Here is a 261539-nt window from a genome sequence, read left to right as displayed (position 1 = left end):
AGGCCGACTGTCTGCTCTGGCAGAGCTATTTCAGCACATCTAACACGCCTGTCTATGCCCTGGCACTCAGCTGCTTCCAGCACAGCTCACCTGCACCAGCCTCTCCGGAACATAAGCACACCACCCGAACAACCTCGTGACTCGCTCAGCAGCTTGTGCAGAGACCCGCTTGCGCTCAGGACGGCAGGGCCAGCCTCTCCTCCGGGAGGCCGGGTGGCCGTGCTGGGTGCTGCGTCCTGCTGGCAGGAGCACAGAAGGGACAAGAAGGAGCGAGGGAGGGTGCTGAGGCACCAGCTGCCAGCCCGTGTTTACTATCCCCCTGACTGGCAGGCGCATATCTTATTAAGTGTACCCAGTGAGGCTCTGCCTAGCTACAAGCCTAAAATCCCAGTTTAATTCAGTTGGTGGAGGGGGGCAGGAAATGCATGCGAGGTCACAAAACACACACGTGCCAACAGCCTGTCCAATACAGTTCACATCGCTTATCCCTGTGCAGAGGGAAGATGAGCTCTGCCAGGATCAGGTACCTACTTAATAAAAACTGAAATTGCTTGCCAAAGACTGAAGTAATCTGCCTTCCCTCCCTCCTTTGTAAGGAAGTCTCTGAAATGGAGAGAGCCCACAAAAGCACAATGCAAAACCACAACACTCAACTCTCCCATTATACACAGATTTGCAAACAATGTTTGTCTGGGTACAAAAAAAAAAACCACCACCCAGGTAGGTCAGCACCAAGCTCTGTCACTCATCCAAAGAAAACGAGTCCCACAGATATTTTAAGAGGAAGCGCACTTCCAGTAGCCTCCACACCTCTCCAGAGGGAAGCAGAATATCCAGTTTTTAATTGGCAGCTTAGTCAGAGGCTGCTCTGGCTTCAGCTGCCCTCACCTTGCTCAAACAGACACACAGTGTTCAACCATCTTCCTAAAATGGGCTTCGGGAATGCTCTCACGCAGCACTCGACCTAATGTTTACGACTTGTGCCAATTATTTGGGGGTGGGGATGGAGTACAAACATACGGTGTCAGCATTCCCCTGCAAAACCCAGAATCCCAGCAGCACAACCAGGTATCCATGCTGGCCTAGGTCAGGAGGAAGAAAAAAACCTGACCAGACTTGTTTGCTTGGTCTAGTTTAGTGGACAAAAAAGATAAAATAAATTTTAAAGAAACCCTCAAGTTATTTTGAGGCTTTGTTACAAAAAAAAAGGGCGTGTGAATTCTATGCTTTTCCTGCACTAGTCCGGTTCAGAGAGGTTTGGCTTCAGGATGATGGTAACCAGAAGCACATCCCACACCTCAAGTCCGCCAACAAGGTGGTCAGCTCTGGAAGGAATCCTCTTTGGGTTTAACTCAGCAACAAGAACACACACACAGGAATGAGAGGATGGAAAAGAGGAAAAGGAGTGTTGCCTTTAAAACCTGCTTTAAGGAATTACTGTAGTGTAACAACTTTTGGTAGGTCACCTAGACCTGTTCTTACTTGAGCTTGGTCAGATGAACACCAAAGAAATAAGCAACCATAGCTTTTCAAAAAACAGCAAGGAGAAGCCATTTTCAGAAGGCAAGAACCTTTCAGAAGACAGAGCCTTTTCCAGAGAAAATGGCACGAAGCGAATCCCTGAAAGAGCACACCTAAATGTTAACAAGAGCTTATATGACCCATATTACCTCAAGGGGGAATTACATGGAGCCCTCTCGCTCCTTTGACTTTGAGGCATCCAAGGGAGAGGACAGCTTGGGATTCCAGCATATGTAGGGAGAGAACAGACAGTTTGTACATCTTTTAATCTCATGTAATACATTCTACTCCACATCCAAAATCTATTAAGAAATCAGAAATTACAGACTGGGAAAGGAGCAAAGGCCAAAATTTGTTACCACCCTATTTACAACACAAATGCCTCAATATACTTTGAGGAGCCCACATTCTCATCAACCTTCTGCAGAAGAGAGCAAGGAGATAGAATTATAACTTATTGTCTCCTTTTTTCTTTTAAGAAATACTTGCCCTTTGGGGTATACCGTGTACCTTGACTATGAAAAGATGAGTTAATTAGTCTAATAACACTGACAGCTGCTAAGGTAGCTGCATATAGCCAATACTTGAGAAGGCACAATAAGTCAGCAATATCGTTGATTCCTCAGGCTCTTGACTCAGTAAGATGTGCTCCAGTAGGACCCCTTCGATCTCTTTCTACTGCACCAAAATGTGGTAACAGAGTAGTAAAGGAAACCAAAACCAAGACAGCTAAAGCAGCAAGGCTCCAAGACAAGAAACAACTAAGTATCAATTGTAAAAGGCATTCTGACAAGTCTTTCACAAAGAGAGGCTTGCCCCACATTGCCAGCATTTCCAAAATAAAGGCTTACTGTACCATGGGCAGAACATCAAGGTGCCAGCAGGGAACAAAGGGCTGCAGAGGGAACGTGGGAGCCCCCTCAGACCCCCCATTTATCAGCATATTGACGTGCTGAAGGAGAGAGGCCAAATAATCACTTGCATCAGAGGAGAGCAAACACGGGAACGATGCCCTCTCCTCCTCGCTACGCAAACACGGCGGGTGACCTTGCGAGTATCCCTCCAAGCTCCTGAGAGAGGTCTGGCCCCCTCCAAGCTCCTGAGAGAGGTCTGGCCCCCTCCAAGCTCCTGAGAGAGGTCTGGCCCCCGGGAACCGGCCGGCCACCGCCTCACCCTCACCAGCGGCGCTTCCACTGACTTTAACAGACGGCTGCCACGACGACCTGCGGTCCCACCCGTCCGGAACAAGGGCTTCTTTTCCCCCCAGTCCCACCCTCGGGCGCAGACGGGCTCCCCCCACTCGAGGCGAGCGGCCCTGCGGGGGACCCACCCGAGACAGGCGCCCGGCCGCCCCCTCCCCGGGAGAGCGGCCATTTCTGGTGACCCGGCCGCACAGCCTCCCTCTCCCCCCACCCCGCTGCCGCGGGGCACCCCGGAACTTGTAGTCCTCGCCCCCCCTCACCGCCCCGCGACCTACTTCGCCCCCGGACTACGCCTCCCGTCGCGCCCCGCGGCCGGCCCGGCCCGGCGCTTTGCTCGGTGGGGCAGGGCACAAAATTTTCCACGGCACATGCGCCCTGCCGGCCGGCCGGCCCACCCCGGCGCTGCCCACGGCGTGGAACACGCCCCGCGGCCCGGCGCTGGGGACCGCTGGGCAGCCGCCTCCTTCTTCTCTTCCCCTCCCTCTCGGCAGGGACGCGCGTCCCCACCCCAGAGCAGACTCCCCCGCCCCACGGCTGCGGGACGGAGCCCTGGAGGCCACAAGCCCCGCACCCTCCCCCCCCCGCCACTGCCTGTCCCCGTCCCCATCCCCACGGAGGGGCACACCGGGCCGCAAACAAGGTCCCAAAAGAGCCCTGATGGAGGGGGGGAAAGGTGTCCCCCCCAAGGCGAGCTCCTGGCCCCTCGCACCCGGCGGCGAACAGCGGCGACCCCCGAGGCCTGGAGGATCGGGGTGGGGGTGGGTGGGGTGCAGCACCCCTGATCCCCTCACACACCCACCCGAGGGAAACCCAGACCTGACCTTCCCCCACGGCCGCATGACCCCTTCCTTCCCAGGGGCGGCCGTGCCCGCGAAGGGCTCCTCGGCCAGGCTCCCCTCCGCTGTTTTCACGAGAAAGACAAGGCCCCTCCGCCGGGAAAGGGGCCGGCGGCGCCCAGCCCAGCCCCAGCAGCGCCTTTGTTGTCGCCGGGCTTCTCCCCACCAGAGTCCGCGGGGGCTGGCTCCGCTGTGCGGGAAGGGAGACACCCCGGCGACAGCCCCCCTCCCCCGGCAGCCCAGCGTGCCCGCCGCCGCCCCCGGGCCCAGTCTATCCTTTTCGGGGCTGTCGGGGCTGAGCCGCACCCCGCTCCCGTCCCCTCATCAGGCTGAGGGAGACGAGGGACGGGACACCGAAAAAAAATGGTGAACCAAGACACTGCAAAGCGTCACTGACCCAATGACTTTCATACCCCCCCCCCCTTGAAGCCCCATTAATCCCCCCCGGGGGCCGGCAGCCGTACGGCCGCTCCACGTACGGATAAATTACCTCCCCCGGGAGGGGAGGGGGACGACGAGCCCCCTCAGGCCGAGCGCACAAAGGGAAGGAGGGCCGGGGGGACCCGACCCGAGAAGGGGGGTGGGGTGGGTGTGTGAGGGAAGCACCCCCAGCCCCACTTACTTCGTCCTCGGCTCCAGGGCCAGCGGCTGGTTGCGGCTGTCAGCGGGCGGGGGCCGTGGGCGCTGCCGGCGGAGCCCGAACGGTGCGTGCAGGTCTCTGCTCTGCCCCGTCCCGTCCCCTCCCTCTCCTTATCCCCGGTGGTGCGGCTCCTCCGCGGGGCGGGCCCGGGGGCTGCGGCGCGGGCCGGAGGTGGTGCGGGACGCCCGGAGGTGGGGGTGGGAATGCCGGTGCCCGTGTCGTCGACGCCGCCTCTCCTCGCCCCGCCGGCCCGGAGCCGCCCGCGCCCTGGCCCCAAGTGAGCCAACTCACGGCAAACTTTCACCCTTAGCAACCCCGCGCAGGGATCCGCGCTCCCGCCCAGAGTGATGCGGCCGCGGAGGGCGGGCCGGGACTACTTCCCCCTCCCCTTGCCGCCCGCTCGGCTCCGCCGGCCGCAGCGCCCCGGGGACGGGGGATTAATTCCCCTTCCCCCCCGCCCCGTGTCGGTGTCGGGGGGCGCTGGCAGCAGGGTGGCACCGGGGGCTGCCCTGACCCTGGGCGCCAGGGGGAGGAAGGGGCAGAGGGGTTAGCAAGGATGAGGATTGACCTGAGGATTTCCCCAAGCAGCTTACCCGGGGGGGGGGGGGGGCGGCACAGCAAGGTGATGGAACGGGAGCGGGGAGGGAAAGAAACGGCCGGCATTTGCCTCGCCTTCGCGCCCAACGGGTGCTTGGCAGCAGCTGCCACAGCAGGCCAGGGGGCCGGTGCTGTCGGGCCTTGGCTCTGTAGCAGGACCGGCCCCAGGACGAGGGGGGCCCAGGGGAGTAGGGGCTCCCGAGGGGACTAGCCCCCTGCACAGCAAAGCCTTCCAGAACTCTGGTGCTGGAACCCCCAAGCCCTGGTCGTGGCTCCGGCAGGAGGCTTTGGGGGTGAGGCACCCAGAACGGCGTGAGAACAGCCGACGCCGGTTCTTTCCCTCACTGCAAACCGCCCCGGACCCCCCTGCCGTGACACGGAGAGGGGGGACAGGCACGGGCGGGGAGGTCAGAGGGCTGCAGGCCCATCTCCTCAGAGGACAAATGGGGCAAGGCCAAGCAAGGCCTGCTGGTGTGACCCCAGGGAAGGCAGGGGCAGGCACAACCACCCTACGGACCCGTGCCCCAGCACCCCGAGGCGGGGAGGGCACCTCAGCCCCTCAGACACCGCACTCGCCGCCCCACGGCGCGCAACCCGCGCACTACTTTGTCTCCGTACGCCTGTGCGCCTCCGCCTTCAGGAGAGGGCAGGCCCGGCCGCGGCGGAGGCAAGAGACCGCAAGGTGCGCGAGCGGCGGTCGTGCTAAAAATAACTGCGGCGTGTTAGCAACAGCCTTCCCATTGGCCGGCCGTGCCCGGCGGCGCCTTCGGATTGGTGCGCTGCGTCAGCCAGTGAGCCGAAGGGGGTGTGAGCGGGGGGCGGGGCGGGGCGCGGCGCGGGGGCTGCTGGGAGTTGTAGTCGCCGGGGCGGCCGCGGCCTATCGCGGCTTAGCCGCCCCCGTCCCACCCCGCGGGGCGTTCGGGGGCTCCGTCCCGACCGGGCGGGCAGGGCTCCCCTGCCGCAGCGGCCAGGAGAGCCGCTACGCAAGCCAGCGCCGCGGCTGGTGCAAGGTGGAGGTTACGTGCTGCCCTGGGGAAGGACAGCCATGGAGATGACCGTCCCCAGGGCCACCCAGGCGCCCGCCTGGGTCACAGGTGGATGGCAGGCACCTGCACCCCCAAAGGCTGGGCCTCAGCCACCCGCTAGCAAGCTGACAGCACTTACCTAGCACCACATGGCTTTTTATTCTGCAAATAAAACTCAACAATGAAGAAAAAAGTGCACTTGGTTTGGGGTTGGAAGGGATATCCAGCGTGGTAACAGCCCCTTAAAGCAGCCACGGAGGGAGAAGCGTTACAGCTGCGGATGTATTTTTCTCGTGTACGACATCACCATACGTGTTTAAAGGGCACCAGTTGCCAGCAGACACGGCTCCGTGCTCCATATTTTAAACCAGAACTAAGAAGAAAACCCCCACGGGTGCCCGCAGGCCACGTATTTTATAGGCTAAGGCCATCACCTTGGACAGACTCCATGCGCAAAGGGCTCTTGCTGCCCACACGTAAGGCAGCTTTTGATCCCAGTAAATCTCCGAACAAGCAGAAGGGATGCCGAGAACGGCGTTTGCAGGCTCACCCGGCCGCGCATCGGGCATCTTCCTCAGAGCTGACGCAAGCAGACCAGGGAGGAAGAACCAGTCTTGGTGACCAGAGTACGACCGCAGCCGCGTTGCAGCGGGGGTAGCTTGTCTGCACTGTGAAACATCTCGTTTGTCTTGGTTCTGAGGAATTCCTGAGAAACAATCCCATTTGTGGAGTCACATTCCATCTCGGAATCGGATCTTCTCAATAGTACAGGGTTACGTTAGAATGTTTAATTTATCGCCCATTTTCAAAAGGGACAAAGACTGCAGACACTTCCTGAGCTGCTCTGTGTCCCTCTGGTTAAATAATTCTCTGTAGCAACCGTCTCCCAAGTGCAAAAATACAAAGTTCCTCTCCTGCCCTGTTTCCACAAAGATTCTCAGCATCCTTCTGGGTTTGGCTTGTCCTCCCTCAGGAACCCTTTACCTTAGGTGCTGCCTTTGCTGCTGAAGAGGACTTCTTTTGAATGTCGGTTAACACCGTGCGTTAATAAATCAGTTAATGCTGTCCTCCTAGCCACAGCGCTGCAGCAGCCATTCGTGCCCATTTTCCCACTGATTAAAAAAAAAAAAAAAAAAAAGCCCAACAACCTTTGAAGTTGTTGTTTTTTTTTTCTGCATGGGAAGGGGGAGGAAGAGCAGGGGAAGATTTATGAGAGCTATTATGAGCAGCCTTATTTTCATCACTCCTAGTTTAAAAGGAATTCAGTTACAAAAGAACGCCTTTTTTTTTTTTTTTTCTCCTCTAATACTCCCTTGCTTTGCTGGAAACATCACACTGTCAGCCAGAGATCAGGAAATTAAAACGACTGTGCTATTTTTAGCATCATTAAGAAAAAAAAGGCAATTACATTTCTAAAATTCTATTGTTGTTTTAATAAGGTGTTACTAAGAGGGTGTTACACATTAGGGCTCTTTAAAATACTTGCGCCTTGACCGTGCTCCTTTAATTATCGCGTCGCCCTGGTACACATGCAGGCAGAGGAATTCTGTCACAGTATCTGCTCACGCATTCTTGGCCATTTGGCTATTACGTCAAAGCAAAGCTACCGAATCACGTGTGTGCTGGGAGAGAAGGAATTGCCAGGCCGCCGGGACAGAGCTCGTTTTGCTGGGTTATTTAATGCCAAGGAAGGGCAGTCAGGTTATAATCAGGCGTAATTAACACTGCCATACCCTGAATCCTCTTTACATTCAAGTCACATGACAACCTCAAGGAAATGAAAAATTCTTTCCTGCTATTGAAACAGGCAAACAACATCTCCAGCTGATCCCCGTAATGAGAAAATAACAGCTCCTGTGCAGATAAGGTTTCAGAAGCGGGATTTTGTCTATACAATTCCCGCAGGAAAAGCTCACAGGCAGACTCGAGGCCTTTGCCTACCTTCGTGGGTTGGTTTTTTTTAAAGAAAAGTAATGCTTTAGGCTCAAGGGCTTTGTCAAGACAAGGTCTAGATGATTCAAAGGACCAGAGGTGTGTTACGGAGCTATTTGCTGAGCTTGGTTGTAGCTGTGGCTGGTAGTTGAAGAGGCGCGTAGCATGGAACATCTACATTTCAGAACACGGCGATGTCTTGTTAGTACCGGCGACAGAGGCCAATTGCTTAATAAGCCAAGAGGTCCAATGTTCCTCCTCCCAATGTAAATATTTGCAATAAAGAGATTTTTTTACTTATTACATACCATCCTTTTGATTAACAAAGAAAAAAGCAATTAACCCTACCTAGAAAAGTGACAGCAGGAAGACACATTTAGCTCCATGCAATTAGGATTTGCAGGCAGCACCACGGGGGTTCGGCTGCCACAGAGACGCGTCTGTCCATCCGTCCCTCCCACCCTTCCTTGCAGTTGTCATGCAAGTGCTTCACAGCTGGCAGCGGGGGAGCCCCTGAATCAGGCTGCTTAAGACTCCAAGGTCTGATGAAGCCCTTCCAGAGCTTGGCAGGCACACAGTAGCGGGACACGGCTTGTCTCATTCCCCCCCCTGCAGGGAAGTTTGCCCTTTTTGCATGTGCTCTGGTCTCCAGTACTGCCAGGAAATCTTCTACTGGACAAGTACTTTAAAATCTATTTAGGTTAAGAAATACAGCACTTTTCCAGGGGCCCTGACTGGGTTTCATTTGCTGGTGAACAGAAATCATTACCACGCAAGCAAGGCTGAGTTTTTCTGGGCTACCCAACTGCATTCATTACCCTTGTCTGAATTAGCAGCTTCGGGGCAATGTCCTGTCTGTGCTCTGAAAGTACCAGAAAGGCAGCGGCGCTGAACTGATCCGAGCACCAGCATTTGGCATTCTCCCCAGAGATGTCTGGGCAAACAAGGCAAAGGGGAAAAAGCCTGTCCCTCCCTCTCTCCACCTGCCCAGTGACTCAGAACAACTAGAAATGGCAGCTTAACTCTCATTGCTGCCAGAACGCAGACCGATATACTCAGCAGTCAGAGCGAGGGCACCGGGAGTGCCAAGAAAGTAAGTATGCTCTGCCTTTTTTTGGGGTGGGGGAAGGGATGGGGACACTCATATCTCTATAGCAACCCCTGCCTGGCTGATTGTGCTAAATGATCGGGAACAAGGGCTGCTCTAAAATTAGACCTTCTAGGGGTCTCTGCACCAGCGGCAATAACTCTGAGACAAAAGACATACTTCATTTCCCTCTACCTTCACAGAACAACTTTTGTTATCTTGGAAACTTCCAGGAAAGAAAAAAAATATGTATAAACCTCCTGCATTCCTAGTGCGATAATTTGAGTGGCCTGACTGAGAACAAATGATAAATTCTGGTTGAAGTGATAAAGTTCCAGGTACAAAAAAATCTGCATGTCATGCCCTGCTTTTAAAGAAATACAAAATTTAACACGGCTAATAATGGCTCTGACATGGACTTCCCAGCCAGGAACAAGAGGCAGCTGCTTACTCAGGTAGAATTCCTTTGAGAGAGTGGGTTTGCTGGAACCAAAGAACCTGTTTGCTCTGACCATCTTGGCAAACGGCATCCACGTTAGTAAAAATTAACCAGCTGTATAAGGGAACCACTGTCCAGGGAAGAAGACATACAGATACTCTCAGGACTGCAAAAAGCTTGGAAGAGAAACCTGACAGAATTAATAGCTGGGGGGGGAAGAAAGGGAGGAGCAGCTGAGACAGCTGTAGGACCAGTCATAGCTAGAGCCAGCTGCAGCAGGAAGAAATGACTTTTAAGGGAAGGATGATCACAACTTGTCTGTTTGTTTTCACTCTTATCTGAAATGCCGAAATGGCTGAAGCAGGTAGAAGAGGCATTTAAGCCACAGAGGAGTTGAGAGGAATCAGTACTAACCTCAGGGGAACAAATGAAATCCTGGAAGGGGCACAAAACGGGCCCTGCACCTCAAAACTGCACAAAGAAAATCCCATTACTGTAGCACACACTCTACTCAGACTATGAAGACTTTAAGGACTACAGGACACACCGAGCTAGGTCCCTAATTTAACCATCTGAGAAGTGCACACACTAGTAGGGAACGCAGTTCTGCCTCTGCATAAAGGTGCCCGTTCCCAGATCTCTGCTGAGCCAACAGACTGCTTTTAGCCTGTACTGGTATTTGACAAACAAGCAGCCTCTGGTTTTCAGCGTGCATATGGCTAATAGCCTAGAACACAATAGTTGGTTTCCAGTTACAGCAGGGAAGGCTTTAACTAATTCACAAGAACAGGATAGCAAGTCAAATAGCTTAGTAGGTTTTAGAAAGGGATTGGATGCTTGCATGGTGAAACAACATCCACAGTTGTATTAGCTAGGATAAGGGTTACAAGCTCAGCGATCCTCACGCTATGGGACAAAATGATCAGTGGCTGGGATCACAGGCAGACAAAAGCGATAGCCATTCCCTGAAGCTCCTTGCAGCAAGGTCACATGGCCGTAAGCAGGCACTGTCAGAAACCAGATAACCCATTGTGCAGTTCTAGCTGGACTAATCCTGCATGTCCCCAGAAAACTCCAGAGAGGCTGGGGACAGAACGAACCAGAGAGAAATCCTTGTTATACAAAATAAAAATTAAAAAAAACCCCAAACCCCAAAAAAACAAAAGGAGAAGCTTTATTGGTATGCATCCTACAGAAACAGTTACAAGAAAGGGCCTTGGATTAATCTATCAAAGAAAACATGGAGCAGCTGTGCTCTCCCTAGGAAGGCACCAGCCATGAGCAGGTTCCTTACAAAACAGGGCAGCATGGAAATATACTGGAGGAAGGGAGGAGGGGGAGTGGACACGTGGGATTGGTGCTCTGTTCCTCAATACTGATGCGTGGGATGATTTCAAACAATTGAGAGGAGGCCCAGTAAGAACAACCATAAGGTGTTTCCCCACACCAGAAATGGCACTTGCATTTTACTGAGCTGGTCTCCTCCACGTGTAAATACTTGCCCACCAGGATTTTTACAGTGAGCTGGGGCAGCTACTAGCAGAGCTTCTGAAAAGGCAAGAGACAGAAATCCTCACTTGCTCTTTCTGAGAGTCAGTTCTGATCAGGTTTCAGTCCCCACTCAGTCTGTTATTTCTCCAACCCCAAGTATACTACTGAATTTGTACTGCTTTAGAAAAAAATAATCAACCGGTTTTCGGTGACAGTAAAGTCCAGAGATGTTCCAAGACCCTCTTGCCAACCCGATAGGAGGTGTAGCCACGTACGGATGGGATCACCTCTTCTTGAAGCCGTACTTTTTCCTTTCGTAGAAGAGATCTGTCTTGGAACTGCCCAGGTTGACAATCTTAGGACAACCATCTCTCTGTACGAAGAAAAGAGGATGTAAGTTAGGAGATGAGCAAACAAAACATCATCACTTACATAGTTCTAGTAGGCTCTCAGTTCCCACGCTCCTCACCCTGTCCTCAACACACATTTCAAACACCTGTGCAGACAAACTGCCCTCCAATTCTGGTTACTACCAGCAAGAAAGTGGAACAGAGAAGAGGATGGACATCTTTTTAACATTACTCTAGGACATTCTGTTCCTCAGGGTGAAGACAGAAAACAGCTCATATAACATCAGCAGTTTACTGAAAAGGATGCTCAGTGCCTCAAGACTGGATTCTTTCTAAATTAGGATATGCAGGATTTATAGGGGGCAGAGGAATAACCTTTCCCCTCCTTAGCCAAAAAGAATCTTGTTGCTTCAGATGTCACCAAGCCATTCTTGTGTTTAGGGACCCCTCTCAGCTGTGACAGCAGAACTGAATCTCAGATTTCCTGCATCCTGGATTGATTACTGCAGAGGCTGTATGGTCATCTTAGGAGGGGACAGCTATTCACAGCAGCTACACGGGTAAGTTCTTGTACCTGAATTCTAGTAGATGGCGAGAAAAAAGCCACAAGAAAAGCAAGACGAGGAGCAGGGGAGACCCACCTCAGAGGTGTGGTTGCAAAGACAAATCAGAGATGCACCTCTTAGCGTACCAGGGAACATTTGTCCGTGGGCCACCTGAGCCCAGTGTCTGCATAACTCTTGAGGGCAAAGTGTTGTGGCTGGCAACAGCAGCTGCGAGGGGCCCAGAAGGCAGAGGAACATGTGTCCTTGGCTGTTGTGCAAGCCTGAGTGGATTAGATTTAGAAAGCCTCTGGGCAGATGTCAGCTGCTGTAGAAACTGCACCCAAGCTGCCCCACCAATACCTGCTCCTGTGCAGGAGATGCAACCTGGTGGGGAGGGTCTGCATGGTAGAAATAACAGGAGAGGTGGGGGGGAAAGAAATCATCCCTCCCCCATACACCTGCCACAACCCATCTCTAGCTACTATCTACTTATTTGATTTTTAGCCTGAATAGTAGGACTCTTCCAAGCCTTGCCTCCCACGATCCAGGGAGTCTGTGACAATCTTGACAGCATTATTGCAGGGCTCTGTTCATTCTTCCACCTCCTCCTAAGGAGGCAGCGCATGAGCACACTCCTGTCCCCAAGTAAAGATTACTTTTTGCAACTCAGAGCTGTCCTGGGTGACAAGGTGGGGTTTTGGCCCTTACCCACAGATCGAAGTGGGGCAAAACAATACCTCACTCCTTACTCCATCAGAACAAATTAACCAAGAGTAACCAGGCTCTTTGCCTTGTGCCCAACAGAATTCTACCTCTTCCCTCCATTTTAGGATTTGCTTTCTCGTGTCACAATCTTTTCCAGTCTTTCTCGGAGGATGATGGAAATGCTGTGACTGAAACCCTGGAGTGTTAGAGCTTCAGGTATAAAGCCCTGTCCGTTTGCTTTTCTTATTCACATCAGCACCAGCTACCATAATTGTGACAGGGAACACACTTAACTTTTCTCTTTCCAGGCACCCTACACCTATGACAGTACTTTTCAATCCTGCAAGTCAATCATTTCAAATCTGCTGTTTCAGATCTGCCACTTCACATCTGCAATAATCCCTTACATTTGAGTTTGCTCTTCACCCACAGCAGCCTTCACCCAGTAGTCAAAATACCTCAGTTCTGATTTGTCATACCCCTGCTCTTCCAGCTCTACGTTTTCTACAATCCTCCATTGCAGAGCAACTGGCTATTTCACACCTGATCCAGGCATGATAAGCTACAGGTGAGCTTAGGTTATGAAAAATACCTTCTAGGAATCAATACGAATTGGTAAAAATAAAACCAAGCCTATTTTACTCATGACTTATGAAGCCAAGCATCTTGGTTCCAAAGGCAAGTGAACAAAACTACTGTTTCTCACAGCATGTCTGAAGTAGGAGGCAGCACCACCATCGCAGCACTTATATCCATATTTAGATACTAAGAAAGATTATGGTCCTGTCAGATCTAATGACTAAATTCAGACAAGGACCTGCCCCTGTCCTGAATTTAGCTGCAGGCCTCTAGAGAAGATGTAGGCACTGCAGAGAATTAAGCCAGCAACTCACTCAGCTGAGCATGTTCCTCTAAATTAATCTGAACCATTCTCTCCGCATGTTCTCCACTGTCATTAGGGTGTGCTGGAGATGGCGCATGCAAAGCACCAAAACCCAAACAACCTTTAACAGACACTTTCACAGCTATCAGGGCCATATTCTGGGGATATTGTAACTGCAAGCATCATGTTCTTGCTTCTCCCTCTCTTTCTACCAATTCATTTGTAGTTCTTCACGTCCTGCGCTCATCGTGTTGGATATTAACAAATACCTTACAGGGGGTGAACAGCTGCCTCATTTCTCATGCGCAGTGGCTGTCTTTCAGCACAAGATTATAAAAAGATTATAGCACTGACTATAGGAATAAGGGGTTGTTACACCAAAGTGTTAGCAGAAAGAGAGATGTCTACAATATAGGCCATACCAGAAAAGATTTTTTTTAAAAAAATCATATCCCACTGAAATTGTACAAGAAACTTTAAACTTGTAAAACACAATTAGTAGTGCAGACACTGGACACCAAGATCTAACTTTATGTGGTAATCCGAAGGACAACACAGGTAGTGATTTCACAGGCCTTAGAGTACTGTACATGCCCTTGGTCAGTGGCTGATAAGAGACTTCTAGTAAGGAGCTGCTCCTACCACTGCCTTTGCAGTGTCTGGAATATCTCTGACCCTGATAAAACCCTGGCTGAGAGATCAAGTAAGATAACAACTTAAAGTGGTAAGTTGCAGCATGTGGAGGAAGTGAACCCTGAGCGTGCAGTGCAAGTAGTCAAAGATCCTTCGGGATGAAGAGTTAGAATACCTCAAAATGCTACGGTATCTCAAAATGCTTTGCAAACACAAAGAGCTACCAACAGGGGAAGAAAGTTACGAGGTAATGAAAACCAGTGCCAATATTGATAGTTGAACCCAAGCGTCCCATGTCCCAACACTAATTTCACTAGCTCCAAGCCCCTTGAAGACAAGCATGGCTACCAAATAAAGACATAAGCAATTCAACAGGAGACTGGATGACAACATACATCTTTTTCCTGGATGGTACACTCCTTGCAGTAGTAGGCATCAGACACTCCTGGACCCCCGCAGATTACACAGCGCCCTTGGTATGAGCCGTAGTTACATTCATCACATATGCGCACGAGAGTGCAGGGCCGCACATAGGAGTCACAGATCACGCATTTGCCGTCACCTGCAAGTACAGCAGAGCCTTTGGTTACAGAACATCCTTTTCTTCACCCCCACATCAAAGAGGAAAAGCTTCCTGATCAAAGCACTTGCCTGTACACTCAAAGACAATACAACTGAACTGCAGAAATTTATCTTGCAGGCACAGGGTGCAACTTCGTATCTGCACACAGACTTGAGAGGAACAAGGGCCAGTAGCCTGCAATATTTGAGGTTTTTTATTTATTCATGCATTCACAATCAGAGAAGAAACCCAACGTCACTTCTTCTGTGATTAGCCAACACCTGCTTATATCATACCGTTACTTTTACTCTAGAACTTTTCCTGATTTTTTCACTTGTGAAAACAATGTTGGACTGACAGGACTAGGGTCCTTACCTACACAGAAGCAGCAGTGTAAGCTTCTCCCACAGTGACACATCAACAAAAGTCTGGAGTTACTATCCTCAAAGAGATGAGATAAGAGATTGTACTCGTAGTCCCTTTAATCCTTCATCTGTGAGAAGGCCAAAGAAAGGGCAAACTGGCATAAACAGCCATTTCACAAAAGGCGCTCTTGCTTTCTCACAAGGAACCGAGTGAAATTCAAGTACTCGTATCATACAGGCAAGCAGCCATGAGATGCCATTGACAGTCTCTGCTGTGCTGGACCTTATCCAAAACACTGACCTAGGGATGAAAGGCTTCATATCCTATTACCAGTTCCCAAGGCATCTAATTCTGACTCCCACAAACAGCTCATCTAACCTGCTCTTAAATCTCCAGCACGACGGCCCTCAACTACAACCAATGGGAATCTGTTTCATTGCTGAGTGCTCTTGAAAACAATGTTGTTCCTTCAGACGGTGCTTCTCTCCACTTCACTTACTTTCATACTATTTCTGAGTCACGAACTAGTCATCTTATTTGTTCTGTTCCCTTACAAGGATCTAATGACAGATCATACTCTTTCTTCCCTTCTACAGATGAGCACTGGCTTTTGATTCTGTGGGATTTTTTTTTTGCTCTTACTCTAGATTTCCCCTCCCCTCCATTTCTTATTCTCCTAGATGCTGAAGGGAACTTTTCTCAAGGTGTGAAGACATCAGATTCCAAAAATGCTTTTTTTCCCCCCCGCTTTGAAATGACCATGCTGATCATTTTGTATTACAGATTACAAGGAATCAATCAAAAAGTCACCTTAGCCTCAGCTACTCAAAATGCTGGTAGCATATACTGTAGAACAGCATGCATTTGTGTGACAATCTATTTGAGCATGTAACTTTAAGTATTCATTGATTTACGCTTGCAATACACAACTGTTCTCATCTCAAAGAGTGACATCAAGTTTCTGGTTAAAGCAAAAATAGAATCCGATCCCCAAATCCAAACTGTATGTTCTAACCACAGCACCGCATTCTCAAGCAACTATATGTAGAAGCTATACTTACATTTTTCACAAAGTCTTCCAATTGCTGTAAGAAGAAAAAGAAGAAAAAAAATTATTTGAGGCAGAAGTAGGAGAAAAATATAAGTAACTACAAGCTTGAATGTCAAATAATTATCTTCTGCAGTGAGCAATCTTAAAAAAAAAAAAAAGTAAACCGCAGAAACAGTTTGAGCATAAATACAAACATATTTATGATAAACAATATATATCCTCCTGGAAACATTTACCAAGATCAAAGTTTAGATGCACTGTGAACGCACAATGACACCCATTGATAGTAAGAAAATCTACATTCATTGTTCCATTTCAAACATAGCCAATGTACCTAACTAAAGAAATCCTATACATAAGTCTTGGCATAACTTTTACGCCAGTTTTAATGAGACAAAAAAAACCCCAAACAAGTGTTTATTTGATATAAGGCAGCCCAAATACCTTCTTCACTTCAGAACGTGAAGGCAGTTAAATGTATCTTAAAAGTCTTGTCACTTTTCTGGGAAACTCACAACAATGATGTTAGTAACTTGGATAAATGCCATAAATATCAAGTTCTAAAGACCAGATGTCCACATTCACAAAGACTAAATGGTGATTCAGTTGAAGTTTGAGGGTCAAGGCATTCATCAAGCTCGAAATGAACTTCCAACATAAATAGGCTGTTCACTGTATTAACTATTCTAAAAAGAAGTTTCCTGTGGACAGTGCAGCTGAATATCTTGTGGTTACAGTTCTTTCAGAAAATTGCACGTTAAATTTGTTTTTCCAAGAAGTGAAAAAAATCTGGAAAAGATATCTCGACTTTTAATCTTGTATAAGACTTCTTTAAGACTTAGCAGTGCAAATTCTGACACAAGTGACAAGAATAAAGCTCATTATCTGTATACAGGTGTAACCTGGAAGATAGTTTTATCTTGCAGCCTGAAAGATGTCCCCAGTGCTGGCTGAAGCCTTCAGATCATTCTCCTGGCTGCACTGGTATGGCCAACGCAACAGGAATAACGCAAATTAATTTTTTTTTTCCCCCCTGTGTATAGCCATCAACTCCGCCTGCCTTTCCCCCCACCTGACGAACAAGAAGCTGCGGTTACGCACGCGTTAAAGCCATTCAGCTCTACTGAGAGAGGCCCAGGAGCGCCTGCACGCCAGGACGGGCCCCCCGGGGAAGCGCCCAGGGCAGGGGTAGCGCCAGGGACCTTCCTTACAGAGCCTCCTCTCCCGCTGCAGGGGAAGAGCCCATAAAACACGGCAGAACGTCAAAATAAAAGTGAAATAAAGTAAGAGCGGGAGGAGGGAGGAGAGAGGCGGGCGCCCCTCCCCCCCGCCAGGCCTAACGGCCACGCGCGCGCCTAACGGCAATAACGGCACACACGCGCGCGCGCGCGCCTCCTGCTCGCCCCGCAGCGGAGAAGGGTTGAGGCGGGACCCCTCCGAGACTCACCCACGCCCGCCTGCTTGCGGCAGAAGATGAGGTCCGGGTGGTGCTTGGCCATTGCGACGCGACACCCGCCGGCCGCTGCCGCCACGCGCGCTCACCTCCGACCCGCGCTCCCCGCCGCCCCCGATCCTGGCTGGGGTGAGGACAGCGCGTGCAAAAGCACCGCCCCGAACGAGAACGCCGGAGCGCGATCGCGCGAAGGACTGCAGAGAAAATCTTCTCTGAGGAGTCACTCCACAGTTACGTTCTTCTGCCCAAGGAAGATCCGCGCCTCAACCGGTGGCCGCCTTTTTGGCCCACGTACTTCCCTACCAGGACCTGTGCGGCCCTGCCCCGTGGCGTCCCCGCCCGCGCGCCGGAGGTCTGAAAGGGGCCGCGTGACGCCATCGGGGCGCGACTTCATCTTTGTCAGTGAACAAAATGGCGCCGTACTGCGTCCTGGCGGCTCGGCTGCGGGTGAGCGGGGCGGCGCGGTGGCGGGCGGGGCGGGCGCCAGGCGGGCGGGAAAGAGCGAGTGAATGAGCCGCAGCGGGACCAGGGCCGTTATCCGCCGGGCGGGCGGCTGCAGCCTCCGGTCCGAGCCGTCCCCGCCTGTCCCCGCCTCCGCGTGTAGGTCAGCGTGTCCCCGGCGCGGTCCAGCGCCCCGTTTCCATGGCGATAGCGGGGAGGCCGCGGCGGTAGCGCAGCCACCTCCCGGACCCCGGGGCAGGGCGCCTCCCGCCGCCGTGCCCGGCCGGCCGTCAAGGTGAGCGCAAGGTGAACGGGGTGGCGGGGACGCGGCCTGGCCGCGACGCCTTCCCCACCCCGGCCGGACCCCGCCTGGGTGGGCCGGGATCGCTGTCAAACCCCGGGCCCGGCGGAGCGGCGAGCCTGAGGGCATGGGCCCTAACGGCGAAATAAAAAGCCTTTCCCGGGGGCGTGCTTTTTTTTCTTCCTCTCGTCTTCTATTTCTTTCTTTTAGCAGCAGCACAAGGTGACTCCTCGTTGTGTGAGTGAGCGCAAAGGCTCTATGTTTTGGTTACTTTGCTTCAAAAGTCCTACTTTTAATACAGACAGAGGCCCCTGGGTAAAAAAAAGATGCCAGGATCTGTATATAAATGGAACCTAGGAAGACTGAAAAAGCAGCCTGGCAGGCACATTAAATTGTCTTTTTTTTCAAGGCAGTGATAGTGATTCGCATAGTCTTGTCTATCATGACCTCTAAAAATCACATCTACCTGTAATATGAGCTCGCCACGGAGATTCTCTTACTTGAGACATGATTGTGTTTAATGTGTACTCAATAATAAAGATTTCATGATCTTTTAAAGCCTGGAAAGCAAATATCAGGATGCAATTTTCTTTTCTTTTTAGGGCTAACAGAGATAAGGAAGCATGTGCTCCCCTTAAAGCATGTGATTAAGTCAGGCAATTTAAATTCTCAGTTTGCAATTTGTGACCTTGGCCTATGTGTTCCCTTTTCTTAGGGAGCCAAAGTCAAGAACTTGGCTTCTAGTATTCTGAAAGTATTTTGTGAAGCTTAATTCATGTTTTATATTACTTCCTTACTTTAGGTGTTTTAGTAAAGTATAGCTTTTTTAAATTTAAGCAAAACTTACAGAATAACACCAATTCAGTTAGGTTGGTATACTATTTCTTAATTGTTAAATAGTTTTTAATTTGTACTTTGAACAGAAATGACTACTCATAAAATGAAAGCAAATCCTTTATTAGGGTAATGAATTGGTTCTCATTTTATGGTGTGTCATTGCATGAGAACAATTACTCATTTACTAAAATAAATATTGTATAATGTGAAACAAAGGCTGTGCTAGCACGGTGAATATGGGGAATTTAGTATTCTAGGAGGCTGTCTTCTGTTATCAGGCTGAGGGTACATTTTTTTTTTCCCCCTGTGAAGGACTAAATCTGTGATGGTAATCAAACATACTTCTAGGTGATGTCTTTAGGAGGGTTTTGGGTTTTTTTTTGGCCTGTGTGTAGTAGTCAAGAGATTGATGACTATGAGGATCACTTTGCCAGTCACAATGATAGTGCCAGCATTGACCATGGCATATGTTGTTAACATTGGTTCTACTCACCTCCCGTCCAAGAACTGTTTTGGAATTGGAACTGCATGGGAAGCTTACCCCTGAGGGAAATAAATTGGAATTAGCCTGGTTTGGGCTGACCGTCCTATTTAAAGTACAATTTTTCTAATAGCCTCAAAGGGTCAAGGTGTCTTTCATGCCTATGTGAGAGATGCTTTTAGTAGCATTCCATTTCTCGAGCCACGTTGGCTGAGGATTGACTGAAAAAGTAGTACTGTAAAATTCTAAACAGTCTGAAGTATCAGGGTTTATTGCAGCCTTGTAGGTAAGTACTGAAATTGTATGGGAAGCTTTTTGTATGCTGGCAAAAAGCAGTGTTGGCTAGAGCTAAACTGATCTTCAGAACCCTAATTTTGGTTGCTCTTTGGAGGTGTGTCTAGAAAATTAGACTGCATTTACAATTTGATTATACCACACTGCTTTTTTTAGGCTGAATCATGGTAAATGTTGGAAACTTGGCCAGTGTTCTTAGAACAGGGAGGATGAGTAAAGATGGTATTTTGGGTTTCAGCTAGGATTTCTAGGACTGATTTCCCAGAAAGGAGTGCATGTAGCACAGTTGCTACTCTTTTGAACATGAGCTTTTGCTTACTGGACTCATCTACCATATCTGCTGCCAAAATGTAAGTTAGTTTCTGATTTCAGACTCCCCTTGCATCTGGACCATTCACTGTAGTGAGCTAAATGCAAGAGAGCCAGCTTTTCAAGATGAGCTTTTAAAATCTGTAAAGATAAGTGTTGGTTTCCTTACAGAGATTTAAAAAATAATGACCCATTTAATAGACTGGCTTTTTTTGTGTCTTTTAAGGAAGCTTTGCACTTGTCAAAATGCCAGTAGTCTTAGGAGTCCTGTAATGATCGCTGCCGTTTCTTTTACTGAAATCTGAATAAGGACACACAGGTGCTGGGATAATAAATTCAGTGCCAGATGAGAGATCATCAGCTGTTTGCTGGATGGTCAGTCTGGAAATTAACAGTTCCTGGAAAAAAGGGAAAATGTATAGATTGCTGGCTGTCTACTTCCCTTGGCTGTTGGTCTCGAGGCACTTCTCACTACTCAGTAAAAAACCCACCATAGAAGCCTCCCAAACCACCTACTATTTCAGGGAAGAGTGAGAGGGAATGAAGCTGGCAACTGTTAGGCTTGTGGCTTTTCCTTGATCTTGTAGTTCTGCCACCTCATTTCTGAGGATGCAGTGCAAGAAGGACAGGCATGGAGAATCGACAAGTGGGATGAGTGATGTATTGTAGATTCTTTAAGAGGAAATATCAGACTTTTGAACCAGTGTATGCTGTTGTTCATTGTTGGTGAAGGATTCTTAGGCTTGCTGAGTGCCAACATGAGAACATCCATATTGAATGAAATTAACTCCCAGCAGAGTGGAGATGTGGGATGAGATTTAGATCCCAGTAAAATGAAGATAGTGCTTTTTTAAATAAGTGCCTTTTAAAAGTCTTATGTAGACAAAAATTATTCTCTAGTGTTCTGAAACTGATTGGCCTAGGTGATTATTTTTCCCCCAGTCTTACTGGCCATCACAGAAACAGACCTTCACTTTTCCAGACTTCTCTTGCTGATCTACATGTCCAGACGGGATCCTTCACCTCAAACATGCTCCCTTCCCACTTCAGGCTGCCTGAAGTTGTGATCAAGCAGGAGTCAACTACTTTGTATTGCTACTTCTGCAATTACCATTTGAATATTTATATAGTATTTGAATAGATACTACATTTCATCGAGCCATTTCATGAAGTAAAAAGATACATAGACATGTATGTTCAAACTGAAAAGATTTTATCTGAATTTTATCTGAAAAGTTTCTTTGCACCTCTCTTTGGAGAGCCCTGCTTCGGATTTTTATCATAATCAGCTTTGGTGCCAAGCAAGACTAGAATGCTATGAAGCCCCTGCCATTACTTTAATTTGCAAATCTGTTGTTCTGTGTACTGAATTATGGTGAAATTTCATTTTCAGTTTACTGGGTGACAAGGAGGAACTCCATTAATCAGTTGTGTTACAGGGTTAGTTTGGGGAAGGGGGAAGAAGAAATTTCTACATTAAACCAAAATACTTTTCCTAGTCTGGGGGAAGAGCTTGTTTTTCCATGGCTGTCGATGAAATCCTTCACTGTTTATTCCAGCTGGAAACTCCAGCAGTTGGAGACTTTCACAAGATACTGGATATCTTGTGAGATAAAGACATTTCCACAGCATTAATTGTGCTGGGTAATGCTCAAGTTTAAAAAAAAAAAAAGGGCAGAACAAAACAAGCACAGAAGTTATGTGTGCCTACTAGGTAAAGAGCAGCTTATGTATGTTAAACAATGAGAAGCTGGGTGGTGTTTGGTTTGGTTTGGGTTTGTTTGTTTGGGGTTTTTTTGCTGGCAGAAGAAGGAAAAGTCTCAACTCTGACACCTGTGACACCTTCTGGAAGTTTAAAGTGCAGCACAGTGAAACTTGATGACTGGGTTTCATTTGTACTCCTGGAGGAGCAGTGCCCTCTCTTGTATCGCCATGTTCACTTACTTCAGATATTCTTTAACAAAAGTGATGTGCAGCTGCTGTAGGTTTGTATTGCTCCTACCAAAACCTGCATATCTAATAGCTTAGGATTGTTTCATAAAAACCTACACTCTTATTGCTATTGTGCTGGCTATTATCATCTTGCCTAGATTTTTCTGAACTTTTTTTTGTGTAAGATACTAACAAATGTTATCAAAAGGACAATAAAGCAAGATATTTGGATAAAAATTGGTGACGTCTCATTGATTGTGATTATTTCAGGCAATATTTTCAATGCTGGTAACAAGAAAACTGGAAAAAATGTTCACAAGGAAAAATTAAAAATTCTTGAACAGATCTAAAGAATTGACTGGCTTTTTTGCCACTGCAAAACCAGTGGTAGATACTATGGTTGTGTTCTGCTGAAGGAATACTTACTGATTTACAGTCATACATACAAAAGGGATTTTTAGTGCAATACTGCTATGTTTATTAACCTGTACTTGTCAAAACCTTGTAATGCTGAAGTAGAGGATGAATAGAAAAAACAGATTAAGATTAAAGTGTAATGCTGGAGGAGGAAGAACTTTGAACTCTTGTCTTCAGTCTGCTTCCAGACTTCTAGTGATGATGACTGAGACTTTCAAAGGATGTGAGAAATGCATGTGCCAAATCCTTGGAAGTGTTTATGGAGGGTGCGCTCTGACTCAGTTTTCAAAACTGTGTGAGAGCCTTTTAACCCTGGGTACTGACCTGTCTCTTTCAGGTCAGGTGCTGTAAAGGTGTCTCGCCATAGCCTGCCCTTTTCCTCTGTTCCAGGGAACTGTTTCACTGTGGAGGCTGCCAAATGAAATTTGGGCTTTTTTTTTTCTGTGGCATTTTCTGCTGATGCGTTCAGCTTGCAGTATAGTTCATCTATCTTGCTGTTAACTCACCTGTAGGGCGAGTGCATGGTTTTTCTTAGGGGAAAGGCGAGGATGCCTTTGAGAGATTGAAGATAAATAGCACTTGGATCTGCACAGCCAGGTTGGTGAAGCTGATGTGTTCTGTGTTTTGCCTCTCTCCTGCTCTGTGTTACATTGTAGACCGGACATGTACATCGAAGTCGCTCTAGCTAGCACTGAAACGCCATTTATCATCTGTGGAAATACAACAAGCTTTGTAACGGTATGCAGGGACCCTGCATACGGAACTTAGTGTGTGATGGTGGAACAAACTGGTATCTACTCAGTCCCATACTGTGTCACCTGCCAGTCCTTCAATATAAACTCAATACCAGTGATCAAATACAAACCTAGGGTTAGCTTGCTTTGGAAACTGCGCAAGTTCTTCTCCGCCATGGCTATAATATCTCAGGAGTATAGGAAACCGGTGTTTGCTTAAGAATTATTTCAGCATTGCCTGAAAGCAGATTTCTCACTGAAAGCGTAAGGCATCTGGTGCTATAAATAGAAATGTAAAATAATTTAGTAAATGTTACCTGTTTTGGGTAACCTAGTGTCTCACTGTTTAACATAATACGCAGTATCGTACCATCAAACATTCATTGAGTGCCTTTAAAAACCTTTGCAATTGTTCTATTCCTCAGCCTGTTAAATCCCAGGAAAAACAACTGAAAAACAATTGGGTTATTGATACATTATAGGAATTCACTCTGCAAGGTTCCAGTGCTAATATTCTCCTTTTTCCAGCATGCCTTGAATAGTGGGATACGACGCTACCATGTTGCTCCTGTCCTGTGCCAGCGGGCCAAGGTGGCCATGAGCCACTTTGAGCCTAATGAACACATAAATTATGAAAAGCTGGAGAAGAACATCAACATTGTCCGTAAGAGGTAAGAGTGGAGGAGGGAAGAGGGGAGGGGTCAATGTGCAGAATTTGGCTCTACAGTGACAGGAGAGGAGGAAAAAAATGTCATGGGGCCCTGGCATAGGGAGTACTTACTAGTGAGAGCAGCTTTGAGCGGTGGCAGTCATAAATGTAGTGAAACATGAGTTCTAGTGTCCCCAGGTAGTGGTGGGGTGCTGTGGGAAGGGTTGCAGGTTACGATGAAACATTGCGACATGCAGAGAACAAGGCCAGTGCAGAGGAGGCGCCAGAAAGGGCTGTCCTCTTTGTTTAATGCCTTCTTTGAGGATCCATTCACAATGGCCCTTGCTCCTTTCTGGGGAAGCAGTGTGTGGGCAGTGGTCATTATAGCCTAATGCTCCTTTGCGCTGTGTTTTGACAGTGAATGTTCTCCTGTGTTCCACTGTAGGCATTAGGCACGGAAAGGAGGGCTAGGAATCCGTAGCATATGTAAACATAGTGACCTTAATCTGCTGATGGAGGCTTGTGTGCCTGCTAAGTTGTCATTCCTGCTCCACTTACCTCGGCAGTGGTTTGTACGACATGTCCTTCAGTCTTTGTGTCCTTTGTTAAATGCGATAGTTCTCATTTCTACTTAATTACTTCTCAGAAGATCTCACCACTGACATAAAGAGCTTCCTCAACTGATACAGCTGCAGGATGAAAGATCTGAGGTCATAAAACTCTGCTTAGTTGTACTTGATTGCTGTGGGATCTGGTATTTGTGAATTGAGTCTGACCTCTGTCTCACCTCCGCATTTGCTGTCCTGAAGTATGACTCAAGAAATGAGCAGAGTCAATGTTTCTTTTACTGTGTAGGAAGATTATAAAAGAAAGCATAAAGTGATATCAATCCATATACTTTTGAACTTTCTGGACTGAGCCCTTGTTTTAGCTGGCTGCCAGTCGATATTTTAGTGCTGTAAGAGGAGCATGCAGGTTTCTGTGTCTTAATAGGTCTTAACAGTTTGAGTGATATAGGGAAGTGTTCTGTTATGTGCTTAAAAGGGGCAAATATTGAAGTACGCAAGATGCAGATACTAAAATTCTTCTCTCCAGGCTTAACCGTCCCCTGACCTTGTCTGAGAAGATTGTATATGGACACCTGGATGACCCAGCAAAGCAGGAGATTGAGCGGGGCAAGACCTACCTGCGCTTACGGCCAGACCGCGTGGCCATGCAGGACGCCACTGCTCAGATGGCAATGCTACAGTTCATCAGCAGTGGGCTGCCAAAAGTGGCTGTGCCTTCCACCATCCACTGTGATCATCTCATCGAAGCCCAGTCAGGTGGTGAAAAGGATCTTCGAAGAGCCAAGGTCACTATTGCAGAGACTTAAATTCTGTCTCTTTGAAAGCCTCTTTCCAGTCAAAGGAAGAGATTTTAATTTTATTTTTTCTAGCAGGACAGCCATGAATCAGATATGGTAACAGATTGCCTGTAGTGGTCAGCTCTGTAGACAGGTCAGATAGGTCAGAATAAATGGATCTTTGGGAGTTTTTCAGCTGATACTCATCCATTACATGGTTTAAAGGATCATGAATGTAGAAGCTAGTCTTAATCTGTTAATGGTGGAAGTCCAAGCCATATGTGTGTTCTGGAGAGTAAGGAGATATTTCAGCTAAGGGAAGAGGAAAAATCTATTTCAAAGGGGAAAAAAAGGAAGACAGATTACTCTAGAGAGTTATGCTCTTTATGCCGCAGTATGGCAGTGTGAAAAACTTCCTGAGCATGTGTCTGCATTGCACTGGTGTATGCTGTGAGGGGGGAGCAAAAAACTACTTTTGTTTCCCAAACCATTTGCTAGTGATTAACTGAAGAACACCAACTGAAGCATGTGCAGTTTTCAGGGCTAGTGAGGGTAGGTATAAATATGTATAGAAGCAGGGAGGATGTTTTTTATTTGGGAATGTCAATGTGGTGTTTGTCCACCTGCTGATTCACTGCGTTTTTTAAATTTTCCACTCACTGTTCTACTGCTTATTCCTCCATAGGGGCTCCTGTTAAATATAGACACGTTCACCACAATGCATCTGCCAAGGAAGAACATGCTCTTAGCATAGCAGGGAGGTGGGGGAAATCTTGTTACTCCAAGTAGACCTAGCCAAAATCCACTGTCAGAGCCAGGAGGAGTTGTGCCTTGGACATTGATACCAAAATTTACAAACAGTAAACAGTTTGGGGGGGCTCAGCTGCATTTTAAGATTTTAGTCCATATCTATTTTCAGAAATTCCTGATGTTGAAGTAACTGCTTTTGGCTTCCTCGTTCAGGCCACAGCAAAGCAACTTAAACCACTCAGGAGTGAACTGGGGGAGTTCTTGCTCCACTTGTCTCAGTCCTAAGTTGTGCGATGAAGAATTTGGGACTTAAGAAATAAGACAGGTTCTTTTCTTCCCTTAACCTCCTGCCTTCCCCTTCCCCCTATTCCTGCATTTGTTCTCTGCAGTGCAATTTGTGGCAGCCCTGAGCTGAGCCGAGTCCTTCCTTTGCCATCCGCTTTGAGCAGAGCAAGTCAAGGTCCTGCCTTCTTCTGACTGGGTTCTGCTTCTGCTACTGCCAGTTGGCACACAATGAATGCTGGCAAGCCAGAGAGTGGTTTGGATCTGCTCTTGGCACATCAGCATGCTTTACTGGGGGAGGGATGCACAAACAGAGTGAAGTGACCCGACTCCCAGTGGAAAACGAGGCTTAAAGAACTGCTGCTGCCTCATGGGAAACTTCAGCAAATGTGTACTGAGACAATTCTTCCATTATCTCCAGCTTCCCCTTTCTCTTTATTCTGAAGCGTAGCTGCATGAGAACAGTCTTTAAGAAACTCTCTCCTCCTAGTGCTTATCTTATCTTCTCTGCCACTCCTCTGCCAAGAACGATCAGGACATAATAATGTCATACTTCCTTGGCAACCCTGGTTATTCTCACAAGCAATTTTCATGGTGTGACCTCCACCAATAATGGTGATAGTGCAGCAAGAAAGGCAGCATTGTGTGAGTCTTAAACGGGGGACTTGGTAGAATGAGAAATGACACCCACTAACTCCCCTGGCAGCAAGCAACTTCCAGTTCCATTTCTTAATCTGTACAAACAAAGCCAAAATGCTTATCTAAGGGGTTTGAAATGTCTGCAAAGCATCCATAAAGCAAAAGGAACAGCTGGTAGAGAAGGAAGGAGGGGCTAGAAGAAGAGGGGGAAACAGGTTAGAACACCCCCCCACACACACCACACCCCCCCGCCACACACCACCACCCCCCACCACCACCCCCCCAAGAATACAAGAAATGAGCAGAGCATTTTTAAATGCCTTATTGGCAGGGTTTTGCTTTAATTGTGCTACTTCCTTTGTGCTGTTTGGAATTGGAAACTAAAAAAGGTGCTTTAGTAGAGCTTCAAGTTGGATGAAATTAAATGACCTGTTACAACTGACTGGCAAACAGTCTTGATCCCTTTTGGTTTTAGGAGTGACACGCGCCTCCATCTAGCTGCCACAAAACTGTGGAGCGAACTACGGACAGGCATGGGAGGGAAGGGAATGTGTTTGAAGAAGCTCTTGATGTATGGAAAAACACAATGTGTTACTAATACTATGCGTTTCCCTGTGTGAATAGGACATAAACCAGGAGGTGTACAACTTTCTAGCAACGGCTGGTGCCAAGTACGGAGTGGGATTCTGGAAACCTGGGTCGGGAATCATTCACCAGGTAAAGTGTGTGTGTGTTTGCAGTCTTTGGACATGGCAGCGGCTCTTTTACCTTATGGTGAAAAGGCAGCTCAAGTGCAAACCGTTAGAGGATTTCACCAGCATAGGGAAACAACTTGCTTTCCTCGAGGCGGATGAGGTTTCTTGCTTGCTCTCTTCCAGTTATCTTGACAACAGTGGTTTTTCTTAAAGGTTATTTTGGTCAAACTGTAACCTGATGTGTGATTAGGTAGTGCCAACAGCATGCCACGTGAATCACAGAAGCTTGAAATATCTTAACTGCTTGTGGGCTGACTCCTCTTGGTACAATTGAGACAGTAAGGTGATGCCATGAAGCTGGGTACGTAGGGCTAATGTGAATTGCTTTCGGTGGTAAGGAAAGCAGCTTTGGGAACATACTTTTTTTAGGGTTATTTTGTATGCATTTGATTCCATAAAAAACAGGGGAGTATATAAGGACACCAAACAGGGCAGCTTACTTTAAGTACTCAAGAATAGCAACACATAATGAGTTGCTATGTGAACCGAATAAAATGCAAACCAGTTTCCAAGTATGGGATTCTCTTGTTACAGCACTTGCACCTTAAAAGAATATGACTGTTCCAAGATAACTTAGCACTTAATGAGGCTTTTTGGTTTTTAAAACCAGCACCTCTGGCAGGATTTCCCTAACTTGCTCTTGGCTGATTTGCTTTGTGGATATAGTAGACATTTTTCATTGTTCCTTCAAGTTTCAGGCAGTAAAAATTGAAGTGCAGCATGAAGCAAAAGGAGTGGAGAGGAGAATGGATGACTGGTAAGCATCCTGTCAGCAGGGAACTTGTGACCAGGTGCAGTCAAGAGCTCTCTGCTATGTTTTCTTAGCTACAAAATGAGTTACTAAGGTTACTTTAACTTGGTGTGATGCAACAGAGAAAGGAAATGGAACAGGTGAACTCTCCAAAAGGGCATGGGAACACCTCAGGTCATTTGTGCTCTGAAACCACTTCTAACATCTGTCACGTGGCAACATAGCTCTGTGCTGCGATTATCAGCTTTCTTGGGGCTGACTTTCTCCATCTGGAGAAAATTGGTTGTGTTGTATAGCTTCAGAGTCCAACTCTGACAAAGTGAGGCCTTGAAAGTGATCTTTCTCGCACAAGTATATTAATGTGAGCTACAGACAGATAAAGGTGGAAGTACTTGAGGCAAAACCTTGGTCTTCTCACTAACAGACCACCTTTGGCCTGTCCAAGCTGTTCTGTAATGCACGTGCTGTGAGTTCCCAGAAAGGCTGTCCATAACGTTGGTATGGCGCATATGCAATGAGAAACTCATTAGCTTGAGTTCTCTACTATTTCGCTACTATAGAAAACTCATAATTTTTCATTAAAGAACTGTTTTGTGGCTTTGCTAGTAGTCGAAGAGTCTTGCATGCAATCAATAGCAGCAGTAAGGGAAGGGCAGCCTCTTGGTGTATTTGTGAGGGATTCTTCTATGTGATTAAGTTCTGGCTGGCAGCATGGATTGGAGGAGCCTGTTGGTATTCTGCTGTGTGAGCATAAAGACTATGAAAGGTCTCGCTAGCATTGGATAGGTGAACTGGCTTGCTCAGCAGTTGATTAAGGGTGTGGAGACTAAGGAACAGATTCTTGAGCCCTAACAAAGGTGGCACCTTAGCAAAAGCCTAAACTGGAAGGAAGAGGTCTTCCAGTGAAAAAATGGAGATTGCTTTTTAAGTTTTCTTGCTGTCCTGGGATGAGCAAAGATCCTGGGGCTGAGACTTGGTACTTTGTTCTGTCATTACATCCTCTACAAGGAGTTTGCAACAGAAGTGAATTTCCAATCCAAACCAAATTCAATTACTTTCTTGCTACTGCAGTCTGCAAATACAAACTGATCTAAATTCTTGTTCTTGTCTTCCCCTTCCTTTCCCAACAAATAAGCAAGCAAACAATCCATTTTTATTTTCAGATCATTCTGGAGAACTACTCCTACCCTGGGGTTATGCTGATCGGCACAGATTCACACACCCCCAATGGAGGTGGCTTGGGAGGAATCTGCATTGGTGTGGGTGGAGCTGATGCTGTAGATGTCATGGCAGGAATCCCTTGGGAGCTCAAATGCCCAAAGGTAGGAGCAAAAGGAATACTAATCCTCCATCTGAAGGGTGAGATATAAGATATGTAAGAAACATTGATTTTCAGGCACTACATATAAAAGGCACTATATACCATTAGAGTCTTGTTTGTAATCGCACGCTGGCTTAAACAGCTGGTCTATGATCCATCGGTAGCTTTGAGTTTCCGTTTCCAGACTTTTTTCAGGGACCAAGAGCAATAGGTGAGTACTGATCTCCCTTCAATTGGCCCTGTCAGTGGTTTCAGCCCTTGTGCACATGTTCTGATTCTTCAGGATTTTCTCCTTTTTGGTATTGTGACCACCCAGATTCTTAGGAAAAATTCTGAGGAATTGTTTTGGCTGATGAAAGGAAATGGTGTCAGTATTTTAATTTTTATTTTTCCATTAATGTTGCTCAGGTTATTGGTGTAAAACTGACTGGGAAGCTTTCAGGCTGGAGTTCTCCTAAAGATGTGATCCTGAAAGTGGCTGGTATCCTCACTGTCAAGGGTGGAACAGGAGCCATCATCGAATACCATGGGCCTGGTGTGGATTCAATCTCTTGCACTGGTAAGACAACATCTCTTATCTGGAGTGGATTGTTGTTGAGCTGGGTGTTGAGTTGTCTGTGGAGGCTGGGAAGGGAATCAGGCAAGAAGTGCTAAATGTTCTCCCTTAGTCTGACTGGATGATTAGTACGTGGCAAACTGGGAGAGTGAATGAGAGTGGTGTAACAAGATAGCTCTCCTTCACGTGAAAAAGTGACCTCCCTCCATTAAATCTTCTTGTGACTTTGAGAACGCTGAATGGATAACTGTGAAGAATCCTGTAAGATGGTGTGTCAGGGTAAGAGTAAGGGTGGAGGTATTCTGGTGTATGCTTAGAGGGTGGAGATGTCAGAGATAAAGGATGACATTTTCATTTCAGCCTAAAATAGGCTGTGGATAGAGGGAAACAAACAGGTTGAAGTGGGTACATGTGTGACAGCTGCTAAATAAAAAGCTTTTTAGAAAAGCAGGGCAGAGGGGGGGAGACCAGGAAGCAGCAGTTTGTAACATGCAGTCTCACACTAGCTAATTGTGGGTCTTGGGTGCTGAATTTGAACCAGCAAAGATTGCAGCTGTCTGTAATAACGCTGGTTAGGACCAAAACACGAGAAGTGTCCCTTCCTTTGGCCTGAAGTGCTGCCTTCAAGCTAGGCTTCTGTCCATTTGCATGGCTTGGCTACAATGTGGAGTGTTTGATTTTACAAACTGAGAGCAATTTGGGATTTTTCTTCTGTGAAATCAGAGGAACTTGACCTGTGACACCTGCTCCTAGCTCATTAAATGTAAAACAGTAGCTTCTACAGCTTCATCGCTGTGTCCTTGAAAGGTATGGGTGATCCCAGTGCCGTGAGCAAATGTTTTTGGTTTTTTTCTGTGTTCCATCACTGGAAGCTTTTTATTCAACCCATTAGATTTCTCACAAATTTCTGGCTCTTCCAGTAAAGATAAATGAGATGGGAGGGAGGGACAGGACACTCATTGCAGGTAGCAGAGACACTGCTCACTTCTGTAAATATATTTGTTGCTCAGTGCAGACAGGAGGTTCCTTGTTGTCCCTTCCAGTATCTGCAAGAATCAGTGTAGCTTTCAGCTCCTTCCTTGCAGAAAAGTCTGGTCGCAGGCACTGTATCGATCAGAAACATTAGGGACTGAGCCAGCCATTATGTAGTCAGTGTGTCCTCTCTGTTGTGGAATTAGGTTTCTGTGGCTAATGCCCTGATCTCTCTTGACTTTTCTGTCTCTTCCATGGACTGTCTTTTGGAGAATTGGGTGGCCTTGGACTTTCTCATTGACCCTGACCTCTTCTCCCACTCTTTCTCTAGGAATGGCAACAATCTGTAACATGGGGGCTGAAATCGGAGCTACCACATCAGTCTTCCCTTACAATGCACGGATGAAGAAATACTTGGGCAAGACTGGGAGAGCTGGTAAGACAGTTTGAGAGTTGAAGTGGGTAGAAGTGTGAGTTCAAGTGAAGGTGTATTCTGGGAGCAGCATCCTCCTACAGTGGTGTCTGATGTGACTTCTGACCTTGCATGGTCCCATAGGTCATCTGGTACAAGCGAGTACATGGTAGACCCCCTGTGTTTAGTTGTTCTAAGCTTTTTCTTTTCCTTCATATTGCTGCACTTTTCAGATCTCCCTTCTTTCTTACTCCAGACATAGCTGCGCTGGCGGACGAATTCCAGCAACACTTGGTACCGGATTCTGGTTGTCAGTATGACCAGGTGATAGAAATCAACCTCAGTGAGGTAAGGCTTCCTTCCTGCTTGCCACCTTGGATGTTGTGATGTGACTCTGCTTTGTGTGAATGAGGACCAAGGTGGGAGTTTGATGCAACACCCTTGGCGCTGTGCTAGAACATACAAAAAACACTCGGGTCTGCTTCACTGACAGCTCCTGCTCTGGTGTTCGTGTAGGAGAATCCTATTTAAACAGCTTCCAGATAGAGCTATGAGAGGAATTCATTTGCTGCTGTGTGTTGGGGATTTTCTTGGCTACTGTAATTTCTGACTTTGTCACTGTTTCTTAAAGCTGAAACCGCATATCAATGGACCTTTCACACCAGACCTGGCGCACCCTGTGTCAGATATTGGTGCTGTGGCAGAAAAGGAGGGCTGGCCTGTTGATATCAGAGTTGGTGGGTAGCATTTGCTCTTTCCTCTGCCTTCATCCTTGTGGCATAAATGTTGCTGTCTTGGGATAAGTGGTTGGCCACATAGCTTGGGATCCAATCCTTTAATTACTGCTGCAGGTCCTTTGACTTTGCTGCAGTGCCATCTCTTCATGGCCATATGAATTTGCTGGGAAGAGTAGTGAGCACCTGGGCCATGTGTGTGGGATGAGATCTGGGATAGTTGGAGGGATTTTAATCTCAAGAGATGGACAAGTTTTTGTTTGGGTTTGGTTTTTTTTCCTTCTTGGAAAGTTTTGAATGACTGGGTTGACAGGAATGTTACCTGTTGAAGAGCACCTTTGTTAAAAGCCCGTTGCATGGATTTGTCTGTTGCAAAGATCTGTCAGGAGCACGATCGTTAGTCCTCCCAGCAGTTGGCTGTTGAGCTCTCGGGACATCGTAAAGTTAGTACTTGCTGTCCTAAAGAGCATGCTTGGATATTTATATACTTGCTTGTGAGATGGTAACCTGTCAGCTGGCTTCTCAAGTGTTGCTCACTGGGGAAATGAAAAGAATGCAAATACATTGTAAAGGCCACATCCCAGGTGGGAAATGTAGTATTTGATAGCGTTACAAATAAGATCGAGAGCAGCTGAAACTGAAAGAGGATTTATTTTTTGCTGGTTAGCACCAGAATGCTGTTAGGACTGTGCAGTATGTCCTCATGTGGTCTTCATACTATAACAAAGGATGCTTTCTTTTCATGATTTCCTCCATTTCTTGCTATCTTGATTTGAAGCCTTTTCTGTCTTTGTGGAACAATACCTCTCTGTAGTAATTTGCTTAACCAAAGTGCAAGTAGGTGACACTTGGATCTTGTAAAACAACCACCAGACTAGTGACCAGGTGGTGTGTTCTGACTGTGCAACCTCCAGAGCTGGACAAGGGATTGCTTGTGACCGCAGTATATTGCTGGGAGGCTTGGCAGTGTTAGTACCTGAAACTTTCAGATTCCTTGTCAGCAGAAAAGGTGGTCATCCCTTGTTTTTTCTGCTGAGAGGTGGGTCAGGGAGAAGCTTCCTAGAACCAGGGCTGCAGTAAGCACCTCCTTGTTTCTGTCAAACACCACAGGCTTGATTGGCAGCTGCACCAACTCCAGCTACGAGGACATGGGACGCTCTGCAGCAGTGGCAAAACAGGCCCTAGCACATGGATTGAAGTGCAAATCCAAGTTCACAATCACACCAGGCTCAGAGCAGATCCGTGCCACCATTGAAAGAGATGGTTATGTGAGTATGGCTGCTCTGTACGTTTCCAAACAGTAAATGTTAAACTCTCTTCCAGAGTTACCTCCGGGAGTCTGGAGGTAACTAAAGGAAACCTCTTAAACTTTGTCTTCACTTATCACTAGAGGTGCAATTACTGTTGTAGTAATCAGCCTTGTGTTACTATGCCCGTGGGTCCTGCCGTCACCTTGACAGTATTTTGATCTGATACTTTTACTACCTGAGCATATAAGAACAGGATTGGAACTGGACAGAGCTGAGACTGTTGTCAGGAACCAAGGCCTGGAGGAGATAGCAGTATGCATAGCAAAGGTTGCCTCATGCTCCTGGGATTCTGTGGATGGCCATGGCTGACAAAGGTCTAGTACCCACTTGCAATCCAGGTGGATTTTCTCCTTCAAGAACAGTTTAGGATGTGAGCAAGCCCTTTGTAGGAAGGTGATTCCCATTTTAGACTAAACTTATGGCAAAACTCATATTTGATTTAAAAGGAATGTTTCTTTAGAGGAACCATCACCTTTCTCCCCTTTTCTGTGCAGAAAATGATGTTTTAATTAGTTCTAATATTTAGTAAATGTTAGATACTGTCACAGCATGAGGACTCTTTACCAGTGGCTATGTCCAGCTAATGCTTAATGCCTCCTCCAACCAACTCCACGGTCATACCTTTCCTTAATGGCTGCCCTCTCAATTGAATCCTCTGCTGAACGGACTGAGCAGGCACACACACTTGCCTGCATTGTCACCAGTTCTCTCCTTACACAGACAGGAGGTGCGTGGGATATTAATCAGAGCAGAAACTGCCCTTCAGTCAAATATCTGTAAGTAGCTGGATTGCTCAATCTGAAGTAGGTAGAGAATGAGAACACTATGGCAAGTCATCCCGTGCTCTTCCGCAGTGTTAACTTACAGCTTTACTGGGATCAAACCCCATGTATTTATAAAAGTGACTGAAAACTTGCAAGTGAAACAAGGAGGGGAATTTTCAAAGGCTTGGTGCTTTCTATTAGAAGGCAGGTGTCCTCTTCCCCTGAAAGAGCAACCCTAGAAACTTATTCCAGGCTTTCTACTAGTAACAAAGTTGTTCTCTGCCCCCAGGCACAAATCCTGCGAGATGTTGGAGGGCTGGTTCTTGCCAACGCTTGTGGGCCATGCATTGGCCAGTGGGACAGGTAAAGTGAAAGATGGACCTCACTCTAGCTTTGTATCTTTTAGCTCCTAAAGTGCTCTGTGGAGCCAAACTTGATTGTAAATATAACACACTGGGAATTAAAAAATACGTGCTTAAAAGCCTATCGGTCATAGCTGTCTGATATGCACTGGAGGAGGAGAAGTGAGACTGCAGATTTGATTTGAGCCTTTAAATGAGTGAAGCTGCAGAATGGCCACAAGTGTGGCCATGCTTGTAGGCTGCTTATAGTAGGCAAAAAATGGGGAGAGAGATTTGTTACTGTGGGAGGGTGGACTGGAGTTTGTATGGTCCTTTTAAAATAGGAAAAGTGAATTGGTGCAATTTCAATCACTGGAGTGGCAGGGAGGAAAATTCCCAGTAGAAGGCATGGGAGACGTACTCTCATGTGGCTTTGCCATTGCTAATGGTGGGATGTCCAAAGGCAATGTACTTAGTTAATTATTGTTCAGACAGTTTGATAGTGCACGACATGGGCAGTGAAAACTACTCCAGGAATCAGTGTCTGACTTCGTTTTGTGTCTGTGCTTAAGGGAAGAAAACACATCCAGGCACCGATTCATGTTTCCAAAAGATAGTGATTGCTACCAAAACTAAGCTGGGAGATTTTAGCAGTGAGACATCTAGAAGTAACATTCCCTTTGGATTTGATAAGCGTGTTTGTTTCTTTCACAGGAAGGACATCAAGAAAGGAGAGAAAAACACAATAGTTACGTCCTACAACCGGAATTTCACAGGTCGCAATGATGCCAATCCAGAGACTCATGCATTTGTGACCTCTCCGGAGGTAAGAGACAGTCAGAGGGACGCTGTGGGAACAGTTCAGGGTGTCTTGAGAGCTAATTCCTCTGCCTGCAGAAGAGCTGCAGTGTAGCTAGGTTTGTAGCTTGGCTGCTGGCTGAGACTGTTAGGTGTAGGACTTTCAAATGAGATGGGCGGAAGAATATGCCTTTAAACTTGTCCTCTTTTTTTTTTCTTTTTCTTCAGATTGTCACAGCCCTGTCCATTGCTGGCACTCTAAAATTTAACCCTGAGACAGATTACCTGACAGGAGCAGATGGGAAGAAGTTTAAACTAGAAGCCCCTGATGCAGATGAGCTGCCCAAGCTGGTAACTGCTCGATCTGGAGATGGAGGGAGGGAAGGCCTGTGACTAGTAGTGTTTTATGTGTAGAAAGGGAACTTTCATGCACTGACCTCTTCCTTAGTATTACAGCTAGAATGGGGGTAGTTGCCTGTATTGGCTTGTTCTCTTCGTGTGCCGTTGGGGATGGCCGAGGCTGATGATTTTCCTTTCTCCTTTGGAAGGAGTTTGACCCAGGCCAGGACACCTATCAGTACCCTCCCAAAGATGGCAGTGGGCAGCATGTGGATGTGAGCCCCACCAGCCAGCGTCTCCAGCTTCTAGAGCCTTTCGATAAGTGGGATGGCAAGGATCTAGAAGACATGCTGATCCTCATCAAGGTCAGGAGCGAAGTGACAGAACACTGGCTATGACAGGACTGCTCGAACAAGGGTTTGCACATCAGTTGCTAGAAGCTTTATATGTGCCTTTGAGCTATCTGTGATTCCCTCCCCTACAACCATGTTGTTATGGGAAGTGAAGCAAGGGTCTTCCTTCCAGGTGTTTCCTTCTGATTCTTCTTTCTATTATAACTAAGAGACTTTTCTCCTTTGGGCTAGTGGTTAGCTAAAACTATGAAAAATGAAGCTTGTTATACCGTGTAATACGATCTTGCCCATACCGTGCAGCCTGCAGAATTTGTCCCAGTTCTAACCTGCAGCAGAAAGGTTCTTTAATTAGCGTCTCTTAATACCTGAGTGTTCTAAGATGCGCTTTGTCTGAAATGAGGTTGTTAGGAACTTCTCATCCATCAGTATGTGTGTTCTCTTCCTATTTTATAGAAAGAGAAATTACTTCACAATAGTTAAACATTGCATTTCAGTCTCTTAATGAAGACCTGGGTTTCTCCTCACTGCCTGGGGTGAGTTAACAGGATGAAAACATCAGTTAATACAGTGATGGGTTCTGAAATGCAATCCCTTAGGAACTGACATTCAGGAACATTGCTGATTCTCAGCAGCAGAGAGTTGCAGGTACTCACAAGGGCCACAGTGAGCCGTGCAAGAGTTTTTGTCACAGGCAATTCCTTTGCAAGCACTTTGGGACTTGCCTGTTGGAAGGCCATTATCTCTGGTTGGGAATTCTGTTCTTATAAGCTGAGAAGGTTTATGTGCAGATTGGAAACTTCAGAGGAAACACTTAGCATCTTGCTGAACTCCCCCAGCAGGGAGGCTGAGCTGTAGCAGGACGGGCTTAATTGCTTTTTGTACCTGAAGAACCTGTTGCTGAGGGAAGTGAGGACACGGCAGGAGGTGTCATGGCTAAGCTCATTTTTGTAATTTACCCTTTGGAACAGGGATGTTCTTCCTACCCAACGCATGCAGAATGACCATTGTGTTCTGCCTTGGAGTATCTTGATTCTGTAACAGATGCAATTCTCTTGGGTTTGTGCCCTTAAAAAGAGATGTGGGGATCCTTCAGAATAAAAAGTGTTGAGGAAGGGTCAAGTCACGGATCCATCCTAAGACATAGCTCTTTTCTACTACCCTTTAGGTAAAAGGGAAATGCACCACTGACCATATTTCTGCAGCCGGACCGTGGCTCAAATTCCGTGGCCATCTGGACAACATTTCCAACAACCTGCTCATTGGCGCCATCAACATTGAAAATGGCAAAGCCAACTCCGTGAGGAATGCATTAACCCAGGAGTTTGGGCCAGTCCCAGACACAGCCCGTTACTACAAGGTGAGACTTTCCCCTGACGCATCTATTTTAAGAGGGTGTTTATGCTTTGGGCAGTCTGTGCCAAGACCGAGGATCTCACCCTCCTGCTCTCAAGTAACAGCAGCTGTGAATTTGCTCAGCGTTGAGGCTTTTTCTTGGGACTTACTCTTATGATGGCAGTTTCTGTAGGAGATTCTCTCCTGACCTGCTACGTGGAAGGAGGGAGGAGGATCTTGTGACCCAGAGGGGACTAGAAATCGTAGATGAAAAGGGAAGAATTCCTTTAGGCACTGCACACCTTACAAGGCATGGGTGTCATCAGAATGCAACTAAATCTCGCCTCCTGGAGTGTTTCACCAGTGACTAGTCTAATGTTTAAATAAATTCTAATCTTGTCCCCTTCATTCTTTAAAACTTGGCTGAGAACATCAAGAAATGTCCTTTCGCCCTCTGGACAGCTTGGCAATGGTCTCGGATTGGTTCTTCCAGTAGACAGAATTTAGTTTTTCGTATCACTTCCAGAAGTAGAACAGGGATCGTGGCTGGTGTGAGCACTGCTCTGGCACAGGACCATGGAAGGAAAGGTGGCAACGATTTGCTCTGGGTCCCAAGGTCAATCCTCCCCAGCATTCATTAGTGAAGGCTGGCAGTGCCTAACTGCTGTGAAGCACTTAATTCCTTTATTTCTGTCCTTCCTCAGAACCAAAGGGAGCCTTCTGGGAGGAAGTGTCACAGCACAGCAATGTCAGTAGTGTAGCGCTTAAATCAGATTGTGTGGGTGGATATTTATTGTTAATTCCTCACTTGAGTGACCACAGAAATGTACATCTGTTTCTTTTGTCACAGAAAATGGGTGTCAAATGGGCAGTTATTGGAGATGAAAACTATGGTGAGGGATCAAGCAGGGAGCATGCAGCATTGGAGCCACGTCACTTGGGGGGCAGGGTCATCATCACCAAGAGCTTTGCCAGGATCCATGGTGAGTCACACTTCCCCTGTGATGTCTGTAAACAGGATGTATTTGGTCTGGGTGGAAGTGGTGTTCGCCTTGCCCCAGGGCTCAACACCTATGGGCATGAACCCTATCTGCTGACAGATCCCACGGTCTCTCCTGTCAGGAATCCTGGTGTACATATGCCACAAACAGCAGATATGCTCATTTTGCTACAAAGATAGTAACTGTTGCTGGAATACTACTCTGAGAAGCACTGAGCAGCCAGAAGGTAATCCTGATCCCCTGCAGTGTGTTGTTACAAGTGTGCTTGGTGGTTTATTCTCTGCAGAAACCAATCTGAAGAAGCAAGGTCTACTGCCTCTCACTTTTTCTGATCCAGCGGATTACAACAAGATTCATCCTGTGGACAAGCTAAGCATTGTGGGGCTGGCAGACTTCGCACCTGGAAAGGTAATTGTCTGGGTGCCTCATCATTGCACTTGGCGGGCAGGGACGTGCCACTGACTGGGAACAGTGTCGTGCTGTGTGCTCGGGGCACCTGTGGGCAGTGCAGCCTGACAGCCAGGTGAGATGCTTTGCAGCAGCGGTCTGGGGGGCTAGAGAGCATGTCAGAATTGGATCGCATTATTCTGAATGGCTACAAGAAACCCTTGTACAATATTCTGAATTCCTGGCCTTGTTGCCTTAAGCACAAGTGCTCCCTAGAAGGAACTGCAATCACACTTCTATGTTAAGACCCCCCATAGCTATAACTTTTCATTTTAGAATCACAGAATGGTTTGGGTTGGAAGGGACCTTAAAGACCATCTAGTCCCAACCCCCCTGCCATGGGCAGGGACACCCTCCACTAGACCAGGTTGCCCAAAGCCCCATCCAACCTGGCCTTGAACACTTCCAGGGAGGGGGACTCCACAACTGTTCTGGGCAACCTGTTCCAGTGCCTCACCACCCTCACAGTGAAGAAATTTTCAACCCTTTAAAAACACGTAGGAATTTTCCTGGGAGAAGCTTCAGTTAACTCGCTCCCTTGAGAGAGAAGGAGGGAAATAAAAACTGTCTTCTTCCTTCAGCCTCTGAAATGCATCATCAAGCATCCCAATGGGAGCCAAGAAACAATCATGCTGAACCACACCTTCAACGAGTCACAGATAGAGTGGTTTCAAGCTGGCAGTGCCCTGAACAGAATGAAGGAGCTGCAGCAGAAATCAAGCTAAGTGCGCACAATGCCCCCAGTGCACTGGACTCGATTCAGCTTTGGCATTTTCATGAAAAAGTGCAATTCCATGCCTACTGTTGGAATAAATGTCTGATCAAATGTAACCATAGCTTCCTTTTTGTTATGGTACTTCCTCTTCACTGACACTATGAAAAGGGAGTGCAGCTAGGCTTACTTTTGTCTTTTAAATTCCCCAGCTCCCTTTTTCTATTTTGGCTCAATTTCAGTCGTCCCACAGTTATTTATATTTGGAAATAACCGGCTAAGGTGGATTTGTCTGCTCAGTTGGTTGTTTTCTGCCCATTCACTTTACTGATGGCTCAAAAGATAAAATGAAAATAAAGAATGTGACCATCTCTTCTGCCTCATGTTGTTATATTCATAATCCTGCTCTTCAGCCCCTGCTTTCCATGTCACTGGTGCTGGGAGGGTGGAAAAGAACAACTTGGAGATAGGAGATGGTACCTGCCCAAGTTCTTATTCTGGAAATCATTGCTGCACCACAAACACAGGGTAAAAAAAGAGCCCTCACAGCTATCTTGCACTGTTTATCCCTTGACGTTAACTGCTGCAGGCTCCACTCATGACTATTACCACCTTCCCAACTACATTCCTGGCCAAGGCAACAGTGACACTACTGCAGCAATGACAAACTAGCAAGGATTCCTTAGATCACCACATAAAGCTATGCAGCTACCGCCTTGCTACACTCCTGGGACCTCTGACCCTGTGCAATGGGAACTGAGCACAACAACTTGGAGGTACCTGGGCTGCTTCCCTCCACCGGAGGCACTTACCCCTGAACAGTCAGTGTGGGAGCCTCTGGCTGTTGAGGCTTGAACTCTCTTCACCTGAACTTCCACCTATACAAACAGGGGCTGTTCCACAAACAGTTTTGTTTCCAGCACGCCTAGATGATTGCCTGTCTGAGCACTAATGCTCTATAGATGGCATTCAGTAAGCTTATTGTCTGAGCAGATGGACCTCAGTTACTATGTGAATCTAAAGAATTCTAGGCTCCCTTTTAATTAGGGCAACGCACCAGGAATAACAGTTCAGAATTAAGGGGTTCTAACAACGCTGTAGGGAGGGCACTGGTGACTCAGGCTTTGTTTTCACAGTTGGAGGTTAAGCAGATCCGCTATCCCAGGGAATTACAGCCCCTTCCTGCCAAACGTGGCTGGCTTTGTAATTATGTGTGCAACATCACTCTCTTGGCAATGGGCCCTGCATAGATTTTACTCACTGTTTTGTTCCCCCCTCTCATTTTACTGCTGTCAGGGAGGGTGATGGCAATTGTTTGTTATTGGCTGTTAGAGCAGAGCAAAGCGTTGGTCTCAACACTGTCTCCCTTGAAATCCAAGTAGCTAAACTGCAGGAGGCAACTTTTTTCTTCCTGCTAGGCAGGAAGCTAATAGTTTCCCCACAAATTGTACAGGAAGGCAGGCTGTGTGGTTTTTACTATTTATGCCATTTCTGGTATTAACACACCCCCACAAACAAGCATTTAACTTACTCAAAGCAGCCTTGGTCTGTTTCGGTTCATAATTATGTATATTCAGTCAAGCTCCCGCAAAGTTTAGCTCATTCTACATAAATAACAGCCCACCCAATAAAGTATTGCCATTCAGCACAATAAGCAGCCTGTAGCCTTCCACAGCGGTCATCTTCACAGAGCCTAAGGTACTTCTGGGTGAAGTGCTGTCACTCCAGTTCTCTATGGCTGATTCGTCCATGGGTTAAGTGCCCATTCTTAGCAGGAGGTTACCCCCACCTCCCCCACCCTTCCAGCAGCAGCATTTTCCAGGTCCCCAGAGTACCGCACCTCTATTAACTCCAGTCTCTTGCTGTTTCTTCTCTGTTTCCTGTCAAAAGAAGGGCAGGTTTCTACCCGTCTTGAGATCAAGCTCTCAGCCCAAGGAAGCAATACTTCCTGACAGGCATTCTCTCCCGCTTTTCACTCACTGAAGTCAACTCCCTTCTTAATTCAGGCAAGTAAAGACCTCCCCGGTTTTCTCTCCGGGGCAGGAGACCAAAGCTCCAGCTGAGTTTGTTGCTGCTGCGCTCAAGGCTTTTTGTGCTTGTAAATTCACTTCTACAGATCAGTGAAGACATTTCTTGAAAGCGACTGTCTCGATCTGGCAGATTGGAAGCTGAAGGGGAAACAGAGAATGGCAGGTCTAATTTCTTATTCAGCTTCAGAGGAGCCATGAGCACCAGCGGGATCCCATAATCCCCCAAACATCCACTGGAAAGACTTTCTGCAGAGCAGGCTCTGATTGCAGCTAACTGTTTGTCCACCACGACAGGAGGCCCAGGCCTGGTTCACTTATTGATCCCTGTTCACAGAGAGAAGAGGAGAGCGCTCAACTGTAAACGGCATAGAGAATACAGGAGTAAATGCATAAAACCATAAAATCTTGCCCCCAAGAGTCACTTTTTTTCCTACCAAAGCCTGCCCAGCACTTGCCCAGCTTCCTTTAAACCTTGTCAATACTACACCAAACGTTCCACACTTGAAAACCAAGTAGCTGCCCATTCCCCCTCCCGACTGCCCCAACATACTCCAGCTGTGAGAAAACACAGCTGTCCTTGGTTTAGATCCATCTTTCTCTTGCACTGAACTCGGGTGGCTCTTACACCAAAACACTGCACAGGAAAGACTGTTTCACTGCTGTGTCAACCTGGACATGGTTCTCCCAGCTCTGTGCTCCCTGCATGCTTGCTCTACCTGCAGACCCTGCATCCACAGTCTGCTTTAAATCAGCCTCCCAGGAGGAACTCCGCCAACAACCACAAGGTGTTCCAACAAAAACAAACAGCAAACAGAGCAACCATGAGAACAATCTCGTTTCTCCCCTTTTCCACTGCTTTCATTTTGTGACTCTCTTTGCTTCACAGTCAGCTTAAAGCAATCAGTTCCTTGGGAAAGGGATGCTATTTTAGACATAGAATAAACCACAATGTTTGCAAGGCTCTATGAATTATGCATATAGTTACCACAAGAGTATAGGGTGCCTCTTTCTTCTGGACTTCTTCTGTGGTGTTTGAAGTGGAAGCCTCTGCAGAGCTCGGACCTGTCGGTGATGTATCGACGAACGTTTCATCCACAACTCGGAAGCGGATCTCCTCCCCAATGTCCATGTAAAGGTCATGGGCCCCTTCTTCCGTCTCATATTCCCACACCCACACCTGCTCTGCTTCATCGCTAGCCACGCCAAGGGTTAAGGATGGAAACAATCAGTAAGTATTCTGCCTGACACATCGCTTTCTGACCGTTTTGAGAAGAGACTCAATTCAAGCCTTTTCACAATTATTTCTCAAACCACAGAGCACTGTCCTAGGTCATCATCTGTGCAGCCCAGGACCCCCACCATTTCTAATTTTCCTGTTTTAAGGCGTATGTTGCTGGGCAGAGTTGGGGTTAGCCCCATCCCTGAAAAAAAACCCCAAACAAGCAAACCCCTCAAACCCAAGATGACCTCACCTACCACGATTAAGTATATTAGACACAGCATGCATCTAGACATTACATGATGTGGTAAAACCTCCGTTCTGTCTCCAGCAGCGGCCAAGACTAGAGGCAGGGATTACAACGCGGTTGTTCAGGGGACACTGCCATTCATTTCTATCAGCAGGCACAATGGTCCTGCAAAACCTAAATAAGCGCGAGGCCTGTCTAGCTGTGATAACAGTCTGTAGGACTTGCCCGACACAACGGCTCAGCTTCTGCCACTGAGCACCTTCATTGTTGCAGTAGTGAATGCCTGTTGGGCCAGCACTGCACAATCTTTTGAAATGAAGTAGTAAAGTTATCAAAGGTGATCAAAAGGATACAACTTAGCTGGCTGCTGCAGGGATTCTGGTGGGATGACAATATCATCAAAGAATCCAATAGAAACTGTGGAGAAAAGAATTTGATTAAGACTGAAACGATTCTTCGCAAACGATGTACCACAGTGATTCCTAAAATGCATTTCTAGACTCCTTCTTCTTCCTCTTTCAGGAAGGACATCTGAGATCACGCAGGAATTATTCTTTGAGCCACAATGCTTGATTTCAGTTGGCAGCAAAGCAACCACCCTGCTGAAAGTACACACAGCAACAGAGGGCACAATCTTCATGTCCGCTAGGAAAGGAAAAGGCCATTTGGAGCAGGACTGGAAATGAAAGCGTTCCAAGAAATGAGTCAGATGCTATAGAGGTCTGTGACAGCAAAGAGCTTAGAAATCGCAGATGTAACATGTTAAATAAAGACCAATATAAAATTAGAACAGCCTCCACCCCCCCTTGAGATTTCACAATGTTGAATTTTATCAGAGTGAACACACTCAAATTCAGCAATAAACGCAGCCAAGATAATCTTATTGTCCTAACTTAACAACTGAGCAGAGCAGCTCGCTTGCATGGAAGGCTCCTACAAGAAAGGAAAGCAACTCATCAATTATGTATTGCATGAATCTGACAGCACTTTCTGCTCACAAAGACATTTCCCTGCCATATTCTCAGGTACAGGAAATGATCCTGAATTTGCACAGAACTATAGGGAAGATATGTCAGACCAACAGAAGCTGATACTACCGCTTTTAAAAAAAAAAAAGCAAGTTCTGTTAACTGAAGCGAAAAAACGAACCCAGTCTACGCTCCAGATGGGCTTGCCTGTTCTTCCTGGGCACGCACATGAATTACAAAAGGAAAGGGGAGTGCAGACAAAACCACCAAGGGCAGGGGAAGCTGCCAGGCCAGAACTACCAACCGTCCTCAGACCAGAGCAGCACCAGAGGCCAGTAATAGTCTTTAACCAGCCTACAGACAGCACCACACAACCTGAAATCAGGTACAAAAACAGTATCTCAAGAGACCCAAGCGCTCTGCAGCTCTTGCGTCCCCAGCGTTAGAAGTTGTGGCTTACCATGAACACCATCCTGGCTGCAGCTTTTAATTTGTCCAATCAAAATCTCATCCAGGAAGGGATGGAAGACCACGTAGCGGAAATGCACTTAGAAGAAAACAGATCATTAATATTATGTCCATGTTAGTGAACTATACTTTTTCCACAGGGTGGCAGCCATTAAAACAAAATCCCACATCCTATATGCCCTCTAAAATGCTTACCCAGATTCTTTTACAATTTCCTTACAGGCATTGGTTAGATAGAAAAATGGGAATAAGAATTCATACAAAACAGTTAGGAGTCAGAACTATGACAGCGGTTGATCACCAGCCTCCTGTTCTCTGCTCTTCAAGCGTGCAAGAGTTTAAGTTGACAGAATGAAACCATAAGATGAAGACCATGGAGCAAGGCCTCTGCTTTGGTGTGAGCATTCCTGCACAATGCTTCAAGGCCGAGAATACCAATTGAAATGATACTTTCCCATAATAGTTGTGCTCCTTATATCTTTGTCAGCAATGCTTTATTTTCTTTAAGTGGAATATCTGATATAAATTATTATCAGAGTAAATAAGATTATCTAACATAACTGTATTTTTCATCCAGGTTAAATCAAATGATGTTTCTAACCAAGCATTTTTAATTTGTAAGAAAGCCAAACAATGCTTATGAGCAATTTAACATCATTTCAGCTGTCCATCCATACTCAGTGCTCCTCTTTTACATAACATCAGGCAGTACATTAGAGACAGAGTTGAGTTATTACCAGACACAGCAGGATTTATCAAAGTGCTACCCCAGATTCTGAAAGCAGGAGACTTTTTTCCAAGCTCAGAGAGAAGAGATTCTCTTGTTTCAGTTCAAGGAATAATTCAAAGTTAAGCAGCTGAATGGAGATTAAAGCAAGCAGGAAAGCCTACCATCCTCCTTCAATATTAGAGAAGCTTTTATTTGCAGGGAGCAAGTTCTATTGGAGTTAAAATTTAGACAAGGGGAGCCACATATAGTTCAGTCCAGTTCCCTTCTAATGGGAAACATTTCATTTGCTTGAGTTACACTTCCACATTGAAAACTGAAGGTAGAAAAATGCAGCTCTTTGCAGCTTATTTAAAGAAACTTATTTTAACTTAAAAAACACATGAAATTTGCTTTTATGTATTTCCTTCCAGTTTTTACTTAGACAGATTTGCCAAAAATCAAAGTAAAGAAATTAGTCATTTCTTATTTAAAAAAAAAAGAAGTCACTAGAAACGTATGCTGAACCAGATCTGTCTAAGTCTCAAACAAAAACGTAGCAAAACTTCCAGCTAGGAAAACAGCATCAAATGCTGTGTGAATGTTATATTTAGAAACATGTTTCAACATTCTAGCTAGGCAAAATAAGCTTCAAAAAGAAAAAAATACTACACAAATGCAGAACAATTAGTACAACTTATTTTCTATGTGCAGATTTCCAATTATTGTAAATTAAATTAACCCCTTACTTATCCCAAACTTATGGCTTCAATTGTAGAACAGAGATGGACCGCTGGAGAAAGTGGACAGGACTATTTAAAGCTGTATTTGTACCAAAAAAATGCAAAGGAAAGAGACTTTTGCCATGTTTCTCTTGCCCTCCTAACAGGAACAGAGTTAAGGCTATGAACTTCACTGAGTTTCTTTGAATTTACTTTCCCTAACAACTGAACTCAGTTTACATTTCCACATCACTAACCTTCTGCGAAACTATATAACTGAGGACAAGAATATACCTTTGGTATGTGATGCACCATCTCCAGGGAATATGTATGAATCTTCCAGCTTTGTGATATCATACAGACAGATGCAGAGGCCGACATTGTATACAACCTGCTCAAAATAAAAAAAAAATTAAAAAGCAATACATCAAGCAACTTACCAAGTTAAAAAAAAAAATAAAACAAACCATCAAATTTATACCTTGTGCACACCTTTCCAAAAGAAGGCAAGATGGGAGGGAGGCTGTTTTGGTACACTCCCTTCAAAATCCCCAGCCTTAACCACATCGCATTGTAGGGGAACCCCTAACTTTTTCAAGTGTTATGGGAGGATATGTTTTCATTGGCACTGCAAAGAGCACCGCTACAAACAGAAACCCTTGGAGTAACTGTCAACAGTGAGAGAACTTGACCTGCCAAGACAGTAAACACTTGCCCACAGACATCATTCACCAGCCCCACAGCTTGTCCAAAGGCTAAACATACTTTTTGCTAGTTACGCTCTCAGAAGCCTCTAGGCTTGTCTTTGTCTTAAATCACATTAGCTCTGGGCAGAGATGAGGAGAACTCTTGGTTCCTCTGCCACTTCCTAGATGGCTTCACAGCCTACAAAATTGGAGGGACCTACTAGTCATCAGTGGATGAGGGAAGTTTTCCTTTTCATAACATGTCTATACAATCTGCTGTTCACAACCCTCAATCACTTCAGGTTGCTCTTTTGAGCTCCTTTCATGTTCACAAGCTGCATTTTGAGTTTTGCACCTGCGTCGCACTGAAAGCTGTGTGCTAATCGCAGTCCCAGGGGCTGCACAGGGAAACTGTGACGTCCTGGCTTATGCCGTAACACTTTTTTATGTCCTGCACCAAAGACCAACTTCCTACTGCCACACTGTATTTCAAGTACTAAGCACTGACCAAGTCAGCTATTATCACCTTAATTTTTCTTCCAGTATTACTGTTCTACATTTATTTACATCATCTTTTTAAAAATTCCCCCACTGGATAGACTGGTTTGCATCCGCTTTTAAGATTGCATTTCAGACTGCTACTCTACACAAACCAGTAGTTACTCTCATTTCTCTTCCATGCTTCTCTGCATCTTCCCATTACAGCATTAGCCATTAGAAAAAAATGTCCCCTTTGAGATGATAGATAGCTCTTTGTTTTCAGTCTCTGATATTGCAGTACTGGGGATGGCCTTCACATCTAAACTATTCTGATACCTTACCCACACACCTCATTAGGAATAAAAGGAAGAAATGCTCAGGGATGTTATGATGCCTGCATCGACCTACACATGACCCACACTTTACCTTATTGGCCAATTTCTTGTTTAGCTCTTCAGCAATAGATTCATTCAGTTTCCTTTCAAACTGCCAGGGAGGAATTCTTACAGTGTCAGTCATCTCTACCAGGACAAACATGATGGCAGGGAGCGCCTCTGAGGAGAGAGAGAAGACACCAACAGCCTCAGGAACCGGAGCGCTGCAGGGGCAACTAAAGACCCCCGACAACTGCTGCGGAGTGGGCCTGGGAAACCACCCCAATGCCTTGCACGGAGCTTAGTGAGGCAGCACCCTGGCTATCCCCCCAAAAAGGGGGGGTTGGGGAGGGGAGGACGACACGCAACGGCCGTTGAGTGGGGGGGGAAGGGGGGGGGGATTGAAGGCGGCCACGCAACCGCTGTCGGGTGGGGATAGTCAAGCATTTGCAGGGGGCAGAGGAGCGGGGGTAGCGCACCGACATCCGCGCCGCCGGGCAGCTGTGAGCTCGGAGGGGCCCGGCGGGCAGGCTGGGACCGGGTGAGCCCGCCCGGCCCGGCGGAGCTGCCGCCGCCTCACCCACCTGCCGCACGCGGAGCCCCACCGCGCGCTTCCCGACTTCACGGCACTTCCGGAGCCTCAACCAATCGCACTCGGCGGACGAGCCCGTCCCCTGATTGACGCGGGGCGGAGCCCTGCAGCACCGCGCCGGGGCGGAGCGAAGCGCCCCGCCCCGCCCCGCCCGTCGGCCGCCATTTTGTCCCTCCTCAGTGCGGGGCGGGGCCCTGGTCCGTTACCTGCTGTTACCGGGGCGGGACCAGGGGCCGGGCCCGGGCCCGGCGGGCCTGGACTGCGGTGGCTTCTGGTAGCTTCCGTGGGGGAGGGGGTGGGCTTGGTCAGTATAAACGTAGAAAGGTCCTCATCAACCGGGCGCCCTGTGCAGAGCTACTCTGTACCTGTCCTTCCTCGCTCAGGGTGTCTCCCCGGGCCACCCTCCGGGCAGTGGTTGCCGTGCTGCTGCTGCTGTTTGGCCTGAAACAATCCACAATTGCAGTTATTGTCATTTCATTTATCGTTTTTGTAAGCTTCAATCCCGACAGGGCAGCAGGGAGCAAAGTTTTTATCTCTCTGAGAGCAAATACTTCAGTTATTTGCCTACCTATATAGCACAACTGGGTGAGTTTACAGCCCCCTTGTGCCTGGAAGGTATTCTTTAGGGTGGTGATTGTCCAGTACTTAAGGTTATTATCAGGTACAAATTTGCATCACATAGAGCCAGAATAATTTATTCTAAGTGTTTAAAAAAAAAATAAAAATCCCCATGGTATTATTTTACAGGCCTTGGTGCATTCTGCAGCAAGGTAAGCAGCATGAGGGAGGGTGGAAAGCAGGGGGTGTGCTAATGTCTGAAATTTGTTGGGGAAAATGAAAGGAGGTTGTTTGAAGTGTGTTTAAAAAAAGATTCGCCAGGAAAACCAAACATCTCTGGCTGACAGTCAAAACTGCACCGTCAGCATAACATCTTTGATGCAAAGGCTAAGTATGTCATCCCCCACACTCCCCAGCAGCACGTAGTGGGACAGTAATGAGTGGTTTAGATAAGAAATCATTAAATGTTGAGCTGTCTTGGAGTGGGAAGGGGAAAATGAGGTTGCAAATACCGTGGCTAGGCCTCATTAATGAGGTACCTGTCTTGGCCAAGGAGTTTCTGATCTCTTTGCAATTACTCCTGTTTTGCCAGGATCTGTTGGGTTGCTGTTTCTTGGGTTTTTGTTTGGTTTTTTTTAAATAAACATGGCTGGTCTGCACATGTTTGGCATGTTTGTATTAAATGGAGGGGGAGGCAGGAACAAGTTTTCCCCTGTCACCTGAGAAAAGCAGCATTTTTCTTGGAGCAGCATCTACTGTCTCAGCAAGGAGCTCTGCTGCCAATACAGCAGATATCGCTCTATCAGAACACCTCAGCCCAAATCCCCAGCATTTCTCGCTCTTCTCGTCCTACTTCAGGGAGCCTTACAAAGGCTCCTTTCTCCCGCGCTACAGTCGCGGCTGCACTAATCTTGGCACGGCACAGTTTCACTGGCACATGTGTCGCGTCCCTTGCTGTTCTTGTCCTGGCGTCACGCAGGTCTGGCAGTGCAAGGTTTGACCTTTAGATCGAGTACAGGTTTTGCAGGTATCTGTAGGTACTTTTTCAGAAGAAAGAATCGTTCCTGACTTCTCTTCTGACGTCAGGGGAAGAAATGACCTTGGTATCACATGAAGAGGTAGAAGTTAGGCACTGTTGATGTTGGCAAGGTGATCACTCTGGACGCTTTTGTATGTAAGAACTGTAAGGTTAAATAGGGGTTCAGGGGAATAGCAGGTTGAATACCTGGGAGAACGTGGGAGATGGAGAGAAGTGGATTTGGATGGAGTCATATCACACTTCCATTTCTAGCCCATCCTTGAGCTAATGTTTTTCATGCTTCCAATAGCCATCCATCAGGGGCTGCTGGATGCCCACTATGAAGCAGATCTCCCTTCAGTCTGATCCACAGCCCCCCAAAACCAGAGCAGGACTGTGAGGCCTCGCTCCCTACCAGCTTGTGTCTCATGTCTCTTGTAAAGTGCAGGCACCAAGCAAGCTCTTCTAGGGTGGGGACATGCAGAATTTCTCTCTCCTGCATCAGCTCTATGATCACCAACAAGGGCTGAACACTGCAGGCTGTTCCTGGGTGAGGAAGCGTCCCACTTCTCTACGCAGCTATGTATTTTGGTGAAACTTGTAGGTACTTCAATGCTACTTGGGAAACTGAATTGAAATGTGTGGAGAGAACGCTGGTGGTGGCAGTGTCAGATGAGCTCCATTGCCTTTGATACCGGGCTACAAACACCGCCAGAGCTAAGTCTGACTGGTGATTGCTCAGCCTCCACCGGTAACATCACAGGCCGTGGGAAACAATTTGCAGTCTCACCCTCTGCAGGTAATTCCCCCGGCCCCGATCCCAAGCAGCGTGTGCCTGGGCCTTCGTACACATGACGGACATTGCTACCTAGGTTTTCTCCCTGGAGGAATTCCGTGTTTCATAAGCACCATCTCCAACGTAAAAATATAAACCGAAGCCAAACTTTGCCCTGTAAAACACGGGTGTTGTCTCAGCTCAGCTATCGATAGCGCTCAGAGTTATGCTATATTTAATGCTGCAGCTGAGGTATCTTGATGTTGGAGATTGTGTGAACTGCCTCATCTTGCTGAGTGGTCTCTTTTTGTCCCAGTAGTACTGACACAACGAATATCCACAAATCTACAGCACCTGTACACACCTTTTCATACATCACCATAAAGTCTCTAGAGTCTCTCTTGGCAGTATTGGGGCTTTTCCAACATTTGGGAGTATGGCTCTCCATTGCTGGGTTTTTTTTTTTGAAGCTTCAGTTGCTGGAATCCAGGGATTGCACAAGGGTCTTTCTGTCACTCAGAGAAAATCCCAGACATTTCTCTTTCTCACAATTGTACAGGAAAACTGGAAAATACTGTTTGAAGTTACCTGAAGGCTCAGAAACTGGGAGGAAAATGAAAGGAACCCCCAAATTATTTTGTGTAAGATCTCCTCTGCCCCCACACTCCCATGGCTGTTGGGGAAAACTGCCTCAGGGACGTTGGAGGAGGTGAGTGGTAATTTGCATCTATACTGTTTTGGCCCTCCTTTGATTGACTCCAAAGGAATTATGTATCTTCTCACATACAAAGTCCTCCACGCTCCTGCCTTTGCTTCTGTCTCTGCAGGCATCTCTGGCACCCCCACTCCCACTCTCTGTTTGATCAAAGCTTCCCCTCTTCTCCTTTTATCATTTTTGCATGCTTTAGACTCTCTGCCGCCTCTGCTGCAGCGCATGCCCAGAGCCACCTTCCCGTCAAATGTACTTTGAGTTCCCCGTGCCTTTTCGGTGAAGAGCCTTTAGTGACTACGTGGGAGAGTCAGGTTCTGACGCTCGTCTCCTGTCTTCAGTTTATATCTTTAATATCTGCAGCTGGGCACATGGCTAACCCTGGTGTACCACAAATAGGGTGGGGAAGTACAGATATTTGTGATGGTTGTGATATGCAATGTACAAATGTTAAATGAACATCTGGGGAAGAAGAGGGCATGCCCACACTGCATGTCCCCAGTGCTCTTCTGGCCTCCAGCTGTTTCTAGCTCAGTGCCCTCCTGGGCTGGATGCGTAGAGCTGTCCCCCAGGAGTGGATGGGCCATCTCAGGAGAAACTCAGAGTGGACACTGAGAGGTGGCTGGGTTTCTCCTCCCCTTCTTTCACAAGGTTTTGAAGGGTAGACAGGGGAGATGAGCCTTGTGGTATCTGTAGGGGGTGAATGAGGCTCCTGTTTTGTCGTGGAAAACTGCTTGAAACGCCACAAGCAGAGTGTAACGAGCAATGGCAGAACCCACCAGCACTTGGGGTTTCAGTGCTTCTTGGTGATCTCGCCATGGGCTGGGTCTCTTCTGTCCACAGGGCCTTTTTCTGTGCTGTTGTTCATTGACAGGAGAGAAACAGCTGCTTGGCCATCCAGTCCCTCTGCCAAAGCCCTGGGACAGCCATGGATCAACACCTGGATGGATGGATGGATACAGCCAGGTAGAGCAGTCGTGACCCTGTCTCCTGACTCTGTGCCGTGCCTCACAGCTTCCCACACAACTTGTACACCACCCTGCAGCCCCAGGGGTCATCGGTGGAACAGGTCCAGTTGGCACCATCATGTTCAGCCACCTAGAAGAGAAAGGAAAGAGTCATGTTTAAGAAACCAAAACCAACCCACAACCACACCATGTCACAAGATGCCTGTGACAGCTCCCTGCAGCAGACACTGCACCATGGTTGTTCTGATTTCTTGTAAATTTTATTCCAGAGTCACAGGGACCTGCATGGTAAGGTGCCGGTGTGGTCCACCCTTCTGCTCCAAAATAAGACTGATATCACCTAACTTCCCCCCAAAGCATGCCTACACAGCCTGTTCTTAAAAACCTCCAGTGATGGAGACTCCGGTGCTTCCCCAGACAATCTACTTGAGTAATTAACTATCTGTTCTGTTAGAAACTGTTTCCTAATGTCTAGCATCAATCTTGCTCCTTGCAATTTAAACCCCATTACTCCTCTCCCTGTTCCCCAGTGGACGCAGCAAACGATTGATTCCTGTCCTCATTGCATGGCTCTGTGCCCCCAAGAGAGAAAGTCTCGGGCCGATTTATGATGTTGCCTCTGCCCACGGAGATGGCTGTCCTGAGCATGGAAAGGGAAAAACTGGAAAGATCTTTTTGGGGTCAGGGGATTGGCATAGTGCACTGCTAGAAATGAAACCCTTAGAAAGTGCCTAGGTTTGCGATGGCTGCGAGCCTGGAGCAGGGGAGCAGGATGGTGGGGTGGATTTGTGGCACGTGCCCTCTGCCATGCTCCTCTGTTGTGGCAGGGGTGACCATGGCACCCACGGGTGCTGTGGGGCTGCAGGCTTGGGCAGGCGGGGAGAGTGGCTGCAGCAGCACCAGTGGGATTTGGGGTGATGGGGGGAGAGATTCGACCCGTTGTGGGGGACCCCTCCTGGTCCAGGCCTGGCCTCCTGGCACCATCTCCCCCTCCGGTGCCTTCCCAACCCCCCACCCCCCATCTTGCTGTCCCTGCAGCCCGCCCCGTCGCGTCCAGCCATGCCACCAATGCATGTCACGATGCAGCCCCCCCGGGGCCAACCCTCATCCCCTCCATCCCCCCGTGCAGACTTGCTCCTTTAAGCCTGGCTCAGAAATGACCAGGCTGATCCCTCCCACCTGCCTGCTCCCCCTGGCCTGGCCCTGACGTCAGGGGAAGGCGTGCGGATGCGTGTGTGTGTGTGTGCGCGAGGCGCGCATCATACACACATCAGATACCGCAGATCCATCGGCAGGCAGCCGGCAGGCAGGCAGGCAGCCAGCCGGAGAAACCCCCCCGGTAGCCGGGCTGTGGGCGAGACCGCTGCTCCTCGCAAGGTAGCGGAGGAGCGTTCGGCCCCGCCGAGCACCGATGCTTTGCAGAGCGCAGCTCCAGGGAGCCCGTCGCTGCTGAGGAGGTAAGGGCAGGCACAATGGCCATCCAGCTTGCCCGGGCTATTGTGGCTGGAGGTTAAACTTCACGCACCGCCTTTTTCTTTCAAATCTGCTTTTTCCTTTTGACGGCGGAGAGGTGCGAGGGTGAAGCGTGACATCCCTCCTCCGGTTTGGTTATTCCCCACCAGCCTCAGGAACAATAACTCCTCTGGGGGTGGTGGCGGCGGCGTTGCATGTCTGCTTTGGCTGGGGGGCAAATAGCCGGGGCTTTGCCACGCAGGGCTGACATCAGCTGGGACCCAGCTCTCAGAGTGCCGGGTGAGGGAAAGGCGATTTGTAAAAAATACATCTTATTAAAGCAGGCTGATAATGATGGGGGCTTGAATTGGGGTTTCTTTGGGACTGGCTGCACTATTCATTCCTGCAGATGGCAAGTTAGATCCACAAAGGAGGAAGGAAGGACATGGATGAGGACATCTGCGCCAGGTCTTTGCACAGACACTATTCTAATTAAAAAAAAACCAACCACAAACCCACAACAAAACAACCAAATCCCACAAACTTGGTATTTGGGAGTGATGATTATGCATATATGCTTAAAAGGTAAATCTAGCCTCCATGATGGCTTCTCCCTTTGCTTCCCCTTTGCATGTGGCAGCCTACTTGCTCTCCCCCATGGCCTCCCTGAGAATTGGGCAGCCCAGCACTGACTAAGGGAGCTTTTTATAATCGATCCATAAAGGTGACATTCATATTTTAGCGCTAAGCAGGCTGTATCGTAGGCGAGACTATCTCAGCAAAGATCCCTGGAGTTGTGAGCGTGATTGGCTTAGCTGGGGAGGGGACGCTGTCAGTGTGTATTCCCCAAAAACCGCCTGGTTTATTTTTCCTATAGTAATTTCTCTCAGCAAAAGGGGTTTTAACATGCAGGGTAGGCAAGGAAATTGCTTTTCTGGGTATTTAATGGCATGATCCGGTAACCAAAAAAAGTGAGGGGGAGGCTGAGAGGCTTTCATTAGCATCGGACAGAGACAGCATTTGTAAAAACCTGCCAGACGCCGAGGCTGTGAGCCTCCTCTGAGGAAGGGAGGATGGAGAAACATAGCCCGGCGAGCTCTGTGGTGGTCCTGCTTGTGGTAACCCCTGCCTGGAGCCATTCCCCAGCTGGTTCCTGCCCTTCATGGCAGCCCCCCGGGAGAGATGCCAATTTGGGGTCTCTGCCGGCCACCACGTTGTTGTTGGGTCCCTTGGCGCATGAATGTGCCAAGCAGCTGAAAAATTTTTTTTTTTGGTTTTTTTGTTGTTGGTTTTTTTTTTTTTTTGCATCGAGCTCTGGGGACACACTCCCGTGTCTGGGGGGGATGGAGCTCTTCTCTATTTCAGCTTGTGTCTAGACAGGCTGGGTCTGGGGGGGGCATCAGCCTCCCCGAGGATGGCGGCAGGCCAGAACATCCCTCTCCCTGCTCTGTGGGGAGAGGAGATGGCTGCCGGCAGCTGGCTGTGGAGATGGGGTGTCTTTTTAACATACAGAGACCTTTTTGCTACTAGGGTGGAAGGAGCACGGAGGTAAACCTGACTCCTAAACTGGGGCCACGGGCAGTCGCGAGGGATGGAGAAAACGTGATGGCGAGCGGCAGGGAAGAGCCCGTGCGGGAGCTCGCTGGCAAAGGCAGGAGAGGGAAAATAACCTCCAGCTTCTCGGATGGGGCAGGGGGAGCGGTGGCACTCGGGAGACCCGAGCGTGGTGGCAGACAGCATCTGAGCCAGGGATTTGCAAAGGGACGAGGCAGCGAGAAAGGAAACGGCCCGTAAAGGCAACAGCGGGCCGGCCGAAGGGTCACGTCTAGAGCCGGAGCATGACAGCCGCTGGCAGCACCCATTCATCCATCTGTCCATCCCTCCATCCACCCGTCCATCCATCTATCCTGGGCAGCCCGGGGGTTCCAGCGGATGGGAAGGAGCACAAAGAAGTGCCGCGCGGGAGGGCCGACTCGCCGAGGGCGATTAAGCCAATTAAATATGTATTCCCCCACCCGGCCGAGGAAGGCGTGAGGGGTTTTTCTTTGCTGCCGCTAATGAACGGGGAGTGGCAGACAGAGGCTGGTGCCTCTTCAGAAGGCTCCTTCCCCCCTTCTGGGGGACCTTGAAAGGCTGTTTAGTTAAACAAGGTCACAGCCAGCACCCAAGTCAATGTGTTTGGCTTTAAAGAGAGGGAGAGAGACAGTGATTTTATTTGATAAACCACAGACCTTTCAGTGGCTGGTGATGAATGGGGTACTTGGATCTCGAGATAAAAGCTGATGTGTCTACTGCCTGTCTGCCTTAATTGGCCTGGGTTTCCTGCCTTCGCCCGACTGTCAGCTCGGCTCGGAAGCCTGCCCTCCGAAAAATATAAAAGCAAAGCTGGCTGCTGCTGCTGCCAAAAGAACCCCTATCACCAGAGGGCTCTAGGGTTTCAATCCAAGATGGTTTCTTTGGGGACCGGGGAATACGGACAGGGTGGGGGGTGTTTTTGATGAAGAGCATCCTTCCAGGGAGCGCTGGGCTCGGTGCTGCTTACGCATGTCCTTGCCTTGGAGGACTGTCACCTCGGGGGACCCTCGGAGCAAAGCAACCGAGGGGAGATAGGGAGGAGCGCGGTGGAGGTCCTGCAGTGGTGACAGGGGGTTGGTTATGCTGAAAAGGCTTCCTGTGCCCCGCGGCACAGCCGGGCTGCTTCAGCCTCTGCTTGCCTCCTCAAGTGACCCGGATTTCATCCCCATACCGTATACGTGCGTGGAGTGGACACGGTGTCATGGGTGGCATCTGCCAGGATGGGAGAGGTCCGGGGTGGGGAGAGATGCTCTCAGCCCCAGCAGAGGTTAGGGTGACCGCCGGCGATGAGGAGAGGGGGGAAAAGCCTCCTGTCCCCCTTGTTGCCTGCTGGGGCTGCAGCGTGGAGAAAGGGCTGGGTGGAGGATGGTGGGGTGGAGCAGAGGGAAGGAGAAGGGCAGGAGGATGGGAGAGGCTTTCCCTGCTCCTTGGCTGGGCTGGGAGGGGAGGAGGCAGCGGCGAGGACATGCTCACATCTCCCCTCATCTCTCAGCCCGCTTTTGCCATGAGTTTAATTTCCTCGGTCCCTTTGTTTGCTGCGGGGATTTAAATGAGGTGGGAGGCAAGATACCGCCCCGGAGCGCCCCGTGGTGCCAAAGCTCCTGCTCAGCCTCAGCTTCACCAGCACTGGCAAAGCCAGGCATTCAGCCACTGGGCCCCAAGGCTGACCCACAAATTTGGGGTGCTCAGGCCAGGCACTGGAGCATGGCAGAGTGCTGCTGGCCGTGGGAGCCAGCCTTGGCACGGCCACAGGATGGACACGAGTCTGCTCCAGCCCCTGCCCCAAGCAGAAGTTAGGTGCAATGCCTCGGTTACAGCAGGCTGCTCAGGGACATGTCCTGGGGGGGTTGCATACCCCCAAGGATGGGGGTCCTACAGGCTCGCTGTGCCCTGGCCCTGTGCTCACGCCCGTGAGCTGCCACTCCATGCCAGGGTTGTCCCCCACGTCCCCATGGGCCAGCCAGAGCCCCCCAGAGTGCCCATGGGTGGTCGTGCCCGACTCATTCTCCTACATGGGGCAAGCTCAGCTCGTGGGGGCAAATGGCAGCCCTGGGAGGGCACCCCCCGCTGCCACCTGTGGGCCTCAGGAGGGGGCTGTCTGCCTCCTCTGCCCCGGCGATGCCCAGCATGCTCCTGCTCCCCACCATTGCTCGTCCCCCGAACCAGGGAGCCTTCCAGGGCACCCCAGCCCGGGCGGGTCCTGCAGGTGAACCTCGGGCAAAGCCCCACTTGGCTGCCACTTGGTCTGCCCACACCATTGTGCCCCTGCAAGGCTCCCCCTCTTGCACACCCCTTCCCCTTCCCCTCTTATTTTTATTTTGCCTCTGGGAAACTTCCATTTTTCCAGTGCCTTGCAGACCCACTGGAGGAAGCTCTTTATCCTGGCACCAACCAACCCACTCAGCATACTAATCGTTTGCTCCAAGCATCGTTATTCAGGTTAAATACTCTCCATTGTCCCTAATCTGGTGGGGAAACCGAAAGGCCTCCTCAGTGAAAGCTCACACAGAGGAGGCGCAGCGTGGTGAAGCCATTTTCATAGTGGTGACTCCATGATGTGGCGGAGAACCGAGGGCCGCTTCTCCCAAATCATCCCACCGGTCTAGCCCCGACACCTCCTGGGAAGGTGCCAGACCCTGCAGCGACGCTTGGGGACCACATCGCTTTTTGCTGCCCAAAAGCGGCCAGGCTGCTCGCCAGCGCAGGCAGGGCAGTTGGATGGGGGGCACAGATGGGAGCAGCAAAGCATCTGGCTGGCTGCCCCGGCTTTTGGGCGTCTCGCTTGGGTGCTCCCTGAGCCTCTCTCAGGCATGGGGGAAGAAGATGGTGAGCCCAGGCATAGGGGAAGGAGATGCTGAACCTGGGCATGGGGGAAGGAGATGCTGAGCTTGGGCATGGGGGCAGGAGATGCTGAGCCTGAGCCTGGGAATGGGAGAAGGAGATGCTGAGCCTGGGCATGGGGGAAAGACAGTCTAAGTCTGGGCATGAGGGAAAGAGATGCTGAGCCTCAGCATGGAGGCAGGGAGATGCTGGGAGCCGAGCAGCCCCAGTGCGGGGTGGACCACAGAGCAGAAGGCAGACACGTGCGCTCCAGTTGCTTCATGGCAGAGAGAAACCACTGAAGCGCATGAAGGGTTTGGTGTGTGGGCAGATGGGAGAGATGTTTTGGAGGGGTTTGAGGCCGTGGCTGGAAATCGTCTCAGAGGGCAGGAGGAAAATGGTGGCTTCTTCCTTGGGGTGGGACCGTAGTGTGGCCTCCGCCGCCTGGAGCTTGGGGTGAAGCTTTGCAGGGCTGAGAGGGGGCAGTTGTTAGGAAAGAGCTCAGGCGTGGATGGGCACCAAAGTGGGACTGGCAGTGGTTGGGGCTCGGCGATAGGCAGACCCCTGGCAGGGGAAGCAGGTGGAGGTGGGTGAGGGGAACAGGAGCCGCCTGGTCCCTCTCCAAAACTTCAGCTGCTCTAGAAACCTTTTCCCATGTCCTTGGTGCCTGCTAATTTGGGAGCGGAGGTGACCCCCTTTCACACGTCCCCCCAGGGCCGTCTCAAGGGGCCGTGGATGAGTCAGAAACCAAATTAAATATTCTGTGGGTTTCCCGGCATGTGCAGGTGTAGTCCAAAGATGCCACATGCCCCAGTGGGGCGGGAAGGGCTGGAGGGGGTGGTGGGGAAGGGGACGGTAACTCTGCGGGATGTCGGGTTCCTCAGCTTGGGGTGATGGGGAAGCCCCCAAGGTTGAGGGGTGATGGAAATGGATGAGCCCCCACCCAGTGCCCCCAAAGAGTGGTGCCCCCAAGCAGCCACTGATGTGGGGCACCCCAAGCCAGAGGCACACAGCCAGCATCGAACGTGGCGATTGATGGGAAGAGAAATCAGCAGAGCAAAGGCTTTCTGACCAAGTGGCTGCGGTGCTGATCACGCACCAGAGCATCTCGCTGGGATGCTTAAAAATGCACACACCCCCCAGTTTCATGCTTGGGGTGGTTCGGCGATGACAGCCTTGCCCACACTTGCTCCAAGTCCTGCTCTTTGGCAGGCGCCCTGGCCATCAGGGTCCATCACCACATCTTGCACATCCTCTGGCAGCCAAAGGTTGCAGGTTTTCTGCCCCTTGGGGCTTTAACTCCTTTCAAACCGCGTGATGCCAACCAAAAACTGGAGCCCGATGACCACAACACCAGGAGGTTGTGCTTGTGTAGTGGATCATCTGAGTTGCCCGAGGGCTGCGCGTGCCGCTGGTGGCCCTGCAATAGCCTCCCCGTGTCCCTTCCCTGTAGGGATGTGCCCGGGTGGGCAGCGAGCCGTTGGTTGGCACTGGGGTTGGGTCCTAAATCCCATAGTGCTGAGGAAGCCTCCAGCAGTGGGGAGACCTCAGACCCCTGACCTTTACCTACCTGTTGTCTCAGTCTTTTTCCTTCACCCTTTTAGCAGAAATCTCAGGCTGGGGAGATCTCAGAGACCAGGACTGGGGGGCCGGACAGGCTGGTGCTGTGTGGGCATCCTTCCCAAAATGGTCCCTGCCCGTGGCAGCCAGTGCTCAGCCACTCCTTCTCCCAGGGCGTGCTTTTTAGCAACTTCATCTCTAATGTGTGGGATTATCCTGGAAAATGAAGGATGAAGCAACAAACCAGGCCCTTCCTTTCCCTCAGGATTTATCTGCTGGAACATCCCAGGTTGCTCCAAGCTAGGACAGGCTTGCTGGGGTGATTCCCAGTGCCAGGGGTTGCTGCCCAGTACTGAAGTCTGGTGGCATGCAGCCTGCCCCACAGACATGGGGCTGGGAGCGGAGGGGGCAATCCTTGACAGCAAACTGCCCCCACCAAAAGCCCCCCTCCCAGAGACCTGTAACCACCCCCCTTTTGCTCCCCAGGTTGCAGGCAGCAGACCCGCGTGCCCGGGCGCCCTTTCTCCTGCCACCCGCCCACCCGACCCCAAAACGGAGGAGCCCGCCGGCCCCACCATGTCATCAGACCCCAGCGCCCCGCCAGCGGTGCCACCCCTGCACTCCCCCAAGTCGCCGGTGTGGCCCACCTTCCCCTTCCAGCGGGAGGGCAGCCGCATCTGGGAGCGGGGAAACCTCCTGCTGCGGGACCTGCCCAGCCCCCTCCCCACCAAGAGGACCAGGACCTACTCGGCGTAAGTACCCGGCACGCGGCGAGCGGGCTCGGCACTGTCCGGCTGAGCCGAGCGGGGACCGCGGTCACCAGCAGCGCCTGCAAAACCCTTTACGCCTGGTGCACGTCGCCATCACGGTGCATGGCATCACCGCACCCAGCTGCCCGTGGTGCTGCAGGTGCTCTCCTGGGGAACACCATGTTTTCATAGCAAACCTCTCCTGGTGCTGCCCCCCGGGGCGAGCGCCACAGGTGAGGCATCTCCATCCTTCTCCTCCTGCAGGACAGCGCGTGCCTCCGCCGGCCCCATCTTCAAGGGTGTCTGCAAGCAGTTCTCGCGCTCCCAGGGCCACGGGTTCATCACCCCTGAGAATGGCACAGAGGACATTTTCGTCCACGTGTCTGAGTAAGCCTGGGGATCGTGTGGTGCTGGGACACGCTGGGGGTACTGTGCCATCAGCACAGGGCTGGAGACCCAAGGGCTGGGGTGGGGAAGTCTCCGGGGGGTGGGGGTGGGGAATGGGGCTCTACCTGTCCTCTTCCCCCCATCGCCAGTAGGTTTTCTTTCCCAAGGCGCAGCTGGTGGGTTGGGTGCCTTCCTGGGTGCTGGGTGGTCCAGGGCAGGGGTCCAGCTCTTGGCCCCAGACCCACCACCTCTCCTCTCCCGCAGCATCGAGGGGGAGTACGTCCCGGTGGAGGGGGACGAGGTAACGTACAAGGTCTGCCCCATCCCTCCCAAGAACCAGAAGTTCCAGGCGGTGGAGGTGGTCCTCACCAACCTGGCACCCCACACGAAGCACGAGACGTGGTCCGGCCAGATCATCGGCTCCTAGGCGCCCGGGGGGGCCGCCAGCCGCTCAGCCCCATGGCGCGAGCCTGCCCGGCCGCTCGCAGGAGGTGCGGGGGGAGCCGAGGCGGTGACGGGGCCGGGGCTGCCCCAGAACACGCAGGTGTTTGCGTTCGGTGTCTTTTATAAGGTTACGGTTTCCTTTCTCTGTGTGTGTTTGTAACTGTCTGTCAAGGGGGACGGGGGAAGCAGAGCCCTCCCCTGCCGCCCCCCAACTCCAGTGCCGAGCCCCATGTCCCCTTCCTTGCCCCCGAGGCCATGGGGAGTGGGGAGACCGGTCCTGCCCCCATCCCACAGCCCCCCCCGGCTCCCCTGGGCTGAGGTGGGTGCTGAGAGCAGGAGGGGACCTGGGGGAGGCTGGGGGGCAGCTTGGCTCGTCCTCCTGAACCCCGTTCCGGTGAGACTGGCACCCTGCTTAGTCCCGCTGCCTGCAGCATGGCAGCAGGGGGGACGTGGTGGGGCTGGGGGGAAACGGGGCGGCGTGGGGCGGCGTATCACTGTGCGGGGACGGGACGGCTGAGCCCTGTCCCCATCACTGGCAGCTCACGGCACCCACCTGAGCCACGTCCCTCCATCGAAAGATCTCAGGTCAGCGGTGCCACGGGGAGGTGAGTGGCTTACAGAAAGAAAAAAAATTAGTTTTAAGGGGCAAACGAGTGCTGGCAGGGTGCTGGGGGTGCTCGGCGTTGTGCCAGGGGATCTGCGCCTGGGCGTGAGCAGGGGTGCGCTTGGCACCTCTGTGCTCCCTGCAGCTGCCGGGCCGGTAACGCACTTTTCTTGGCTCGGTGCTGACGTGGTTTTAGGGAGATGGCCGCCTCCTCTTCCTCCTCCCCTTGTCCCCCCAGCCCCCTGGGGACCTTCCTTCCCACATGCGCGTGTGTGTGTGCGCGCATGTGTGCACATCTGTAGCTTACCGAGGGGGCGAGGGGCTGAGGGGTTCGGGTAGCCTCGGCCATGGGGCGAGCGCCACCGCCCCCTCCCCAGCCCCTCGGTGTAGGCAGGGTCTCATATACAAAGCACAAACTTCATTTTTGGTCTTCTCCACCATACCCTGGCCAGGCGGGCTCCCGTGGCCTGGGGAGGGATGGGCGGCGGGACGGGGACGACATGCACCCGGCTGGGCCTGAACTGACCCCAGGGAAACAGTGCCTGTACCCACCCTCCGGAGATTATCAGCATCTTAAGGGGTTTATTTCAAATCACGGCAAGCAGCCCCCGCCAAGCGGGGCGGGCGATGGCGGCCGGCTCCCCAAGCACCCACTCGGCAGAAACCGCCGGCACTGCCAGTTCTCAGCACTGATATGAGACGGGCATTTTCCACCTTTCTTGCCGCCGCTGTTGCCGTGAGGACAGGGGTCTGCCATCAGCGGGGAGAGGAGGGGGGCAAGGCTGGTGCCACGTGGGACAGCTGGGGCCCTGTGGATTTGGGAGGACCACCGCACGCTGCCCCAGCCCAGGCTGGTGTGGGGACTGCCCCGGGACCCCACCGCTCATCTCACTGCCAAACCGAAGCCCGGCTCACCCAGGGGCTGCTGCAACACTGGCTCAGGCCCCAGGCATCCCCGGGACACGCAGCCAACTTGGCCAGGCAAACTTTGATTATTTTTTTTTTTCTCTTTTTTTTTTTTTTTTTTAAATAAACTAAAACCCTAGACTTGTTGGTGTTTTTACAACTCTGGTGTGGTTCCCGCCTGTCTGACGGTGTGTCGACCTTTGTAACATTGGCAATAAACCATTAAAAATTACTTTCCCATGAGCCCTGCCTGTCCCGGCTCTTTGTCCTGTGCGCGTGTGTCACCGTGGGGATGCTGGTGGTTCTCCTGGGTAAAGGACCTGGAGCGCCCAGGGATTTATCCAGACAGCAGGATGGACTCACCCACTTCCACACAGCGTGTCCCGGGGGGTCCCGGGGTGTTCCAGCCTTGCTCGGGGGGGAGCAGACCCTGAGCCTGTGACAAGAGGCTGCTGCCCCCCAGGAGGGGTGACCGGGACCGGGGCTGGTCCCCCGTTGGTGCAGGGATTTCAAAGTGCGGCTGCCTGCTTTCACCCCAGCAGAGCCCGGCACAAAGCACACACTGCCTCTAACCCGCTGCGTCTTGTAGCTTTAATATGATTGATTAAATTTTTTTCTTTTAATATTCATATATATATATATATGCATTTAAATATATTTCTTATTTAACAGTTGGTATCAGCCAGACAGGAGCCACCCATCTCACGGAGATACGGAGCCATATGGCACGACAGTCCCCAACGCGGGTCCCGTCACGTCCACTCGCTCATGCACACACGGGGAGAAACCCCCACTCACACCGTGGGCACCCACTGGGAGAGGAGCATCATGGCAAAAGGGTCTCGGGGACAGGCGTGCACCGTCCCCCAGGTTGTAGGGCTCCCACCCCAGCGTTGTGCCTCATCCCTGCCTGCAAAAACACAAGGCAGGCAGCCGATGTCCCTGCTTGAGCAGGGGGGTGGGACCAGATGACTTCCAAAGGTCCCTTCAACCTCAACCCTTTTGTGGCTCTGAGACCCTGGGGCTGCCCCAGCTACTTCTGCTGCCATCCTCCTCCTTCCAGCAGGACAGGGTCTCCTGGCAGGAGGTGCCCTCAACTAGCCCGAGCTTGGGGTAAGATAGAGACAGGAATGGGGAAAGGTTCCTGAACTGGATCTCACCCATGCACGCACGAGCTCCTGAGCAGAGAAAGCGATGGCTGGTGCCTCGAAGGTCATCCCTGCCTCTGCCCTGCTTGCCCTGCAATTTCCCCCACCCTGAGCAAGGGACGTGCTGCCATCAGGAGCAGCCTTGGACAGAGCCTGCCCTTCCCTTCAAATATGCAAGAAATATGCAAGGCATCTCAGCCCCCAAGGCCACCACTGTGCTTTGTGCCTTCAGGGACAGGCCCTGCTCTTCACCCACCATCAAGCTCTCTAGACATCCTGCTGACTTTGAATAGACTTACAGGAAAAATAAACCCCCCAAAACCCACACATAACCTGATCCACAGTGAAACAGAGAAGGAGGAACCACAAAACACACGATTCCTCCATGAGGGTTGCAGTGGGGGGGCCAAAACCAGTGTCCTATGAAAAGGGTACCCTGCATCCAGGCTTCCCCAACAGGTCCTCTTCTCCTACGCAGAAATTTTCTCTGGGTAGAAAGAGGAATTTGTGCATTTGTTGGGGATTTCCAGATGCTGGGCAGACCGCTGTGCTCATGCAAATGTGATGCATTACAGACCTGATGTGTTGTAGAGTTAAGAGGTGCAGTCAGGTGAAGGAGACAGCACCCCGCCAGCGCTGGTCACGCAGCACCCCTGCTCCTGTGGCCAGGCAGCAGTGCCAAGGTCCACTCAGGACTCTGCCTGTGGCAACGTGGGAGCCCTGCCCTGGGTCTAAAAGCACCAATGCATTTCGCCTGAGGAACTTGGCCCCTTGATTAAGTGGCAGTAGCCAGCTGAGAAGCTTCTCTCTGCAGTCCAGCTGCTAGGTGGGAGATGAAGAGCAATGGTGAGGAAAGCAGGAACGGGAGAAAAATAGGCGAGAAAGCAAGACCAAGAGATGGGGCAGTGCCATACCAGCAGGGATGTGCTGAGAAAGGCTCCCAGGGAGCAAGGTGGGGAACTTTCGCAGGAACCTCTGGCACCCTCCAGGTCCACAACCACCAGAGCTATTAAGCAGGACATCTCCCTTGAGGGGATGCCTGAGCTCCTCTTGAGCATCAAGTTGTGGCTAGCACCACTGGTGCGGTCACACACCCCTGCAGAACAGCCAGGAGAAAAGGGGCGACATGAGGGAGGAGGTCAAGGGCCAAAGGAAAGATGTGGTTTTGCAACTCACAAAGACCCAGGAGAAGAGAGGAGCAGAAGGACACGTGACAGCTGCACTGGAGAACTTGCGTCCCTAAGGGTGATCATGTAAACCAAGCGTGTGGGACGAGATGGGGTGGAAAAGCAAGCTTGGAGGGCACTGTTGAGTGTGTACCTCCATTGGCACTAGAAACCAGGTCTGGCCTGTGTTGGCCCTCTCTGACAATGTCTCTGGCAGCACTGTGGAAAGCTGAGCACTGTGAAGGAAGGGGACTCGCTCTGTTATGAACGCCCTGGGTAAGGTTTTACACTGACACATCCGTGACACCTAATGGACACGTGGGTGGGAAGACCCGGGGTCCTCCAGCTGCGCCAGGCAAGGTCTGACTTGACAACTTCTGCAGAACATGGAAAATAAACCCATGGTAGCCTTTTTTTTTTTTTTTTTGGTAAGCGAAAGAGAGAGAATTAGTTTCCTCATGCACCTGAGCAAAGCTCAGAGCAGTAGCAGAGTCATTTTAAAACTGTCATTCCCAGGTCAACTGCAGGGACTGGCCACGGTGTGGCACCGAGGTGAAGGACACAGTGATCCTCTCCATTAGGATGCACAACACTGCAATGAGCCGGGGTGGCAGCGACCCCTTCCTACCCTGGGCTTGGAGCAAACAGCCCTCCTGGCCTCTGGCTTCGGAGCAGCTCCGGTGAGAGCGCTTGGGGCCACGGCAGCCCCATCCTCCCCAGCCAAGGCGCAAGGGGGAGAGAAAGGTGAGACGCACGTTCTCCCATGCAGAAGCGTTAAGAGAAGCAGAGCGAAAAAGCAGAGACGAGGGGAGGGAGAACGGGATGGGCACACACACACTATTGTGACTGGCCCTTTCAAACGCTTTCCGACCATAAAAACATCTGCATCGCTGCCCACCACGGCCTGAACTGTCAAGAGAGAAGTTTTGCTGGAGGTGAGGACGGTCTGGTCCCGCGAGCCCCAGCCGTAGATGAGGAGTGCCGAAGGGCTGCTCAGCGAAGGTCCCCTCCTGCACGCCCACCCGCACTCACGCGTTACATCCTGACCAGCTCTGGAAAGTGGGTTTTTTTTCGGTCTACCCTGAGCAGATTCCTCAAATGAAGGTGCTTTTTCTGGCGGAGGGGAGAAGGTGGGGCCGGGGCAGGGCTGCGGGGACCTGGCAGTCAGCACTCGTTTGCTCTCTCTGGAAAGAAAATTTCACGGCATCGCTGGACTGTGTCCTGGGGGGACTGGACGCTGTGTCCCACTGTGCGAGGATCGTCATAGATTTCATAATCATTCCCTCCCTGCAGGGAAGTAGAAAATAGGGAAAAGGTTAGCAGGGTCTCGGCAGAGCATCCTCATCCGTGAATCCACATCTTGCTCTGTCCTGTGGGGAGCTGGGGTAGGAGCCAGCGGCTGGGCAGGCAGGGACCTGCTGGGAAGGGGCTGCCAGGGCTCTGATGGCCTGAGGGAGGCAGAAGAGGCTGGGCTGGGAGCCCTCCTCCCTCCCTCTCTCGCCTCCCCTCTTCAGTGCCAGGGGAGGAGCACAGAAAGGATGGGGAAGGTCCTAGACCAGCAAAGCTCGTCCAGGAGCCTGGGGTTAACCCCTGCCCTGCCTGTGGAGGGGACAGCAGAAGGTGGGGCGGGCACATTTGGGCGGCAGAGGTTGCCATCATCTGCAAAGAGCCGAGTGGATGGCCAAGCTGGTCTAGAGCAGCAAGGAAGCATCATCCTCCACCACTCTAAAGGGAAGACAAAGGTGTTCCCACTGTCGAAAAGCCCTCTCTTAAGTGCTGGGGTCTCATGTGTTGGGTCCTGTGGGTTGCAGGAGTGGCTGCCCCCTTCCCGAGGTTGCCAGCCAGAGGAAAGCGATGCTGAGTTGGACCTGCTCCCCAGCACAGTGAATCCAGGGTGATTTCCCCATGACCCAGCAGGCCTGCAGCCATCACGACCCTGCCACAAACATGTGCCGCACGAGAGCATCTCTCCCCCTCGCACCACTAGAGGTCTGCGTCGCCGCCGGTGGGACCCAGGCCGTGGGACCCGTGATGGAGCAGCTCCATGCAGGCTTGCCAGGCCAAAGGAGGGAGAGCGGCCGTGTGTGGGGCGAGCAGGGCATACTCACAGGGGTTGTCTCGTTCCCAAAGAAGTGGATGGTGTCAAATCTCTCGTCATCGAGCACGTTGAGGCAGTAGCGCTTGTCCCAGCCCTCCGGGAAGACGTCAAAGCTGATCATGCCACCTGCCAGCAGAAGGGAGGGCATCAGACAGCGTTGGTGGGAGATGGCAGGGTGTTCCCCCACCCTGGGACGGGCAGGAGGAGGGGAGAGGGCTGGATATCTGTGGGGAGCCCCCACCCCAAACAGCAGCCAAGTACCAGCTCTGCCTTGGTGTGCCTCTCCGGCATGTGGCTAGGTTAGTGGCAGATGCTGTTCCTATGACAACAGGCTGGAGTGACATCAGCATGGCTGGGGTGACATCAGCACCGCTCCCCTGACTGCAGGCAGGCAGGCAAGCAGGACCCAGCGGGCTGCAGGGGGGGTGCTGGGGTGAGGGGTCCCAAGAGATGCATCCACTGGGGGAGATTTGGGGTCACGCCTTGCAGATAGCATCAGCACATTCTGTGTCCCAACGGGGGACAATGTCCTTGGAGACTGGCTCCAAGCTCTCTTTTAGGCTCCTGTGTGGACATCACAGGCCCTTCTAAAAGCACTGCTCCGATGCTCCTTAACCCTGCAGGGACCGGGCACTCCCGGCACCCCGCACACGCAAAGCAAACCCCACGCACCGCACAGCTCAGGGGTCCCATCTGGCCACGCTGCAGGCCCCGAGCAGGCTCTGCACGCTGATTAAGGACCAAGGACCTTGCCATGGAGGTACCACGAACCCGTCGACATAATTGGGCAGGACCCTGGCCTGTCACCTCCTGCCACAAGAGTCAAGTGTGGGTTGCCAACATCTGGAGGGACACCAAGGCAGACAGGGCAAACGAACAGAGGTAAGGGAGCTTTCCCAGAGAGCACGCCTACATGTGCACACGGACACCCGCAGCCACCGAGGGTTACAAACTTCCTAGCCCTTGCTCTTAGACCAGGCAGAGTTTTACCCCAGCACGGTGCTGCCTTTTGCGGGTGCTTGGAGGCAGCACCTTCCTCATCCTCTTGACCTGCCCCGCTGCATGCACAGGCTGTAGAGCCAGACCTTTGTCCCAGCACTGACACAGGTGACACGTTCCTCCCAAAACAAAGACCACGACTTAGTGCACGCATGTGTTTGGGTCTTGCTCGGAGCCAGGAGGAACGGGGGATTTCAGCTGGGATGTGCATCCTCTGCCAGTTCAGATCTCTGCTTCTCTTGGTTTCAAGGGGACCCCCTGCTTCTCCAGGCAATCTACTGGGCCACCAGCAATCCTGGAGTTTCACGTTCTCCTTCTTCACAAATCATAACCCTACTTCTCTTAGAAAGGGGGTGAGTAGACAGGTACCCACAGGGATGGTCCCTGCTGCAGGAGAGGCACTGATTCCCCGGGCTGTTCAAACGTACGTATCCTGATGCTGTGCCCCTCTGCTCCCTGGCTGGTTGAGGTATCCCTGTTGGTTTGGGAATCCCAAACCAACCCTCCTTGGAGCCTGAGGAGCCAGGGATGGAGCCTGTGTGTCCAGCTCAGGGAGGAGGATTCACTGTGATACGGACAGGAGCAAATGCCTTACAAGCTCAGGGATGGGGACGCCCCCAGGCTCGCAGCAGAAGCCAGCATCGGAGCAGGAGCTAAACTTGGCTGACCTCATAAATCTTTCCTGGTTTTGTATCCAAGGTGATTTACGTGTGAAAAACACCGCATTACACTGCACTCTGGCCTTTTAAACAGAGCTGGGCAGCAAGAAGGGGCTCCTGATGTCAGCTGGAGAGGGTAGGAAATCAAAGGGAGAAGAGGGGGCGTGGAGGACAGCCAGCACTGCCCCTTGCCTAGGCAGAGCACGGGTCTGAGGGGCTGCAGGGACATCTCCTACCACCTCTGGGACTTGCGTCCTCCACAGCCTGGGACAAGGCACAGGGAGCCGGCTTGGCAGAAGAGCCCCATTTCCGCGTGTCCCTGTTTTTGGATGCCTGACCTGAGACACCCGCGTTTCCTTTGTGGAGGAGCGGGGGGGGGCCGCAGCTCCCCTTGTCTTCACGCTTTTACACAACAGGCCTGGGCTCTTCATGGCGGCTTCCCAAATTCAGAGGAGAAAGGCCCGTTGTTCTGCTCTCGTCCCCCGTGCCTGCGGGGACACGGCGGCGGGGACCTTGTCTTTCTCTGCTGTGACAAACGGTGTGTGTCAGAGCTGCGGGCAGCACAGGATGCCCCTGGCAGGACACTGAAGGCAAGGGGAGGCTCTCAGGAGCAAAGCCCTTGGAGGACCAGAGGGACAGACCCTCTGGGTGTAAGAGTGGGGTGTCACCTCCTGCCTCCCAGCCTTGTCACCCCCTTGCCCTTTGGCTAGGCTGCCACATGGCACCTTCTTATCTCACACATACCCACCGCTCTGCTTCAGCCCCACCGCTTCAACACCCTCATTTTCCTCCCTGTCCTGGCCAGACCCCCAGGGTTTCTCAAGCCCTTCCTTTGGTTCCTCGCCTTGGGTAAGCTGGCTGTAAGAACAGACCTCCTCCCCAAGAAGTGATCCTGCAGAAGGCCACGGCATGGAGCTGCAAACTCCCTGCCTCTCGGCAGCTCTTCCTCTAGGAAGAAAGATGTTTCCCTTGTATCCAACCCTCCCAACAAAACCCCAGAGCCGAGACACGCACGAGGCTCCTGTCTCCCTTACACCACGGCATTCCCAGAGAGAAGTGCACGTGCCTGGAGCTCTGCTGGCCACCCTGCTGCTGACGCTTGAGCCAGGACAGACGTCCTGGGCAGGGGTGGGCTCTGCAGCGCTAACTGGAATTAAGGCAAGGATAGCATCACGGGACAGAAACCCGCCTGTCTGGCTGATTCCCAGGGAGGCAAATCTGCAGCGCGGTTTATTCTCTGCATGAATGCCAACGTGACGCCCCCATGGTGGCTCTCCAGGAACAGAAGCTCCTTGTGCTCTTACCAGGGTCTCCCTAGAGGGAACAGCCAGGATTTCCACTCCCCTTCCCAGCATTTTATGGGAAACACGATAAAGAGGTCAGGGCAAAGCCAGGGAAGCCCCCTCTGCTCACCTCGAGAGAAACGCAGGCCTTTGCCAGCAAACTCCCTCTGCAAGGCTGCCACAAACTTCTCCCGGATCCGCTCTTTCTGTGGAGAAGGAGGAAAGGGAAGGAAGAAAGGTTTGCATAATTAGATGTCGACAGTCTACCAAAAGTCACCATACAGCTGTCTGCTGGGCAACTGTGGCATCGCATTCCCCCTTCCCACCTGCCCCCGGTGTAACGCCATTTAGCCAGCTTTCACCAGTCCTGCCCAGCGTCCGTGTAAAAACCCACCAGCTCAGGGCAGCTCCAGGAGGCTCCTGGGAAAAGCAGATCCCAGCCCTTCCTTGGCAATGAAATACAACTGCCTCGATTTCCCAGAAGCCCAGTCCATAACCCAAAGTCTCCAGCTTTGCTTAAAAAGTCTTGCAAAGTCTTGAAAAGTCTCTCGACCCCAAGACTTCCCCCACCTCTGCTCACCAGGCAGAAACTGCCTGGGCCAAACACTCCAGAGATCTGCCCAGCAGATCCGCTGTGGCCGTCCCAGTCTGGAAGGCCCATTAATTCCAGCTCTGTTGGGGCTGGGGGAGTGGGAGAAAGAAGACAGCTGCTGGGCCAGCCTGGAGGGATGGTGCAACCTGAGTGGTTTAGGTGTCTGAGGTTTTCAGTGCAATTCTCTTTGGTTACTGTAAACGAGGAGACACTCTATTTAATAAGAAGTGCCTTATTCCTTGGGGCTCTCCCACACGGACCCCATTGCATCGGTGGTCCCCAATGAAGTCAAATTCTTCCATTCATCTGTGTCTCTCCTTGGGTTTTCTGACCCCCAGTCCTGTCTCCACCTTGCTGCATGTGTTGGCCTGGTGCACAGCTTGGAGCTGGGCTCCTTTCTCCATGGGAAGGGGGGAAGCAGGTAAGACCCAAGATCTGTGGTGGTGCAAAATCAGCAAAGGGGAGGGTGAGCCCGAGTCCGGCCCGTGTACCTTGTCCAGCTCGGAGAACTCGATTCGCTCCTCTGGGGTGCAGCTCCGTCCGATGGGGGAGATGTTCAGCATCCCATTGCGAAACTCAATGAAGGTTCCTCTGTGCAGGGGCAAGGGCACAAGGTTACTGGGGCAGCGAGAGAAAAACCAGACCTTTCCAGGGGAATGGCTGCTCAGTGAGGCATGCAGTCTCTGCAGGGACACGCAGGAGGAGAGAAGCCATGCCCACTCATGGGTGCTTCATGCCAGGCAGAGACCAGGCATCAACAACTCGGCTTAAGGTCTCCAAGGGGCTCATAGTTTTATAAAAAGAGAGTGTAAGAGAAGAGGAATAAACAGTTCCTGCGTGCCCTGGGGATAGGCTGGAAGCAATGAGCTTAGGTGAGATGATAGGAAACATTTCCTAGTGTTGTAATAACTGCAAGGACAGCCATTGCCTGGACTGGACCAACCGCTTGGTGAGACTGTGGCATCTCCACCCTTGGAGGCTTTTAAGAAATGTTCTCTGTGGTGAGTTGGGTGAAGCTGGCAGTACCTTGGGGCACTGGGATGGAACAGGTCAGTGTGACTCACTGCTGATGTCTGGCAGCAGGCTGATGAGCAATCAGGGGACACAAATCAGGTAGGACCCGCAGGGCCTTTGTATCTCCCATTTGTCCTCTGTACCTTTGACTGCAACCCTTATCTAAGCTTGCACGGACAGGACCCAGTTCCTGCTTGCCACCCTCACCTTGCACTGGCGTTGCTACTCTACTGCTTCCTCGGTGGGCTGGTTCAAAGTGCCAAGCCGTCAGAAAACTGCTCCCTTCTTTTCTCTTTGCTATAAACCCAGTCAGTTTTGTTGTCTTATCACCTTGGATTAGCTCACCGAGGGGTCAGGTAGGTACCAGCACTGGTGGGGCAGAAACGACAGGGGATGGCGGCACTGCCAATTTGAAAATAGATTGAAACTTTTGTGGAAACCTAGCTGGAGCAAGGACATCCCTTCCCCTCCAGCTGAGGAGCCCTGAGCTCATTAACCCTCTGATGTCACTCCCGGCCCTCTTGGCTGTTTCTCTGTGATGAAGCGCTTACCACTCTGAGTCTGGGGAAAAACTCTCCACCTCCTGTCTCGTAACGCAGTGAAGAACATCATGGGAAACGGACACACAGGCAGCCATGCCTGCAGCCTGGGAGCAGCATCCCTGCAGCACCAAGGGTTTGGTGGCTCATGCCCCAGGCCAAGACTTGGGAGATGTGGGTTAAAGTCCTTGCTTTGCTAGAAATCCCGTAAGCCTAAATCCACAGAGGCGCTTGGGAGCTGAAACTTAGACTGAGTGTTGGGCAACCAGACAGCAATGAAGCAACCAAACAGCCTTGAGGGTTCTCGGTCCCAGCCCACGCTTTCGGGGACACGTTCAGCCAGCAGTCCTGTCGCAAGGAGCCACCCTGGCCCCTCTCACCGGTCCTCCTGTTGCCACATGGTGACTCACATCAGGCAACTAATCTCGATCACAGTTTAGCAACTTTTACCAGCTTCATTTTGACCAGACAGCTCGCCTGCTCGGGTTCACTGTACAAACACAAGGGGAGAGCAGGAACAAACCAGCCGGGGCACTGCTGGCTCACGCTGGCTCCAGGTTTTTGTGAAACCATGGTCTGAGGGGTGGTTTGACACTGCACCCAGACTGGTTTAACTGCAGGCTGCCTCCGAAAGAGGTCCTCCTGCTCTCCCCTTCCACCTTCACACCATCTGCTCCCTCTCCTTTTCTGTGATAACAGGGTGAGCCGATCCAATGGAAAACTATGCTTTTCTTTCCTGGCAGTGGCCTAGTCTTCCTTCAGAGGAGGTGTACCAACCCAACACACCCTGCGGCTGCTAGTTCTCATGGGGGGAAGCAGAGGGGAACACACGGTTGGGGCAGAGCAGGGTCAGCCCTATTACCAGCGGTGCCAAGCAACACTGGGTCAGAAACAGTGTGAAACTGTGTGCTCAGGCGCTGGACCTCCCATCTTAAGAGCCATTGTTCGTCTGTTTGGAAACTCATATGACCAATGATGCCCGATGCCCTGACCAGTAACGAGCTGGTACCATGGTCCTAAATGAGATGCATGAAGTGGCTGTACCCTGGTGCATGCAGTGGCTGTATCCTTCTTCCCAGGGAAAAAAATCTGAGGAGCAAAAGACTCTCCAGAACTAAGACCCTCCTCCATTATTTGCCCACAGTGCCCAGCTCGGTGGGACAGTGATCCTATACAGGGCCTCTAGATGCCAGGATAAAACCTGGAGCAAGACAAGCTCAGTAGCTCAGCTGTTCTTACGAGAGCTCTGGAGCCCAGAGCTCCCTAGAAACCAGTGATATGACTGCCATTTGCAGGGACTTGGGTCATTACCGTTTCTTGGGCAGCTTCAGCAGTGCCATGTAGTTGAGACAGAAGTTGATTAGATCCTGCAGCAGCTCTTCCCCCAAGTGGTCCTGAATGGCCTGCGGGAGGAGAAGGGGGAGTGAGGAAGATGCTTGACCTTCCGTGAAGCCCACCCAACAACATGACCCGGAGGAGTGGGACATTCGGATCTGGCATGTGGGGAGAGGAGAAGAGGCTGCCCATCTGCCTGGGGCCAGACACTGCTCCCCAAGGTGCACAGGGCACAGGGAAGAAGAGCCATGGAGCTGGACCTACCTGCTTGGATACCAGCTGCCCATTCTTGTATTGCACTGTGCCGTTCTCTGCGAAGACATAGTCAAACTTATCGATGACTGAGGGGGGAGGAAACAAAAGAGGAAACGTGAGTACTGCTGCCTGGGAAAAGGGGCCAAAAGGACTGGGCTCAGGACTGAGACATCCTCCTGGTTCCTCAGTACCATGCTTTCCACACTTCCCGTGCTCCGCAAAGGGCCACTGACCCTTCTCACTCACTGCAAAGTGGCAAGGAGATTATCTTCTGCTCACAGGTGGGGAGCTGACGCACACAAGGGGAAACGACCTGACTGAGGTCACGGGCTGAATCAGTGGCAGGACGAAGATAAGGGTTCCAAAATGTCAGGCTTTCAACCACGTGCGTGTTACTCTGCTCTGTCTCCTTCCCTCCCCACTGCCAGAGTGCTGGGGTGATGCAGTTACTGGTTACCTAACTCCAGCTCCTCCTGCAACCCGGACACACAGCGCTGCCGACTCGGGGATCAGCCTCAGCCGGGAATTTCTCGGCCTCCCTCCGCTAACGAGGCAGGAGGCAGAGCTCGGAGCCCAGCCACGCTCGGCATCCATGCCAGAGAAGGAAAACAAGGTGGAGGGTGCGGGGGCTGCCCCTTGCCCTCCCACTCCCTCCTCTACCTCGTGTTCCTGTTTGAATACGATGAGGAAACACACACCACACCACCACCACCCCCCCCCCCCCCGCCGGAGACCCCACCATGTAGCAGCAGGGAGACAAAATTCGCAAGGGGCTCCTGCCCGCTGGGGCTGGGGGAAGCTGTCAGAGCCCGGATGAAGCTCGTACAAACCCGACGCCGGAGCCGGCAGCGTGGGTTGGAGCATCCCTGCCTGCTCTCCGCAGAGGGAGAAGGAGCCGAGCAGCGGCACCCGCCTGGGCACGGCCAGCCGCCCCAAGAGCAGGCTTGGGGTCAGATTTAGGACACAAGCGACACGCACCACCCCCCCCCCACCCCACCCCAGGGGAACCGCATCTCACCTTCGTCCCCGTCCCCTAGCTGCTCGGCTATCTTGGCGTAGTCGGAGCCTCCCACCACGCCGATGTGCACCCTCTCCCGCAGCTCCCGCAGGAACGCGTCCACCTCCGGCTCGATTTTCTGCAGGGGAAGCAGCAGCGGGTGAGGCCGCAGCCGGCGGGATAAACTCCGCCATACTGACCTCATCTTTCCCCCCTCTCCAAAACTCAATAATCCCCGTGCCTTGCTACCTGCCGAGCCGGCGTTAGGGTCCCATCCACGTCAAAGAGACACAGCACCCGACCCCGTGCCGTCTCTGCCGCCATCCCCGACAACGACCCGGCCTCTATGAACGGGAGGCGGGACTGCAACGAGGAGGCGATGGCGGCCGCGCCGCCCTTCCCGGGCAGCCGCCGCACGAATGTGCGGCGGCTGCCCGGGGAGGGCGGTGCGGCCACGGAAGACCCTTCCACCAACCCCCTCATCCGTACCCCCATGTCTCGGAAGGCCCCTCCATTGATGCCATAGCGTGCAGGTCTCGAACAGCTTCCCCCGCTTCAGGTCTTTCATTAAATTCTTTGCTTTAGAGCCCTAAGGAGGGACCTGGGAGTTTGGAGGGGGGGGGGTGTATGTGTCTCTTCACATTTGCTGTTATTACTGCAGTACCCCCCTGCATTTAGGAGTTGGGGGTCTGGATTGAGCTACCTGGTAAGCTCAGCTCCTCGGGGGGGGGGGTTTCTGTGTCCTAAGGAAGGGGACAGGAGCAGCTTGCATTCACCCCGTCAGTCCCCGTGCCTCACCTTGCATTTCTAATACAGGATGCTGTTAATAGCTAATATTTTCACTGGAGAAGTGCCGTTTTCAGCCTCCACCCCTCTACCAAATATACTTCTTGCAGTAATTTTTGCTTTGACCCACTTAGCTGTTACCCTACGACTCATTCAGGATTTAATCAGACCATCTGGTCAGATCATATTCATATGACTTTGCATTATGCTGGCCTGACTGGCTGCCATCTCCTACAATAATTCCTGAATTATTTTCTGACATCAAAAACAACCTACATGGAACATTCAATGCTTTTTGCTCAGCAGTTAACTTGCCTTCTCTCCCTGGACGGTGCTCAGCGTGCTGAGCTAGGGTGAAACCAGAGGGGGGAGATTTTTTTTTTTTTATGGTCTAGTTGGTTTTTTTAAGTATTATTTGCTTACATTGTGCAATCCTTTTTCCCAGTTCTCCACCAGATTCCTCTCAAAATGAAGCATTGAGGTGGCTTCACCAGTTCTGGGTTGTTTTTTTCCCTCATGGTTTTGTTTTTCCTGCCCCCATTCAATGAAAGAGGGATGTACAGAAACGACGTTAATAATTTACTTCTGTTCTATTGCCTCGGACAAGGTTTACCAAAACATCCTCAGCTACTTGCTGAGGGAGGCATTCATTGTGTCCACCAGTTAATGTCACCAGGATAGCTATTTCCACACTGTTTCTGTGAGTTGCCTCTGTACCATAGTGAGTCAGGCAGCCTTGGACGGCTCTTACAAGCGGTATTTGTCCTGGCATCGATGTTCCTGCAAAATCATGGCCTCTGGGGCCTTCTGGATCAGACCCGGGTTATGAGCTCCCGCCTCTGGAAAGCTGGACTCCTTTCTCAGATATATCGAAGCTCCCAGAATGGTTTCTCAGCACCCAGCTGCTTAGTAAGCAATTGGGTGCTGAATTTTTAGTTCAATTTAGGCTTGTCTCGGTGTGATTACATATATCCCTCATCAGTTAATGTGTGGGCGCTTACTCCAGAATATGAATACTTCAGAGCGTGTCTACCATGGCATGCTGAAGGGATGCCTTCACGGATTCGGGTTGCTTGACTACCAGCAGCCGAAGAGCTGCTCTCCCATGCAGCAGAGCTGTGAGCTAACGCCCAGGACTCTCAAAAGACAGCCATGGGGTCAGATACACGGCGAACTCCCAGGAGTTCAGGAATGCAAGCCTTTATTTTTCATAAGCCATGACATGGTATGAGGACGAGACTTCCCACACCTGGGTGGAAGAGATGTGGTGTTAGGAAAACCTGCCAGCTCTCTCCTGTTGCAGCCCTGGCATCGTAGCGGCACTCGGTTCTTGCTGTAGCCCAGGCTGCCTTACGGTCTTGTTTCCTGGCTGCTCCCACCTGCAGCTTTGTCTGGGAGAGACCTTCCTCCTTGCACTGACATTGCTCTGGACATCCCAAAAGCAGGAGCTGCTCCCCCCCCCCCCCCCCCCCCCCCCCCGGGCTCAGGTGCATCCCTGCGCTACAAGGCAGCAGTGCCACCTCGGGGCACTTCCCAGAATTGGGAAGTCTGCTAAAATATGGGTCAGTGTTCACAAATTTTTGCACTTTTACTGTGCCATCGGTTTATGCTACCAGGAGAGCTTTCCAAAGCTCAAACTACCTGCTATGTGTTCTCCAGCTTATTTGTCACGCTGCTTCAGAAACTGTATTCAAGTGAAAACAGCTCTTCCAGCAACCCCACTGCTGTTTGGTATCAGCTGGTGAGGACTTCTGCCATCTTGGTTTCCCAGCGAGTACAAGTCTGCCTTTCAGTGAAGTGCACAGCTGCATACAGCTGTGCCTGTCCCTGAATCCAGGGTAGCTCTGAGAACAGGGCTGCCGTGGCTGTTTCAGTTTTTTAATACTTTGCACTTAAACCATTCTTGATACGTTCCCTCGATCACTGCTCATAGGCAGCAGCTGTTGTCGTGAATAAAATCTCCGTTACTAGCAGCAAGGGCGAGTATTTTGTTTGAAGTTTAGAAGGTAAGCGGCTTACGCTCTGTCTAGGGCTGCCATTAAGGTCAAGGTATGGTTTTATATGCATTTCCAGGTATTTTATGTGGGGCTAGTACTGGTACTTGATAGCAAACCAGCATCACCACATCTGAATAACACAGCCCAAACCAACCACAATCATGCATCTTTGTGAAAGCCCTTCTGTTACAAGCCCTCTTCTGTATTGCACTGATACAGTCATACAAACAGCGAACTGTGTGGTTTATCATTTGGATGCCATCGATAAGCATTCAGAAGGCTGAACCAAGCAGAATTAATTTCCTCCCCTGCTCCTTAACAGCCCAGTGGCAGAGGCATGATGGGCAGTGTTACTTGATCCTCACTGCTATCCCCTCTGCAGCTCCAGAGGAACCCAGGCATGAAGTCTACTTCTTAAAGCTGCTTTTTTCCTTTTGAAAGTAGTACCATCAAGACAATCAGGAAAAGCTTAGAGCCTTTTCCTATATTTAAGCTCTGTTGGGTCTTCTCTTCAACAGCAGACATTAGACACTTCATTCTTGCACACTTAGATGAGCAAGAGCTGCACAAAACCTGTGCTGACAGAACACCTGCTGTCCAGCCTTCATACACCTCATCCAAGCTGTGTCAGGCCTCAGGAGTGTGGTCTTGATAAGATACCATGGTGCTTACAGAAGGAAAATTTTCTCAAATCTAAATAAGATCATTGCCTGTGACCAGTACTAGGAAAGGGCAGTAGCCACCGCTACTTCCAGTAGTGGTACCTGGTGTAAACTGCCTGAACCATTTCTCATCTTGCACTTTCCAGCTGAGACTAGAGTGAAGACAATGACTTCTGGTCAGCTGCGTTCGCTGGGCAGCTGTGTGGACACATACATTCAAGCAGGAAAACTTGCTGTATTTCTTTTTATTGTAATAGAAAAAAAACCACAAATAAATCAAAACATCACTTTCTGCCTAAAGACATTATTAACATTTTTTAAATGGCACAGGGGAACCCCAGCAATACAAGACAGAATAGTAAGTGTGGGCAAAAGGGTTCTGTTCCCTTTCAGGAGTTCAGTTTCCCTGCCCCTTTGTCAATCAGCGGGAAGTTCGTCACCTATATATACTTACATACACTTCTCAGTCTAGTTTATATTCGCAGGAGTAGGTATGGCTGGGTGGAATGTTGGGGGCACAGTCCTGCAATGTACACGTAACCATCTTTGGAGAGAATGGGTTTCCTAAGAGGCCTACAGGGTACAGGGGTCTCATTACCCAGTAAGACCAAGCAGACAGGATTCCCTCCTACAGTTCCTTTGCCACGAAACACAGAGCAGGTCCCAAGCCCAGGAGACCCTCCAGGAGCTCCTTGGCTATTGCAAACAGAATATGGCCGAGTGAAATTTTACTCAGTGGCCTTGAAGTAGCAGCATTATCTCTGCAAAGGGGCTGCTCAGGAGGGGAAAAGGCAGATTGCCAAATGCCTGGGGTGAGCATCTTCCTTTTCTTTCCTGCCTTCTGAGAGGATGTTAAAGGTCCTGAAGTAGGCAGCCAAGCACAAGCCATGCTCAGGATCTCTAAAGTGGTGGACATACAAGGGGTTTCCTCATTGTGCAAGAGCATGGGGCAGAAACCGTGGCACCAGTGCTTCCACCGCAGGCAGCTGCGCCTGAAGTGATAGTTTGCTGAAAGACAAGCAACCACAGCTGTGCTGCTTGCAGGTACCAAACTAGCATACCTGGATGTTGGGCTACACCGTATCAGCTTGAGTATACCTGTTCGACCAAGGAAGTTCCAAGATCTCTAACATGCAACAGCATTCTGCAGCACAGTCATGTGTGTATTAAGATGAGAGACTGGTTACTCTTCACAGAATAGGTATGGGAAGAGACTGGAGAAGATACACATACTAAACAGGAAAACTAAGCTATGGCTTAGCAGAAGACAAACACCAATCCTTCCTCCGGGACCACCAAAAGGCATTTGTAAATGATTTATTATAGAATGCTTTCTGCAAACAGGACATTTTGATGGGAAAGATTGAAAGCTTTTGTCTAAACCGATCTGTGCTAACTGCTACAGCTGTCTCCAAGTCCAGTCCATCAAATGAAATGCTTAAAGAGAAGTTGATGGCACAAGCAGAGAATGACAACAACAAAAATAATCTGGGCTGCAAGGGCCACTGCTGTGCTCTGAGAGCAGGTACACACAAAACTGCAAGATGGACTGACAGTACCCTGCTTCTACTCACATAGTGTCTCCACAAGGTGCAGGGCAAGAGAGTATTTGACAGAGTGACTAAGTGTCAGCTCCCCTCCATCCCATCCCCTCAAAAATATGAGCCATTACAGTCCACACTGAGTAACAGCGTGAGAAACTTATCAAACTGTATTATTCTGGGAGAAAGAGCCCAGCAGAGGAAAGACATCTCCTTTAGGTATGCAGGAAATTTCCACCGCAGGAAGTCTGAGATGCAGGACTGAACTTGCAGCAATACTTTTCACAACAAAGCACTGGACAAAGGGCTATACATTTGCATAGATGCTTTTTCAGCAGCATCTGGAATGTGCAAACCCCATTTATGGAGCATCAGCAATGTTTTGGGGTTTGTCCAACATCTTTCTTGCATTCCTTCCTAAATGTTAACTGCTACAAAATTGTTCAGGAAAACAGTGTATATACATGCATGAAAAGAAATCAGCGTGCCTATTCTTTCATTCCCCTAATCTTTCCCCACTGCAAATAATTGCAAAGCTGTAAGAATCTTAAACTAGAAGATGCAGTATTGAAACAATCTAACACCAATCTAAGGACAGGACTGCTTCTGCATGTATCCCAATAAACTCAGTTGTTCCATAGAAAAGCTTAATTTGACTCTTCCTCATTTTCTTTACATTTGGGGAGACCTACCACCTATTTCTCTTACACTTAAACAGAACCGTCTCTGTGATGTGCATCACTGCTTTGGGAAGGACAGTAATATCAAAGAAAGTTGGAAGTCTTACTGTGTCCACAACTAGATATTGAATGCAGAATTGGTCGGCCTTACGTTATCGTACAGTTGCCATGCTACTCCTGCCTGACTGTACTGTAACTCTGGCTTGGTAAGAAAAAAAAACCCACCACAACAAACCCAGCTCTTATGCAAAGGTAAACAGTTAACAAGGTTCTGTCTATCTACTGATAAGCTTACGTGCGAGAAAAGGAAACATTTAACTTCATTTTACTTTCACCTGAAATTTGTTTCCAGCACTTCTGCTCATGAGATTCTGTTCTTTCAGCTGGTTCTTTCCCATAACTCTTGGACCTAACATTATGAGCTCTTGGTAGCCTTCAGCTCCAGCCTCCCTCCCACACACAGCTAGTCCCATTGAAAGTTTCAACTTTACTGGGTGACACCAACACACAATTCAGCTTGATCAACTTTCCCACGCAGCTGTGCCACTGCAAATATTCTAATCAGATCAGTTCAGCTCTTCCCCTGAGCAAATAACATAACATCAACGAAATATGCAGAAAACTAATCCTGGGACACCTTCACTTCCTAGGCTACCGACACTTTGTCTCTTTGCTAGACTTCAGCAAACACCCCCATAATATAGGCAGTGACAGGAGAAAAAGATGCAAGCCTGCAAGGGATGGCTAAGACATCCCTTTATTTACTCCAAATTGTGTAATGGGCCCTTGAATGCTCATGGAATGAATTCCCACTTACCAGCACGGGAGTTACTTAGAAAGTGTCAGCCTACTCGGACAAGACAGCCTTTATAAATTAGTATAATACTATTAGAAATTATGGCAATCTTTTTGGTAGCATTGTCTTACATGCACCCTGATAAATCCTCTCCCAAGGAAATTTTAAAACTTGTCTTGTAACTTCTGTAGAGTTAATTCTGATGGGAAATTATAAAATAGAAATCTGGTAGATTCATGTTTAAAAAGGAAGAGGCCTGGTGAGGCTGGGCACACTGGGTCACTCCTGTTAGCTCTGTCCATTATGTCTGCTGAAGGTATTTCCTCCGGGTGGCTGGATCTGGATGGAGTCCAGGAGGGGCCTTAAAGCTTGTCCAAAAGGTCTGAGAAGGTAAAGAAATAAACATCTCAAATAGCTTACTTGATGAACAACTTTTCCCACTTACTACTGAAGTGCACTCACTTCCTAGAGTGCAAGCAAACCAACACTGTAGAAGCACATTTGAAGAACAGACTTCCACTACAAACTAAAGCAAACTGATTTAACCTATTGAAGAGAGTTTACTGTTCAATAACTAAGAATCTTAAACATGATTTTATATAAGCTAGTTCTGAGTCCTAACATGCCCAGACTGCTAATGTGGTAATACTGTGTCTGAAACTGGCTTTTAGTAATTCATTTCACTTAAGTGTGCGAACAAAATACCTGTTATGCAACTGCAGTGCTCCGTGAAGTACCACATCAATATTAAAGACTGTTAGAAGAATAGCCTCAAGCTCCCTTATAAGACAATGGTTCAACACTCACAGAATAATTTCTGTTGCAACCCGTAGCACCTGGTTTATCTTTCAATGCAACTCACTCTGTTATAGAATTTATCTGATTTTGAGATATCTGAAGCAATAAGAGCCCAAGGTAGAAGACATGTCTCCCAAATAACATGGTATACCATTGTTATGAGAAGTAAGACCTAAATGATGGAGCTCAAATCATCCCACTGGGATCCTCACTAGCTGAGAGTTTAAAAAAAAAAAAAAAAAATTGAGCTGAACTACCAGGCAGGAATTTTTCATTTCCTCTTTTTCATATCCTCTTTTTCCATCCAGTCCTAGCTTTCAAACTGCAGCGTTAATTTTAAAATTACATCTCCCCTGCCTCTTCACGAGCAAAGCTGACACCTCCACTGCTATTATGGTGCTTAGAATAAGAGAAGTGACCTTTAACAGATACTGGTTTCCTAAGACAAAAAAAACTTGCACCATTTTCTGAAACTTTCTATGCTTGTCTGGTCACATATAAGAGACCATCGGAAAAAAACCTAAGTTAAACTAGTTGGTTTGAAGGTAGAAGAACAACCTCCTCCTGTCTTCTTAGTAATGCCAGTGCCAGTCAGCACTTGCCATACAGTGTCGTAAGTGTTGAAGTAAAGCAAATAGCATCCTCCTCTTAATCTTACGCTGGTTCTCAGAGAGAGCCAGCAGAAACTGGTACCGCTGGCTCTGTCAAATGCTTAAGCATTAGCATGAAGCGATACACTACAGAGAGGAGTGGCATGCGTACTCACGTGGCAAGAACTTCAGCTGGAAGGTCAGTGATGTAGGAAGGGATTTTTCTTCCTGTCAGGAACTGTGCCACTTCATTACTGAAGGTGTTGCAGTTATGTTCAAAGAGGTTATAAGACTCTCCTCTGTGCCACAGAAAAGGAATTGAAACATAAAAAGACAGATTCAGCAATAAATCTAATAAGCAAAAAAAAAGATAGAGGCCTAGCGAGAACATCTCCTTTCATTAGCACTTTTTTCCGCCACTAAGGCAAGTAGGTAAAATGCAGACATCAATTCACCTTCAAATTCAATTGAATCAGGGTGGAAAATGACATCTCTCTGCATCACTGACTTTATACAATGCTTTTTTAGAGGGTAAGTGAGGTCAGGTTTCTTCAATTAAAACCACAGAAGGAATAACGAGAAATTACAGAAATTATTGATATTGACATATAGCCAGAACACTAAATGCTACTGTTTCCTATTCTTGTGAGAAGGATACTAGACTCTTTAACAGTCAAGATCTTGTTTTTACTCATCTGAAAGTTGGCAGCTTTACTACAACACTTTACCTATGACTCATGGGGCAAAGCACTATTTACTGAAACATTTCATATAGTGCCTTCGTTTTCCCTGGTGATTCTCTCAAAGGCATTGCAGGCATTATTCCATTTTACAAAAAAACAATGTCAAAGACTTCCTGGCAGAATGCTTTCCCAGCCAGGCTCAAAGCTGGCACACCAGAAGGTTGCCTAGCTGGTAGCTCCTTGAGTATCGGTGCATCGGTTCCAGTCTTATATTTGGAGGGTACCAAATAATACACTAAGCATACAAAGCTTTGTGAGCAGGACTGGTTTCATAATACCTTCCTCTACTCTGCAACCCTTCTCCTAAAGGCTTTTTTTGTTATAAAGATTTTATAGTAAAAGCTGCTACTTACCGAAACATAGATTCCCCCAAAGAGGAAAGATATTCCAGAAAAATTTCTTCTGTGACTTCAGTGTTGCCCAGGTCAACGACTGAGTCCGGGGGGCCAAGAAGCGTTCCTCCCTGTAAAAATTAACAGCCAGAAGACAATGTTAAATGGGCAGACTGAATTCTTTTGGAGGATTCTATTGAACAGACCTATCATGGCTTGTCCAGATGCAAAAGGAGGAACCTTCGGTATGTTTGTCAAGCAAAGAGCCCTATTGGTCTCCCCTGTTCTGCACTCAGAGAATGAGAAGCGACATGCAACTTACATTTCAGCTTGTGCACTTGGCTCTTTGTGCTGAAAGCTCTATGCTATGGCAAAATGCTGCTTTAAAAGAATAGCCTATCAGTTTTTCCTCTCCAAGAACAGAAAGGTCAGGCAAAGCATCATGATTTTTTTTTTTTAATTTAAAAAGGTTACCTCTAGTTACCAAGTCTGCATGTAAAATCTATCTACACAGAATTAGACAAGGTGTCACTCTAGCAATGCAGCTGCAGAAGGTGTCTTGGACAGATAGACTCTATCAGCAGAAGCAATGCTCAACCCATATTTAGTTGGGCTTAAACCCACTGTCCGTGCTTTTCCTCAGATGCCCTAGGCAACCATGGCAAGCAGCCACATCTGGCTGAATTCAGAAGCCTACTGCCTTTTCTAAAAGACAGTGACACAAGCAATTCTGATAAAGTAACCCTATCACAAAATTATCTTATCGGAAAAATAAGTTTAACTTACGGGTGCACAGCTGGAGATTCCTCCACTGCCATAGAAGAATTCATCCTTATGGACTATTATGGAGGTGTGCCTGCCACAGAGAACAAAAAACAGGTGAAACAAAATAAATATTTAACCTAGCACATAAATCACTGGTAAATTTATGCGCTCAAGGACATGACAAAACGAGTAACTGAAAGAAAAGGTCCATGTGTTTCTGTGAATAGGAACAGGATCTGCTGGGACGTGGACGGATGTGGAAGCAATGATTATCAAGCCTACTGTAACTCTGTAAGTGGTTGGGAAAGAACAAGCTTAGCTAGCTGCCCAAGCATGGAGGGCGTAGGAAGAGAGGGACTTCCACACCAGCATGAGATCTCCTGCAGCCTCTTTCAGCTAAAGGGTTGAGGGTGAATTCAGAGATAGAGAGACAGAGCTAGCCCTGCTACCGCATAGACAGAAGTGCATGTCTGAGTGACACTGACTGAGAAGGTCGGATGATCACTGGAGATGGATCAATAGAGAAGAAAATGGATGGAGACAAGGTTTTGGAGGGGTTCCCCTCCCCCCTTTTTTTTAAAAAAAAAACAAACAACAAAACCACCACCCTCTTGATATGAATTATAGCAAATTGGGAGGTGTTTTGTAATCGAATGTAGCCACTGCTCTTACATGCCAGAAGGCCCAGTTCTGTAATACCTTCTTCCCACCTACTCTTTTACTCTCATGTTTAGTCATGTCTGCAATTAGAAGACAAAGAGCTTGGGACAAGGACAACATCCTACCCTTAAGAAAGCGTACAAGTGCACTAAACCACAACAACTACTACCAACACTTTTTGTCATGGGGTCCACTGAGCTCTGAATGGAGAATTTTAACCAGCACCTGACTGTACATTATCTTACTGTCAATCTGTATTCAGGAACAAAAAGTGCCTCGGTCTCTCTTCAGCACCAAAATGTTCTGAAGCATATATAATCTCATATTGAAAGTACTTCCTACACCACTAAGTGTTTAACACACATTATGCAATTGAAATCTAGGTCACTTACCAGATGCCATCCAGCTGTTTCCCTGTATGCAGAGAAAAGAAGAGTTATTAGCAACATATTTTCTAGATTTCAGCCTACTTTCTGTCAATCACTTAGGAACCATGCTTATTATTTCACCATGACAGTAATACCAAAGATTTCATTCCAGAGTTGCTTCAAAAGAAACAGAATGTCTGTCTTTCAAATGAACTACTCCATCCACACTGCTACTGTACTTTCTTCCTCCTGCATGCAGAAGTGGCAATGCCACCCTATCCTGCCAGTCTTTACCTTCCCTGGGCTTTTGTCTACAGACCAAGAAAAGAAACCTCTTCCTAAAATTAGAGTCTTCAGTCAGGACTAGAAGAGTCGAATTTTACACTGATTTTGTAATGGCAGGCAGTTAGCCAGCAGAGATTATTCAGTCTTCTTTTTCAGTAACCGATGAGAGATCTGACTTGAACATATGATCTGTGGTGATAGCCTCTATAATCTATTCCATGGTTTCCTCCTTTCCCTCCCTCCTCCTGCCCTTAAAAATTAGCAGTTTAAGTGGGAGTTGGGGAAGGGAGAAGCGCAGGGTTGAAATTTATACAACTTATAAAATTATGTGTTTTGTAGAACACAGCAGCAAAGACTTGCTTCAGGCACCACTAAATTGATAAAAATCATTGTGTCTTAGAGAAACAATCCCTTCTGAAATGTTCTTCCAGTTCCCTAGAAGTAGAAAACCTAAACCTCTCTGGGTTCATGGTAGGATCTCAAAAATCAAACCTCTCTTCAAAGGCTCACCAGCTGTTACTGCTCTAGGTTATGACAGGTAAATAATTGAGCCTAAAGGCTTAGTTCCTGGTATCGTACCCCTTTATAAACTTGTAGGCAGCAACAACATGCTAAGACAGATGTGCTAAACTTTATTTTGCCAAACAAGGTGCACAACACCCAGAAAAGTGCATTTAGAACAGAAAAACCATGTGCATACCAACATCTGGTATTCTTCTGAACCCAGCAGGCTGAGTGCTCCTCTGCCACAGCTTCTGCGTGCTTGCAGCAGGCTCCTGATCCTTTTAGTCAGCCTCCATGTATAAGCACTCTCCCCTAGCAGACCAGTTCCCACACCACTATCCTTTATATCCAAGCAGCACCTCTTCCAAGACGTTTTGTTGTTATTGTTCAGCTCTTATATACCAGAATGTGATGCGATGACCTGCTAAAGTCATCTGCACGTTTCCCAGAGCTAGGTAAGAAACACTGTAGACATGATAAAAAAAGCCACCTGAACGTGAGAGGCACTGTTCTAATACAAATTTCTTCAGAAAGCACTGATGGGTTAACTTTCGGCTAACAGGCTTTGCTCTGGTTTGGATACCATCTGTTTACATCACACCAGCCTCAGGCCTCCCAAAGCTAGCCACAGACTTGCTTCCTGAATTCTGGGCCATTATATCTAGATATTATCCTCCTCCTTTAAATGCAGCCTCAGAGCTGTGGTCTTTTTTTTAATGTTTTAGTCAAATGCTTGTAACATTCAGGCTTTTCTTAGTTATCATGAGGGCCACTGCCTTAACTGACCTTAACTCAGGATCTGGCTGCATCCCTCATCCCACTGTCAGCCTTGCCTCTCCCTAGCAACTATTCCACCAGCCACCCTGCTTGTATTCTCCCAGCTTATGATGTTGAAACTGCACTGTGACTACTTTTCAAAGGCTGGAATCGGATGCTCAGAATAACAATAAATTATTCCAATCATTAAAAAAAGAAGTTTGGTAAAAACAAAGTTTGGCTCAGTTGCATTCCCCTGCTCATCCTGCACGATTCTCAAAGAGCAGGCAGAACGTTACACGCTGAGCCCCAGTTAGTGTATCAGGGGCCTAAAGCTAAACAGTAGTTTGACAGAGCAATATTTCATCCCTCAGCCTCCAGGATGCTGGCTTCTCTGCTGAAACTTCAGGGGTCACTCTTCTTCTGTTCGTGTCCAGCTTCTTCTAAGATACCTACTGTGGTAGCAGTGATGGGGTACATTGCCCCAGTTCCACTTGTCCTGTGGAAAGACATTCTTCTATTGTCCTTACTTAGATCAGTGCCACGGCATCAACGGCCTACAGGGAGGCAGAGGCATTGCCTTTCCCTTTCTATAGGCAGAGGGTCTTGGGGTATTTATCCTCTCCTACTTCTCTGTCAAGGCTGCTTTGATCTGTGAGTGCCAGGAGTGAATGTGCTGCTTTGAAGCAGCAGTAGTTCTTCATGAGTTCTTTCCCTTGGGCAAAACCACCTTTCTGTGATCAGGACTGGGTAAAACAGAGGAACAAAACTGACGAGGATAATCCTTCAAGAGTTCTGAGAAAAGGATGCTTATGCGTCCAAGCAAGGAATAAACAATCACTACCATATTTTTTCCACTCAAGTCTGAAGCAAAATAGGCACAGATTAGATACCTGTTTCAGACAAGGGTCATATAAGAGCGGAGGCAGGGAAAAGGCTGTTGTGACAATAGAGACATCAGTCGAAGCGAGCACAGTTTTGAAGTAGGTGGATTGATCTGTCACTACCATGGATCACAGCCAGGCAGCAAGCATATTCACCGTCACACAGAAATATAGGCATGGAGTAGGATGAAGGCCAAAAGATAGTAGCACCGATGAGAGAACTGGAGCAGTGTGTTGCAACACCACAGGAGCGTTTGCTGCCCCTCTTGCATGTCCCACGCTGTTGTGCTCCCTGATTCTCTGGCCCTTGTTCCACACTTTCCCCCATCAGAACTTTTGCCTTGTGCTCTGGAGCTGCCAGAAACCAGTGACGCCACAGGCTCACCAGTAATGCGTGAGGTGGGGTATAGTGCACTGCCCTAACTTTAGCAGCTGGCCTACGATAGGATCTACTGCTTGGCTTTGCATAGTTAGTGTTCTGCATATCTGTTAATAAATTATTACACATTTGTTCATAATAAATCACTGTTTTCCACTAGAAACTTGAACTTTATCCTTCAGGGCAGAGAAACAAACCATTTCAAAGGCAGCACATACTAGAATTGTATCTGCCCTTTTGCATACTAAATGGAAAAAGAACATCTTAGTATTTACTTTCACACACATTTCCAGCAAACAACGGAAGGCATTCCACAAAGTTGTCACTCTGCACATAGATTCTGTGTGCAGGTGAAAGAGTTACAGCAGATGCTGACAATGTCACAGGTGCTGCCAGGAACAATTACAACACCTACTTGAAAAGATCATTACAGCAAAGGCTACAACACATTGGGCTGCTCTAGCAAGAACGCAGCCAGCAGCTCAAGGGAGGTGACTCTTTCCCCCTATTTGACACTTGTGAAACCACATCTGGAGTGCCATGTCCACTTTTGGATCCCCCAGTACAAAAGTCACTGATGTATTGGGCTGGAGCACTTGCTGTATTGAAGAGTGTCTAAGCGAAATGGCCTGCTCAGACTCAAGGAGAGAAGGCCAAGAGTCCTTATTGCTGTCTACAACTACCTAATGGGTGTAGAGGAAAGGGAGCCTTGTTCTACTCAGAGGTGCACAGTGAAAGGCAACAGGTGCTATTTGGAAAATGGAAAATTCCCAACTCAGTAACAGGAGGAAAAAAAATTTACCATGAAGGTGGTCAAACACTGGGGCAGGGGTCCAGAAAGCACGTAGGATTTCCATCCTCAGAGGTACTCAGAACACAGCTGCCCAGGGCCCTGAAGAATCGGATTTACCTAGAGCAGGACCTCCAGAGGTCCCTTTCCACCAATGCAATTCTCTCTTTGCATGAACAAAACTCAAGCAGAATTCACGAAAGGGACTTTGCATTAGACTGCAGTCCAACGCTGGGGGGCTCGTCTCTGGCTGCCACACACGAAATCCGTAGCCAACAACAGGCAGCAACTGCCAGGGCAGTAACAGAACAGCTCTTGGCAAGTGAAGCCACCTATCTTCACAAGGCACGTCTGTCTGAGGCTGCTCAGCTAGGTCAGTTTGTGCCAAGCACTGGTTTGATGATCTTAATGGAGCTGCTGACCTGCTAATTTTGCTTGGCTCCTGTAAGACATTAACCAGGCTGGCATTGTGGAAAACACATGCCAGATCTGCAGCACTGATGACAATAAGGCATCCACGGTAACTGTCCAGCCTGCTGCAGACAAAATAAAATCCCCTTCTGCCACTGGTGGACTGTGCTTGGTCAAAGGCAGTGCAAGCCTCTCCAATGACAACACCGTTGGGGAATCCCAACCTAAGAAACTTGCCATTATTGGCCACACACGCATCACCCAGAGGTATCCAAGACCAAGAACTTCTGGTATGCTGCTGCAGTTTCCCATTCTGCACAGCTGGCCTGTTGTCATCTCAACTCCAAACTGACTGACAGAGGAATAAGTCAATGGCCACCAGCTTCTGAGGAACCTGGGCAGCTCCCTTTCCCACCACTCAGCAAGAATCTTAATGTTGTTTGTCTGTTGCATCATGCACCAAGAGGTTCGGTACAGACCTTCACTGACACCATCATCTTCCTCCTGAAGTTTTGCCTCTGTTGGTGATCCTCCTGTATGACTCTTCTTGCCCTTCTCTCAAACTCAGACATCGCACAGAACAGGCGACAGACAGCTCACAACCACTGCCGCTCCTGACAAGCTCACATAATGCAGCCTGCACTAAGGAGTCATGTCTTGCCTTCTGCTGAGCATTGTCCATTATATACAAAATACGCTGCTCGCAGCCTCTGAAGGCTTGATACACATCCCAGCCCCAACAGCATGACCAAGCAAGGATCGGCACTGCTCTGTTTCCACAGCCAGCTGCCCAGGTGAGAGCATGAGTACAGTATTGCTGTAGCAGTGCTAAAGCACAAGTAGTACGTAGGCCTTGCAGTGACACTTTCCAATAAAGCTGCTTCTGGCAGCACTGTCCAGCTTAAAAAATAGAAGGTCAAGCTTGCCAGGGAGCCTCCACAAATAATCCCAAATAGAACTTACATCTCAGTCAATTGAGTGGTCTAGAAGAAAGGATTGCAAGTATCATCTGAGGTACTGGCAGACATCATCGTGTTTCATGCTCTTCCACTCCTCGCCACATCACTCAAACTCCTGTGGCACGCTACAACATGGGCAGAACTATACACTGGTAGTGCCACCAAAACCAACACATTTACTCATATCCTGAGGCTGTCTATAACTATATAGAGAAGTCTGATTCCCCAGTAATTGCCATTTGAGCTGATAAAGCCTTTCAATTGCAGCCATTGCCCTTCACTCGATACCTACAGCAAAGCTAATCCAAACGATGCCCACGCATATAATGCGCAACAGGAATATCCTGGTGGGATGATACTCTTTTGGGCATCTGCTGTTCATTCAGGTAAAACAGAGAAACAGCAAGATGCCTAAAGAGTTTAAATATTTCAAGGGACACAGGGCTGTTGAGCAGGTAAGGGTGTTGCAAATTTAGATGTACAAACTTAATTGTACAACAATTAGTGCACCTGGTCAAGTTACCAGGTGTCATCCATCCCACAGTAACTGCCTGCATGCAAGTTCAGCCTGAAGTAAACATGAAGCAATTCAATTTGATCTGCTTCCATTACAGCCTGATGTAAGTCAAGCTACCTTGCATTTGTCACAGACCACGAACATGGGCATGAAAGTTACTGTGTGGTATCTGTGAGAGCTTTAGGGTGACAGCTTGTCAGTCTTTGGAAACCTGATCACATACCTGATCTTTAAGTCTTTTTTCTTTTTTTCTCTTACTTGCTGAGGTGCTTATATGGATCTTTCCTGAAAATACTCACTAGAACTCAGGAGGGGATGCCAAGTCAGCATAGATCTGTGTGCTTAAGCATCTCAAAGATTCAAATTGTTTGAATGAGGCAGAGTATCATCTGGCAAACAAAGGGGTTTTTTTATTATTTGCTGTTATTTTTCTTTAGAACATTCATAGCTCAAATACTTTAATGGTGCTTACCTATGAGAAAAAAACAATATTCAAATCCATTAAACAATTCCAGGACCCTCAGCTTAGTCACAGGAACATGGAGAATGAAGTAGTTAGATTTGTTTGTTGTACAACTGATTCAGGAGACTGTCATTGTTGGGATGCAAGGGTATTTTGAAAGCAGCAAGCCCATGTAATTTTAGAATACAATCAAACAGGATTACTCCCATGCTTGGATTTATCTGGAAGGCCAAGCAGAAGGGAGATTAGATGCTCACCAATCTATTTCACTGGCACAGTTAATTTGTTAATCTTGAGGGCCACACAATGTATTTATTCCTGTGCATTTTAAATATGAAAGTGGTGTTTGTATATTAATCCAAATTATTAGACTGAAGGGCAGAAGAGTTCTGAAACATGAAGGAATTACATAAGGAGATGGGCACTTGATTTACCCCATTCAGAGCTTAGGCCATCCATCCCTCAGCACAAGACCACCACCTGTTCCTGAGCTATAAAGAAATAATAGGAAGCTTAGCATTTTTAACAACATATCTATGCTCTGCAATGGATATGCAAGCCCCAGAAGACCCTAAAAGATCCCAGAAAAGTAGTGAACTTGTCTCCTGTGGAACTGGAAGTGATATAATTTGGTCAACCAGCGTGGGCATTTCTAGCAGTGCATTGCTTTGCATGTTGTTGCAATTTACTTAGGCCAATCCATTAATATACCTGCCCTTTTTAAATTGAAAATTATCCTAATTAGTCAAGCACTTTCTCCTACGTGCTACTGAGGGTGCTCAACTTAAGCAAAGAAACTAAAAGAGAGGGAGGAGTCTCCTTCAGTTCCCTTCTTCTCGAGGTGCCTACAGAGACCAAGAAGTAGGCTAGATTGGGGGAGGGTAACACACTTGATTTTCATTAAATCCCTAGCAAATGCTCTGGAGCAAAGCTGATGGAACCTCACGCTGCAGCAATTCTAAATTCTTCATAATGGGTGGAAGAGAAGGTACCTCCTTTTAGCAGCTACTTGTAGCTCCAACTCTTTCTGGACTGTTAAGTCCTTACAGCTGAATGTACCATTTAAAAATTTCAATTTCCTTCAAAATCAGCACTGCAAGCTGAACTATTCCGTTATCCTCTCCACCTCCCATAGAACCAGGTGAAGTCTGCTTTAAGATTAATATTTATTATTAAATCATGTAGTTGGACAGACAAATGTAGTTGCATAGACTGAGAATGGGGGAGAGAGGGGGAACAATACCTGTAGAAAAGGGACATGTAGAGCAACAGCACACAAAAATTAAATATGCCACTTCTGATATCAAAGGCAATTGAACTACAACATTTGGTCATGTTTAGAATAGAAACATTCACTGAAAAATTATAGGAAACTCACAGAAATGTAGGAAGAACAAAAATAGTCTGGGTAAAAAAGAAAAAACCTGCCAAGAAAAGTGAAGACATGCCCAAAGGCCACGACTATGTAACTCTAAAGCCTGCTATGAGCAGTGCTGTATAGCTTTACCTTTCAGGTTCACCCTTCAGCCACAATGGAGAGACTTGATACTGAAAAAGTTAGGATAACATTTAGTAGTGAGAGCTGATCCCTGAAGGCTGTACTGACATAATCCCTCATACCTCTGGATCCTATTAGCACCCGAAGACACCATGTGGTGATGCTCTTGCAGTGGTCAGCCCCATAAGAAGGGATTCATCCCTCTCTGGCAGGGAGATCCAAGTTTCTGTTTTCAGGCATGCTAGGAATTGATTTTAGCACAATCAATTACCATATTTGTTTCTTCTCTCTAAAATACATGTCTTTCAGTATAGGTGGTGTTACAGAATTATCACTCGGAGCAAAAGCATTGTTTCAGTCAAACTTGACATCTATGGAAAGAATACCAGAAGTAGAGATGACAAATGTTTAGCATGAAATCATCCAATAAATCCTTTCCTCTTCAATTCCTGTGACTTACCCTGATGACGTAGAGTTTATGAACATCACTGACCAAAAAAAAAAAGGAAAAATAGCTATTGACCATCTGAAAGTTGATGTACAGAGAAGCAGCAACAGTTGTTGTTGTTCTTCAAGAAAAAAAAAAAAAAAGGTGTGTACACAAGGACAGAGGCATGTTCTCTCCATCCCTTTGCTCTTGGAGAGGTTTGTAAACTAATCTGGAGGTACGACAGATTGGAGTGAAAACACACAGAAGATACTTAACTTGAAGGAAAAAATGGAACAAACAAATTGTTTTACAGACAATCCAGTTGCTGGATCCACATAATCCCAAATATTCTGCAGTCTGCCTTGTCACTGTGACCACGCAGGCCTAGTTGGCCCTGTTCCATGAACACGTCTGAACTCAGCTAGTTACTGGGCAGTACTAGCAAGCAACACTTCCCACACTACCAAAAGACATGTTCAGATTTTTAAGTCTTCTTTTTCATTACTCAGATTCCTGGAAACTCAGCACCAAAATGTATCTCAAGCACAAAGTTTTTAAGTTGTTGTTTGGATAGCATAAAGAGCACCAAAAATGAAGTCATGCACTAAGCATTTTTATGCAGAAATTCAGAAAGCTATAAGGTCCCAAGATTGACTCTGTGACTAACAAGAGAGCTAAAAAGCCATCACCTCATCTGTGTGAAGATCAGCACAGAGCTGTGTACAGAAATAGGTTGTCACTGGTCTATAGTCTATGTCTGGACCAACACTTTGAAATAAGACTGCTTAAAATCCGCTTGATTCAAACACAGGTAAATCATGCACACATGTAATCTGTATCCTAAGATTTGTAACTCTTAGCGCAAGATAAAACATGGCTATAATGAACTAACAGGTGAAAAATTACTTCCCTGAGGGCTACAACAGAAGTGACTCTGACCGTGCAAAAAATTTTGAGGTTATCCAGTGCAGGAAACACACATCTTCCAAAACTGTCATTGCTGTCTGGCTAACAGAGCACATCACATATGATCTCTGTAATATTTTCTTCTCAACTTTGCAAGCCTATCGTTGACGTGTACGAAACCTCATGCTAAGAATTATTGGGACTTTCATTTTAAGCTTGCAGGAAAGCACAAAATCTCCTCGTAGGACAGATGAGCAAAGTGAATGCCAACAAACTGTAAAACAAGATTACATGGAGCCATCTGTTCAGACACTGAGCCTGTTGGGAAGTCTCATCTCACACAGACTGCTGGTCTGACATGGGTCAGAGTCTACACGTAACAGGTACAAACCACACTCTTGTTGCATTTGTACTTCACACTTCCAAAACTTCAAGCAAAATCTAAGTTTCCTTCCCATCCCCAGCCCAGGGCTCAGTTAGAAACACATGGATTCTTGATAAGACATACAACAAACTTTTACAAACTCTCTGGAAGGAGGTGGTGGTCAATTGTGCATCACAAGCCGTGTAACGCCTAGCCCAGTCCAGCCTCACCACAACATGGAGCCGCTTGAACCCAATAACCTTGTAAACAGCAGAAGGCTTTCTTCCAGTTCAGCCTTCCTGCCGAGGCGTCACAGCAGTCGGGGTGTCAGGAACTGAGCTTTCCCTCACTTCAGGGGCTAAGTAATACTCTTAATTAGCCTTTGGTGAATAAAATTAATGAAGCAGCAAAGGACAGATGGAGGAAAAGAGGCTGGACCCTGTTCACCTGGAGTGACCTTACTGACAAAGCTCGTTCTGCTGAGGACGGAGACAGGGATGCTGCAGCTAAACCCCACTTTTCTCCCCACACATCGGGCCCCCAAGCCAGGCCCGCACACTCGCAAGTCGTGCATCAGCCACCGGCCACCGCCGCGGCCCGGTGTCCGCAACCGCCGAGCGCTGCCCGCGCCCTCAGGGAGCCCTTCCCCGGCGGGCCGCTCCCTCGGCAGAGCATTACCAGGCGGAGGAAAAACCACCCCCAGGACTGAAGGGGGTGATTTCGGCCCCGTTCCCCGGCGTGGCCGCGGCGGTCGGTGGGGGGGACGCAAGCCCCCGGGAGACGACGGCGGCGGCGGGAGGGGTGGGCCGGGCCCCAGGCAGAGGCGGGGCGGTGCCGGTGCGGGGCCCCCGCTATGCTCTTACCCAGCATGAGGGGGCTGAGGCGCCGGGCCATGCCCTTGGACAGGTCGTACACATAGAGCTTCACGGGGTGCAGGGCCAGCGGCTCCTCCATGGGGGCACGGGCACGGCCGCCGGGCGGCACCCGGAGCCCTGACAGGCGGCCGCCGGCCGGCCGGACGCCGGGAAGCGGAGGGGAAGGGGAAAGGGCAGCCCCGGTGCTGGCCCCGCCGCCGCTCCTGGGTGCGGTAGCACCAACCGTGAGGTGACAGACGGAACGGAAGGGGCGACGCTGCCTCTGCGCATGCGCGGGAGCCGGCGACCGGCCGGGCTGCCCCGTCACTGCGCCGTTATGCAGTGCGGGGGGTCGTCGCGAGGGAGGAGCTAGAGGCGGTGGGCGGGGATGAGGAAGTCCCCCTCTCATTGGTGAGGTTTGGCGCCGTTTCCGGCTTCAGAGCCGGAGCCACGCGCAGGGCGGGCAGAGCTCTCGCCTTCTTTTCTCCCCCTCAACCAATCCATCTGGAGGGGAGGTGCGGCTTCCTGCGGGAGGGGCAGGGCGCGGCGCCCTTTCTCTCTCACCATTGGTCAGTGTTACCATGGGGGGCGGGTCCCCTGATGAATGGCAGACTGCGGTGCGCAGCGCGTGGTCGCGGCGGTTGGTTGAGCGTTGAGCTCAGGTAAGAGCGGCGGGGTCGGCTCGCGCGGCCGGTGCGGGCACGGGCCGTTCTTCCCTCTCCGCCGGCGGTTCTGCGGCCGTTGGGCCTCGTGGGAGCCATGTCGGACTGGGTGTCCTACTACCGGAGCGAGGGGCCGGAGGAGGAGGAGGACGAGCAGCAGCAGCAAGAGGAGGGGGCTGAGGTGGTCGGTAAGGGCCCGCCCCCCTTCGCCCCCCCATGGGCGGCGGCTCGTGGTCCGCTGCCCTCGGGTGTCAGCGGGCGGAGGGGGCCGCTGCTAAAACTGTTTCACCCCCCTTTCCGTAGCGAACTACAAGTTCTCGGGTCGGGACAGCCTCATTTTCTTAGTCGATGCCTCCAAGGCCATGTTTGAGTGTGAGGGGGATGGAGTGACTCCCTTCGAAATGACCATCCAGGTAAGGCTTCTCAGGGGGCCTCGGGGTGCTTCCCAAACCCTCCAGGGATCGCCTTCGGCACCGCCACGGGTACGGCTACCTGGTCGTTGCTTTGCCTCATCTGTTGGTGTGAGGTCACTGTGAAACTCGAGCAACTCAGATGGCTGAATGGCTGTGGGTTTGGAAAGATCCATTGCCTGGTGGGCCGTTTCCAGAGTTAGGTGAAGGAAATGTGTATAGAATGAACGACCAACCTGCGTTCAGGGTGGTGCGTTTAAAAAATGTTTATTTCGTTGATCTTGCTAGTAGAAAGGGGAATGGTAATGAAAAACACATAAGGCTGCATACTGAAAAAAATCTCTCAAAAAACACGATCCCAAATTCTTTCTCCTGGTGAAATTTAGCTTAAAGCATTTGTTACAATTCTTCTGTTTGCTAGAGTCTACTTGTATAAACTGCTAATTGCCAAAGGCAAAGCTTTTGAACCCTTACCGCAACTGATTTTCTTCATATTTTGACCTGTGTGCATTTTTTTTCAGTGCATCCGGAATGTGTATACCAGCAAAATTATTAGTAGTGACAGGGATCTCTTAAGTGTCGTGTTCTATGGTACAGAAAAGAACAAGAACTCGGCAGATTTCAAGCACATCTATGTCCTTCAGGAGCTGGACAATCCAGGTAAAGGCAGTAAAGCGATATGAAGGTTATGTAGAAAGATGGAATAAAGTAATCTGTGTAGTAGCATTGTCAGTAACTGATCTCACCAAAAACAGAGAGCTATCAGATAAACAAAAAAGTTCCTGTTACTGAGATGTGTGTGGGGGGGGATAGATTTAGAAATTTATTGAGAGCTTAGAAACTTAGTGGGAGCTTAGCTTTTTCTGTTATAGTTGGTTCAGATCCCTTTCCTATGTCTTCTGTTTTAATGTGGTGGTTCACTTGCTGTCTGCTAAACCTAAGAGGATCTCGACAGAACTCTTGAAAGCCTATCATGTGTCTGCTGTGCTTCAGAAAAGTGTGTTTATGTGCTAAGGCTCCATGGATTCCAGCTGATGGAGAATATCACAGAATGGCTGAGGTTGGATGGGATTTCTGGAGGTCATCTTGTCCAGCCCTCCTGCAGGGTCAGCTAGAACATGTTGTCCAATATGTTAACCTGTTAGGGGTGTTCCATCTCTTGTTTTTATAATGAGTTTTGCAATTCTTGGATTTAGCTTTTCCATTTTCTTAGAATTTCTTAGAATTATGTAGCATCTGCTTGATAACGAGTGCCAGTTGCTGAATTTGAAAAGGTAGTAGGTGCATGCTAGTGGTGACAGATTCTCTGACAGTGGAGAGTCTTGTGCGGGGATTTTGTCTACTAGCTTTTAATAGCAGCCTGTAATATCTGAGAAGATTGCAGATTGTAGTAGCTGAAAAATGAAAGCTTGTCTCCCTTTGTAGACTTACGGGAGAAGGCAGAGAATCTGCTGTTATACAGGTGAGGAAAGGAGTCATAGTTGGGCTGGAGTAATCCGCAGAGCTTTAAAAAGGCCATGGATAGCTGCCCTGAATGTTGCTGTGGTCATCTATGTGCTTAATCTGACTTCTAGATTGATGCTATCTGGTGTGTGGGGCAAGGCAGCAGGAGGAATTCTCCACCTTCCCAACGTGCCATGGAGATGCAGGATGTATTTCACCTCCTCTCCTTTTCTCTGGTGGCGCAGCGATCTGCTGTGCCTCTGCAGCGGGTGCAATTGCTGCCTTTCCTGCTGATATCTTGTCCCTTCCGTGTAGGGGGTTTGTGATACTCTGATCTCTGCCTGTTTCCCTCCCCCAACAGGAAGGTGCCAGGGCACTTTGTGTCCTTTTTGCCCTAGTAAGTGCTTTCAAGTGGTAAGCAGCTTGCAATATTGCAAATGTTAGACTATGTGGAGTAATTTTCTCAGCCAGGTGTTGGAAGGGCACCGCCATAGAGGCACTAGGGGACATTACTTGGACGTCAGCTGCAAGGGACCCTCAGTGCATATTTAGAAGTGTTTGTGGTACTTCTTTCAGTATTTCTAATGCATGCAAATACTGTTTTCACCCCTAGGTGCAAAGCGTGTTCTAGAGCTGGACAAGTACAGGGGAGATGAAGGACGAGTCCTTTTCCGTGAGACCTTTGGCCACAATGCCGACTATTCCCTGGGTGAAGCGCTCTGGGCCTGCTCTAATCTCTTCAGTGATGTCCGAGTCAGACTGAGCCACAAAAGGATCATGCTCTTCACCAATGAGGATGACCCTCATGCCAATGACAGTGCTAAAGCCAAGCTGGCCAGGACCAGAGCTGGTGATCTGAGAGACACAGGTCATTATTTTCCCCTTTAATTTCAGGCAGAGTAAAAGTGATGTATCCTTGCAGCAGATGTTAACTGCGTTGCAAGTTTGTGATGGAAAAAGAATATAAAATCATCAGAACTGGGGAATCTTTCTGAAGCTTTCTAAATTAGAAATTTGGTATCTAATCTAAATTGGAAAATCTGGTATCCAATATGGTATCCAACTACTAACACTTTCTAGGATCTCTTTTTCTACTCTGATAGCATAAATCAGGACTTGAGAGGGCTGTGGAAAACAAACTACTTTATTTCATTGTTCAACCATTTTCCAGGAAGGGAATAATTACACTAAGTTAACACAAAAGGAAAATTACTTTAATGGCTGCATTTTGAATTAGCTGAAGAACAGCAACCTGATCTCAGAGACTGGAGAGCAAATGCTTCATTAGCTCAACTATGTAGCTGAGATAATGAGTATTTTTGGAGTTCAGCAGATATGCTAGATCTAGAAGCTGTAAGGCTTCCTTAGTCCATTAGCCCTTATCACTGGGAAAGTGGAATTTCTGAACTCATCACTTCCCTCCGTGCCTGAGGTAAGATTATGTTTTATAGGAGCTGGTCAGAGCTGTTTCATACACAATGTTGTCCAGATTCTTAATTAGGGAGGAAACATTTTCTATGCTACATTGTTCAGACTGAAGTTGAAGAATGTCTTTTGCCTCTTTCCCTAGAAACTTTCACATCTGGTAGAGGTGACAATTTGGAGCTTATTCTTCCTTAAATTCTTTGCTTAGAAATCTGAGAGTGCTGAGAAACATGCCGATGTAAGAAAAAAGCAGTTTCTGTAATCCTCCTCCTCTCTTACTCTGTTTCTAGGTATCATCCTGGACTTGATGCACTTGAAGAAGCCTGGAGGGTTCGATATCTCTTTGTTCTACAGGGATATCATAAACATAGCAGAGGATGAGGACCTTGGGATCCAGCCTGAGGAGTCAGGGAAACTGGAACATCTCATGAAGAAAGTACGAGCAAAGGAGACAAAGAAACGGGCTTTAGCCAGGTTTGTGCCTAGTTATGATATTTCATTCTATGGAGGCACCTGGTGTTCTTTTTAGACTGCATCTCACCTCCCTCTTTTGGAGGTATCAGTGCTTACATTCATCAGTCTTATTTCCTTAGTCCAAGTTTGGTGTTTCTTCTGTAGCTTCCAAGAATATTTGTCATTGGTGGATGAGAAGAGTGGATAGTGAAGCTAGGCCTCCCTTTCTCCTCTGTGTGGCATCTCTATCAAGCTTGGCCAGAAACGATCATTTTGAAAAATGACATTGTTGCGTAAAATGGTTATGAAAAAATCTACAATATGTAAAATGTTCAGTTTGTGGTGAAATCTGATTGAAATAAGGCTTTGCTTACTAGTGTTAACTTAGAAAAAAATTAATCTCAATGTGACTGTTAGATATTTTGGCCTACTATTAAATAGTTACATGTGGCCAGTCTGTCTAGGCACTTGGTATGCATTCACACAGCCTTGATATTTCTGATCTCCTACTGAAAGATTAGAGATACTTACAGAGAGATTAAAGGGATCTTGACAAAGCAGATAGAAAGTATTTTTGGAACCAAGTACTCCATAACAGTTGGTTTTTTAATGAGTGAATTCATAGCAGAATAATGTGAAAGCACAGTAAGGGAATGAATGTCACAGCCTAGTGAGGCTTTATAATATATATTTAAAGGAATCTCAACTTCAGCTGTTGTCACTGGCATTCTTGGTCCTGCTTGCAGCTTTATTTTCCTCTTCTGGAAATGTTTTCTAATTCCTGAGGAGGAAGAATTCCATACCAGTGATATGTTTTAGGGGAGAGAAAGTAACATTTACAGTAATTCACTCTTCTGCTCTCAGAACTTGAAGATTACCTCCAGTTTTAAACCTTTACTTCTGGGTTTGGGGTTTTTTTTCTTTAAGTTCTGATTTATTTATTTTTTAATCATGATATTGTTTGTCTTGATGGGGTTCTTTTGGGGAATTTTGCCTTCTGTGTAACAGCTGTGTGAATTTGGAGGTCACATTGCATTAAGTGCAAGTGGAGTTCCCAAATGTAAACTTGTCCTGTGCTCTGCCTGAGCTTAGCTGCCCTTCAGATTGAAAAAAGGTGGAAGAAATATGGTAAATTATTTGTGTTTAAATCATTTTTATGACCAGAAGTGACAGCATTGCAAGAATGTTTTTACACAAGTGAGATTATGACTCAAGTAATAGTATATTTCCAGAGATAACGTGATTTTGGGAGAGGAGAACAGAAAGAGGTCAGAGAAAATAAGTTACCTGGGGAGATTACTTTCTTTGGCAAAAGTGATCTTTTGAAAGTCTCAAGCCTGTATCTGCTTTTTTACACAGGTTAAATCTGTATCTGAACAAAGATCTGTCGCTTTCTGTTGGTGTTTACAACCTTGTTCAAAAAGCTTATAAGCCATATCCAGTGAAGCTTTATAGGGAAACTAATGAACCAGTTAAAACAAAAACAAGGATGTTTAATGGAAAAACAGGCAGCTTGCTCCTGCCTAGTGATACAAAAAGGGCTCAGGTAACGTATTGATTATGTGCCTGCTTTTTCCTGTCTCTGTGATGTGGGAGGGAGATACTGATCCCCTTGCTGCTTTTGTTTGTATTTCACTTTAAAAATCAGCTGCAGAAATATTTACATCTGTATGCAGTTGCTAGTTGCTAATGTCCAGGTGGAATTTCCCTTGGCATAATGGTGACAGACTGTGACTTGCCATTTCGGTGTGCACTAATGAGTTTTCTCTGTGTTGTCTATAACCCTCTTTTTCAGTAGTGGAAGACAGCAATTGCGTGCTCTTCCTTCCCCGCCCCCTGCGATTTTTTTTCTTTTTTTTTTTTCTTTTTTTTTTTAAATGCTGGCAGCACATATCTGTTCTTCCTTGGTTCAGACATATGGAAACCGCCAAATTGTGCTGGAGAAAGAGGAAACAGAAGAATTAAAACGGTTTGATTCTCCGGGCTTGTTTCTCATTGGCTTCAAACCACTTTCGATGCTAAAACAGCACCACCATATCAGGCCCTCCCAGTTCATCTATCCTGAAGAGTCCTTAGTTAGTGGTAAGTAAAGATGGTGAGAGAAGGTTCACCGCCTTGCGTTAAGGTAACCAGCGGATTCATAGGAGTTTGAGTGGGGCTCATTGAGTGTAAAATCTTTGCTTCAAAACTTGCTCATATTAAAAAGTATAGAATTAACTGTTACTGCACTTCTCAGCTGCAGTTAATTCTTTTCTTCAATAGCAGAAGAGCCAATTTGGCTTCATATTTCATCCATTGTGACAAGCAGCTAATAAAACTGAGCAGATACAGGTTTTGTCATAAATGGAAGTGAAGGATCCTAGTACCTGACAAGAAGGCAAAGGTGATTAAAAAGCAAAACAAATCCAGGGAAGGTAACTACTGGTTTTAAGTCCATATCAGCCAGGAGGGGAAACATAATACTCAGGAAGTACAGTTGAATTAACAACACTTTACTGGCTTGTAAAGAGAGAAGGAGGGGATGCTTAGGACTGCCTTTTCTCCCCTTTTTGTGTGTATATGTAAGTCTACTCATCTAGAAATACAGTATTAATCCATCCAAAGCTGCAATAGTAAAGGAAAAACTCCAGCTCCTCGATCTACTGGTGGATAGAGAGGACTGGGTTATGCTAGCTTTGCATTGCCTGAATAAAGAACCTTTACACTAGCTTCCTCGGCTTAGCAGTTTCCTGAATCGAACATGTTACTTATATGTCAGTCTTTTACCAGATATAGTGGTCAGGAAAATACAAAGCAAACGTGTGCCTCGAGGAATATTGCAGTCTGAATTCTTAGTGTGTCACATCTGCGAAAGGTTCTATGATATGCTGCTACTATGATGTCCTACCAGACCAGAAGGAGGCTTTGTAGATACCTGTTTCAAATTTTCAATCATATTTCATTGATCAAATGCTAGTGATTTCAGTTCTTTCACCAGAACAATCACTGCTGTGGTCAGGAGAGACACTAATATTGTCATTTTCAAGGGCTTCCCCTTCCAAAAGTTGCTTTTTAACTCCGGAATATTGCAAGCATCTCAAAGAAGTCACAGGTATTGAAACTAACATCCTGAACAAAGGAGCAAACCTGTCAATTTGACCAATACAGTCTTTATTTTTCAGGGAGTACAACACTATTTAATGCCTTATTGACGAAGTGCTTGGAGAGGGAGGTGATGGCACTGTGCAGATACACCGCCCGCCGGAACATTCCCCCTCGCTTTGTGGCCCTGGTTCCCCAGGAGGAAGAGGTGGACGAGCAGAAAGTGCAGATAGCCCCTCCAGGTATGGGAAGAGATGCTGCCTTTCCCTGGCAGTCAGCATAATAGCCTCCTGTATCGTGTGAAAATATTCTTAGTGCTGCTTGATTTTTCAAACAAGTGTTTTTCAAACTTATATCCAGTTAGACACAGGGAAGGTGGACAAGTGGATCTCCTGCATAAAAAGCAAGTCACAAGTTTCCAGCTCTTAGCAATGCATTTAGCTCAAATCTTTTTCAAAAAGCCATTGGTGATGTTGGTTCTATACATTGAGATTGGGAGTCATGTTGCAGGTACTAGGAGGTATTATGGATTGCTGTTGTTTACAACAAAATAGTTAGATAGTTTGGAGAGTCATCAGACCTAGCTAATAAGCATCTTGGTCTTTTCCACAAATTATTGTTTTGAGGCTGTGGTTCTGCATAACTGTTCTCTGCTCTCTCCCTTCTGTGTAGGTTTCCACATCATTTTCCTACCATACGCAGATGACAAACGGAATGTTGATTTTACAGAAAAGGTGCCGGCCAATCGAGAGCAGGTGGACAAAATGAAGGAAATAATTCAAAAACTCCGGTTCAAATACAGGTACATGGAGATAAATAGTGTGTGTGGGTGGCATGGGGAAGAAAGCACAACACTATTGTTTGCTCTGTTGCACACATCGTTAAGCTGTGGTGTCCATGAGATGAGATTTTGATGTATTTTGATGCAAATCGCTTCCCTTTGCGGTAGCTTTGTCCAAACTTCCCTCTTAATCATTCTGAATACCCAGGCACCACATGCTTTATGTAGCATGTTCTGGAGTTTTTTATAGAATTGCTCTTGTTCTCTGGGCTGTTGTCATTTGTTGCAGAGGTATCACATTTTATTGTGGTTCTGCCAATCTATTGCAGATCAGACCTGGATCGTTTAAATTAGAGCACTTTAGAGAGAATAGTCAGGCCTTTTTCATTATAGCTAGGATAAATTTCAGGAAGTGCTTTTATGGGAGATTTTTTCCTAGGTATGTGGAAAGTAGCATAACTCTTGTTAAAGTGGAACGCTGCTGTCTCCGTTTGTCTCGCACAGCTTTCTAGTGTGGTTGATACATGACAGAATAGTGATTCAGGAGGTAAATTGAAAAGAGGAAAATCAATTTTTCCGATGAATGGATTGTTGTGTGGGAGAGGAAAGTTTTTCTTTGAAATAAGTTGGTGGTAGATCTTATGTGTCTTGTCTGTCTTCTTGGCAGCATGCATTGACATTTTGGGGGACTCTTGACAGGACTGACAGCTTTGAGAACCCAGTTTTGCAGCAGCACTTCAGGAATCTGGAGGCTTTGGCACTGGATATGATGGAACCAGAAGAAGCTGAGGATCTTACAAGTGAGAATTATTGGTGGGTGCAAAGGGAGGGGGGTAGAGGGCTCTTTACTTTTTTCCAAGTCAGAGATGAGCTACTACAAACCCCAGTGTCTTTTAAAAAATATTTCAGTTGTGTGCAGTTCCAAGATGTAGAATTCTGGATGTGTCTATTCTGAAATATTGAAACCTTACTTTCTAATGCTGTCACTTTTAAGATAAAGGAAAAATTGTTCACTTTACCCTCCAAAATTAAAATTGAATCACCTTTTTTCTATAGTGACAAATGTTTTCTCTGAAATTCCTCTCAAGACTCTAATTAATATTTCAGTCTGATAAATGGGCGGAATTACTTAGAGAATTACTCTGCTAGGAGGCCATGATGCCACCTTGTGGCTGCGAGAGTTCATATATAAGAATATCTTGTCAAAGGATAGAAACCTGCTCCTGAAGGGGAAGTTCCTTTTTTAAAATTATTTTTTTACTCCAGGAATAGTGTGAGAGTAACTATATGTCTTTTCTGAAGTGATACCTAACAAATAACCTAGGTTCCTGTGCTAGATATCATACAAATACGTGACAGAAACAAGCTGTTCTGCCTCAAACTACTTGCAACCTTAGATAGTAACCGGTTGTATTTTAAATGTCTGAGATTAGACCTGGGTAACAGTGCAACCAGGTAGGAGATCTTCTACATCGCTTCCACCGTATCAGTTTTGTTCTGTGTATATATTTCTTGTTCAGGGATATGTGCAAGTCCATTATGTATGTATAATACAAACTCTTGATATTACCAAGAGCTGTAAATTTCTCATTTGTGAATATCGTAACATAGGTCTTTCCATTTTGCATGCTTGCAAGACGCTTGCATGCTATTTATTACAGAAACACAATTGTATCTGGTGATGGCCTTGTTTAGACTTTCCTGTGATCGCTTTGGTTTTGAGAGGGCAAATCTTTCTCTTTTGCCAGTGCCAAAGGCTGAAGAGATGAACCGCAGGCTGGGCAACCTGGTGGAGGAGTTTAAGCAGCTGGTTTATCCCCCTGACTACAGTCCTGATGGGAAGGCTGTAAAGCGAAAACAAGGTAAGCAGTGATGGTGCAGACACACAACATGGTGTCTGTATTCTGTATAGAAGCTTCTGTGTTTTCAGTTTGTCTCATAGTTTAAAGAAGCCGCTTGTGCAACAACTCTATTTACTCATCTCCGTAATGAAGTGGATTTATATCCAGTGGTGATTCTTAGGGAGTAGAGGATATTGTGGTATCCAGTTGGAGAACTGCTGGAATGAGAAACTGCATAGTGAAGTATAGGAAGCAATGTGGTAAATGATTGCAAATTTTTTTTTTTAATAACTTTGGTTTTTATGACAGAATAGTAAAATTGTTCGTGCTTTCAGTTTGTGTTGGTGAGGAAGCAGACTTTTACGCATGGGCTGTTTAGCAAGTCCAAGGTGGGCGCATCTTTAGGGCTGAATGTCTAAGTAATGCTGAAGTACATGTGTAGTTTGGGAGTCTATGAAACTCTGCTTAAAGTGGGAATGTCACTTAGCTGAGCTCCCCGTGGAATCATTGCATTCTGCTGTCTCAATGAGAATTCCTTAAAAGTTTCATTTGGGGGTGAACTTTCCATCAGAACACAAAGTTTCATATTTGAGTTTGAGATCGCTCATGTCATTGCGATACACTATATGACTTATGTAGTGAGTGGCACCTACTTCATAAAACAAAATATGGAAACTAGGTCTGTGAGTGCCTAGATAGCTGTTAAAGTACCACGCGTTAACGGCCATTAACTGTGGTATGTATAAGAAATGTTGACATCTTTCTATTAAATCTTGGTGGTCTAAAATTTATCTTTCTAGCTTCTGATGGTCAAACTGAGAAGAGGCCCAAGGTAGAAATTTCAGAAGACGAGCTGCGGAGTCACGTGCAGAAGGGCACCCTAGGCAAGCTCACTGTCCCTGTTCTGAAGGATGCATGCAGGCTTTACAGGCTGCAGGGAGGGGGGAAGAAGCAGGAGCTCATGGATGCGCTAATTGAATACTTTAATGAGCACTAAGCAGGAGCAGAAGGCCCTGGTTGACTTCCGTCTGCTTAAAGTTTTGGCTATCTTACGTGGATGCTGTGTCTGTTTAATCTTGCTACGGAGGAGAAGGCAACTAAATGTTGCTGAATCTAGTAGTGGAGAAACTTTTTACTCTTAGTTGTGAAACATCTCTGCAAAGTTGGATTCTGTTTACAGTAGCCCAAGGCAGAATTAAATTCCTGGCTAACTCAGGTCACCCACTGCAGGTAAACACAGTTGTGCCTTCCTGGTTTCTTAATAAAAGTTATTTTGGACTTCTTTCTTTGCAACACTGGCTGTACCGTCTTTGCATCATAAAGACAGCAAAACTCACTTCAATGTGAGTAAGAAAACAGAACGATCTGTATTAATGGCACCACGTGAATTCAAGCAGCAGGTCAAGTCTGTGTGCTAACAGAGGGTGTAAATGTGGTGTACTATTCTCCAAAACAGCCAGTCAGTTATCAGTACTTGTAATCAAATTGAGTTCTTTTCTATCATTGGCATTAGAAAGATTACCAGCAGATCATAAAGGAGAAAATAATGACTGGGAAGCAGTCCTTTGGGTAAAAAGCCAGCACTTCACAAAGCTGTGCAGCCAGGTCTTCCATTTTTAAATGGTAATAGCAAAAGCTGGTTTAAAAAAGGAGAACAAAAAAGGGAATGTTCCCTGGAAAGCTGCAAGTACTAATCCCAATTAAATTACTGAGATGGCATTAGAGCTTTTCCACCTCTGTAGCAAGTATGAGTCAGGCTATTGTGCAGGCTTCTGTACTCACATCTATGCTTTAAAAATAAATAAATTAAAAAAAAAAAGTTGTCAAGAGCAGCCTTTGTTACTTCCAATATTTTTATTTTTTTAATCAGTTACGGAGGCTGGATCTGGGGCTGCCTATGTTTGTTTTTAAACTTCCATGCCTGGCATACCCCATGTGTCTTGCACTGCAAGATGACTAAAACCAATAAATAGTCATTTCTCTTGCTCTTGGAAACAGTACTAATTGTTTAGCTAAACTGTAACTTTCTGCAGGAGGCAAACATGCGATACACAAGGTATCCATTTTGGTGTGCCTGGTGTTTTTAGGGATTCCTGTGTTTGGCACCCAAACTATTGGGCAATTTATTGAAGAATTAAGTCATACATTAAGGTCGTGCCCCTGCTGTAGCATGGCACACATATGGGAGCCACCTGTGGCTGCTCTCGGCACTGTGACCACCCTTAGCTGTGACAGCATGCTGCTTGCTTCCACCTCCACAGCTCCCCTCAAAAGAGCACCTAGCCCATGTTGAGCTCAGCAGTATTGAAGCTACATCCTCTTATACTTTCAATCAACCTGCATTATAGTAGTTATTTTTAATAAATAATCGTCTAAGCAATCAATTTATTTTGCCCTTTGGAAGTTACTGTAAATGCTTGTCTTACCAAGACTTGAATGCAATAAAATAGTGACACTGTCTTGTTCTTAATTCTGTGACTTTTCATTCCCCAAATGCCCTTCTTAACTGCTCTCCCAGCTTGCTAACCCCCAGGCACAATACATTCCAGGCTTTGGATGATTATGGCTTTTTTTGTTTAGGTTATTACATCTTCCTCCTGGAATTTTTTTTTTTTTTTTAAAGCAGGCTATTGGATTAAGCAGAAGTTCAACAGGGATGGTGATGGAAGGCTTCAGAGCAGAAAATTAAGCCAGTTTTGCTTGCTCAAGAATCCTTTATTTCTGCCCCTTACGTGCTTTGTCTTGCATCAGCTGTCTTGGCATGGTACAACAGGGCAAGTCCTTTGCAAAGCTGTGGTTTCAAACACAACTAGCTCCACAGTAAGCATCAGTAGAAGGGAACAGCAGTATTTCTAAACTTCATACAAATGAAAGGGCTCTAAAATCTCTGTATTGAGTTCACCTCAGCAAGGATCTTAGTTACCAACCATGTACAAAAATATACAGACATGATTCATCTTTGGTCTTTCATGAGCTGATTCCACCTGCTTGGGATGTACTTACTAAACGTATGAAGTTGGTGCCTCTGTGGAAACCTTATGGAAAAAATTATTTTCCCTTCTGGTGTTGTACCTATTGGTCTTTCCATGCTAGCTTTGCTTTGGCATCCTGCAAGAGAAGACAAAGTTGACCCATTCCAACACTGAGGTTTAGATTCTTCTGCTCAGAGCAGTAAGTGGATTTATTATACAATATGCATTTAACTAAAGCGAGCTCCATAAAACCACCACTAATACAGAACGCAGGTGGTGCTTCGTGCTTTTCCAGAACATGAGATTATCTAGTATTCTCTTCTTGAGACACAGGTTATTTTATCTGAAGAATTACTTGCTCCCCATTGTCTTGGCCATGACTCACAGGGTTTATCTTCAGTTAGGTGACTATAGTACAGTAGTATCTCTAAAAGGATAATTATTATAATTATTGGCCAGATGTAGGGTCCCTGTCAGCCACAGCAAGCTGCTCTCTACCATGTTTTGTACTTAAGTACCCCCTAGGAAGCCCAAACTCCTTGATACAGTCCACACAAAGAAAACCAAAGGGTATGAACTACTGCACTGCAATAGCTTTTAGGCAACCTCTGAGCAGTTTAACAAGTAGGAACACTTCAGTTAATTGCAAATGCTTCCCCAAGGGAGTGACAATTATGGACATTCCTATATTTAGCTTTATCAGCAATTTTATTTTTCTTAAAAAGTCAGTATTTAAAAAAAAAAAAGCAAGATACGAGATTTCCCCTTGTGCACTGCCATAAGATTCCTGCTCCCCATACACCCTCTTACAGAAGTCTCTTGTCTGGTTTCAAGAAGAAAAAGGGTTGTGCTGTGTGTACTGAGCTTGGCTCCGTCCACTGCTACACAATAGTCACTGTCTGCCTATGCTGTGTGTAGAACCCCACACACAGTGCAGTGAACTGACATGCCTTATCCTCAATAAACTTAAACCATTCAGAAACACAGAGTTACTCACACCTGTTAGAGGCTGAAGCTTAGCAGAAATACTACAACAGAGTAAGCTAACGGGTGGGTTAAAAAAAGCCCTGAGCAGGCAAACATGGAGATAAGGGGGATTTTTTTTTTTCCTTTCAAACATCAAACAGGAAATACAGTTGTACAATCACTTTTCAAAAAGTAATACGATGAGAATGGATGTGTTGGAGTGGAATAATAGAAAAGAGGGGGGAGGAGAAGCAGAAACACTAAGAATTAAGCAGTTATTAAACAAAAATGGGCTGTTTTGAAATGAAACACTGATATCAAAACTATAATCTCAACTGAAGCTAGACATTAATTCCCCCTGACTTCAACCTTCCTATTCCACACACATACTTAAACTCATGGGCATTTAGACCAACAGTCTTTCTATAGCTTGCTGGACAGACTGGATCTGAGGCTTTAGCTGTGATCCCTCCTTGATGGTGATGGAGCAGGCGATGACAGGCCGGGAAACACCACACGCCCGGCCCAGGGCTTGCTTGGACCGCACAAACACGTAAGGTACATTCTTGTCCTCGCAGAGGAGGGGGAGGTGCAGGATGATTTCCAAGGGCTCCGCGTCTGCCGCCATCACAATAAACTCCGCTATCCCTCTGTTCAGTGTTTTGGTGGCTGTAAAAGAAACTGAAGAGTAAGCCTAGGTCCTTCTGGAAAGCACATCTAACCAAAAAACAACATTCAATGTTGAAACTGGCACGAGCTCTAGTGGTACACGAGGACAGGCCAAAGGAAAACAGCAGCTGCAGGCCCAGGGAGGGGGTTATTCACAGGGGTGCCCCTGGGTCCTGTGCCCAGCGCTGCCCTCGAGCACAGCACAGGGATTCACAAGGGAGCGAGGCCAACCCAGGGCTGCTGATGGGTAGGGGCTGGGGTGCACCACAGATGAGGGGAGACAGAGGGAGCTGGGTTTGTTTAGCCTGGAGAAGAGAGGTCCAAGGTGGGGTAGGGGAGATGCAGCTGCTGTCTGCTACTACTTCAAAGGGATTGCAGAGAAGATGGAGCCAGACTGTCCTTGTGAGTGCAGAGGAAAAAGGACAAGTTGCAGACTGTTGCCTCAGGGAGATTCTGAGGACATGCTGAAATTTTATATTCCTCCCCCACCCCTTATGAGAGGTGTATGGGACATGGGTCCTGAGAGATTGTGGAGTCTCTATCTTTAGGGACTGTTTTTTTAAAAAGTTTGACTAGGCAAAGCCCAGAGCAACCTGATCCAACTGTGAAGGGAGCCACTCTCTGAGCAGGCTGCACTGCAGCACTCCAGAGGTCCCCTCAAACCCAAATCTTGTTATGATTCTAAACTGGCTAGGCATCTGGTAATCCCAGTGCCATACCACTAAAGTATGCCTGATCACAGGACACGTACCAGGAACACAGTTTGGGCATCTACCAGAACCATACATGAATGTCGAAAACATTACAGCTTAGTTCTGTCCCTGAGTATTGCTTAAGCAGGCTAGAAGGAGGAAGGAGAGACACACTCACAATGCCCAGATCTATGTAATATTAGTGGCCCACTGCTCGAGAGAAGAGACACTCTGTAGCCACAGCTTCTCACAAGATCCTTGCTATGATTTCTATCACGCTTTGCAACACGCAGGTCTTACCTTCATTGGCTCCCTTGCGTAGCTGCTTATAGTTACAGGATTGCTGCACAAGATCCAGCAGTGTTTTGGTGAGCTGTGCATCAGCCAGGGGGTAAGCTTTGGGATTCACTTCTGCCTCACTCTAGAGAAAGGAAAAAGTAAAGGATATTACAACAGGAGCAAAGGGGGCTTTGTGGACTTTGTTCTGAACAACACTACATAGGCATCATGCCCACCACATATATCGATGACTGGAGTCACCATTCTCAGTTGCTCTACACATACACTAAAAATCCCACTGCAGTTTATTTCTAAAAAGGGATTCTTCTCATATTCAAAGCAGACAGTGTCTCTACTCACACAGACTGCCAGTTTAGATCCTACAAATCAGCAGCAGTGAACTTACAGGGAGTCTTCAAGCATTTGCTACCACAAATACTACATAAAATGAAGTGTTTCTGTGCACAAGAAACAAGCTCCTGCCAGCGGCAAATTAACAAGCTCAGACATGAATTTTAAAGAAATCCCGAGAGGAGCACACATCAGGTTCATTTCTGCAAGTTACAAGTAGCTTCCCAGATGTTCACATCAATGGCGTAACAGAATGAAGCAACGAAGTCACAGGCAGCACTAACGACCGGCAGAACGGCAACTTCTTCAGCTCCCATCGCCGCAGGCAAGGCAGGCGCTCCCAGCACGTAGCAGGGGTGACCCCACGCCGCGATGCTCCGCCGCCTGCCCTCGCACGCAGCCACAGCCCTGCCCCGGCCGCTCTCCCGCCAGCCGAGCACATGCTCCCCGCGGGAGCATAACGGGGTCGGGGACGCAGTGCCGGGCCGGGTAAGCGGGTCCCCCATCAGTAGGTGTCCCCAGGACCGCAGCTCCCCCGGGCATCCTCCCTCCGGGGCGGCGCGCCGAGCTGGAGACCCGCAACCGGCAACAGCTCCGCCCGCCCGGCCTCCACGTGCTCCCCGCCCTGCAGCGGGGGCAGCGTCCCGCCGCCCCAGAGCCCCCCAAAACCTCCCGGCGCCCCCTGAGGAGGGGGAGGCCGGCGCCCAGCCCCACTCACCATGGCCGCGGCCTGGGCTGGGCGGCGCGGCCCGGTCGCTCCTCTCGGCCCGAGCGCGTTGAGGGGGAAGAGGCAGGAGCGCTCCTACGCGCTGCGTCGCCGCCGGAAGTCATGCGGCCGCGAGCCCGGGGGCGGGGGCCGGGAGGCGGGCCCAGGGGGCGGGGCTTCCGGCCCCGCGTGGCGCGGCGCCGGTGGGGGCGGGGTCCGGCTGCGCCCGGCAGAGCCGGAGGTGGGGCGGGCGGTCAGGGCCTTTCCGTGCCTCGGTTCTTCGTCTGTAGCGGTGGGGGTGGCAGCACAGACCTGTTTCTCCAGGGCACGGTGGGGATGCACAAAGCGTTGTGTGAGCACGGACGCTACGGCAATGCACGCCGTAACACAGAATGTAACCGTGAGGGGCGCTGAGAATTCCCACCTTATTTATTTCTCCTCTGCCGAGCCAAGCCCAGCACCTCAGGGCCGCTCACCGCTCCTCAGGGCGCTCACGCTGCCCAGTAGCACCTCACATGGTTCCTATGTGACCAGGCTGTGAGGGTGGCCTATAAAAGGACCCTATAGAAGCATGCAGCCCCGCGGGAGAGGAAGGGGGAGGTGAGGAGCGCCCTCAGGCCACCGCCCCGGGAGCCGCGGGGAGGGCTCGGACAGAGGACCCAGCACCGCCGGGACCCGCCACCTCTCCCGCCCACCCCAGGCGGCGGTCCCGCGCATGCGCAGAGCTGGGCGGCGGTTGGGCCATGGCGGCGGGGTGCGCGCGGCCCTGCGGCGGGCACGAGGCGCGCTGGGTCCTGCCGCTCCGCCCGCCGCTCTGTCTCGCCTGCGCTGTGGAGACCCTGGGCGACGGCAGCGCCTCGGTGGGCAGCGCCGCCGCCCCTTCCCGAACAGAGCTGGCGCCTCACAGCTGGCACCGCGGCACCCCTCTGCTTGCGCCTACCCCGCCGCCCTGGCTGCCCCCTCTCCTACGCTGAATTTGGGACCGGGGCCTGGCCAGGTGTATCGCCTTGGCGCTCGGCCCTCGGGCCCTGGTGGCACTTTTTCCCCTGAGGTGATGGGGGCAGCGGGGTGGCTCGGAGCTAAGTGCTAACGGGTTGTTGTCTCTGATCCGTAGCTGGTGCGCAAGAAGCACGTCCTCTCCCGTCTCCACGATGCCCTGGCCTGGCAGGCGCTGCCAGTCGTTCAGCTCCTGGCACCAGACGAGAGGGTCTGCATTCATTTGATAGGAACTCTCTTTGGTAAGAGCTCTGCTGGGGCCTAGTACAGCAGCAGGGAGAAGGTAGTCACCTTTTTTTGTATGGATGTAAGAACGTGAAGCTTCTCCATATTTGAAACGAAACAAAACAAAACCAGGCTAAAGAATATTGAGGTACCTAATTCCGTACTTCCATCATTTTGTGTTAGGTGTGTTACTACTCCCTGTGGAAAACTGCCTGTCATTTGATTTAGAATAGGTTAATTAATTTCCTTATTCCCCAAGGAGCAGGACTGGCATGTTCCTAAAGCTCTTGCAATTTCCCAAAGTACCTTGACTTAAAGTCTATCTGGAGAACAGGGAGTGCGTGGCATATGATTCTTCCCTGACTGCCCTCCGTTCTGGTCTCATGCCTTAGTGCTTTCTCATCTTGCAGAACTGTGGCATTATATAAAGATTCACACAGAAATTAAAATATGAGCTTAAAAAGGTGTTGCAGGATTTAATAACAAATGTGCAAAATAGGAATCCGTGTAGAGCGGTTTTTTTCACACCATCACATGACATTTCTAGAAATCCTTGTAGCCATAGGACTGTAATACCTGCTTCTTCTGGTGGGTCAGCCTTGCAGCAGAATACAGTGTTCAGTGGGATGTCAGAAAGTGCCCTTCCAGTAACAGTCTCTGTGATACTGAACATCTCTTACTGGTTTGTGTTTGAACAGCAGTGCTGTGGGAAAGATCTTTGAAAAGTTGTCTAAAATCTTGACAGATAAGAAATAATGGTCTAAATGAGGGAACAGTAAGGCAGGAAGAGAAAGGTAGAGTATATGAATGCAAATGCCTTCAAATAGCAAATATACTGGATTCCTTTAATTCCATGATCTTGTTTGCACATCACAGGTAATTCTTGTTCTTTGGGGGAAAGTGACTTACAAGCCCTTTCCCTTGCCTTGACACACTGAATAATTCAAACAGTGTTTTCCCAGTTGATTTCCCAGGACAAACTGTGCCGTGCATGTTTTGGAAGCAGCTTTGTTAGAAACATAACTTTATGCAGGTTTAGTTCTCTCCATTGCACACATTTTTACTGAGTGCTATCTGCACACATAATCCTATACAGATGTGGAGGGAGTGGTGCTTGTGGCCAATTCAGTCCTACACTGTACAACCCTAAGATGAAATACCCTAGAAGACAGGGGAGCTGTGCTTGCATTTCAATGCTCTTGTCTGCTTTTAAATAATAATTCTCTCTCTGTTTAAGCAGCTTTACAATTGCATGGTTTGGGGACAGCTTTGGGATTTTACTGTACTTAGTGTAACTCCTAGAGCAGTTGGAATCTCACTATAAAAAGTGACAGGTACATGTACAGTGGGACTATAAACAGTGACATGTACGTTTTGGATATAGCTTGAATAAGCAAAGGACCATTTGGTGCAAGAGGGTAATAGGAACCCCCAAAGGTCTGAGCAATGCTGTGGAGGAAGTATTAATAGTAAATTGAGGAAAATACATTCATTTTTGGAGAGAGAATATTGGGTTAAGCACAGGCAGAAGAAAGAGGGTTAAGAGAACAGAGGCGTAGTGTGGAGTGTTATGTATGAGGTGACGATGAATTTCAGGTAAGCCTGAATTTCATGCAGCTAATATTGCAATGTTCACTAATGCTGTATGCAAATCTTTTCCAAAGTGTATGGAAGTTACTGAGGAAATAAGTAATTTCTTCACCTGCAGTGTCATAACATTGGTTTAGGTGGTCAAATTTCTGAGAGGTCATGGAGTCTCCAGAGGGGAGGTAATTTGATTGGATACGTTGAAACAGGTGGTTTGGTGTGGCAGCAGTGGGAGTCTCAACCAGATGCCTGATGCTGTAGGTACCTGAAGTTGGCAGGAGCTGGGAGATAGAGTTTCTCATCTGTTGTGGTATAGTACAGTGAGACAGTTGTTTATTTTAATATATCCAATCTTACGCTCTCATTGTACAAAAGACTTGCGAAACGGTGCCTTCAGGTTCAATTTAACATTGGAATAGTTTCCATATGCTTTAAACCTGGTGTTCAGATTTGGTCTTGGGATTTTCAGTACTGTGGAGGGAGAAGACTCATGGTAATTGGTATGAGTGGAAGGTAGAAAGGACAACTCACAGCTGGACTCTAACTTCTGTCATTTTGGAGTGTTGTTTCAGCCCTATAATACTGGGTACATGCAGTGAGATGTGGTGGTGGTAGCAGTTACGTATTTACTTACATAGGTGGAGCCATTGACTTCAACTATAAAGCACATAAAAAATTTGCAAGAGAACTGAGTGCCTTCACATCCCCACGTCCTGCTTATTGAGGCGCCTTTTGCGATACTCCGTGAGAGTATCCACCTTCCTCTGACAAAGTCAGGCTGATGTCATGTGAAGTGGGGAAAACAAAACAGTTCTGAAAAAAAATTTGCAGCTCTTTTTACAAGAAGGCACTACGGCACTGATGATCACAAGCAGGAATGAGTTCCATGACTGATGGTGGTTTATCTTTCAGGGATGTTGCATACTGTGGAAGACAGCGGTGCCCTGGACTTATTTGTAGAAGGTGAGAGGCAGATGCTGCGTCTCAATTACTGACAGTTTGTGAAGGGAGGCTCTGTCTTGTCTGATAACTAGCTTAGCTTCTACACAGCTTAAATTGGGAAGAGCATCTATTTTCTATCAATGCAACAGTGACGAGCAGACTGTTCCAATATTTAGGAGTAGGAGAGTGCGTGCAGATTTAAATATTTAACGTTTCTGTCACAGGTTCTGTGTGCCATGAATTTAGTGTCAGATGGGTAAACAGTGGTAAACAATGACTCATCTTTGGACCTGACCGAAGTTTCAAAGCAAATGGAAATCTTCCTGTACGCTTCAGTGAGTTTTGGGATCTACTGCTTTCTCCTCAGGACAGAGAGTATTTGGGATTTACCTGTACAGGCTGCACATTCCTCTTTGTGAGCAGTCCTTCATTTGAAATCTGAAGGAAACACCTGCAGGGCTGACGAAGGAATCTCAGCAGTCCGGTTAACCTTGGGCATCTCTGCTGAGTCTAGTGGTATTAGCAATGCAACAACTTCCTCCTGTCCAGCCATGAAAGACAAAAGGAGGTGTGACCAGTGCCTTCCAGAGGGGTTTCAGTTTTCAGGCACATGCTCGAAATGGTGTTGAAAAGGTGAGAAGTCTTTCCGTCATGTTACCAGTCTGTTGAGAGATGGATGCTCTCAAACAGAGGAATTTTAACTTAGTGTTACCTAACTCTTGAAAGTTTTAGAGATTCTGAGAGTTCAGGGCAAGAAAGGGCCATTGTACCATCTATAAATCACCTGTCTCGAGATATGCCTCTGCCAAGATGCGTAGCTCTTTAGTTAAAGTAGGTCTACTAGATAAACCTCCAGTATTGCCCTGGATATACCAAGTGATGGTGAACCTTGGAGTCTCTGCTATATTTTTATGATGCTTTTCTAGAATACAAATCAAAAGAGTGTGTTTTTCAAATGAGTCATGCCATGACAGCAAGATACATCCAAGACAGCCTTACCAAATCCTATGGAACAATGTTCTGCACAGTGTCTCAGTAAGGGGGCTATTGTCAAAACTTTATCTGCTGAGCATTTGGGTGCCCAGGTTCTCAAAGCACCAGAAGAGGAACTTTGCTTCCTGAAACTGATCCACTGATACATGAGTGGAGGCAGACGCAGCCTGCCAGCATCAGGCAACTCTCTTGTGATTTTGTTAGGGAAACCCCAGGTGATGTGCAGCCGGTGCCTGGTAAACATAGTTTCTTGTTGATTCCTTGTATTAGGACAGAGTGGACAGAGTGCTTAAAATTGCAGTGAATCAAGAATAACAGGCCTTACTTGGGGCTGAGGAGGTGACCAGTACCACAAAGGTGACCGGGGCCTTGCTTTCTGGCAAGGTATATGGGATAACTGCAGTGGGGAGGAATGGCTGATAGACTGCACTGTTGCCTCAGGGACAGTAGCAGCTGGAGGAGGGGCTCTCAGTCTGCATCTAAGGATACTCAGCAGTTTCAGTTCTGATATCTTCTCTGGAAAAATAGATAGGTTTTTAAAGTCCAATTTTCATACTATAGGAAGCCTGCTCTATTCAGTTACCAGAAATTTTTATGCTTTTAAACTAGGGCTTTGTTTCTTTCCCTTCCTGGTTCCTTATGTTTACTTGGTGTCCTGATACTCAGTTTGTCACTTGCAGTTCATTTCCATGCATGGTTTGTAGGGCAGCTAGAACAGGACTGCTCTAATGTTGCTGCAGAGAGCTCAGGCTGGGCTATTAGGAGTAATAGTGCTGGGAAAGCCGATGTCACCCTGCTCTCTCAGCACCTCTGTGCTCATTTAATTTCTGAGCTCTGTGCTCACTGGTCTGCTAAAGCCCCGTGGAAGATGGATTGTGAGTGCTCTTGGGTGTGAATTACTGATCCTGTTTCTTCTGCCTAGTTGTGGTGCGGCTTGTAGTGGAGCTGAAGTCAGAACTGTACTTACGCTGCATTTTGGATGAAAGCCAAAAAGAGGTCAGTGAAGATGAATTCCCTGCCCTTCCTTTCAGTCCTTCAGAGGTTGAGGAGATGGGAATGAGGGGCCCTGCAAGACTGCACTGGGATGCAGCCTCTGCTGCAGTGGGATGTCCTAGTGCCAGCTCCCCTGCAGTGATTTTGGCAGTGTTGGTGTCTACCCTGGAGTTTTCCTATTGTTCCCATGGTGCCTTGCAGCCATATGGCTTCATGATGCTCTTGTGAAGCTGTGTGGCTTCCTCAGATTCTTCTTTACCTACCTTACTGTTTCAGTGATATGAGGAGCTTTCCCAACCTGTGCCATGGGCTTTTGCTTTCTTCATTCCTAAGTTTGTGATGGCCCCGTGGGGTACAAAAAATTGGGAAGCAGTAAAAGTGGGGAGAAGTTCAGCTGTTTCATCTGCTCATGTAAGGGCTGGAGGGGAGAGGGAGGAAAAGGAGCATCAAGCAAGAGATTTCTTGGATTAATTAACAGACATTTTGGAGACTTAGTGGTGTGTTCAGGGTTTTCCTGTGGTTTATCCTAAGTGGTGAAAAGGACCCAGCTTAGGAGAAGATCCTGTTCTGGAGGATTATGCATCACTGAGAGCTTGCTGGTTTGAGTGCATTTCTGCTTTTGGACTGTGTCCTCACGAGCGAAACATTTTCTTTCTCTGTCTCCTCTACAGTTGTGCAAAGCAAGTACCATGAGAGGCAGCCTGCCCACATTCACTCTTTTGGGCAAGCTGGCAGACGCCATCCCAGGCTTTGCTGATGTACTGGTGGTAGAGCACAGTGAGTAATGTGTCATGCCCCACTGAAGGGTAGTAGTCACAGCCCTAATACACATAGGCATGCATGCACTCCTCCGTCCCCTGTGTGAATTCATGAAGGTTACACAAGAAGCCTGTCCAGAATTGAAGTGGCATTCAGGCCTCCTGGGTTGCAGGTCCGTACCTTCATAGTGGGCTTGACATTGTGCTCTTAGCCAGCCTGGCAAAACCAGCCTCTGTGAACTGGGGTTTGTGGGACTGCCTCACTAGCAACATACATTTAGTTTTTCTTTGCTTGGTCCAGCCCCTGGAGGTCTGGTGATCAAGCTTAGCTGTTTGTGGAAGTATCTGGGATGATAGATCTTCATACGGTGAACAGCGAACTCCTCTAGCCATTTCTTACTGTACCTCTGCTCAGAGGGACGGATGGCGGTGAGCACATCACCTAATTGTGGCATTCATTAGGCTGCATACACCAGTCTGTCCAGTGGGCTTTTGCAAGTTTTCAAGGGAAACAGGTTGGTGTGTTTAAAAAGTCAGTTCATTGGTGTGAATGTTTGCTGTTTCTGTTCCTCACGCTAGGTAATTTAGTGGATCATCTGCTGATGGGCTTGACGTACCCAAATGAAGGTATAAAGGCTGCTGTCTGCTACTTGTATGGCAAGCTGTACTCTTCTCCCGTTGGCACAGAACGGCTCTCAACACACTTTGAAGAAAGGCTGTGTGGTCTCTTCTTGAATACCTTGGGGCGTGCACAGACAAAGGAGCTGCAGGTTAATTGTTTGGGTAAGGCATTGCCGAGAGAAACTGCAAGGTGCAAGGGGAGGCTTAAAGTGAGGGAGAAATCCTTGGCTGGTTTAGATGCTCTAATGTGGGTTGTTCCCTAGAGGAGCTTTTTGCTGATTATCTGAAGTAATCAGTCCTTTCTGTTACTTGAATGGCCCAGACCTGCTGCTGAGCTCCCCCAGCCCTCCATTGTCCCTTGAGCCCCACGTTTGCCTCGCACTGACTAACCTTCTGAATCTCTTCATAGCTTGCACTGTAGCCTGGCCCATCTCAATTTGATGTTTCATTCTAGGAACAGACCATCCCTCAAAGAGTCCGAATGCAAATGCTATGCAGGGAGAAGTGGGTTTTGCAGAGCAGTGGGATGGAGTCTAACAAGTGTGGTCTTCAGGTGTGGGGCATCATGTTATTTAGGTTAGAAAGCTAATGTGGAAGTGGCGCTTTCTTGCATTTATGCTTCTACTGCACGTATCAACTGTTGCTGGGGAGCACAATTTCAGCCTTTCTGACGTTGCTTGTTTGTAAACCATCCAGGGAATTCCTTTTCCTTGTAGGAGGTGAGCAGGAACTGGATTGCTCCTCAGATCATCTACTCAGCTACAAGAAATGGATGACGATTCCTTTGAAAGTAGAATTCTACAGCTCAGACTATACCCCTTGTGAATTCATACTGACATGTACTGATGATTTGCATCAATACCTGTAGTAGTGCTCTGTACTTTGATACTGAGGGCTTTTTTGTGTGGATATCCTTTAGCTAAACACAGCTGTTTCAGTAAGAGCCTGTGAAAGTAGAAGGGGTAGATAAATGCTAGTTCTCCAGGAAATATTCCAAGGAAAATGTCTTGTAATTGTTGGGTCACTGACTGTAACTTGGAGAAAAATGCAGGTCAAGAGCTCTCCCAAGAAATAGTTTAAGGAGTGGATACTGGAGCGCAGAAGACGATGTGAGTAGAGTACTCCTGAGATCACGTACCAGTGCACGTGCGCATCTCTGAGAAGGAAGAGGGAGCAGATCAGACCCAGCAAAAAGCATCAGCAACAAGGGGTTGCAAGACACATGGCTCATGGCAGTATCTGGGGACACAGTCAAAAGAAGCTCCGTAAACTGGAGGTGATGGCCTTTGTTAGGAATGCAGGAAAGGGGAGGAAGTTGGCAACAAGTCTTAGGCTATAAATACTCCTTGCTATGCCTGGTATGGTGCTCACTCTTGCTCCCCCTTTTGCAGGTTTGCTAAAGGAGCTGCTGAAATCTGAGCATTTTGTATCCATTCTTATGAACAATTCAAAGACAGAGGAGGAGTCTGAGAACCCTGACTTTTTAGAAGGGGAAAATCCACTGCCACTTGTTCTCAAAAAGGTGATTGTTGAAGTAGTAGTTATTTGTTGGTAGACGTAAAGAATTTGTTGGCCTGTATTGAATGTTTATCTGAGGCACGTGAGTATGCTGTTGCCAACACCAGCAATAGAGGCTGCAGTAGGAAACGGGGACACCACCATAGATCACGTCATTGTTCATTCCTGCATCCTGGAGCGGGGAAATTTTACTCCTGGCCTCAGCTGATTTTACTCACTCACACTTGAGGTCTGATACAGCACTTGCAGTGCCAGCATGACTAAGCATGAGGACAGAACTATTCTTACTCATAATCTTCTCTGTTGTGGTTCTCATTTTGCATTTTTTGAGTGTATTTGGTCCAGTGTTTTATCTTGCTGTAGCAAGTTTAATCCATGAAATACATGCCAAAAGAGAGATCTTAATTTATGTTTTAAACTTTAAAATGTAGAGGGATCTGTTTCCTACTCATATCTGCATAGTTGGCTTCCTCTCTCGTTTTGACTTTTGTTTCCCAACAGCTTTTGTTGACCAGAGATGAGACGTTACAGGCAGCAAGTTCCCACTGCGTGGCTGCAGTGCTGGTTCACTCTCCCAGCAGATATGCTCCTGCTTTTATCCACGCAGATGTCCCAGGTGAAGAAATGCAGTAGCATCATATTGTTCATCTCCCAATATCAAAGCACTCCCTGGCTGTTTGTTTAAGGAATCAGTCTGGCTCCATGAAATCCACTGATGGCATAATGTGTGTGGTGACCATTTTATACCAGTAGAAATGTCTAATGTGATTTTAGGACTAGAAGGGGAGAGTAAATTTTCAACTGAAAGTATAGAAGCAGCTGTCAACAGGCAGAATGGAGTTTCCACAGCAAGAATTTGGACAAGTCCTTGAGGTCAAGGTCCTTCTTGCAGGACCTCAGATACAAGCCTAAACATACTGGAGTTCCATCTTATCCCACTACATATTGAAAGTTTCCACAGAATTTGGCCTAGGATTTAGCTTTAGAATGCAGCTGTGAAAGATGGTTTATTATCATTTTACAAATTCTTTGGAGGTGTAAAAGTTCTGAGGGGAAAAAAAAAGATCACTGCATCTATGGTAAAGCTTGCTTTGTGGCTTTTCATTTATGCCAAAGGCTAGAGCCACAGTTCAGCTCCTGCCTGCTGAGTTTGTGCTGGGAAGATGCCTGCCTGCGGGACTCTGCTCTCCAGTCACCTTGTTTTGAAGACTAGCATACGCCCAAGCATCCTCTCTGTTCTCCATTCCTGCCATTTCATAATACAACTGTTCTCCCTGTGGCTGTTGCTATGCTTCCTCGTTTCCTCCTCCTACCTCTGCTCTGTTCTAGGAGCAGCTGTGCCATGCTGTGAGCAGACTGCCTCTTACCAGGGTGACCTTATTTGTGTGTGTTTGCAGAATTCCTGTTTGAATGTCTCTCGTGCAACAGTGAAATTCTGATCTGGTCAGTGTATTGCTGCCTGCTCCTCCTAACTGAAGAGCGTCTTTTCTTCTCAAAGTGTCACACAGTCTATGGTGAGTCATCAACTTTTCCGACAGAGTGACTGCAGTAATACTGTGGGCATTTGTTGTGCCTCTAGCTGAATTTCAACGCTTTACACACAATCACATATCAGGATGGATAAAGGACTGAAAATGAGTACCTATCAGACATGTTTTTTGATGTCAAACATTACTTGAATTTACAGTGTCGCTGTCCTAATGAGTTCCTGATGAGTATGCATTCGTTATAATAACCAGTTATCATGACTGACACTACGTAAGTTACTATTAGGTGGGCATACCAAGGGTGGATTTAGGAAGAAAAGCTAAATTCCTTCTGTTCTTCTGGACTTAACGTCCAGCAGTGGAGGTTGGGGCCTATTATCAGGGAGCTGTGTGAACACAGCGGGTTTGGGCAGTTGTTTCTGTCAGTGGCTCAGAAGAATAATTGTTCAAATCTTACCTAGTTTTAAAAATTATTTTTGCTTCCATCCTGGAATTTGGGGTGTTAAAAGCCCTCTCTGTGACTTTTCTTGAACATATGCAGGTGTTGAATCTCTGGTGAGGAGTCTCCAAGATGTCCTGCCGCTGAACAATGTGGAGTTGCACAAACAAGGGCTCCTGCTCTTCACTGAAATACTGAAACGGTAAGGGTGTACCCCCATCAGGCTTGCACAGGCAGAGTTTGGTGCCCCAAAATGGAGTCTGTGGTGCTTTTGCTTTTTAAGGTTTTTGTCCAAGACCAAATATCTACACCCCCAGAGCCTTTGTGTTTGAAAGGTGTTGCTGAACAAATGCATCTCCCTTGTTCTTGTGAAGAAGGGCCTGATGGTTATTTCTGAACCTCCCAGCTTGTCCTCTTTGCGTGTGCATCTGCCAGTATATCTGCCTCTTCCTGCTTCCTTGCCAATCCGGGAGGTGAAATCTTTAGCTGTAGGTAGAGCAGGAGGGAAGGCTAGGAAGGTCCAGGTGTATGTGAGCAGGCCAACTCCTGCTAAGGGTGTCTCTGTGACAAAACAGAGCATGCAAATTCCATGGCTTCTAGTCTTGTATCATCATCTGAGCTAAATTCAAACAGCAAAAACAAATTCTAGGCTGAAATATTAATGTCTTCTGTCACTTTTTCCCTCTTGTTTTCTGCTAAGGAATAACATACCCTGGCTTGTTTTTCTTCTGTGCTTCCTGTTCTTGCCTCTATGATCTTGTTCCTGTCCTGTCATGCTAGTGACAGAGTCTTGTTTTTGCCACTTAGTTCCCCCAAGAGAGCCCTTGAGGTGAATTTTGGAAATGTCATAGCCAATTTTGTACCAAGTGGCAGGGTAAAAAGGAGAAGGAAAAGTGGCAGTGCTAGAACAGTGTGATGATGCTAGTGTGGGATCTGTCAAAAAGAGAAACCAGGATGTGGGAAACACTAATTACAGCGTTTATGCTTGTAAAAGAAAGAGAACACTCTATGCAATTACTCATGTTTTCTAGTACACCCATTCTATTTCTCTGAGCTTTGCCTTAGAAATGATGTTTTATTTAAAACTCTCTCATAGAGGGGAAAGGGGTCTCATCCTGGAACCTCTCCTCGTGGTTTTTCCTTGCAGCTGGATTCTCTTGTGTAAGCGAGCCCCACACTCTGTTTTTGTCCGAGCAGGACATACTGCTCCCCTTGGCGGTATGTCAGGAATGGTGGATAGCTCTCCCTGGAGCGCCCCTTGTCTCTCCTAGCACAACCAGTGGCAGGCACAGTTTGGGGCCCAAAGATGAGAAGCTGCAAGAGTGCTGTCCTTCACACTTTTCTCCCAGGCCCCGAAAACATCATAGTGCACCATATTGCAAGTGGGTTTGTGCCTCTTGAATGAGTCAGCAATACTCCTCCATCCCTTCCTCCCTGCATGAGTCAATGGAGACTTTTTTTCTTCCTGATGTGTTTTACTTCAGTGGTTCAAGAAAGGAAATACAGAGGATTAATAGAATTACAGTGTAAGTAGAAACAATTTGGAAGTTCAGCACATCACTTATGGCTTGGCCCAGAGGCTGCTCCTGGTGCCCAAGTTCCACAAAGCCTTTTCCTTGCCTTGCCCACCTCACAGCTTTTTCTCACAGCAGAATGTGAGGTGACTGACAAGCTGGGCTTCATCCCACTGAGTGACTAAAAAGAGTGATTCTGCCTCTGTTCATTTTTTGCCCTGTAGCTGGGCTACTAGTGTAATTTCTACTGAAGTTGACTTTCCTCTCCCATTTGTGCATGGGAGCATGTGCTCCTGGCTTGCTTTAGTCAGGCACGTCTGTGAAAATTGAATAACAGGGAATACTTTTGGCTCCCAAGTCTGGCTCCTGTCATGCTGTGCTGCTTTTCTTGCCTCACTTCGGAGAGGCCCTCTGGCAGGCTGTTAGTGCGTCTTGTCCTCATGTAGCTGCCTGTCTTCCTTCCCACCTTCCCAACTGTACCTGACTTGCCAGCAGCCAAATGAGCACAGTCTGCCATTTACGCTGCTCTGTCCAATAATGGGATTAATGGTTTGTCATCCCTCCATGCTCTCGTGGTGAACGCTCAAAGGCATTGGGCCACAAGGTGATCAGACAATCAGAATGGTCAGTATCAAGAATAATTGTCAAAACAGTTGGATTGTGTTTATTTTCCTGATTACTTTTCAAGTTCATGAAAGTCCTTGTCCTTCTGGCAGCATCTGGCATTAGAAGTGCTATAGGACTGTGAGAGAAGCTATTCTCATGGCATCGTCCTTGTTCTAGGATGGTCATGTTTGCTTGTTTACTCAGAAATATAGAATCACCAGATGAACCTGCAAATGCCAGAGCAGATGGCCTCAGCATAAAGCGCTAGGCAGAGAGACCGCTGTGTTTTGCAAAGCCTGTTTTTCTTGTGCTTTTCATGTCAGTGTTTGCTGGTGCAGTCACAGAGTTATCCAGGCTGTGGGTTTTTTTCATCATAGTAGGGCTCCAGAACTGCTGAAGTTCACTCTTTGTAGCAAACCCTCTACCTGCTCAAGTTTGGGACTACATCCCTGAGAGCAGCTGGCTCTGAATACTGAAAAGCATGGCTGGAACCACACAGCTCAGCTGTCCTTTTGGTGAAATGAGGAGAGGGCGCTACAGTTACTTAACTCTGACAATATTTTCCTTGCTTACTCTGTTTCCTCTTTGCAGGCAACCAGTGGAAATCAAATTATTCACAAACCGAGGTGTATGTATAGAAGCCATTGATGTGTTGATGGAGACAGTGAACTGCCCGGTGCTGGAGGTGGTAGTGGAGGCTGTGAGAGCTGTGGCAGCTTTCCTGAGGTAGGCAGGAAAATATCTGCAGGCTTTTCTTCGGATAGATCTGTTGATACCATGCTGGTCTCTGCAGTTCCCCTGTGGTTGTGTGGGTGAGTGTGCTCTGCAGTGGGACTTCCGGCTGAGGCAGGCGTGGGTACAGCAGAGATAGCTTCCCACCCACCTCAGAAGGCTGCCAGGGCAATGAAGCTGTGGTAGGCAGCAAGTGGCTGTAGCAAGGACCTAGCGTCCCACACAAGCCGGTACTGCAGCTGCTGTGGCTTTGTCACTCTGTGCCCCATCCAGATAGATAAGAGCAAGCATAAGACTCTGTATGGTCATATGCTTCCTGACCATAGTGGGAGCGGGCAGTGAGTGCAGTGAGAGTGTATTTGGGCGCACATGTGGATGAAGGCACTGGTCAGATATCATGACCTGAATGTGCTGTGCTGGAAGGAAGTGGGAATGGTGTATTGCTGTCAGAAGAACAGTTATTTCTGCTGGTGTTGTCTTGACGGGTAGGATGTTCCCAGCAGGGAATGTGCTTGCTGTCTTTCTCTCTGCTTGTTCAGGAAGGACCATCTGAGCTCCCCTCCAGTCCCATATGAAGAGCTGCAGAAGCTGCTGGAGGCAGTGCTGAGGCGATGTGCTGACCTTTCCCCATCACAGAGTAGCAAGATGCATGCAGTAAGTCAAAAGTTGTTGTTGCTTGTTGGTAGGACCGAGCAGGACAGGGATGATCCTCCTAGCACATTATGTGGATGTTGTATATATGTTCCATCCCCTTACCCTATGGCTGTTGGGTTCTGTGGTGTTTCTTTTGATCCTCATGCCTCAAGATGGTACCAAACTTTTTCTTTGAAGTAGCTGAATATGGATGCTGGTGAATGTTGTCTTTCTAAATAAATGAAGATTTGTGGGGCACCACTTGAGTGTGCTGCTCTCTTTGTGTGTCCAGTACTCCAAGGTCATTTGAATCTCCCCTTCTTCAGGCCCCCACCTTGTAGGTTGTGTGAGTCAATCTATTTTTTTGGCAATGAACATCTCTTGCTATGCCTTCAGACCAAGAGAGTGACCATATATGCACTGTGATGCCTCAGCACGAGTGCTGTTAGCCACTCGCTGAACCGCAAATCCTTTCCTGTTCCTGGAATGCACAGTTAGTGTGATGTGCTGCTGGGACCTATGCACTTCTGAGGACATTCCCCATTACAGATGGCTAGTGAAAAGACAAGGGCTGAGCCCTCTTGCTCTAAGCTCAGGGCCGTGTAGGTTTGGATCACATGTCTGCAGTGGCAAGAGCATCTTGCTGGAGCACCAGAGCTCCAAATGCCTGCTGAACTATATTTAAGCCCAAGTTCTGTGGTACCAGATGTCTGTCTTGTCTGCCTGGAGAAAGCAAAACTGCTTTCTGCCCCATAGGCAGATATTGGTCAGTCTGTTTGCACGCACACAGAGCTTGGTGTCCCATTCAGAATAAGGAGCTTTACAGGAAGGAAATTAGGCAGGTGTCCAAAGAGGAGCAGCAAAGTTGGTGAAGGGTCTAGAGCACAAATCTTATGAGGAGCAGCTGAGGGAACTGGGGTTGTTTAGCCTGGAGAAAAGGAGGCTGAGGGGAGACCTTAGCACTCTCTACAACTACCTGAAATGAGGTTGTAGCCAGGTGGGTCTCAGTGTCTTCTCCCAAGTAACGAACAATAGGACAAGAAGAAATGCCCTCAAGTTGTGCCAGGGGAGGTTTAGATTTGATATTAGGAAAAATTTCTTCATGGAAAGAGTTGTCAAGCACTAGAACAGGCTGCTCAGGGCAGCGGTGGAGTCGCCATCCCTGGAGGTATTTAAAAGATGTGTAGATGTGGCGCTTAGGGACATGGTTTAGTGGTGGACTTGGCAGTGCTAGGTTAACAGTTGGACTTGATCTTAAAGGTCCTTTCCAATCTAAATGATTCTATGATTCTATGACATCCAGGCTGTGTTTAATAGGAGAAAAGGGGAAATGATTGTACCTGTACAAAGATGTCTCAGCATCCAGTAGAGAAGGAGGAGTTCTGAACTGCCAAGTACCAATGTGTCACTGTGCCCTCCTCTGGTAGTACTCATAGAAGACCCCCACAAAAGGCTAAGGCTTAAAGGCAGATTTTGAGATCCAATTGATTCCCAGTTTGGACAGATGATTAACTCTGACACTGCAGTTGGCTTCTGGCTGAACTCAGTAGGATGCTGTGTTGGAACAAGAGCTAGTACATGGATAGCTGCTTACAAATCTGAGCTGAAGTACAGAACTTCTAAGATTTCAGTGCTGAACAGGGAGAGGAACTGTTCAGTGTTGCCTGAAAAGTAATTGGGAGAAACACAATTTAAAAAAAAAAATTCCCCAAAAGGTTTGAAGCTCCATTAACTGAGCTGTTTAAAACTCAGACTAGTCCAAAGCATGGCAATACAGACTGTAAAGACAGGGGAGTGCAGAACTAGTAGCTCTGTAACTCTGTCTTGCCTAAGAAGAGCACAGAAGCTCTCTAACTCTGCCCTCCATGGGGAAAGCACAATAGTAAAAAAAAAAGCTATGTGAAAGAAGAGAGCGAAGGGAAATCTGTTGTTCCTCCTGCTGCTGTCGGAGAAGAAAAATATTTTTTCTGATAGTGAACATAAGATTTTGAAGACTTCTCTCCTTTAACAGGGTGATCTACTATTCTCAGTGTCTCGAAGTCATCCAGCAAACAGAAATCTTAGCAGAGTTCCTCAGAGACAGGGCCAGTTCTTGCTCAACACTCTGGAAAGTTTCAGAAATGCTTGTAGGTGAGGATAAGTTGGGGGGGTGGGATGGGTTGTGTGTGTGTCCGTGTCCGTCCATCCTTCTGTCCTTGTAACCGAGTTTCTCTACCCAACCCCACCATTGAAATATAACAGGTGAGTTCAATGCATGGCACTTGTCAGTGAAACAAAAGAAGGAGGGATATGTAGTGATAGTGAAAATTTTGTGACACCTGTATGTGCCTCCCAAGAAATTTGCCTGGGACCTATCAGTTTATTTCATGTCTTTGGCCTTTGACGAACTGCTTGAAAATTAGCCAAAACTGGTGATGATGTAAGAATGGTTGGAAGGTACGTGCGAAACCATAGTCCTGTGCCCTGGGGTATGTGGGCACTGCTGGAGGGGATTAACCATTTAACAAACGTGTATTTGCTCCAGATGCTGGCCTTGTATTTGCTCATGTCTGTGACCTGCTACTGCAAATGGGTTTATAGGCACCAACTTTTCCTGTTTTTCTCGATGAGAGCTCGCTCTCACCTTTAGCTCCACAGCAGATGGTGGTGTATGAAAATGGGTCTGTTGTTAGGGAAGTCTGGCCAACTTATTTTGCCTTGCATCGCTTGCATTTGGCTTGGCTGAGAGAATTCAGTCAGAACCAGGTGTCCCTGTCTGCACTGACCCAGTGTCTTGGGATGGTGTTAGAGGGCACTTGGGTTCTGCCCTGTTTTTTACATCAGCTGAATGGTCCCCTGGCTGCTTTTCACGAGGTTTGCTGTTATTGTGCTCCAGGCACTGTGGCCTGGCTGTGAACCTCTAGTCTTGCCACACTGGGGCTTCCCACAGCATGTACTTTCTTCGCAGAAACTAAGTCTTCCTTTCCCAACTTGTACTGTTGTGCAACATTGCTGACTTTTAATAGCTTCACTGAAGGGGTAACTGTGCGATTGCCAGATTCCCGTGTTTCCAACCCATCAAGTGTTTGTGGGGTCCTTAATGGTGAAAGTTGTGATGGAAATATAGTACTTCCCAACTTCCTTTACTGAGTGAGGAGGATTCCTCTCTGCTCTAGTATCTGCTGTGTGTTTGTAGGCTAGCAGTGGAATTCCAGAGTGACCCCATGGCCCAGGAGAATGCTTTCACTGCCCCCAACTCCAAGAGCAAGGACACGCTGAGCAACTTCTCTGAGTTCCTGTTGAGGATTTGTGACAGTCTCTGCATCCCCATGGTCATGGTAGGGTTTCTTTTTCAAGGGTACCTGAAAGGTGCTTTCAAGCACCAAGAGTGGGTTGCACAAGTGGGGTTTTTTTTTTTTTGGAAGACAGCATGTAGAGTAAACCAAGAACAGCTGTGGCATTTGCCAGCTCTCCAGAGCCAAATGTGGCATTATACTGTTCATGCAAAATGGGAGTGTACGGTCTCAGAGGGTGGAGAAATTCATAAAGCTTCCATGTAGATGGCAGTGTCTTTCTTCAGACTGCGCAATCCCCATAACCTACCTGCCATGCTATCTAATCCATTGCAGCTCTGGATGTTGCAGAAAATGAAGAGTGCGTGAACTGTTGTTTCCCCTTCTGCCACTTTTTTCAAAACTTGCCTGTGTCCTGGAAAGCAGCAGTATTTTGTGCCTGCGTTTTCTTTTTCATGCTTCTTTTCAGAAGGTATCAGTAAGGCTGCCTGTTCTACACAGCAAGAGCAGTACCAAGCATTGTGCCTTAGTAAGGCCAGGGAGATGGTTTAAAAAGCAGCCATGGAGAGTCACGTGTGCTTTAGTGACAGACCTGTCACTAAGGCACTTTGAGCAGAATTGTCAAAACAATCGGACTCTGGTTGTGGTTCCAAATGTTGAGTAAATTTTGCTTGCACTTTGCCACAGGTTCAAGTGTATGGGTTCTTGCAGTTGTTGGGAGCGTGGAGATGTTTTGTTTTGTATTTTTTAACCAATCTCTTGGTAGGCAGCTGCAGTGGCATTGCTGTTCTTCTCCCTGAAGGGAGGGTGCAGTGCATGTCCTGTTTGGCAAAGCTGGAGTCGGTGTGCAGTTTCTGGCTCATTGAACTTGGGTAAAAATTAATGAACTGTGAGAAAATTTTCCTGTGACCTTCTACAAGAGTGAGTTGAGTTGTTCTGTTCTAAACAACTCAGGGCTGGACTCTGCAGAGAGCTTAAAAGCCTGTTTTTGCCACTACTCAATAAAATGCTGAAGCACAGGTGTTAAGTGTTACTGAAATCAGCTGCACTTAAGCATATGTCCTATGTTGTATGCCACACTGGAGAATTAGCCATCTGACCTGTAAGAGCAGTTATATCCAGGGTTATGTGGGCAGTAATGTCGGTTGCTGTGCATTAGGGCCTAGCTGGTTGCCAGCTGGAATCAGGAAGAAGTTTGTTGTTTGATGTCATGTCTTGCAGAGATAGCAGCACAGCTCATAATGTTGGCTGAGGGGGGTGTTAGATGCTTTCAAAGTGCTCTGTAAGCCTGCGTACTTGCTGCCAGGCATTTTGGTAGAACTGTTACTCCATTTGTTTGGATTTAGAAATCTAACTTTCTGGGCAGGCAGGAGGCAGGAAGAAAGCTGCTGCTTTCAGTTTTTATTGCATATCATGTACCTGATCTTTTCTTCTTTCCACAGAACTACCTGGAAAGGGCCGTCAGCCCATCAGTGATGGAGGTTTTCATCTCAACGCTTAATACCCTCTTTACAGTGGTGCCAAACATGCGGAATAAGTTCTCCAAAAAGCTGGGTATAGGGGTAGTGCGGGATCATGTTCTCTGTGCTCTTAACTGATGGAACTTGCTGCTACTGCATATTACTGAGGCAATGAGCTTAATGAGACTTTATGTGAAGGATTATATTACATGTTTATATGAGTAAGAATAGAGTGCACAGTCATGTTCAGCAGGATGAAAAAGTTGTTTGGTCTAGCAATGGTGATGGGACAGATTTTATTTTAGATAAGTAAGTTGTGTCAGCTTTACTCTTTCCTCTGGAATACTCAGAATTGGCTGTTCCTGTAGACAGGGATTATGCTGGAATTGTCGGTGGGATTTTACTATGCAGAAATCCTGTTTACACTGTGTGTAACTTAATCTTTGCACATCAGAGAGGTGATGTATGGAATTCCTCTATTCTAATCATGTGAAGCTGGCAAATCTTCCCTTCTACTCCTGAGAAGAGAAATTAATTTCCCCTCCAAACCAAAATCGGAGTAGTTTGCTTTGGGACAAAAGGCCTAACAATGTGTTCTTACTAAGATGGCCTGCCCTGTTCACCAGGTTTGCATGGAGCTGTCTGAGGATGGTTATGGGACCTGCCTACTCTTTTCCCTTATCGTACATGTTCTGTGCTCCTTCGACATTTCTGTCTTGCTTTCTGTCTAGCATCCTCCTCCTTCATCCGACTGACACTGGAGCTGAAGGCCAGATTTTGCTCTGTACAAAGGTATTGTGATGTGTGTACTGTGAGCGAGTAAAAAATTTCAAGATGGGAAAGCAGATCATGCCTTATCTGATGCACCTGATTAGGCTAGACAGGAGGCTGAAAGACTCGAGAGTGGTTGTATCTTATTGCAAAATGTAAATGGTAACTGAGAATGGAAGAGCTGGACGTGGGAGAAGAGAGAAGTAGTCGCATTGAGGGCGGGTGAATTTACACAGCATTGTGAGAATTCTGTGCTCTGTCGTGAGCTGCACAGATAGAGATAAAGCAGCCTGACTTTGGAGTAGTCAAATCAGTGGGTGTTTTGAAAAAAAGGACCAGTAGCATCAGTTCCATCTGAGCTCTGGCTTCCAAGGCACATACTACCACTATCTTTGTTCCTCATGGTGTGATAATGTATAAGAAATATGAAGGAGAAGGAAGACTTCAACAGCAGACATTGCAAAGAGTCTTCTATAGCAGAGGCTATGATTTCTAGGTTGAGGAGCACTTGGGGAGAGTCTCTGTGGGTCTGCAGAGATGTTTTACCTCCTCTTTCTGTGACTGCATCTCATTTTAAAAGAGCAAACAAAATGCACAGCACCCCTAGTCCAGGTTACCACTGTGGAACTTAGTGGGGATGTTTGTGCCTGTGAATGGTGTGTGTGGGGAGTGATTTAGGCCTCTGAACGCAGTAGTGTGGGGCACCAAGGATGGCGTGTTACAGTGCGAAGATGTTTGGTTATGCCCAAATCGTTGGAAATCATTGGAGAGAGAAATACCTGGAAATAGAGATGTTCTCACCCTTTTAGTTAACGTTTTGGCATTCTTCATTGTTCAACCCTAGAAACACCATTGCTACAAAATCTCCTTACTGGTGTTTGCCAGTGGAATCAGGTATCGGGAGCCACCCTCAAACACCTCCCATTCTCTGCAGTGTTAGGGGTCCTGCCCTTACAGGATTCCCTGTGTATACCAGGTATGATGATTGTGAGAGTACCCCACATTCATATTGTCCCAAGGTATATGAACACATTCACTGTCATCACCGTGCACACTCGCCGCATCTGTGAGCTGACTGTCCTTTGGGAACTCCTCATTCTCCTGGAAGCCCAGGTTGGCTGCAGGAGTGTTGTTGTGACAGGGCAGGTGCTTGTATGTGATCATTCAGTAAACTGAGGTTCTGGCAGAGTGTGTGATATTAGAAGTATGAAGAGGATGTTTCTAGCCTTCTTCACTGCATCTTTCTGCTCTTCTTCACAGTAATCCTGCTTTGAATCAGGCCTGTTCCAGCTTTCTCTTCAGCTTGTGCCTGAACCTTTACTCTTCCACAGAAAAGGAGAGAACTTCTTCTCAGGAGGGCAAGTTTCAGGAAGGAGACAAATTGCTTCATTTGGTTTGAGGCCCTGCCACCCTCTGTTTAGGCAATAGGTGCAAAAATAATATAAAAAGAAAAAAGTCAAAGGAGGAGGGAAGGGAGGACACACATAAGCTCTATTTAGAGATTTTTTTTTTCCCCAGCTTTTTTTTAAGCTGGTCCAGCAAGGAGGTAACACTCAGAGAATGCCTTTTGAATGGAACCCTACCTGAAGGAATGTGTTTCATCTGCCTGTGGTTTTGTTTAGGTGGTGACATTTATTAGCACAACTGTGCATGGCTTAATTGAAACAATATTACTTGCCACGTAGTCACCCATATCTGCAGATTAAGGTCATTTTTCCTCTGGCATACTCTGTAAATCTTTCCTGGATATACTGTAACTTTCTATAATAGGTAAGTCCCATATAAATGAGATGAAAGTTTCCACATCACAAAAGCCACTTTTCCCACTGGCAGTGGTTAGTCACCATACAGGCAGCACCAGCAAAGAGCTGGGAACCTCAAACGGAAGCGTCTTTTCATCCTCAAAGCCAGCTCCATTAAATCAGATCTCACACCTCTATTCACGCCAAACCATAGAGGTGCGCTTGCTGTATGCAAACTGTGGGGTAGTAGGTTGGCTTTGATATGTCTTACATCAGGAGCTTCCCTAGTTTAATGTGCTTGAGTTAGGGCCAGCAGATGCTTCCATCCCCCTGTTCCACTCTGCTTTGTCATAGACATTCCTCATCACTGCCTGCCTGCTCACATTAGTTTTATTTCTAGAGCAAGAGATGTCTGAGCTCCTGCAGAAGGGTCTGCCTCAATTTAACTACACTGTTGCTGAAAGCCTCCTCCTCCTGGCTGAGACCCTTGAGCCTTTCTCTTTGGATCCATCTCTTTGCAGCCACCAACACTGCTTCATACTACTCTTATACTTTGCTTACAGCCTTGGGGACAGGTGAGCCAAGAGTATACAAGGCAAGTGGTTTTGTGGCCATTACGTACCATGGATTGGTGGGTGAGGCATGTCTAATGTTATTGTTTCCGCTCCAATCTCCTTGAATGCAGGTTTGTCCCAGAAGCAGAATTATTTTTAGCCATAAGAAATTTCCTCCTATCAGCACAGGACCATGGAGACTGTCCCCCTCCATACATACTCAGAGCTGCGCTTTACCTCCTTGCTGTCTGTCAGGACAAAGGCAAAGCCCTGGACTTGGTAAAAGACGATTTCATTCCTACCTATTGGACCCTTTTTGTTGAAACTAAGGTTTCTTCCCACTCCCATCAACCCTTTTGCAGAAAGTATTTTGACATAGGTGGTGAGCGGTGAATGAGCGAAGAGTGTGCAGGGCATCCACACTCTGGAAAGTTAACTGTGAAAAGCCACGAGGGAATATAGATTTGACTGAATAAACTTGTGTATGTGTGGGAAGTGTAAATGCGTTGGATAGGCTGTGAATTCACATACGGAATATAATAAATTTCATAGCTTCAGTCTCCTGAACACATCCACAGCCTCTGCAGCAGGCTTTCTAGTGTTCCCATATGGCTTTTTGCTGCTGCACAGCTTTGAGCACTGTATAAAGCCTACAAGTTTCTTAGCCTTTGTGATGCAAATAGGCTTTCACAAAATGATGTTTAACTGATATATTTGATTGTCTACTTGAAAGGCAGTGTGACTCTTTTTCACAGTAAACTCTCATCCCTTCAGCTTTTCGATATTCATTATCTAGTGATTATTTTGTTCTCTCTCCCCCTCCCCCTTTCCCTCCCACACACCTACCAGAGGTCGTTGTGTACCATAAGGAGGATCCTGGATAATCTTCCAGATCTGAGCTTGGTCTATGTCCATTGTCCTCTCCTGCTGAAATTCCTCCTGCGCTACCCTGAACTTATGGGGAGATTTGGACACCAAGTCCTCCAACTCTGGTTCTCCTGGGGAGACTGCAAGCAAACTGAGACTGAAGAAGCTGGGTTTAGTGTGTCTGATCAGCTGAACAGTGCTGACCCGTTACTTCCCATTCTGAAGAGCAATTCCAGCATTTTACTTATTTTACTGGTATGTGACTTTCAGAAAGACAGGCTCCTTTCCTGGCCCTGATTTAGGGGGCTTTTTGGTTCTTAAAGTTCTTAGTGCTGTTATGAGGCCACAGATTCTGCTACAAGGGTCCACGTGTGTATACACAGACTTCAACCTCCCAGGGAAGCCTGATACAGAAAATGGGACTCTGTGTGTGTGTTGGCTCTTTCTCTGTCATCCATCCACTGTGATAGAAAGGGATCTTTTGAGAATTGGCTAGGAAGGGATCTGAAAGGTGCTGCTGATGTATGCCATGAACAACCCCATTCCTTTCTTTATCCAGATACACAGCTGGGTACTCCAGATTCTTCTGTGGCAGCCTTTCAAGAAGCTGTTTTGCTAATTTGGGAGCAATGGTTTACTACTGATAGATGAGAAGGGTATGAAGAACAAAGAACCTTGAAAAAGCAGTGTGCAGAGAACAGGCCTTGAGGGCATGGCTTTCTGTTTGCTTAGGTTTTTTATTTTGTTTGTTTTTAATTGGAGAGTCTTGTCAGAGATTTTTGCAGTACTTGAGTTTTCAGGACTGCAAATAGCATGTTTTATCGCTTTTGAAAGATAAAATAAAATCTTGGGACATGGAAAATTAATCAGTGCAGGGGAGAAAGGAGCCTTGAAGTAGCAGGGCTAGCATGTTTGCCTTTAGCTGGCATAATGAGCTCTGTTAACCTATGTAATCATGACAGAATCCAGGTTGTGATGGCTGCTCAGAGACCTTCTCTCACTTCCACGTCTCCCACCTGCCCTGTCACCCCTCCCATCAGTGGCCACTTGTCCCATGACTGTCCAGCCAGTCACATAGTAAATACTTGCTAACATTTCCACGCAAGAACATAAGATTTGCCTGTAAGGGCAAAAGCTAAGAGCTGTGATGTTTCTTCTCCAGCCTGTTAGAGAAATTATATATCATTGAGAATAGAAACCCATGTCAGCAGACAGTGAAGAAGCAAGGTTTGATTCTGAGTGGGCACCCATTGGGCATTACAGACTGGCATTTATTTGTTCTGATCTAAGAGGCTATGAAGTAAATTTTAATATCCCAGGTTACTGAAATGACTGACAGGAGGGCTCTTGCGTAGGGCAGTTCTTTCACAGTTAGGGTGATATTGCAGAGTAGGTAGCAACATCCAGGCATTTAATACCATTGCAAAGCATTAGTAAAAGTGATCAATGAGTTGACATATCAGTACAAATTAAGGGGGAGACGTGTCCCATGAGACTTGCCTACGCTGTTACCTTTGGCAGTAGTTCTGGAACCTATCACTCCATAAACTAAAGCAGATGTATACATCACAGGTCTATCAATAAGCAAAAGAGAAACAGGCTCCTTCCCTGAATGGTACAGCATTCCTGCTTTCCCTTTTCTGTCTTGCCATGTGCTCTTGCAGAAATAAATTAATTTAGCTCTGTCCCGGTCTTTAAAGTGAGTTGTAATAAATCACAGACTTTGACAATTCACCTTTCAGATGGGGAAGAGTATAATCAATCTGAATTTAGATGGGCTAATAAAACAGTGCAATATTCTGGGATAAATATACTGTCAGATGTAAACAAAACTTATGAGGTGAATAACCTCAGCCTGCGAATGCACTAGCAAAATGGAAAGGCCTCTGCATGGTACAGTGAAACAAAAATGAATGTCCTTCCAAGGCTGATTTATTTGCTTATCTGCTTTTAATAATTGTCTGGATTAGATAGAACAGATGGTTAGTGACTTCATCTGAGACCTTGAGCTCCTGAGTAGGAAGGAAGATGTTAACACAGTGATGCATTTACTGGGACCAGGAAGGCTGTGGCCCTTGGTTAGTGCCATTTTGTGCTGTGTGTGTTCATCTGGGGGTGAATGTGGTCGTGATCACACACTGTCCCACTTGTCTTCTCCATGCTCCAGATCTGAGCTGCTCTCAGAGTGGAGATAGGCTGACTGATGTTGGATGACATTCCTCGATGTCATATGGAGCAAATCTATGTCAGGGGAGCCGATTGTGTAGACAGCTCCCTGCCCCTTATTCCTGAAGGTCTGAGATACGGGCAGGAATCAGGCTCAGAACTAGAGAGGGTTTTCTGGCACAGGCAGCCTGTTCTTACCTTAACTGCTTTCCTTGGGTATGGGGTCCCACAGCCATTTCCGCTCCATCATCCCAGTCTGGATGCATGATGACTCTGTGTGAAGGCAGCTGGAAAGGGCAATAGGCTGTCCCAGCAGGCTGTAGGGTTGGTTGCTGAAACCAGTTTTCTGTTTACGTCTTTTACCTGTACCATTTGCAATGCAGTAGCCAGGACTACTGGGGGAGGAGAGGAAGGGTAGTGCTGACATAATACATGTTGAGACGATTGTATTATGTCAGCACTACCAGGCATTTTCTGCCTGATCTTTATGGAACTGCATCTGTACATGCTGTGCAGGTGAATTTAATGTTAAACACCTTAACAACAAAAGTATGCCCAAATTAAGGCTACTGGCTGTGGGATTCAGTTCAGAGACTCCAGACAGAGCACTGTAGTCAAGAAGCAGGCTCATGGTCTGAATGCTGTGTATACGACTCTTCCATTTTCCATGACTGAGTGATTGTTTGTCCGGTTTATGTATGTTTCATGCAGTTTAGCTGTTATGTTGCTACTGCAGATACAAGGCTGCCAGCCTTTTGAAAACAAGTAACTATGGACTGACTCATAAGCTTGATTTTAGGTAAACATCTTTAATATGCAACCTGATTTTTCAAAACAACGAGGAGAGCAGAAGTGCCAGAGGCTCTGTGCTCTTAGAAACAGGGCCCTGGCTTTAGGATCTTACTTGTCTAAAACTGGCCTTAAATGTATGTTACCCCTTCGCTTGTGTGCTGGACAGGAGTTCCATAGTCAAGTGCATTCTTTAAACAAGACATTACTCAGAGGTGCCTATCAGACGAGAGTCTGTCTGCTTTATTCAGTTCTCTATTTAATCAGGACGTACTTAATCTGAATGGTGCTTTACTAGGCTGTTTCCCAAGGCACCAGATTAGCATAATGGTATTAAATAGCAGTGACTTCTGCCTAATCAGGGCAGAAAGGTAATGTGCGTGCCTCTTCCCTTGCAGGACCTGGTCTGCTCAAGCTCTGTGGAGGTGGCTTGGAAGGTGTTGATGACTCTAAGGACGTTCCTGGAAAGAAATGAGGATGTCCTTGTCTGTGACCTCCTCCGGAGTCAGTTCCTACAGATTCTGCAGCAGCTGCTGGTAGAGAGCAGCTCAGCCTCCTTACAAGGTGACTCCCCTCTGTGACTTGGTCTTGCTGTAACATCAGCTAGCAGAGTAGATGGCTAACGGGATGCAGTCTGGGGTAAAGTGTTTTTGAACTGCTGATGTAGCTTCAGTGCTTATCTGCATGAGGAAATTTATCGACAGAACTGTGCTGATTTAGTTTCCTTCTCCAGAGATTCTTGTTTTGAAGTGAAAGAGTCTTCTTCTGATTTAGGGTGTTCCGGCTTCGAACTGTGATTGTTAAACCAAGGCAAGGTTTTCTTATACTGTCGTTAAGTGTTCAAGTGGAGAGCTGTGCTGGTAAATCTCCCAGCTTGAAAAGGGGCTCAACTGGTGACTGAAAGACATTCTCCTTTTTCCCTCTTCTCTGTGCAAAACAGTTTGGTGTGCCTGAGTACACTCGGTTCCCAGGGCACAGGGACTGGGAGCAGAGATTGTTCGAATAATTTGTGACAATTATCTCCAAACAGGAACTGTGGTATCACCAGATCTCATAATTCTGTTAAATCTCTCAAAGATTTAGCAGGGTTGTGACTGGGAGAAATCCCTCTGTTTCCTTACTAGCCCTGGCTGAGGAGTTGGGACTGTTGACCCATCATGGACAGTGCTGTGCAAAGCAGTCTGTGAGCTTGAACTGAAAAAGGGAGCAGTGATCAGATGTCTTTGGCTCCCCTGGGATAGGGGCCCAGCACAGCTTTTGCTTGTTCCTGAGGGGGGCCGCTGACACTTACAACAGCCCTGCTCCATTTTGGGGTGGTTTGCTGTGCAGCACTTGGGATGGAAGCAACAAGAGGGAAAGTGTTTTTGCCTTACCTCCATCAAAGTCAGTAGGCTGGAGAAGAGAGAGTTTGAAAGCAGAAGCATGGTAGAACTACAGGGTTATGGGTAAAGCCAGATCTGATCTTGTTTGGAGTTGTGCACATCTGGAGTTGTGGTGTCCCTCTGTCACTGAGGTGTGCCAGGGCTGTGGGAGGGTAGATTGTCCTTTTCCTGTTGTGGGAGTCAGACCTATTCCTCCAAACTGCTGGTGATGGAGACAGGACACTGGGCTAGAGGGGCTTTTGCAAGATTAGAGCCCTTCTGCTTTGTCTAATATCCCCAGCTCTTCTTCATTCTGCATCTTGAACTCGTTAGCTGAGTTACTGGCAGCCCCATCCAGAAAGTCAACCACCAGATGCACTCTGGAGACATGACTTCCTTGTCTCCCAGCACACAGGCAGCTCTCTGTGAGGTCTGGGGCAGGTAAGTCCAGAGGATCTGTATCCCTGTTCAAACAGTAGCCTGCTCTTAGACAAGTGGGACTCCATCAAGAATAACATTAACATTAAAGGCACCTGTAAATGTTTCCTCCTCAAAACTGAAAACTCCTGAGCCTTTGTCAAGACATTTTCTGGAGGTGAGAGTTGCTTGCTGTAGGTATGGCTATATACAATGCAAAATCTTTGCCTGTTTACAGTGCTGCAGAAGAGTGAATACACTGGGGGGGGGTTTGCCCTGGGGAGTTGGTGGTCTGAGCAGCTCCATTCTCCTTGCATACAGACCTGCCGTGTGGGGCTTTCGCCTCTACTGTCTCTCCTCTGCCCTGTGGGGTGGGATGGACAGCATTTCCCAGCCTCACAAGATGCTGGAGAACAAATGCTGTGCAGCCAAGCGCTCTGAGGTGCTGGGCTGCTGTCAAAGCATGGGCTGCCAGTGATGGTCAAGTAGATGGGAAGAGGGCAGTCTGCAAAGGGCCGGTGACCTCTAGCTTATTAGAGGTGTCAGTTTGAAAGTGCGGCGACCATGCCCCTTACATGGTTCACTAAGGGTATAAAAGACCATAAGCCTGCTTTTTCCCCCCTCTTTTCTAGTTGTTCCTAGAATGGCGTTGGCAGGATCCAGTGTGTAACTCAGGCGAACCCACAGTGGCAGAAAGGGGTCCTGATCCAAAGGGGACTGTAGAGATGAAAATTAAGTTGGGCCTCTGTGTGAGTGTGTATAGGGGGAATACTTCCTCCCCTAACCCTCCCTCATTCCTGAGCTGGAAAATTAACAATTCTTGGCACACTTTAAGGTACAACAGTTTAGAGTTCACTGACAAGCTAAGCTGTCTGCGCATTTCTTAGCTAACAGGAACCTGCCTGTTTTGCTGAGCCTCCTTTTCCTGGTGCAGCTGCGGAGCAAAGGCGTGAGGGAGCTGGACAGCACAGACTTCAAGCTGCTTCACCAGGGTGAGTCTATGCGTCCATCTTCTCCCAGGGGGTTTTGATCTGTGTTTGTTAATTGTTCCATAAGATGATTAGGGGCTGGCTCTTTGTCCTTTGAGAGAAGGTGTACCTTGCATTGCAGTTAGGGTTGCTTTGAGATACTTTCATAGCCAGAGCATTGTAAAGAGCTCTGGTTACCAGTTCAGTCAACAAAACCCAGGTTCTCTGCCTCTTGTTTTTACAATACATTTGTTGTCTGAAACCTCACAAGCTGGCCAAAGTATTCTCCTGGCTGTGACGTGATTTCAGGGTCTGTGACAGTTGTTGACTTGGTACATGACAGTATTGCTGATGTGCTTCCTTGAAACATCCTTCCCCATCCACACTTGCTAACACCTGTGAGGTTCAGTATACAGGTCCCAAACAGCTGCAGGACTTGCCCACTCCACCCCAGAAACACAGAAAAGCAAGCTGTGTTTGTTTACTCACCATACCGTGACCTGCTCTCTAGTCTGGTGATCCTTACCTGGTGACTTCTCCCTTCTTACTTGGCTATTGGTGGTTCATGCAGGCTGTGAAAAAAGAATAAATACTAGAGGGAAGTTCAGCTGATCCATCCTCTCATTTCTTCCCTGCTCTGACAAATTGATCTCTCCAGCAGGCTTCAAAGGACTATCCCCTTTAATTTGAAATGTTCCATGTCTCGGGACTGCCTGTCGTGCCCTTGTAAAGAAGCAGTGTTTCTCCAACATTCATTAGCCAAGGGACCTGGGGGCGTGGAAGAAGCATGTCCTCTTTATACGAGCCCTTTATAGCTGCTGTGATATCAGAGCACAGCTCAGCTGCTCCCAGGAGTCACAAGCTCCTTCTGCTCTTGCTCTCTGCTCTGTATTTTTCAACACAACTGTCCCCCTGCCCCAGCCACCCCCTTCATTCCCTGCTTGGCTCCCCAGGCTATGTTCTTCAGGGGTGGATGTGCAGGGCACTCTCCTCTGATGAGGCCTACGTGAAACCAGCTCATAGATGGAAGGGGTGTGGGGAAGCATGTTGATGTGTGTTTTTTGAGAATTGCTTACTCAGACTTTTAAGGTCCTCAAAAGATCTCTTGTGACAGTTTTGCTGAGCCCTGCAGTCCTGGATTTCCCTCCCAAACTCTTGCTAAACATTGTTCCTAAGTCTTTGGTGCTTACAACAAACAAGGCACGTTTATTCCTAGTGTGAGCAGAGTTGGTGAGAGTGGAGGAGCACAGCTCTCCATGCCATTCCCCAGTCTGGTCACCGTATGAAACAGGCATGTTTCAGGCATATTGGGATCAAACTCACTCTGTGGAAACAGGTAACTTATAGTCTGTTGCTCTTGGATTCATTACTGCCCAATGTGATATATGCCCTTTAATATACCCTTTTCTATTCCCCCCTCCCCATCATCATCCTCTACTGCACTGTTCAGTCTAAAGCAAACACTCCAGGGCAGATGCCTGTTGCTTTGTCTGTACCATGCTCTGTTCATTTTCACCTCAGTTTGTGTCGCTCTTCTCCGAATTCTCTCCCCACTGACTGACTTCTTTCTTGTGCTGAGGTGCTCTATTATGTTAGCGTCTGTGTTATGCACGTTCTTTTGTTTCCAGTCAGTAATCTCTGCGGGAAGTGCAGGCCGAGGGACGCTGACCTCCTGCAGCCATCCTTGAATTTTCTGTACTGGAGCCTTCATCAGACAACACCTTGTAGTCAACAAAGAGGTAAGGCAAGATTGTATTGATTGCTAAGTTAATCTCAGCGAGGTCATAGCTTGGCCATCAGAGACAGTATTCTGTCTCAGCAAGTAAGGTAGATTTTTCCCCTTCCAGACGCAGCATTACAGTTAACAAAGACCATTTTGTATTTGGGATGAAGTATTTTAGGTTGAGGGTTTTGTTTTGATTTGGTTTGGTTTTGCTGCCTTCTGATGATTCAGGAATTGGCTGCTGAGAGACAGAACCACTGTATTTTTCTTGTTCATAAAACACAGCAGTGGGGCTTTGGTGCCTTGCTTGAAATGTCCTGGTATTGCCATGGTTCAAAAAAATTAAACAATAATAGAGAACAGCTCTAACCAACCTTCCAGCTGAGTTAGCTGAAGGCTGGTCATTTTATTAGCTGGCCAAGCAGTCTCTTGTGCTGTGGGGGATGAATACCAGCATAGCTGGACGGCCTTACTCTGATGAGCCGTGGCACCTGGGCTGCCTCACTGCAGCAGGGGTGTGCTCTGCACTTCTCTCCTGCTTGTCAAGCTGGTTTTAACCTGTGCCATCCTGTCAGCCTCTCTGCTTATGTTTCTCCCGTGCAGCAGTGGCTGTGCTGCTCTCCAACGTGTCCTTGCTAGAGCTCCTGCAGAAGGTTTTGGAGTGCACCTGGTTGCGATCCCCTCCCTCTCAACCTGCTTACCTGTCACCTGAGGATGCCTTGCTGTGCTCTGGATGGCTGTTGGTAGCATCCCTCTTACTTTATCAGCATCGCTACAATACTGAGGTTAGAACTACTCCAGTGTTCAGATCCAGGGAACGGCTAAACCTTAAAAAATAAAAAAATAAAAATAAAAAATCTTCATTAGCAGAGGAAAGTGGTTTGCTTTGGCCTGGAATCTGCTTGCCTTGGTTGCTCTTTTGTTATTGTCCCCAAGAAGTTAGTCCCTGCTGCACTTCTCCAGCAGGACTGGAAGCTAGCGTGTTGCTGAAGGGTGAGACCCGCATCGCTGGAGAGTTAGAGAAGGGCAGAAATCTTAGGGGAAAAAGTGCATACCCAGCCCTCTTGATCCAAATCACTTTCCTCTTCAGGACAGAGCAAAATACATTTTAAGGCCTTTTTCAAGGGAAGGCTGGGGGTGGAAGACACAGCTCCCATGTTGTTAACTGCTTTTTTGATACTAAAATGATCAATAGTGGAACAGTCACAATCCAAACCTATTATTGGCAAGTAAGTGTTCAATATTAGCAAGCTTTTATGAATGTGGGCAGCTGTCATTGTATTTGATGCTTTGCGGTCTGACAAAAGAGCTAAGCTGGAGCTGTCAGCTGATACTGGAATTACAACTTCAAGGGAAGCACTTTCTAATGGGGGATAACGTTTCCTTTTGAAGTATCTGCCCAGGCCTCTTTCCCTCTCTTGATACGATGTTAAACAGCATGTCATGAGTTGTGCGCTCTGCCCTTGCAGTTATGCCCAGCAGAGTATATTCTTTGGGAGTCGGTGCACCTATTCGCAGGTGATAAAATCACATTCAGGACATGCGTGCATCTGCACAGAGAGGCAAGGGTTGCTTTTCTAATGCTGAGGGAAAACGTTTTCCAAAAGGCCAACCCAGACTAAGTCTTCATCTGTTATTTCACAGGTGTGCTGCCTCTGCTTAGGTCTTACAGCATGGGACTTTTACGGACTGTCAGCTGTGTGAATGCCTAGCAAGGCCTGCCTGTCCCTGCTCTATTAACTGCTGAGCACAATTTACCTTCTCAGTTTCCAAGTCAGAGCTGTGTCTGGGTGGTCAGTGTTGTGCCAGTCCCAAAGGGGATTCAATTCTAATGGCTAGTGTTGAGCTTCATCTTCTGGGGGTGACTCACTCAGCTCATATTGATCCTTGAAATGCAATCATTTACTGGCTTATAAACCCGTTGTTTCGCTTCATCAATACCTTACTGGCTTGATGTGCTATTATGTTCAATCCAGAATCCTTCTTGCACCAGAGGTGGGGGAAGAAACTACGGATACACGTGGCAAATGGAAGTGGTTCAAGGCTGCTTCAGTGTTTCTAATCATCAGCATTTTTAATCTTCTGCTGAGGGTGGAAGGAGAGGGGGTCAGAGGAGGTCTCACTTCTCTTGCTGCTTTCTGCTGCTCAGTATAGCTGAAGCTGCACAAAGCATCCTGGAGGCCCTTGTAAGAGAGCCTTTGGCCTTTGTGGCTGTGAATGTGAGCTGATGCCAGGCTGTCTCCCAGAGCCTGCTGTTTTTTAGAGGGGAACAATGGCTCTGAGAAACGGCCACATTCATCTCAAGCTGATGTTAATAGTGAGGACTTGTCTGGCCAGAGCAAGCTTACATCTTAACTGTGTTACTGCTTCTGGCTTTAGCAGAAGCCTGTGGATAACACTGGGTCATGGATGGTAGGCTATTAAAGGCTTTGGCTTGTCAGTTCTTAGACAAGTAACCACTGCCACCCTGTTGCAGGAGGTACTCCTAGCTCTCCTGTTGAACATTTCTCTCTTAGGAAGACGGTTTGAAGGCATCAGCCCTGTGGTCTTTATGCCTGCCCTCCCATGCCAACTCTGCCTTACTGAAGAGCTTGAACCCTTCTGGGCTTCTGCAAGGCTTCATGCCACCGCAGCTCGGTGGCTGCTCTGTGAGGGAAACTGTATTGTAGACTGCCCTCTCAAGCCCACCTTTCCTCTAGTTCCCAAGTCCCTAAGTTTCTCTGCCTCCTTCACCCAAGCCGTAGTTCCAAGCCTTGGGCTCTCTGCAGGCTTCCCAGCTCCAGCAGGCAGGGACAGATTCTTGTCGCTGCTGGCCGTTGCTTGCCTGGCCCCTCAGTCTTGCTGACTGGCTGTGTGGCTGAGGTACAGCCGTGTTTGATGATGGCTGTTCCTGCTACTCCATGCGCTCAGCAGTCTGGCAGTTATGTGCCAGGGGGCTTTGCAGGGAGCAGTGAGAGCAACACAGGCAAACAAGTTGCACTGTGGTTTGGAAGCTGTGTGAGGCTGGCAGCTGGTGGTGAGTGAAACTTGAGGGCCCAGGGATGTGACTCTCCCTTCTGGGTCAGGCTCCAGAAACCCTGTTGCTGTTCCCTTGCTTTTCAGTGCTCACCATGGGGTCGTGTCTAAGGACTGAAGGTACGTAAGGGCACTTTTTACATGGTCCAAATAAGCACCATTTTTCCTTTTCTATTTCATTCTCCTCTAGGTTCACCAGACACTTTCTCTAGACCTAACAGAAGTCTTGAATGCAGTGATCTTCAGGAAGAAGAAGCCAATTCTGCTGCTAGGTATTTTGCATCTGTTACGGGGATTTGACTGGAAGCAGCTGCTAGTACCATGCTACAGGCAATGAGGGAGAACTGGTGACTATGTAGGATGGTGGAGGTGCTGGTGGGAATCTGGAAGCTTTGGTCCATTTGGCTTTGGGAGTATATAACTGGTGGTGAGAAAGGGCAAAAGGGAATTGTCTGGAGTTCTGCTGTGTTTGGACAAATCTTCCTTAGAGGTTGGTAGTGACATCAGGGACTGAGTGAGAACTGGGATAGTGTCTCACAGGGAGGAGACGAAGAAGGGAATTCATGTTGCCATTCCTGCCCGCAGCTGTCAGCAGCTGCTGGGCAACTTCGGTGGGCCCTTAAGCCCAAATTTTCTCTCCTCACCTCTCCCATGCTGCTGCACAGGCACCAACACACAAGGCAGGGGAGAGGAAAACACTGACACGCACTATTAAGCATCTCCCTGTCTAGTGAGCATCGTGCAGTTCCTGAGAGCTGTCCTGCGACAGAACTTCTCCTCCTCTCTGTTGGTGATTGTTGGCCAAAACACAGCCCAAGGTGCCATGCAACCACAGCCATCATCGCTGCAGGATGCTGCCCTGCACCCCCTCGCCATGGCACAGGTCTTCTCGCTTGTTGTCAGTCTGCAGAACCTTTTGGTGCATGTCCAGTTGCAGGTATATAACATACGACTTTTGGAGCACTAGTGTTGTTGGGCTTCAAGCAGGTACACTACCCTGTGGAGGAACCATGCTGTTGCAGAACCTAAGGGGCTGCCTATTTTTTTTTTTCCTTCTGCCTGCATTTTCCACCCCTTACAGACATGTGATGAGGAGGAGGGAAAATGCTCTTGCTGCAGCGTGGTGCAGCGAGAAAGAAGGTAAATCAAGCTATGCGGTACTCCCTGCTGCTGAACCGGATAGCTGAAATTCTGTGTACTAATGACGATCTCTGTTTTCCCATCTCCGGCTCTGCAGGGACACCACAGCCATAGGGACAGAGGTGGGGAAAGTGTAACAAATCCCAGTCCTTCCCCCACGCCCCTGGCAAGGTGGTGTGGGGGTAGTGCATCAGTGTACATTTAACTTGCTCAAGTGATGTTGGGCTCCAGGGGACAGTACATTGGTTTACATTTAACTCTCTCGAGCAATGTTGGGCTTCCATCTTTATTCTTTAGAGGCTGTTACTTAATTTTTTCTTAGTCTCAGAATAAGTAGTCATGCCTTTGTCTGGCTCCTTGATGTGACAGATAATTTGCAGCACGTTGCATCCCATGAAGGAGATGAAGGGTGTTATTTTCCTGTGCTGCGTGCTCTTCAGATCCCACCACTTTATGAATTTTCCTCTCACAATAGCTGTTGACTGTTTTTTTTTCTTCTTTTTTTCCCCCTCTTGGTATTCCAGAAAGACTTGCTGCTTTCTCAAGCTGTGGTTGCCTGCCTGGAAACCTTAGTGGAATACCTGTATGTGAAGAACCAGGATGTTGGTAAAGTCTTCCTGCTCTTTCTTTTCCTGGGTTTCCCTCCTGCAGTGAGTTTGAGCTCTTTGATCTCCATCCATTAGCGCCCTGGAGCAGATGCTTAATGAGTTTGTGCCCAATAAGAAAAATTATTTGTAAGCCTAAAGTTAATCATGTGCTTTGTGGGATGAAATCACAGTGCCTGGCTCCCCTGCAGGCATGAGTCCTCACTTTGGCTCTGGACACAGAGATGCTTTCCAGATGGAAAAAAGTCATTCCCGCCCCCCCATATGGTAAGAGTGAAAGGTTTAGGAATGGAGGGAGTATAGGAATAGTCTTTTACTTCCAGGCCAGTTGTAGCAAACCTTTAGACCATAAATATAGGGGAGGGAGGATCTGAATATGATGCGTCTTCCACACGGACAGCGCTGGTCACAGTTTGGCCTTGAGGGAGGGGAAGGGGGAACAGGGTACTAGGCAGCCTTAGGGAATGGAAGCTGGAAATTCTAGATTTCCAGGGGCAAATGCAGACCTTGGTTTCTGGAGTCTGTGTCAGACCTAATGTATACCATTTTAGCAATATAACATAATATGACAGTGTTGTACAGTCGGGGGGAAGAATACACCCTTCTGCTTATTGTCAGCCTCCTGCCATAAAGTCCAGGTGCTGTCTCTGCTCTCAAAGCAGACAGCAAGTTCTCTGTACCCTGACCTGTTCAATTCAGTCATTTAAACACGGAGAGAAGGGGATGGAGTGAATGAACACCAGACAAAAGGGACGTTGGTGGGAGAGAGGAAGTGGTTGAATAAAAATGTAATACTGCAGATGAATGACAGCCAGTAACTGAAGGGAGGCGATTAAAAGGCTGGGTTGAAAAAAAAAAAAGGTGATATGTTACAGGGAGGTTCCGCTGATTTGGGATGAAGTTAATGAAATGCTGCTTCAGCAACAGCTGAACCTGTCACTCTGGCTGCCTAAGTTCTTGCTGTGGTGCAGAAGTTCACAACAGCGATAACAGGAGTCTCCTTGTTCCAAGCAGAATGAGAGTCATAGCTATGTTGGACTGAAAGATGCGAGAACACTGCAAAGAGTGTGGCCTGGACTCTGCCTTTAGAAGTTGCCTCGTTTGAGGCTTTCTAAAACTCTCTCTTGGTCCAGAGATTTTTCCAGATGTGCAAAGCAAGCTCAGTGTACAGCGCTGATACCTTCTCATTTCCTCCAGTTAAAAGATACCCCCAAACATTTTACATTATTTTTAGTGTTATTTTCCCATAGAAAAGATTCTTGTAGTGGCAATAGGGAAGTTACATGACTGCATGACCTTTCTGAGTCATGAAACTCTGGTGAGTTGCCATGGTGTAACAAGTTCTGTCAGCTGACCTGTTGTAATTGTCTATCCCATGCAATAAATGCATCCTAACCTGCAATAAATACAAGGCAATAACACTTCAGTGTTCAGTGAGAGACTTCATGCTGTCACAGACAGTGACCCTGATCCTTACCTCTGTTTATCATATATGCTCCTTATTAAGATCATTTTCTCTACGGAGTGTTTGCATTGCTGCCATCAGCCTGGCTGGTCCCCATAGTATGCTCTCTGATGCAGATCCAGGCTCGGTTTGTGCAGCTTAGGTTATAGGGCTTTCTTCATTCCCCAAAGAGTATTCTGCAGCTAAATAAAACCCGTGGTCAGGAAACTTGTGCTCATATTGAAACCAGAGGGTATTATTTTTAAAACCCTGGGCTAAAGATATCCCTTTACTATTTTATGACATGCACCCCAGGAGAGGGTTTCTCTTCCTGTACTGGCACAAAGATGGGCAAAGTGTACTTTTTGCTTTAAAAAAGCTATTAAGCTTTTGTCCTCATGACTAAACTCTTGCCCAAAGAATGACAGATTAAAAAGCAAGTAAGAACAGAGCAAAATATCCCCTTAGTGTTTCACAGCGTGGGGTCTAGAAGAGAAAACTTGGGGTCAGTATTGAAGACTGTCCTTATCCGGGTCTAGCCTGTCACTTGGCCAATTTTAAAGCTGTCTTTGATTGGCTTCTCCTTCTCTCCCAGCTCTACATGTTGCTTCACAGCCCTGGCACCGATTCCTGCTCTTCACACTACTCAATGGGGGCCAGAAGTCCTTTCTACAGCCAGAAGTTCTCAGGCTGATGACTTTGGTGAGCAGGGGAAGGGCAGGCTGGTCTCCATTTTTTCCAGTATGTTGGTACAATGCATGCAGGTCGGTTATTGGAACTTACCCCCTATGCACCCGCAATCTCAGATACTGCTGTGGCTTTGTCTGGCACTGTATTTGTGCCCTGTAATAATGATACTTTCAAGCGAACTTCCCTTCCACACCCTGCAGAAACTGACTGCTGTTAGTGAGCACGTCCTGTTCTTCTGGTGTTTGTAGCATTTATTTATATCATCTAGGACCCCTGGGGAGGAGAGGGGAAGCCTACAGAGAACACTCAACTGCTGTTGCCAGTCCAGGAGCATGCTGCGGCTCTCTGGAGAACGGAGCTCTGCTTGGCATTACAGCTTGTCTCTCTGTCTTTGACCTTACAGACCTGAGTTTTCAGGGCAGGGAGTTACCGCAATCTGCTGTACCTGGGGCCTGCGAGCAAGAGCGGGAACGTGGTCCTACCGAGCAGGAATACTGATGATAAAGCCCTCGTGGCAGTGGATGAGAGGAAGGGGCTATTAATGTGAACCTTCCCCCTCCAAATACATGATGAGTCTGTGAATCTTTGTTATTTCACTTGTAAAAGGTTACCTGGTTAACTTAGTTCCTTCCCGACCTAAACCAAAATAAGTCTGGTTATAAATCAGAGTACCGTCAACAGGGATATTTGTGCTGGTTCTGTTAGAAGTGATACGAATATCAGGCCTGTGGTTAAGGTGCTGCAGCATCCCATTACATAGAAGAGGTTTTTCCAGGAGGTGAGTCACTGTTGGAGCCTGTGGATCTTTCACTATTTAATGCCTCTTTATTTTTTCCTTTGTTCAAGTTTCTGAGATATCAGAGCAGCAATATTATTTCTCAAAAAGAAATTACCCAGATTCTCCAGGAGGCAACAGAAGCCAACTTAGCAGAGCTGCCTGAGGCCACATCTCGTGCTCTTCACCTCTTCCTTTGTCAGGTAAGAGAGTGGTGACTGCCTAGGAAAATCCCCTGTGATGGGGAGCCATAAGCTTCCTTTGAGGAGGTTTTAGTAATACGATGAGGAATCGTGCAGCTGCTAGCTTGGCCTACTGCCTTGAGGGATACACAGTGAAATGGGAAAGCAAGTGATGCCAGCAGCTGTCTAAACTGTGTCGTCAGTATTGTTGCGGGCGGCCCCTTCATTCCCTCCAGATCAAAGTTGGAAGGTCTCATTGCTCTGTGAGGAGATGAGGGAGGGGAGGTATAAAGGACTAAGCCCAACGAACGTTTTCTTGTTGGTCTGGAAATCATTCTTTCTTCTGACTGCTCAGATTCAGAGCAGTCATTGCCAGGTGGAGCCAGTGCAGTCAGAGACCATTCAGACCTTGCTGGAGTGCCTCCTGGGACAGAGGAGCGCTTGTGTAAAACATCAGGACGTTGTGTATCCTTTGCTGGGCAGATGCCTGTGGTAGGTCATGCAAGAGTGGTAGGTGTAACAGAGGTGGAAGGGATGCCTTATCCTTCCCTTCTTCCAGATGAAGGCAAATAAAAGCGGAAAAACTGAGTGGTTGCTACACTTGGATATCTTTGGGATGAAAGACTTCATCATCCCAAAATTTGAGAAGACATTTAGGAAGTGAGGAGACATTTGGGATGAAAGATGGGTCTCTCTGCTGGGATTGCATTCATCTGTATGGCAGAGGTGGTCTAATGAAGGGGGAGCCAGCTGGGGAGCCTGCAACTTCAAAGCTGTAACAATCCCTGGTATTGATTTCCCTGGAGGATGAATGATCACTTCACCTCTGTCTGCGTGCTAACTGGCACCGGTAGTTCTGTGAAGTTGTGGAAACCCAAAGATGACTTGAGCAGCATGTGAGTACAGCGAGCGTTCAAACTGCTGAGTGGAGTTACCGAATTGCGTTCTGCTTGGCCTTGGCTTTCGAGTCCCCTGCTGAGAACTGAATCCTCTTCTCCGTGGACGGGAGGCAGGGCTCACTCTCAGATTACTTGAGGAGAAAGAGGGAGCCTGATGCAGAATTTGTTTATTCCTCAAACTGTCTGCTTTTGCCTTCCTGTTTTCATCACAGCGCATTGCCTCAAACAGGTAGCAGTGATGGAAGTGGCCCTGGCAGTGATTTCCTGTTGGGGCGGGGACTTCCTCTGCTGTGGGACAGCATCATCAGCCACGTGCAGGGCACGTACAGGGTGAGGTGTTTGTTATCTGTGAGGAGTAGCTTGTCCTCGTGCTTATTCCCCGTGTGATACTGCTGCTCTGTGGTGGGAGGGTCAGAGCACGAGTTGTCCAGATGGAGACCATCCAAGCCCCGTGAAGTTCCTCTCCACTGCCTTTGCCTATCTGTACGGGGGTGAGGGAAGGCGGACAGGAGGCCTTGTTACATTGCTAAAGTTGCTTCTCATTTCTGGCTTTTCCACATGCAAAGAAGCCTTCAAATCTTGGTTGTTAGGGAGGGTTTTGGATATGCTTAAAGAGCAGCAGTGGTGGCTTCCCAAAAAGGATAGTTATGAACATGGAAGACAAAATCCTTTGGTCAAAACCAAGCTTTGACGTCAGTTTTGTCAAAAACGAACTTACTTTCCGGTTCACCCACACTGGTGTTTCTCACATGTGTTTGGGGGAGGGTTGGTGTAGTAATGAAAACCTCCTGTCAGCAATGGGTCAACTGTGGGAATTCCAGTAGCATGCTGGAGTTTCAGGCACGCCTTCCCTTCAGTTTCCGCTCATACTATCAATAACAGATGTCTGGGAAGTGTGGCAGTGTCCCTCTCACACATTGGAGACTGAAATGAGAAGATATGGTGCACGCAGCAGAGGAACAAGGCAAGAATGGAATAGGAGACCCCATCCTGCCACTTATTTCCAGTGAGTAGTAGAGAAGATGGACGAAGGAAGTAATTTGTAGCTCATTTTCAGAAAAAGGTTTGTTGAAAATCGTTTATAAAGACCAGTTACTGAAATGGCTCCTCGTTTCCTTTTCTGTGCGAGATGAGGCTTGGTCGATGCACTTCAGTTATCAACATACAGAACCGCCTGGTGAAAACAATGTTGTACGTGGGTAGCAGGTGCCATAGAAGAGGCGCTCTGCTCACCTGCCTGGGCTGGTGGTGCTGCGGGATGGCCCCTTTCCTCTGGGCTGGCAGGGGTGTTGGGGGGCTCAGCCAGGGCCTCGGGGGAAGCAGATGCGCTGCTTTGCCCACTGGGAAGAGCAGACTTCTTCCAGTTCACGGATGATCCCCCAGGCTACAGCCCCAGACCCCCACTTGCGCCCCTTTCTACTTGGGGCTTTAATTAACGAGGTTCCTTCCCCGCAGAGCCGGGGGAAACCCTCCCGCTGTCGGGGCAGAGCAACGGGACCAGCCTCGCTGGGCGAGGGAGCACGGCCCGGCTCCTTCCAGCCCCTCCCGCCGGCCGCCCGAAGCCGCACCGCCCGCGGGAGCCCCGGCGGGGCCGGACCGGTGCCGGGGCGGGGCGGGAGCTCAGGAAGTGACGGGGCGGGGCGGAGAAGCGGTGGTGGCGGCATGGCAGCGCGGCGGGCGTGAGCGCCGATCCCGGCCCCGGTACCCGGCCCGCAGGTGAGGGGGGCTGGGCCGCGCTGCGCCGCCCGGCGGGGCAGCCTGCGGGAAGGGGCCGGGGGAGACGGGCGCCCGCCTCCCCCCGGGGGGGGTGTCTCAGCGAGGCCGGCGGCGGCTTCCCGGCCGTGGCGGGGCAGGAGGGAAGGGTGGAGGCGGGGGCAGCCCGGGTGCCGCTCCAGGAACGGCGGGTAGGGGGTGGTCGCTGGAGCTTTGGTTAAACCGTCTGCTCTCCCTCTTCCTCGCTCCCGCCGGAGCCCCGTGTTGGAGCCGTGTGAGGAGCAGGCTGCTGGCAGCACCGGGGAGGCAGCCGTCCCGCCCCGTGGGGTTGCATCCCTTCGTGTGCCGCCTGCTGCGTCCACTTGGACACGGCTCCGGGTGGGTTTCCCGCAGCACGGCCGGGGTGGTCTCAGCTAATCCGATTTCCACGCCTCCTTCCCCGTTTTAGCTTGCTTGAAAGAGAATCCCCGTCTCCTTGTGCCCGCAGCTGCCCGAGTCCCTCGGGGTGCCGCTGACCCCCTCCAGCGGGATGGGAGGCACGGAGGTGGGCTGGGACGGATCCGTCCCTGGTGGGGATCACAGCAGCTCGCTGCCTTTGGTCGGGGCTGCCTAACCCCGGCTGGCGGCTGTCCCTACGATATGTGAGATCTGGTTTTGGTGGTTAAGGGGACTTTTGAGGCAAGCAGATGTCAACGGCTGTTGTTTCACTGAAACACCTGATCCTGTAAGCCCTGTATAGAAATGCCCTAGCAGAAGAAGTGTGAGCAGCCTCTGTTTCACTTCCAAAGGTTTTGGTTCGGCTGTGACAAGAGATTAATCCTCCTCAGGTTGACGGAGGAGCGGCTCGGGGATGGATTCGTGAGGCGGGGAGTTTTCATTCCTTGTTTTGCCACGGTGTGCTCCCTGGGCAAGCTTGCTGATGATGGTTTTCCCCCTGCATTTCAGTGCCATGCAGAGAGGGGGGGGGGCTGTCCTGCAAAAGTCCCTCCTGGGAACCAAAGCGTGGCAGCGTGGCTCTGCCTTATGAGCTCATTAAGCGAATAAATCCCGGGGATGCTCAGTTCAGATGGGGCTCCTGCAGGAGAATTTATAAAGTCATTAAAAACATTTTAATGGAAAGTATTAACCATCTATAACACAGCATCTGCTGTCGTGTCTTTGGAAAAAACACATCTAAATTAAGAGGATGGGAGACAGTGAGACAGACTGGTGGGCTTTCTGCTGAAGCAACCAGCTGGCTGGGGCTGCAAGGGAATATTGGTGGAAACTCCTTCCCATCTGTAGCATAAGGCCAGGCCCTGCCTCCCCGGACTGCTCTGGGAGGATCAGGGAGAGCTGGCTTTGGCAGGGATCAGTTCAGGGAGAAGCAGGGAGGGAAAAGAGGAGCAGCTCTGCTGTGTTTCTGTCTCATCTCATCCCTCAGCGGGTGTGAAGACACGAGGGAGGGTTTGTGAGGAAAGCATGGAGGACTATCTGCAAGAAGCTTTGGCATCCCTGTGCTTACAGAGTCCCTATTAAAATGGCGTGAAATGGGCAGGGCAGCAAAGGGAAAGAAGCTCAAGCTGGTCCCACATGTCACCAGCAGCCTCACTTTCCCTAGGGGTGAGGGCAATGATTGGCTCCTGCTTCATTTTCACCGGGGTGTTTCAGCCCTGATGGATGATGACGGTCAGTAGCTTTGATGTGAGAATGAGTGTCAGAAGCGAAGGAAGCGGTCAGACGAAAAGGTGATGGGCTTCTGGGGTGGCATGGTTCTCCAGGTCTCTTCTTCCGACCTTGTCCCATGGCACAATCTGCAGGGCTGCTGCAGGAGGATTTGTAAAGTCATTAAAAATGTTTTCACTGAAAACACTAACTACCTGTACTGCAGCATCTGCTCTTGTGTCTCTGGAAAAGCCTGTCTCCGTTCCGAGCCTTGGGGACAGCCAGTCAGGCTGGTGGGCTTTTTGCTGCGGCAACCAGCTGGCCGGCAACCACTTCGGCCGAGAGCCATGCTTTGCTCTGCTCCTGCCTGAGCGGGTTTTCTTGCAGCTCAACGTTTTCATCCTTGGAGTGGCTGTGGGGCATCCTCCAGCCACCGGGCTCCCATGTCGGAAGGGGTGGACACAGGACCCCCTGCCCTGACCAGGCGTGCCGGGACTGCTGTGGGCAGCATGGCAGAGCTGCTGCGGGCAGCATTTCTGCTGTTTGCCTTTCAGCCTGGTCTGGAGGCCACCAGCTGCCTCCAAGGTCTCTCTTCAATTCTCCACGAGCATGGCAAATAGCCAGCCTGGTCCTTACGGCCGTGTGTCTGATCCGAGGGGCAAACAGGAGGCTGAGTCCTGGGGCTGTGCTTTTGAGCTGTTGCTCTTCCTCCTCCCCGAGAGCCTGGGATGGAGCGAGCAGCTGTGGGGGGCTCTGCAGAGGGGGGGACCTGTACCCCCTCACTGAGCCAGGCCCCGGGTCATGGTTTTTGGCAGGTTGAAGCAGTCTCTTGGAAGCTCACCAGGCTGGTGGGTCCAGCAGAGCATCTGCTTGTCTGGGCTGCAGAATTTCTCCTTACAGCTTTGGCTTGTCGGCATGGTTTGTGGCCTTCAGGGTGGCTGGAATAGGCCTTAAGCCTCACGCCACAGCGAGCAGAAGGGACAGACCCCGGGCATGGTATGGGAGGCTTGTGCTGCCGTCCCGGCCCTGCATCATGTCTGAAACGCAGATCGTGATGCTGAGCCCGTGCTGGGGGCAGACGTGTTTTCCTCTGTAATGCTGGTTGTAGTTATTTTGATCCATTGCTTTCCAGGGGTGTTGCCTTTTGCAAAGCAAAAATAACAGCAAAATAACGCAGAGGGTTTCTCGTGCTGCCTGACGCCGTTTCCCTGCCCGTGCCAGGGGTACGAGGGTGCTTGGCTCAGCCTCGGCGGGAGCCACATGGTGGGAGCTGCTGCTGCTCCTTGCAGGGCCAGGAGAGCTGCCGGTGCTGCCCGCTTTGCCTCACTCGTGGGCCTGAGGTTGAACTAATTGTATTTGTTTAAAAAAGAAAAACAACAAGAAAAAAACTCTAAATGGGGTGTGAAGAAGGGATTCGTTTCTCTTCCAGTGTTAGGCCATCGCAGAGAGGCTTGGCCGGGCGAGTGAGCTGGGAAGGGGAGCAGGGCGGCCGGGTGAGGACAGCTCTGGTGGCCTCACACATCTGCCTTTCCCTCGGGAGCAGGAGGCGGCTGGGGGATGCCTCTGAAGGAGCTGCTGCCGCGTCCTTAATTGCCGGTGACCGCTACTCGGCTCTGCGGAAACCTCATCCCTGCGGACAGGCCACCTCGAGTCCCGCTGCCTGCAGACCGAGGTACTGCTCTCCTTTTGGAGGTCTAGGCTGTCCCAGAGACCTTCTCCACTTAGCCTCTCTCCTTCACGTTGGCTCTGTCTGAGGGACCCTGGTGCCAGGAGCAGCTCTGCCTGACCGCTTCCCTGCAGAGCCTCAGGCTCTGTCAGGAGAGAGATGCACTTGGGGTGAGGGGGGAGTTACCACCAGGTCACCCAACTGCTGCTTTTTGAGGGCCCACAGCTGGCGCCTGGCTTGTAGTGAGGAGAAGGGTCCAGGTGCCAGCACCCCAGGAGGTGAGGTGAGATGGCTCAGCTGGTCAAGCCTGGTGCTGAAGGAGAGGTGGACTTCAGCCCTTCGGTGAACCTCCTCCTCCCTTTGGCCCTGTTGTTTCGGTTGCTGGGCTGCTCTAACTCACAAACCCGTCAAAAACCTAGCTGTTATTTTTGGGAGAAGGCGTAGGACTTAATTGTTCTGCTCAATCAGGTCCCTGGCGGCCCAGCCGGTGCCCAGCTGGCAGTGGAGGCAGGTAGAAAGGAGGGGGAGACCAGGGCTTCCCTTGCAGGGGAGAGCAGGCTGGCTGCAGCATCGCCCCGTGGCCCTGCTCTGGCCACTGTCTCCCTCAAACCCCTTGCAGGGACAAGGGAGAGATGGGCAAGGACCCTGGTGCCGAGGGTGATGTGCCATCCGTCCCAAGAGGCTCGTGTGACCCTTTGGTAAGTCTCCTCGCTGGTCATTGGTTTTGTTGGTCCATTTTGTTCCAGGCTGTGGCGGCCAACATGGATTTTCTCTTCATCTGCCCCTTTCTGCTGGTGCTGCTGCTGTCCCGGGGCAGCTTCGCAGACCTGGAAAAACAGAAGGTGGACTCTGGCTTGGAAATCTGTATCCTTCTCAGCAGCAGCCTGCCCCTCATGTCCCACGCTCGTGCCTGCTGAGGCTGGAGGGAGCTCACACCCAGGGAAAAGGTCGGAGACCAGGGAGAGGGGCACAGGGGGTGGGAGAGAGAGGACCCAGAACTGCTGGGCAGGTGCCTCTTTGCTCTTCTCTAGAAGGGCTTTAGCCGAGCTCCAGGCTAACCAAGTGCCTGGCTCAGTGCAAGAGCAGTGCCTGGTGTTCTCCCAAGCGCAGCGCTTTTCCTTTCTGCTCCAGCATGCCGGGCACCGAGCATGTTTCCCAGTCTGCTCTTGGGAGTGGTGTGGCCAGCTGGGTAGCAGAGCATGCCTGCGGGTCTCAGTGCTTTGGGGTCACCAGCTGGGATGATGGAAGAGGGCTTCTGGGCTTGTAGCACTTGGTCTCCTCTGTGCCATGGGTATTTGTTGCCCATGAGGAGGTGGGCTAATGCAAGTGCTTCTTAGCACACAGCAGCATCCCCTAGTGAACAGGCAAAGTATGAAAAGATAATTAATACGTGTGCTCGTGGGGACATGTATGGGGAAGGTGGGAGTTCGTGTTCCCCCTCCAGCCTGTCAGCCAGAGCAGGAGCTGGCAAGTAGAAAGCTCCACACGAGCGCCCGGTGTTGTTAAGCACCTTGCTGGGGTGTCCGGGCAAAGGGGCTCATTGGAAACCCGTGTCTCATCCTGGCTCAGGTGCTGCTCCCCGGCCCTTAGTCACTCTGTGGAGAACTGGAGGGGCTGGGATGGTGCCGGGTGCCCGGTGGAGGGGAGGAGTGGGAGCGTGATGGGAGCGTGCCAGTGGCGCCCTTGACGGTGGTGCAGATAAGAAGCTGTTTGAGGTGAAGCGCAAGGACCAGATGAACGCACTGAAGAACCTGATCGAGCTCAATGATGTCAACCAGCAGTACAAAATCATTGACATCATGCTCAAGGGACTCTTCAAAGTGAGCAACAGCACGGGCCACCCTCCAGGCTCGGCGTGCCGTGGGGTTGGGGAGGGTGGGCAGGAGAAGCGGGGAGCGCTGGGGTACTCCGTGGGGTCAAAGAGAAGAGCTGGGTGGACAGGTGGGCTTTAGGACCCGAAGGGAGGATGCCATGGGGCTTTGAAGGGGGGCAGTTAAGGCAGGACCCCTGGGGTACAGGGAAGGGCCAGCAGGACAGGGCAGTAACCGAGGGCTCTGGCAGGTGCTGGAGGACTCCCGGGCTGTGCTCATTGCTGCCGACGTGCCTCCTGACGGGCCTTTCCCTCAGGATGAGAAGATAAAGGATGGTAGGTCCTCTCCGGCCCTTACCCCCATCCCTTTTCCAGTGCCCTGGTGCATCGCTGACAGTCCTCCTGGGACTGGCACTGGGGTAGGTATGAAACCCCCGTGTACCCAGACCAGACCTGGGCTGATCCCTGTCGGTCAGGGACCCTGTTGCTGCCTCTCCAACCAGTTCATACTGGGGACCGTACCCGCTTGCCCTCAGCCTCCTCACCTTTCGGTGGGGCCGTAGGCGCCAGTGGGACGGGGCGTGCGTACCGGTGTGCTGACAGGGTGGGTGGCTGTCCCCGCAGCGTACTCCCACGTGGTGGAGAACACCGCCTTCTTCGGGGATGTCGTCCTGCGTTTCCCCAAGATCGTGCACCACTACTTTGACCGCAACTCCAACTGGAACAGCCTCATCCGCTGGGGCATTGGCTTCTGCAACCTGACAGGCGTGTTCGAGCAGGGACCCCACTCCCAGGTCCTGGGGCTGGTACGGCTCCGGGTCCCCTCTTGCCGCGTCCCCTCTCCACTGCTGGGGCCGGGGGGGGTGAGGTTTTTGTGGTAAAAGGAGGGTGGGCAGAGGGCAGGGGGAGTGTACCGCACATCTGAGGGATGTCCTTGGGCTGAGGGATGGGGAAGAGCACAGAGGGAGCTGATGGGAAGGAGGGGGCCGTGATCACAGGGGGATGTGGTGTGGGAGGCACCGCTCTCCGACGCGGTCTCTGCTTTGCTCTGTAGATGGCTCAGGAGCTGGGAATCAGTGAGAAATCACCTGATTACCGCAATCCCTTTAAAACGGACCACTCTGAGGTAAGATGGCAACGCCGCCGGCTCAGCCCGTGGGTTTCCCCATTCCTGTTGTGGCTCCAGGCAGCCAGCTGGGGAAGGGAACGGGTGGCTTGGTGGGGAATGGCCAAAAACCCCCAGCACAGAGGAAGCTTGGCTGAAACGTATGCATTGAATTCCCCAGCTGGGCTGTTGTTGGTTTCGGGTGCCTGGTGCCATCTCCCCCTTCCTGTGACCACCTGCCCCATGGGAGCATCGGGACCCCATTCGCCTTGTGCTGCATCCAACCTCAAGCCCCCTGGCATGGTGGGACTTGCGCAATGGATTCAGTGGATTTGGGGGTTTTTTGTGCCTCTGGGAGGCTGCGGGGGCTCCCCCATGCTGACTGCCCCCCCCCGCTGTCACCCTGCAGTTTTTCCCCAGTGCTGACACCTTCCAGAAGGCGCTGCGGGAAGAGGAGAAGCGGAGGAAGAAGGAGGAGAAGCGGAAGGAGATACGCAAGGGCCCGCGCATCTCCCGCTCGCAGTCGGAGCTGTAGCGTGCGGGGACTTGCACCTCGCGGCGGGGGCGACGCTGCTGGGATGCGGAGTGGCTCACTCCCCCTCGGTGGCCTCGGGCCGGTGCCTGGTGGTCCCCTTTCCGTTTGTGCCATGGGTTTCCTTTTGTTGCCTTTCCCTTTCATTCGGTGGGGGCCGGGTGGCGGTGCCAGTGGGTTGCCCCAACAGGGCTGGGGGGAGCTGAAGTGGGGTACCCCTTCCCCAGAGCCAAAGCACAGACGGGAAGGCAGCGGGGCCATCCCCTGGGCTGGTCAGGGTGCTGCCACCCATGGAGGGGTAGGGCGAGGGGGACACACCGCGGCTGAGCCCCGCAGGGTGCCCAGGGAGCCCTCCCTTTCGCAGCACGCGGTGCCCTGTGATGAACGTGCCTCCTCCATCATGGGTGGTCTGGGGAGCGTGTCACGCCAAACAGCCTCATGAGCAATGCTGCTTCTCTCAGTTTTGGTTTTTTTTTTTTTTTTTAATTTCTTTTTTAAGCTGGTGATCTCATCGGCACCCCGCCACCCGGTTATGCCTGGTCTCTGCCCAGCCGCTACCTCTGCTGGATCAGCTCTCCCCTCTTTCCGGCCACTGTCTTACCAGGCAACATGCATTTCACCAGTCAGCCGTAGTTCGAAAGGCTGACGGTGCCGGTTCCCGGCCCAACGGTACCCCGCTCTCCTGGGTGGCTACCGCAGCGCATCCCTGCGGGGAGGCAAACATGCGGTGAATTTTTGGGAAGGAGGGATTTCAGCTCTTGTCCCTCTTTGCAGCCGGTGGGTGCCTGTAGCACAGGTACCGCTGATGCTGAAGGTGCTGGGGAACCAGCCCCGAACCCCTGTGAGTGCATCCTGCACCCCACACCCTGCCCACGCTGTCCTGCTCCCATCCCTCCCCTGTGGGGCTGCTTCTCTCTAATTTAGTCCCCCAAACTCTCTTCTTGGGGAGACAGCCAGCTACAGGCAGGTGGGGACAGCAGGGCTGATGCCGGGAGGGAGCCAGCCCATGGGCCGCGACCCTCTGTGGGGCGTCTGGGCTGCGGCGGGAGCAGAGGCAAGGGGCTGGTCCCAGGACCCGGCACAACCACCCTGCCTTTCCTCATGGTTGCTGATGAACTCACACCGGAGGAGGCTCTGGCAGAGGGCTTGTCCCCGAGAAGCGGGTGCTCTGTGCCGGGCTGGGGGCACTGCGGCCTTTGGGAAAGAGGAAATGTCCTCAATTTTTAACTGCGGAGCCAGGTCCGTCCGGCGGGGGGGGGAGGGTGACGATGGGGACGTGTTTTGTTTTTCTTGAATAAAATGGACTTCTTTTTTTTTTTTTTTTAACGTAAAAGAAGCCTGGCTCTTGCTCCTGTTCCTGATGGGAGCGGGTGTCGTGTCTGGCCCCTCAGGAGGTGAGGGGCCGTGGGGAGCTGCGGAGGGATGGACACGCTAACGGGGGGAGGACAAACCCCTTCCTCTAACCGTCGCCTTCCACCAGGCCTTTCCCCCCTGCCGCTGACGGGTTTTCTGTGGGCAGAGAGGGAGCCGGCAGCGCTCGTCCCGCTCCCACGCGTGTCCGGCGGCTGCCGTGCTCGGCGCTGCGCATCGCATCGCTCCTCCCTAGCACCGCCCCCTCATGAATATTCTAATCAGGAGGGCTGGGGAGCGCGGGGCGGGGCGACCTATGCTAATCGCAGCTGCTGATCGCTGACGCGCCATCACACCACGCGCCGCCGCGGCCGCCGATTGGCCGGCGGCGACCTGGTCTCATTGACAACAAACCGCGGGGGGCGCGCGCGCCGCTGCCGTGGCGGCGGGCAGGTGGGGGCGGGGCCGCCGGCCGGCCGGGGCGGCCCAAGATGGCGCGGGGTCGGCGGCGCTCGCCGGCAGCCTCCGCTTGAGCGCCCGGGGCGGTGGCGGCCGGGGGTTGATGCGCCGGTGCGCCCGGCCGCGGCGGGCCCCTGCGCGATGGAGGGCAGCGAGCTGGGCGCGGAGAACATGGAGACCCTGACCGAGCTGGGCGACGAGCTCACCCTGGGTGACATCGACGGTGGGTGCCGTGGAAAGGCAAGGGAGGGGGGTGGGGTGGGGTGGGGAGGCGGCGCGCGTGGGCTCTCCCACGCGGGGTGGGGGGAGCTCTCATGCCTCTGCGCGGATGCGGGGCTGCTGGTGCCGCCCGGGGGGTAGGGTGCGTGGGTGGGGTGGTTCTTGGATCTTGGTGCGTGGGTTGACGCCGCCCCCCCCCTCCGCTCCCGAGTGGGGAGTGGGAGCGCAGGGTGGCCGCACCGGCTTGGCCCCGCTGCGTGGGAAGCAGTGGGGGCTTCCAGCGGGCGTGGGGAGGTGAGCGGGGAATTCCCCGTCTCGAGTGGGCAAAGGTGGGGGTGGAGGGCGCGTCCTGCCGGGCAGCGCTTGCCTGACGAGCGCCCACGGGTGTTTCCCGTGGCAGCCGCCACGGCGCGGGCAGCCGATGGCCAGCTCCACTTTCATGGGGCTGATCCACGCTGGGGAGCAAAAAGCCGGGCGTAGGGGTGTGGGGGTCCGAGCCCTTCCTCCCACCCGTGGCCGCTCGCTGCCGGCACGGGAGAGGGCTGGAGAAAGTGGTTCCCTCGGCTCTCTCCTCCTACGTCGGATCCGCGGGGCAAACGGTGCTGCCCGGGGTTCCCCTCGTGTTTCCTTGTGGCTCTCTTAAAGCCGGTGCTGAACGATTGATGGAGCTGTGCCTGTGGGAGGAGGCCGTGCCTCCTCGCCCTCCTCCACCCAAACAGGTGTAAATGCTTAAATTCCCTTTTTTTTTTTTCCCCCCTCTCTCCCCCGTGTCATCCTAAAACTTCACCTCATCGATGCCGGAGCTCAGACCCACGAAAAAATCCCCGTTTTCCATCGAAGCGCAGCAAAACCGAGCGCCCGCGCGTGACGCCTTATTTAGCGTTTCCCGAACAGCTCCTGAAAACTCATTAAAAATGTAATTTCCCGATGAGCTCTGCCGTAGGCTGGAGCTGGGGACCCGGCTCAGCTGCCCCGCTCTGCTCGGCTTTAATCCCGAATAGAGCTCGGCTTTGGAGGGCGATGCTTAAAGCATCCTTGTGTAGCAGTTAGGAGATAAAATTCAACCAGTGCTTTTAAGTTTATAATTGCGATTGATTTGCAGTGTAGCTGGGGGGAAGAGTTATACCTGTGGTTTTTTTTTTCTTCTTCATCGTATGTTGAAGAAGAATATACCTTATGTGAATGGAGGGGCTTAGTTATCACTCATAAAGTTGATGGTGTAACTCAAAGGTGGCGTTTGCTCTTGTTTAAGCACCACATAACGACTTCTCGGGATCCATACGGAAAAGGAGATGAATTCCAATGAACCCAGGGCCGGCTCTGAACGGCGGTGTGCCCGAGGAGGTGGTGTGATTCAGAGCAATGAGTAACTTAGGAGAATGAGCTTTGCCTTCCTCCCCAGCTCCTGGGGTGGATTTTCCTCGGGGCGGGGGAGGTATGTGACAATCATATTTTTTTCTGTGCTCCGACATGGATTCATCTCAGGGTTTGAAATCCTGCAAGGGTTTTGGTTTGGTTTGGAAGTCTCCTCCTCGGCGGGTCTCGGCGTTCCGCTCCCGTTGGGGCTGAGGGACCCTCGCTGCCTGCTGCACAGCTTTTCATTTTCTGCGGAGGAGGAGGAGGAATGACGCCGGTCCGGTGGATGCGCCGATGGGATGTCGCCGCTCACCGGGGTCATGCTCCAGGTCAGGGGGTCCCAGCGCTGAGCCGAAGGCGTCTGGCTCTGCCTCCTGCCGCGGCACGAGCTTCTCTGTCTGCGGGAGAGCTGAGCTGCTGCCTGGGAGGGGCAGCTGAAGCCCAGCCCGGCCTTTCTGCCAGGTGTTTGGGCGCTGGGCTCGTACAGCAGCAGAAGTCCTTGGTGGGTTTGGTTTCGTAATACCTTGTTGACATTTTTTAGCCTTGGGCTGGGTTAGTTTTCTGCAGGACCATCTCGCTCCGCGTTAGGGACTGAGACCTGCTTGGCACCGAGGGTGCGGGTGGTCTGGCGGCGGTGGGTGGGTTTGTCTCTGAGAGCTGTCCTCCAAAAGCACCCGAGCTTTCTAACAGTTAACGTAGGCGCTCGCTCTGTTCTCTGTGTAGGCAAAGGTGTTTTAAAAGGAAGAGATTCGGGTTTTAGATGTTGCAGTTTCTCCTGCTTTTTATTTTCCTTGTGTGGCTGCTAGGAAAGCTCTTGGGCGCTTTAAAAGAAGTGGGTTTGATCCCTTGGCAGTCTAATCTTTAAGAATTAATATTTAGACTTTTTGCATTTAGTCAGAGTTAAGACTATGATAAAGATGTGATTTAACTTGTGCGAGCAAGAGTAGCTTTTTCTTTTTAATAAGGTACTAAATCTGCTGCGTTGAACACAATGTTGTTCAAAATACAGTACTTGAAATTTAGGTCTTACACTGGAATTTGCTCTTCCAGAGCAAATCTCGTCCAATTTATGTTTATTCCCTGCTTGCAGTAGTGCTGTCTGATAGTGAAATAGCAGTGCCATCAAATGAAGAGCTTGAGAAGCGTGTAGTTGGGATTATCAAGTTTATCACGTTGGGGGTCGTTTGGGATGGTTCTTAGCTGCAGTCGGTTGGAGGGCGAAAAGCTGCTTAATACCCATCTAGACGTTGTGCAGAAGTGTTAATCTTTAAACGGTAACGTCTTGGAAAAGTTTACTGAGGCATTGCATTAAAAAAAAAAAAAATCTTTCATTTATCTAGTTAAAAGCGGAGACAAAGGTTTAGTCCGGCTGGTCCCCGAGGGCAGCTGCCACCCCGTGCTGGGGAACCAGCCCTCCCTGCTTACTGTCGGGTTATAAATGGGTCAGGAGGACACATCTCCTCCCAGCTCCTCTGTCCAACAGATTCGAGTTCCTAAGAGGAATGGTCATGGTCAACGGTTAAATGTGTGTAAGGGTGCGGGGAGATTGCTGTCGGAAGGGAAGAAGAGTAGTATCGTAGAAATACCAGAGAAATACGGTGAAATATTTCTTAAGGGAGCAGGAAGCTTGGAGGATGATCCTTTTGCTCTGTCTCAGGAGTGCCAGGCAAATTAATCGGATAATGTGTGGGTGGCATTTTGGAGAAGCAAATTAATAGCCCTTTTATTGCTGGGACAATTTCCACAGAAACATTTAGCGAAAAGTTTGCTTCTTTGAACCCCCTTCATAAATTACAGCAGCAAGGTCCTTCGGGTTTGTGGGTGAGAGCGCTCCTGGTGTAAGCAGCCCATTGCTGTATTTTTCCTATAAATCAGAAATCTATTTTCTACTTTCTAAACCTGAACTTATTATTTAATTACAAACCCTCTGTTATGTTTATGGATCCACTCCCTTTTTTTTTTTTTTTTCTTTTTTCCTGCTTCCGGGGAAAAAAAAAAGGGACTTTCAGAAAACCATGGAAGAGGCAGTGCAGCCTGGGCAGATCCTGGGGTGGGGAAGGATGTCTGACTCCTCACGCCACCGCCCACACACAGATCAGGTTCAGGTGGCTTAAGGTGCATAATTGGATTAAATTGGATTAGATGGAGGGAAGAGGAAGCTTCACTTCTGAACAATGATCTCTCAGTTGTGAAATTTTTTCCTCTGTGGGGGAGAGCTAGAGCGTTGCGGTAGGAGCCTCTTGATGTGGGTTGATAAAACCCTGGAGAAGGTGGGATGGAGAGAAACTGCTGTGCAGTGATTGCAGGCAAAGAATAAATAGGCCAGAAAAAACCCAACAAAAAAAGGCATTCTGGTGTTTTAAATGCATGGATTTCTCCTGCTACAGTTCTAGAAAGTGTAGTCTCTTTTAGTGGGGTTTTCCCCCCCAGTTTCCAGTACGCTTGAAAGTAAAACAAAGTTAAGATGAATTCTTTTTCCATTTCTTCATTGTCCAGGTACCAGTGGAGCAGGAGGAATAGGGGACTGGAAGCCACCCTAAAAGTTGGGTGGGAGAACGGTTAGTGCTGGAATCTTGGAGGTGCTTGGTTTCTTCTGCAAGGATTAGATTGGAGGAGTGATGGAATGAGACTCTAATATTTTAAATGTATTGGAGATGGCTTTAAGTTCTAGTCTTTGCTTGGAGCCTGTGATCTGGGAAGGTGTCGTAGGAGGGTTCTGCCTTTCCTCCTAAACAGCAGCGGCAGTGCCCCACCGCTGGTCACCTCTTGGTTTCTCTCTGGAGATGTTAGATTGGTGTGATATGTTCTCCAGAGGTTTTGAAGGACTTGGAGCTCCCTTCTGTGCATGCACCCCGTAATTTGAGTTCTGACATAATGGAGGGTGTCAAAGTGTGTGGGCAATAAAATAGCATTGAACTCATTTTCTTCTGTTTTACAGAGATGCTGCAGTTCGTCAGTAACCAAGCAGGGGACTTTCCAGATCTGTTTTCGGATCACTTGTGTGGCACCTTCCAGGGCAGCGGCAGCGGTGGCAGCAGTGGTGGGACCCTGGAGCCACAGTTGCAGGGGCCATACAGCCAGGTGCAGCTGCAGCCCTTCTCGCCGCCCCCCGCATCCCCCCAGCTCCAGAGCCTGCCGGTCAAAGCGGCGCAGGCAGCACCTCCGGCCCCTCCGCGGTCGGCCCCTCTCCTCCAGCCCCGGCCCCCGCTCCAACCTCAGCTCCAGCAGCAAGCCGTGATGATCACGCCGACGTTCAGCTCTGCTCCCCAGACCAGGATTATCCAGCAGCCGGTGATCTACCAGAACGCGGCCACGAGTTTCCAAGGTAGCTGTCGGGGTGCTCAGGCTACGGGTGTGCGTGGTGCACTCGTGATTTTGGGGTGCTCAGGCTATGAGTGTGTCTGGTGCACTCACAATAAATGGTGTCAGTGTTCAAACTCCAAAAGCATCCTTGGCTACGACAAGCCTGATGATCCTTTTCTTGTGGTGCTGCCTGTGGGGTGTCCCTTCTGCCTGCCTGCGTGGCTTTGGAGTTGGGGGGGAGCGTGAGAAGCCATCATAAATAGGATCTTAAGTCTTTTTGTGCGATCTCTTGCGACAGTTGTCTTCTTGCTGCTCTCCTCTGTTATGGCCTTCTCTCTTACGGCTCTTGGGAGGCTTGGGAAAAGGATGTCTTAAAAATGGTTGTCGGCAACCCTGTCCCCCCACTGATGGGTGCAGTAGGCTGATCCAGTCCTGAAGCTCCAGTCTGTCCCGTGTGGCAGTCCGGAATGAAGGCACGTTTTAACTCCCGCACTCTTGAGTGCAGTATTGCACTGAGCAGAGACGCTTGTAGGGGTATTTAACGATGACCGGATCTTCCTTCTGAATGCCACTTGTCTTGATCTTCTTCAGTAGGTGTTGATTCTTTACATGATAAATAGGATTCCAGGGTCCACCAAGATCAGCAGCAGTGGGCAAGTGCTGGTTGGATGTACTGGGTAATGTCACTGAAGTAAAGAGTCCAGTGCTGTCAGACCAAAGGTTTTTGACTTATTTTCTCTTAGCTGGTCCTCTGTGCCTCCTGGAAAGCTGCTATTCTAGGTGCAGTGTCCTCTTGCAGGAGGCACCAAAGGAGCTGGAAGCTTCCCAACACGTGGGATGTGTTAGATGAACGCTGCCTGCCGAGAAGCTCTGGGAAGAAGTGAAGCTAGGAGCGTTTGCAGGCTCCAGAACAGAGACCTATTTCTCTGGACTATTCCTGACACCTCTTCTGCTTTTCAGTTCTCCAGCCTCAAGTCCAGAGCCTGGTGACATCCTCCCAGGTTCAGCCAGTTACCATCCAGCAGCAAGTGCAGACTGTGCAGGCCCAGCGGGTGCTGACGCAGGCTGCCAATGGCACCATCCAGACGTTAACGCCAGCCACGGTCCAGACAGTTGCTGCACCACAGGTCCAGCAAGTTCCAGTAAGTAAAAATGTCGAGTGATACAGGGATCCAGCAGAAGAAGAAATTGCTTTTGTGGGTCTGGTCTCTTGGTTTGCCAGGGGAAAGGTGGTGAAGCTTGTAGGGCTGGTGGTCCTGGCTGGGATTGCTTTTGCACAAACGTTTTTGTGTGAGAGGTATTTCTAGCCAGCCTGTGTTCCAGAAGCATTTTACTTTGTGCAAGTCATGCGCGAGAATCTCCGTTGTGAGCCATGGTGTGCCTTCAAGTAGTGGGCAACGTTCAGAAACTGTTTTCACTAAAACACCTGCATAATTAAACTTGGTCTAAAATATTTTCGTAACTTGGTGTTGCTAAACCAGGTTGGAAACCTTACTTGAACAAACTTTCTTTGACTTTTGCATACTTCTTTGCAAGTTCACCACCTCTACCATGTCATTTAAGGACTGGCTGATACCGGAATGTTTTCTTCCAATTCTTCTGCCGCAGTTCCTTTGATCTTTTTGCTACTACAGTGGCATGTGATTTTGTTTTAAAACATACGCAAGAGCAAAAAAGTCTTGTGTGTCTTTGTATTAGATAAAAACATTTATGGCTAGAGGACTCTTGATATGACAAAGCTGCTCTAGTTCAATTGTACTGTGCCATCTGTAGTGTTCTCTGTATTTGAGAATCAACGAGGTATTTGGAAAAAAAAAATAAGAGCAAGCTGTGTTATGGCAAAATAACTTACAGTTGGTTTTGATCTGCTTGATATTCCTGGTACAGATCCTTTCAGGGAAATTGGAAGGGGGGAAGCTACTACAGGTATTTGCCAAAGCAGGCTGTCCTAGCCATGTTAGACTCCGAGTACTCAACCAGTTAATGTAGAGAGCTAATTATAGGTGTAATTGGAGAGGGGAAGGGAGCTTTTCCATCAGCTCTCTTGTGTTTTTACATACTCGTTTACTTCTGGTGACTGATTTGAAAACCAATGTCCTGGTGGTTCCTCTGTTCCCCTCCCTCCAGCACTGTTCAGACTGTCTTGTGGTCAGAGTTTGCATCAGGGACTGACAAAACCCATCCAGATGATGCAGGGTGCAAGGTGAAAGACATGCTCACCCTGCTCTTTTGCCATCCGCCGAGATGCAAAGTTACAATTCTGTCACATATATGTGACATGTATGAGAAATATATACCTACTCTGCCCTTCACCTGTAACTTTTCAACCTAGGTTCTGGTCCAACCTCAGATCATAAAAACGGACTCCCTTGTCTTGACGACCCTGAAAACGGACGGTAATCCCGTTATGGCCACAGTACAGAACCCAGCGCTGACAGCGCTCACTGCTCCCCTTCAGACCACAGCTCTGCAGGTACCGTATGGGTGGTGTTCTTCCTTCCCTCTCCTCACTGACGTCCTTTCCTCTTAACGCAAGGAAGAGGTTTGGACTTTAGTATTCTGCAGTGGTGCACACAGGAGGGGTTTTGAGGGCTGCTCTAGACACATCCAGAGTGAGTAATACCCTGATTCTGCCAAGGCTAAACACACAGATTGTACTTTTTTTGGCAGCCTCCCATGGCCGGTAAGCAAAGACCAAGGGCACGTTTCTGTTTACCTTTTTCTGGTATTACAAGGAGAGGAATATGACCTAAAAATTCCATCCAGTTTTCAACCTCTGGAAGATACTTGAAACTGAAAGCTAACTCACTCAGAATACCCGTGGAACTTTCTTTTTCCCCCTCTGTGGTGTCTAATAGCAGTACGTTGAGTGTGAAAACTAATTAAGCTGCTTTTCAGAGGAGAGGGCATTTGCAGGGCATCATTGGAGATGGCAGCTGTGCTTCATGGCCTCCACTGCTTATCGACTCTGAGAGGCTCGTGCCCCCAAAGACACATTTATTATGATCCTGTACATTCTGAACAGATATCTTTGTTCAAATATTTACTGGGGGAGATAAATTTGCAAGTCTGGACTTAAGTTTTGACTTCTTTTGCATAGCACGGTAGGCTTCTTATGTACTTGTTAGCAGCCAGGCTAAAATTTTCAGTTAGGCTGCTTGCTTTTAGATGACATTTTCACACAGAGGTGAGGCTTATGTGATTGTGTCTGTCTGAGACGCAATCCGTGAAGCATTTTGAATACATTGAAATTTGGTGGAAATTGGTCAAGAAAAGGTCTAGGACTGGAATTCACTTATTTGTCAAGTTCCAGCTTGAAATGAAACTAAATTAATTTCTAATATCTCAATTAGAAGTGTATTTCAGAGCTGAAGTTGTTCCTGAAGTTGCTCATGGCTAGTTTATTCTCACTTATGTTAATCTGTCTTTTGAGAGAAATGACTCTTCCCCTCCGTAACTACTTCCCTGATCCTCGGTGTACTTTAGAGAGCACGTGTACCCTTCTCAACCTTGTTTTGCTGGGTTAAGCAGTCTAAACTTTCTTTACTCCAACTGTCGTAGAAGCCCCTCTGTGCAACCGCTCCGGTTTTATCACCTTTTATTGCAGAGTACACACTGCTTTGGTGTAGATGGTCTGTCCTACATCTGGATGTCCAAGTTTGAGCATTTCATGCCAGTGTATATCACTCATTGCTCATCCTAAGGCATTTTTATAGCTTATGGATCTACTTTTTTCCATTTAATCAAATTCAAATCAACTGCATTGCTCAAGCCAAGGTTTGTTTTTCTGTAGTTGGGTCCTTTCTGACATTGCTGTTCCCAGTTTGGAAGCAGCATTGCCTGTTGCTGATTTGATGACTTTATTTGTCCGCAGAAAAGGTGGATTTGGACGCTTAGGTTGTAAGGATTGTAGGAGCAAGGAGGAGCCTTGGTCTGTTTCTCTGTTTAGTGGATGAGCAGAGCGTGGTATTGGTGGAAGAGTGTTGATGCTCTTGGAGAAAAGGAGATGTTCTTACTCCACAGCGACCAGTGTGGGAGGCAGTGTGGCAGATTTTTCCTGTGCTGCTGTGCCGATGCTTGTGCCAGCTAAGGAAGACATGAGGAAATTGGCATATCTCTTCTTTTCTGGCCTGTACAAACTTTCCCTGATTCTTCTTTTGTTTACTCCTTTTACCATCATAAACCTTATCTAAATTGGCTGATTGCTCATGACACTTGTTACGCATGGTCTTTCTAGACCCTCGTTGGGAGCAACGGGACCATTTTGACCACAATGCCGGTGATGGTGGGACAAGAAAAGGTGCCTATCAAACAAGTTCCTGGGGGTGTCAAGCAACCAGAACCACCTAAAGAAGGAGAGAGGAGAACAACTCACAACATCATTGAAAAGCGTTACCGGTCATCCATAAATGACAAGATCATTGAGCTGAAGGACCTTGTCATGGGGACAGATGCCAAGGTAAAGATGTGGAATAAGAGCAAATCTAGTGTCATAAAGACTTTGTCTTGAGGTGCTTGTTGCTCTACCAAATTAACTCCTACTCTTAGTAGTATGCACGCATGTATTGGGATAAGACTGGTGAAAAACACTTGTGCGACAGAAAGCTTGATAACTGTATTCAGGAAGGATCGCCTATAAAATGTTCATTTTACTTTGCTATTGGCACTGTTTCTTGAAAATAAGCTATACCTTATGTGTTTGTTCTTATGTTAGATCTAACTTAAATAGATTCTACCTCTAGGTAGAATATCCAAGTGGATGTTTCGATAAGTCTGCCAAACCAGAGCTTGCTTAATTGAAGTTTCCTTTTCTGTGTGACCGCAGTAGGGATGAGGGTTTCCAGAGCTTTCCAGTTTATTTCCTTTAGATATTGCGTGGTAAAGACTCCTGCTTGCTGAAATATTAGAAGCTTTCTCGCACCATGCGTTCAGGGTTGTCCTATTCATTTTACTTCATGCTGGCAGAGCAGGGAGTAGTACTCTTGATACTTTGCGTGGTCTCTGTACAAATACGTGTGCTAGTGAAGTCACCTATTGCTAGGCGGAATCGGAAGGTTAAGTTCTAAAAACGTCGGTAATGTGCAGTGGCTTTATGGTACTTTGGGCTTGTGTTTAGAAGCTAAACTTGACTGCTGCCGCTGGAAGCAAGTATTTTCATGGGGATGCCCAGGAGAGTGAGGCAAGGAGAGAACCACTTATCTCAAAATTAAACAGTGAACAATGGTTAACAGATAGCAGCTTGTTCTATCCCAGAAGAGTCACTTCATTTCAAAACTGTGGTACTCTCAAAGGACTGTTTCTGGCTGAAACCTAGATGTGAACTGTACCGGAATTTGGATGTTAATCTGTTTCCATTGTACTATTTTTATAAGATCTTTGAGAGCCCCCAGTTCTTGTATGTCTTTCAAAGTCTGATACCTCGCCCAGAGTGTGCCCCACTATTAGTTTCTTTGCAGCTGCTGAATGGTCCTTTACACCTTTTTTTTTTGTCTATCACCGCGCGGTACAAAGCATTGTGGTATCCCTACAAACGGGAGTAACCCTTTGATGCTCTTCGTATAAACTGCTTTCTGTATGCCTTAATTCCTTGCAGATGCACAAGTCTGGAGTCCTGAGAAAAGCCATTGATTACATTAAATACCTGCAGCAGGCCAACCATAAGCTGAGGCAGGAGAACATGGTTCTGAAGCTGGCGAACCAAAAGAACAGTAAGTTGTGGAGGCGGTGCGGGGGGGAAGGTAGTCAGCACGAATGTAGGATGCCTTCTGCAGTTTCTAATCCTCAACAGAGGTAGATACGTGCATGTCGCATAGCGGCCAGTGTCACTTCGGGCGATGGATCCAATCTGAGCGACACTGGTGGGATGCAGGATCGAGAAACGTGTACGTAATGCACTCTGATTTTTGCAGAGCTGTTGAAGGGCATTGACCTAAGCAGTCTGGTTGACAACGATGTGGATCTGAAGATAGATGACTTCAACCAGAACGTGCTGCTGATGTCTCCTCCGGCCTCTGACTCTGGATCCCAGGCTGGCTTCTCTCCCTATTCCATTGACTCAGAGCCAGGAAGCCCACTCCTTGATGATGCAAAGGTATTTCTGACCTCACTTGTCAAATTCAAGGCATCTGCTGCAGGGATACATAAAGGCCAGAATTTGAATTCTCCTAATTCTCAGGAGCCAGTGGACATCTGGCAAATAGAGCTGTAGGGATCGGAGATCCTTTGTAAGGATGAAGGCGACGCATGGGTGTGTTTTATCTTTTCTTAAGTGATTGAGACTACTTCCTGAGCTGTATTATCTGAGCCGTACCTTAGCTGCTAGAAGAACTGTACTTAGCCTTCAGCCCCTGTAGAGTCTTTGTGGGCTTACGGTGCATGTTCATGATCCAAAGAGCCCGTAGCTTTCAAGGGATACATATGTCCTGTGAATAAAGCAGGAGGACTTGAAAATGGATGATGACATCAGCTGTGGTTAATGAGACCGTAAGTATCCACAGTAACAGAAGGCTGTTAGCTATCTTTAGCTGACAGGTTTGTTTTGGAGGTATCACAGAAGAAGTGGGTCTTCTGGGAGATCCTCAAAAGAGTAAGGGCAGCAAAGGTTAATCCTAGTCTGAACCAGGGATCCAGTTAGTGGTAACTGAAAAGACTGGGAGCAGAAGGAAGGTGAAGGTGCTCAGATACTTCAGCTTTATCTTACTAAGCTAGGGAAAGCTTCACCGGAGTTCTTGCTGATCTTGATCTTAAAGGCAAATTTTAGAACACGTTCTGTTTCTCCTTCTTCCCTACCCCTCCCTTGGCATAAGAATTTTTTGTTCTAATGGTAAGCAGTTTTTTTCCTCCTCTTACTTTTCTCTCCACTCCTGTTCCTTTGAAGGTTAAAGATGAGCCTGACTCTCCTCCTGTGGCCCTTGGCATGGTGGATCGCTCTCGGATACTCCTCTGTGCTCTCACGTTCCTTTGCCTTTCCTTCAATCCTCTGACATCCCTCCTGGATGCCCGAGGAACCCCGGAGTCCGACAGCCTGGTGCGCCACAGCTCTGGCAGGAACATGCTGACCATTGAGTCAGGTAATGAACTAGAATAGTTTGGATCACAGGAGGAGGACAGGCTTACGTGGTCTCCCTAAAGACCATCTCCAGCTGTGACAGCTGCAGGTCATGAGATGAGGCTGTCAGCATGATTCAGTAGGATGGTTTTGTGTGTTCGGGGAGTTGTATGACCTTTGTTTAATGGTTGGGGAGGGGTAGTAACTGCAGGGCTGGGCATGGGAGGAGAGCCAGCTGCAAGTGCTTTGATGCAGTTCCAGTTTACATCCACGTCCGGCGTTCTTGAGCAAAACCAGCCTTTGCTCAGCGTGGTGAGGTAGAGGGAGCACGCGCTTGTAGCCCAGGAGCCCGGGCTCTCGGGATAGACCCTGGAAGAGTAGTTCAGAGTAAGGGGTCCTCCTGTCCTTGCCAGTATCTGATGCATGTTCACTTTATATTTGTTTTTAAGGTAACCGACTGATTTGATTTTTTTAACTTACTAATGAAGTAATAAGTGAAGAGTTACTTCAGAAACACTGTTGCTATAGAGTCTTGCAACTGGCTTGTTGAATACACTTATTCCATAATGTTCATAGTTTAGAGTATAGCAGCTTAGGGGAGGGCAGGGAATTCTGTAGGCATTCTGTCGTTTCCCTGACTCGTAAATACGCTTCCTCAGTGTTGCTTTGTAAAGTTAATAAAGACCAGAAGAAGTACTGAAGACCCATGGGTGTGCCTGACAAGAAAATCAGAATACAAGGTATTCTAGGAAAACTAAGTGCTGACTCAGTTGGTTTTCTTATAAATCAGTCTTGTAAAAATAACTATTTTTGTTTGGTTGGGAATGTTGTGGCTTGGAATTTGAGTTGAAGAGCTGTTGATACAGGTGTTTCCTGACTAAAATCCAGTCTTTGCAAAAGTTGACACCACATGTGGCAAGCATAGCGAGACATCCTTCTGGTTTCGTGCTCATCCTGTTGGGCTTTCAGCGTCTGGATTAACTTTTCTAACTTTCCTTCTGGGACATCCATTGCAGATGCGGGTGGTTGGTTTGGCTGGATGATGCCCACGCTGATCCTGTGGCTCGTGAATGGAGTGATTGTACTAAGCGTGTTCATTAAGCTCCTTGTGCACGGAGAGCCGGTGACCCGGCTGCACTCGAGATCGTCCGTCACGTTCTGGAGGCATCGCAAGCAAGCGGACCTGGATTTGGCACGGGTAAAGTTGACTTGTCATTTTACATCAAACGTATCTTGTAGGAAGGGGTGTGCGTAAACGTGGGCAGTGGCTCAGCACTTGGAAGAGCGTGGTCTTCCTCAAGTGGATTATCCTGTCTGATTTCAGAGAAGCTGGTGTTAAGTTGTCTTGAGCAGATCGCTGTCTTCCCTCAGCCTAAATTAGCGAGGCACAGATGTCGGCATTGGAAGAGGCTCCTAAATTCTGTCCTTGTTTCTTCCTGCTATATCTTGTAGCAATCTTTGGCAGCAAGGTCTTGGTTTCTGTCCAGAATCTGGCCTCTGCTGTGTCTGTTTGTCTACTGTCCTCCAGCCTCTTGGAAGTAATCTGCATTGTTGAGGCAACATTGGACTTTTGATGTAGGGAGCCTGAAACTTCCACGTTGTTTGAGAAGGCAGGAAGCCGCTTTCACCTCGTACCGATGTGTGTCTCGGGCAGCGCAGGATCAGAGCTGTGTATGGAAAGATGTGCGTTGGGCCAGATTTGAAGATGGTGGAAACTACCTTCATGTTTACTGGGATTACATTGACTTCCCTCAGTTAAACATTTTGTCCTAGCTCGCACATCAGTTTGTCTTGCTCCCAATGCCAAGAAGGTCCCAAAGTGTCTCTGTGATGGTGCTTTTTGTTGTTGAACCTCGTGTCGTGTTGTTCGCAGGGGGATTTTGCTGCAGCTGCGTCAAACCTGCAAACTTGCCTGTCGGTTCTCGGCCGAGCGCTGCCGGCTTCCCGCCTGGACTTGGCCTGCAGCCTGTCCTGGAACGTGATCCGCTATAGCCTGCAGAAGCTGTCGCTGGTGCGGTGGCTGCTGAAGAGGACTTCTCATCAGTGGCGGGCGAGGGAGGCCACTGCAGGCTTTGAGGACGAAGCCAAGACGAGCGCTCGGGATGCGGCTCTAGCGTATCACAAGCTCCATCAGCTCCACATAACAGGTAAGAGTGGTGTTGGCAGATCTGCCGTCCTCATTTTTCCAGATGAGGGGGCTTGGAGCTGATCCTGGGCATACTGGGAGAGCACTATGGTCTCCCTCCTCTGGGAGAGCTGCTGTTGGAAATCAGCCTGACAAATTCCAGGAGCCACTTACTAAAACATGGCAGGTCCATGCAGTGAAAGGGCTCTGTAAGAACGGCCGAAGCAACAGCAGTGTCTCAAGTGACATGTTCCTGAGTCTGTAGAGGTGGCTGAGAGTCTTTCCCAAGCAGAAGCTGATTGAGTCCAGTTACTTTTTGCTGCTGTTAAGGGTTTGTTTCATCCCTGTAGCTTGGGGAATGTGATGTGGAAGCAGGGACTGGGGTTAATTCCCGTAAGAATTTATATTTCCGAAGCTGTGCAGAGCACAGATTGTCAGTTGGTGTTGATGTGCTTTGAAAACCTGGGTGTGTGCACATGTACTAAGGAACTGCTTGAATGTTCCTTATGAACGGTTATTTTTGTCATTTTCTTGGCAAACCAATTTGCAATGTTAATAGGCTATAAGCACATCAGAAATCCAAGCTAAACTTCCTTCTGCCTAATCATGCTGTGTGAATTGCAGCCACACCACTAGAGGTATTGATCTCATCAACACTTACAAATATCTAAAGGCTGGGTGTCAAGAGGATGGGGCCAGACTCTTCGGTGGTGCCCAGTGGCAGGACAAGGGGCAACGGGCACAAACTGGAACACAGGAAGTTCCATCTCAATATGAGGAAAAACCCCTTCACTGAGGATGACCGAGCGCTGGCACAGGCTGCCCAGAGAGGTTGTGGAGTCTCCTTCTCTGGAGATATTCAGAACCCGCCTGGGCATGATCCTGTGCAACCTGCTCTGGGTGATCCTGCTCTAGCAGGGGGGGTTGGAGTAGATGATCTCCAGAGGTCCCTTACAACACCTACTGTTCTGTGATAACTTCTTGTCTTTAATGTTATCTGTGTAGGTACAGGTGAGGACTGCAAAGGAGTTCAGTTTTAAGATCGTGATATCGATATATCAAGACAAAATTTGCTGATGATTTTATCATAAGTGTTTTAGCTACGCAGGGCTTTCTTGCAGAAACAAAGCAGTGGATGCCAACCTTGGTATCTGTGGAGGGAAGACTCAGTTAAAGTTGTTCTGTTGCCTGCATACAAAGTAGGCATACGATGTTGTAAACGTCTCATGTCAACAGATTCTCATTTGTCTCTTTAGGATAGCAGCCTTACAAATCACAGTAGTATTTAGTAGCTGGTACTACAACATCAAAAGTTAACCCTTTTCCTTTCCTTGCTGGTGCAGGTAAACTTCCCTCCAGCTCAGCTTACTCAGGCTTGCACATGGCCCTATGTGCTGTGAATCTGGCTGAGTGCGCAGAAGAAAAGATCCCACCCAGCACAATGGCAGAAATCCACCTGACGGCTGCGGTTGGCTTGAAAACTCGCTGCGGAGGCAAGCTTGGCTTCCTAGCGGTGAGTTGTCGTCTCCTCTCCCATCACACCTCCAAGCAGAGCTCTAGGAAGGCCGGTGAGCTGGCATTGCTGTAGCTCAGAGCATCCGCTAGCACTAAAATTTCAATACGACCTGCAATTATGATACAAGCTGTAATTACGGTATGACCTTTGTCCTCGGTGGTGTGTGTCTTTACCGGGATGCTGTTCTCAATCTTAGCCTCTCCTTTCCCCAGAGCTACTTTTTAAGCCAGGCTCAAAGCCTGTGCAGCTCGGAGCGAAGTGCCATTCCCGACTCGTTGCGTTGGCTGTGCCACCCCCTGGGACAAAAGTTTTTTGTGGAGCGAAGCTGGACGGTGAAGTCTGCTGCGAAGGAGAGCCTGTACTGCACCCAAAGGAACCCCGGTGAGAGCCGCTTGTGTCCCGAGTGCGTGGCCTCCCAGCGCTTCGAGCCTGGCAGTCTCCCCACCTCTGGGACAAACGCGGGTGCCTTGTTTTGCTCTCGTATGTCCGCCCTGTGGTCTTGATGGGCGAGAGGGACTGTGGAGCTGAGAGATGTCTCCTCAGCCTGCAGGAGCTGGCTCTCTTCCCTTTGTGTACTACTGCGCCGTGTCATCCTGCTTGTGTCTTTGTGCTGGGACACAAGCTGGATGTGGTCCTGAATGTCTAGGGAGTGACATTGGGGTGACCAAGGTTTGTCCTCTGAAGAGCAGCGTCATCGCGGTTTTGCTGAGTGGCTGAAGTGCCAGAGGGATGTTTGGCCAAGGGCTGCAGCTTTATGAATGGATTAAAGGGTTAAAAAGGCCCTGAAAACTTAGTCTTTAGAAATCTTTGCATTAACTCCTCAAGAATTTCCCTCTACTGCTCTTCCTCTTGCTCCTACATTTTGATTCTTTTTGATGGTATCGGGAGGTGGCTATCACCACGTGCAAGTAAAATGATTTGGGGTTTTTTTTTTTTTTTCTTCCTCTCTAGCGGATCCTATTGCACAAGTCCATCAGGCATTTTGTGAGAACCTGCTAGAGCGAGCAGTGGATTCGCTTGTGAAGCCTCAGACTAGGAAAGAGATAGTGGGACAAGAGGAGGAGGAGCCGTGGTAAGTTTGTGTGCTGTGCTGGGGACTGCTTGCCGTAGCTGCAGGCTCTGAGGCAGAGCTCATAACTATTGACCAAGCGCTCTGGGGCAAATCGAGTGGTTAGTCCTTATTAAAGACTTGAAACGACAGTGTAAGTCTGACCACCGCAGCTTGTTAGAAGGGTGAGCTCTGCCTCTTCATATTAAAACCTCTGAAGTCCAAGATGAACCCGTGGGTGGTAAGGAGTTTTGATGTTGGCTGGCATCGTACTGCGTGATTCCTGGATGGATGGATGGATGGCACTTTCGCTGCTGTGATAAAGTTTAATGTTCAGGAGCACTAAAATTAGTGTACACCTACCACTTCTATAGACCAGAACGTATGTCCAGGGCTCCAAGAGTGTGAAGGTCTGGCAGGTTGGAGAGTGACCCCACCGGCTCACTACCTTACGCCTGAGAGTATTCTCCTAACTGCAGTGCCACACTTGCCAGCAGTGTGAAAAATCAAACTGACGTGTGGCAAGAGGGGGAGGGATGACGTTGGCTGAAATTGTCATTGTCTGTAAGCTCTGTGACTAAATGAAGGGGACCCGATAGGTGGGGATCGGAGGAGCTTTTTGTACTGAACCATATCAAGCTCCTTCCTGGCTCGACGGGAAGCGGAGCCCCAGCCCCTGCCAGCAATTCAGCACTGTTTCTAGCTGATCTCCAGATACACTGGTGCCATGCAAATGCTACATAAATATACGGGAAGCTCTGTGACGATCCTGTCCCCAAAAAGTGTGGGTAAAAGCCTCAAATGGAAAGATAACCCAGTTTGCCTGCCTGTGTAGGGAAAATATTGCAAATTTAGCTTTTTTTTTTTTGATCTAGCATTGTTGCAGAGAACGAACAGCAGTACGGTCTAATTGCTTGCACAGTACAAGTGCTTGTGATCAGATGCTGCTGTTAATGATGAGAGACGGTAGCAGGATTTGTATGAGCAAGATGGATTGTCAGTATGCTTGTAGGAGTCCGGTCTCCTCATGGGAAGGAGTAGCTTTAGTAATACAGCAAGCCTTTTTGTCCCCCTCTAGGGGCAGGAGCTCAAGATCTTCCTCTGTAGCCTGTCCCAGGAAATTAGATCGTTGCTGCGTATGCTACTTTCTCTGACCAATGCTATGAACGCATTGTCACTTGTATTCATATGTATTTGCATATATGCAAATAGTCACTTGCAGCAGTGTAGTTCAGACTCTTTTGGGGGCAGTGATTGAAAAGGAGCCTGTAATAAACTTGTAACATGTGTCATGTCCAGCATCTCTGTAGTCCCGGGGTTGACTCTAGTTCTGCGCTGGCCTCCTGCGTGGGGAGATGTGAGTGAGGCTGCTCCTCCCTGGGCATCTGTGCGCTTCCACTCTCAGGGCCTTCTCTTCAGTCCGGCAGCGTTTGTGTTACTTGTAGAGCTTGAACTTTCTGCTGGCTTAATGGGTTAACATTGTTTAAAAATGCCTTGTGACTGATGAGAAATGCCTTCAGGCTTTGGTATCTCCTGTTTGACAGCATAGCGAAGGTTTGCCTTCCTTCTTGTTTCAGCGAGTTCTCCAGTGCCATGGAGTACCTGAAATTGCTCAACTCTTTCTTGGACTCGATGGGAAGTGGAGCCCCACCCTTTGCCAGCAATTCTGTACTCAAGTCTGCTCTGGGTAAGTCCGGCAGAACCAAAGCTCTTCCAGCTGCAGGAACTACTGATGTACATGTTCCCTCTCCCCCACCACCTCTCAAACTCCAGGCAAGGAGAAGTGCAGTCCTTGGAGTGAAACTTGATTGCTGAGCAGCAGCACACCGCAATGTGGTCTTCAGACTGGCAGAGGGTGGTTGGGAAGGCTTGTAAATTCGGCTGTGACGCTGAGTGCGCAGGTGGGACTGTAGTTATTTGTATTGCTGGGCACATTCCAAGCTGAACCCCGTGCCCTCACCTGAGAGCTTGCTCCTGGCAATGCAGAGCAAGAGGAAGGGTGTAGCGTATAAACCAACATAGCAGTGTTGCAGTAGAGGTGCAGGACGGAGGGGTTTTTTTCCACTTAATTACCTATTGGACCAAATACAGATTGACCACGCTTTCACATCAGCTGTCACGTATATGCCTCAATCTCCAGAGACCTCCAACTCCTGCTGTAGACAAGCTCTGGACATCTATTGGGAAGCACTTTTTTGATCCCTTGGTGTATATTTAGCGGGACAACGAGAGCTGTAGACTCCCTCTGAGCCATGCACTCATCTGGGCTTGGTTGGTAGCAGGCTGCTGGAACATTTGTCTTGTTTGGTGTTGGTACAGACAGCACCTGGCAACTGGAGTTCTAGACACAGACTAACTGCTGTACCTCAAATGTGTAGAGCAAACATAGAAGGAAAACTAGACACTTCTTTATCAAGGGATTATTTTTTTGTATAAAGGAAAGTCTGTATTTGGGTCAATATTGTCATGAAATTTGAAAGCAACTCACAGTAGCAGAGCCTATGTCCTTTGGCCCTAGGTAGGCCTTGGGAAGTTTTTGAGGAGATGTGAAATAATGGAGGAAGTGCTGCAGAGGCACCTGATGTATTATTTACTAGCTTGATGGTGATTTAGTGCCAAGGCACGGTATATACGAGTAGAGTTGTTACTTTGGGGTGTTGAGTGCAGATCCCTCTCAGGAAGAAAATCAACAGATTTCTAGACAAGTAGACGGTGTAAGTTCTTCTTGACAAGATACAAACTCGGCACCCAAAACTCTGCGGTCAGGTGTAGGCTGTTTGCAAGCCTCTCTACGTTCCTGCAGCACGTTTCCTTCTCTGAGCGGGAAGGAGCCGGGTGCCCTCTCTTGGGCTGCAGCTAATAATTCTGTTTTGCAGGCCCTGACGTGGTGTGCAGATGGTGGTCAGCAGCAGTGGCTATGGCAATCGGTTGGCTCAGAGGAGACGATGCAGCTGTGAGGTCACATTTTGCAGAAGTGGAGCGCATGCCGAAATCCCTGGAGATGTCAGAGTATGTAGACCTTGTACGATTTTCAACCCCCTACTCCTCCTCAATGGGAGTGGCTCTTCCCTGATGCTGTCCTGTGGGCTACCCCTACCTGTGCTCTGGAGTCGCGCGCCTCTTCTTCTTTGGGACGCAATAACACGACACGCGAATGTGCTCAGCAGTTGACATGTAAGTCAAGGCTTACAGGCTGATATTAGAGCTGTGGACTGGAAGTGTCAGAATTGCTTCTTTAGGGATGTCTTCTGGCTTTGTTATAATTGCACAGCCTCCCACCTTCCAAAATCAAACAAAACTCACGCACTGATGGAAAGGCTGGTGTCATCATCTTGGTTCTTTTGCACTAAAACACCTTTGCCAATTTCCTTCCATTTCTCTGTGCAGTCTATGTAGGTGAGGAGCAATTTCCATCTTTTTTCTAGCTAAGAAATTGTGATATCTCTGCTCCTGAAGACAGGAGGGTGAAAGCTGATGCTGCTTGAGCTCAGCTCCTGGGGCTGCCCTGTGGCAGCATGACCTGGTACTGCTTGAAAGCAACATTCTCTTTCTATTTCAGGAATGCCCTGGTGAAAGCCACCTTCTATGTGTGCAGAGCCATGCAGGCCTCTCTCTCTGGGAAGGCAGACGGACAGCAGAGTTCCCTGGGTCACTGCGAGAGGGCCAGCAGTCACTTATGGAACAGTCTCAACATGAGCAGCGGCGTCTCCAGCACCGTCCTCAACAATGTAAGAGCTATAAGCCCCGGGATAACGCATGGTCTGTCTTGGTCGTAAGGTTGGTCTTGCTGCAGGTGTATCACTTCCCTGTTGTATGTGCATTCTCCATCCATCCTGTGTCTCATGGGAGTAGAGGGGAAGCTTCCTCCCTTTCCTTGCAAAAGGTATCACCATCTTTCTGCCTCTGCTGTATGGAGGACCAGAGCTGCAAGTACAACATCGTTTCCCTGGGCATGGTCTCAGATAGCTGAGCCCTTGCTCCTCTCCTGCCAGTAACTGTCACCCCTTTCTGGTGCTTTGACCACTTTGAATTTGGCCCATGGAAAGCATCACATCTCCATCCTCAAATGAAGATGCTGACACCCATAATGCAGGACGTCATTAAGTCGAGCCTGCTCTGTTTCAGGCAGCACTCACGAGTGTTTGAACCCTCTACTGCAAAAGCGGGACTGTGCCGTGCTATTCCTGAGTTTGTGTGGGGCTTGTTTCTCTTCTTTCCAGGATTACCTAAAGCTGGAGCTGCCCTACATGGCATATGGGACACAGCTCTGGTCCCTTCTGTCACTCCTGGGTGGCAGCTGTAGTGCATTGTAGTTGCATTGCATGTTGTGGCAGTAACTGTGCAATGTTTCTGCAGTGCAGTACAGAGGCACTCTCCACTTCGGCAGCGTGGGTAGAGTCCCCTAAGAGCAGCTAGGACGGCGAGCGATGCTAGGGGGCAGCAGCAGATGGGGAAAAGGGATTTGGGCAGCCGCTGTGGGCTGTGTCAAGACTGCCTTCTTTTTCTCTGCAGGTAGCAAGGCTGTCTTTGCTGTTTCTCACTAGTTAGAGCTGCCGCTTGGGCAGGAAAGCCTTTGCGGAAGGCTGGGGCACTGCCAGTGCAACGTCCCCTTGGCACGTTTTGCCTGGGGTGGGCTCGGGGTCGGCCCCGTGGAGGCTGTTGGCCCTCCTGGAGGGGACAGCTGCTCCTTGGGCACAGCCTGGCACTCGTTCCTTAGGCTGGACCTCTTAGTGCCGGGCCCCATAGACACCACTTGGGCAAAAGGCAAAGTCCCGCTCCCTTCGGTGCATCATGGTGGGGGCGGCACAGCCGGGAGGGCTGGGGAGCCCCCCCGGCTGGGCAGGAGGTGCCATGGCCACCCTCCCGTGGGCTGTGTCGGCAGCTGTGTAGCAAATGGCCTGTTATTCGCCTGATGGGTTGTGTTAATAAGCGTGTGTGCCCGGGCCCCCGGCTCTTGCAGATGATCCAGCTGCTGGCCTGTGACTTGCTGCTCTCTCTCCGCACCAGCCTGTGGCAGAAGCAGGCGAATGCCAGCCAGGCCCTGGGTGAGACCTACCACGCCTCTGCCCCCGAGCTGACGGGCTTCCAGCGTGACCTCGGCAGCCTGCGCAAGCTGGCCCACGGCTTTAGGCCTGCTTATCGCAAGGTGACGGCTTGTCTCCCCTGCCTGCTCTCCCTCCAGCTTAGCTATAGCCCTTCCCGGGGGGGGGTAACGGGGAAGCTGCAGCCATTGGAAATGTGGGGTGTGCGTGAGCTTGAGTGGTTTGGACACCTGAGGTGGGATGGTCTGCCACCAGCAGCCTCCATACTTTCTCTTGGTGGGTGATAAGGGGGTTCCCATGGGAGTCTGGTGCTTGTGGGGAGGTGTCTGCCTTAGTTTCTACCTATAAAACCATGGGCACATCTGTATTGCCAAGCACGTACTGTGGCATCCTGGCCCTTAACGTGGCTTTGGACCGGGCCAGTCCCTCCAGGGAGTGTGGGAGGAGGCTTCCTTGGTTGTGTTTGCTCCGCGGGTGGCTGTGGGGTCAGAGGCCTTCTGCACCTGTAGAGCATCAGGTGCTTCAAGGGGGGGTGTGTGTGTTTCCCCCTTCTGTTCTGTTTAATCTATCTAGTTTTAAGCCTCCGTAGAGGAAGTGTAGTCTAATACTTAGACAAGAGAGTTGTCCTGGTAGTGTCCAAACTCTGGATTTCAAAGTTTGATGCTGTTGGGGTGAGATGCCCATTAGGCCACAGTGCCAGTGTTTGCACTCTTTTTCCACCGTTCTCTGCTCTCATTCCTCCCCTTTTCCAGGCCACTCACAGTTATGTGTCAAAAGCTCTTTTTCCCTTTTTCACGGTTGCCCTGACCTGCAAATTCCCCAGAGACAGGAGGGAAGATCAGGGGGGAGCGGGGAAGTGGGTCTACATTGTTGTCAAGGTGTCAGTGCTCTGCTCTTGAAACACAGTGGCTGAGGGATGACGCGAGTTCAGCCGCAGCATCGCCCCTGCGCCAGCCTGCCTCTCACCCCCCCATCCTGCCTTCCCTTCCAGGTCTTCCTCCACGAGGCCACCGTGCGCCTGATGGCGGGTGCCAGCCCTACCCGCACCCACCAGCTGCTGGAGCACAGCTTGAGGCGACGCACACCCCAGAGCAGCAAGCAAGGTCGGCCCCGGGGCCCGGGCAGCAACCCACTGCCTGTGGGGCTGGGAGGGGGCAGCGCTTGGGCAAGGTGGGGGGCACAGCTGCAACCTGCAGCGTCTTCCCCATATCTGAGGCTCAGGATAACGAGCTACCGTCAGCCTATGGTTCATGGTGATGCTTCTGCCACAGTCTCTACAAGCTGGTTAATGTGAGCTGCCAGCCCTGGGCTGGAGGTGTTGGAGGGCAGGCTGGAAAACATTTGCCTTTGTGCAGCCGTGCACGCACAGAACTTGGCAGGCTGGGGTTCGGAGCGGTCAATGCAAAGGAGTAGCCAGGAATCCTAAAGGGGAGAGCCAGGAGACCTGGTGCTGGTTATAAAATCCCTTGGGGGTTTAAGGAAACAGGCAGATGTGCATGCCAGTGCTGGGATGAGCCCTAGGAAGTGAAGTGAAAGGGACCGTCTCTGTAGAAGACAGGATTGCTGGTCCCTGCCTGACTCCAGCTCAGACTGTTCTCTGCTAGCCTAAAGGAGCTGCTTGGGGCTCCACAGAGTGCCCCCCCTCTTGGCACAGCCAGGGGATGCCAGCCAGAGATGCCTGTACTCACTAATGCCAGTCGAGGGCTCACGTGGCGGGTTTTTGTCATGCAGGTGGTAGCTTCATCATGAGCTTTCTCTCTCCTCTTTGCGCGTAGGTGAGCTGGACACCCTGCCGGGCCAGAGGGAGCGAGCCACAGCCATCCTGTTGGCCTGCCGCCATCTCCCCCTCTCCTTCCTTTCCTCCCCGGGCCAGCGAGCGGTCCTGCTGGCTGAGGCTGCCCGCACCCTGGAGAAGGTGGGGGACAAGCGTTCCTGCAATGACTGCCAGCAGATGATCGTCAAGCTGAGTGGAGGCACAGCCATCGCTGCCTCCTAATGCTGGTGTGGGGCTGCCTCATGCAAAAACAGCCGGGTCAACTGTCAGCCTGGACTTCCCTTCTGGAGCTTAAAAAAAAAAAAAAGTGCTAGGTTAGGGCTGCGATGGGGTGGGAGAGGGAGGGAGGGTTCTGGTTTGGGTTTTTGGGTTTTTTTTTTTTTTTTTTTACCTTGCCCCAGGTTTAGCTTTATTAGCCTCCTTGCTTGTTTTCAGGCACTGCAACAGGAATCTGTCTAGTTGTGTTTTTGCGACTGTGCCTGGGGCTGTTGGGAAGCACTGCCCCGACCCAGAGCCCCCATCCCTGCTGGGGGTAGAAGCCCACAAGCCCAAGGCATAGAGAAGTGGCACATCCAGTGTCTGTCCTCAGGGGCATCTTGTTCCCTTCCCAAACACCTCTGCAGAAAGAAACCTTTGGGGAGGGCAGAGGATCTGCTCAAGCCTTGTCCCATGTGGCTGCTGGGATCTGGGGCTGTTCCTGAGAGAGAGGGGGAAGGCACCAGCTTTCCTTGAGCTGTGTGTGCATCAAGAAACTGCTTTTTCACTGAAGCCCCCTGGACCTGACTTACCAAGGTGCTCTGGGAGTATCACTTGGGGCCAGTACTGGCCAGCAAATTTCTCTACGGTTTTTATACATGTTTTTTATAGGAGTGTTTGTGGCTTTACAAAAACGTAGGGAACGATGCAGCAGATTTCCCTTCCTCTGCACGTCATACGTCTCCTTCCTGTGATCAGAGCTGCCTCTGGTTTTTGGCAGGAGGTTGGGTTTGTGGCAGCCTACAACAAGCAGAGCCTTGTAGGAGGCCCTGGAGTCCCTGGTCATCTGGCACCGGGCGGTGGCAGAGGTGGAGGTGCAGCACTCTGCACGAAGCGTGAATGCTTCTCTGGTGCCTTTCTGTTGATGCAGAAACAATTTTTAGAAACAATTTTTTTTTATTTTACTCAACTCCCAGTCCCAGAACTTGTCCTTCAGGTGTTTCTCCTTCCCTTCTCCAACTGCTCAACAGCTCCTGAGCTCCTGCAGGGACTGGGAGGCACTGGCTCAGGGTGCGAGGCTCCCAGCTCTGTTGTCATTGCTCTTCAGAGCAGTTTGACTTGGCAGGTGTTGAATCACCTGTGACTTTCCAAGAGGGGGAGGCGGATCGGGGACAGGGAAGGAACGGTTTGCCCTCTTTCTCTCTGCCTTTCCTGTTGCATCTCTCCAAAGAAGTGCAAAGCGATTGCCCTCTCACGTGTGCAGATACGGAAACCGGCCTTTAGCAGGTGGGCATCGCTGTTTCTCCCTGTGCATGGCTGGCACGTGCTCTGGTGTTGGCAGCTAGAAGCACTTAGCTGTGCGCAGCAGCCTAGTCCTGTCCCAGTCAGGCCCATTCAGCCTGATTCCTCCTGTAAGATCAGAACTTGGGCTGTTTTGCAAGAAGCTTCTACACATATCCAGCTTTTGCAGAGAGGCACAAGAGCTCCTTTCAAAAGGAGGGGAAAAAGATGGAGGCTTGTTGCCTCACTTTGCATGGGGTCTTTTGGCATCTGTGAGGAGGATTTAATGTGCTGGAAGAATTAAACATGATTAATGCTAGTCCTAGAGTTGTCTGGCTTCAACAAGATGGAAACTGGGGCCAGGAGAAACCTGTTTCCCAGCAAAGCCGGTTCCCAGTGACCCTGTACCATAGCTGCACACAAAAGCATGGGGACCAGAAGATGCTTCCTGCTCTCCCTCACTTTATTTGGGGAACAGCTGGTGGAGCCCCAGCGGCCAGCAGCCTGTGCAGTTGGAGGGGACCTCATCCTTTGAGGGGGAGAGGTGGCACTTTCATGTCTGATCAGCATAGGGGATACTCTGGTTCAGGCGGTGGCAGCCACTTCTGCTTTGACCAGGTACCCTAAGTGCACAGAACAGCTCTTGGGTTTGGGTGGGTTTTGATGGCCCATCCCAAGTGTTCTAGTTTATCAGTGATTCCATCTTTGGGGGGAGTGGGTTGCATCCTCCTACTTCTCTAAGTGTTTTTTGCACTGTCTTCCTGCTCATGGGCTTTTTTCCTTAAATACAGAAACACTTTACCTGTGATCAACCTCTGAGTTATTTCATGTTTCCTCAGATCTGCGTGCAACGCGTGGGAAGTTTTGTGCTTTAGTAAAAGGGTCACGTAATGGTGGACTGAGTCCTGTGGGATGGGCTGCAGGGAGTACCGGCTGGGCCAGGGGCTGGGAGGCTGCTGGGCTGAAACCCCAGTAGCTAATGACACCATCCACAGAGGGTCCTAGCACCGCTGAGACTTCTCTCCCCTCCAGGGCAAGGGATCTTTGCCCTGCTTTTTTCTACACTGTTCATAAATTTGCTGCCCGTCTGTCCCTACAACTTTTTTTATATATGTGTGTGTGTGTATATACCGTAACTTTTTTTTGTTTGCGGGTGGGAGGAAATTGTTTTATGGATTATGTGAAGAAAGTCTATTTATCCATGTGGATTTTGGAGTAGGGATGCTTTGTGATATGAGGTGCAACTGGTGGTGGGGAGGTTCCTCGGGGAACATATCTGCTGTCTGAAAACCCTGTTCCAGGGCTTGTGAGCATCTGTTACCTAATAAAGGCAAACGTTACCACCTTCCCCCTTGCCCTTTTTCTATTAACCCTCTTCATCCCACTCAGAAGCTGCTCTTAAGCATAGGTGAGCCTGAGATGTCCTTCAGAGACATCCAACCACACAAGCACCTCGGGAAGCTGTTGGTCCTTTGTCCAGATAAACTGAAAAATGGAACTGTAGGGCTTGCAAGGGAAGGTGGTCCCATGGTGGAGCACGTGTGGTGTCTCCGTGCTTGTTTGGAAGCAACCCAAGAGGCTGATGGTTTGAGCAGAGCCAAGCAAAGTAGAGTTGGGCCACAAGCCTGCAATTTTAGGAGCAACTATGTGGGAGGAAAGCTTTTACCTGACCTTGCTTGGAACAATGTCCTCTCGCTCCATCTCGTCATTTCTCTGTTTCCCCTGGTAAAACTCTGTCAGAACCATTAAATTTCAGAGGAGTTATGTTTCATTTTTGCGTAGCTGCTCAAAGGGTTTTGCAGTTGGCCCTGGAAGCTGTGTTCCCACTATGTCCCCCATCGGGGGTGTTCCCTGGGCCCTGCGGGAGTGGGCTTTGCTGCCAGCGGAGAAGGGGCTGGAGTTTTGGGAGCAGCGTGAGGTTCCCCAGCCAATCCATATCAAGGCCATATAGTTTAATGTATTATTTATTGACAAGGTGGAGACTGGGGCAGTGGGGAAGGGGAGGCTGGGGAGGGAAAGAGGCTGCTCGGGTTCTGCTGGCAGCGCTGGGATGGTGCTTTGAGTCCGTTGCTCTTCCCCTGCCTGGTCCCGGGGGCTAGTGGGGGTGCCAGGCCCCAGCAGGATGTGTCCCCCCATCCCTGGGGGCTGCAGTCTGTCCGGCATTGGCTCCCAACCCCTGAGCAGCAGCCCACTCCAGCAATGTGCCCCTGGCTCAGCCTTTTCCTGGGGTGGGCTGAGAACAGCTGAAACTCATTGTCCAGATGAGAGGGACGGCCTGGCCTCTTCAGCGGTGAGGTGCAGCTGACAGCTCTGATCCCCGGTGGAGGAAGGACTGCATGTCTCCCGCTATGACCAGCCGTCGTTGTTTGCGTAGGACCTATGATGCTTTGCTCTGGTGGGCCACGCCCAGGGGAGGCTGTCAGCCACGATGGTGCCGGCCGTCAGACAGTGACCTCAGTCTTGCTCTTGGTGGCGAGGTGCCGGTGGGGCTGGCCGTAGAGCGGGGCGGCGGGGCTGAAGGCCTCAGGTGGCCCCTCAGGGCGCAGGGTGGCCAGACCGGGCCGGCGGGGGCCGCGGGGGGGGGGGGGCCCTCCCAGCCCCCCGGGAAGGCTGGGCCCCCTGGCAGCTTGGGGCCCTTGGCCTTGGGTGGGGGGCAGCCCTCGGGCAGCGCTGGGGCTTCGGTGGGCGGGAAGGGCAGGGTGCTGGCGGGGGGCACCTCTGGCCCCCCAAAATGCCTGTAGAAGTCCTCGGGGGCGCTCTCTGTGGGGACAGCGGCATGGTGTCACCCCCCTGCAGGGACACAGCCTGCAGGAGGGATTTTGGGTGCTGATTGGCTGGGGAGTGGGGGGATCTTGGCCAGGGATTGGCTGGGGAGTGCAGCAGGGGATGCTGGCCACTGATTGGGTGGGGGTGCTGTAGGGTTTTGGGAGATCCTGGGCACTAATTGGCTGGGCAGTGTAGTGTCCATGGGGGAGTCTGAGCTCTGATTGGGTGGGCAGTGCTGCAGGTCTGTGTGGGATTGTAGATGCTGATTGGGTGGAGAGTGCAGTGGGTCTGTGGGGGATCCTGAGCTCTGATTGGCTGAAGAGTGCAGTGGGCCCATGTGGGATTCTGGGTGCTGATTGGCTGGGCAGTGCAGCGGGCCGGTGGGGCAGGAGAGCCGCAGACCCCCTGCCATGAAGCAGCTGCCCTGGGAGCCCTGGGGTGCTCGTCCTGCCCATGGCCCTCTGTGAGCCCCCCGCCCTTCCCCACCCGCCTGCAGGGTCCGTCAGGCGCATCCCCCCGGCTGCCATCCCGGCCCACGGGCAGCGGCACTCACCTCCAGCCTTCAGCGTGGCGTAGGCGGCGTAGGCAGGGGCTGGCAGGGCCAGGCTGGTGGCCAGTGGCAGGCGCTTGCCGTGGCCGTGGGGCCGCCCCAGCGGGGGGGCAATGGCCACCGCGTTGTTCAAGGGCGGCTTGTCTGGGGAGGCAGAGGCCAGCGGGCGGGGGGCTCAGCCACAGGCAGTGCCCTCCCATTGCCTTTATTCACCCAAGGGTGCTTATTTTTCCCTTACCTGTGCTGTTCCTGGGTGGCCCCCGGGCAAGCCCCTCGCCCAGCGGGACCTGCACACCCACCATGAGACCATCCGCATGCTCGGAGGGGCCGTGGCCCGGCTGCTTCAGTAGGTCCGTCAGGGTCCTGGGGAGGGGGCAAAGGGCTGTTAGAGCAATACCCTGCTCCCCTGGCCCCACCAACGCGCCCCAGCCCTGAACTCCCCTCTTCGGAGGCAGAGCCGGGCAGCCTGGGGCTAGGAAATGGCCGCTGGGAGCAAGGAGCACACCCAGACTCACAACCCAGCTTTTGCACCGGGGCAGGTGAGCCCCCCCCCAGCAGTGAATTGGGTCTGGCTGGGGCTGAGCCCTCCCAGGGCCGGGAGTGTCAGCGGGTGAGGGCGGTGAGGGGGACGCATGGCTCAGAGTGGGCTGCAAGGGTATGACCAACCGAGCTGGAGGAACCCAAACTGACGGCAGCTGGAGCAACGCCTCAGGGATGCTCCCCCGGGGCAAGAGCCTGGGGGAAAGGGGGGAGAGGAGGCAACACCTCCACTTGAGTCCTTTCAAAGTGGAGAAGACCCCAAGGAAGGGATTAGAGAGGCTGCTTGCACCTCTTCAGGGAGGAGGATGAACTAGCGGTGGCCTCTGGTGCCCGCGCTGTCCGTGTGTAACACCTTCCTTATAAGTAACAGCATTAAACATTAAACACCATTACATAAGATAAAGCCCTATTTCGTTTAACATTCATGGACAGAGATGCTGCAGTCCCACCGCGGCACACCGGCAGTGCAGGAGCAGGGCATGCTGGCGGTGCCAGAGTGGGGCACGCTGGTGGTGCCGGAGCAGGGTTGCAGCCTTCAGCGGCAAGTCCCAGGGCAGGACGAGGTGCTCCTGCTGGTGCAGGGCTTTGTGGCAGAGGACACCTGCCATTCTCCCTGCAGAGACCAGCCCTGTGTGACTGCAAGGGCTCAGGGGTGTCCACTCGGGGCTTTTTTTGGCTCCCTAATCCCCAGCTCGCCGTCAGCACACCTCGTGCCTCAAAGGCTCTGGGTGGCTCACAGACGCACATCGGGAGCTGTGGCAGGAGCTCACGGTTAGCAAGTGGCTGGACGATAAAACAGCAGATTAAATTCAACATGCATAAATGCAAATTGGAGAGGAAGGGGGGAATAATCCTGACTTGGTGGATGTGTCAGCTCATGGCTCCAGAGTGCTCAAAAGCCCAGTGAACCCGTTGCGGGGAATTGCTGGGGAAGGCAGCAAGAACAACGGGGCGAGCAATGCGTTATGCCCAGGGGTGCAGATGTTCGGGGCGCCATGAGGGCTGTTCCTGGGACATTTTCCCTCCCAGTTTGGATCCAGTGAACATCACATGGTGATGGCAAGAACAAAGGTACAAGGGAGGGTTGCTTGCCCTTTGGGTTCATTTCACATCGTTCTTGGGGAGCCTTGGGTAACAACCCCCTTGGGATCCCTTAATCTCTAAATGGGCCAACGGGACCTTCATGAAGCTGAACAAAGGGAAATGAGGGAGGAACAACCCCAGCACCAGTATGTACTGGCGGCTGACTGGCTTGGAGGAAAAGGACCTGGGGATCCTGGTGGACACCAAGTTGACCATGAGCCAGCAATGTGCCCTTGGGGCAAAGACAGCGAATGGTCTCCTGGGCTGCATTAGGCAAAGCATGGCCAGCAGGTCTGAGGGAGGTGATCCTTCCCCTCTGCTCGGCACAGGTGAGACCACACCTGGAGTGCTGGCTCCAACTCTGGGCTCCCCAGTACAGGAGAGACATGGACGTACTGAAGAGTCCAGCAAAGGGCCACAAAGATGATGGACAGGAGCATCTTTCCCATGAGGAGAAGCTGAGAGAGCTGGGACTGTTCAGCCTGGAGAAGAGAAGGCTCAGGGGGATCTTATCAATGTATGTGAATATCTGAAGGAAGGGTGCAACAAGGATGGCACTAGGCTGACGAGAAGCGATGGGTGCAAACCAAAACACAGGAAATTCTGTTTAAACAGAAGAAACAACCTTTTTTCCCTGCAAGAGTGGTCAAACGCTGGACCAGGCTGCCTGGGGAGGCTGGTGCACCTCCATCCTGAAGCTATTCAAACCCCGCACCTCCCCAGGAGCCCTCCTGCAGCTGACTGACCCCAGCTCTAGGTCCAACCAAGCTCCTTTGGCCACAGGTGTTGCACCCAGAGAGGCTATGGGCACAGGCCTGGGTGGGTGGCAGGCTGTGCCCACGCAGGGCAGGGGGGGGGGGAGGCAGGTCACCCGAGGCCGTGGATGTGGGCTGTCAATCTGGGGAGCTGCTGCCCTGTCAGCTCCCATCTTCCCCAGGGTCCATTGCTCACCAGCCCCTTCCCCACTGGCCACTCACTGCCTGCTCTCGCCTGTCCCCAGGGCCCAGCGCTCAAACAGGCTTATTTCGCCAGGAAGTTCAATGCAATTTGACCTATTTTTTATTTTTTTTTCCCCTCAGGTCTATTTATGAAGCTTGAGCAATCCTTTATCTGTGACTTTTCCTCTCCAGATAAAGCCATCAGTGCTCTTTCTCATAAGCCTGCCCTCTGTGCCGACTGCCTGGGGTGTGTGGATGATAACAGTTAACAACAATGGCGTGAGCAGCTCTTAACGAGCAATTTTGCTAAGGTGGGAAGCATCCATGAGCCCTCAGCACCATCAACAACCAGGCTGACCCCCCTCCTTGCACCACGAGCTGTGCCGCCAGCCAGGGCTGCACCCCCCTCCCTGTCGCCATCCCCAAGCGGTGCGGTGCAGGGGAGGGGGACCTGGAGGGTGACACCGTGCTGAGGAGCTGCTGTCTGACCATATGTGATTTTGGGGGTTTTATGAGCCCCAGCCTGGTCCCCAGGCTGGGGGGCTTGGGGAAGGTCAGGCCACATCTCCCTAGGTCACCCGGTGGTCTCTGAGGCACTGAGAGGGCTCCAGGGTGCAGCTTGAGGTGGGGAACACAAGGCAGATGCAGCTTTAAACCTGCACTGTTCATCTGCAACAAAAACATTAACGAGCAGCACCAGTGATGTCTCCATCCACCACCGTGGCCATGGACGCCAAGTGCATGAGGCCACGTGTGAAGGTTGCTGGGGCAGGATCCTGCTCCCAGCCTGGCTTGCCCGAGCACCACCTCACCCACACAGCTGTGCAGCTACCTCCATGGCAAGCCTTGGTTGTGCCAATGGGTGCAACCAAGGTCCCCCAAACCAGCCTGGTGCGAGCCCTGAGACCAAACGAAGAGGCAGATTGGGGAGCAGTGACAATGGAGGCTGACAGCTCCATGGCAGGAGCTGGCACGCAGCGCTCGGTGCTCCCGAGCCATCCCCAGGGGAGCTGCCAGTGCATGAAATGGAGGTGCTTGTGTGGGAGCAGGACCCAGGGCCTGGCAGAGCACCCCAGCCTGGGGGCTGACCTGCTTTTGGGAGGCCCAAGCCACATGTCCAACAAGCCCAATGGGAAAGCGGCTGCAAGCCCTGGGCAAGGGGACAGGGAGCAATGGGAGGAGACAGGAGTGCTGCCACCGAAGGAGAGATGATGAAGTGACGAATAAAGTGACATTTCCCCAAGCTTGAGCAAACTCTTGAAGGGGACGCAGAAGGTGGCAGCTGCCGGCTGAGCACAGTGGTGAGGTTTGGAGCAGAGGCGAGGTGGCGGAGGAGACACACGGCACACCGTGGCTGCGGGTGGGCTGGCACCCCAGCCGGCCATGCTGCCTCCAAGCCCAATGAGAGTGTCACCGTTGCCTCCTGGAGGGGGGGGACATTTCCTATGGCTTACAGAGCATCTGCTTGGGGCAAGGGGTGCCCATCTGTGCAAGTGAGCTGCACGGGCGCTGTGGGACACCCACCTGCTGGGACTGGGACACGCAGGGATGCGCAGGAAGGCTTGGGGGTAGCAAGGTGTCTTTGCAAAACTTGAGTTGCAGCGGGGGGTTGATGGAGCTTGGGCAAAGCATTGGGTGGTGGATGAACCTGCCTGGCTGGATCTTACATCCAGGGACAGGGGTACAGGTCTCCCTCCGTGCTGGAGCCGGGTCATTTCGCTCTCGTCCCCTGGGGAGCTGGGGCAGCACGTGACGACTCACTGTGCTGCCTGCAAACACCTTTTCTAGGTCTTTGCCACCACCTGCTACTGTGGGCATCGACTGCAGGCATGGCCGTGGACTGGGGTGTTGCCAGAGAAGCACCCGATGTGGTCGGACGCGCAGCGGGGCTGGGTTTCAGGACCCCAAACAGTCCGCAGGGACCCAGAGAGCAAAAAGCCAGCTTGGGGGGACTCGGCTGCTGCGGCTGCCAGGGCACCTGCTCCCGCTGGCTGTTTTGCCCCTCTCCAGCATCCCCACTGTCCCCCAGGAGGCTGCTCCTCACCCAACTCTTCCCATAGGGATGTTCACCCTATGGGCAACCCGAGCCATAACCCACAAATCCCCTCCAGGAGGGTTTTGCGGAGAGGTCTGCAGAGCGTCTGCCTGCTCTCGTGCGACAGGCGCAGCCAGATCCCGGCGGCCCCCAGGGACCTGACGTCCCCGGAGATCCGGGTCCTGAAGAAAAACACGGGCAGGTGTTCCTGACTCAACGCGGGGTTTGGCCAGGCTGAGCGAGTGCCGGGGATGGGTGCCAAGCATGAGCCGAGCAGGAAGGAGAGGGGCTTGTGGGAACCGCCATAAGGCCCTGCGAGAGGAAGACAGATGGGGAGGGGGGGGACACACCAGGTAGCCACAGCCACTCGGGTGCCCACTCCCCTGGCTGGACCAGCAGCCAAAGCTGGGAGGAGAAGCTGTGTTGGAGGTCTCAGGACAAGCTGGACAAAGGCTCAGGTGTCTCCATCTGGGAGGAGCTGGTGGGGTTTCTGTGCCTGGTTGCTCTTCCTGGGCTCAGACCAGGACCAGGATCATGACAAACGACTTCTAGAGGTGCAGAAGTGGTTGATCTCCCCCCGCCAAGCAGGAAGCCTGCAAGCAGCGGTGGCGGGAGCCATCCCAGGGCAGCAGGCAGCGCTCCCCAGGAGCGGAAAAACCCTGGCAGGAGGAAGGGATGGGAATGGAAACCAAGCCGGCCGTGCAACAGGGAGCTGGCCCAGGGCCATGATGCGGTGCCCGAGGAGCAAATGAGAAGCTCCTACCTGAGGCGCCGGGAGGGAAGTGAGGTGGCACTGCCCATGCCTTGGGCTGCATGTGGCTACAGGGGTGAGGCAGCTAGAAATAGTCTCACTCTCTCAGCAGCACCGAGGTGAAACATATTGCCCGGGCCAACCAGGCACACAGCGGGATGGAGGTGACAGCATCCCTTTTTGGATGCCTGTGCTGCGTACCCAGTCCCTGGCACGGTCTCCATCCCTGGAGGCTGTGCCAGGCTGGTGCCTTGCCCGGCGCCTGGGGCTCTGTACCCGATACACCACTCCCGCCCTGCCTTGGCTCGCCAGGCAGCAGAGGTGCTCCCCGACAGTCACTGTCCCCACGGAACCAGAGGGTTCTGTGTGGCTTATACAGAAGGACATGGGGCATGGGAGACGGCAAGACCTCTCCTGGCTTCTGCAGCGATGGAGGTGCCCTTCTGATTTCAGGGCGAGGAAAATTCACCTTTTCCCAGTCTGTATGCCAGTGCCTGAAAGATCTGCGGCTTCAGGGAGAAAAGGCACTGATCTGCCCAAACTCATTGGGAAAGTTTGGACATGCATGAGTGAGAGGGAGGGGGGACATGGAGTAACACATGGCTCCAGCAGCACAGAACTGAGGCTACCTGCAGAAAACACACCCTCCCCCCTACCCCCCCCCCCCCGACAAGTGGCAGCAGTCCTGACGGCAGCTGGTGATGGGAGAAGGCAAGACCTGCCGGCAGGAGATGAGGACCCGGGTCTGGGCGTCCCGGGGTACTGACCTCTCCCCAAGCGTAGCATCTCCTTCCCAGGAGGGGGGGCAGAGCAAAGAAAGACACAGCAGCGGGCGAGTAGAAGGGGAGTCAGGAGGCAGGGAGGCTGGCGGAGGCCGTATTGATCCTGTCAAGGTGCCAACACTTCCTCAGGCGACACGAGGGGGAGGCGTGGGTGCACAGTGGCACCTGGCCAGGCTCCCGGCCACAGGGGGGGCCGCAGCATGGATCCCCCCAAAACTGCTTCACGTGGCTCAGGAGGGCCCTGCGACCCCCATCTGTGCCTGGATGCAGTCCTCTTCTAAGCAGGGGGGGTCAGCCTCTACTCCCTGGGGTGGGTGCAAGGAGTGGGGTGGGTCTGGGATGGGGTGCAGCAGGTCTGCGGTTGGGGTACAGCACCCAGTGGCTGCCCAAGCCCCAAGCGGGCAGGGGAAGGTGGGCGCCCCAAAGGAGGGAGAGAGGGTCCCTGTGCTGGGGGTGCAATCAGAGCAGCTCCCCAGTCATCCTGGTGAAATAATTTCCTCTGGCCCTGCTTTTTTTTTTTTTTTTAAAGCTAAAATCCCTGAACAAAATGGCATAAAAATGGGTTTATTGCCAGGCTCGATGTCCTCACTGGGAAGATGCGAAGTAGAGGATGCACACCACTGCTCAGCGAGGTGCAGGATTTGGCTCTGCCCCTGCAGCCCTCGCTGGGTCCCCTCTCCATCCCTCCCCCTTCAATTCGGGGCAGCCATGGCATGGTCACGGCACAACCACCTTAGTGAACCTGCCCCAGTTTGGCTACCCCTGTGTGTGTGTGTGTGTGCGCGCGCACACACGTGTGCACACACATGTGCATCGCATGTGTGCCGGGGGGAGGCCAAGGAGGGACAGCTCTGAGTCAGAGCCGCAGGGGCAGAGCTGTGCCGAGGAGGTTGGAGCTGTCGGCAGCCGCTCCAAAGTGTTAAACTCATTGAATGTGATCGGTTAAGAAAAGTAAAAAAAAAAAAAAAAAAAAAAAAAAAGAAATGAAAAGAAAAGAAAGGAGGGAGAGGAAAAACCCACCTAAGCGGAGGAGCTGTACAACGTGACGCCGAGGGGAAAGCAAAGCAGCAGAGCTGCGGCTGGCACTGGGGCCACCAGCACTGCCCTCCCTTGCCTGGCCTTGCCTGTACATCCTGCCCCACCCTGCCTGGCCCTGTCTCTCCCCACCCCAGGCCGGGGGGGGTCACCTGCCCCTCCTGCCTGCCCCATGCACCCCAGCGTTGGGCACACAACCCCACTGCCCCTGGGGACGCCAGCGGTGCGCCCTGCAGGGCTGAGGCCGGGTCACTCGTGACACCTCAGTGCTAGGAGAAGGGGGGGGCTGTGTGGCACGGGGCAGGGGGGTGGACAGGAACGGGGTGAGAAGTGTGTACCTGGTGCAGGAGGGAGGGGGGAACATGCACCGACGGCCACGGGAGCTGGGCAGGAGCGGCGGGAGGCGCAGGGGGTCCATGATGCCGAGGTGTGTTTGACACTCTGACCTCCCCCCCCGCTGGCCCCATGCACAGCCCCGGAGGGGGCCAAAACGCCAGGGGCTGGAGCTGCACGGAGTGGGGGGCTGGCAGAAGGCTGCCCAACTTTGCGCTGGAAGCTGAGCCCCGGGCGACGTGCAGCCCAGTATCCCCCTGCAAGGCCAATGTCCCACCCCAGTGGCACCCGTGCACACCTATGCGCATGGACACAGACACGGACATGGACACCGAGGAGGCGCAGCAGCCACGGCGGAGCTGTCTTTACCATCTCCTCTCCCTCCCGCGCTGCCAGCGAGGCTGAGCCCAAGGGGACCGCAGTCCCAAGTCACCCCATGCAGTCAGACCCAGTCTCGCCTCCCTCACACAAGGGGAACCACAGGTTTTGGGGAGGGGAAGCCACGTCCTGTAGATGCAATTTCACCTACCCCACTGGCTGGTGGGGATGGTTCTCCTGAGCCAGGGACAGGCCACCTCAAGGGACGGAGTAGGTCATTTTGAGAATGTACAAGCACCCCCTTCTCACAGAGGCTGTCCTGGCTGGCAACCCTCCCTGCCAGGCGAGGTTGGAGGTCTGCAGCCAACCTCCCCCCCTCCAGTATCTCAGCATGCCAGAACAGGAGTTTTGGGGATCACGTCATCCTCTTAGCAGCCCCAGGATGAAGCAGGGGCTCACCCTACACAAGGGGCTCAGGACATGGGCAACCACCCATGGGGGGACCGAGTGGGGCTGGTGGGGGGACCGGACCACTTTACCTGGAGACAGTCATCTCCGTCTGGGGACCCTGTGCCTTCTCCAGGCCCAGCTTGGTGAAGATGCCCACCAGCACCATGATGGCCACCACGCCGCAGATGATGTAGACGATCATGTTGGTCTTGTCGCGAGTGGGGTCCTCGGGGGTCTCATCCACCCGGGCGGGCGGCTGGCCCGTGTTGACCCAGTTGGGGGTGTCGTAGTTGGAGCAGCCGCTCTGGTCCAGCCGCCCAGGCTTGAACTGGCAGCAGAACCGGTACCCGCAGGTCCCGCAGCAGTACTGGTAGATGCCGGCGTTGCAGTTGAACGGCGGGTCCCACTGCCCCATCACGTCGTAGTAACCGCGGCAGCGGTCTCCCCCGGGTGGTGCCGCCCCGGTGGGCGCGGGGGCCGTGGTCTCCGCCGCCGGTGCCTGGCTGCCGTTCCCGCTCTCACCGGGCCCCCCGGTGCTGGGCTCGCCGCTCCACACCCGGCCCGGCTCCAGCAGCACCAGGCAGCAGATACCCACGACGTAGCTCGGCTCCATCCGCCCGCGGCTCCGGGGGGCCATCCGGGAGAGGGGGCGAATTAGAGCCGCTCGCCCAGGACCGGCCGCATGGCCACCGAAGAGACCCCGCGGCGGAGAAACGGGCTGGGGCGGGGGTGATGGGGGCCAGGCAAAAAAGGGGGGGAAAAAAAAAGTGGGGAGGGGGAAAAGTGTGAGGGGACGTACCCCCTCCCCGCCTCTCCCCAGATCGGCCGACGGGCAGAAATTCAGAGCAGGAGGCGAGGCGGGCGGCGGGGGAGAGCCGCCGCTTCCCGCCGGCCGGGGAGGGGACGCGGCGGCGGGCGGCGGGAGCGGGCGGGCGGGCTGGGGGCCGGCGGCCGCCCCATCCCCGCGGCTCTGCCCGCGCCTCCCGGCACCGCGCTCCGCGGAGGAGAGAGGCGAGGAAAGAAAAGGGAAAAGCAGCGAAAGCCCTTCGCACCAGGGCGGGAGGAGCAGGAGGAGGAAAAGAAGGAGGAGGAGGAGGAGGGCGGGGGGAGGGAGCCGGCGCGGCCAGCGAGGCGCGGGGGGCTCGGCTCCCCCGCCGCCTGACAGCCTCCCGAGGAAACCGGAGAAGGTCTTTCAACGAGTCCTCTGCCAGGCTCCCCGCCGCCACCGGGCGGCAGGACGCCCGCCCTCCCCGTCGGGCTGCCGCCGCCGGCGGCCGGGCACGCGTGGCATCGGCCTCACGCTGCCCGCCTGCCCCCTAAGCAACACCCCCACCCCCGCAGCGACACCCCCACCCTCCCGGGCAGGAGCTGCGGGGTGACAGCCTGGCACCCTTGGGTGCAGGGCGGGTGTGTGCTGGGAGGGTGGGGGGGAGGATGCAGCCCCCAGGGCGGTGGGGTGCTCTCCTGCAGCCCCACAGCTGGGCCCCACGCAGGGAAGGGGGGAGAGCAGCAGCTTTGGCCTCGAGTGAGCGTCAGAGCATCCCCCAAAGGGAGATGAGCACAGGGGGGCTACTGGGACACCCCCAGAAACGCATCCTCCCCAGAGCCACGATGATTTTTAGCAAGCCACTGGCCAGCCCCTTGTTTGGGCTTCAAAGTCTGGACCTCTCAGGGTGATGTGCACCCACTGCTCTGCTCTCTGGCTGCTGCCACCCATAAAGATGGTGTTAATTCTCACTGCCAGGTCCTCTCCCCAGAAGCGTGGGATTTGCTTTCTGTGCTCTGCAACTGTTGTAGCAAGAGCAGGGTGGGGGAAACTGAGGCACCGTCGATCCCCTCGCCCAGCACTGGCATGTTTTGCAGCCATGTGGCTGGGGCGAGGGGCAGCGACATGTGGGAGCTGTGGCTGCAGCCTCATCCTCTCCAGACAGTCCTGCATCCTGCCCCAGGGAAGGGCAGCAAATCCAGCATCACCACTGTCTCCTGTGGCAAATTGTTCCCTCCGTGGTCTGGGGGAGAGAGGCTGGGTACTGCCTCATCCTGCCTTGCCCTGTCGGTACCCTAACCTGGGGGACGGGGCTGCCTCTGGGCTGCACAGTGCCAGTACGGGAGACCCCAGCCCCCAGGTAAGTGGTGATACAAAAAGACATTGTAATGATGAAGGTGGGATTAAATGGGTCAGGGAGGTTCCACTCCCTCTGGTGGGTCCCTTCTTTTGGCCAACACAGAAGCCCCATGGATGGACCAGCCTGTCCCCAGGACACATCCCTTACCTGCCCCACCGCAGGTGGTAGGCTGACAGTCTCACACTGACAAGGACCTCCTGAAGAGACAACCGCCCCGGCTGGGGTCTTGGGCAGCTTCCTGTGGGCACGTGGGTCCAGAGCTGGCCATCGCAAGCTGCTTGGGTGGGAGAATGCTGAGCCATGCGCCGCATGGGGGGATGAAACGTGCCATCATCCTCCTCTCTGAGCATCATGGCAATGTGAAGTTTCGGGCCAGAGCTTTGCAAAAGAACACATGCACACACATCCCCCCCCCCGCCCCAGCAAGGGTGAAATGCTGCCGTGTGTTGCTGCAGGAGGGATTTAGGGGATAAAATATCTTCTCCCCAGACACCGAGCCCAAGCCCTGCAGACCCCTGGCTGCTTCCCATCTGGAGGCTGGCAAAAGCCAAAGTCATTGAAAACATGGATAAGGAGAGCAGCTGGAGCCCAGGACACATCCGATCGGCCCCCAGTGCCACAACCTAATAGAGATCCATTAGGTAAGGTAGCTTGTAGCCTCCAGAGCTTCCCGAAAGAGATAAAAAGTCAGTGAGGCAGAAGAAAACCATGCATCTCCAAAAGCCATGCTTTCCCCAAATCTCAGAGGGGTTCTCTGATGAAAGGCCCCATCGGCTGGAAGTTGCAGGCATGGGGGTCGTTAGCACTAATAGCCAACAGCAGCATTGGCCTTGAGAGAAGCTGCGCAAGCAAAGTTTGCTGTCTGCCCAGGTAATGCCAGCAATCATTTCCCAGATGCTGGGTGATCGCTCCCGACTTGTGTGCGAGCAGAGCTGCCCCCGGGACCCGGAGGCTTTAGCAAGCTGTTTAGCAGGCTTAGCGAAAAACTGGCCAAAATCGACGAGTTTGCTGGAAAATGGTTGCCTGGCGTGACCTGGAAGAAAGGGAATGGTTTTAAGGGGGAGAGGATGTTCACTGAGTGTAAAGCAGCTGATTTAAAGGGTCTCTGGGAGCAAGAGGGAGGGAGGCAGAGCCGCTTGCAGGCGTTAGCTGCGTGCATCAGCCCAGAAGGAAACCAAACCCAAGGGCACAGCGTGGAAGGAGCATCCCCCCAGCATGTCCCCAGTGTGCAGGGCAACACCCTGTGGGGGCTGGCTCGGTGTGGTGCTGGCACTGGGGGCTGCAGCCCGCAGCCCCGCTGAGCCGTCAGCTCATCTTCATCAAATAAGCGACCCGGCCACTACCAGCATCCCAAAAGAGAGGGGGCTGTGGGAGAGATCCTATAGCCTGGCACCCACACTTCTCACATCCCCAGGAATCAGTGGCAGGACCCGTAGGAAAATTCAGGTCAGCAGGGACCTCAGGAGAAAAAGCAAAGGATGTGCTTGCAACATCCGTGGGCACTTCTGGGAATGGGGATTTGGGCGAGAAGCCCCGGTAGGCTTTGGCCATGCACCTTGGAGGATGTCACGGAAATATCCCCTGCAGTGACAACACCGCCCGGACTACAGAAGGGTGTCTCTGCACTTGCAGAAATAGGATACGGGTGGTTTGACACCAAGCAGGGAGGGATACGCCGAGCACTGACACTATAAACAGATTGTTTCTGGCAGGGCATGGCGATCTGGAGGAGATCCTCTCTGTCGCAGCCAGAGAGCCCGACAGACCCAGATCCTCCACGATGATGGGGGTGCAAGCCAGGCAGAGCTGCCAGGCCCCTGCCTGAGGAAGAGGAGAAGGAGGGAGCCATCATCACTACCAACGGGAAGCAAAGCCGCAGGGGTCTCCCTGAGTGCAGGAGGCTTTGGGGTGCAATCAGCTCCCAGGAAAAGCTGATGGTGGGTGGTCAGAGCCTCAAAGCTACCCAGGGAGCCCCTCCTAGAGCTGGGCAATCAGAGCCATTTGCCCAAAAAAGTGATTTTTGCCATGCAGGACCAAGCTGGCCCCAGGCTGAGGGGTGAACAGAGGAAAGGATGCTGCTGTGGGGTGCATGTCCCACACCGAAAGGCTGTGCTGGGGCAGGAGGGCTCCGGCCAGCCAGTGCCTCCTGCCCGTGTACCAAGGAGCGCTGCTGGGGTGGGTTTTGCCACTTGCCAATCAGCAGCTAACGCCCGACATCATCAGCTGGGAAGAGCTGGGGGCGAAGGAAGGCTGTCAGGAAGAGCTTCCAGCACGCGCTGCAGCACTGTCCCCTGCCTGGAGGCAGAGCAGAGGCAGAGCTCCTGCCACCGTCCCTGGGTGGCATCCCCTGTGCCTCCCGCCATCTCCTGGGACACCCCAGAGAAATGTGGTCCCCTCCAAAACTTCAGCTATTGAACCTGGTGCTGTTCTAGTCAGGGGTAGAGCCAGGCAAGAGGATCTCCTTGCATTTGTCTTCACTATGAGGGAAATTTTTTTGGCCGTCAGCATCACACTGGGAAGCCCTGAGTTTTCCCAGACCTGCTGTCTGGAGCTGGGATAAAGGATCCCAGTGGCCCAATGCTGGGCTAATGTGAAGTAAGGTGCTGCTCCTCTCTGTGCATCCTTATGGGCTCAATGGATGAGGGAACCCAAAGCAGAGCTTGGGCTTCTTGTGTTGGTGACAGAGAGCTAAAGCAGGGGAAAGTTGAATGCACCGGGGGGGCACAGGAATGCGGCAGCAGGGCTTGGAGCAGCCCCCAGCCACCCTATTTCCAGCCCAATGTGTACAAGGCTTTTATTCCCCCGCCTGTGCTTGATGCTCTGGCTGTAAAACGGCTGTAAAAGAGCAATTGTGCCTCATAACGGCTTATAGAAAACACAGAAGCATATGTGCCTTTACCATTATGATCATAATTGCGAACATTCAGAAGTCGAGATTTGCAAGCTCCCAGCTTCCCAAAGGCGGCTGGATTCGAACCCAAATGACATCCAGAAGAATCAGGAGAAAATCAGCTCAAAGCAAGGGTTTATTTTTAATTTATGCTGCAGTATGGGCAAGCAGGATCCGGGCTGTCAGTCCAAGCTCCCCCAGCTGCTGCTGTTAGAGGGCAGCCGTGCCGCCAGACACAGCCATGGAGCCCCCCAAGCATTGACTGCGCCCCCCGGGGTGCTGGCCACATATGGACTTTGCGTATAGGATTAATCCCGGAGACTTTGCTGCTGGCTGGGGCCACAGTGGCAAATGCTCCCCCCGTGCAGGCACTCGGTACCCAGCAGCTAACTGGCCCCAGGGGCTTTGCTGGTGCTGCCTGGAGAGCAGCCTGGATGGGTGCGGGGTCTTTGCAACCACCTTTACACTCATCTGAGCTTTGGGGTGTCCAGTGGGATGTTGGACTCAAAACTGTCCCCTCACTGGTGCCTGCGAGTGGAGCGGGAACAGCCCAGCCCCAAACCTCCCTCCCACGGCTGTCCTGGGGGGAGCCCAAGCATCCTCTGCCTTCCTGTTTAAAGCAAATCTCCACCAGCTTTTTCCAGCATTAAAAGGCAATATAAGCACACCTGGAGGTGGTGGTGCGCAGCCCGGCTGACCCAGCGGTGCTGCGGCATCCCTGACTGCGCTCCCCCTCACCTCCTCCGCCCCCCAGCCGCTCTCGCCCCTTGGCCACCCCTCATGCAAAGCGTTGGTTCAAACCACAATCATTTAGGGCAAAACGCACCCAAACAGAGAAGGGATAAGAGCAGCCGTCCCCATGTGGGGTGTCCCCAGGGGCTGGAGGAGACTGCTGAGTGTAAAGGGGGGGGTCTGTTGCAGAGCAGGCGGGAGGCAGCGGGGCCAGCCCCAGGCTGCTTTTGCCAACTGTGGAGCAATAAAAATAAAACCCAGTCTGTGGCAGCAAAAGGAACCCAACGCTTTCTCCTCGCGCTGCCGGACCCGAGATGGCGGTGGCAGCAAAGCGAGCTGTTGGCATTTGCGAGGTGGTGGATTTAGGGCGCCTGTTCTGACAGCCGAGGCAGGGTCGGCGGGAGGAGGCCATATGGCCGGGAGCAGCGTGCGGCGTGCCGTCCCGGCGGCAGACCGGCAGCAGCGAGCACAGCCTCTCCTCGGGAAGGGCGGCCGTGCCAAGCACGGGCTCTGGCACAGGCACCGGCTGGCTGCCAGGTACGCTCAGGTGCTGCGGGAAGCTCAGAGCCCGCAGGGCAGCATGGCACGGTCGGCATGGCGGGGCACCTTCGTGCAAACCAGCTGCCTCTCCTCATCCCCGGGGCACCAGGGGACGTGCAGGGGCTCCTCACCCCCACCCAAGATGGGTTTGGGCCAGGCGGGTGTAACTGTGCATGAGGTTGTAGCGGGGTGTAAGTGCCGATGAGCCGGTGCGGGCATGGGGAATACAGGTCATGGAATGGGACACAGCCGTGTAAATGTGTGTGTGTGTGGGGGGGGTGTGTCTGAGTGTGTGGTGGGGGATGTGGGTGCACATGGAGGGTTGCACATATGTGCGTGTGTATGCGTGTAAATGCATGGTGGGGGGGCTGCTCGTGCGTGGGCATGCACATGCGTATAAGCGCCTGGCAGAGCGCTGCACGCGTGTGTCAACGCTTGGTGGAGGGGTGCAGGCGTGTGCTGCGCAGCCCTGTGCTGGTGGGCTGCTGGCCATCTCAGGGAGGGGCCGGGCGGACATGCCGTGGCCAGGAGAGCCCTGGGGAGCCGGGTGGCAGGAGCGGCCGGAGCAGCCAATCTACCGCTAGAGCCCGTGCACCGGGCAGGCTGGCCAGGGCAGCCGCTGGCATCCGAGCAGGGCTGCCTGGTGCCTGCAAACCTCCCGGCAAATGGATGAAATCTCCTTTTCTTCTACAAGGACAACTTCTCAACGTGGAAGCGCAGGATGGCTGATAGGACCTTGGCAGCAGGAGCATATTTGCCTCCTTCTCTGCCTGCTCTGCCCTGTGCCAGGGAACAGGGTCCTCCAGCAAGTACGTGGAGGGGCTCAGCACCCCACTCCTCTCACGATAACCCTTTTCTAGCAAAGGCTGGCCACAGACTTCCTGCTCCTGCTGTTGCTTGAGGTGCAAAGGGGTGAAAAAGCAATCATGGATGTGTCCTGAGAAAGAGGAACTTCAGGCAGGCATCGGGGAAGGTTCATGAGCAGAACTAGGCAGGAATGGTCCTTAACTAATACCAGGGAAGGGGGGGGGCAGCAGATCAGGTTTGCTTTTCACATGGCAGAGGATGAGAGTGAGTGACAAGATAAAGAAAATACGGAGCTGTGGACATTCTGCCCTCGTTCATCGCCTTAGCACAGAGCAGCGTGCCGCCTTCGGGACCATCACCTTCCTCTGGCCACCCTTCCCCGGGTGCTGGCGCATGCCGAGCTGCCTCTTCCCCCCTCCAGCAGTGAACCAGGGGCTCTGCTCGCCGTTGGCTTCCAGAGAGCGGTCCCGGGATGGATGCGCTTGCCCTTTGATGTGTCTTTTCCCCGGATTAGAGAGGAGGAAGAGGGCTTTGCTATCAGAGGGTTGGCTGCAGACAGAGCTCGCTTGCCCACTGGGAGCCTATGGGCTCTCGAGCCGGCTTTGTTTTGGCCTGATCCGCCTTTGCGAGTGAGACCTGCTGAAGACGGCCCAATCCTATTAGCGTCAGGGATTTGCTTCAGGTCTCCTGTCATTAACCCAATGACATTTCGCTGTGCAGTAAGCCCCTGCCTTTTGGGAGACTAAAAATCAAGCGTGTCGCTTTCCCCCCTGCAGAAACCATCCCTGCACCGTGCCGGCAGGAGCCTCGCTGCGGCAATCGGGAGTCACCTTGGTGTTGCCACCAGATATGGCATTTTCCTTCCCAAATCCCAGCCTGGGGACAAGGACAGATGCCACGAGCAGCAGGGCTCTGGGTGAAATAAGTCCAGAGACACCACAGCGAAAGCCATCGCGGCTTTGAGCCCCTCGGAAGGAAGGGTAAGAGCAGGCAGGGTCAGACCAAGGGGTTGTCCAGCTCCAGGAAGCATCTCTGACAGTGACCAAAGGGAGGTGCCGAGGAGCTAGTAGGAGGACAAGCATTTAATGAGATTTTCCCAGGCCATCTCCTCGCCTCCAGCAGACTGGGGTTGGAGGACTCCTGACCCAGGGGTTGTTTCTTGGGTTTGGTATGTCTCAAAGGGTTTCTCCTTCCTGAGCTTGTTGGGGCTTCCCCTGAACCCATGTAAGTGCTCATCACTTGAGGTAGCCCAGGGTGTAAATTCCCTGCTGCTGAGCCTCAGCCACCCCCTCCATCCCACTCCTCATTGCTGTGCACTGTATAAATGCAAAATATTCACTATATCTTCCCCAAATGAATTCTAAAATGTAATTTGCTTGCCGCCAGTGTTGTCACCATTTCTAATGACAGCAGAAGAGCCCTGGCATCAGGGCTGGGTTGTCCCTGCACCTCGGAGATCCCGCACCCCTCCTGCCTCCCTGTTTCATCAGGCAGCAAGGGACCATCCTTTGACACGTGTGAGCCACCGCATAAAGCACAAGGCCATTGCAAGCTGGGGAGTGAGAAGCAGCTTAAGCAAATATTTCTGGAGATTAAAAAATCCCATGTAATGTGAGGAAGGGGGAAGGCTGGCGCTGCTCAGCGCGGTCTAGCTGTGAGAGGAGAGCAAATTAGCGAGCGGCTTTGAGATGAACCAAAGGGCATCATCTTCACCCTGGGGAGGCAAGGGGCCAGAGAATGAGTGACAGCGGAAACTCCCATGACCAGGGATGCAGGAGGGTCAGCGGAAAATTTTGGGCAAAAGGAGGGAAGGAAAAGAAGGTGAGAGACACTCCTAACAAATTATTTCTGAAGATGTATGTGAGGTTTGCGAAGTGCCGAGGCCAGATGAGGGACTCAGTAACTACCTGCAACTCCCCAAGGGACAGGGTAAGAGGGAAAATGTGCAATGAGAGGAACAGGACTAAATTAAGAAGAACAGGAGAAAACCTGAAAAGCCAGACAGCGAGATGTATGTGGCTATAGGAGCTTCTCAGGCTGGAGCAAGCCAAGCATCATTAAAAACGTGCCAAAAGCAGCAGAGCGGGCTCAGGGCGGAGGATGTGACAGGTCTGCTCTCACTTCTGCAACTGCCTGAGCGCAGCGGCCAAGGCGGCCGGGGCACGTGCCTGCACACGTGGGATCCTGCCGGCGGGGTGCGGGCGGAGGGGACGGTGAAGCCGCCTGTGCGCTGGCTCACGTACCGCAGGAAGGCGTGCGACCTGCCAGTAAGAGCTGCGGTCGAGCCTCTCAGGTCCTGCGCAGGGCAGGTATTAATCCTCGCCTGTCGCTCCTCTTGGAGGACTAGCTCATGGTCTAGTAGTTGCTGCAGAGAGAGATGTCCCCAATGTTCCTGATGTCCCCCCAGACGGGCCTCTCACTGATGGATGTTCATCTTGTGATGAGAGCCCGTGGACATCCCATGTGGGTGCTGGTGCTGGTCTCGCCCCTTGCTTTCTGCCCCCCGCGCTGTGTTTTGGGATGCGTTGTCGGCTTTTCATGGGCAAAGGATGATGATGCTCGTGCCCTGGCTGGCATTGGGCTTAAATGCCAGGTTGGGGCTGCCTGAACACGGGGTGTAAATGCAGGGTTGTGGCTGGCTTGGTGATTTTTAAAGCTTGCCAATGTGTGTCACAACCAGTGAAGGTAATTGCAAATGCAAGGAGAAAAATAAGTGCTTGGCGTCCACCAGCAATGAGTTTCCCCTCTATCACCAGAAAAGGAGAGCCCAGCAGTCTTGGGCGAGGTCCGAAATAGGTGTAAAAACTCCTGGCCGCCATCCTTTATAAGGAGGGAGTAGCCAGTGCTGATGGAGCAGCTGGTCCCGAAGGGGAGGCTGCTTCACACCAAGCCAAGCACCAGGAGAGGAGCTGGGCTGGAGGGTCCCTTTGCCCAGGTCCTGCCTAGGGGGGGTGCGAAGGGGGAAAGAGGACCCCGCGCAGGGCAAAGGTGGCTCAGGAAGCAGCTCCCTGCCGTGCCCCAGAGCTGCTGTGTTATCTCAGGCACATCACTGGGAACGGCACGGCCAGAAGCATCTCCTGATTTCTGCTCCCTTGGTGTTTAGGAGCCTGAGACAAGACCTCGGGCCCCTGATTTTGGGAGGTGTGGAGGATGCAGAGCGCTAAGCTTTTGAAAATATGGGCGCTCTCTTGTCCCAGATTGCTCCACTTGAGTGAAGGCTGGAGCCCCCATTTCATGGGGACGGCTGACAGCTTGGGGCTGCTCTACCTAAAGTATTCCCACCACTTTAGGTGAAGGGGAAAAGCCCAGATACTTGCACCATGCTGCAGTGGAAAAGTGGTACATGCATCAGAGATGCCTCGTACTAAAGGGCTCTTTGGAGGGGCAGGGGATGTTTTAGCATGGAGCTTGTGTTTAGATGTTTAGCTCACATTTCCAGGCTGTCCTTCAGCCCTGAACGTGGCTGGCCATGTGGTGACAGCATCCACCATGAGCCTGCCCTCAGCGGGCGGCAGGACCAGCAGGAGAAGGGGTGGCTGGGATGGCGGCGGCGGCAGGGAAATGTCATGCCTTGCCAAGCAGCCGAATTGTAAAGACAAAAAAAGCTCGGTCTTAAAAATTAACAACACCTGAGCGGCCCTTCTGCTGTCTTCCACATCATCACCAGAGACATTTCCCCGTTGCACCGGCATTACCTCGGGGGACGGTGCCTCTGCAAGCCACACTGCCCTCGCTGCTGCTTTCGTGCCTCTCACCCCTCCCCAGCCTGGCAAGTGGGGCTCGGTGGCTTTAGAAATCAAAGAGGCTGGAGCCCCAAAAGCCCTGTCAGGTTCCCCACCCACACAAGTGCCCGTGGGGCTCTGCCTTCATTAGCAAGAAGTGGGTTTCTAGTCCTCCGGCTCACAGAGAAAAACCTTGCAAAGGTGAAACAAGCTTAGCCTGGAGGCTTAGGAGCCAGAGATGAAATAAGTCCCCAAACTTCGCTTTTTTCCCTTTTTTTTTTTTTTTTTTTAATAATCTCACCATCTTCATGCCAGTTTTTGGCTTTCCACAGGCCTGGCTCCTGCCTTGAGGTGCCCGAGGGCAGTACTGTGCTGGGGTCCCCTGGGACAGCTGCTGGTGGCCTGGAAGGACTTTGCGGTCTCCTCCGCGCCAAAGATGCTTTCCCACTGGGGTGGGAGAGCCGGGCTGCTGGCACCCATCCTGCTCCCCCTGCACGTAGTGGGGGTCCTGGGCAGGCTGCTGGCCCCCCGCTCTCCATCCGGCTCACACCAGGGGACGCACCCCCCCCTCTGCACGGCATGCCTGGAGCCGCGGCTCCTCTCCAGGACGTCTCCCGACGAGCCGGTCTGCCTCCCCTTGCCTCTTCCCTGGGGCGGCCTTGCCGCGTGGCTCTGTGCAAGCGCAGCGGGAGGACAGATCTGAGGAGACAGGAGGAAAATGAACTCCCTTAAATGTGATGGAGGCGACTGCCTGGTTCTGTCAGCCATCATCCCCCCTGCACCCGGCTTGTCTCCTGCTGTTTTTCTCTCTCTCTCTGGGTATAAGATGTCACAAGGATTAGGCCCAAATCTCCCCTGGGTGCTGCAGCTCGCCCCCTGCTCATCTCTTGAGGTCACCTTGGAGGCTAGCTCTGTCCCCTCCAAACCAGGTTTCAGCCACAAAGGCAACTGCAGTGGAAATCGCACCCTTGAAACGCTGGGCAGACATGGAGCTCCGTTGTCACCCTTGATGAGTAAACCCTTTAAAATGTCCTGGCCCAGTGACCAGCTAGTGTTGCCGCTGGAAGATGGATGCTCTACACATCGAGCCAGCTGGGCTGTGCCAGGGCAGGGGGGCTGGAAGCAGGGCAGGGGGAGATGCTCAGACAGGGCCCTGGCTCCAACCCCCCCGAGGTTTCCTGTGGTTCCCGGGTGGAAGCGGGTAGCCAGATGCAAGCCCATGGAACGCGGTGCCCAGGCAGGCTCCCTGGAGCCGTACCGGCACAACGATCACGAGGCGTGCAGGAGCATGCGGCAGAGCACGCTGGGACTTGCAGCAGTGAGCGGCAGCGTGTCCCAGGAAGATCACCGTTGTTTTGGGGTCATTGGTGTCAAATGCTGTTACAGCCTTGCTGGCAACAGATGCAAATCTTGTGGGCTCTCCTGGTGCACTTCATCCCCTTCCTGAAATGACTCAGTGGGGTCACACTTGTCCCTGATGCTCCAGGACCAGCCCTGCCACTCTGTACCCTGTGTCTGGGACTCTCTGGACTCTTTCTTGCTGCCCCTTTCCCCTGTGCATCCACCCGCCCCTGACATCTGCCATCATCAGGGTGGCCACCTTTCTCCCTGCCATCCCGGGAGAGAGCCCATGCTGTCCTGACATGCAGAACCTCTGCCGCAGGGCTGCCTCGCCACTGGGCTTTTAATGAGGAGTTAATTGTAGGCGACACTGTCTGAGTGGGGAAGATCTCTCCTGGGTCTCTGGGTCCACAGCAGCGCTCGGCTGGGATGGAGAACAAGAGGAGGGAGCATCAGTGCTGCCAGTAAATGTGCTCCAAGACAAGGCAGCGAGGGAGCAAGGGCTGCAACATCTTTATTCCCTCCTGACCCATTTAAAGCAAGCACCGGTGACTAAGGGAGCCGACAGGAGGATAAAAATACCTCCCACATGTTCCCTAGGAGGCCAAGGACAGAAATAGGGGTGCCATCACCTCCCCGGAGAGCAGTTGGGGTCATCCAGTATTTTGCAATCCCAAAGATGGAGTCCCCCAGTGCCTCTCACATCAAACAAGACCACATCGGGGGCTCAGAGCCTCCTGCCATGCGTGGTCCCAAGAGCTGGCTCCCTTGTGCCCTTCCTTTCCTTCCTCGGGGATGGAGAAATTGGAAAATCCCCCCTGCAAAAGTAGTGGCTCTCCTTTACTGCCAACAAAAGGAGGAAAGCATCGTGCAAGGACGTGTTCCCCGTAGACCTCAGCCACGTGGGTCACCGTGCTGCTGGCAAAATGCCTGTTACCACACTGCTCACCCCATTGGGATTGCATCCCTGCGTGGGCTGCGGTGGCCGGAGGGGCAGATCCCGGGGTCCTGCTCGCCTCCCTGGCCTGAGCTGCTCCAGGTGCCACATCACCATCTCATGGGAAAACACACCGGAATTTCCCGCGCCTCTGGGCAGAGCTATTCTTAGCCTGCCGGCGCCTTTCAGCGAGACACCCTGCGCTCTGCATGGTGACCTGGTCCACTCGGGGAGATGAGCCGGGCTGGCCCAGGTGCACAGGCGCAGGGCAGGACCTGGTGGTCTGGGACTCATCCCCACCATTCCCCCAGCACCCACTGCCAGCAGCAAGTGGGTGGGCGAGCTGGCTGTCAGCGCGGGAGGTGATGGTGGTGGGATTTACCACGGACTGATGAGCACAGATCCCATGTCTCGGCCGAGAGTTGCGGTGGAAAAAGTGGTTGCTGGCCATGCAGCAGGGCGGCTGCGGGTGCACACTCAATACGCCTTGCCAGGCTGGCTGCTGGATTGCTCCGCAGCTCTCCACTGACCGCTGGGCTGGAGCCGGGCACCAACAGGGCCTTCCCGATGTCGGGATGCTGAGGAGACCTGCCTGGACAAATAAGACCCTTCCAAACAGCACGGTTATGAACAGGGCACGGTGCCCACTGTTGGGAGCCTGCTACCTCCCTCCCCATCCCCGTCCCACCGTGCCTGGCAAAGAGGGGCAGCCCCAGGCTGGTGACAGAGCAAGGTCTGAGTTGGTGGCCAGGACCTGGTGCTGCCTTCCTGGCCCCTCCATGTTGGATTTTGCATTTGGGGAGGGCTCCCCCCACCAACGCTCTCTAAGCAAGATGCCGGAGATCAGCAACTGCACCTGGTACCTGGTAGTTTATTTGCTCTTCCTCAGGTCATGCAGGCGCCTGCTGCTTTATTAAACCTTGGAAAACATCTTTCTCAGGCAGCCACAGTATTGAATGAATCTGGTTTCTTAGCAAACCAAGCAAGCAGACTGCAGCAGATACCCTGGCCAGATACCTTGACCACAACTAGCAGTTGAGGGGGGAGGAAAAACCCATGCAGGAGGATGCTGCAGCCTTCGGGCAGGCTGCCCAGGCTCATGGATGGCAGCAGGTGCCCTTGCAGGTAGCGCAGAGAGGTATCACAGGGAGACATCAGTCCCTTTCCCTCCCTGGTGGGTGCAAAGCCCACCGTCCGGGCATGGGGACGAGGGCTAGCGCAGGGCTGGGCATGGTTGCCAAGACCCCTGCGTTCATGAAGGTGGCACTCAGTCCTTGCAGGGTTTGTTACTAATTTGTCCATAAAAAGCTGGGGACTGGGGGCAAAGGGGCGAGTTACAGACCCTGGCAAGCTCAGGTTCCCCCCTGCCCTTTCCCCTTGGCACAGGCTCCCTGCCAGGAATGAAGGTTTGTAAAGCAGAGAGCAAACAAGTCTCTCCTGCCTACAGCTTTCATGGACCAATATACCTCCAGAATCTGGGTGAGCATTAGCAGGAGGCTGGATTTCAAGGCAGAGGTTTGCGAGCGCTGGCCGCTGGCATGGCGTGCTGAGCAGGCACCACCAGGAACCCAAACGTTGCCATCCCTGAAGGACTTAATATATCCACCCAGATGTATCACCAGACTGCGTGGGGCAACGCCTTAACGCTAGTGAGGGTGTAAGTCAGTCTCCTGGAGTGTCAGAGTTATTGGGAGAGCAGTAGATGCTGAAATAGGCAGTCCTGCTTACTAAATCTGTAATTCCAGCTCTGGCTATATTTTCGTCTTTCTAATAATAAGTGCAAATATAGTAAGGATGAATCACAGGCTGCAGGCTGAAGGGTTGTTTTTTCCCCCCCCCGTTCCTTTCTCTGTGAAGCCATCATGTCGGGGAGAGGGGCTGGTGGAGTAAAGGAGCTCAGACTCGGGGGAGATCCTGTCCCAAGGAAGTCTAAACCCATCCCCTTGCACCTCTGTGCAGTGTGGATCCTGGCTGGGAGCCGGTGGTCCCTCCCACTCCGATTGTTTCCACCATTTCATCCCACCAGAGTGACACTCCTGCCTAGGGACGTTTCCTTCCTGGAACACTCCAGGACCGTTCCCAAGCCAGTGGACTTTTCCCATCCCTATCTGCATCTTGGAGCTTGTACATCCCCACATCTGGGTGGCTGGACACCACTGGATTTGCCTGCTGGAAATTTTTTGCTTTGTTGCAAGGACCTTTTGCAAATGTTAATGCTTTCCTTTTGCTGGAGAGCTCTTCGGCTGATCTGCCAGAACGCATTTCACACGCTTCTCCTAAAATTATGCCCTTTGCTTTTCCCGGCGTTCAAGCTGAAGCGAAGCCCGGCGTGCCGACGGCATGCGAGGAGAGCAGCTCACCGGCTGTGCCTGGCTCCGGGGGCAGCGGAGTGAGGGGTTAAGCACTGCCCAAGTGAGCATTCCGGCCTGTGGCTCCCGGGGCAGAGGACCAGAGAGGTGGGGGAGATGGGAAGTGCAGAGCTGGGGAGCTGCGGGGGGGACAGCAGGGGTCTGCACGGACCCACCTTGTTGCTTGGGCTCTGTGGGTGCCCTCAGTGGGGAGACGAGGCCGGATCAGAGTATCCCTTGAAGCAAGACAGGTTTCAACACTTCCCCTACCGCAGCATGTATAAACCCAAGTTCAAAGTACGTCACAATTGAGGCACAAGCATTTTAGCTGTAGATGGCTCTGGATTTGAACCGCAAGCAAGGGATGAGCTAAAGATACGCTGCTCTTAACACCTCCCAGGCCAGCAGTTCCCCCCCCAGTCTCTCTCTACTGGAGCCAGCCCATACTGGGCTGCACACACTCCCTGCGCAGCCTGTAGCCATCTCCTGCATTGCCACTGCCACGCTCCGGGCTGGGAGCGGGGACATGGAACATGCCCCAGCGGGTCCCTGTGGCCGAGGGAGCAGAGAGGCCTGGCCGTGGTGTGAGAGGCGGCAGGTGTGGGAGGGTCCCACAGAAAATGACCTCCAGGGGCAGGGGGGTCTCTGCTGAGCATGGGGTCAGTGCCCAGTTGGTTGCAGCAGACACCCACCATCATGGGCAGGTGGTGTTTAAGGGGGCCCTTTTTGCTGCTGCCCCCATGGCCATTCGGCACCGGAGCTGGGATGGGGCTCAGGTGGGCCGGGGGGTGCTGGGGACAGGTCAGCAGGGCTCCCGGGGAACTGGCCTGGCACACGCCAGGCAGACACCCCGCTGCTCTCCAAGTCTCTGCAAAGGGCCCTCAGCAGCCCCTGGCACAAGGTGCCCGTGCACATGGGCATCCCCCTGCATCCCCCCCAGTCCCCTCCATCTCCTACACCCCTGCCTCCGCTGCATTGCCCTGTGTGGCCTGCATCCCCCACCTCCTACCGCATCCCCCTACATCCCTCGGCATCCCCCTGCATCCCTCAGCATCCTCCTGCATCCCCTGAATCCCCTACATCCTTCCATCCCCCAAATCCCACTACGGTCTCTATAACCTCCCACATGCCCTGCATCCCCTACCCCAGACATGTATGTGGGTTACAGGGAGCTTCCAATTACCCCCCCAGCCACCCTAAACTGTAAATAAGGACATTCAGGGTTTACCCTTCACCAGCAGGATTCCCCCCCAAATATCCCTGTTGGGAAATGCCGCGGGGGGATCCGGATTCAGCCCTGCCGCTGGCCCTCCCCGGCCGATGCCGGCAGTAAGCAGCTAGTCATGACTATCGTCTCTGTGGTTAGAGCTGATTAAATACATCTTAAATGACTCATTGGGGAATTTTTATTATATTTTTTTTAATAACTCACGGTGTCACTAGAGGGCACGAAGTTTGCTTCACTGCGTTTGTTTCCCCGTTTCCTTGCAGAGATAAATAATTGAGGAGCTGAATAGCAAACCAGGAACCCAGAGAGACCGTTACCAGGAATACACTGGGAAATGTGTCACCCCAGCAGCATTTATAGATTTCATTTTTATATTAGCGGGGGAGGGAGGGGAGCAGGGACAAGAGGGAATTTGGCAGGAGGGGATTGAGGGGGGCAGGCCTGGGGGTCTGGGGCTGGATGGATCTCTCCTCCCCCCTCATCCCAATCCACTGCTCCAGCCCTTTCTGCCTCCCCCACAACGGGATTGCCTGGTGTAAAAATGATGCTCCATCTCTTTTGGAACGGGAAGTGCTTCCAGCATCTCCCACTGCAAATAAGCCAGGACCACCCTCAGGGGAGGGCGATGATGGCCACGAGGGGCCAGCAAGGGCGACCAGCCATAGCCGTGCCTCCTAAGCCTGTCCTTTGCCCCTGCTCTGGTCCAGGGAAGGGGACCGGGCCCCCTCCATGAGGGCTGTGGTCCTTGGCAGACACCCCTGGGGGTGCCCACTGCATCTCACCCCCGGGGATGCTCATGGAGAAGGCAAACCTCTTAGGGAAAACAGCATTAAAAAAAGAAAAATTATTCAAATACTTGAATTTACCCGATACCCAAATTTACCAGTGCTGCGTTTAAAGCACCTGTTTTAAAATTACCCTCACTTCATGAAGGAATTAACAGCCTGTAAATTCTTACCAATAATGTTATTATTTTCAAAGAATAAGAATCACAGGGGGTTTATGAGGAAGAAGAAGATGCTTTTTTGCATGTCATGCTCACTGTAAACTCCTATTTAAATTGCCATCCTGAGCTTGGTCTTGGCCACAGCTTTTGGCTGCAGGTGCCTTCATCCCGGAGTTTCACTGCTCCGCGAAATGCCGCTGCTTCGCAAATCAGGAAGCAGCATCTGGGTAGCGGGATCCCGTGAGACTGCAACCCCCGTAGGGAAGGAAACGAGAAAGACATCTGCATCATTGAAACCTTTCAGGACGGGGGGTGGGGGGTGGGGGGTAGGCAGGAAAGGATGGGGGAATCTCCTGAAAAATCCCACCTGCTCTTCCCTGCCCGCAGCCCTCCTCCCAAACGTGCCTCCCGTGGCTGTCACCCAAACCCCTGCGCTCGCCCATCGATCCGGGCTCAGAATAGCTCCCGCCAGCAGCCGGTGAGCCGTGGCCGGCCGACACCGGAGCCAACAGATGAAGGACATGGGGCCTCGCCCCTGCGGCACCCTGCCGCCGGTGATCCCCCTCCCCCCGCGCCCCTCCAGGGTTCCAGCACAGCCCCACGCTTGGAAAAAGTGGGGGAAAAAAGGGGAAATAACATAAAATGGGTGGAAGAGGGGAGGATGCACCTGCTTGTAGCAGGGTGGACTGCGCCATGTGCTCCAGCTCCGACACCGGCCAGCTCGCTGTCCGGCCAATCCCTTTTGGGGTAGGTCCAAAAGCAGACCCTCACTTCTGGGGGGTCTTCCGCATCCCGTGTCCACTTCCACAGCCCTTTGGGAAGGGTGCGATGGGGCAACCAACCTCCCGGCAGGAGGAGAGCCCTGCATCCTTCGGACGTGTCCCCAGCGGTGGGGGGGTCGGTCCCGTCACAGCGGTGCCTCGAAAGGAGCGCAGAGGCTCTCCCCGCGCAATCTGCCTGTCACTGCCGATCACTTCAGGTGTCAGACGGGGTTTGTGTCACTTGGCGGGGATCTCCCCGCCTCGCTAGCTAGGACAGGGACGAAGAGCGGGTTTAAAATGACACAACTTGCTGTGGGAGGGGGGAAAGTCACCACGCCACACCCCCCCCCCCCCCAAGTCCAGGGGATGTGCAGGTTTGCCCTGTGCCTGCCTCGGGGCCTCCTCTTGGAGCACCCCCAGAGCAGGGCCAGGCTGACATCACAGCACGGGGCTGAGCATCCTCCCTGTCCCTGCATCCCCCAGGGGGTAACAGGGGGATGTGTGAGGCCCCAGGCACCCTGAGAGCATTCGGGGCAGCCGCCAGGGCAGGATGGGGGTTTCCCTCACCCTCCCCTTTCTTCCCCCCCACCCCAGCCCCAGGTGCACCCGCAGCCTGGCAGGTGGCTCTGCATCACCCCAGGGCTCGGGGAAGGAGCAGGGTGAAGGGTTTGGAGGGGTTTGGCTGCAGGTGGGTTTTCTCCAAGGAGGAGAAGCTGAGGGCATCGCGGTCCCTGCCTGACCACTTTGGTCCCCAAGGTCAAGTCAGGTTTCGGGTGCTTCCCTGCAAGCCCCGGGGAGGTGGCCTTGCTCCACGGTGCCGGGGAAAGTGTGGGGCTGTCCCTTCACCTCCCAAAACCAGGGGCAGCCCTTTCTGCCAGGGGAGCTGTTACCCGCTCACCACAGCCCCTCCGGGGAGGTATTTGGCTGTGTCCCCCCCCTCTTATCCCCCTGGGAAACTGCTCACCGAGCACGGCCAGCAAAGCAGGGAGCAGCGGGGGTGGCCCCGGGGGAGAGCATCAGCCCATGAAGGCAGTGAGGAAACCACCCCCAGTGCCCGGCACCCGGGCAGGCACCACTCCCCCAGCACCCTAAAATACCTGGAGATGGGGGGGGGGTGGGAAGAAGGCAGCCAGTGCCATGTCTCAGCATCTCCCCAGCGTGCCCATGGACCAAAGTGATCCTGACACTAAGCGAAGGAAAGGGAGGCTGATAGAAACCAAGTGGTTTTTTTTTTTTAATTCCTTCCTTAAGTGCGAACACCATCTGGCTCCCCCAACTCCGTCAGCGCTTCCAGTCCCCAGGCAGCTTCGCTCTTCCTAATTACTGTCATTAGACAGTGGGTAGCGATTAGAGAGGGATGCTGATGAGCGGCATCAGGAAAGCTGTGGTCCCCTGACAGCCTTGCGCAGGGGACTGGGCGGCCTCTTCTCCCCAGCCCAGGGCCTTTTCCAGCTGGGGAGCATGGTGGGTCGCAGGGTGATTTCTATTTTGGTAGAGGCTGACAGGGAAGGGAGGTGCAGGCTGGCAGGTCCGAGTCCTGGGAAGTCCCTGGGGGAGTCCTGGCACCGCTGGGGATGGGCTGCCCCGGGGAGCGGGGCGATGGTAGAGGTGCTTGGTGCTGCTGGGGGTGGGGGAAGGAGCAGCAGCTTGCTGCATCCCGCTCTGCCCTGTGCTGGTAGTACCGCCGCTCCGTGCCTGTCCTGCCTACAGGTGTCCAGCCACCAACGGCTGTTTTTCTAGGGTAGCCCAGAGGCCATGGTGATGGGCTCCACGGCCGGACCCACCAACAGCTGTTTCTTCCAGGCAGCCCAGAGGCCATAGTGATGGGCTGTGTGGCTGGATGGAGTCAGGCCCAGCTATCACCCTTCTGTCTGGCCAAAGTGGGGCTGGCCACCAGCCTGCCTGGCCCTCCCCGGCTCCCCTTGCATTTGGGGATTCACCCTCTCATGCAGCTCCCCTGCACGCTGCAGCCATGCAGGCCAGTGTCAGTGCCACCTCGTGGCAGGTGCCCTGGGCCTGCTGGCCTCTCTTCTTCACCGATGGCCTCCCACGGGTGTCCCCCGGGCATTGCAGGAGCTCCCACGCGTCCTGCTGCAGTGGCTGGCACTGGGAAGCGGGTGGTGGGGAAGGCTCCCGTGGAGTGGGATGAGGTCCACGCCCCATGAGTGGGCGATGGGGTGGCCACGAAGCAAGTTGAGGGATCAGAGGCTGTACCCAGAGATGGGTGGTCCCTGTTGGGTGTTGGCCATCAGAGTACTGCTTCGTGCATGGGATAAAATGGTGGCCACCTTACCCCATCTGCCCTGCCTGCTGCTGAGGTCTGGTGCCCACAGAAAGCCTGTAGAGGGGCAAGGTGGGTCTGTGGGGGTCTGTAGGGTGCTTTGGGCTGGAGTAGCTGGGCCCGTGGGTGAACTGTCAGGAGACTAAACTGGTGGGTGAACCAGTAAAGGGGGGAGAGAGGAGAAAGTGAGAGAGAAGGGCCCAGGTGAGGAGGCTGGTGGAGGAAAGACAAGCACTTTGGAGGCTGGGGAGCCTGTGGGATTGAGGAGGGTTTGGCAGACATGACCGGTGGCTGCAGGAGAAAACCCTTGGCCAGGGTACCCCCAGTGCCTCCCCTCCCTGTTGGCCAGGTGGCTCCTGCCTTTAGGACCGGGGATGAAACCATCCCCATCCCTAGGGACACCAAGGCTTACATCCTTTACCACCAGCATCATTGGTGGGACTTGCAGGAGCTCAAATACTCCCATGACCTCTGTCATAGGGGGGAGTTGGTGGGGTTGAAGTGGCTAGAGATACACATGAGGAGGGTTTTAGCCCCAGCTCCTTCTTCCTGCCCCGGGGTTTCCTCAGACTTTCCCCTGTGTGTCTCTGAAACCCTGTGCCCCTGCGGCCAGGTGAAGCCCGGCCTCAACAACCTTTCTAGGCAGTTGTGCGGACAGCGGGGCGGGCGCCAGGCTGGGGAGGAAGCACAGCTCCTGCCTCGCAGGGGGAAGTGAGAAACTGCTGTGGAAAGTCAAAGACAGGCAACACCCCCCCCCCCCGAAAAAAACCACTTGCCCCACTCCTTGTCCTGTCAGACAGCTCCCGGGGTGGCCGTGGGGGGATGGAGGTGGCTGGGCCATGTGCAGGGGACATGCCGGTGCAGAGGGTGCCTCTCCAGCTCAAGGTCCTGCTGTACCCCCAGGACCGCTGTGCTGGAGACCCCTGAAGCCAGGGGAATGGGGATCTAGAAGGCACCTCCCCATGCAGATCTCTGAGAGTGCATTGGTAACGGGTTCACTTTATTCTTTCATTTTTACAACCATATTTTTCACCTCCGTTCCCTCTGCTCTCCATGCAGACAAGACGGACAGCCCCCTGCCCTGCACATAAGGATGGAGAAGCATGCACAGAAGGGGTGGCAAGTCCCTCCCAGGCCCAGGCAGGCTGGGCAGGAGGGGAGCACTGACCCACCACAGCTGGCAATCAGGCAGGCAGGACATGGGGAAGACACCCTGCACGCCATATCAGAGAGAGGATCAGAGGGGCACTCGCCGGCTGAGGAATCCAATGTGGATCAAAATGCTGCTGCTGTGAACTGCGGATGCCAGTGGCGTCGCACAGAGGAGCTGCCTGGCTGAAGCTCTAGCAGAAATGAGAGCAGAAGCCCCTACCTGAGCAGAAAGAGGGGTTTTTTCAACAGGATTTGCATGGGAGTTTCTTTTTCAAATCACCGCGGCAGTCATGGTGGGCGGCACATCCATGGAGCTGAGCCACAGCAGTCACCGGGTGGGAATCGGGAGAGGAGCCCGACACTCCTGCTCCCTTTCCCTCTTGCCCCCATCTCCTGTGAAGCAAGTTGCTCTGCGTCCCACAAACAGTCCTTCCAGTGCCAAAACGTCCCCCAGCCTGGCTTTGGCTCATTTCCCCGCTCTAGACACACAAAGGTTACTTGAACTCACTTCACAGGGTCGGGTGCGGAGCATGGGGATGAGGAGATGCCCAATTCGTGTTGTGGGGATGCCCCTCCTGCAATGGGCAGCACGGCTGCTGCGGATAACTGGGAGCCCAACTCTGGAGCCTCCACAGCTCCTGCCGGTGAGCCATGGGAGCCTGGATCCCCAAAGGACAGTTGTTGTGCATGTGGACCAGCCCCTCCATCATCCTCCCCAAGGCTGAGACGGGGACCCATCCCATCCTGGGCTATGCGGAGCCTCAGAGGGATGAAAGCTCACCTCTGCCAGCATGTTTAGGTCTGAGAGAGGAGTTGTGGTGAGGAATTTGGGCCTTGGCATCTGTAGCAACGCCTGTGGTTCCCTTATGGGATGGATGCCGCGAGTCCAGTTCCAGTGCCACGGGCAGAGGAGAAGAGGGAGGGTCACCCTTCAACAGCAGCTTCTGGTCCTGCAGCCCCAGAAGAGAGCTCAAACTTGGGCAGGGGGTCACCTTCCCATCATCAGAGGGACATCCTCTCCACACAGTGCCACTGGGCAACCCTACCATGAGCTGTGGCCCTCGGTGGCCCATTGGCGTTTGACAGCAGTGCTCCCACCCTTTGCTTGGCCACTTCTGCTCAGACCCTGAAGCCTCCTGGGTGAGGAAGCCATCTTGCCCAAGGAAGAGCAGACCTGGGCTTCTGCCAAGGTGCTCCATGCAAATAACCTTGCCTAATCACTCCCTCTGAGGCCAGCAGGGTTTCTCACCCAAGACATTGGCCGGGCTCTGGCCAGCGGGACTGGCTGCTGTAACTACTTGGGAACAGCAATCCTGCGCTAATGAGTTCGTTTCCAAAGCAGAGCCCTTCCTGCTCAGTAAAGCCACTTGTGGGCAGGTGAACAAGACCATCTACAGAGAAGTGCTTGGGACCAGCAACACCGGCCAGCTCTTGCACAGAGGCAAAGCCTTGAAGACACTCACATAAATTAAGTCATCCCGCCTACACTCGCATCACTCCCTGCCTGGTTTTGCACGGCATGGAAACATCCATCACCGGGAGCCCTGTCATCCCAAGTGACACGCAGTATTTCTGCAGCCACAGTGAGCTGAAGTGACGGTTGTCTGGGGCCATAATGACAAGCTCATGGAGCTCCTCTAGACCAGCAGTCTCCGTTGCCTGCCCCTGGTCCTTCCTGGCTTCAGTGATTGTAGGTCAGACCAAAGACAGATTTTTTTCCCCTCTTCCCTCTCTCCCTCCCTGCTTGGGAAGATGGACTTGTTTCCCATCCCCGAGGATGAAAGGGGGTTCCCATGACCACCCCTGGCTGCAGAGGGGGTTCCCATGACTGCTGGTGGACATCTGCCACCGTGTGAGAGTGCCCAGAGGGAGGAGAGACCCAGATATTACAGCATGCACAAGACGGGGAGGGGCAGGACTGTGAATGGAGCAGATGCTGGATGTGCCTTGCTCCATATGGCCCCAAGCCTCCTTTTATTGAGGTCAGTAGCAAAAATCGAGCTAATGGCAGCAGTGTAGGATTTGGTCCTAATGCAACTCCCTGCTTCCCTCTCCATCTTCCTTCCCCACCCCCTCTTTCTGCTATTCCAGCCCTGTGTCCCCATGAATCACCCAGCCAGCAGCAAACCTGTCCTGGCACAACAGCCCCTGCCATGCTCCGTCCTCACCGGCCATGTCTCCTCTGCCTCCTCCCAACAGCACAGCCGCAGCAGCTGTCGGCGGTTCACCATAACTCGGTGTGATCCACGTCGGCTTCCTCCAGCCCTTACAGGCACAACCTGGGACTCGGTGCAAATGGGAAAGTGGAAAAGGGCAGTGATCCTAGAAGGTTGATGTTGCTTGAGGCAAAATCCAGTCATCAGACAGCTCACATCTGTGCAAGGCTTTGCCCACCCTGGGGACGGGCTCTGAGCGTCCGCAGGGAGCAGCCGGAGTGGTCCAGCCCCATTCCCCTCACCCTCAGGCTCTCTCCTCACTGGGGCAGTTCTGGGTGGTTTTGGTGGTGACCAGAGCTGTGGCCCCCAGCTCAGTGGCAGGCAGTGGGAAGCTGTGGTTGCACTCTTCATGCCGAGGGTATACAGTGGAGAGCAGGATGATGTCACCGTCGGCATCACCCCGGCAGCATGGCCTCCGCTTCGCTCCAGCTTTCTCGGGTGGCCCCATTATTTTCAGGCCTCCGTTGAGATGTGGGCATGGGGCTGGGGCCAAGGCAGCGGGGTCCTGGCAACCTGGGCTGTGCAGGGGGCTGGCGGCATCCATGTTTGCTGGCAGAGGACAAGAAAAGGAGGTTACAAGGCTCAAAAAGTGGGGCCAGGCAGGTCCCAGGGGCAGGGTCACATCCCCAGGGACACACGGGAGGGGAAGATGGGGCTGGAGCAGAAGGAACCTGCAAGAGCTCCTCCTGCTTACAACTAATGGGGTTTTTCCCCCCTAAAAAACAATGGGGAAAGGCAGAAACTCGCACTTGCACTTCGAGTCCTCTCACTAAACCCTGCCGGCAGCAGAGCAGCCCGGCCCTTGGCAGTTCACCCTCCCCGACTGCCTCCCACTTAAAAATAGACTTGTTTACACACTTCGAACGCAGGCGTGTGCCACCAGCCCCGAGCCCTCTGCAACTTTCCACGCATCCAGTGCTGCAGCGGTGGGCTTGCCGGGGTGCAGCCTGGGGGGACGGGGGGGACAGGCACCGGGGTATGTGGCAGGGGAGTGTCTGAGGGGTGCCTCTGATGCTCTCCATCATGGCCGGACCTCTCTTGCCACTGGATTTCTCCCCCCTCTTTCATTCTTGGTATTTTTCCTGGGTATGTGCGTCATGGGCTGTCACAGCCGCACTTGGTTTAGCGGAAAGGCCCCAGGTAATGTCCCCCCCAGTCTGAGTCATCTGGCCAGCACCGCCAGTGGTGTGTGGGCAAGCCGGGTCATGAGGATCAGCTGCCCCTGGCCCCGCTGTCCCCTGAGGGCACCCGTCTGGGCGGTGGGGCGGTGGCGGGTGCCAGCATCCCCTGGGGCGGCCCCTCATCGGCATCCCACGGAACTGTGCCCCCTGCCCGGGGATGGGGAGGGGTGAAGCCAGGCGAGACCATTTCTGAGAAGAGCGGACAGGGTTGAGTCAGCACCGAGGTGGGGGTCCCCAGGGGAGGAAACAGCCGCCCGGCCCCCGGCTGATGCCCCAACAAGATGGGCCATCACGGGGTTCCATGGCCTCACCCCCCTGGAAATACCCCACCAGGAAAGGTTCAGCCCCATCTCTCACCCCTCAGCCCTATTTTTGATGCCTTGGGGATGACCCTGTGCGGTGGTCTGGTGTCCTGCCAATGAGGCTGGTCCCAACACCATTGGGGTCTTTGGGGCACATGTTGGTGGGCACCGGGCATCCTGAATGGCAATGCCAGGCTGGGTGGTCAACATGGGACCCCCATTTGCAGCACTGTGGGAAGAGGCTCCCGCTGGAGCCATCCCCAGTTGTCTGCCCCACAGCCCTGCTCCATCCATGGCCCTCTGGCTTCCAGGGGAGAGGGAGAGGCAACTCACTGGTGCTCTGTACATGTCCTCCCTGGAGAGGGGATGGTGCACACGGGTGCTTAAAGCAAGCAAAGGCACAGGGAGACCGGGCAAAGGGAGGGACAGTTCAGCAGGGTCGTGCTGGGAGCCAGGTGCAGGCATGGGTTCCCAGGGGACACTGTCACTCATGGAGTGGCTCAGCTGCCCCAAAATGCCTCGGGATGCCCGTGGAGCCCATGTTGAGGAGGAGCTGGTCTCAACAAGGATGTGCCTCGGGGGAGCCAGCAGCAAGCGATCCCATCTGCCCTGGGAGCCTCAGGACACTGTGACAGGGAGAGCAAGAGATCCCCTACCTTTGGCCTCCTCGTCTGCTGCCTTCCTCTTCCTCCTCCGCTTCCCCACCTTGCAGGCCAGGAAGCCCCAGAGGGCAGCCAGAGCCAGGATGAGTCCCACCACTGCCGGGACCCCGAAGATCAGGAGGGTGCTGGGCAGGTTCATCGAGGGGAGGGTGGGCGCCAGGGTGGAGGTGGGCGCCACATGGGTGGACTCTGCTGTGGGGCGAGACGCCGGCAGTGTCAGGAGTGGGAGAGCTGGGGCGAGGGAAGGAGGGCAGCAGCATTACCCACCTGTCCATCCAGCCTCGGGGCTACAGTGGCAGGGAGGGAGGGTGGCTCTTCACCGCTCCCACCCACCAACTGCAACGCACCGTCCCCCCACCTGGCAGGACCCTCGTCCCACCCACTGCCGTTTCCGAGTGGTGGGAGATAAGGGTGTCCCACTCTGCCTACGGTCATCCCTGGGGAAGGCTGTGACCCCCCCCGCGCCGAGCTGTATCATCCCTCTTCTCCCTGCACCGCGGTCCCTTCGCTCAACTGGCTGCCCTCTTCCTCCTTCTCCAGATGAAGGCAGCCCTCCATCACCACCTCCATCACCATGCCCAGGAGAAGGTCCTCTCCACCTGCCCACCCCCAGGATGCTCCCATTCCCCTTTGCCCTGCCACTGCCCAGCCCCAGGGTACTCGGTCCCCGGCTGCCCTCATCCTCTTACTTGCGTTGTCCTTGAACAAGTCGGAGCACTTGACGCAGGACTTGGTCAGGAGGTCAAAGCACTGAGAGGAGAGGCAGGAGGAGGTGGCGGCAGCGGCTTTTCCTGACGAGGACATGGCGGAGCGGGAGTGAGAGCCGTGCTCCCGCATGGCACGGCAGCGAAGGGGCTGCCCAAGTGTGAAATCGCAGTGCCCTGGGGCCCGGGGCAGAGGGAGATACAGTCTGTCAAGCTGCGTCGTCTCCCTTGGGGCTTGCGATCGCTGCGCTTGCCCCGGGGCGGATCTTCACGGGGAGGAGGAGAGCAAGCGCCCAAGCCCTACCCCTGCCTGCTTGTACAACACACCCTCAAGCTACCCCTCCTCCAAATTATGCCTCCGATATCCCTGTGGCCCCTGGCATGTCCCAGCCGTGCAGAACATCATGCCCAGCAGCACGGTGCCCCAGCCCGATGGTGTCACCTCCTCAGCCATTACTCTTCTCCAGCTCATCCGTGCCCCAGCCCAGGCACATCTCCCAGCCCACACCCTCCCTTGTTGGCCAGCAGAAAGCCCCCTCAGCATCCTCCAGTGCCTACAGGAGGTTTGCCTGTGCCCACATCTTTACAAGAGCCCATCCCAGGGCCATGGATACAGTTTGGATGGAAAATGCAGAAAAGGACCAAAGGAGATTAGCGTGCAAGAGCACCGAGGTTTCCTCTTTTAAAAGCTCCCACTACCCCCAGGACGTGGTCTGTTAGTGATTGCCGTGCGGGCAGGCCAACTGGTGCGTGTTGTCCATCCCTACAATGATAGTGGTCTCCATCACCTTGTTCTCTCCACCCTCTCTATCCCAGACGTAGACCCGTGGCAAGGACCCTCCCAGCACCATGTCTTGTTCTCTGGGGTTCAGATCCAGCTCTGCTCAATAACTGCTCAGGGCATGGGCAAAGCAGGTCAGACCAAGCAAGTCTGGTCCCCATACACTTGGAAAGGACCAAATAAACCCTTAATGGTTTTAGGTGTTCCTGATCATGAGCAGGAGAAACCTTCTGCCACCAGTACCCATTGGTCAAAGCCCAATGCTTAAGATCTGAAATGGATAAGTGATGGATTTCAGTGCTGCAGGTGGCTCCAAACAAAAGTCATGTCCTTACCAAACAAAAAACCCTGTAGGAAAGAAAGGGACCAGCCACAGTTGCTGGCTTGCTCTCAGCTGAAGGAAGCAACACAGGAGACCAGGAGAGCCCTAACAGGGTTTTACTGTTGGAGTCCCATCCTTGCAGCCTCTGGGCTCTTTCTAGTGAGGTCTCTGCCACTTGCTGTGCTGGACTGAGGCTGGGAAGGGAGGAGGACAAAAGCTGAAGGATGCTCTGGCTCGAGGTGACAGACTACCAGGTGTCCTCAACAGGTAACTGAGCTCCTCTGAGACAGGCCAGAGGACTTGGGCCCTGCATGTACCTGCCCCTCTCCAACGGCTTTTGGGCAAGCTGAGCCCACAGCCTCTGCACCCCACTCCCTGAAGCCCCAGGTGGGGTGCAGTCACCAGCTCCCCACACTGGGTCACAGCCCAAGCACGGCTCTCCAGCACCCCATGCCCCACAGGGCAGGAGCTGCCCTATGGCTGGGCCCTCCTGGCACCCCGGCCACATCACCCTCACTGCCAGCAGCATACCTGGAGAGTGGCTTGCACCAAGGCAGTGCCGAAGCGGCCCCAGCACCGTCTCAGCCCTCCCCGCTGGGTGCCGCGGGGCTCCGGACGAGTGAAAGTCCCAACCAAAACCAGTCGCTGCCCGCTGGTTCCACGCCTGCTGCGATTTCACTTCCCTTTCCAGCCGGCGTGCCCAGCCGCTCGCTCCCTCGCCCCTTGCACACATGCACACGCGCCTGGCTGCCGGGGAGTGCCCTGCCTGGCTGTGCTGTGCCGGCGGGGATGGCTGTGCCAAGCCCGGGGGGCTGCGGGCTCCTCTGATGAGCTGCGAGAGCCCAGACGCCATTCCTGTGCCTGTGACTCAGTTATTCCCCCTCTGTCTTAGTCAAAGTAAAACTCCCCAAGCAAGCGGGGGCACGCCAAGCACTTCCCTCTCTCGGCACAGCCCCGAGCTCCGAAGTCATGAGCGGCACGGCCAGCTCAGCACCCTCTGCCTTGATGCTTGCACTGAACGGGCTGCACTCACCCCTGCGCAGGTACCTGCCAGCGGAGGACATCTCTCCATATCCCACCTCACCCGGCTCCCTGCCTCTTGCGCGCCCTGGGCGAGGGGCAGGGTTGTGGTGCACGCACAGGAGCAGGAGGGACGAGCATCCAGCAGCAGGGTGCACTGGGAGCATCTCCAGGGGGTCAGAAAGCCGCAGCAAGGAGGGCTGAAGGGTGAGAAGAAAAGCTCAGGCTCACTCCAGGCCACATCTGAGCTCCACAGCGGAGAGCCCTGGGAGAAGAGGGCACCCAGACCGCTCGCTGTCCCTGGCAGGCAGCTCGGAGAAGCGTAAGGGTAGGGACTAGGGAGCAGAAAATATCTTGCCTTGTGGGCTGGTGGTTCTGGAGCTGTGCATGGAGGCAAAGGACCTGTTTTGTGGGCAAAACAGCCAGTGCTCTGTCAGGACACCTGCCCCTCAAACAGCTCCCTGCTCCAAAGGCTTTGCTGTTCCTCTTGCCCCGGGGTGTTTCCACCCCACTGGTCTCCTTTTCCCAAAGAGGGATGCTCCACCATCATCCCCCTGACCCCTCCCCACTGAAATCCGCCCGCTGTCCTTCCCCTTCATCAGCCGCCTCTCGGTGACCCCCAGCCCCTATTCCCGTGGGTCCTGCTGTAGCACTGTCACCCTGCCCCTCTCCCTCCCCTCCTTGCTTAGCTTAACGCACGAGGGGGAAATGGGTCCTGGCATCTGCTCTACCATGTTTACAGATTAACTCTGTGACCCCTCCAGTCAAATATACGCACCAGGGAAAGCCCGAACAACACAAAGTACCTACGTGTTGCTTTTGACACAGAGGGCGAGGTTCACAATAGAGCTCAGGAGCCGATGGCTCCTGTTTCGGTGCCTGGAGTGAAAACCTGAAGCTGCGAATGCATGGCGGGGAGCCCGGGGAGAGCAGCCGTGATCTCCTCCTGCAAATAAAGTGCTCCCAGGTCCTGTTACGTGGAAGGATGTTGCAGCCTCATCGCCACGACTGATCTTACCCTATTGTCGCCCATTTTCTAAGCCGTCTTTACCCCCCTCTACAGCTTTTTCATGCTCTCTTCCCAGCCCATCTGCTTCCTCCTAGCCCAAGAAAAAGATGTTTGAATTTACCCATGATAACACTTACTCATGGAGAAAATCACCGCTGACTTCCCCAGCGGCACTCACACGTGTGCCTGTTCACCAGCGTGGCCCAGGCTGCCCGGATGGCTCCAGGCATCGGCTGTCCCCCTCTTCATCTCCCCCATCTTTGCCTCCCCTGCCCTTCGTAACAGCTGTTGATTGGTTTTGGAGCAATAAAATTTAAAGCTTGGTGAGTAGTTTGAACTGTTTGCATCTAAGAGCTGAATATGCTTGATAATAGCACAAATGCATAATTAAAGAGCAGAAAAAATGACTCACTGGATAAGGAAATGTGCTTTTCTTATCTCCTCTGCAGAGAAATGAAAGCCCCAGGAGCCTGGGACTCTGGCTAACTAATAGCTTTTATTAAACAAATAAACCAGCAAAGATATCAAACGAGCTATTTAAAAATTATGTCTTAATCCTGGAGTCGGAAAGCTCGATTTCCAGTGCTGTTTGGTCCAACCACGCACTGGGAGGGCCAGCTTCAGCCGATGTTGGCTGCTGGGATCCCCGCGGAGAGCTCAGCAAGGGATGGGGCAGCGCTGGTGACCCCGGGAGTGGGGAGGGACGTCAGCGTCCTGCGAGTGCTGGTGCACACATGAGCGACCGGACTCGTGTGAGCGGTTCCTCTGGTGTCAGGGGTGGGTGAAGTGACTCACGCACGCGCTTGCAGAACCGCCCGTAGCAGAAAATATCCACCGAAAGTTCACCTTGTGCTCGTGTGCACCGGAAGCCCAAAGGCTTGTCAATCAGAGAAGCCGCGAGGTGTTTATCAAGCAGACCCAGTCACCTTAGGACAAACCTCTGACAGGATGCACCCAATGCCCCGGGTACGCCTTGGCACAGCCCAACGTCTGCCCCGCATCCAGATGGTGCTGCTGGAAGGCTTTGGTTGGAGCCAACCCCCAAAGCACGTTTGGCACCTCACCCTGAACCCCTTCCCAGAGCCTCTGCGCCAGCTGGTGGGAAGCACCCCCTCCTGAAAGGTCCCACTGTGGTTCTCGGGAGCCGGTTTCTCAGGGCTCCAGCAGAAACCTCCTCCTTGGGATCCGCCGGGATGCCCCAGCACTGCCCAGCTCCCCCTTTGCTCTGCCTTCTCAAAGCCAGCCAGACTCAGGGACAAAATCTGGGAAGATTTTAGGAATAAGGGGGGGAAAATGTAGGCTTCAAGAGATTTGCCAACACCCTAAACCCAGACCCCTCCATCCAGGCCGCTCTTCTTCTTACCAAGGATTTCTGTGGCACTGCTGAGCCACCTGCACGGGGAGTTTGGCGCGGGGCAGTGCCCCATGGCACCGGCTCTGCTGAAGATGGTTTTGTCTCCTCCCCTTCTTGTTTAAAAGCCCCTGGAGCTGTGCTTGTCCATGAGGTTAAGGAAAAACGAGCAGGTGTCCTTGGCTCCCTCTGCAAGGGGACTTGGACCTTCCAGGGGTGATGCTGAGCACCCAGTGGGGTGCCCTTTGAAGGCTCCTCCAGGGTTGCAGAGGGAGGGCAGTGGGTTGGCACTGCCTGGGCTCAAGCTCCCTCTGCCCATTCTCCCTCCGTGCTCTGGAGAGCCCAAGAGGGACACAGCTGCACTGAGGACATGGGGGAACCTCCCCCTCCCCGATCCTGCCCTGGGGGAGCCGAGCCCTTGACCTCCCCTGCCGGGAACAGGCGGGAGGGGGAGCGAGGAGTGTTTCCAGCCGGTGTGCTGGCGGCTCTGGCTGCTCTGCAGAGTGTGGTGGGACTCTGGTGAGGCTTGGGTCCTCAGATGCTGTCTGAGCTCTCACAACCCCCATGTCACGAGCCCCACCATTAGCTGAGCCCGGCTCTTCTGCCTGGACATCCCCACAAGCAAATCCCCCCGCCCGCTCTGCCTGCGGCAGGGATGCTGCCTCCATCCCCACCCTAAGGATGGGCAGGAGCTCCTGCTGACCCCCCTGGGTGGGTGGTGGGCGGCCAAGTGCCCCCCCCAGCTTCACTTGCAGTTGGTTAGGGAGCATTCATGTGCCCTGGCAGGGTCGGGCAGCACCTCCAGCACCGAAACAGAAACAAATGGCTGAGGGCGATGCACCGTCACGCTACAAACCTCCAAGCAGGTGGGTTCAGCTGGTTCAGGCACGTGTACACCAGGGCAGAAACCTCCCTGGCATGCCAGCCTGAGTGCAGAAACCCCCCCGGCATTTGCAGCGGGCAGCCCCACTGCTGCGCTCTCAGGGCACAGGGGTCTCCAGCAGACAACTCCAGAGCCAAACATCAAAGCCCGCCGAAGGAAAGGGGCTGTCTCCCTTTGAGCCCCCACGCTTTGCAGCTTGTTCCAGCAGCAAGGGACAGGAAACTGGTTGGGTCAGCCTGGAAGTCAAAACTAAACTAAGCAGCCCCGATTGCATTTTGCATAGCGCTTCGTTACAACAAACTGCTCGCAGGAGAGCTGCGGCTCCTGCTCACGCACGGGAATGGTTTGGTGAATACATTTGAACAAGAAGGGAACGTGAGAAAATAGGAAAGTGCTTACAAGCGGTTTCAACACAGAAGAAATGATGTCTGTCCTGTTTGCGCTCATTTGTTGCAATTTACTCTGCTGCCTGCCATCCAACCACCACAAATAACACCCCATCGCCCCCCAGGACTGCAGCCCAGCCCCAGCAGGGCCGCTCCACAGTCACGCTCCTCAGCACTGGCCACAGGAGCCATCCCAACGGAGATGCTAAAATCCAGCAGCGTGCCCAGATAACTTAAGGCACAGCTCAAACAGGGAACAGAAGGCACCAAAAAAACCCTCCCAAAACTCCTGTGGTACCTGCAGTTTGCAGCAGTCTGAGCAGGAGTAAAGGTACAGGAACCTGTGTGGTTTCCAGTACTAACCACTGCTCCAGAAACGAGTCCCCGAACCAGCTTTTGTGGGTCCCTGAACTGGCTTTTGTGGCTGCCCTGCAGGCTCCCACCACCCCCGGCCTGGGGCAGTGGCTGCAAGGCCAGCCTCCCTCACCCTCACCCCCACCCCGGGGAGCTCTGACTGTTTGTTTGCCACCGCCGGACGATGCCCTGCGAGCAGCTGAACCGAGGAAGTACAGGGATTTTGACTGCAGGCTGCTTGGCCGGTCAGATGCCAAACTCAAGCTGGTCTCAGCCTCGGAGCATTGAGAGGGACTGCAGTGCTGCGGGAGGAACGAGTCGCACGTGTTTGGACATGAGTGCAGCCCCAATCCGGGATGAGAAGCAAGGAAGCGCGTTTCCACTGAGCCGAAGCGGGCCCTGCGGCCAGCCGGCTGCCTCCGGCAGTGAGCTCATCACCCCCACGCTGTCGGCTGCGAGGCTCCAGCTGACAGCCTCCCCTCTCCTCCCTCTCCAGCCGAAGCACCTCTGTGCTGACAGCATTTCATTAGTCTGTGGTGGCATTGTCGCACTTGCCAGTATCTCCGTGCCATTCTCCGGCTTCTCACAAACCTTTGGGTACCATCTGGGTGTAAAAAGGTCATCTTAAATGCAGAATAACATTACAAATTTCAATGGCCGTGTTAAGGATGTGATGTAGGAAAGAGCTGACATGAGGATATGGCTCATGTCCCTCCTCTCCTGGCCGGCATCTGGGCACGATGCCTCAGCCATCCTGCCAAAGCCCGAAGAAGCAACAGAGGAGCAATGCATTGGGTGGGGAAGGAGAGGAAGGGCAGAGCTGGGGAGGTGGAGAGGGACTGGCAGCAGCCCTGTGCCGTGCTCACCCCCAGGTCTCCAAGGGATCTGTGGGCAAAGTCCATAAATTCCCTTTCAAAGGGAGAGTGTCCTCCCCACAGCTCGCAGGGGATTCCCCCTAACAGTCCCACTGACTTCTGGGCCTTTGGGGACTCTGGCTGAAAGAAGGACAAGTTGCACCAGCTGCCAAAGGGAGATGCTGGGGTGGTGAGCAGTACTGCTGAGGCAGGTGGATGTAACCTCCCTTCCAAGATCCCTTTCCCCATTTCCTGTCACAGTGAAAGCACCCATCAGGGAGGTCCTGCCCTCTGCCACAGTCCACCGGGGAGGCTGCCCGGCCGCCCCAGGGAGCATCTCCTGGCCAGCACAGCTCCCTGGCTCGCCCTTGCCTTCCCCCTCCCCGCTGCACCCACAGCACCACGGAAGGCTGGACCACCAGAGGATGCAGGCAGGCTTCCAAGGGACCATGCGGTAATGTAGCATCTCCCATCACCCAGCCTAAAAATGCACATTAGAGTCTGAGGGCAGATACAGCTTTATACCCCCTAATAATCTTGTCTCTAAGCGAGATAACTAGGACTGTAAATCCCTGGTGATAATCACAGACACCATGCCTGCAAGCTCTCCCCCGGACCATTCATTTGGCTTGATGATGCTTTAAAGAGACATCTAATGAGGATAATCTGATTCAAATCCCCTCTGCTTTTGGGCAGCAGAGCAATTCAGTCCCCCTCAAACTCCTTCTTCCTCCATGACTGTCTTTATTTCCCCTTCTCATATGAATCACTCTGGGGTTTCCTTTGCTTTTTGCATTACTATTTTGATTCTTTGATATGACCACTGCAATCAACATTCACTCCCTTTAGAACCTAATTAGCATGAAATCAGACTTGCTTTTTACTCATAGTCTCATGGTAATAGGATGCTGGCCTATGCTTCAGCTCTCACTTCGGGTGCAAGGAACGTTGCAGCCTGCTTAAAAAATTCCCTCTTTACCTGATTCAATCAGAACCACTTACAGGAGATCCGCACACATTTCAAGCTTGGTAAGAGAGTCAAGCTTTGGGAAGGGGGGAAGGTCTCAATCACACTCAGCTTTCAGCACAGAGCAGATGGCGAACATACCGACTATATAATTTATAGGACACCATCACTACATATTAGTCCCATGCAGTGGCTGAGCTCAGTCGAACCACGGCTCATGCACACGCAGAGGGGACTCGTGCAGGTGATGCTCCACGTGCAACCTGAGCAAGAGGGAAGAGGCAGGTTCTGGAGAAAGCACACGCTTCACATTTCATCTCCTTCGTATCACAGAGCAGAGGATGCGGTGCAGCAGCCCTCACCCCGGAGGGGTTTTCTCTTCCCTGCGGGCTGGGCAAACACTTCCCAGCCCACAAACTTGTGTTCGAACTAGGTCAGTATTATGCAATATCTGCGCGCAAGCAACTCCCCTTCCCTTCCCCAGGATGAGCTCACAGAGCAGCATGATGGATGCCAGGGCAGGCCAAGGCCAGGTATTGGGGTTTGTTTGCACTTCTTCAGGGTTGCCACACTGGCACAGCCTGGCGTGCAGCTCACCAGGGGTCACAAAGCCCAACAGGGACTTGCACCACCACCACAGCTCTATTTCCATGGTGCCTAAGCCTCCCTGCCCCTGCCTTTCACCCAGGCACACACATGTGGGGATGCCAGGGAGGCATGAAGGTGAGAACAGGAGGGAGAATTGCTCAGGATAGCCAAATCAGGTTATAACAAAGGAGCAACAGGACATAAAATATCAAAAGGGAACTCCCTCAGAGCAAGGTGAAGGCAGCTCCAGCCCCATCTCCAGGGTAGCAGAGCTTTCAGCCTTCTGCATGGCTAAAAAGGAGCCCTGGAGACAAGCGTGCAAGACTGACCCTTTACAGGTGCCCAGTGTATGGGCACAGAGCGACACTGCGCTATCCTGGGGCTTCCCCAGCTCCAATGCCTTTGATCCTCTCCTGCTTGGCATAACAGCACGAGGCACTGAGTCACCCCTCAGCCCCACGGGGAGAATGAGGATTAATTAGTTGATGCTGGCACATCACTTTGAAGAGAGGTGCTCCTCTGCAGCACGAGCCACAGGTTGTTACGTACCGAGCTGAGTCAAACACAGCCCTGGCTTCACATCTGTCATCTCTGGAAGAGCAAGGAAAAGAAACATAGCAGTTTGGGGGGGGGGGGCAGGGGGAATGAACATTCGCACTGGGGCAATGCCAACGCTGCTGTCAAACCTAGGAGAGCGGCCAGCACAGAGGTTCAGGAGAGCTTTGAGCTGACCAGCAGAGACAGCAATAGTGCCTCAAGGACCGCCGACCCTCAGCAAACACCCGAGGTGTTTCACCAACCTGAGTGCTGTGACGACATAGCCAGCATGGCAGGAGCAAGGCAGGCCCAGCTACAGCACAGCACAGCACAGCATCCTGTCACTGCAGGTGGGCACACGGTGGGACCGGAGAGCTTCCATGAGAAGGCAGGAAAGGAAAATACTCCACACTGCCAGAAAGTGGGGGAAGCCACCTTAGTGTGCTTAGCACTAGCTGGGCTTCTTAGGCCAGCCTGCCTCTGCCTCGCTCCTGCGTGCAGGCCGCTCTAGAGCACGGGTGCTTCGGCTGGCCCTGGCGCAGCTGGCTGTAGTGCGGAGAGGGTGGCAGGATCGGAAGGAGAGAGCAGCCCCTGTGCAACGGGGCCAGGTTTCCCAAGGGGAGGTGGCTTCTCTCTTTGTTTTTGTCCTCACCCCACCTCGGTGCTCCTTCCCGTGACATGCAGAACCCCCGGGGCTCTCGCACCCAGCCCGCAGCTGCACCTGGGCTGGTGGCGGTGAGGCAGCCTGTGCGTATGTAAAACACGGGCTCTCTGTCACACGCTGCTGACTTCCCTCCGCGAAGGAGGTGGCGGGGCAGGGGGACGGGCATGTCGCCTTTCCTGGCTCCTCACAGAATGCCCCACCACACGGCGAACTCAAGGGGGACAAGGGATGTCAGCATCGCGGCATGTGTCAGCTCCCACAGAAGGAGCCCGTGGCAAGGGAAACGTGGCCCAGCACAGGCTGGGAGCCCACACTGCTCAGCTGCCGAGGAGTCTGAGCACGTCACATCACTCCAGAGTCCCCTGTGCCCAACCTCTCGCGTGCACCGGTTCTTCACAGCCAAGATGGCCCCTCCTGCGCAGTGCCGACCCGAGGGGATGCCATCCTGCCGAGCATTGCTGCGCCATATTAATATTTAACAGTGAGGAAGAGATCCAGAGACTTTGATTTCTCCCACTGGCCAATTCAAGGATAATTGAACTGCACGGGGAATTTCAGCATTTCAGAGGGTGGTTTTGTTCCAGTTCGCAACAAAACCCAGCCATGCCGCAACACCCTACGAAAAGGATTGCAGCCCAGTTTCAGGCAGCCTCCCTGCGGCAGAGGCAGGTGGGTAAGCAGCACAAAAAGCACAGCCGATCTTGGGGGTCAGGCAGGTCCTGCCAAACCCTCCACCCCCAGAACCTAGGTAAAAATCTGGATAAAACTGTTTCTTCTGAATGTTTCCATCCAATTCCAGATTTGTGACCCGAATGCAACGTCAATTTCCCCTTATCACACCCCTCCAGCAGAGGCAGCTCTTGCTGTAGAGGCAGAGCAAGTGGGGCACAGTGAATTTTAACACACGTGCCCAGAGTCATGCAAGAAATCAGCCAAAGAGGCAAAACAAGCCCAGCATTTCTGGCTCTCGGCTCTGGGCTGTGCCAGCTATTGCGTTCTCTTGCATATAAATCACTTTTCCCCACCAGTGAAGGACAGCTGGTCACTGAATGGAAAGCGGCAGTTGTTCAGCAGCCCACAGCAACACTGCACACCAGCTTAGGGTGGGAAGTGGAGAACACTCAGCATGCAGAGGAGGCTGCCAGTGGATCTGGGCCAGCAGAATGGAGCAGCTGGAATCTGGCCAAAGCCCAGTGCTCCTGCAAAATCAAGTTTAAAAACCCCACAGAAGAATGAGTCTCCCTTGCTTTTGCCAGCAGAGCAGGTACCTCTGCCAGGTCAGCTCCAGGCGGCAGAGCAGAGGAGTCCCTCTTCGACCGCTGCTGTGGACAGTGGTCACGATGACAGCTACCAAGCAGCTTTTACAGCGTGACCACCACTGACCTAACCCAGTCAGCCCCTTCAAACTACAGGTCTTGGCAACCAGAGACATCCAGTTTTAATCAGTCCCCAAAGCAAATATTAGAGGTGGCCTTGAATCTAAAGCTCTACCACCAGTTTCAAGGTTTGGAGGGACAGATAAATCCCCAGGGCTGGATTTATCTCTGATCTTTGTTCTAGGACAGAAAGATCTCTTACTATAGGCCTTGTATCAGTATGCCAACTCTGTGTCCTGTTAGTACAGACCAAGCATATCATGTCTTATCACACCTAAAAGTTGGTCTGATTTAACTGCCAGCATGGCAAAGCCAGCAGAAGACAAAAATAAAAAAGGAAAAAAAACCCACTACCACTTCCAGTGGAAAACCTGGGCTATCAGAGAGCTGTAATCCCAACAGCTAATGCTAACCAAGCTGATATGCGCTGAAATCTCTCAGAGCACCTCCGTCAGCAGCTGGGCTAGCAGGCTGAGGATACAAAATCTTTTTCAAGTGACTGGACTGAAGGCAAAATCCTGTGGGTCAACCTGCCATAACAGAAGAGACCCTATTACAGCCCCATTCAGTTCCACCCCACCCCTCGCACCCCCCACCCCCACCCCCCCCCAAAAAAAAAAAGACACTGCATGACCGAAGCCTACACCAGCACAACTAGTGCAAGGTCTTCTATACTAATTAAACTGCTTTTACACTAATTTTGCTGACAGAGCTGACAAACAAAAACACATCCACAAACTGAAATAGTCAAACCAGCAACGCTCACGGGTACTTTTGCCACAGAGAGGGGGATTTCTCTTTGTAAATCTCCACAGGGATAGGGAACTGAGGCAAGAGAGAGAGGAAGAGAAAGCAAGTAACTCCAAAATATTTGTTAGTTTAGATTTCAGCCAGCTTGGCAAGCTCCTGCACGATGTTTAAACACAACAGAACCTGAGTCACTAGCCTTAATTCAGCTTCAGGCCTTCCATGCTTCTGATCTCAATCCAACTACCACTTACACAAGACCTTTATCAAACATTAGCCCTGGCTACTCCATCCAGATGAAAGATATCCTCAGCTGCCTCGTCTTCTCTGGTAGGGGCAGTGTTATGGCTTGTCTAAACTAATAGCTGACAGTTCCTAGAGGTATTTACATAGTTGAAGCTGTAGCTTTAGATGTGTCCCAACTACTTTTGGTTGTAAAACATGATGGACCTGAGACACAGTGTCATATTCTTAGATACGCTCCACTTCCCCTGCCAGTTCTAGTAAAGACTTTTTCCTAAGAGTAAGAAAAATATTTGCCCCAAGGTGAAACAAGATGCTGCTCTTAAGGAACTAGATTTTATTTTGTACCAGCTGGGATTCAGCCACCTGTAGGAAGTACAAACAGCATCTTTCTTCTTTGAAAGTAGTAGAAGGAAAGAAATACCACATCTGAAACATAACAGTGGAAAAAACCCCTGTGTTTGAAGGTGCAAGAATGGACAGTAGCACGTGTGGGTTGCTACAAAGCATTCTGGGTGAACCAAAGAAAGTTTCGTTTTCACCAGTTAAGAAAGCACAGTGAAATTACTCTTGAGGCCGAAGGGATTTTACCCAAGTCCAATAGTTATTAGAGGCAACCGGAGAGTGACCTAGGAGGTGGAAGAGTCTCCTTACCTTATAGCAGTTGCGGAGGACACGAAAGAATGGCTCATTTCATGCTGCAGCCTTTACTTCCCTCCCCCAAACTGCACCTGCACATCCAGAGCAAATCGAAACCAGTCTATTCTAAACCATGGTCTCATTTATTTTGAGGGACCCAAAGCGAGACCGAGGCTGAGACAGCATAACCAACAGAGAAACTTGTTTCTCAGCATGATTGTCCTTCTCCGGTGGCAAAGTCCTGGCTAGTACCTTCAGGATCGCAAAGCTAGCTGAAAGTAGGGCATGCCCATTAAGCTGCCCATCCTTCTTACACAGCCACGAGAGTTTGCACATGTCTTTCCCCTTTGGGTTTTAGCCAGAGTCCAGCCCTTTTGGGCACTGTAACACAGCTGAATGGTTTAGCTCCTTTTGTTCCAGCTGACAAACAACCTAGCCCTCCCCTGCCAGCAACAATACAACTGGAACTAGGATTTGTATGTCCTCTGAGCAAGGATACAGGCTTTGTGCCTTGCTGAGCTGTCTTTGCAAGGACTGCCAATACTCACAGCTGATTAAGCCTGCAGTGCTGCTTTCTGCTTTTTCCTGCTCGCAGACAGATGTCAGAAACAAGCTAAGCGAAACAGCGCACGCAGCTAGAGCTCTGCACCTAGGAACATTAGAGCAAACTATTAGGGATTAAATAAATTAAACCAGAGGGTTAACACATTCTCTCTAGGCTTCATTTCTACCTGCAATGCAATTCTGGATAAGAAACATCCCAGTGTTTCAAGAATCACCCTATTCTGGAATGTGGCTCAACTCATTGTGCAGGAAGGATTGTATTTGGAAAGCTTTTGCCACCACCACGTGGCTGAAACCGTGACTGCAGCCCACCAGCTACCTGGATGTTCAAACAGCCAGCAAGGACCAGCCTCACTGCCAGGGCAAACTGGGGCAAGCATTCATAGGTTTTAGAGCCTGTGCCACGCAAAGAGCATACAACTAATTATTAAATATTATACATTTTATTAACTTATAACTCCAAAACATACTACTGACTTGCAGTAAGAATACAGCATGAATTATTGCTGATAAGAACCTGTTAGTTAAGGGATTATACACAGCATACGACCAACTTGCAAGAGACAACGTGGGGGGTTTTTTATGTTGCTGTAGTCCAGTCTCCTGTGTTTCATCTCTGGTCAGCCCCGGAGGCTGCGTTGCTAGGGTTATCTTGCGCTTGATAGACTGGGGTTGCTTGTTATCGTGGCCTTGAGAGACAGAGCCTTTTTTTTTTTTTAATATCTAAAAGAAAGCTAGAGTGCTGGATTGTCTTCTTTAGTCCCTTCCTCCCCAGTTAGGTATCAGGCACGGAAATACTGAGCCCTTCACTGGGCAGATGCTCACACAGCTGGATCATTAACTGCCAATTGCAGTCTATGTAGAAGCTGCAGGACAGCCTGCCTTCCTTCCCCATTCTTCTCTTGGTGGGGAGACAAAACCTGTCAACAAGGTTTCACGTTAGTCCAAGGTGCTACATTTCAACTGAAAGGAAGCAGGAGCCTGCTGCCTCTGCTCTAGTACTTTGGGGACACTGAAACTAAGATACTTAACCATGACACATGGCATTTGGGGTAGTGGCCTGTTCTGATATTCTCTCAGTAAAACACGTGGCTCCTGGCCACTGGCAAAGTGGGTGAAACTCAAATGTGGTCACGAAATGGGATTCAGATGCAATAATGTATATTCAAACTGCCCTTCCTCCCCAGTACCTATATGTTACCGCTGAAGAGGAATCAAGCTTTTCTTGAGAGATCAGCAACTAAGAACAGCTCTGGATGAGTGGTCATGACCAGTCAGGCAAAAGAGCTTCCCAATGTGATTCCAACTACAGCAGCTTGAATGCCTGAAGTGATAAAACTGATGAATGTGGCTGAATTCTCACAAGAAGCTAATCATTAGCAGAGCTCCTCATCAGCGAGCCAAAGGACAAGGCAGAAACTCCTGGTATGTGACCAGCACAGATCTGTAACATCCGGAGAAGTCGCTGAGCAGTGGCAACTCTTATCCCTTCCATCTGGAAACAAAATGGAGAAATCATTTTATCAACAGAAAAGCAGTGCTAAGCTGTGATAAAAGAAAGAACTGGAGCAGGCATTCAGTATGGTTCAGAGTACCTAGCTACAGAAAACCCCAGCCAGGCCCATTTACTCCCCTAACATTAAGGAAGGTACAGCGTTGTCAGCTGAAAACCCTGAAGGGCTTGCCAAAGGCACAGATACTACCTGCTGGTAGGGAAGCAGTCTCTGAGGGTGGAATGGTGAGTACAAAGAAAAGTGAAGTGTGCTACTGCTAAATGCCAAACTCTCCCTCCAGCTTTTCAGACCAAGCAGGTAATTGGAAAGAGTGTCATATCAGATGGCAAAACAGTCTGTGAAGCAACAAAGCCTGGCTAACAGGAAGCATTACGTGGGCAAGAGAGTCACATGGCAAATAACAGCTCAGGGGCTCCCAGGAAGAGAAAATGCCTCAAGGAACAAGCATACCAAGACTTTGCATATCAGAGAAGGCTTTGTTAATTTAGACTTGGCTTCCTGAGGCTTCGAAGTAGTGCAGGAAGGAGCAGGTAATCTAAAAGACTCATTTCAAGAACAGTCAGACTCCTGTACTTCTACTATCCTTGTAGAAAGAGTCTGGCCTCTGACACTTACGCAAGACAGCAGCATATGTACATATAGTTATTGCTAATGTAATGATGTTCCTCTCTGATGATCAGAGAGCAGTGGAATTCACAAATCCCTTCAGACACCAAACAAGCACCTTACCTCCAGCTCACAGAATAGCACAGGACTGCTGTAGATTTCTCCCAGTTTCCAGATGGCATTCATCTCTATGCTGCAGCAATTCACCCTGCCAACTACAGAAAAAGTTTTCCCACATTACAAGCCCTATAATCAACAGTCAGTGAAGAAAAGTACCAGGAAATTCCACATCCACAAAATGATCCAGAGCTAATTTTGAGAGCACCGTAGAAGGTAAGGCAATGGTGAGCAGTACAAACAGAATGGTACAAGATTTGCAACAGAATTAGCACAGAAGTCTTTCATAATACTGACAGCAGGAATAGTATCACCACATTACTGAGTACTATAACATTAACATTTTGGATAAGGGATCAGCACACTCAGCACAGGCAGAATCTTCCACTCACTAATCAGAAGCTCTCCTGGCTCATGTGGTATCACAGTGTGGTCATGTCTCTGAGGAATTCACTCTATCAGGAGAGCCATAGCACAAGACAGTGCTAAGACTCCTCATCCCAGAATTAGGCCTCCAGACCCCCAGATTCCAGGGACACAGCACCTCTGTTCCAACACTGAGCAGTACGGTCTGGCCCCTCCAGCTCCTCAGAGCTGAAGTAGAGAGGGTATGCAGGAAAGCACCCTCTCTGCGGGAGAGAGGAAAAAAGGGAGAGAGAGAGAGAAAGATGAGAGGCACAACAGAGCCAGACAGTACACAGCAGGGATACCAGTCTTGTATTAAAACTATACTTAATAGTTTAGTAGCTCATCCATTTAGATTTGTTTTATTACCACAGTATCATATGCTCCTCACTGCTCATTAAGATTATTATTAAGTCAGAGCTGCAAGAGCAGATAGAACAGACTTGGGCACTGCCACAGGAAAAAAATAAAAATCAATAACACAAATCATATTCAGGGATTAGGGACAGAGACAAGACGTGTGACTGGCAAAAATGAAAGGGAGACAGCAAGTGAGCATGAGAGAAGAAAAGCATGGAAGAAGGTTCTCGTCTCTTCTAAGAAAACAATAAAAAAAGGCAGATGAGTTCAGATACAATTTAATCAAAGCTTTCAGCAAAGCTGCTGGTTTTCTTTGGTTTGTTTCAAGTTAAGTCACTGCCTTGTTTTAAGGAAAGCAACAGTGAGCTGTGCTGCTCGGAGAGGAGGAAGAGGGCAGATGCCATACATACCCCCAGTGACAAGAAAGCATACTTTCCCCAGGAAGAAGCTGGCATCCACATAAGCTAGGGAAGCTTCAACATTCTTCAAGCTGTCAGAAAAGCGCAGATAATCCAGTTGGACAGGGAGGTAAAACCAGTGCAGCATAAAGACAAAGGGAATAACTTTCAGAAGCACAACTGGAAAACCAATGATGTTAACATCTGCTGATCTGTGAGCTGGTAGAGTTATGCTCTATGCTAAAAGCAGGGCATCAGAGACCTCTGTAATACCCACAGCTGTTTCATAATCCATAACTTATCCTTTCTACTCAAGACTCAACAGTTAGACTTAGTTTGAACGGTGTCCTCCATAACTTCCAGATTCTAAGCATGTGAATTCATTAACATCCAATGAGACTTCAGCACTACTTCGGCTCTTTCAGAAGAGCTAGCCCACACATTTCTGCAGCACCATCTGTGCTGTAAGTATGCAGCTGGGCCTGTCATTTTTGGTAAATGAGAGCCCAGGATCATCAGTCACAAGTTAAGTAAGTAATAAAATGCTGACTTTTGTGCCTTAGCAAGTCTTTACTTATGGCCTCGGGACACAAATATAATTTCTACGAAGATGAGCACAAGATGAGAGAAAAGGCATCAATCCCTGCAGACCTTTCTCTTTTGCCTAGAGATATCCACAGTGCTGATCCCACTTGACCAGCAGTATCAGTGAATTGAGAACACAGACGCAGCAACTGGCTGGTTATTAGGTAGCACTGCCCAGCACACATCAGCCATCTGCATATTACAGAGCTTAACAGCACATAGTCATTTCCATCTAATTTTACAGACAGCGTCTTTCCAAAGCTCAGTTCATATCACCCCATATCTGGATCCACGAATAAATTCTGCCTTCTCTGCTACGGCAACTTAGCGCACAACAGGCAGTTATTGGACAGAGCAGTTCAGTCCTAATCTATTGCTGGAGGCCAGAAAACCACTGTATATATTACTGAGCTGTTCTGCCACAGCAAGGCTTGGGTTTGAAATCCACTATGCAGCAATTCCAACACAATAAAAATGCAGAATTAGCCATCAATCCAAGAAAGAATATCAGTTTCCCCTCTCATATTTTTGCCCTTCTTTTACCTGTATTTGCTCTTGATGTCAATCATAAACACAATCATGTCTATCCTGGGCCGAAGGTGATCCCTCTCTGAAGGTAAGGGGAGGGATGTAGCAAGGTGACTGAAAGATAATAAAATTTGTCAGTTTAGCCAAAGAGCTTGGCAAGGCAGCATCCACTTAACCATAAGCACATAACCACTGCAGTTTACCACGCAGCAAGTTACCAGGAAGCCCACTAATTACTAAATACGTAGGCACTGAAGAGATACTGTGAATCTTTAAGTGATATTCTCATATCTTAAGCCTACTCATAGTTGCTGACAGCCACAATGATACTTGCTAGACAAGGTTGTTTATAATGGGAAGCTTATTAGAGCATAACAAGACTCACAGAAACATTTTCTCCCCACAGATTTGTATGGCAGTCATTTTATTTAATTGTTAAGAAGAGTCCTTTCTAACAAAGTGAACCCAAATGCTTTACTGGTATATTTTGCTGCCAAGTTTCAGTTAAAATGCATCAGTGCTTTCCTGTTACATTCCAGAGATACCGCTCATACCCTCACACAGGAAAGGTGTGACATGTTCTCGGGTGTTCATGTTACAGAAAGGTGTGTTCTATTTGCAAAATCTTAAAGCAGAAATTTATCACTAGTATAGCTTTATAGATGAAGTTATAACTCCGAAAGAGCTTCTATTATACCGTTACCCCTCTTTTTATCCCTTTCACTGTGTCAGAAGTTACTAGGTTAGGTCAGGTGCCCTGCACAACACCACCACTACTGATATAGCTGTTGGAAGAAGAATTACAGGGTGGGGATTTTTTGTCTCTCTTCCCACTACAAGGTAAAAAGAGACTTCAGTACTGTATATCTGGGCCTTCCACAGGGAAGAATATTATCAGCACCATATTTTGGGAAGATCGTCTGAAAAATAGATTGGACAAACAAAAATCCCAGAATTTCAGTCTCTCTCACAATCCAAGAGAGAAACAGTGATTTTGATCTCCTTGGGGAATATTACTTCTAGCAATTCAGCCTTAAGGACTTAACAGTTTTCCCCAGCAGACACAGACCACGGTACACATTCCCTTCCATTAATCATATGCAGTTTGTAGTTTTGTCTGACAGTCTCCAAATAAAGGTGTTTTGTTTCCTATAAATAAAGAAGGCATAATTTAACACAACATTCCGAAACTAACGCCAAGATATGAACAAAGCATGCTTGAAAGACACACTGCAACACAAACAAGCTTATAAATTAAAGGTGAAATTTAGGGAGAAGCTGTGGTGAAAGGAAAGTATCATATCTCATTGTCTGGGAAAAACAAACAAAAAACCCTCCATGATTTGGAATTCTACTATATTTAAACCAACATCACTAGATGATGTCAACAGCCTCCAGATATGCACTGCAGAAGCTTTTTTTTTTTTTCTTCCTAGTGGTAAGAGACACAAAAACCCCAGGTTTGCAATTCTCCCAACAGCTGTATCTGGCAGGTAGACTTGCCAGACAAGATACCATATTTCTTTGTAATGTTTATAATCCCAAAGCAACACAGTCGGGAAAAACTGTCATGGACTTCTGCTTCCCTAGTGATAGTAGCACAGGGACTTATCTTGCTCTGTAGTATGAGCATAAGTTTCCATGCCTCTGGGTAGTTTTCCAGCTGTAGTACCAGTAACCATCTAATTATGGCAGTTCACAGCTCAGCAGAGGCTGCAGGATTTGCACAGAAAAATGAGTAATTAATTTACTATTAGCTAGCACAAACACCCAAGATGCCGTGATCAGAGAAGAACAGTCACTAACTGGCTAGTAGAGCATTAGCTCGGGTTTGCCTTCACTGCATAGCCTTGGATTACAGCAGTGAAATAACACAAACACCTTCTGAAGAGCTGACTAAACTCATTTGGTCTTGGTAAGAGAGCTGTCAAGGACGTTATATCATAAAAAGTTAGTTAATCAAGCTTTCAAGACAGGACTTGTCACACAGTTAAAGTTAATATTTCAAATGCATCAGTAGCTCGAGGAGGAAAAGCAAGTGTGTGCATACAAACCAGAAAATGGCTATGAAGAGCACCAAAAGTAACGGACCTCTTTCAGGAAAACTTGTTTGGTTTCAAGTAGTTGCAAGCATTGTACTTGTCCCATTTTGTCCCAGGATATTTAATTCCTGTACATGCCTGTCTCCCAGGAGGAAAAAAAAGTATTTGTGCTCCTCTCATACCCTTACACTTTAGTAATCAAGCATCTGTGCAACATCCAAAGGGCAATAGTACACGCATAGCGAACATGATGAGTGTGGAAACTATTTCCACCCCAATCTCTAATCATGCCCTGCGGACAGAGCTGTTTGCCTTCTGCAGACGCCTGCCACATCTGTGCAGCAGTGCACTCTGGCGTTAAGACCAAGTTCTCTCTTTGCAACGAACGCCCCGCAGTTCCAACCACCGCCACTTGGGTAGAAGCTGCATTTATAAGCAATTTCCGTGCGTGTGTTTCTTCAGCAGAAACTTGTCGTGAATTCGCATCACAAACGCTGCTTTGGCTCCATCTCTTGGACAAGGTGGCAGGGGACCCGCGAACGATCCCGTTACGGGCCGGAGCAGGAGGTGACGCATCCCCCTCCCCACCACTCACATATTGATCTTGAAGTTCTTCTTCTCTCGGAGGATCGCCTCCGCCAGCTTCTGCTGGAGGCCTTCATCCGAACTCACCAGCTGCGCGGACAGGAGGGAAAACCACGGTCAGAGGCCGCCCCGGAGGCGGCGCTCAACCGGGGGCAGCCCCGCGGCCCGGGACTCGCTCCCCGCCACCGCGCCGGGGCTCCCCCTAAAACCGGCGCCGGGGGGGCGGGGCCATCCCCAGTGGCCACATTTACATATTGCAGCCCGGCGGCCAATGCCCGCGGGGGGCGGGGCGGCATGGCCGCTGCCGCTGAGGCGCGGCCGTTGCCCCTGAAGCGCGGCCCGCAGCGGCGGAGGGCGCGGAACAGGCGGGCGCCGACCGCAAGGCCAGGCCCCGGGAAGGGGTGGCGGGGACAGGTCCGCGCCGCTAGACCTACCAGGAGGACGGCGGAATTGAGCGCCGGGAGCTTGTCGAAGGGCCGCAACACCGCCATCCCCGTGGCAGACAGCGCCGCCCGCCCGCTCTCCGGGATTCAAACCGCCGCCGCGCCACGCGTCGCGCTGACGTTGCGCGTCGGGGGCGGGGCCTGAGGGGAGGGGCGGGGCTGCCGGCGCGCTTGCGCGTTGGGCCCGTCGGCGCGCGGGCGGGCAGGAGGGGGCGCTGCGGAGCTGGGAGTCACGCGTGGGGGTGTCCCGGCCGCGGTGGGGTACCTCGGGTGGGGTTTACACACTTATCCGTGTTTGTTAGAGGGGTAGGCAGGTTGCTGGCCTCACCTTGGCCGTCCAGGGGTATCATGGGCATCCCAGAAGCAAAGTGCTTGTTTCCAGGGCTGGGCCGTCCCCTGGTCCTTGTGATGAGCCGCTGTCCATTAGTTTGCTCGAGCCTGAACAATACCAAAGTCCGCAGTAAAATTCCACTGTTCTTTATATCACGGTGTATAATGTGAATGTATATATATTAACAGAATCACAGAATCACAGAATGGTTTGGGTTGGAAGGGACCTCAAAGACCATCTGTTCCAACCCCCCTGCCATGGGCAGGGACACCCTCCACTAGACCATGTTGCCCAAAGCCCCATCCAACCTGGCCTTGAACACTTCCAGGGATGGGGACTCCACAGCCTCTCTGGGCAACCTGTTCCAGTGCCTCACCACCCTCACAGTGAAGACTTTCTTTCTAACATCTAATCTAAATCGACCCTCTTTTAGTTTAAACCCATTACCCCTTGTCCTGTCACTACACCCCCTTATAAACAGTCCCTCCCCAGCTTTCCTGTAGGCCCCTTCAGGTACTGGAAGGCTGCTATAAGGTCTCCCCAGAACCTTCTCCAGGCTGAACAACCCCAACTCTCTCAGCCTGTCCTCACAGGAGAGGTGCTCCAGCCCTCCGATCAGCTTCATGGCCCTATGTTAACAAAGTTAATACACTTTCATACTATAAACACCACTTGATATAATAGGGAAGCGAATGTCCCTAACGGTGTACAGCAGCAGCGCCCAGCTTCACATGCTACGTTGTTCTGTGTGAGGTTTTGCGGCAGCTCCAGCAGCCCCAACCTCCGTCCTACCCCCTCCTGGGCACCTTTCCCCCACTCCCCTGCCTGTGATACAGGCGGGAAGGAGCCCATGCAGAAGCACTGCAGTTATGACGGTAGGCTGAGCTTTTCTCACTTCAAGGTCAGAGCAGGATGATGATGTGCAGTGATGTAAAGCCCTCAGAGGTCCAATGTCCTTTGGTGGCCTGTGGTCCACCTTGCTGCATCTCTTGCTCTTTGCTTTGTCCCTGGGTTTGGATCCAGCTCAGTGTGGAGGAGGGTCCAGGCTCCCCTCAGCTGCCTGCTGGGGCTGGCTCTCCCTGCCCCTTCGACCAGGGCACCTCCGAATGGCAGGAGACATGGGGGGGGGGGGGGGCAAAGAAGGCCACAAGAGGATGAAGACGCATCTCCCCCCCCTGCAGTGAGCCAGAGAGGGGAGGCAGAGGGGAGAGAGGGGGGGTTTAATGTAAGCTGACATCACATGGCTGCCGTGGCTTTTTTGATCTTGACAAAGGCAGACGGTTCTGCTCGTTGCCAGCATGAGACAAATTACAGGTGAAGCAGAAGAGATTACAGGATATTTCTGGTCGTTGTTGAGTTCGACAGGGGGAAGGGAGGATGAATCCAGGGCAGATGTGTCCTAAAGATGGGAGGCAGGCAGATGCAATAAATACTGAGAACCAGCTCCCAGGTCAAGGGGACGCAGAGAGCAATTGGGACAATGCTCCTTTTGGGCTGCTGAGGGTGTGGAAATATCCTAAAAGCTCTGGCACCTACCTAAAAAGTGCTTGTCCTCTTTCTGCCCCCTGCTACTCCCTGTTGCCTGCTCTCTGGCCCTGCAGAAGGACCTGAGTGGCTTCAGTGTCTGGTCGGAGACATGCGCACTCTCCCCTGTCACTGCAGGCTTCCTCCTTCTCACAGCACTGGTGTCTGTTGAGGTTCAGTGGGTCCAGATGAGCTACCACCGATCCCACAGTTATTTTTCCTTGTCCCCAGCAGGTTTCTTGGCTGTCCCTTGGCAGATTTCCCTCTGCAGGACTGACCCCCACTTTCCCATGGGGAGATTCACCCTGTTCCCTCCTCCGCATGCCCCACCTTCACTGCGCCCTTTCACAGGGGGAATTCCTCCCCCATAGCCCCTTACTAACAAAGGACCCTTGGGCACACGACCCACCTGAGGGTGGCTCGGAGGGGGGCGGCGGTAGTGCTGGTGGTCTCTGCCTGAAAATCCAGGCTTTGGCACAGTCAGTTTCCTCCTGGGATGCAAAACCGTTGCACAACAGCTGGCATGGTGAGCTGCGCCAGGCAGATTCACTTTGCTTTCCTTCCTCTTTGAAAGGCAGGCAGGGATGCTCCGTGGGGGGATGCAAAGCCTGCAGAGCAAGCTCAGCTCTGTGGGGAACCAGGAGGGAGAACAGGAGTCATTGTCCTGCACCCTCGTTGGCTATTTACCCACGGGCCAAAGGGTGTAAAACAGATCTAATGTCAAAGCGTAGCATTTAAAAACTGGCTTTCATGGTAAAGGATGGCATAAGGAGGTGGAGACTCAGGCTGGCAATGTGCCTGCAGCTCTTGCCTGGATCTGTAGCTCGGCAAGGAGAGGAGGGGAGAGGGATGAGACACGGTTGGTGTTGGAGGCTGGGGTGTATTTTACATATCACTGCGTGACTATGTCAGGGTCTTTCACCTCTCTCCGCCCCATTTCCAGTTTGCAAAATGGGAATAATGAGTCGATCTCTGCTTCTGAGCGGTGCAGGAGAGCTGAAGCAGGGGTGTCAGCACACTGGCTCCCAGCGCAGGCAGAAGAGGCAAGAGCAGGGCATGATACAGAAGGGGAGAGCTCCTGATTTTACCCTGTGGGCCATTGGACATTGCTCTAGTAGCACAAACCATTCCAAAAATGAGTAGAAGTGTAATGTAGCCCCTGTGAAAATGCTCTGGTGCTGCCAATGAAGGCAATTAACATCACCGAGATTTGGCCTGGCCATCACCAGTGCTCCCTGGGAATGGAGCAGTCACTCCTGCAGCAGGACTGGCCGCTACAAAAAATACTGTACAACACACATTGCCCTTGGATATCCTTGGCCAATTTGCTGTGTGCTTCATCCAGAGGGTTGGCGACTGAATCTCAGGATATTTTCTCTCTGGTTGCTCTCTTGGTTCTCCCCAAGCAGCCAGAGGAGCGATGGAGACAGGCTTTGGAGATAGTCTCAGGAGGAGCGCTAACCTCGTGTGTATTTGACTGCACTTGTTCCCTCACTAATAGAAAAAAATTATATCATTTGCAGCAAGTGCAAATTATTAGGGAAACTAATGACATTTCCACATATGTTGCTGGCAACTTCAGCTTCCTTTGGCAAAGGCTGTCCCCAGCTATCATTAGACCCAAAGTAAGTCAGCTTTTCCCATTCTGCTCTTTAATTTAACTCACCGTACACATTTCCTTAGCTTTTTGATCAACTCAGCAAAGCCTCTCAGATAGGTTTCCTTATCTGAAGCTGCAGTAGCACCCAGAAGGCAGGTTACTCTGCTTTCCCACCAGAGTATCTGACTGATGTCCTGCCTCGCACCCAGCGTGCCTTCTGCATCCTGCGGCAGCTCCCTCACCTCCAGCACCAGAGCAGGGAAGTATTTCTGTGATTCTTTCTGGAGTTTTGTCCTCCACTGCGGACCTTGGAGGAGGCTAGTTTGATAAAGTCCATCCTCTCCCATGCCTCTACCTACCTTGGGAGACTAGTATCTGGGGGATTGCCATCGCCTTAAAGACAGGCAGAGACTTGTGTCTGATTATCTCAGAAGATGCCGATAAAAGCCTAAAGGACACTAAAGAACAGTTGAGGAAACTTGTTAGGAAAAACTGGAATAACAATCAGGCTTGGAATTAAGCCAAGCTCAATGTGTTACTCGTGCTGTGATTTATGGGCACATTACAAATGGGAAGCGCATGCCTGAAGTTGCCCAACCATCTTCTCTTTTTCCAGCCAGGGCTTTTGTCTGAGAAGGGTCTCATGATTTCTGCTCTGGCTGGCTAGCCCTCTCACATCAAACCCGACCCCATGCTTGCCTTCCTCACGCAGGTGAATTTGTGGCTGCCCAGAGATATGGAGGGAGTTGGAGGCTTAGTGGTGGGCAGGTATCCTGGGGTGAAGTTTCAGGGGGCTCATGTGTGCGCAGCTCCTCAGGGGCTTCCTCCAAGCTGGGTGGAAGGGGCTGGAAGCCCTGCAGGCACTGGGCAGGATGATACGCACATGCTTACGCCTGGAAGATGCTGAGTGGCACACAGCATCCTTATTCCTCGTGAAAGCTGAACTGCAGCTGAAGCGTTTCCATGAGCTTCAAGCTGCACATGGCATGTCGATGCCTGGAGCCGTCTCAATGCCGCAGCTCTTGTCAGAAACCAAAGGATGTGACAGCACCTGAGAGCCCTGTCACAGGCAGCAAGCAGCTGCTGTGCCACTGGAGTCAGGGGGTCTGCAAGCATGTCCCAGCTCCGGCAGCACAAAGCCCAGTGCTCATTTCCCACTGCCTCCAAGGGTGTTTCAAACTCAGCAGGGGGAATTTCTGCTTGAAGCAAGCAACACTGCCATGTCATGACTTGCACAAGCCCACCGGTATGGTGGTGGCTGCGGAAAGAGGTGATCCCTGCTCGTGCCCTCCCAGTGCTGCATGGCAGGGACGTGAGTCAGGGGAAAAAAGACCCGTGAGACAAAACTATGGCTGTTCTGGGATTTTGGCTGCATGAGCAGCATGCTAGCATTAAGCCTGAGCTTAAACCCAGGGAGATGTTGCAGGCCGATGGACACATACTGGCTCTGGTGTCCCCCTGGGGTGACCTACGACAGAGAGCTGGGACGGTTGGCTGGGGATTGGAGGGGATCTTACATGTTTTGGCACAATGTCCTCAAGGATGCTTGGCCCTGCAGGCCTGTGGCTCTGGCAATGACCAGTCTCCTGGAGAAATGAATGGTCTCCTGCCTTGTGCCAGCCACCACGGATCTCCCTCTCATTTTCTTTCGCGGTGGGATTAGTGAAGCAGATTACCATGTTGATGGTCAAGGTGGGTATCATGGCTGAACTTCAGCAATGTCAAAATTAAGGTATGATTGCAGACTCCTCTCTGTAGGAACATGACAATCATCTGGAGTGCCCACCTTGCTGGAGCAAACCAAGCAGCAGCTAGCTAATCTTAATGGGTCTGATCCTCTGTGCAGTTACCCTGCTAGGTACAGGAGGATCACCAAGCCTATACTGCAATGCTTCTAAGCTATTATGAAGTTAAATCAAGCAGAAGGGGGCTTGGGAGGACAAAACGAGGATGAGGAAGAAATCACGGAGCACACCAGCCAGCTCCCGCGGATCCCAGCACAGCCTTGTCTCCACACTGATGGATGAAACCCTGGCACAGAACAGGCAACAGACCCCTTGGGTGCATTACCTTTGGAGCCAGCAAGCGCACGTGGGCTCTGTCACCGTCCACAGGTTGGCTTGGGGAAGCGACAAACCCATTTGTGCCTGAAACGCAATCTACTGGGAAGCCAAACCTCACAGCTCTCAGCTCCTGGGGCATAGGAGTGTAGCAGGAGCAAATTCGGGGCTCAGACAGTTTGGTGGATATTATTAGCCCTGCAAGCCTTTACAACCACCCTCCGCAGACCACCTGCAGGGCTGTAGGTGTCAGAGACTAAGCCAGCAGGCTGGAAAGTGCAGGCAGGGCTGGAGAGCACAGGCAGGAGAGCAGGCAGCTCTTGGGGCTGGAGCCAGTTGTTTGATTGATTTTGTTAAAACATTTTTGCATTAAACGACTTCTGGGTCACAGTGAAAATTTCCCTGTGTGCAAAAAAAACCCCACAACCAAAAAATCAAACCAGTTTGGTTGTTCCTATTTCCGTGCTGCTGAAAAGCTGAAAATATTTTAACAAAACTGCTTCCGTCAGCAGCAGCGATGACAGAGCCAATGGATTCAGGAAACAAGGTATTTAACTGAAAGCAAAAATATTACTTCAGACAGAAATGTTGTTCCTGTTTTCTGCTGTAAGATACTTTTGGTCAAAGAGTTGATTTTTTTAAAAATTTCTTTTTCTTCATAAAACCCCTAAAAAGAGTACTAACGTCCCTCCCCTTTCACCCCTCCCTCTCTCTGCCTCCATCCCGCTGCCGACAAGCCATCAGCCCCCAGAGCGTGGGGTGGGCACACCGGTAAATGTGTGGAGCCTTAAAATCCCGTAAATCTCCATCAGCCCCAGCTGACACCCGTCTCTCCCAGCATTTCTCCTCCTCCCCAACCCCATCCTTCCTTCTTAGCCCGGCAGAGTGCAGGTCCTCCGGCGCTGCAGCCCGGGCTGCGGATGATGCGGGAGGAGGGAGAGCATCCCTCGGCCGCCTCTCCCGTGGCTCTCGCCCGGGTACCATGTGCGGGTGAGCTCGGGAGGCCCGTTGCCATAACGACCGCTGCTAAAATGCGCCCCCCCCCCCCCCCGCCGGGGATGCAATTGGTTGCAGACAGTCCCTCCTTCGCGGGGGGAGGCCGGCGGGGGGGTGCCCTGGGGAGGCTGGAGGGGGGCTGACGCTGCCGGGGAGGCGATGGGGGAAGCCCCCAGGAGCCCCGGTGGGGAATGAGGCCGCGCTGCTGGCTGCGTGTCAGCCCCGCACAGTCCCGCCAGCCGCGGCTGCTCCCGCCATCCCTCCCTGCCGCCCCGCGCCTGTCGCCTCTTGCTGTCGCCCTGCTCTCCCGGAGCGGGGTCCCTTCTCCCTGGCACTGCCCGGCTGGGAAAGGAGCCTGACTCATCCCGGACGGGCCCCGGCAGATGCCAGAGGGAGCAGCCTCATCCCATCGCACTGCGCCCGCGGAAGGAGGTAGGTGGCAGGTAGCGAGTGTTTGTCAGGGATGGGATGCATGGGAGCGGGGGCGTGTCTGGATCCCCAACAATCGGTAACTCCTTGCCCCAAGTTGCAAGCTGCCCCAGGGCGCCAGTCCTGCGGGGATCTTCTGTGGTCGGGGTGAGCCCGTGGCTGGTAAAACTGCAACCTGGTTTGTGCTCCTGACCGTGCACACGGGAGGGTTTTGTGCCCAAAGTCACCTGTGTCCTGGCACTCTGCATGGGCACCACTCCTGCCTCACTCACCCCTGCCCGGTCACCGCTGCGTGTCTGTGTCTCCTGCAAACCCCCTCTCCCTTCTCCTGCCCCCCCCCCCCCCGAGCAGTTTCTGCCCTGTGACTCGCAGCGTGCCCCCCGGGCACCCGTCACAAGTGCACCCATGGCACCTTGAGGGGCAGCAGGAAGCGGCAGAGAGGATCCAGGGGTGACATTGAAGGAGAGCGGCTGGAATGACACGTGTAGCATGGGCTTATAAAGGGTCAGTGAGCTTACCTCTGTGAGATGCTGTCTCAGCTGAAAGACCAGGGACTCTTTCATGTCTTTGGGGGGACACGGATGCTGCACTGTAAAACGGGGTGCTGAGATCAACTGGTCCAGCAAGGGTTAAGGCACATTTAGTATCTGCAGAGCTGCTCCAGAAAGCTGACATCTTTGAATGAAACTCCCTCTTTTCAGCATTTGCAGCCAAAATCAGCTCACTCACCTGACAAGAGCAAGTGCTTTGCCGGGCTGGCCCTGCAGAGGCTGGCGGGGGGGGGGCTCTGACACTTCACCCAGCCCTCAGCTTGGCCATGGCAAGGACCCTTCTTCAGGGGGGGCAGGGATGGGTGAGCGGTGGGGGGAACGTGGCATGAGGTGAGGGCTGCATAGCAAGTAGACCAAAGAATAGGTTGCTGGCGAGGAGTTGGGAAATGCTGGCTCTGCTAGTCACGGAGGAAGGATAAATTGAGAAGTCTGTAGGGCTGCTTTTTATTGCGGTGCTTTTTGGATGGCAGCTTCATTCTCATGTTTGGAAAGCAGATGATCAGGGAAGGAAATGAGGTTGCTGGCTTTCCTCACATCGCCCCGGGGGGGGTCCAAGCTGGAGTCACTTCCCAGGCTCCCTAACCCTGCCTGTTGCTGTTGCCAGCTGGGGACTGGTATCAGCTGCTGGGGCACCTCTGGAGAAGGGGTTTGCAGCAGCTTTGGTCCCCCAGCCCGGCTGTGGCAGCAGCTGGAGGTGCAGGAGCTACTTTTGCAGAGCACGTAGGAAAGCTGCACTGAGGGACCTCTGGCCAAACCCAGACCTCAGACCTGACTCCTGTTCGTGCCCTGAGTGAGGGCGGTTCGTGCCTAATTCCTTCCACAGTCTCTCAGGATGAGTTGAGGAAGGGAAAACCCACAGCGGGATATCCGTGCTCCCCACAACATGTCTGCGACATTATTGCAGGCTGGGGCGGGGGGGTTGCTGCCGAGTTACTCGCCTGAGGAAGGCAGAGGCAGCCATGAAGAGGCAGAAGCGGTGACCAGACTGCCCCTTTGTTCCTGGCCAAATGGTGGCCGATGCTGAGCCACCCGGTCCCATTGCTCTCAATCAGGTGGAGCGGGGGCCCGGCAAAAGGGAGGTGAGAATCATTGAGAGGGAGACAGAAAAAGTCCTCCAGGACTTGGCAACAGCAGGGGCAGCGCTGTGGGTAGCAAAACCAAGGACTGCTGAAAGACAAAGAGCATGGTAGGAGGAGGCAAAGTCCACTGAGGTCTCCCCTGTAATGCAAGGAGAACAGATAAATATCAACATCCATGCCAATAAGTGGGAGGAAATCAGGCCTTTTCTCCAATGCTGGCAGTTTCTTGCTTATGTTAACAAGAATTGCAGCTCATTTCAGATCTAACTCTGTGACAAAAAAAGTGTTATTCAGACGGTAGACATGAACCTCTTGCCTCCTGCTGCCAGTTTTGGGGTGTGCAGGCAGGGACGGGCTCTCCTGCTGCAAGAGGCATCCAGCAGATAAATGCTGCTGGGCACATTGGAATCAACTGATGGCTGCGGTATTAAAAAAAACCCTCAAAAAAGCCCAGACTCCAGTATGGGAAAGGGCAGCAGCCTTACGGGTCAGGAGTGGGGAAGAGGATGGAGATGCTCAGAGCTCTCCCCAGCCCCCCCTTAACCAACCCGCGCAAGGGAGGCTGGGGACTTGTGGTTGTTAGCAGAGGGGTGACTTGGGGGATGGTCGCAGGTGGCAGCTTTCAGGTGTCTGGAGAAGCAGGAGCTCAATGTGGGCACAGCTCTGCCCTAATTCTGTCCTGGCTGAAGTCAAGGGGCATTTCATCACCCCTGCCAAGGGCCAAGGATTTGGGAAAGGTAGTGCTGTGCTTTCCCAAGCCTGAGGGCCCCCGGTCTAATCCACGGCAGCCTGTGACAAGAGGCATGCTCACTGTACAAAACCCAGCAGCCCCAGTGCCAGGGGAGGCCATAGTTGTGCTTTTTGGTGGGAGATGTTTCTTGATCCCCTTTTCTGCCCCTGCATGACCCACACCCTGGTGGGTGTTTTGATAAGAGCGGGCAGCTGGGAGTCAGACAAGTTGGGCACCACTGTGGGTTGCAATGTGGGTTGCTCCCTCCCTCTCAAGGGACAGGGATAAGGGATGGCCACAAACGTGGCACCATTATAGCTTTTAAATGGTCCCAAGTCAGAGCATATGCCCTGAGCATGGCATCAGCAGGGCCATCATGGTGGGAAGGGAGTGGGCCAGGGCACCAGCAGGTTGTGGGGCTGGGACCCCATCTGTCCACCCCTCTGAAGAGCTTCAGCACTGACAGTTGGGCAGGGAGATGTTTGCTCTTTCCTGCTCCCTTATTTTTAGCACTGGGTCGACAGTGATCGTGCGGTGCATTGTTTTGTGTTCCCCAGGGCGGCGCTGCTCCAGACTCAGTACCTCACGCTTGGGTGGCGAGGGGCTCCCGGCAAGGCACATCGACTGCTCCCGGTAAGTGGCTCCTGCTGCCCAGCGGCTGGGGGGCCTGGGCTCTGCTCAGAGACCAGCACTGAACCAAGCACTGCAATTCGGGTGCAGCAAGGGAGAGCTCAGCCCCGAGCTAGACTGGGAATTCAAAGGGGTTGTGGAGCATCAGGGGAAGGTGCAGTAGATTTACCCCAAACAAGAGATGAGAAGCAGCTGTATTTACCCACTGCCTACCTTTAACCACTGGCAGTAGGGCTGGGGGTGTGTGGGCTTTCCCCTCTGTGGGGAGAGAGTGGGACTGCCCCTCAGTGAGGGGGTCCCAGCAACGAGCCAAAGGGATTGCCCTCTCCCAAAGAATGAGGTGCCTTGGTGTGCAACTGAGCGTGAACTGGGGTGCGGCGGGGCTGCGAGGAGGGGTGCAGGGAGGCTGGGCACTGCTGATGACGCACATATCTTGTGATGAAGGTCAGCGGAGGTGGTCTTTGGGTGTTCCCACTGCATGAGCTTTCAACCCTTTTCTCTGGCAGCCATGCCCCACTTCCTGGATTGGTTCGTGCCGGTGTATCTGATGATCTCCATTCTCATCCTGGTGGGCTTTGGAGCTTGCATTTACTATTTTGAGCCAGGACTCCAGGAAGCCCATAAGTGGCGAACGCAGAGGCCTATCATGGAACGAGACCTTCGGAAGACGCTGATGATTCGGGACAACCTGGCCTTTGGGGTGCCCGAGGTCTGACACGCTGCCCATCAAGTCCAAAAGAGCCTTTCCTGAGTGGGCAGCAGTCCACAAGGCTGTGCAAGCGGGGCTGATCATCACTCCACGCTTTGCTGATCTGGGTCTCGTACTCATCGCTCACCTTTCTGCCCCTTTGCTTCTTAGGCAAGGTTCGTGTGGCACTATAGACTCCGGGGTTCCCACACGCTCGCGGCTTGTGAGGACTTCTGCTCCTCCCCATGGCCGAGACTGATGAATCACTCAAATGAAAAGTCCCTTGTTAATGACTTGAGTTTGAGCTGCCTGGCCTCCTGAGGTGACCTTCAGTAAGAAAGGTCTCTGCTGGGGTACCAGGCTTGCAAAGGGATACAGAGCCTTTTATTTCTAGTCACTTGGTTAAATCGAACCGAGTCTGTTTAAGTCCAAGGGGTATTTGGGGGGAAATAAATGGGATTTCAACCCAGATCGTTGTTTCTGCTGAGCCCTTCACAGCACCCACCCTTGGTGCTGGGCTGGTAAGCTTGCTGAAGCTCTGTGCAGAGGGGCCAAGGACTCAGCGAGCCCCAGAGACTGAATGCCTTTATCCCTGCTAAAGGTACACTGCTTCCCTCTGTTTGTTTGGGAGATGGAGAACATCCATCCACCCACCCATCCACCTATTGCAGATGCACTACATTCAAATTAAAGATCTTTACTAAAGAGGTTTGTCCAAGTCCTGTGTCAAGCTGAGACTATTCTGCAGCTCTCCATGAAAGAGTGCTGCCAGACTTACCACATAAGCCTCTCCCGATCTGCCTGACCTTCTGCTCCTCTGCCACGGAGTAAGACAGGATATTTTTCTGAGAGGTAGCTTGCACTTGTTCAGTCCCCTGCGGTCCAGAGGCCTATGGCATAGATGGGCTCTCCCTTAACTGTCATCTGAACAAAAGCTGTGAAGCACCCATCGACCCCTTTTCCCTGCACATCTCTGAGAAGAGACCCTGAGCCAGTCGGCAAAATGGGCTCATTGTACCACCTCTGCTTTCTGGACCCCAGCTGTATAATGTAGGTCTGGCACAAAATCCCATGTTTGTAGACTACCTGCACTTTCTGCACTGCCCTGGGGCGAATCAGCTACCAAAGCGCCATATGAAGGCGTGATGCTGGTGCTAAGAGGGACATTCACATCTTCTCCCTCCCTGGCAGTCCAGTGCTATGTCCAGTGTGCAGAGAGAGGTTTAGGGGAGCTCTGAACCCATGGCAGGAGGTTTCATCAAGAGCTTCTCCTCACCTCTCCTCCCAGCCCACCACCCACCATTTGGATGCAGTAGGTGCAGCGGTGCTACCTGTGAGCGCTCTGGACACAGTGGGGTCCTGTGTGCCCCACTCCTGCATGTCCCAAGGGATGTCAGCCGGTGCCACCACTCCAATGTGCATGTGTCTGCGCATCCCATGCTGCCACCTGGGCCTGCCAGTGTCGAGGTGACCCACATCCCCAGTGTGCTCCTGGGGTGCCAGCTCTGTGCCATAGTCCCTGTTGACTTCTTTGGGCAGCAGGAGTCCCTCAGGCTGGCTGCCCAAATCTGCCACAGATCCTGGATGGGCTCAAGTCCCTCAGCCTCTCCTGCAAACCTGTCAGTGGAAGTGTTCTCCTCCGTTCCCAAAGAACGGAGGAGAGTGCACTGGGCTGGTCTGAGTGAGTGATGGTAATTGGTAATTGGTAATTCTCCAGGGATGAAAGTTAGTTTTTAGCTCTATGGGTTTTGGCTGAGGAAGGAATGGGTCAGGACATCCTGTAAATATCCTCGGTCTTTCTGGGACATTTCACCGATCCAGGTTGCAATTGTACCACCGTTATCTTCCATACCAAAACCAGGCACACTGGCAGCAGCTTTCTGGCTCTGTTTCAGCCACAGGACAAGTTGTGAGTCCTTCCATTCAGCCAAAAACCAGACATCATGATGCAAGTACCCTAACTGCGAAGTCTCGCTCAGCAAGGAAATGTAGTGAGTGGGATTGCTCCTGTGCCCAAAGTTATGCTCGCCCTGGTGAGCAAAGGCTCAAAGTGCAGGTGCAGCCTGAAACAGGTAAATCCCATGTGGTTTTGTGCCTTGGTGATTTGGGACTGTGAAAGGGAAATGCCACGGGGCTGGGCTGCATGGTTTGATGTGCCACCCTCAGGTGCATGGCTCCCATCCTCTGCCCTCCGGCACAACCCAGCCATAGCTCCAAGCGCCAGCTTGGAAACCCGCTTCCTGGCCTTGACTCCCTCGTCGCTGGGATTGCACTGCAGACAGATGCCAGCTGAGCCATACAGTAGCAATAAAAACCTCTGTGCTGGAGCTGAGGGGCTCGGAGCAGTCAGGGACAGGTTAAACCATCCCCGTGAGACGGGAAGCCCCATCCCCACAGCCTGCACCAGCACAGGCTGCTCTGCCATCGCACCTCCTCTGAACCCACTTTCACCTGCTGAGTCAAAAGAGAAGAGGGAAAACCACCAGCCTGGTAAAAATGAAAGGCCGGGTATGCCTCAGCCAGCTGGCATGCATGGTGCACTGGGGTTCCCCATGGAGGTCCCCTCTCCCCTCCGCTGTGTCCTCCTCTGTGTGCCATCCTGCCTGTTTTCACCTCCGCTCTGCCCACGACTGGCTGCAGAAACTGAGCAAAAAGAAGACAACAAACAGGTCAGGGCTGGACTAGAGAGAAACTAGTTATTCATCTCCTCTGGCTTATGTTTCACGCTGTTTAGTCCTGACACGATCAGTATGAAGCCAGGTATTTTCCATGGTTACGAAGTAGTCTATTGCCAACAGTGTCAAAGCCCTCCCCAGTGGAATAAAAGTGTGTGACAAACCGCACGGCTGACATTTTATTTTCCTGTTGTTCCCCCTGGGAGCTGCCTCCCTCCAGCTAGGGGCAGGCAGCAAGGACCAGTCTGCAGTGAGGTTTCCCTTACAGCAGGGTAGGTCTTCATCCGCCTGGTTTCTGTGCCGGCTACGCTGTGGCGTTATCTGGGAATAATTAAGCCAAAGGCAAACGCTGCCTGAAAACTGAGACTGTTTTTCCCCTGTGGGACCTGGGCAGTCAGAGAGACCTCAGGGGAGAGGGAAATAGTCACAGACACTGAATTAAACTGCATAAAGCATCAGAGAAGATACTTAGTGCTGGAAATACTGCACAGCATCAGGCTGGTCTTTTCCAGCTTCTCTGTTTCTTTACCTTTAAAGAAGCAGAGAAATTACACTGCCTCGAGCCCTGCTTTCCCCCAGCACTCCCCATGGCTCGCTGCGGGTCACGGGATGGGGGTTCCCCCTCCACCCCTCAGCCCTGGCCACCTGAAGGCAGGCAAGCATCGCCCCTGCCATGCTGAGGGTGCTATGGGTGCCTGGCTCTCCTTCTCTTTGCTCCTGTATTCTCATCCTGCTTCACCAAAACACCTTTCTCCTTTCCTCCTTGGTTATTGTGTTGCCCTTCAAAATCTCTTTTGTAGTGAGGAAGGTGTAGAGCAGCAAGCTGACTCCCTGTAATGGATGCCCTCTTGACCCTGAAAATACCCCAAAGCTGGCAAAATTAAGAAACAATCAGAATAATGAAGAAGCAAAAGAAAACCAGAATCAGGGAAAGAAGCATCAACCTGGAGGAACACCCAACAAGCAAACACTGAACTTCCTTAATGGGGCATAAACTGTTGAACTAGAATCTGCCATTTGAGGGAAAAAAAAGGAGAGAGTAAGGGAAAACATTTCAAAAATTCAGAGATTTTAATTGTTTTTTTTAATCACACCCGTTGTCCTCAGGAGCAAGCGGCACAGGCCTGACCTGGTGTTTCCGCACTGCTCCTCCACCTCCTACCATGGGAGTGGGGCAGGGGGCCATGGTGTGGGGCTGCCCGTGGTTGTGGGGCTGCCCATGGCATGGGGCTGCCAGCAGCGGGGGCCAGGAAGGCACCGGGCAGGGGGCAGGAGCAGCCACAGCGCCATGCGTGGGAGCGTGCCGGGCAGGCCACAAGCACCCCATTGTCCCGGCCGGAGGTGGGCTGGCCGGCCCGGCAGGGCTGCTGGTGGGGGCTCAGGCCTGTGGATGACAGAGGCTTCAGGGAGCACTGCGCCCCAGGACGCCACAGCCCCAGCACCGGGGAAGGCCTGGGCTGCCCGGCCCTCACGCCTCTGCTTCCAGCCCACCGCCGCCCACCATGGAGGAGGACATTGCCCCTCACCGCAGCCGCCTGCACGCCCTGGGCAGCCTCACCGGCCCCAGCCGCATCCCAGGCCCCCTGCCACGGCGGGATGGCCCCCTCGGCACCCCTGCTGCCCCCATGAAGCGGAGCTGCCTCTCGGTCACCCTGCGCCGGGCTGGCGGGGGTGGGGGGAGCACCCCCTGGGAGCGGCTGCGGGGCCCACCCCCAGTCACCCCCGTTCCGCCTCGCCCCCGGCCTGTGGCAGCTGAGGGACCCCAGCGACGTGGTGGCACTGGTGGGGCAGAGGCTGCCCCAGCGGCGAAGATGGGGGTCCCCTGCTCCCCTCCATGCTCTGGTGGGTCTCCGCTGCCGGGATGGGCTGGGCAGGGGGGAGGGTGCCACCAAGGGGTCCCTCAGCGGCACCATGGTGGTCAGCATGGGGCAGAGCCCTTCAGGAGCAGTGGGGGGACGGGGGGAGGATGGGGGCTTCCTCCCCACTTCACCCACACCGGGACTGGGACATGAGCCCAGCACCCAGTGGGGAAACAGGTGGCTGCGGGTGCCATGTCAGGAGCTGTGGCGGGTGCTGGGATGCCCGTCTGTCTGTCTGTCCCGAGACAGCCGGCTTGTCAGACCACTCAGCCTAGCCTAGGTAACTTTTCAGTGCCGACGGTGATTGTAACCCACAGCAGGTGCAGTTCTTTTTTTGCCCTGGGGCGCTGCAACAAAAGGTGCCCCAAACCCTTGCCGAGTCTGCCAGGCATCCCACAGCCCGACTCCCACCCCAGGGGCTGCCGCGCAGTGGAGGGACACATGGGGACAGCCCCGAAAGGACCTCAAGGGTCACAGCAGTCCCAAATGTTCGTGCCCCAGCATGGCGTGGGGAAGCCCTGATATGTGATGGGGCTGGGGCTCGCAACCGTAGGAGAGGAAAGGCATAGGGAGGATGGGGCATCACTCTCGGGAGGTAACAGCAGCCAGGGGCATCTGCACGGCTCTCCAGGCACGGGCACATCCACTGGACACATACAGGTGGGCGCTGCCAGGCATGGACACCTGCCGGGGCATGCAGGGATGTGATCTGTGCACCCCGACGTGGCCCGCAGTCAGGATCCTTCCCTGCTCCCCACGTGTGTGCACACACATGTACATGTATGCATGTGCACACATGTATGTACACACG

General features: G+C 51.1%; 16 protein-coding genes across 24 annotated transcripts in view; 7 read left to right on the top strand and 9 right to left on the bottom strand.

Annotated features, from left to right (window-relative positions):
- TOB2 (transducer of ERBB2, 2) overlaps positions 1-4516 on the bottom strand; it is a 9328-nt gene extending 4812 nt beyond the window's left edge. Inside the window, exon 1 of the mRNA XM_054815556.1 lies at positions 4182-4516. The gene's annotated coding sequence lies outside the window, so the exon portion shown is untranslated. The remainder of the gene's footprint in view (positions 1-4181) is intronic.
- A 2714-nt stretch (positions 4517-7230) lies between these two features.
- Positions 7231-17551, bottom strand: PHF5A (PHD finger protein 5A). The gene is made up of 4 exons (XM_054813609.1): positions 17313-17551; positions 15876-15899; positions 14282-14448; positions 7231-11143 (listed from the first exon to the last, which is right to left on the bottom strand). The coding sequence occupies exons 1-4, from the start codon at positions 17362-17364 to the stop codon at positions 11054-11056; spliced, it is 333 nt and encodes a 110-aa protein (XP_054669584.1). The 5' UTR covers positions 17365-17551; the 3' UTR covers positions 7231-11053.
- A 70-nt stretch (positions 17552-17621) lies between these two features.
- On the top strand, positions 17622-39998 carry ACO2 (aconitase 2). The gene is made up of 18 exons (XM_054813577.1): positions 17622-17765; positions 23593-23735; positions 24809-25067; positions 27354-27446; positions 29399-29557; positions 29965-30115; positions 31416-31520; positions 31753-31844; positions 32128-32233; positions 33341-33498; positions 34594-34667; positions 35360-35471; positions 35672-35794; positions 35992-36147; positions 37301-37492; positions 38318-38450; positions 38755-38876; positions 39497-39998. The coding sequence occupies exons 1-18, from the start codon at positions 17730-17732 to the stop codon at positions 39638-39640; spliced, it is 2358 nt and encodes a 785-aa protein (XP_054669552.1). The 5' UTR covers positions 17622-17729; the 3' UTR covers positions 39641-39998.
- Positions 39999-41092: 1094 nt separating this feature from the next.
- Positions 41093-48180, bottom strand: POLR3H (RNA polymerase III subunit H). Of its 2 annotated transcripts, none has more exons than XM_054813587.1 (7): positions 48115-48180; positions 47583-47710; positions 46285-46381; positions 44555-44641; positions 43480-43543; positions 42643-42850; positions 41093-41981 (listed from the first exon to the last, which is right to left on the bottom strand). In XM_054813587.1, the coding sequence occupies exons 2-7, from the start codon at positions 47691-47693 to the stop codon at positions 41928-41930; spliced, it is 621 nt and encodes a 206-aa protein (XP_054669562.1). In that variant the 5' UTR covers positions 47694-47710; positions 48115-48180; the 3' UTR covers positions 41093-41927. The 2 variants fall into 2 exon arrangements, with proteins under 2 accessions (XP_054669562.1, XP_054669572.1); XM_054813597.1 differs by having other exon boundaries at positions 48010-48140.
- A 5183-nt stretch (positions 48181-53363) lies between these two features.
- Positions 53364-62890, top strand: CSDC2 (cold shock domain containing C2). The gene is made up of 4 exons (XM_054841691.1): positions 53364-53607; positions 60044-60309; positions 60571-60693; positions 60958-62890. The coding sequence occupies exons 2-4, from the start codon at positions 60134-60136 to the stop codon at positions 61118-61120; spliced, it is 462 nt and encodes a 153-aa protein (XP_054697666.1). The 5' UTR covers positions 53364-53607; positions 60044-60133; the 3' UTR covers positions 61121-62890.
- A 2914-nt stretch (positions 62891-65804) lies between these two features.
- PMM1 (phosphomannomutase 1) lies at positions 65805-75327 on the bottom strand. 3 transcript variants are annotated; one of them, XM_054814386.1, is made up of 8 exons: positions 74982-75242; positions 74754-74871; positions 73745-73821; positions 73457-73548; positions 71084-71183; positions 70131-70206; positions 67070-67185; positions 65805-66248 (listed from the first exon to the last, which is right to left on the bottom strand). In XM_054814386.1, the coding sequence occupies exons 1-8, from the start codon at positions 75225-75227 to the stop codon at positions 66126-66128; spliced, it is 948 nt and encodes a 315-aa protein (XP_054670361.1). In that variant the 5' UTR covers positions 75228-75242; the 3' UTR covers positions 65805-66125. The 3 variants fall into 3 exon arrangements, 1 of the variants encoding a protein (XP_054670361.1); XR_008575647.1 differs by lacking the exon at positions 65805-66248 and adding an exon at positions 69056-69243 and having other exon boundaries at positions 67069-67185; positions 74982-75327; XR_008575648.1 differs by lacking the exon at positions 65805-66248 and adding an exon at positions 69056-69240 and having other exon boundaries at positions 67069-67185; positions 74982-75327.
- Positions 75328-78407: 3080 nt separating this feature from the next.
- On the bottom strand, positions 78408-95776 carry DESI1 (desumoylating isopeptidase 1). The gene is given in 7 exon segments (XM_054814409.1): positions 78408-81576; positions 82759-82881; positions 83679-83788; positions 84444-84513; positions 85475-85496; positions 95460-95616; positions 95619-95776. Coding segments are annotated over 7 exon segments (699 nt in total). The 5' UTR covers positions 95742-95776; the 3' UTR covers positions 78408-81482.
- Positions 95777-96030: 254 nt separating this feature from the next.
- On the top strand, positions 96031-108113 carry XRCC6 (X-ray repair cross complementing 6). The gene is made up of 12 exons (XM_054801257.1): positions 96031-96300; positions 96416-96525; positions 97044-97182; positions 98579-98833; positions 99681-99864; positions 101203-101389; positions 101757-101925; positions 103005-103166; positions 103597-103726; positions 104405-104505; positions 105454-105567; positions 106347-108113. Exons 1-12 carry the CDS (start codon positions 96210-96212, stop codon positions 106541-106543), a joined length of 1839 nt encoding a protein of 612 aa, XP_054657232.1. The 5' UTR covers positions 96031-96209; the 3' UTR covers positions 106544-108113.
- Positions 108114-108694: 581 nt separating this feature from the next.
- On the bottom strand, positions 108695-112346 carry SNU13 (small nuclear ribonucleoprotein 13). The gene is made up of 3 exons (XM_054801272.1): positions 112194-112346; positions 111146-111266; positions 108695-110153 (listed from the first exon to the last, which is right to left on the bottom strand). Exons 1-3 carry the CDS (start codon positions 112194-112196, stop codon positions 109891-109893), a joined length of 387 nt encoding a protein of 128 aa, XP_054657247.1. The 5' UTR covers positions 112197-112346; the 3' UTR covers positions 108695-109890.
- A 571-nt stretch (positions 112347-112917) lies between these two features.
- MEI1 (meiotic double-stranded break formation protein 1) lies at positions 112918-152146 on the top strand. The gene is made up of 31 exons (XM_054820819.1): positions 112918-113041; positions 113296-113419; positions 115902-115952; positions 117847-117920; positions 118589-118694; positions 119255-119458; positions 120688-120818; positions 121316-121430; positions 122212-122328; positions 122843-122942; positions 125452-125586; positions 126132-126246; positions 128237-128355; positions 129401-129542; positions 130940-131051; positions 131689-131749; positions 132989-133086; positions 133871-134045; positions 134156-134303; positions 134874-135146; positions 138245-138410; positions 140512-140616; positions 142221-142331; positions 142919-143100; positions 145521-145602; positions 146062-146267; positions 146995-147076; positions 149115-149221; positions 150056-150187; positions 150522-150631; positions 151948-152146. The coding sequence occupies exons 1-31, from the start codon at positions 112925-112927 to the stop codon at positions 151991-151993; spliced, it is 3846 nt and encodes a 1281-aa protein (XP_054676794.1). The 5' UTR covers positions 112918-112924; the 3' UTR covers positions 151994-152146.
- A 546-nt stretch (positions 152147-152692) lies between these two features.
- On the top strand, positions 152693-160868 carry CCDC134 (coiled-coil domain containing 134). 4 transcript variants are annotated; one of them, XM_054820808.1, is made up of 8 exons: positions 152693-152781; positions 155966-156094; positions 156835-156952; positions 157787-157908; positions 158150-158234; positions 158523-158692; positions 158953-159024; positions 159413-160868. In XM_054820808.1, the coding sequence occupies exons 3-8, from the start codon at positions 156850-156852 to the stop codon at positions 159536-159538; spliced, it is 678 nt and encodes a 225-aa protein (XP_054676783.1). In that variant the 5' UTR covers positions 152693-152781; positions 155966-156094; positions 156835-156849; the 3' UTR covers positions 159539-160868. The 4 variants fall into 4 exon arrangements, with proteins under 4 accessions (XP_054676783.1, XP_054676762.1, XP_054676769.1 ...); XM_054820787.1 differs by having other exon boundaries at positions 158523-158704; XM_054820794.1 differs by having other exon boundaries at positions 152704-152781; positions 155852-156094; positions 158523-158704.
- Positions 160869-161317: 449 nt separating this feature from the next.
- On the top strand, positions 161318-187599 carry SREBF2 (sterol regulatory element binding transcription factor 2). The gene is made up of 19 exons (XM_054820777.1): positions 161318-161567; positions 165858-166244; positions 167183-167364; positions 168555-168695; positions 170460-170681; positions 171816-171930; positions 172132-172313; positions 173100-173292; positions 174287-174468; positions 175144-175417; positions 176739-176908; positions 177124-177292; positions 177863-177983; positions 179537-179646; positions 180836-180968; positions 181519-181687; positions 182920-183105; positions 183993-184104; positions 184777-187599. Exons 1-19 carry the CDS (start codon positions 161486-161488, stop codon positions 184995-184997), a joined length of 3351 nt encoding a protein of 1116 aa, XP_054676752.1. The 5' UTR covers positions 161318-161485; the 3' UTR covers positions 184998-187599.
- Positions 187600-188226: 627 nt separating this feature from the next.
- Positions 188227-198859, bottom strand: SHISA8 (shisa family member 8). Its single transcript, XM_054849785.1, is given in 5 exon segments — positions 188227-188836; positions 188839-189011; positions 189571-189711; positions 189806-189930; positions 197922-198859. Coding segments are annotated over 5 exon segments (1131 nt in total). The 5' UTR covers positions 198470-198859; the 3' UTR covers positions 188227-188692.
- Positions 198860-219487: 20628 nt separating this feature from the next.
- TNFRSF13C (TNF receptor superfamily member 13C) lies at positions 219488-228097 on the bottom strand. 3 transcript variants are annotated; one of them, XM_054804396.1, is made up of 4 exons: positions 227978-228097; positions 224694-224795; positions 223999-224235; positions 219488-222408 (listed from the first exon to the last, which is right to left on the bottom strand). In XM_054804396.1, exons 1-4 carry the CDS (start codon positions 227979-227981, stop codon positions 222104-222106), a joined length of 648 nt encoding a protein of 215 aa, XP_054660371.1. In that variant the 5' UTR covers positions 227982-228097; the 3' UTR covers positions 219488-222103. The 3 variants fall into 3 exon arrangements, with proteins under 3 accessions (XP_054660371.1, XP_054660353.1, XP_054660364.1); XM_054804378.1 differs by lacking the exon at positions 227978-228097 and having other exon boundaries at positions 224694-225092; XM_054804389.1 differs by lacking the exon at positions 227978-228097 and having other exon boundaries at positions 223999-224196; positions 224694-225092.
- A 10320-nt stretch (positions 228098-238417) lies between these two features.
- Positions 238418-245692, bottom strand: CENPM (centromere protein M). Its single transcript, XM_054804407.1, has 6 exons — positions 245568-245692; positions 245144-245223; positions 242522-242620; positions 241406-241485; positions 240237-240328; positions 238418-239488 (listed from the first exon to the last, which is right to left on the bottom strand). Exons 1-6 carry the CDS (start codon positions 245622-245624, stop codon positions 239363-239365), a joined length of 534 nt encoding a protein of 177 aa, XP_054660382.1. The 5' UTR covers positions 245625-245692; the 3' UTR covers positions 238418-239362.
- A 6530-nt stretch (positions 245693-252222) lies between these two features.
- SMIM45 (small integral membrane protein 45) lies at positions 252223-256273 on the top strand. Its single transcript, XM_054844083.1, has 3 exons — positions 252223-252519; positions 255434-255509; positions 256013-256273. Exon 3 carries the CDS (start codon positions 256015-256017, stop codon positions 256219-256221), a length of 207 nt encoding a protein of 68 aa, XP_054700058.1. The 5' UTR covers positions 252223-252519; positions 255434-255509; positions 256013-256014; the 3' UTR covers positions 256222-256273.
- Positions 256274-261539: the final 5266 nt, after the last annotated feature.

Source organism: Grus americana, chromosome 1, assembly GCF_028858705.1.
Source record: "Grus americana isolate bGruAme1 chromosome 1, bGruAme1.mat, whole genome shotgun sequence".
Taxonomy (NCBI): domain Eukaryota; kingdom Metazoa; phylum Chordata; class Aves; order Gruiformes; family Gruidae; genus Grus; species Grus americana.
This window is presented reverse-complemented; position numbering and strand designations above follow the sequence as displayed.

Excerpts from the sequence above, each read along its gene's own strand:
- PHF5A (XM_054813609.1), bottom strand. The coding sequence starts at position 17,364 with ATGGCCAAGCACCACCCGGACCTCATCTTCTGCCGCAAGCAGGCGGGC. Across the intron at positions 14,449-15,875 it reads TGGAAGACTTTGTGAAAAAT|GTGACGGCAAATGCGTGATC; the intron begins GTAAGTATAGCT and ends CTGTACTTGCAG. Across the intron at positions 11,144-14,281 it reads GTACCATCCAGGAAAAAGAT|AGAGATGGTTGTCCTAAGAT; the intron begins GTATGTTGTCAT and ends TTCTTCGTACAG.
- ACO2 (XM_054813577.1), top strand. The coding sequence starts at position 17,730 with ATGGCGCCGTACTGCGTCCTGGCGGCTCGGCTGCGG. Across the intron at positions 27,447-29,398 it reads GGTCGGGAATCATTCACCAG|ATCATTCTGGAGAACTACTC; the intron begins GTAAAGTGTGTG and ends TTTTATTTTCAG. Across the intron at positions 38,451-38,754 it reads GAGCTTTGCCAGGATCCATG|AAACCAATCTGAAGAAGCAA; the intron begins GTGAGTCACACT and ends TATTCTCTGCAG.
- POLR3H (XM_054813587.1), bottom strand. The coding sequence starts at position 47,693 with ATGTTTGTCCTGGTAGAGATGACTGACACTGTAAGAATTCCTCCCTGG. Across the intron at positions 46,382-47,582 it reads ACAAGAAATTGGCCAATAAG|GTTGTATACAATGTCGGCCT; the intron begins GTAAAGTGTGGG and ends TATTTTGAGCAG. Across the intron at positions 42,851-43,479 it reads CTGCAGCAGCCAGCTAAGTT|CGATGAAGCAGAGCAGGTGT; the intron begins GTATCCTTTTGA and ends TGGCGTGGCTAG.
- CSDC2 (XM_054841691.1), top strand. The coding sequence starts at position 60,134 with ATGTCATCAGACCCCAGCGCCCCGCCAGCGGTGCCACCCCTGCACTCC. Across the intron at positions 60,310-60,570 it reads AGGACCAGGACCTACTCGGC|GACAGCGCGTGCCTCCGCCG; the intron begins GTAAGTACCCGG and ends CTCCTCCTGCAG. Across the intron at positions 60,694-60,957 it reads ATTTTCGTCCACGTGTCTGA|CATCGAGGGGGAGTACGTCC; the intron begins GTAAGCCTGGGG and ends CCTCTCCCGCAG.
- PMM1 (XM_054814386.1), bottom strand. The coding sequence starts at position 75,227 with ATGGGGGTACGGATGAGGGGGTTGGTGGAAGGGTCTTCCGTGGCCGCA. Across the intron at positions 73,822-74,753 it reads GCTAGGGGACGGGGACGAAG|TCATCGATAAGTTTGACTAT; the intron begins GTGAGATGCGGT and ends CTCCCCCCTCAG. Across the intron at positions 66,249-67,069 it reads TTGGGAACGAGACAACCCCT|GGAGGGAATGATTATGAAAT; the intron begins GTGAGTATGCCC and ends ACTTCCCTGCAG.
- XRCC6 (XM_054801257.1), top strand. The coding sequence starts at position 96,210 with ATGTCGGACTGGGTGTCCTACTACCGGAGCGAGGGGCCGGAGGAGGAG. Across the intron at positions 98,834-99,680 it reads TGGTGATCTGAGAGACACAG|GTATCATCCTGGACTTGATG; the intron begins GTCATTATTTTC and ends CTCTGTTTCTAG. Across the intron at positions 103,167-103,596 it reads AGTGCAGATAGCCCCTCCAG|GTTTCCACATCATTTTCCTA; the intron begins GTATGGGAAGAG and ends CCTTCTGTGTAG.
- SNU13 (XM_054801272.1), bottom strand. Across the intron at positions 110,154-111,145 it reads ACGCAAGGGAGCCAATGAAG|CCACCAAAACACTGAACAGA; the intron begins GTAAGACCTGCG and ends TTTCTTTTACAG.
- MEI1 (XM_054820819.1), top strand. The coding sequence starts at position 112,925 with ATGGCGGCGGGGTGCGCGCGGCCCTGCGGCGGGCACGAGGCGCGCTGG. Across the intron at positions 113,420-115,901 it reads TTTGATAGGAACTCTCTTTG|GGATGTTGCATACTGTGGAA; the intron begins GTAAGAGCTCTG and ends TTTATCTTTCAG. Across the intron at positions 138,411-140,511 it reads CAGCTCAGCCTCCTTACAAG|CTAACAGGAACCTGCCTGTT; the intron begins GTGACTCCCCTC and ends CGCATTTCTTAG.
- CCDC134 (XM_054820787.1), top strand. The coding sequence starts at position 156,850 with ATGGATTTTCTCTTCATCTGCCCCTTTCTGCTGGTGCTGCTGCTGTCC. Across the intron at positions 158,235-158,522 it reads GGATGAGAAGATAAAGGATG|CGTACTCCCACGTGGTGGAG; the intron begins GTAGGTCCTCTC and ends CTGTCCCCGCAG. Across the intron at positions 158,705-158,952 it reads ACTCCCAGGTCCTGGGGCTG|ATGGCTCAGGAGCTGGGAAT; the intron begins GTACGGCTCCGG and ends TTTGCTCTGTAG.
- SREBF2 (XM_054820777.1), top strand. The coding sequence starts at position 161,486 with ATGGAGGGCAGCGAGCTGGGCGCGGAGAACATGGAGACCCTGACCGAG. Across the intron at positions 180,969-181,518 it reads AAATCCCTGGAGATGTCAGA|GAATGCCCTGGTGAAAGCCA; the intron begins GTATGTAGACCT and ends TTTCTATTTCAG. Across the intron at positions 184,105-184,776 it reads ACCCCAGAGCAGCAAGCAAG|GTGAGCTGGACACCCTGCCG; the intron begins GTCGGCCCCGGG and ends CTTTGCGCGTAG.
- TNFRSF13C (XM_054804378.1), bottom strand. The coding sequence starts at position 224,841 with ATGCGGGAGCACGGCTCTCACTCCCGCTCCGCCATGTCCTCGTCAGGA. Across the intron at positions 224,236-224,693 it reads CTTGTTCAAGGACAACGCAA|CTCTCCCACTCCTGACACTG; the intron begins GTAAGAGGATGA and ends CCCTCGCCCCAG. Across the intron at positions 222,409-223,998 it reads AGCAGACGAGGAGGCCAAAG|CAAACATGGATGCCGCCAGC; the intron begins GTAGGGGATCTC and ends GTCCTCTGCCAG.
- CENPM (XM_054804407.1), bottom strand. The coding sequence starts at position 245,624 with ATGGCGGTGTTGCGGCCCTTCGACAAGCTCCCGGCGCTCAATTCCGCC. Across the intron at positions 245,224-245,567 it reads TCAATTCCGCCGTCCTCCTG|CTGGTGAGTTCGGATGAAGG; the intron begins GTAGGTCTAGCG and ends CTGTCCGCGCAG. Across the intron at positions 241,486-242,521 it reads GACATCAAGAGCAAATACAG|CTTGAAGAATGTTGAAGCTT; the intron begins GTAAAAGAAGGG and ends CTTTTCTGACAG.
- SMIM45 (XM_054844083.1), top strand. The coding sequence starts at position 256,015 with ATGCCCCACTTCCTGGATTGGTTCGTGCCGGTGTATCTGATGATCTCC.